Genomic DNA, 288,358 nt, shown 5'->3' with positions numbered 1-288,358 from the left:
AAGACCAAGCCTACCCATGAGAGCATTAAGTGTCCAAAGCAGATGAGGGTATAGGCAATGCCAAGGGCAGAGGGAGTGTCCTGAGGGCTGGAGTGGACAACAGAGGGATCCCAAAGTGCATGGGATTCCAGGTGAATCTTAAAGGATTTGCTTGAAATAAATACTGGATGAGTAAATGAATGAAAAGCATGGAGAAAAAAAAGAACAAATTGGAAGGTACAAGTTATATTCCAGAGGCAGTGAGTAGACCAGGGATTAACATTAAAGATGGCCCTGAACTCTGCAGAAATTTTGTTTAAACGAGTTTTCTCCCTGTGGGTGCCCATTTGAACATTCAGGCATTTTCTAGAGATGGGCATTTCTGTTTCCCCAGCCCTAGGGAAGCCATGCGTCTATGGAAACCACACTGTGGCTGATTTGACCCCCTGGTACAATGCTATCTCTCTGACTTATCTGTGACCCGAATATTTGGGTGTATACATTTCCTGTAGCCCCAGTGGGACAAGACAGCTCTTGCACCTGCTGACATATTTAGACACATACATTATCTCAACGGCCACTGTTCTCTGTTGATAACCACCACGTCACCTAGATTGCTAAAGTCAGCTTCCTCCACAAACCACAATGCAAAAGATTCTCATGGGAAAAAAAAAAAAAAAAAAAAGGTGCCAAGGCATCTTCTGACTTTGGTGCTTGTGTTTTCAAAATGGAGTTTTCAGATAAGAATACTGGTCAGAGGGACAAAGAGGTTTTAGGGCTGGGGGATTGTCCACAAAGGTAGAGTGGGAAAGCAGGTAGAGGAGAGACTTAGAGGCAGCAGAAATTGATGGAAAGTGTCCTAGAGATCCAGGCTCTATAGTTTGGGGCCTGTCATTAAATCTTTCTGTGACCTTGGACAGATCATTTAACCTCTCTGGACATCAGGAGTTGGTGGATGTGACCTCTAAGAATCTCACAGCTCTTACATTCTAGGACCACAAATCAAAGAGATCCAATTTCTGTTCTGGGAAGAAACAGATCAAGCCCACTCTTCTTTTCTGATACACCTTTCTCCCCCTCATGACCCCTAGGTAACCCAGAGAAGTAACTGGACCCATCATTAGAGAGCCAATGAATAACTAAATTTGGGTGGAATCAGCAGGTTTTTCCTTTTTATTACTTTCGGTGTCCCACAAAGAAGAAGAAAAAAAATCACTGCAGGATGGTTTCCTCTACCCAATGAGGCTTGAAGTGGGATTACTCAAGTTCAAATCCCAGAAATCCCCTATGGGTACCACAGCTTTGCTAGACATTGACAGGCTGGCCTCTACCCGGAAGAGACAGGCCAGAATGGCAAGGGTTTGGGAACCTTGTCTGCTGAGGAGCAAGTAGGACTGAGGGTACTTAGACTGGACAGGAGCAGACTCCAGAGAAGCAGAATGACGGCCACAAGCAGCTGGAAGGTGGACAGAGAGGATAGGTATGTCCTATCCTCTGATCAGAGGACATACCTATCCTCTGGATAGTGGACAGAGAGGATAGGTATATCCTATAACTCTGATAGGAGTTGCTCCACAGGGTGGAACCAAAGGGCCACCAAAGGAAGCTCCAAGGAAGGCAGATTTCACCACAATCGCTCACCTGCAATTAGAGCATCCAAGACTATCTCATGGGGGTGGCGACCTCCCTGCCCCAGCAAATGTTCTAGCCCCAAAGGCTCCATGCCCATCTGTCAAGAGACCTCAGAGAGGGGCGCCTGGGTGGCTCCGTCGGTTAAGCGTCTGCCTTCGGCTCAGGTCATGACCCCAGGGTCCTGGGATCAAGTTCCACATCCGGCTCCCTCCTCATCAGAAAGCCTGTTTCTCCCTCTGCCTGCCACTCTCCTGCTTGTGCTCTCTCTGACAAATAAATAAAATCTTTAAAAAGCAAGAGGGAGAGAGAGAGAAAGACCTCAGAGAGCATACATTCAGCAGGGCAAGGGGTCAGGTGTCCTTTCTAAGGTTGAGATCCTAGGATTCTACCAGTGGGGACTCTGGAGTTTAGCAACTTTCTAGCTTTTTTTTTTTTTTTTTTTTTTAAACGTGTCTGAATTCTTCCAAACAGAATTCTGTGCTATAGGTTTGTACTTACCCCTTTTCCATCAATCTTTAAGGGGAGAGGGTTTTGGTTTAAAGTCCCCCTAATTTCCATTTCCTTTCCCCAATCAGAAGTCCCACCAATGTGTCAGGAATAAAACATTTTAGATGCAACAGGGATCATTAGTTACAGGTCTCGTAATGTCAATTATCCCTATGCAAAGTGAAAAATGTTGTAAGTTTGGATTTTTCAGATCAGACTGCTATAGAGAGAGAGACCCACCCTTTCCCTGCAGTACAGAGATGAATAAAACCCAGTCCCTTTTACACAGCAGCTCAGTGCTCACACCAGGCAGGGGTCCTTAGCTTAGCTTTCCTTCCATAACCTGTCTTCTACTGTGCACTCAAGACACTCCTCTTCAAAGAATCATTATCACCAGTGTCGCCATGTCAAATTGAAAGAGACAACCGAGTCTTTCCAACAAGAGAGGACCATTTTGTTCAACTATGAACTGCCCATGCATGGCAATACTATGCAGCCCTGAGCAAGAATCATTGAAGATCCATGAAGCTACACGTAAAGATACCACAGTGAGGTGGGAAACACTATACCCATTGTCGGCTCATAACCCTAGCAAATACATATGTGCACGTGCAATGATACAAAAACTATTTAGGACAAATTGTTGAAATGATCTCAGCAGAGCCTTATATTAAGGGCAGATTCTCCTTTTACCCTCTCCCTTCATCGGCCTGTATTTTAAATTTTCATTAATATCTTGAAATTGTTTGCATGGCAAGTAATGACTTAAATAATCATTTTAACATTACTTTTTAAAAAATATTTATTTATTTGAGAGAGAGAAAGAGCACAAGCAGAGGGAGAAGCAGGCTCCCCGCTGAGCAAGGAGCCCAATGTGGGGCTCAATCTCAGGACCCTGGGATCATGACCTGAGCCGAAGGCAGACACTTCACCGACGAAGCCACCCAGGCGCCCCTCTAGTACTACCTATTGAACGCCAGTTTCCTTCCTTCAAGACACACTCATGTATAAACTGGGGCTGATCTCGTTTATCTAATTTTTACTTGGCCATAGCCTGCTCACTCTGAGGTGGACACGCAGGTGAGAAGCTTCATAAAATGGCAATAAGCCTCCAGCTTCATTTTCTTAGCCAGGAAAGGTTTGCTCATGGAATGGTCACAATAACCCTCTGAAATAGGGATCATTTTTAGTCCTGGTTTTAAGAGTAAGTTTCACAGCCAGAACATAGTAGAGCTGGGCCTCTCAATGCAGAGTCTCTGTCCTCCACCCATAGGCCCTGGGCAGAGTGCTCCCTCTGTGTTTTGTTAGCCTTAGTTTCCAAAGAGTATTCCAGCCAGCTGGGAAATGGCTGCCCCGATCGATGTGACGGGTACCAAGGGAAGCAGTTAGGACTAGGTCAAGGGAGTTGAAGAAAAGAGGACAGACATTTGAGGGAAGTTGGCAGAGGACAAATTGGAAAGCCACCACTGGACAGGCTGGGAGAGAAAGGGGATGCTAGGTCTCCATGAGGACTTGGGCAGGGGTGCTGGGGGAGGACAGCCGGGGACAGAATGGAGAAGGGGAAGGTGGAGGAGGAGGGAAGGACAGACTCGAAGTACCTGTGGGAAGCTTGTCCCTAAACCACTGGACACGTGGGTCAGAAGGGTAAAGCGAAGATGGGGTGAAAAAATTGGGAAGGCAGAACATTTGGGGGGGCACTCATAGTGATATGTAAAGAATGTTGTTAATCCAGTTCAACTCCTAAGTAGTTTATGGCTAAAGCTAGCTTTTGTTTTATTAATTTTTACAGATCTAAATCTCTAAGGGCTAAGGTAGAACCAACGTGACAACTCACCCTGCCCTTTACAACCACCGCAAAAGGGGAAACTACATAGCCAACTATATCAAACCACAAAACAGCAAGTCCTCCTTACTCAGGGCAACAAAACAGCATTCCCAAACCAGCTGTGGCCAACGCCTGAGCCATGTGCACGAGATAGCAGAGTGTTCAACACGGCACCTGCCTTCAGGGGCTACCGACATCCCTCCGTCCCTGGCGTCAAATACCTGCCATGGACACGCGGGCTAAATGGGTCAGTCCACCGTGTCCTAATGAGTCCTGAAGTATCTTTCACAATTTAGGATCTGGTCTTGCCTTGAAGTTGCCAGGTTCTAGAAACTCTGTTAGGTCTTCTTTTATTCACTTGGATCATCAAAGGGCTAGGATACATAATCATTTTTCCATTGTTTGAGCAGAACCCATTATCGCTGCTGAGAAGTGATAATTGAGTTTACCAAACGTAATTACCTCTACTCAACCGACCTCCTCTTCAGCGCGCCCTTCTCAGTCAGGAAGAACTAACACCACCTTGCACAAAGGACTCTTGCATATTTGAATGGCTTCCCAGGAGTCTTTGAGTGGCATGTAATTACACTTAATTTAATTTTCTTGTCATTAGTCCCAGAGGCTTTGATCCAAGGTCTGCATTATTCTGATATAAGGAAAATAAAGCTCCACCTCAAATTAAATATTTGCCTTTGTATACAGTTTGCTGTTCATTGTACAGCCCCTCTTCTGCTCGAGTCTCTGGTTTCCAGCAGCCACTTCTCGATTTGGCTTCTTTTCCACTTCCTTGTGCTTCCCAGCAGGTGTCAGGTCACCAGGAGCCCGAGCACATTCAGGTTTCAGGGACGCTTCCAGACCCCAAGGTCCCAGGAGGTGACACCCATGGGAACTGACCATTTCTGGTATTTTCCAGGTGAGGCCAGAGCCATCCTCAGACCTTAAATTTGGGGGATGGGGTATTCTCACTGAAACCACAAATCGGGGGCACATGGGTGGCTCCACTGGTTGAGCATCCAATTCTTGGTTTTGGCTCAGGTCATGATCTCAGGGTGCTGAGGTCAAGCCCCGTGTTGAGCCCGGTGTGGGGCTCCATGCTCGGCAGAGAGTCTGCTTGAGATTCTTTCCCTCTGCCTCTCCCCCCACCCCCATCGCTCCACTTATGCTCACTCTCTCTCAAATAAATAAACCTTTAAAAAAAAAAATCAAATAAATAAATAAATCTTAAAGAAGAAAAAAGAAAACACAAAGTGGTGGAGAAAAAATACAGCTGTCACCCATTTGTTCCAGGTAATGTACCCAGCACAAGTCCCCATCTGGCCAACTCTCCATTTTAAAACCAACATTTATTAAGTACCTTCAATGTGAGAGTACCTTATACCTGTTCCCAAGGACCTAACAATATTGTGAAACAAAAATACTGAGAGAGGTCAGTAATAGCAGGAGGCTACATTAAACATAGCCTAGCATAGAAGTGCAAAAAATGTGCAGAGGAACTTCAAAAAGAGGAACAAACTTACCCGGTCATTCCTCTTCAGCTTTTGGTTACCCCCTGCCCCCCCCCCCGCCCCCGCCCCTCCTTGGTACTAAGCCAAGCATTGCACTGACCCCAACTCCCCATTATCATGATTCTTTAGGGACCACCTGAACTCTCCCCAACTTATATTGAGAAGTTTATCATCCAGACCACTGATTTCCTTTTCACTCCAATTCCCGGCATCATCTCAGGAGAATTTTGAATCTCTGTGAATGATATGTAACATCCCCATCTCCAGGTCCTTAACATTCTCAGTTCCATTGACCTTCACCTCCTGTCTCTGTTGGACTGCCCATCCCCCTGGAGGATCCACCTTTCTAGATTACAAACACTGAGAACCACTTCACCTTTGAAGTCCTAACCTCAATGCTCCACTCCCAGGCCACAATCTAATTCCTCTAGCTCTCACTCAGGTCCTCCCACCACACCTACTCTCTGACCTCACCTTGACCTCTGAGCTCCTGACTCTACCTGGTTCTCCGTATCTATCAGCATCTCCTGACTTCACTTCTGCCCCCATCTAGCCAAGACCCTACAGGGTTTCACTTCAACTGTTCTCTTGACAGCCACCTCAGCTCAATCATCTGCTTGTCTTTCTAGCACTTGTACTCCATAAAATCCTAAGCCAAGATTATCCACCTTCTATACCTGGGTCCCTATACCTGGGACTGATGGAGAAAATCTCACCACAAGGAAGAATGGTGCCCCACCAATTTATAGCACCAGCTATACCCTCATCACTCTCAGCAATCCCTCCACAACTTCTCCTATTACCCTCAGGGTCTTTTCCCGACTTTCATGTTTTTCCCCAAGTTCCCAGCTCAACTCTTGGTTGAGCCTTCTCTCTTGGTTGAGCCTAATTCTTCTTTTGCAGAAACATAAATTAAAGTCTCTCAACTTCCTGCCCTCCATTGACACTTCCTAGAAAGTGTCATCTGCTCCACATTACCCTGCCTCAGAAGAAAAGGCATTCCGGATGTTCAGATGTATCTGTTCTCACTGACTTCTTTAAGGACTTGGTGCCATCAGGAACAATTTCTCTTCTAGAATTGTCAACCTAGGGGTTCTCACTGGATTCTTCACTTCTTCTACAGACAAACTTATACGTCTTCTTTTCAAAGATTCTTCAACCCAACCCTCCCCTCACTTTCACATACAGTACCCTTCTCTCCCACAGCCGGGCTTCTAGGACTTTCTCACCTCCAGTCCACTCCCCAACAGGGACACTCTGGGATTCCCCTCTCCCATATCACTGAGAATGCCCACTCAACATCGATATTTGGATGTCTAATGGACAGTGCAAACTCCACGTGCCCCAAACTAAACTTCTGATCTTTGAACCCAAACCTTCTTCACCCACAATTCCCACCATCTCAGTTGAGGGAAACAGCATGAGCAACTGGAAAGATGACAAGAAATTTGAAGTGGTCCTTTTCTTTGTCTCATACCCCACAGCCCAATCCATCAGGAATTCTGTTGGTTCTACCTTCAAAACATATCCAGAATTTGACCCTTCTGACCACTGCCAGTGCCACCATCCTGACTCAAGATGCCATCATCTCTTGCCTGGATCACTGCAACAGGTCTCCCTGCTGCTCCCCTCCCCTCCCTACAGTCTATTATCAATGCAGTAGCCAGAATAAGCTTTTTTAAAGCTTAAGTTAGACGGTGTCATTCTTGGCTCAAAAGTCTCCAGTGGCTTCCCAAAGTCAAAGCCCTTCCCATGGCCTACCAAGCCCCTACCCTCCACCTTACCTCCTTGATGGGATCTCCCACTATTTTCCCCTCACTCACTCCCCTCCAGCCACACTGGCTTCCTTGCTATTCCTGGAACATGCCAGGCACATCCTACCTTAAAGCCTTTTCACTGGCTATGCCTTTTATCTGAAATACTTTTGCCCCAGATAGTCGCATGGTCAACTTCTCCCCACTTTCAAAGTCCTTGCTCCCATATAACTTTCTGACAACCATATTTAAAATTGCAACCTCTGCCCAGCATTCCTGATTTGCCCCTTATATGTTCAACTTTTTCCCTTTATAGCACTTACCACCTTCCAGCATGCTTTAAAAATACTTAGTTGTTATGTTCATTCTTTAATAGCTGTCTCCCCTCACTTGAATGAGATTATTCACTGATATACCCCAAACTCTAAGAACAGTTCCTGCCATATAGTAAGCATTCAGTAAGTATTGGTTAAAAATGAATTGAATTATCAAGGTCACCAGTGAATTTCTGCTAAACCCAAAGAGAACTTTCCAGTCCTCACCTTTTTGGATCTCTCTTCAATTGTGACACTGTTGACCACTGCACCTTCCTTGAACCACTCTTTCAGTTTCTCTTCTTCATCTCTGGCCACTCATCCCTGCCTATTTATAGGTTTCTTTTCCATTAAGTATCAGTGGTCCTCCCAGTTCTATCTTCAATCCTCCCTCCTCCCTAGTCCTCTTATTCTCCTTAAACAAGGTCATCCACTCAAGGTTTTGACCACCACCTTAACATTGACTGACTCATCTAAAATTTGTACCTTCGGACAGACCTCTCTTCCCCAAGTTTCAGACCTATGTAACTAGCTGGTTACCGGATAATCTCAAATTCGATATGTCCAAATCTGCTCCTCTTCTAGAGTTCCCTCTCTCCGTGAGCACTGTCTGCCCAAGCCAGAAGCTGGGAGGAACCCACGTCACTCTGTCTCTCTCTCTTACCCCACATCAGATCATTCACCAGTCCCCTTGTTTCCGCCCCCACTGGTCTCACCCCTCTAGCCCATCCTCCATGTCGTGCCAGCATGGTCACTCAGTGAGGTGCTTCCCCTGCTTCTCAGCCATCTACAGGGTAAATTGAAACTCTTTTCAGGCAGGAATGCCAAGCTGTTCATACAGGCCCTCCACCCCTGCCTTATCTCCCGCCCCTCCCATTTTCTACTCTGTCAGTCCTGAACTCACATTCACAGACTCCCCTGAATGTGCCCCCCAGCCTTTGCACATGCTCTTCCCTCTGCTGGTAAAGTCCTGCCCCTGCCTATCTGTCTTTAGACATCTCATTCTTCAGAGTTCACTCAGGCACCATGTCCTCCTCCAGCCTCGTCTGATTGCCCCAAGCAACCCAAAGCATTCCACCCATCCTTGAACCACATTCTGTCTGTGCCATGGCAATTACCTTGTGGTTTTGTAATTCTAACAACATTCCCTACTGACCTCCCACAGTGGTTGTGATAATAGGGGAAAGGCTTGATAAGCTGTAAAACCTCAAACAGATGTTAGTCACAAAAGGAGACAGGAGCCCCGTAGGGAGGGAGGCAAGGATACGATTACAATACAGTGAGATTACTACTGTCACAGAGCTATAGATGTGGAAACTGAGGCTCAGAGACCCTTCAAGCTTCACCGAGGAGCAAGAAGCACGATGACTTGGATCCCAGTATATGCTGGTGACTGAGGAGTTTCCCTCAGAGATCAAAAATAGGAAACAGAAACCACCCCTGCTCATTTGTCAAGCAAAAGCAGTGTACTGTAAGGAATTTGTGCTTACGGAATGGATGGTGGAAGGAGCAGGAGGAAAGGGCTCTAGGCTGGGCTGTCAGAAAGGATGAGCAGAATCCTGCCACACAACTTGCCTGCCAAGGGAGCTGCCACCTCTACCATAATCACAATGACAGAGAATCAAAGCCCATCACACAGAATCGCTGAAATCAAAAACACACCACCAAATCTCCAATCCCTGGGTGGGGGAGACGCCGCCACCCACCAATGTGCCAAGACACGCATGGAGCTCGTGGCTGGGCATCAAGTCACAGCTGCAGAAACATCCACACCCCCAAACCGCGCTGGTTGCCAGCCTCCATTCCACCTCCAGACATTTCATGAGTCCATCTAACGACAGAAACCACTTTAAATCTGGAACCCTAGGAGCAGGGGAATCCGGGAAATGCCATTTTTAGCTTTCCAGCCTCTCAGGTACGGGAAGGCATGTGGAAGGAGTCTGAAATGGATGCCAAGTGCCAACCCACCACACAGCACAGAGAGGGAAATGCATGAAATGATACACATCTTATTATGGCAAAGTTCCTCTCGGGGGAGACAGCGTGATTGTTTGCTTGTTGGTTGTTTGTTCTAGAACAAAGAACTAAAGGACATTTTAGCTCCTGGGGAAAAGATAAAGCTTTTCCTACTATGAACTGCTCAAAGACCTTTCTCACGTGGAGGCATTCCTTAGCGGATGTTGTGTGATGTTAAGGGCTGTGTCCTCAATGGAAGCTTGAGAGCAGAAACAGGAGAGTGTTCACGGCTGGCTCTTAAAGTGGCTTTGGCTAAAATGCAAAGGCAGCACATGGACATGGATTAGGACCTCACTTGTCCCTGTATCTGTCATTAGATTGTCCAGCCCCTAGGTCGGCCTGTGGGTTTGCAGAGGAGCCAGGGGACTCAAAGCCCTTTCTACCAGAACAGTCAGTTTTTATCTTAAGCCCACATAAAATTCCCTTAGGAAAAAAAGAAAAAGGCATTTGTTTTAAATGTTTGAAAATGAGTCTTTGACCATCTCTCGTAAAAATTATTTCCTACGACCAGCTTGTGGTAGGAGACAAACGGTGGGCAATGTGAGGCTTGATACCAGCTCACAAGACCAGAGTTCTGTTCCGCCGATCAAGGCTGATTCAAAAGCTTTTCAGAGGCCGGAGATGGCCAATGTTGATGTGGTCTTTCCAGATAGCAAAGTCTGTGCATTTTTCTCCAGCATCACCCCCATGAGCCCAGGTCCAGGCTGGGACTGCGACACAAAAGACGTGACAAAAATGTCAGGGTATGAAAGGGGCTTGGAGATCCTCCAGCCCGGTAGCAGCACTTGACAGATGAGAAGACTGAGGTCTGGAGGGAGGGAGGGACTAGTCAGCCGCAGAGCTGGGCCCTCCCTCCCCCACCAGACTCCTCCTTGTGGGCGTTCACACCTCGCCCCTCTGGCCCCTTCTACATTTCTTCAATGTCCTGCCTGCACCTGCGGCTCTCTTACAATCGAAACGCATACCTCACAATGCTAGCAGTGTTCTCCTGCAGGCTGCTGAGCATTTACTAGAGATCAGGGATTCCAAGAAAACTGCTGCAAATAAATGTCTCCATCCATCATATGAGCAGCTGTCTGAAAGGGCCTAAACTGCAGAAACAAAATGCCTCCCCCGCCCGCTGCCTTTTGTTTTTTCCCACAAAATAATCTACCACCCTTGTCTCTCTCCTCCTTCTTCGGCAGAACTCCTGGCCTCTACTTCCCAGAGAGGCCTGCCAAATGTGGCTAGACTTCCTACCAACCCAGCAAAAACAGCTGAGGCTTGGCTCAGCCCAGGCATTGCCGGGGATCTTTCCACCTAGGCCAAGGTCAGATCTCAGCAGAAAGCCGGGCCAGTCAGCCCAGGTTCTCAAACTGGTAGCTAGAGGCCGAGTCCCGACGCAGGGTCAGGGTGGAGAGCACATTCTGAAAGGACAAGGAGCCCAGAGTGGTGGAGAGAGCTTGTTGGAGGAGACCCGTCAATCGGGAGCTTCGGCTCTCCCTCTCACCAGTTACTGCTTATATTTGGCCAAATGAACCCAGTCACCTCAGGTGGAAGACCTTAAAGCTAACTTTCTCCCCACACCAGGCTTTCCTCCAGGGCCTTGCCAGTTTCTGCCACGGTACCACTATCCTCTTGTCTTAGGCCTAAACTCAGGCCTCTTGTCTCAGGCCTAAACTCAGCCAAGTCCTATTGATCTTCATGCATAATGGCTTTTCTAGTGGTCCCTTGGGCACCATCTTGCTCTCACATGCCCTCCTCTCTGTCCCAGAACTTACAACAGTCTCCTAAATGGCTACCCTTGGTCTCTCCAACCCTCTCTCATACACAAATGGCCACATCAATCTTCCTCACATGACTTTGCATGTGATCCTTGCTCATAACCTTGCAATATTCCCCAAAGTAATGAGCCGGGACTCCAAGGCCTTCCATAATTAGATCTCATACCACGTTTCCAGACTTGCCTCCCGTTACAGGCATACTTTCATGAGCGTACACACACACACTTTTGATTAAGCCAGAATGATGTACTCACTCTTCCCAGGAAATGTTCCATGGGTTCCTGCCACTGTGCTATTGTTCTCACCATTTCCCCACCTGGCACACCCTCCCCCATAATGTGCATGCACCTAAATCCCTCTCATCCTTCTGACCGTCCCTCCTCCTTCTACCTTGGTCCTCCTTCCAGGCCCATAGAGAGCCCTGTCCTTCCCGAATGCACACCCCATTTGTCATCAGCACCATCTCTACATACGTGGCATGACACCTGTTGTCATGCCCATTTTACAAAGTGGAAGCTGTGCCTCAGGAGGTAAAAGATCTGTCCCCTCAAGTCTGCATGGCAATGGGTCGTCTCAGCACAACCAGTCCTGGTCTCCAGCCCAGCCCTCCCCAGCTACCCCAGGGTGCTGAGAGGAGGAGAAAGAGGTGGGAGGAGGAGGGACGGCACTCACGCTCCAAAGACCCTGAGGAGAAGCAGTGAGTAACGGTTGGCTCCCCAGTCAGCCAGAAAAAATAGGGCACGCTCACTCAGCTCGAGGGGGGCCTCCCGCCCAGCGCCCTCCGGGTGAGCAGCCACACCTAGGCCGGAGGAGTGGGCGGCTCCATGTAAACAGCCCAGTGCCCTGTGGTAGAAACACGAGGGGGCAGTGTTTCTGGGTTCCCGGGAGGCAGCACCCACTCAGGCCATCTTTGCTGACTTCTGCGTGATCACGTTGACTTGGGGGAGTTGCGCACCGTTTGTCAGACCGTGTAGGAAAACCGTAGCCAGGCCTACAAAACAGGGCGCCTTTGTCCACAGCTGACGCCCTGGCCCAGAGCCCAGCTCGGCTTCGGGGGAGGATTTAGGTCAGAAGGAAAATGGGGGTGGGGGTGGCTGCAGCCTTAAAATCTGTTTTAGCACAAGATTAGGGAGCGGTTTCCCTCTTCCCACGGTCACACCCTCGTCCCCAGGAGCAGGGAGCAGGGGAGGCCTGGCCTTACCTTCGTACTTAATGATGGACTCTGAGGAGAAAATATCTGTAGGCCTGATTAGCCCAGCAAAAAAAAAAAAAGCTGTTTGACAAATTCCCATCGTGCTAGCAAGTCCCCAGGCCATTTTGTGAGGCTGTCCCCTCTTTCCCATCAGCTCAAGTCAGAAAGTCATTACTTACCTCTTTCGAGTGTGCAGACCCGCGCAGATACGGGAGCAGAGAAAAGCTTGCAGTCAACCAGACAGGTGGCCACAGGGCTGGGAAGGATTTCCAAAGAAATGAGCTTTACGAGGCAAAAAAAAGATGTTGTCCTGAGTCATTTAGAGTTTGAGGACCGTGTCTGCTTTATATTAAGTTCATTTTCCATGGCGTTCGAGAAACTACTCAAACAGGGTTTACGAGGAGCAGCCCCCTCATATTTTCCTGCTGTCATATTTTCCCTTTAAAGACATTTTCCTAAAAGCTCCTTTTCTCAGGGATCGGCCAAAGAACCCACCTCGAAAGCCAGTTCTTATCATCCATGCGCATTTATAGGGTCGGCAAATAGGTTTCAGGTTCCTGCATCTTTTACAAAAAGGGGTCAACTACGCGGGCCTGGCCCTGAGGGCTGCAAGGCTTTTCTGCTGGCCTCGCCCGCCATCTCCTGGACAAAAGTGGAACTGCCTCCAGGGAGAGGCCTTTTCTTTTTTTTTTTTTTTTTTTTAGATTTTATTTATTTATTTGACAGAGAGAGAGACAGCGAGAGCAGGAACACAAGCAGGGGGAGTGGGAGAGGGAGAAGCAGGCTTCCCGCGGAGCAGGGAGCCCGATGTGGGACTCGATCTCAGGACCCTGGGATCATGACCTGAGCCGAAGGCAGACGCTTAACGACTGAGCCACCCAGGCGCCCCGAGGCCTCTTCTTTGGGCAGAGGCGTCTGAACAAACTTGAAAATCAACCAGGAGAGACCCATGAAAAAAACCACTTTTAACTGCCGAGAAAGCAGAAATCGATTTCACGTGCTACAGCAAAGCTGCATTGAACCATATACTTCGTTGTTGTTGTGTTTTAACCATTTCCAATGTGTCTTGCCTTCCTCATCACTCAATAAGCACGTGGTTGTGCACCTACTATGTGTCAGATGCCATGCTAGGTACTGGGGGAGAGATGAGTCAGTCTTTGTCCAAGAAAGAAAGAAAGAAAGAAAGAGGGAGAGAGAGAAAGAGAGAGAGAGAAAGAGAGAGAAAGAAAGAAGAAAGAAAGAAAGAAAGAAAGAAAGAAAGAAAGAAAGAAAGAAAGGCCTAAAGTCTTTTTCCATGAACCTAAAATGTCTCAAAAAAATTAAATTAAAAAAAAAAGCCTGAGGTTCAGAAGTCCAGAAACATGTGAGAGCCATTAGCCATTTCAAGGTGATTAGTGTCACGAGGGAGATGTACCACATGCCACAAGACCCCCAAAAGGAAAAATCTGCTTGGGGCAGAGAGGGGAAATGGTCCCATGGGAACAGAGAAGGCGACATTTGGGGGGAAGCAGCAAAAAGGGAGAGCCGAGAAGGCTCAGGTAAGTCTTGCTGAGTCCCACCACTGCCTTCACTCCCCAACGTGGTCAGCAACACTTCACTGGGAACCTGGCGGGGCATCTAGAGAAGGGGAGAGAAGCAGGGTCATGGGATCTGGTTGAAGACGTCTTGTGGGGGCTGTCGGGCCCCGGGCCAGCCCGCAGGTGTGGAACAGTGAGTGCTGTGGCCATGAGGGAGTAAAACACCAGACTGGGTTTGGATCTCAGTCTGCCCCTTCACAGCTGTGACATGGGCAAATCATGCAACCTCTTCGAGCCACCGTTTCTTCCCGCACACAGAGCCGTGACGATAATCCTTCCGGAGGGAAGTTAAATGCAGCAATGCATGAGGAGCCCCGGCGCGGGCCTAACACACCCGGCCCTTCATAAATGGCTGTGCTGGCGTCAGCACATGGCGCCAAGGTCCTGGTGTGGTTCTGTACGGCTCTGTGCTCACCCCTTCCCAGAGGAACCCCCACACCCCCCGGGTATTCGTTTAGGATGTATTCCTCCCCACTTTATCTCCTCCCTGGAACACAGACATCCACAGAGCCAGTGCTAAAGATTTGGGTTGCCACCAGGCATTCTGTGGATCTGGAACCCCTTCCAAGGGTCTTGTGGGTCCGCTTTTCTGGGTGGCCTTCTGATAATTCTGCAAAGGGTCAGGATTAGGAATCTGAAAAACTCCTGGGCTGAACGCCTCCCGGTGAGGACAAGCTGGGCCACAAGGGGACAGTATTGGCCAACAGCTGCTTCACAGAGTTGGTTACCCTCTTACTGTTTGGGGAGGGGAGAAGGAGGAGGAGGCAGCAGCACAAAGGTGAGGAGAGAAAAGCTCTTTCCTGGAATACGTTTATTTTATGGTAACTCCCATGAAATGAAAGAAGAGGGTCAGGTGAAACATTCAAGGAGGTTTTTTTGAGGGCAACGTCAACGTGTCAGGGGAGACCGTCCATTACCTCCTCCGGCACACTCCAAAAGGCCAGCTGGGGGCAGCTCGAATACCAGGGGCACCTCCGCCTGTAGAAGGAAAACCACCATGGCAGGCCTGTAGGACGCAGGGCAGGCTTAATTGCCCCGGCTTTACACACCCAAGCTGCACCTTGGGAGGGTTTCGGTGACTTGCCAAGGTCTTGGCTTTTAGCTAGTGGCACAGCTTGGCTCACAACCCCAGGACCCCTATCACCAGTGCAGAACATTCTGTGCAACACTCCACTCGTCCCCTTCTCTGACCCCAAATGAATGAATCAGAAGTGGTTACTGAGAGCCACTGTGGCCCGGGCTGTAGCCTCCACAGCCCCCTCCAGCTGTGAGTGCTGAAAATCTGGAATCTCAGCCTTAAGAAGGCTCTTCATTGGAATATTCCTCCCATCAAGAGCTCCAACCTGGTGAGAGCTTAAGGGCGCTTATATCCTGCCTTCTCCGAGGTCACCACAAGTGGGCTCTGCTTGAACAAGCCCAGGGTATGAATGGCCATTGGATTTGCATTCATGATAGATGGGAGGAAAGCAGCTTTGTGAAATTATGCACACAATTCTTTTAAATAGCAAAGTTCCCACACCCATCACCCTACTTCCCAAGCACTTAAAATAGAGTCACACATATAAGAGTTTACTTTACACCCTGTATGGAAATTCATCAGCTGCTAATTCACCCACATCAAAGTCGAGTGGTCAAACAAGGAAAGTGGGTAGGAAGTGAGGCCTCTGGTTCTGCTGGATGTGTAAAGACAAAGAGGAGGAGGCATAGCTCCTCGGCCCTCTGGCCTGCCTGCCTATGTGACACCAGCCAGAAGGGAGCCACAGCCTGTCCGGGGCCATTGGCTAAGCCAACCCCTCGCTGGCACCCACTGCGAGCAAGGCAGTGTGCCCTGCCCCACCCAGCCTCTCATCTAGCGGGAGAGATGAGACAAGCACCAGATCATTTTAACACCAAGCAGCCAGAGACACGAAGCCCACAGTTTCACAGGTGGCAGTCGCCGGGATGGACCCCAAAGGTTGGAGGGGACTTTCATAGTTGGAGATAAAGGAGAGAAGGTTTTGTGGGCTAAGGACACTGCCAGCAAAAAGCCCGGAAGGCAGGCAGGCTGGGGTGTACTTAGGGAACATCTAGAAGCACTCCTTCTCTCTCCGTCCTGATTATTAAAGAGAAGAGTTGCATCTGATGATCCGGGGTGTTCTCATCTGGACCTACCGCAGGGTCAGGAACCGGGTGCGTTCTTGTCTCGGGTGAACTTCTCAAAAAACAGGACGTTCCCCCAGAGCACTGGGGCAGGTATGTTGAAAGGGAACGGAATCCCTAGTATACACACACTATGCCAGTTACCAATTTACTGCCTCCCGGCTGCAAATCTAGCCTTCACTGCCCTGGCCTGGGTGCTGAATTCAGAGCCTAGAAACATGCCTCCTGCCAGAGCGCGATGTTACGCTTTGTCAGTAGAGGGCGCCAGAGAGACATCGCAGGAGGAAGGCGCGTCCTCCCGGGCTTACTCCCTGGACGCTGCAATGCTTGGCGGGGACATCAGGTGACACGAAGCTTCCGAGAGTCTCAGGGGCACCTTACAGGCAGCTTCACAAGAAGCTGATGTTCTATCCAGTGACTTCCTGCTAAGTTCAACACCAAACCCCAGGCAGCTGCCTGGTGAGTTTTGTTGGCCCCCCATTGGGTAGTTTCCTGCTTTCCAGCCTTGATGTGCTTGACCTTGGCCTTAGTAAACTTTTACACTGTTCAGGGGCTCCAGCCAAACCCTCTCCAGTGAGACCTGAATCTCAGCTTCAGAGGGGCATCTCTCCCCACTTTATTCCTTCCTGCATTTTTTAGAGTTCTCTTTACCCCCGAGTAGTCATTCTCCGGTCACTAGTAATAATTCTTTACCGGCTACCCTCCCTGTTGGAATTACCATGTGGTTTCTGTCTCCTGATTAGGCCCTGGCTGATAAAACGCTCCTACACATGCCTTCACACACCTCCCCGCGTCCTCTTCAGAGGCGCCCTCGTCAAGCAGCTCCTTGCTCCCTCCTCAGGTGGATTCCCCCAACCCCCAGAACCCTCTGAGCATCTCGAGGTACCTCTTCCTCTTGAATACCCCCTGTAGCAACAAGGGTTCAGTCAGGAAAACAGGAACCGTTCCAAATATTTCAAGCAGGAAGGAATTTAATACAGGGACTTTGGTGCTTAACAGGCTCCCCCTGTTCCTAACTGTCACTGTGGGCAGGGGACTTGGCCTCTCTGAAACTCAGTTACCACTTCTAGAAAGATAGAGATCACAATGGCACCTAACTCGTGTGGCACTTCTGAAAAATGACGTAAAATAGTCCAGGAAAAGTTCTCCGTGCCCGGTACGTGGTTAGTGCCCAAGAAATGTAAGCTCTTGTTGGTGTGATGATTATGACCCTCTAAATGCACCAGCACACCTAAGCTCAAGGGTCCCAAAGCCACAACACTGGATCTGAGGCAGCCAGGAAGGGAAGAAGACATTTCAGCAGGAAGCCTTCCATCGTGGACTGAAGTAAAGACTATTGCAGACTGGGGAGGGGGTCAGAGAAGGGGGGATGAGGTGTAGGGTGGATATGACCCAGTGGCTCCAGGATCCCTGCCTGTCCTCAATTAGACCAAGTTATGTACCCTAAACGTCCTTCACCTACACTGAGCAAAGCTCTCTCATCCAGATTCCTTTTAAAATCTTTAATTGAGAATGTAATATAGGCACACGATTTTTTTTAAAACGTCAGAGTACAAAAATGCTCTACAGTTCAGACTGTCTCCCTCTCACCCCAAACCCCCAACCCCTCAGCTCTCCCACCTCAGAGACAGCCACCATGAACCAATTTACTAGGTATTTTTCCGGGCATATTTTAGGCATACCCAAGTATAATGTGTTTTCATCTTTTAATACATATGGGAGTCCTGTTTTTGCTTTTCCACTGAATAATATATCTTGGAGAGCATTCCATATTTGCGCTGATGCCTCTCCCTTATTCATTTTTTTCTTAAGTCTTATTCTTTTTTAAGTATGCATAGTATTCTTTTTTTTAAGATTTTATTTATCTGAGAGAGAGCATGAGCGCAGGGAAGAAGGCAGAGGGAGTGGGAGAAGCAGGCTTCCTGCTGAGCAGGGAGCCCAATGTGGGGCTCAATCCCAGGACCCTGGGATCATGACCTGAGCCAAAGGCAGACGCTTAACCGACTGAGCCACCCAGGTGCCCCTAAATGTGCATAGTATTCTTGTCATGAGTACAGCACAGATTATTTAACCAGAGATCTTCTGATGGAAATTTAACTTTTTCCGCAGTCTTTTCCTATCATAAACAATGACGTCATAAATATCTATTGTACATACTGACTTCTTTATTTTCACAAGGTAAAAAAATCATCTCACCTCTTAGAGTTGGAGCCCTAACGACTGTCCTTATGATCTAATATAAAAACACAGGGGAAAGAGATGGGAAACCTGCATTCCAGTCCTGTCTCTGCCAATAATGTCCTTTCCCTTCAGACACCAATCTCCTCACCTCCCTGTGGGTGACTCAGGTTCCTTGCTTGTCAGGCAATAATTGTACCTGCTTTAAAATTGCCTCACCAGGGCATTCTGAGAATCAAATGAGACAATGTACATGAAAGCTTTTGAGCGCTGTGCTAATACCCAAGTCTCTCATCTGGTTATTGGCCAACCCTCGAATTGATTTGTTGCTCTATGAATGTGCCCATAAATAACATGGTGCCGGCCGCACCCAGTACCCCTTCTAAAGGAAACCTATCCCCCCGCCCCCACCACGGCTCCTGCTTATGGACAACTGGAGGCTGCTTATACATCCCTGCCTTCCCTGACCTCTACTTCTCCACCTCCGCGCTGAACCTGGCTGAGCACGCTGGGAGCACCATAGGCTTCCCAGTGGCTTGAATGAGGAGCTCTGTCCAAATAGAGATAAACCAAGTCATTCTGACTCTTGCCTTTGGAAAAGTCTACTAGGAAGTCAAGAGTGACTAAGATAGTTAGGACAAGCATAAGACAGAAGATGCAGAGAGGGGCCACGCAGTCAGGACCCTGATGGGCCATTCGAAGCTGCAGTTACCAGTAAGCTGAAATTGAGAGGAAGCAGAAACCCCAAATACACTGAAGCTATGACGTAGAGAAAACGTGGTGGATGCTGGTGAGAAGTGAAAGGACACAGAGACACAGAACCACCAGAACCAGCACGTTATAGCAGCGACAGGACAGGTGTAGCTGAGCCCAGCACGGAACGGCCCTGGGGAGGCTCCGGTGTGATCCTGTCTCCTTTGCTCCCTCATGTGGCTTTACTATAACCTGCCTTTCCCTGGGCCCAGTGGAGGAGAGGAGACCCTCTTCATGCTGCCAGGCGTGCCGAACCAACCCAAGGCTCCGGTGACCCATGTCTCCAGCTTCCTGCAGAGTCCCCTAAAGGATGGGTGTGTGAGGATCTTAGCTTGGGGCAGGAGAAATGAGAGTCCTAGATTCTATTTCGCTTTGGAACATACAGCTTTGCTTAATGAATTAATGCGGTTTCGTGGAGGTCAGCCTCCTGGGAAAAGGTCAGGGTGGGGAGGGGCAAAGAGCAGAGGTGGAGAGGAAAATGGATAAGAATGAACGGTTGAGATTTTGCTCATGCAGATCCTTCCCTCTTGCCCAAATTCCACCCACCCTTCATATCACATCTTCCACTAAACCCTTCCCAGCTGCTTCAGCCATATCAGCACTGGTCTTCTTAACTACAGTGACTGACTACATTGCCTGATGGGCCCCAACACTTCATCATCCTGCCCTGTAGCCATACCATTTACCCTATGGCTTTCCAGTTCTTTCCACTAAAAAGGCAGAATACATTTCTCCATCCTTTGACTTTGAGTTTGGCTAGATCATTGGCCAAAGCCAATAGTATAAGATGGAGGTGATGGTGTACCAATTCCAAGGCCTCTTGTGCTCCTTCCATTGCCATGAAAAGAGCATTCCCAGGCTAACCCACTGTTCCCAAGAAGAGGATGAGGGACATGTGGAACGAAGTTGCCTGGGACAAGCCCCCTAGTTGAGCCCAGCCTAGATCAGCCAACTCTTAGATGCCTGAGCTACATAAATGTTTATTGTTTTATATTACTGAGATTCTATAGTTGTTTGATAGATAGCTGGTACAACTACCCATCGTACTTATTATGCTTTTTAGTACTTGGTGATTTTTAATGACAGTTCATTATTTGATCATACATCATTGTTTCTTTGGGTAGGTCTCTCCTAGTTAACACCAGATTTAGCAAATAAAAATACAGGATCTCCACTTAAATTTGAATTTCAGAAAAACAAGGAATACTTTTTTAATATAAGAACATCCCGTGCAGTTTTTAGAACATATTTATACAAAAAAATTATCTACTTGCAATCCAAATTTAACTGGGCATCCTGTGTTTATCTAGCAGTCCTACTTCTAGTGCTTGAGGCGGTATCAACATCTCACTCAGTGACTGTGAGCCGGTTCCCCTGGTCATCGTCATAATGGTGGGAGGCAAAAGCCATGGTTTTCAAACTGTAAGATTTGCAAGATGGTAGATCATAAGCACTCTCTTTTCTCCAGTGACAACCCCACCCCTTACGATGATGGTGATGATGATGATTTCTAGCCCCCGCATAGGCAGGTAGCGGGCAAATACACTCTGTTTTCCTATCAGGGCTACAGTGCAGTGAAGTGGTAAATCTTGCCCCCATTTATAAATGAGGACACTGAGCCCCAGATGGGTAGAATAACTTTCCCTTGGTCACACAGCTAGTGAGCGTAGTAAAGCTAAAACTCAGATGCAATCCTTTCTTTTTCCACAATGTAATTTTGCCTCCAACTACTGAAAAGGTGTTCTGTCATTTTCACAAATGTGAAGATGGCAAAGTATATCCCCCAGCCTCCCGGTTTCTTTGTTGGTCCCACTCAATCCATTCTGTGAATCCTAGGGGAGCTGTATTCAGGTCCCAGGGCTTCCACAACAAAGTACAAAGCACCACAGACTGGGGGGCTTAAACAACAGAAATGTATTTTCTCACAGTTCTGGAGGCTGGATGTCAAGGTGTCAGCAGAGTTGGTTCCTTCCAAAGGCTCTGAGGGAAGGGTCTGTTCCCGCCCTGCGGTTGGTAATTTTGTCTCAACCTGACTGGGTCATGGGTGCCCAAACTACTTCTCGGTGTGTGTGTGTGTGTGAGGGTATTTCTGGAAGAGATTAGCATTGGAATTGGTGGGCTGAGTAAAGTAGATGGCCCCACCCATTGTGGATGGGCATCATATAATCCTTTGAGGGCCTAAATAGAATAAAACCCTGGGAGAGGGGCACCTGGGTGGCTCAGTCAGTTAAGCGTCCGACTCTTGATTTCAGCTCAGGTCATGATCTCAGAGTCCTGGGATCGAGACCCCCATTGGGTTCTGCACCCCCAGAAGGGAGTCTGCTTGAGGATTCTCTCTCTCCCTCTCCCTTTGTCCTCCCCCTCTCTTCTTGCTCTCTCTCAAATGAATAAATAAATCTTTTTAAAAAATTTAAAACAGGGCACCGGGGTGGTTCAGTCAGTTGAGCATCCGATTCCTGATTTCGGCTCAGGTCATGATCTCGTAGTCGTGGGATCGAGCCCTGAGTCGGGCTCAGCATTCAGTGTGGAGTCCACTTCAGATTCTTTCTCCCTCTCCTCTCTTTCCCCCTCTGCCCCTTCCCACTCCCACTTGGTTCTCTCTGCCTGACTGCTTGAGCTGAGCTATCAGTCTTCTCCTGGCCATGGACTGGGACTTAAACCTGCAGCGCTCCTGCCTATTAGACCCTTGAACCAGGACTGGAATTTACACCACCAGGTTTCCTGGGGCTCCCACTCACACACAGCAGATCATGCCACTCCCGGTCAGCCTCTACAAGCACATGAGCCAATTTCTTATAATAAATCATATATATATGTTCTGTTTCTCTGGAGAACACTGATAAAACAACACCTCTCTCCTTGGTTTGTAGATGGTCATCTTCTCCCTTATGTTCACTCCATCTTCCTTTGTGCATGTCCGTGCCCAAATTTCCTCTTCTTGCAAGGACATCAGTCATATTGGATTAGAACCTACCCTAATGACCTCATTTTAACTTATTCACTTCTAGAAAGGCCCTAGCTCTAAATAAGGTCACATTCTAAGGTACTGGGTGTTAGGGCTTCAATATATGAATTTGGGGGCAGACACAATTCAGCCTATAGCAGGATTTGAGGAGCTAACTGTAATTCATCCCAATACAGTCTGCCTTTAAAAGAGGGACCCAAGGGAGGAGATTTCCAACGATAGAACTCTGGATTTCAAGTGGTGGAATTCTAGTGTCTAAAGCAGTCCCCAGGGTGGCAAAGGCCCATCCCACAGTTCCTAATAATGGGCCTCAAAGGTGTGTCATAGCCTCTGCCAGAGGGGCCCTAGCAACTAGTAGAATGTGGGTTATTATGAGGACAGGGGATTGTGATGGTGGCCCAGCTGTGGAATCTGGTGAGACCAAATGTTAGTACCTTAAAAGATATCCTTTGGCCCCGATTGGCAGCATTGTGGTTTTCTGGATGGCAGCAGAGGACCGAGAAATGATGGAAGCCCGGGGAGCAGGAGAAAGCTGCCCAACTTTCCCCAAGGCGGTGCCTGATGACCCCATGTCTGAAGGGAAATCAAGGGCTTCCTTGGTAAGGGGGGGGGGGCCTCGTTTCACTGCCCCCGCCTGTCCCTACATGGGGAGGAGAGTATCGTGGGGACAATTGATAGGAGCTGAGTGCTAGGAGATCCCAGAGAGCTGCGAAGAAGAGCAAGTCATGTGCACCCCACCCCCACAACTGGCCCCCGGCTGTCACCAGGGACCAGGTAGCCCTTAATAAGATTGTGAAGTCACTCGAGGCTGGCCCCATTCAGGGCCCTGTCCTCCCTCTGTGAAAGGGACCTGGCTCCCCCATAGCCCTTGTGTTGGTCCCCTACATTTAGGTTCCTCCCTCTGTAGCCCCAGGAGGACTGGGTGTCTAATTGTCTCAAAGTTAGATAGAGTGGGGGTGGGAAAGTTACCAGGAAGACAGACTTCTGCCTCAGCTCCTCAAGCCACCCCTTGCAACTTGAGGGCACCCTTCCTTCATGTCAGGGCGCCCTCCCCTTCCCTATAACTCCCGGTGAGTGCACCTCTGGGTAGAACTCAGCCTAGATCCTTACAGAGCCAGCCCCAGACCCACTCTTCACTGTCCCCTGAATCGCCCCTTCACTGCTCCAGGAGGCAGAGTCCCCGAAGCCAGACTCTTCCCACGACCACCTGGAGGAGATGGAAGCTTGCGAGGACGGAGGCTGCCCAGGGCCACTCAAGTCACCGTCCTCCAAGGCCAGCTCCACCACCAAGGGCCAGGCGGGTGACGGACCTGAACTCGGGGAGCTGCCCCCCGCTCCGGCCGCCCCAGAGACCCCGCGGACCGAGCGCAACACCGAGCTGGAGCTGGAGAAAGTGCGCATGGAGTTCGAGCTCACGCGGCTCAAGTACCTGCACGAGGAGAACGAGCGCCAGCGGCAGCACGAGGAGGTGATGGAGCAGCTGCAGCAGCAGGTGACGCCCCGCCTGGTAGGTGACCGGGAAGTAGGCAACCCGAGGGTCAGGGGCACCCGCCCCTGCCCTGCAGGGGGAGCCCACTGACCTGCTTTGCCCCTGCATCCCGCCTGGGTCCAGAGATGGGCTGCCGGCTGCTTCAGAGGTTCCTGCTGAGCTGAGATCAGAGGTTCCTGCTGAGCTGAGATCAACTCTTTAAGGAGAGCTGACCCTGGGAGGGGCCCCGGAACCACCCGCCCACCCGCCTGCCCTGCCCACCGCTTTCCTTCTCAGGGAAAAGTCCTCCATGTTTCCTGTGACTGGACTTCCTCCATTCTCTAGTCCTCTCTACATCTCGTTTAAGAGATGGGAGCCCTACGGCAGTCTGCCCAGGAATTTTGATAAAACCATCACCCCTCCCCCGCCCTTATCAGAGCTGCATTTGTTCTGTTGGATTGCTCTGTCTTGTTGCCATCTAAAACTTAGACATCTCTAGCCAGGAAATGGACCACTCTCCTCTAATCTGTATTAAATGGGGGATGAGAAAGCCTAGTTTCAGTCAAATGGGATGGGAAAAGCTTAGCCCTGTGATACCGGGCCACTCTAAGTCCTAAATAACGAAAAGATGCCATTGTTGAAAGCATGTTGCCTGGGCTTTAAAATCGGTCCCGGTTAAAACTCTGGCTCTACCATGTATAAACCGCATGATATTGGGCAAGTTACGAATCCTCCTTGAGCCTAGGTTTGCTCATCTAGAAAGTAGTCCCTGCCTCATAGGGCCCTATCGAGGAGTGAGGGAGGGCATGCATGTGAGGCACTTTGTGATGAGCCTGGCACATTAGGTAAGCACTCAATAAATGTTAGCTATTACCATTTTTATGTACTCATGCAATTCACTTCTTGACCCAAATGCAACAACTTACATTCATCACTTTTCAATTTTATTGGAATGTAATGTATTAGCTATGCTTCCCAGCTCTGAGTCATCCTCACTTCTGAGAAACTTGCCTTCTGTCTTTATCCAAGTCATTGCTATAATTGTTGAGGAGGATATGACCTAAAGTAAATACCACTAAAAGATCTCCCTACAGGTTAGCAATGTTCCATTAATCAGCACCCTTGGGTTACATTTTATCCAGCTCACATTTCTCTACCTTGTCCAAAAAACTATCTTGAGACACCCTGTCAGATGGTTTCCCAGAATTAAGATATTACACTACCTATAGCATTTCCCTAACTGACTGGTCCTTTTTTTTTTTTTTTAAGAAAAGGAGATTGGTTTTGCATGATTTGTTTTCAGTGAACACATGCTGTGTTTTAACAATTTTTTTTTTCTTGCTCACAAAATATCTGCTTAATTATATACTGAATGGTTTTGCTGAGCCAAGTCAAGCTTATTGAACTGGGATCTCCGGAATCCATCTTTTTTCCCCTCCTTTAAAAAATCTAGAAAATATTTGCTCGTCTCTAAGATTCTGGCACATTTCCTGAGATTTTTTTTTTATTTCTCACTAATAAGTTCCATTTCCAAGCTTGGGGTTTTGTTCTCAGTATCGTGGGGTAAAATGTGTCCCGAGTTCGAACCTGCAAATCCTTAAAGCACCTGTGGTTAAGATACTATGCCTTTACTCTATGCTTCCTTCTAACCGTATTTGTTTTCCCTTTTTTAGTTTGAAAATCTTACTCTTGTTGGATGAGCTGGAAGCCTTTGGTGTATAGTCTTATCTGCTGTCTGTCTTCTGCTCAAAAGATAGACCATTGAAAATGTTGTGAAAAGTCTAAAAGGTCTCACAAACGCATGTTTGGTTGTCAAAATCATAGTTATCACCCATGAGCATTTCAGACTAGAAACACATGCTGGCTGCTTTGGGTGGCAGAAGTCCACAGACCACCCACTCAGCCACCCCCCACCCCACCCCACTAGCACCCTGGGTTTCTTCCTCTGGTCTTTAACCTGCCTTGCTATTCACCTTAGAAATGGCATCACTGGAGTCATTTTCTGCCCCCTCGGGTTTATTGATTTGCCCTCACATTTTCTGTAGTTGTGCAAACAATGGTGTGTCCACAACCCCGGTCTTTGGTAATCGTTTACAAAGTGTTTTATGTTTTGTCCATTTACTGGCAGGTGGAAAGCTGACTTGATGTTTAAGCCCCCTCCCCACTCTCTCTTTTTCCGGATGAATGGGTGGGTAGATAGATTTCACTGTACTGAAAACTACCTCTGTGAGTATGTTTCTAGCTAGCTTAGGGCATCCCGGTCCCTGCCATCTGCCTGCTTACAAAAAGCATGGCATGATTTTAAAAGATATTTTAAAGAATAAACCATGGGTGATGCCTTCTTAACTACAGATCAAAATAGTTACGTCAGCTTTTGCTATGCTTATATGTTGATGCTTTCCACAGTTAAAATGGGGGCTTGTTGGACCTCAATTATATAGATTCCAGAAATGAGCAATATGCAGGCAGAATCAGCCAGACAACTCAAGCTGCTTTCCCCAGGCTCGATACTGGGAGGGTTCAGGGGGGCCCTATCACCTGTCTCTGACCACCTGTCCCCCAGGGAGACCCAGCCTCAGGCCAGTAGACCACAGACAGATCCTGTGAGACATTTGCCAGGACAAAGAGAGTCAGAAACAGGCATTTGTGCCCACGGGACACCCTCTCATTGTGCCACTGTGCAGAGAACAAGGCTGAGTGTCAGGGCAAGCCATCCAGAGAACATTCCCAAGACCCGGCATGCAGATCTGGGGATCTCAGAGTCAGAGAGAGTCTGCCACCTGCGTGACTCGGAGGCAGCAGAGAACGCGGAGAAAGGATGGTGTTGCCTGGTGCCGGAGTCAGGAGGGATAAGGGCAGACTGAAGAAGTGAAAACCCACGAGGTCCCTCTATGTGCCCGTGACCTTGCTAGGAATGTTTCATTCTTGGCCTACTTTTCCTCCCATAGTCTGTGAGGGGGCACGGTGACCCTTCCCTCAGGTGAGGAGGATGACCTGCTCAAGGTCAAATTCCAGAAGGGACAGGAGCAGGACTGACACCCAGACCTGCCTGGCCACCGAGCAGTGAAGTTTGGCCAGCGACATTCTCTTCTTTCCCACAGTTCTCGGGAGGCCTCCAGGACCTCCTGCTCCCCCAGAACCAGTTTGCCATGTTCCTGTACTGCTTCATCTTTATACACATAATCTATGTCACCAAGGAGATGATCTTCTTTCTCTTCTCCAAGCACTACCTGTTCTGCATCGCGGCCATTTTGCTCTGTTTGATTAAAACTTTATGGTCATACTTCTAGGTGCTCTACTCCCTCCATCACTGGGAACCCCCATGCTAGCAGGTCACTAGGACACAATCCAAGTTAGCCCTGGCCTCCGTCCCTCCTCCTTCCCTCACGTGAGCCTCCCTCCAGTCAGAGCTCGCTGTTAGGAAAGGCCCTGCCGCCAACCATTTCCACTTCAGTGGGAAGAAATGTGCTCAGGCCTTGTACGAAGCCTGGGTTCTCAGCGTGGATGAGGATGCTTTGTGCCCTGAGGGGAGGGTTTCAGAAGTGACCAAGCTAGGGAGGTATCTAGAGGGAGGAGTGGTTTGGGGTTTCTAGAATCACAGAAATCGTATCATGACCAGGTTGGTTTAGGATCCACCACATCTACTCACTTGCACAGATCTTCTCTGAGGTGTGGGGTGCTGTGGTACGCTTGGGGGTAAGTCCCCCCAAAGATGTGCACGTCCCAATGCCCGGAACCTGTGAATATATTACCTTATATAGCAAAAGAGACTTGAAAAGGTGATTAAGTTAAAGACCTTACAATGGGGAGATGAGCCTGGATTATTCTACAAGGCCCAATGGTCATCACAAGGGTTTTCACAAGCGGGAGGCAGGAGGACGAGAGTCAGAGAAGGAAGGGAATGTGGCCACGGAAGCAGAAGTTGGGATGAGCCAAGTAGTGCAGGCAGCCTTTAGAGAAGGCACAGAAATGAATGTTCTCCTAGAACCTCCAGAAAGAATGTAGCTCCGGCCAACCCATTTTAGACATGTGACCACCAGGCCTCTCGGAGTGAGATGGGCAAAGGCTGTCCCTTCCACCGAGCAGTGCGCACCTGGGGGCGGCGGCGAGGCAAATCCTGGCCTGTTCCTGGGGGGCTGGGGACGGAGGGCTCAAACGCCTGACTGGGACCAGAGCAAGACAGCAGGGCTGCATTAGTGGAAAGTAGGAGGAGAAAAACCAAAACAAACCACACAGCCCAACCCTTAAATCCCAAACGCACACACACATGCGCACAGCATCTCTGCAGTTGTCGTACACGAGCCCCCCCCCCCCCCCAAATAAACAGGCAGCAGCACTGAAAAGGAAAAGACTTTGAACACTAGAGGGTTCAGAGTAGGCGCAAAATGAAGTGCCTGGTATGTATGTAACGAGGAGTTCAACTCCCCCATCACTGACGCCCCGACCCCTCCTCTAAGACACGCACACCACTGCTAGCCGGTCGTCAGCTACTCTGACCTCACCCGCCCGCCCAGGAAGGAGGACTGGCGCCTGGCTCCCGCACAGGAGGCCCTGGGGATAATGCAGCCAACCAAAGGAGGGTAGACGCAGTTGTGTAATCAGTCAAGTCTGTAATGACCCCTCCTCTTCTGAGGCATAGAGCTGGGCCTTAAGAGGAACAAAATAAGCTTCTGTCTCATTGGGTTCTGTGAGTGAGACTCCGTGAAAACACATGAAAAGAAGATCGAGCTGGCATTTGATGTCAGTACACACGATCGTGCCATGGAAGTCTATGGTGACTTCTTGTTTTCCACCCAGTTCAGCACATCCACCCCCATTTATAGCTGCACGTGACCGATATTTACCTGAAAGTAACAAAGCTGTCATTTCTCGTTAAACTTTGAAGGATAGGAGTTTTTGCTATGGGTCATTTCTCACAGTCATCGTATTTGATCTGGGTTCCTGGAGTGGGATTGAGGTAAGAGGAAGGGGAAATCAGGATATCAAAAAGATTAAGGTCCAGGTATTTGACTTGTTAGAGCAGATGGATTCGGGAGTTTGTAAAAAATACCAAGTACATAAATCCATCTAGTTCATCACTCCGTTGCCAGGTAAACTGGACTTAGAGGCATCCGTTTTCCTTACAAATCTTCAGAGAAAGACCTAACTCCCTTGAACAGTTAAGCTAGCATCACATCCTTAGCAATGGGCATGAAATCTCCCTCCGAGTCCTCCGACTGTGACCGAAGACTGAAGCCAGTAGCCTAAGATATGCCCTCTGGGAGAACGAGGACAGCTCATAGTCACTCCCCAAACTTGGCAGAATTCTCCTGGCTCAAATTCAGAGCAGAAAATCAGAAGCGAGAGAGACCAAGGTGGAGAGAGTTGCACAGGATAGGAAGAAGGCACAGCCGAGGGTTACCAAGCAGACAACAAGTCAACATCCAAGCACTTCTGGAGCACCTCCAACGTGCCAGGCACTTTGCTAAATCTTTATGAAGACGATCTTCCCCAAAACCCTAGGAGGAGGACATGCATATTATCTCCATATCACAGATGAGGATACTAAAGCTCAGAGACGTTAAATGACTTACCCAAGATCATCTTGGATCTTAAGTCTGACTCCCAAACACATGAGCTTGCTACACAACCATGCTCCCAAGATCCTGCCTTGAAGGATTTCACAGCCTTGCTGGCAAGATGAGGTTAACATACATGAAAATGTAGACACTATCAGCATACAGACCTCAGGGATGAAGGAAATCAAAGAAGGAGAGGTCCCTGGAGCCCAGGGTGATAGGAAGACTTCTCAAAAGAACAACCCAGAAGAGCAGATAAGCCTGGGACAGGTGGAAAGAAGGACAGGGAACTCACACAGACTAAGATCAGGGTGGGAGTGTATACAAAGGATGCAGGAGAAAGAGAAGGATCATCCCTGCTCCAATAAATGGTGTAAAGGGTAACGGGCCTGGAAAATTGATATGGGGCCAAATTTTATAGTCTTGAATGTTGGTCTGAGGAATATGAACTTAATCCCTTGGGAAACAGAATCCCTGAAGATCGTAGAGTGAGATAGTAACTCCCTCTACTGCCTCCCAAAAAAGGGAAAAAAATACCTCCTTTCCTCTCATGGGGATCTTGTTCTTGCCTTGACCTCCTCTTTCCATTTTCAATCTGTGAACGTTCTAAGGTCCTGAGTGTGAGGATTGCATTCAGCAGTAAAAGAAATCCAAGCACACTACCAAGAAGTCCCAATTAAGGCAGTCTCTGACCGGTGAAATTGCTCTAGGAAATCAGAGAAGACCCAGGCTGCTTTTTGCCCCACTTTCTTAGCACTCGGCTTTTATTCTCCTCACACATGGCCTTCAGCCTCATGATCTTAAAATGGCTGCTGTAGCTCCAGGTATCAAATCCACAACTCCAGGTCAGAAAAGAGAGGGAAAAGCAGGGGCTGCTTTTAAAAGCTTTCTAGGAAGACTCACTTAGAGACTTCAGCTTACATCTCATTGGTCAGATTGGGTCATGGGGCTGCTCCTAGCTGCAGGGCATCTGAGGGGGTAAGTTTTTCACCTGGGCACTGTTGCAGCCTTGAACAAAATTAGGATTCTGACAGTGTGGGGAGAGAGAGGGATGGATATTGAATAAGCGAATCACTATGTCTACCATGGTAGACTTAGACCTAGCTTGCACTCCCCCAGCCCCGTGCCAGTCTTGGTGGGGGTAAGACACGGGGTAGGGCATGGGTGTAGCCAGTCCAGGCCTGGCCCACTGCAGCACTACTGCCCTAAGTCTTCATTTACCACAGCAGGAAGGCCATGGTTTTCTCTGGACTCATGACTAGAACAGCTCTGCCTTCATCCTGACCTCTGCCTGAGGCCCCAGGATCTTATACATCCAGGGAGCAGCCCGGCCTGGGGCCTGGGGACTACAAGGGTACGCCCCTCTGTGCTGAGTGCCCTCAGCAAAGCTGCAAGAGGCAAATTTGCTCCTAGAGTCCCTCCCTATCCTGAGTCCCAGAGTCCACAGAACGGAGCCCAGTGCCCCCCACCCCCATCTCTCTGGTCAGCCCATGCACACCGAGCTGCTAAAGATTGAGGGTGTAACATATCCTGCGCGTTACAAAGATCCACTCAGCTTTAGGCCCGACAATCAAACACCAGTAGTAAAGTTTCAGGTAGGCTTAGGGAGGAAAAGAAGTAAGAATCTTTCCTGCTCCCCAGATGGAATCACACAGGTTGTAACCCCAAGCCTGAGGACAATACGAGAGTCCTGGAGACTGCTGGTATCTGTAGGAGGGAAGAGGGGACAGGCTTGGCTCCAAAGGCCACTTCTCAGCCCTGTCTGTTTCTAATCCCACCTTAGCAGGTGACTGCCAGCAAGTTGGTTAAGGTTTCCAGGCTTCACTTGGATGACCTGTAAATTAAACTCTAACTCAGCGGGGGGGAAAAAAACAGGACCAAAGCCTAGGGTCTGACTTCAGAAATTCTAATTTAATTGATCTGATCTAAGGTTCAGTCACTTCAAAAGTGCCTGAGCTGATTGCAAAGTGCAGCTGCATTACAAAACCTAAATCCTTGCTACTCAGGATCCGAAGACCAGCCTCTTCAGCATTGCCTGGGGCATCTTAGAAATGTAGCGTCCTAGGTCCGCCCACCCCCGACACATCCCAACATCTGGCACAGCCCAGGGTGGCCTGGCGTCTGCCCCGCCTCCCTCTGTGCCTTCAGGAGCCCTTGCTCTGGGCTTCTGAGGAACCAAATCATCTCTCCCAGCACCCAGGGATTTACCAGAAACTTCCGGAATCCCCCCAGGCCTGTCTCTGCCTCTGTCCCTTTTTTGATCTAGCTCCTTTTTGTGTGTGTAGCTTGGGAGAATCTTGCTAATATGCATTCATTCATTATTTAAAGGTTGCCACTGTTCCTTCAGGAAGGTTAAGCATGATTAAAAGATGGGATTTTTCCATAGGGCACAGCAGAAAGCTAGGGCTCCCGCATTTTTAAGCTGTTTTGGCCAAGCCTTGTTGCATAATTTAAAGTCTGTGACTTATTTAGATTTAATTAGCCAAAGGGGCAGCAGCTGAGGTTCACTAGTCAGTATTTATTAAGCACCCTCAAAGGGGTTGGGAGCTCTTTAGAGCCAAGAGCAGGATCAGCTTTGGACTCACACATTTCCCACACTAAGCAGGAGCGGTTACAGATCCTGACAGCAGGTAGCACTTTTGTTTCTCAAGGAGAACAAAGGGGTGGCATCAAAGGGCCTGTGGTCACAGGACAAATGCCCGCAGAAGCCTTCTCCTCAGGCCCGAGTCGGTGGGGTGAGCCCCGTCACAGGGCTGTAGTGACAGGTAAGTAAATGGAGAGCCATACAAGTGAGAGGTGCTAGTAAAGAGAGGAGCAGGGAATGTGTAGAGATCACCACCAGACCCGAAGAGCCAGGTGAAGTGGAGAGGACAGGCTCCCGATTTGTGGGGCCCAGTGCAAAAGGACAGTGCCAGGTCCCATGTTCAAAACCTATTAAGAATTTCAAGGCTGCGGCAGCAGAGCTGAAACCCAGTGTGCCCTCCACCCCCATGATGGCGGGGGTCCCCCTGAGCACAGCTGGTGCCACAGCCCCCGTGGTTGGCCCATGAGGCCAGCCCTGGAGGTAGATGGAGGAGACCCTCAGGGTATGGGGCTTTTGTGATGCTTCTCAATCCCACCCTGAGGGAGAATATATCCCTGGCTACCCTACCGGCCAGGGGGAGGGCGGTGGGCTCCGTGCCCTTTGAAAAGGTGTGGGGACCCCTGGAGCAGACCCAGGGGTGGAGGAGGCTGCATCTGGTGATCTGTGGGGAGGACAGGCCTTCTCTCGGGCCAAGTGGGCCCCTTGTCCAACCGCCAGCTCGAGAAGCCCAGTCTGACGGAGCAGGAGGCGGCTCCAGGCTGGCAGGCCCTGCTCCAGGCTCTCAGCTGCAAATCACAGGGCTGAGGAAACCTCAGGCTTTCCGACTCGGACTCTAGGGCCTCTGCCCCCAGCCCATTCAGCCAATCATTTTTCTCTGGGCTAGAAAATCCCAAAATAAGAGAATAAAGTTACACTTCTTACCCCTATGAGCCTCTCTTGTATCAAGTGACACAGTCGCTTTGCCTCAAACTTCTCATCAAAGGAGCCTTTGTAGGGTCCTGGGGCAGAGAGCAGGCCTTGGAAGACGGCCACCAGGAAGCTGTGCAGAAAGTGCTGAGCAAGGCAACCCTGGATTGAGAAGGGGGTTGCTGGGGCGGGGTGTTTCAGGAGCTGCTCTCCAGCCCAGGAAGGGCCAGTGCGGGACCTCCCAAAAGCGGAGCCGCTCTTCTCCGGGGTACCCCGGCCAAGCTGCGGGCGCTGGCTAATAGTGTGGCTGCGGGTAGCCCCCCACTGCGGGAGACATACCAGTGCTTAACAAACAAATGAACAAGCCAGTGAAGGAAAGGATGCAGTGGGCAACCTGAGAAAGGCTCCGTGAGCTAAAGCATTCTGTGAAGGCTTCCGGGAGAGGGGGGAGGGGCGCACACACTTACTCAGTGCCCCCTGGGGACTCTGCCCTGTCCAGTGCACTCTGTGTCATAGCATTTCATCCAGAGGCCACTCCCCAGGGAGCACTATTACCATCCCCACTTTACATCCGGGAAAACCCACTCAGAGAGGTTCAGGAGTTACCTGAGCTAACGCAGCCAGAAGGTGGCAGAGACCACGTGTGGCAAGGAGAAGGAGCCGAAAGTTGATGTAAAAAAAAAAAAAAAAAATCTATGTCTTGTGTACTTGGGTTTGTGGATGAAGATTCAGAGCTGCTTGGATAACACACATGAAGAATGCTGTTACTGTATTTCAAATGGTATGGTGCGGACCCACTGGGTCTCTCCAAGTATGTATACCTAGGGGTAGCAGCTTCAAAGGTATTGGCTTAAAAAGCTACCTTTTAATTCTACCCAGTTTCTCATTTCCTCCCACCAAAGGCTGTGGAGGGAAATGTCTTTGAGGGGTGACAAGGATGGAAGTCCTCACTCACTGGCCCACCTGTTCCACTCACACCCACCATTTTCTTGAGAGGTGAGTGGGACATCCACGCTCAAAGCCCTGGAGAGCTTCCTCTGGACCCCACCCAACATCTACTGGGTCCCCCAAGTCAGGTGAGGGAGTCTGCAGCTGGCCCGGGGGGTCTTCTCTCTTCAATCAGCCATGCCTGGCTCTGTGAAGACCAGGATACCATGGCAGGTGTACGAAAGAGGAGGGAGGTGGTCAGACCCAGAGAGAAATCTTAGCGTTCACTCTCACTGACGTTCACTTCTGGGTGATATTTGTATCCTCACAAACACAAAGCACCCTCCCAACTCCCCCACCCAGCCCATTTCAGAACTTGACTGAGTGGGTTCCTAGAAAATGATGAGCTTCGACTGGAAGACTCTGGAAGCATAGCAAAGTATAGAAAGCTCACCTGCTTTCAGCTATTGGCCTACCTTCAGAGGAACTCCAGATAATTGCCCTAAGCAAACCACACAGTGCAGGACAATCCTGATTCTCAAAACAGATCAGCTAGGGCAGGAGTCAAAACCTGGCATGCCCGGAGGGCCCACGTGGGGCAGGTAAAACAGGGAAGCTGGCCAGGTGTGGCTACCCGGAAATGATGAGCCCGTGCGGAGGCAGCCCCCACTCGCCTCCCTCCCACCCATTTTCACCCTGTCAGGATGCTGACCCTGTGTCCAGTTCAAGGACAGCCAGGAATCCAATCTTTTTATGTGATACCTGCTGATAGCGAACTGAGTTGGTTCCTTTTTTTTTTTTTTAATTTTTAAATTGTTTTAGCCAGGGACACCTGGGTGGCTCAGTCATTAAGTATCTGCCTTCGGCTCAGGTCATGGTCCCAGGGTCCTGGGATCGAGCCCCGCAACCGGCTCCCTGCTCTGCGGGAAGCCTGCTTCTCCCTCTCCCACTCCCCCTGCTTGTGTTCCCTCTCTCGCTGTGTCTCTCTCTGTCAAATAAATAAATAAAATCTTAAAAAAAAATAAATTGTTTTAGCCATACTGTGGACCTAACAAAAGTCCATGGGCCCACTGGCTCAGAGCCTCTGAACTTGCAATGTGATTTCCTTTATGGTAGAGTCTCTGTTTCACTCAGAGACCAGCTAGGGGATTTCTTTAAACAGAAAGCTCTCCTGGTACAAAAATAGAACGTGATTCACTCCAGCAGTGTTTAAGCATGGAAGCAGCAGTGAGGGATCTTTCTGCCCTCCACAACTGTCTCGCCTTGAGGTGTTTCAAGAGACAGATCTCTTAATGCATTTCAAATCCAGTTAGAGTGGCAAAAATCTAATTTCCCTACAACTTCTTGAAGGAAGATGGGAATTTGGCTCAAGCCTGGATCAGGACTAAAGCAGGGGCAATGCAGTGGCCTGGAAGTAGCGAAATGAGGCAGGAGAGTGTGTTAGGGGTGGAGGGCAAAGCTGGGTGTCCAGGCTGAGCAAGGTGGAGGGAGGCAGGCAACAGCTCTGTGAGGTTGGTCAGACAGAGTGGTGGGGCCTGGGGAGCAGAGCCAGCTAGAGAGGGGAAGAGGGGGAGGGAGCATCATTAGTTGCCATGGCGACCGAGGAATCAGGAAAGGGGGAGAAAAAGTGAGGGGGATCTCAGAGAAGAGCTATGTTGGGCTGCTGCCTACAACCAGCTCTCTCCTCTCCACCCAGGCACCTTGTCTATGACTCCTTGTCTATGGCTCCCCTCTTATACCTCCGCCACCCGATTTGGCTCATCCCTGGCACAGATAAATTAAAAATATGTTCTCCACTGTCCTGCCCTAAAGCCTATAATTCCACCTTCAGGGCTACGCTTCTTGGATAAGGATTTGTTCATGTTCCATTACAATCCCTCATTAGGAAGGCTAACATCCTGGATACTGATTTCTAGACTCGCCTAGGGAATGAATTTATCACACGGAGCAGGGATCTCCGCTTCAGCCAAGGCATGTCCACCAGTAGGGTTCAGACATAGCTGAACAGATACCACAAACTAGTGGGGCAGACCCCAGACAGGCCAGTCCATAGGACGGCTCCAGTGATGTGCACTGTGTATGTACAGCATTCGTTTCCCCTTGATTTTCTTTCGGGGGAGGTCCGTGTTCCCTAATCTTAGTCAGTGAAGTTCAAGGGGGCTGATTTCCGATCAAGGGTTGGCCCAAGACCCAGACCAGCCAATCAGAGCATTCCATCTCCTGGTCCGAATGATTAGTTTCTGTGCGGACACGTGACCCAAGCCTGACCAATGGGCCTCAAACCTGGGACTTTCGCTAGAGCTCCTGGGAAGATAAGCTCTGAGCCGGTAGACTGTGTATGCACAGAGGCTGGTGGCCATCTTGTTCCACTAGTGGAAAACCTGAGTGAGAATAAAGCTTACAAAGAGAAAAACAGAGCCAAGAAGAGATAAGAAGACACTGACAGGGAGAGACGGATGGGAAGGAGAAGGAAGGAGAAAGCGAGTCCTTGTTGGCATGATTCGAGCCCCTGGATGTACCGGAAATGAGAGACATCCCTAAAGCTTTTCAGTTGCTGTTAACGTTGATTTGAATTGGGTATCTGTCACTTGGAGCCAAGTGTTCTGAATCACACAAGGGCTTTCCCATTTGGCTAAAGAAAAGAGGATTATATAAGTTGGGACCTGGGATTGGCAATAGCAAATGGAGGAAATATCATGGCATCTGCTCCCAGCCTGTCTGTGGAGAGAGATGTGGAGATGAACCTAAACCAGTTTAGGTGGAGTTTGGGAGACATGGCGAGAGGTGGAGTTCTCACGTACACAAACTCAGCAGGAGTTTTCTTGAGGGAAAACAGCCCTGCTCTGGGGCACCCTGAGGGGTTGGGGCATCTTGTCCAGAGTTTCCCTTGGCACTGTGGACATTTTGAGCCAGATAATTCTTTGCTTGATGGGGACTGGGGGGTAGGGGGTTGTCCTGTGCATTGCAGGATATTTAGCAGCCTCACTGGCCTCTACCCACAATAACAGGCTCCCCGTTTTGGTTGTGATAATAATAAATGTCTCCAGACATGGCCAAACGTCCCCTGGGGGTCCAAATCGCCCCCAGTTGAGAACCACTGCTCTAGTGTAAAGCCCGCCCCACCATCTCCAGTATGATTAATGTCTACAGACTGAAGGCATGACGGGAAGCCAGAGAGATGGGAGAGATGGGAGAGATGACAGTGGGCTGGAGGAGCCTGGTTCTTGGAGGAGGAGGTGGCATCTGAACTGGGCCACAAAGGATGGGTAGGATTTGGCTACTGGAGCTAGAAGGACAATGCCCAGATGGAGCGGAGAGGCAAGCCAGCCAAGTAGCCAGCACTCTGTCGGGGGCTCTCGCTTTCTCTGGCCCTGGTTGGCCCCACGGCACTCCTCTCCACTCTGACTGGTCTGTGAGGACCCTGCCCTGGCCTGCAGAGGCCCTGCACAGAAGAATGAGAAGGAAGTTCTTTCAACAGCTCAAAGGAGGCTGAACCAAAAGGAGAAGGAAAGCTCCGAGAGAAGAGCCTGGACCTGGAGACGGACTGCAGCCACTGTGCCTGGGTTCGGACCACTGCTGTTGCTGCCCCTCCACAGAAAGGCCCTGCAGATAGACGACCACCCCTCAGGGAGGACCCTCTGCCCAGAGCCCCGCCCCCTCCTGCAAAGAGACTTTCAGAACCTCCAGGACCCACTTGCCCCCATCACTTCTCTTCCTTTGCCCATCCATCCAGCCGTGGACCAGTACAAACCAGGGCGCAGGAGGTCTTGGGATACCCAAAGATCGTCACAGGGCACGTATTTGCATGTGGGTCATTTTAAGAGCCTCACAGGATGAGCCCTCAACTTCCACAAGGGCTTTCCCCTGCAAGTGTCCTGCCCGAGCTCACGGAGGTCAGAGGTCATGGTCCAGGGATGCTGCTGGTTCCCCTCCTACTTCCCATTTCACAATCACCCTTCTCCCACCTCTCAAAAGAAAGGCATACCCCTCACCCATCCCAAATCTTACCATGGTGCATTAACTTGGGGGAAAAAATGTATGGTGCAACAAAGCTGCAGTCTAAATCCTGGTATCCACGTTGAGGAAAGGAATGACTAATGACTGGGCAAATCCATGAGCTTCCAATTCTCTGCTTGCATTCAAAGTGAAGGATCTCTTCAATTGTCAGCAGATAGACTTTTAATGACCTACCCATATGATCTTTGGCATATAACTCAAAAGGAATTTATAAAATTGATTGACAAACTCCTTCTATTCCTTTGTGCTTATGTATGTGAAAAAGCTTCTGAGCTCAGCTCTCGCATCTATTAAAACACACACACACACACACACACACACACGAATGAATTAATGCTGAACCATGACCTCATCTAGCAATGAGTTATATTCATCCATGGATATAGGAACTAATTGGGGCAGGAAAAAAACTTCATCTCATTAAGAAATGTATTTCCAATTAAGCTTTATTTTTTATGTTTCCTTAGTATCTATTAAAATTCCTAATAGCATTTGCTTTGATTAATTGTATCCTAGTTGTCATGGTACAAATCCAGACAAAATGTTCTCTAACATTTAGAATCTGTGGTCACAGGAAACATAAAAAAAATAATGCATTTTATATACATAGCTTTTGGAGGGAAGTATGATAAGGTGATACATAAAAGTCATTCAATCATAAAAATATATGAGGATAAATTTCTGTAGGGAAAGTAGAATGAAAATATAAACTGGAGGAGAAAGAGGAAAGATGACATCGTTCCTACTGTTAGGAATTTCACGTGTTTTTTAAAAGGATGGCAGTGGGTATCCAATGCTATAGTATTTCATTTGGAAATATTTTTCAGAGTTCTAAAACAGTTTTATTTTTCAATGTCAATATTTGCACACACCAGAGAGCACACCCTATGTAACTATACTATGAAAAATAAATTGAATGTTTGCTCCTACAAATGTGCAAGGGGGGTACCTAGATTTCCACGATTCTTTTAGGAGTCTGCAAGAAAAACTTTAGACACCCCCCGCCACAAGGGCCCCCAAGCCTGGCTCTTGCCTCCAAGGAATAGGGCCTAGAATGAATGCGAAACCAACAACTTTGAATATGCTCCTAAATCTTGGGAGACTTGAGGGCATTCTCAAAGCTGGGGGGCTCTCCCTGGCGCTGGGTTGGTGGGAAATGGGCCAAGGAGATCTCCCTCCCTCCATCCAATCAATACTTTCCTCCTGTCTTTTTTGTTTTCTCGTTTTATTTTAAGTATGCCTCTAAAATGCCATTCCCTCCACTCCAGATGCCCTGTCAGGTCGGTGTGAGCCCTGGTTTGCCCCTGCTGCCTCCACCGCTGGGTTTCTCCCGGAGCGCCACCCCAGCCCCCACGCCCACTCTGGCTGGGCCCACTTTGCGCGCGGGCACACCCCCCGCCCCCCAATGCTTCCTCCAGGTCTCTGTGGCTCTGGGCTCGTCCTCACTCCCAGCACGGCCATGAGTTCTCTTATCTGGGTCTCCAGTAAGATGGACATAATAAGTAAGGCAGATGAAATGTGTACAGAGCCTGGCACCGAGCCTGGCCTGCAGCCAGAACTGGGCACCCAGTAGCATTCAGCAAATACTAGCTAAACGTGCGATGAAGTCTGGGCTTCCTAGCGTCCCCCTTCTTGGCGCCCAGGGAACCAAGGAGCGTTCCCAAATCCCCAGGGCTCCTTTAGGTAACCCGCCAAGCAGGCGCGATGAAGATGCCCTCCGCCTCCTGCCACCGCGGGTCCGCTCTGGGCGGCGTGGGGAGCGGGGAGCTATGCGGTCACGCTCAGGTCACATGACCCTCTCCGCATCTGTCACTTTGGTACACTTACTAAGACAGTCGGGGCGTGTGACTTTCAAACCAGTTTTCTCTCCTCCTCCTTCTCACCTATGCTGGCCCCTTTCACACCAAGGGACCGTTTCAAAAGTCCAGGACCCTGAAGGGTACGTCTTCAAATGCTATGATTTAAGGGCTGGGAAAGAAAGAAAGGAAGGGAGTGGGGAAAAAAGAATCCAAGATCGAAAACCATGCTTAAGCCCCGTTCTTTAAAATCTTTTCTGCCAAAGCAATTTGGCATAGGTATCGAAGAGCCGTTTAAAAATCGTCATATTCTTAACCCCCTAATTCCAGTTCTAGGATGCTTGTCTATGGAAATAACATAAACTGGAGCGAAGGTTTAGGTACGCAAAAATCACTGCCTTGTTACAGAAACTAAAAAATATATATGATGAACTTGAATAGATTAGGGTATAAAAGAACAGTAATCAGGTGTTTAAAATGGTGATTTTTCAAGAATTTGTCATGGCATGGAAAATGCATGGAAAAAATGACCATGGGGAATATTTGTTGAGCACTTCCTACGTGCCAGATGTTCTGCTAAATGGTTTATATAGATTGATTCTTACACCCATACGAGACAGATTCTGTCATTATCCTTCTTCTAAAAACTGTGGCCTGGAGGAGGAACTTGCCTAAGGTTGACTAGCAAATAAAGTGTGAAAATTGAGGCATAGAGTTTAACCAAAGGGCTTAACTGAGTAAGTGGCAGAAACAGGATTTAAACTCAAGGACTCTGAACCGGGTCTCCAGCCTCTTAACTCCCATGCTCTTAACTACCTGCCACAGTAGAAAGGAATCAGGATGCAACTCCGTGCATGCACCAATAGGCCAGTAACGTGTATGCACACACATGCCCCCCCCCCCCCAGTATATGCACAGAAAAATAATGGAAGGACAGACTCTACGTTTTCACAATGGTATCTCTCAGTGGAACAATTACCTGTGATTTAAATTTGCTTTATACTACTCTGGATCTTTAAATTTTTCAGCAAAGTGTGTGTATTAATTTAACAAGTAGACAAAATGCTATATACAAATTGATTCCACTAAAAAGCCATGTGCTAATTGCAGCACTGTTTATTATAATAAAAACTTGAAAATAACTCAAATGTCAATTACTGTTTGAATAGTTAAAATCAATTACAAAACATATTAGGTAAAATAATCTGTCGGCATTGAAAATGAGGTTTATAAAGACCAAGCAACTCTATATATGAGGAGAAAAATGGTAGGCATATCATGCAAAATTATTTGAATATCACTGTGAAATATGAAAAAAAGAAAATAACTGTATCAGGATGGTAAAATTATATGTGATTTATAAAAAATTTTGACTTCTATAATGTTTTTCTATTTCTTGTATGATAAAAATTTTTCACTGAGTTAAAGTTCAGTCATTAAAATTAGCATGGAACACATAAGCATCTCTTTTGCCTTTGTTTTATTTCAATTCACTGCCAAAACACCCCTATGAGAATAGGCATTTTCTCTACCATTTTACTGATTGGAAAATTAAGGCATAGAAAAGGTGAGTTACTTTGGGGTGCCTGGGTGGCTCAGTCATTAAGCGTCTGCCTTCGGCTCAGGTCATGATCCCAGGGTCCTGGGATCGAGTCCCGCATCGGGCTCCCTGCTCCGCGGGGAGCCTGCTTCTCCCTCTCCCACTCCCCCTGCTTGTGTTCCCTCTCTCTCTGTGTCTCTATCTGTCAAAAAAATAAATAAAATCTTAAAAGAAAAGGTGACTTACTTTGCTAACCTAGCCAATGAATGGCAACCCTGGAAATAGAACCCAGGCCTGCAATCTCCCACCCCAGGGCTCTGGCCTATAAACAACATGGATTCCCTTATGGAAGGACTGCATGGTGCTGTGTAGAGAATAGAAACCACTATTATTAAGACCTCAAACTGAGATCCAAGTCTGGATTGTCTCCAGTGGGCAAGAGCCTGAAGACAGGAAGCATGATGCCTTATTGATGCTCTCTGTGTCCCAAGTGGGACTGCCTAAGGCCTAACTAAGCTTTCTCCCACCACTCTCCAAACCCTTCCACCCACACCCACACCACACCCACCCAGCCTGGTCTGCAAATGCAGGCTAGAAACATGCCTTGCCCTTGGTTGGAGAGAGACCAGTAGATTTGCAGTTTGTCCTCGCCCATGCCCTTTAGGGGACAGCCCTGCCCATGGCCCCATAAGAGGGGCAGGGACCCCAGAGGCTAGCATGTGTGGCACCAGGTAAGCACGAGAAGGAAGCCTGGAAAGAGAGATCAGAGGAGATCAAGGGTCAGCAATAGTGGGTGAAGCCAGCAGTGGGAAGCTGGGGGTCTGAGGAGTCCCAGGGAACTTGGTCATGAGGCCCTGGTTCTTCACTTAACAGATGGAGATGTGACCCTAGCGGGTCACACAACAACCAGAGAGAGTAGGAGTGAGTCTAATCCAAAGCCCAAGGGACTCAGTGGAAGACCAGGTTATGATTCCATAGAGCCAGGCTTTATTCATTCAAGATATATCCGGTGCCATCCTGCTTACCAGATCTTTCTGTTCTTATAGGGCCAGAGTCAGTACCTTATCTCCAATTCCACCCCCCTTGGGGGTCAGTGACCCTCATGGCTCAAGGTGGGAAAAATCTGGCAAGTCACAGGAGAGGGGGCAGCTCCCTTTCCAGGAAAACAAACCCAATCTCCAAAATACATGAGACAAACCAAAGGGGTGAGAGTCCAAGGGTGTGTCCAAGTCCGAGGATTCCAGAGCCCAGTGGGCAAAGAAAGGTTCCAGAATGCAGGAGGAGTCAGGAAGAGACAGGGGTTGAGTGGTCTAGAAGAGGGACATGCTGTAAAGAGCCAAGAGAAAACCGGAAGATTCTGTAAGTATGGTGACAGCACAAAACGCTAAGAAGTGGGGCTAAGCCCAGGTTTCGCAGTCCCTATGGCAGGGAAGCGTCCCTGATAAGGAGAAAGGGAGGAGGGAATTTGGATAGAGCGATGTGTGCAAATAATACATTTAAGTTCTGGCTACTGAAGACAAAGCTGACATTAATGGTACTTTCTGTAAGGAAAGGGATGTCATTGGCCCCGGAATGCTACAGGGAGCTTTTCAGGAGAAAGAAAAATGAAAAGTGTTGCCTAGAAAGAGACCTGTCCAGCTGTCTGAACTGGCTGATGACTGCCTACTTGCTTTCCTATTTCTGTGGGGTCCGAGCAGTTTCTTTGGAACAAAGAAGGGGAGGGGCATGTGCTGTCCTAGGGACCTAACGGAAAAGCTGGTGCATTTTACACAGTTAAATGAGCTCATGTCCCGCTTCTGCCGCCCCTGGCGCTGCTTGTGGGCTCTCTCACTGCAAACCTGGTACCCTTTTGTGAAGCAGCAGCCGAGGAGACTCCACGCTCCCCATGGCCAAGGAAAGGGGGCAGCTCCCAGGAAGGAGTCAAGACTGAGAACCACCATCACGTTGATGTGAAGGAGGCCAGCAGGACGGTTCCATGGTGCACTGTAACATTAAGAGGCATATACAGCACTTAGTAAACTAATGAAAGCCTATCGCGAACGACAGGGCTTGTCAATGAGGCAGATCAGATTCCGATTTGACAGGCAGCCAATTAAGGAAACAGACAAGCCTGCACGGTTGGATTGGAAACAGAGGAGGAAGATACATTGGCTGTGTCCCAGCAGCAGACGGGAGGTGTCTACTAAAATGGGAACCTGCTGCTCTACTCCAGAACTCTGATTCTGCAGGCCAAGAAGACGTTTGCAGTTAAAAACTGTGATTTGGGTCCATCACATCCTGACTCCTACCGTATAGCTTTCTCTAGTCTTCCATTTCCCCTCCCCATTCCTTTCCTGAACATCAAGTGTGTATGTGCACAAGCATATTGCGTTTTTTTTTTTTTTTAACTAAATGGCCAGTGGTATGTTTTGATCGACAGCAAATGGAGATAAGGTGGGGAAAAATACTGATTCTATGAAAATAGCCCCTTTTCCCATTAGTGGCATGCTCCTTCAGCTCTTACCTTTATATCCCAGAAAGTTAGTTTGTTCTCACTGTTGGACAAAGAAAGAACAATATGGAAATTCTTAAATACTTTCTTCGACTGGAGAATTTTAATGTTTTTCATTTATCATTGTACAACCAAGGATAATTTTATAATTTTAGAAATTTTGTAAATTATAATTTTTAAATATTTTTTGGTATGCCGCTGTTACCTGTGGGGCAACCGTCTTTAAGTAGGGGTAAGTTATTCTAAAAGAAATAAGTCCTAGATAGTTTCCTTTCAAGTCAAGTGTCTTGATGTTTAAATAAACTTCTTATTTAAAAAAAAAAATGAGGTCATGTGCCTTCTATGCTTGCACGCCCTGAATGACCTCCCATTGTACTTAGAATAAATCCAAATTCCTCAAATGCCACCCACAAGACCCAGTATGATCTGACACTGACCCTTCTCTCTCCCCTTCACTCACTTAGAGAAGCCCCACTGGCCTCGTCTCTACTCCTCAAACCAGGAGAGCTTTTTCTGCCTGGTGCCTTATACTTGTGGCCCCCTCTGCTCAGAATGCCCTTCCCTTCTGCCCACCCTTCCTCTCTGCTGTAGGCAGGACTGGCTCCTTCTCATGCTATAGGTGCCCAGGGTGCTACCTGAGCAGAGGCCTCACTGTCCAAAACCCTTGACTTCTTTATGGCACTTGGATCACCTGGAAATCACTAGCTGTCTGCTTGTTTGGTGTCCCCTCCCGAGCCCTGACCCCTCCCACTTGTGGCCCTACCAGCCACATTAGAATGTTCTAGAATGTTCCTTTGTGAAAGCTGGGGCAGTCACTGCAAGGGATGCTGTGCCTGGCAGAGTGCCTGACATTTGTTAACCATTCAGTAAATATTTGTGGAATGAATGAATGAATGAATAAGAGGTCTACTGATTTGAATTTAACTGACTGAAAGAAAACCCAGGACTCAAATTCCAAATGAGGAAAGACAAGAATCTTCCAATATTCCCTGTTGTTCCCCCTTTTCCAGTTGGGCGCTGGTGCATTTTGCTTCTACTTTTTCCTCTCCTCCCTCCTCCCTCTCTCCCTCCCCTCCTTGCTTCCACAGAAGTCCATTAACAGCTGGTCTGTGCTAGCTGGGCTAGGTGCTGTGTGATGGACCCACCTTCCCCCCACTCTGATCCCCAGCATGCCCCCCGGGCCCCCAGTCTTTCCCTGGGCCCCTTCAAGTTACACGCTTTGTGCGGTCACCCACTAGTACCCCTTCTCTGTGGGCTCTCACTGTGACTGAGCCCTGGGGTTAGATCACCCTGGGGAGGAGAAAGGAAGGATCCTCCCAGAAAGCAGCTATCTATGGCCCTGTGTTTGCCAACATGTTTGTCCTAGAGGGAGTCAAAGTTCTGGAGCCTCTATACAGCAAGTTTTTCATAAAATGAACGACAACAACCCTGTCTTTTCAGGTGTTTTCTTTGCAGTCCCAGGAGTCTCATTAGCTGATTATAACCCTGGACTGTTCCTTGTTCCCCCCAAGCTTCAGATGCAAATGTGCATCTGGCTCTCTGGATCCTTCGAGTTCTAAACCTTCCCTAAGCACCAGGACATGAATCCATGAGTCAAACGTCACCCTCTATGGGCTCATGTCCCCGTGACAAAAGAATGTGCTCAGTTCCATCATTCCAGGCTGTGTGGGAGGGTGGGGTGAGCTGGGCCAAGGGTCTGCCAGGACAGTCAGAGCTGGGATCCCTCTTGCCTGTAGGGAGAAGTGCAGTAAGTAGCCTGCTGCCCAGGGAAAGGGATGCTGTCCTGCAGAAAAGGCCACCAGGTGAGCTGTGGGATTGTATGGGAGCATGGGGGTGCTCTGACAGCGCATGGGGTGCTTTGACAGTGAGGGTCTATCATGCTTTGGAATCGAGTTTAGGGAGGTGGGGGCGGGAGGAGAGACTCAATCCTTTCCCAGTGCTGTCAGTAACAGGCATGATTTCAGAGATGAGGTAATAGACGGGGAGGGTACAGGGAAGGACACAGAAGAGTGCAGAGGAAGGGGGCAAAGCCTTGAGCAATTTCCCAGGGGAGCTCAGCAAAGGGCTGAACTCGCTCCCCAGAGGCGTGGGGAGTTGTGGTTGGCCCAGAATAGATCTGCTGACCTACTTCCGGGGGTCCTGGGACCCTAGAATCAAAGAGGAAGCCCTGCAGCATGTTCTAATCTGCTGGTCTGCCTTCCTTGCCTCCTCTGAGGTTCTAGCACATGCTCAAACATCCCCTCCATTTCTACTTGTCCAGGCATCTCAGGATTGGAATTAAATGTAGGCTCTCCCTCCACCATGTGACCCCTGGCAACGGGATTCCTGGGTCCCTGGGGCAGAGGCCTCAGTGAAGGGCAGGGCCTGGCTCTGGTGGGCACTCAGCTTCCCCCAGCAGGGAAGGAGCATGCAGAAGCAGCCCCCCGCCCACAGCACAGCCTCTGTCTCCAGCAGCAAACAGCTTCCCTTGCACCTTGGGAGGAAGTGTTAATGAGGAGCGCTGTGGGGAAGGGTTGCGCCTGCCAGTGGTTCAAACAGTTTGCTCCTTTTGGCTCACAGGGACCGAGGCGCTTACAGGAGGTACACGCCTTCTTGAGGGTAGGACAGTTAACACTAATAAAGAGTGTGTGTACTTTTGTTTTTGGTTTTAGCTTTTTTAAAGATTTTATTTTATTTTTTTAAATAATCTCTACACCCAACGTGGGGCTCGAACTCACAACCCCAGGATCAAGAGTCTCACGCTCCACTGACCAAGGCAGCCAGGCACCCCGTTTGTACCAGTCAACTACCCGGAAGTGCCCCATGCAAGCATTTCTAAAGCAAAGACCCCTGGGAGTGCAGGTGTCAGAATGGTGACAAGCAGCCTACCCCACGGGTCAGGGCTAGTGTTGAAGGCTAAGGTTTGCCTTTCCCAGGGCTGAGGCCCGCAAGGAGGACCCAGCCCCTCCACAGTCCCTCTTTGCACCGAGGTCCGAAGCAAAGCCCCTCCCATTTGTTTCCCAGGGAGGGAAGCAAAGCAATAAACCCACAGCTGCCTTTGGGAGGTAACCAAGGCCTGACTGAAGGGAGTTGGGGGGGGGGGCAGTCCTGCTGGAGCTCAGGCTCCGCCCATCTTGCAGGATTTTCTTGTCAAGCACCATCCCTGGACTATAGTCCTGGCACCCTTCCCTTGGTCCCCATCTCACATACGTGCCTCTTGCTATGGCACCATCTATGTCGAAGAGGAAAAAGACTCTGGAGGCCTCCATCTAGGAACCAGAGCCAGGCCAGGAAAGAATGCCTGAACAAACCGTAGATGTTTGTTCAGAACCTACTATGTGTGCTGTGCACGCCCAAGATCAGCACTAAAATAACAAGGCAGCAGGAAATGCAAGAAGGAAGAATCAAAACACTGTCCCACTGTCCCTACCCACAAGGAGCAATGTTTAAAAAGATGGGCTGAGTAGAAAAAGCAGCTAACAGTAAATAAAGGTGGTGCATGAAGAGTCCTCACTGGGAACTGTAGAGTCCTTGTAACCAGGGACTGTGGGAGGGCAGGGCTCCCTTAGCCACCAGCTTTTGTTTTGCTGAGGGGACATTATGATGGAGGAGACTGGAGCCCAGGTGTTGAGAGGCTGAGGAGGAGAAGTTTGAGGAGAAAGAGAAAGTATCTGGCAGCCCAGGGCAAAAGAAAAGTTTGGAAAAACAGAGAGATGTTTAAATGGAACTTAGGGAGGGGCGCCTGGGTGGTTCAGTGGGGTAAGCATCTGCCTTCTGCTCAGGTCAGGATCCCAGGGCTCTGGGATGGGAGCCTCCTGTCGGGCTCTCCGCTCAGCGGGGAGCCTGTTCTCCCTCTCCCCCTGCCCTCCCCCTGCCCTCGCCCCACCACTTGTGCTGGCTCTCTCAAATAAATAAATAAGATCTTTAAAAAAATAAAATAAAATACAATAAAAGAGGCTTAGGGTAATTGGGCCCCACAGGCACTCTGTAAAGCTCTCCTCAACTTCCCATAAAAACCTTCATAAAATCTACCTGTCAGCTGTTTTGGAGATGAATTAATGTCAGGGGCCCCAGTAATGAATTGAGGGCAGCTCAGAAGGCCAGAACTGGGGCAAGCCAAGGGGCTTCAGATACTCCTGGATTACAGCAGGAAGTGGGGTCTGGCTTCCCAGGAAGAGAGGCAGCTGAGGGCTCAGGCAGCTGCGGAGGGAATGCTTTGCTGGGCCTGGAATGAGAGAAGGGGGAAGACTCTGAGGGGAAGCACACTCTCATAAGAAAAAAACTGTAAGATGGGGCGCCTGGGTGGCTCAGTCGTTAAGCGTCTGCCTTCCGCTCAGGTCATGATCCCAGGGTCCTGGGATCGAGTCCCACATCGGGCTCCCTGCTCGGCAAGAAGCCCGCTTCTCCCTCTCCCACTCCCCCTGCTTGTGTTCCTGCTCTCGCTATCTCTCTGTCAAATAAATAAATAAAATCTTTAAAAAAAAAAAAAAAACTGTAAGATGAAGCAAAACTGATGGAAAACCTCAAGCCTGGATGAGGGAAAGAATTTTCTGGGGGGCAGGGCAGGGGAGGGGGGTAAGACATAACTCACTAATTCTAGTCTCTTCCAGCCTGTGTGTTAAAGAATCCGACCTATCTCACAAAAGAGCTGCATCGATTATTTATCGTCTCCCACTTGGGCTGGTAAATAAGCCCCAACAGGGCTCCTGCCTCCAACCTCTCTGTCCCTCCAATGTGTTTTCCACACACAGTGACACCAGCATAATCTTTTAAAAGTCCAGCTCTCATGGTTTCACTCTTATTTAAAGTCCTTCAGTGAGCCCTCATCACCCACGCAGCAGAATTAGCCTAACTCCAGAGCAAGGCCCACTGCACCTCATAATCAGGCTCTGTCCATCTTTCCAGCTTCATCTGTAGTCACGTCCCCCACATCCCTCATACTCCATCACACTGAACTATGCGCAGTTCCTCTAACACAACTTGCTTTTTCACACCTCAGGGCCTTTGCATATGCTTCCCCCACCTCCTTTGCCTAAAACAGTCGGCACCCCAGAAGCCTTCTGTGACCTTCTCTTCCTGTACCGTATTCTCACAGTACCTCTTATACAGCTCTAGGCGGGCACCTGCACCTTGTATCGTTACCATTACATGAGCCTCACCTGTTTATGTGTCAATAACTAAAGGACAGGACCCGATTGTATTCTTTGCAACCCAGCAGCTAGCAAAGGGCCTCGCTCATTACTGGCATTCAGAAAATGTTCAGTAAATGACTGGGCTCACAGCTCAAAAAGACCCACACAGAAGACACCCTTTGCAGAGATTGTCTAGCTGGCACGGACCCCCTTTCTCTGAGATGTCAGCTGGACCAAAGGTGAACATCTGACCTGAGCTGGGCCAAATGGACTCCTTCTCAGGAAAGTGGAATTGTAAGAGAAGTTCGTGTCTGGAACTATACCATGTAAACCTTAGAATGTAAATTTATGAGGCATGTATACTCTACCGTTGAAACTGTGCAGTAGAGAAAGTGACTCCTAAAAGAAAGATGAAGAAGCCAGGTAGAGGATTTCAGATGGCTTTCTGAGTCCCAGGCCCAGCCCTCTCCTGAGACCATAAGAGATTCCTATACCCAGGCTTTGTGAGACACCCTGATTTCTAATAACCTGTCTCCTACTTTGTGTTTGGGCTTTACAACATTTCTGTTCCTGACCACGTAAGCCAAACTTTGTCCTTGGCAGAGTGGCGTGGGTTTTTTTTTTCTTCAAAAAACCTTTATTTTAATACATAAACCACACTTGGCCATAGATTAGACTGTAAATCAGCATACACATGCAGAACTAGCAACCTATAATTTACAGGGCCCAATGCAAAAAGAAAATGTGGGAATCCTTTGTTCAAAAAGTACAGTGAAAAGTCCTAAAAGATAAAGCTTTTTCCTTTCTTCTGCAGCCTCTCTTTTGACTTGTCATTGTATTTATTTGCTATTTAATGGCTAAGTAAATTAAAATAAAAATTTTAAATCATTAACATGAATTTTACCATTTATCTTTATATTGTGAAATACCCATATGGAGAATCACCAAAATTATACAATCTGTATTTCTTGGCTTCTCTTGGAAGATGTCTTAAACTGGCCAAAGAAATGAGCATAAGTCCCCCTAGGCACTGAGCTGTCTGAGGGACTGGGATACTTTCCTCATAAGGTCCTGATGTTCCCAACCTGAGACTCAGGCCCAGCAAGCTTGACAATAGCTGGGTCCTCCTTCCCACCAGCCCCCACATCTATGTGCTATGCCCTGGCTGGGGTCAGGGAAGTCAAGCCAAATAGCTCCCATTCCAGTAGACCAGCTGACCCCACTCATAGCAGACAGGTGAATCCCAGGGTCTTTAAACCTCCACACCAGGATGTGCTCAGTATGTGGTAGGCAAGAAACTCCCCCTCACCAAGTCACTTGCTGAATGTGCCATGGAGCTGCCATTCTTGGACAGAGATGGCCACCACTGTGTCCAGCTCTACGACTCTGCAGAGCATGCACACGTCCCTGACCCTCCCTGCAGGCACCCCCAGACCTCACCAAAGGCAGAAAGCAGCAATGTTGACTGGGTGAGGGAGGGCAAGGCTGGGTCTCAGGGCACCAGTAAGCTGGGAAATGAATGGCCAAGAATCCATCCCAGGGAGAAGGGTAGGCTTTGGTATTTGGTACCTTGCAGGAGCTAAGCGCCTGGCATATGCCCCAAAGTCCCAGCATTCTTCACTTATAAAACACATTTTCAAAGATAAAACTAAGAATTTCAAGTCATTGCTGTAGAGCATTAAACCCCAAGCGTTGGGCTCTTTTGCGCATGGAACCCTATGTGACTATTCTGGTCACATGCCCATGAAGTTGGCCCTATACACACAAAAAAAAGATCGCTAAACTTCATTAAATAACATAAATACAGAAAGCTGAAGCAAAAGAAGGAAAACACACTTCAAATAATATTAAAGAATTTTAGAGTACTCAAACCCACAAACCATTGATATCCTTCACCTCTCAACTGAAGGACAAGCTAAAGAGCAGATGTCTTTACTCCCTTCAACCTAGACTATTGAACTGACCAGAAGATGCAGCATGTATGGATAAACCAGAATTAGATTTCTAAGCATTTCCAAGTTTCACTGCAAAATATAATGCCTTTAGCTATTAAAAGGGTATTTCATGTAAGAAGATAGAATCCTATCAAAGCAACAAAGAAGAGGAAACATGACTAGTTTCCTTTGCCCTAATAACGTATGCTTTTAATGGCTTAGCACTTCAACACGAGCTTCATTCGGCAGAGGCTTATATGAAAAACCTTCTGTTGGCATTGGCTCCAAACAAGGCTTTTCGTATTTCAGGCATCTTTTGTTGGGCTAAGAGATCCAGTCGACTTTCTAGGGTATTGGAAACCTTTATTCTCTGATTGCCACTGTAGACCTCCACACCTCCAGCTGCATTCATAGCCAGGTGCACCTCTTGATCAACTTGGACATCCACACATTTTTGGGAGACTATCATGTACTCGGGGATGGCTTTTTGCACTGCAGCCTCCACCAGGAGGATGTCCTGTGGCCTGCAGCGTACGATTACCACGGGCTCCAGCAGTCGGAGCAGACCCTGAAGCACTAGTTTATCCAGCAGCCCCTGGTAGATTTCTGGGTCTGCCACAACCCTGCTGAGTCTCAGCTTTGCATCATTCAGCAACTCTGAGACAAGGTCATCTCGGGCTCTCAGGACTTTCAGCCTTGCCTGATTCCTCATGGTGGACATCTGGATTTTCTTCTGCTGTTCTATCTGCTTCTCCTTCTTCTCATAATACTCCATAATCTTCAGTCGTTGGGTTTGCACAAGGCGTCCTTTCTCAATGTTGAACTCTTCCTCAGACTTGGCATCTATTTCTTCTGCCTTCTCATTGGCTTCCTGCTCAATGAAAGCCATCATGTGCTTAATCTGCTTCTGCACATCGACATCACTCAGGGCCATGGTTACTCCTGGAAAGGGAGGTAGAGAGAAAACTTGCAGGCCTGCTGGTTCCTTTGATTTAGGGCAGAGTTTCAGGAATGACTTCAGAATTCCACTTCCTCAACTATGGAGTGCAGAAGAGAAGGAAGGAGAGTCAGAGTCTAAAAGGAAGGATCATGGAGACCATCTATTCACTGCTCATCTCACAGATGAGGAAACTGAGACCCAGAAAGGAAAATAAACCTATCCCAGGTCATACCCTATAAGAACAGAGATGTGAACCCGGGTTCTCAGAGTTCTACCTCTACTACATTCACCACTTTTTTGTCATTAAATAATAAAAAAAATTAGGGTAGACTTAGTCCAGAAGTTTTTTAGACAGTGATGGCTTAAGGCTCATATAGCAAATTGAAGGGATGAAATGCCAAATTAATACAGAAATAGGAAGTATAGGCCCATTTTGGGTTGGAGAGGGCTGGGGAGAATTCTAAGACACTCATGGTCAGACAGGAGTCAATCCAGGAAGGCTGCCTGGAGGCAGAAAGGGTTCAAGATCCCTCAAATAATACAGAGGCAGAATACTGGTAGACAGATGGTGGCATCTCGGAGAAAAGTGGGAAGTGGGAGGGGTTGAAGGTAGTCTTTTCATTGGAAGTGTTTTCCAAACCTAGAAGTACATCTAAATCACCTAGGGAAACTTTCAGAAATACAGATTTCCAGGCTCCACTACGGACTACTGAATTAGAATCTCTGCCAATAGGGTCTGAGAATCCATATCTTAAAAAGCCTCCCTGGGATGCTTAATGAACTCAGGAAAATGATACATGAATAAAATAAGACTAGCAGCAGCAGCAAAGAGAAAATATTTTAAAAGAACCAAATTTTGGAGCTAAAGAATATAACCGAATTGAAAAATTCACTATAGGAGTTCAACAACAAAATTAATTTGGAGAAGAATGAACCAGCAAATTCAAAGACAGTTCATTTGAAATTATCCAGCCAGAGATACACATTTAAAACAAAAAAAGTTAAGAAAACCTAGGGACATATGGGATATCATTAAGTGAATTAATATATGCAATATGGGAGTTCCAGTGACAGAAAGCATGTTTGAAAAATAATGGCCAAACACTCCCCAAGTCTGAGCAAGGAAATGGACATCCAGGTTCACAAATGAAAATGAGAAAGGAATCAAGTCATGTCAATAAAACCAGTCAACAAAATACAAAGTAAGGCAGCAAGAGAGGAAGAGGGGCAAAAAAGCTACAAGACATACAGCAAACAGTTAACAAAACGGCAATATCATGTTCTTCCCTATCAGTAATTACTTTAAATGCAAATGGATTAAACCCCCTAGAGTGGCTGAATAGATACATTTTTTTTTAAAGACTCAAGTATATGCTGTCTACAAGATACTCACTTTAGATTTAAGGACACACATAGGCTGAAAGTGAAAGGATGGAAAAAGATATTCTGTGCCAATGGTAACCAAAAGAGAGCAGGAGTGGTTATACTTATGTCATACAAAATAGACTGTAAGTCAAAAACTGTCACAAGGGAAAAAAAAAGACATATAATGATGAAACTTCAATTAATCAGAAAGATATAATAATTACAAATATGTATATGCACCCAATATCAGAGCACCCAAATATATGAAGCAAACGTCAGAACTGAAGGGAGTAATAGACAGCAATGCAATAATATTAGGAGATTTTAATATCCCATTTCAATAATGCATAGCATATCCAGACAGATCAACAAGGAAACACAGGTGCTTGAAAAAATTATAGAACAAATGGACTTAACAAATATAGACCTATCCAGAACAGTCGACCCAACAGCAGCAGAATACACATTCTTCTCAAGCGCATGTGGAACATTTTCCAGCATAGGTCACATTAGGTCATAAAACAAGTCTTAACAAATTTAAGAAGATTGAAATCATACCAAGTATCTTTTCTGATCACAATGGAATGAAACTGGAAATTAATAGCAGAAGGAAAATGAAAATTCACAAATATGTGGAAATTAAACAACACACTCTTGAATAAACAATGGGTCAAAGAAGAAATCAAAAGAGAAATTAGAAAATATCTTGAGCCAAACAAAAATGAGAACACAACATATCGAAACTTATGGTATGCAGCAATAACAGTACTAAGAGGGAAGTTTATAGCAGCCGATGCCTACATTAAAAAAAAGATCTCAAACAATCTAACTCTACACTTCAAGGATCTAGAAAAAGAAGAATAAACTAAGCCCAGAATTAGCAAAATAAAGGAAATAATAAAGATTAGTGGGACTCCTGGGTGGCTCAGTCAGATGAGTGTAGCTTGGGTCGTGATCTCGGGTTTGTGGGATTGAGCCCTGAGTCAGACTCCACACTGGGCATGGAACCTACTTGGGATTCTCTCTCTCCCTCTACCCTTCCCACTCGCTCTAAATAAATAAATAAGTAAATATTTAAAAAAAATAAAGATTAGAGCAGAAATAAATGAAACAAAAATGGGAAAAAAGCAATAATACTAAAACTTGGTTTTTGAAAAGATAAAATTGGCAAACCTTTAGCTAGACTAAAAAAAAAGACTCAAATAAAATCAGAAATGAAAAATGAGTACTACTGCAGCCACGAAAATAAAAAAGGACTATAAAAGACTATCATAAACAGTTACATACTGACAAATTGAAAAACCCAGAAGAAATAAAGTCCTAGAAACATACAACCCACCAAAACTGAATTATAAAGAAACTGAAAATCTGAACATTTCTATAACCGGTGAGGAGATCAAATCAGTAATCAAAAGCTTCCCAATAAACAAAAGCCCAGGACCAGATGGCTTCATTGGAGAATTCTACCAAAAATTTAAAGATTAATGCTAATCTTTCTCAAACTCTTCCAAAAAATTGAAGAATGGGAAACACTTCCAAAGTCATTTCATGAGGCTGGCATTATACCAAATGTGAAAGACACTGCAAGAAAAGATGACCACAGGCCAATATTCCTAATGAACATAGGTGCAAAATCCTCAACAAATACTAGCAAACCCAATTCAACAGCACATAGAAAGAATCTTACACCATAGCCAAGTGGTATTTATCCCTGTGTTGCAAGGATGGTTCAACATACAAAAATCTATCAATGTGATACAGCACATTAACAGAATGAAGGATCAAATCACATGATCATTTCAATAGATGCAGAAAAGCATTTAACAAATTTCAACATCCTTTCATGATAAAAACACTCAAAAAACTAGGAATAGAAGGAAATTACCTCAATATAAGACAGGCCAGGGCACCTGGGTGGCTCAGTCGGTTAAGTGTCTGCCTTCGGCTCAGGTCATGATCCCAGGGTCCTGGGATCGAGTCCCTCATGGGGCTCCCAGCTCAGCGGGGGGCCTGCTTCTTCCTCTCCCTCTGCCTGCCGCTCTGCCTACTTGTGCTCTCTCTCTATCTCTCTGTCAAATAAATAAATAAAATCTTAAAAAAAAAAAAAAAGACAGGCCATATATGAAAAGCCCACAGCTAACATCATACTCAACAGTGAAAAACAGAAAAATCTAAGTCTTTCTTCTAAGATCAGGAACAAAACAAGGATGCCCACTCTTGCCACTTTTATTCAACATATTATTGGCAGTCTTAGCTATAGCAATTAGACAAGAGAAAGAAAGAAAAGGTTTCCAAATCAGAAAAAAAGAGGTAAAATTATCTCATATCTTACATCTTATATCTAGAAAACCCTAATGATTCTACAAAAAAAAAAAAACAAAAAAACCAGTTGGAACTAATAAAAAAATTCAGCAAGTTTGCAGGATGTGAAATCAACATACAAAAATCAGTTGTGTTTCTGACTAATAATGAGTAATGCAAAAAGGAAATTAAGAAAACAATCCTATTCGATATAATGCTAAGTGAAATAAGTCAGTTCGAGAAAGACAAATACCATATGATTTCACTCATATGTGGAATTTAAGAAAGAAAACAAGTGAATAAACAAAGAAACAAGAGACAAAACAACCAGACTCTTAAATACAGAGAACAAAGTGGTTGTTGCTAGAGGAGAGGTTGGTGGGGGGATGGGTGAAATAGATAAAGGGAATTGAGAGTAATGAGCACTGAGAAATGTATAGAATTGTTAAATCATTATATTGTACAACTGAAATTAATATAACACTGTGTTACTTATACTTGAAGAAAAAAATTAAGTGAGTTGATTATGTAAAGTGCTTAGAACAATGCCTTGGCACACAGTAAGTGTTGATATTATTTGTATTACCAAAAAAAGAAGAGGAAGAAAAGAAAACAATCACATTTATAATATTATAAAAAAGAAAAAAAATACTAGGAGTAAACTTAAACAAGGATGCTAAATGCTTGTACACTAAAAGCTACAAAACACTGCTGGAGGAAACTAAGATGCAAATAAATGGGAAGACATGCTACGTTCATAGATTAGAAGAATTAATATCAAGATGTTCATATTAACCAAAGCAATCTACAAATTCAGTTCAGTCTCTATCAAAGTCCCAACAGCATTTTTTGAAGAAATAGAAAAAAACAATTCTAAAATTCATATGACCACAAAGGACCCTGAATAGCCAAAATGATCTTGAAAGAGAACAAAGCCGAAGGCCTCACACTCATGACTTCAAAACGTATTACAAACCTATGGTAATTAAAACAGTACGGTAGTGGCATAAAGACAGAAATATAGACCAGTGGAGCAGAATAGAGAGCCTGGAAATAAACCCACACATATATCATAACATGATCTTTGACAAAACGGCCAAGACTACACAATGGGGAAAGGACAGTCTTTTCAACAAATGGTGCTGGAGAAACTGGATACCCGCAAGCAAAAGAATAAAATTGGACCTTTATCTTCTATCATACACAAAAACCAACTCAAAATGGATTAAAAACTTACACATAAGACCTGAAACCCATAAAACTCCCAGAAGAAAACATAGGGTAAAATCTTCATAATATTGGTCTTGGCAATGATTTCTTGGCATGACAAGAAGCTCAGGCAATAAAAGCAAAATAGACAAACGGGACCACATCAGACTCAAAATCTGCACAGCATAGGAAATACAGTGATGAAGCAACCTATAGAATGGGAGAAAATTTTGCAAACCATATATCTGATAAGGGGTTAATATCTAAAATATACAAGAAACTCCTACAACTCAATAGCAAAGAAAAAAGAAAAAAATTTTAATGGGCAAGGGATTAGACATTTCTCCAAGGAAGACATACAAATTCCCAGAAAGCATGTGAAAAAAATGCTCAACATCACTAACATCACGGATCTGCAAATAAAAGCCAAAATGAGATAATACCTTACACCTGTTAGGATGGCCATTGTCAAAAAAACAAAAAACAAACAACAACAACAACAACAAAAAAAACAAGTGTCGGCAAGGATATGGAGAGATTGAAACCTTTGTGCGCTATTGCTGGGAATGTAAAATGGTGTAGCATGTATGGAAAATAGCACGGAGATTCCTCAAACAATTAAAAATAGGACTACTGTATGATCCAGGAATCCCACTTATGGGTATTTATCCAGAAGAATTAAAATCAGGATCTTGAAGAGCTATTAGCACTTTCATGTTCACTGTAGCACTATTCACAATAGCCATGAGATGGAAACAATCTAAATGTGCTTCCATCACCAATGAATAGATAAAGAACATGTGGTATATACATAGAATGGAATATTATTCAACCTTTAAAAAAAAAAGAAAATCCTATGGATGTTGCAACGTGGATGAATCTTGAGGCTATTATGCTAAGTGAAATAAGTCAATCACAGAAGGACAAATACTGCATAATTCTATTTGCATGAGGTGTCTAGTCAAACTCAGAAGCGGAAAGTAGAATGCTGGTTGTCCGGGACTGGGGATAGGGAAAATGGGCAACTGCTGTTTAATTGGTATAGAGTTTCAGTCATGCAGGTCTAGAGATCTGTCGTGTAACAATGCAGATACAGTTAACAATATTGTACTATGCACTTAAAAATTTTTTAAGAGGGTAGATCTCATGTTATGTGTTTTTTTACCACAATTAAAAAAAAAAAGATAGAATACCATCCCAGAAAGATGCACACTACTCACCAGGTTTGGTGGTAAAACAACCCAGCATTTGTGATGAAGACCAAGATTTAGGGTTCGAAGTCTTACAAACTGTCCCATTGTTTTAGGATGTAATTTTAAAAAAAAACTGTACTTTTGTAAACAGAGCACTACATTCTCTGCTCCTAACTAAGACAATTAAATGGTTTTTTTTGTTTTTTTTTAAGTCTTCCTGGGTAACCCTGGTTGGTCACCAGCTTTGGGAGCCACTACGAACGAAAGCGGAGAGAGTGGGAGATGCAGGAAGCCCTAGGTTATGTTGTAGAGGAAAAAATGTACCCGACGAACCCTTACCCAGTGTCCTGCCAAGGGTCAGCCTTCGATCTGGCGCGGGGAGTCTGCGCACGGAATGTGGAACTTGGAACGCGCACCGGAGCCTGGCACTGTTACTGTCTTCTCTCTGCAGAGAGACCCTCACCGTCTGACCAGGTGACTCAAGTCCAAAGAGCCTGGCTGTCACTGGGGAAGGCTGGCCAAGCCTGCCAAAAGGAGGCCAAGAGGGATTTCCTTGGCACACAGGCCAGGCTGGGGGCTACCCTTGCATACTCGGAATGGCAATGAAGTGGGCACAAGGCGGGCTTCAGCTCTGGGGTGGGCTCACTTTCTCCAAGCCCTCAGAAACAGATCTGTGTATGAACTCAGGCAGCCAGCTTGTTAATTGACTAATGAAAAACACAGCTGTCGTGTTGGCAGATCATGACCTTCTTTCCCTGTACGTGGGTTGCACGGGAAGCCAAATTCAAAGGTTGTTTCATAAGAAACCAGAGCAAGCAAAATTTGCCAGATGCTCTTCAAGAGTGCCACGCCCAACACAGGGGCTGCTCGGCTCCCGTCTGGTCGGTGAAGAAGACCTCCCTCCCAAGACCAAGCGGGGCTTATGTGAGCATCACCTGCTTCCACGACGTGGGTGCTGGAGTCAGACTTCTGGAATCAGATCCCAGTTCTGCACTGACCATTTCCATGACTTTGGAAAGCAGCTCACACCTCAAAAGCCTCGGGGCTCTCGTCTTGCAGGCCTACCCATAGCATCCACGTGGTGGGATCATCATGAGGATCTGCAGCGTTCCTCCTCGTGCCTGCTGGTGGTGGTTCTCCTTCCTACTACTATTATTACCAGCTCTTCTCTGCTCTAGCCTGTATGCCTGTCGCAGTCACTGTTTGTGTGTATAGAGTACTTATGACTGATTTGATTTCCACTCCCAAAGTAAGTGGAAACACACCCGAGTCTTGCCTCCTGGTATGAAACTTCGTAGCCCTGCCCGGAGCTTGGGAACCTCCCCACACTCTGTGGCCCCCTTACCCACGGTCTCAGGTGACCAGCCACATCCTTGGCCATGGCGGGTGAAGTCCCGAATTCCAGGGCGCTTGGGCGGGGGGTGGTGGGCTGAGACATCATCTCACAGACTGGCGCTCAGGGCCGTCCCTGAACCTGATGTCCTGAGTTCCCGCCTCCTCCTGCACTCCCGCCTCAAAAGAGCTTGTCAGCGCTGGACCTGACAGCAGCTGCAGGGTGGGGCCAGGCTAAAGTCAGGGACTGAGCAAGTGTCTCTGCTGGAATGCGGGTGTCGTGTAATGTGTCTGGCAGGTAGAACTTCCAGTCTGTCTGGGATGGGGATTAGGAGCCCACATGGTCCTGTGGCTTGAGCAAAAGAACAAAACAAACCAAGAAATGTGAAATGCACATGTATGCTCTTGCTGAGGACACAGACCCTTCCATGCCAATGAGGCAGCCTTCCACTGGAATGGCACCCACCTTGCCCATGCTTGGGGCTGGGGGCATCATCCAGGGCTCTCCAAGCCAGTCCTATTCTCGTGAACTATTCAGCACCAGGGTCCCTGCATTGTCTGCCCCCCACCCCGCCCCCAACACATCAGGCTCAGTCCCACCCAACAGCTTTTTTGGATCACGCCATTCTCTTGGCTAAAAAGCCCTCCTCTGCTTCTCTCTGCTTACCTAAATCCCACTGTATCTTCGAGGCCCAGTTTGAGCCCCACCACCTCCTTGACCTCTGGACTCCTCAAAATAAGACAGCATGGCCTATTTTCTAGATATAATTCAGAGCTGGAGTCCATGTCTTTTGTTGCTCCAGGTATTTTGCTTCCTCTAGGAAATTCCTTGAGGACAAGGAGCTCCTTCCCTAGCAGGGGCTGGATGGAGATAGGAACTGGTTAAACATGGATCGATTGGATTAAGGGTTTGGGAGTACAGGGCTGGAGGAGGGCGGCGGGGGGCGGGGCGGGGGAGCTTCCTTCTTTTTTTTTTTTCATCTTTTTTATTGTGAAATATAACACACATTCAAAAAAGCATCTCAGACATAAATGTATGGCTTAATGAATTATTATGAGGCAAGTATCCTGTAACCATCACCCAGGTCAAGCAATAGAACTGTGCTAACACCCCCCAAATCCCTCCTTATGACCTTGGGGAAGGAGATGTTTTCAAAACTGCTGCCTCGGCATCCATGGGCATAGGAGGGGTCCTTCGAGGACGTGTGTACACTTGGAAATCTCTCTTCTCTGGCCCTCGCTTCTGTTGGCCTATGTGTACCCTGCAAAGTGCAGCGTCCCCAGCACCATGACAGAGAGGAGGGGAGGCAGGAGTGCCTGGTGGGCAAACTCTGTCTGTCCATCTGGAGCCGTGCCCAGACCCTACAGCAACTGTTCTTCATTCCAGCTGGGGTTTGTAAGCAAGTCTGAGGGCAGACGTGTCTGGGTGTGGGCTCCCTACCCTAGCCAAAAGAAAGGAAGTGCCGAATGTGGGCCTCCAGACACGTAGAGATGACAGAGTGAGAGAGGAAAGGGGCTTTCCAGAGCTTGGAGCACAGGGTAATTTGCAGAGCCCAGGAAGTGGGTGAGGAAATTTAGAAGAATAATGACTCCTTTGGGGGAATTTCAAATACTAAATATGGGGGAAGGGGGCATCCCCTTTTTTTTCATTCAACAAATACGGGTTGAATACCTATTATGTGCCAGGCCCTGGAGATCGAGAAAGGCAGATGCCAGCCCTATCTCCCAAGCCCACGATGTAATAGGGAAAAGGAACAGGTAAGCAGGTCCTCACATTACAGTCCGGTGTGTTAGGAACCAGCAGTTGCCAGAAAGTTAAGTGAATGAAGGGATGCAATGCCTAAGCCCCCTTCCAAGATCATCATGCGCTCTTCTATAATGTGTCGCCCTTCGGACAGGTAAACTGGGTAGTGGGTGGTTTGAGACATACCATCAGTGACAACAGATACCTCACTTTGGAGGCAGGTGCCCTGGACAAGATAGCGAGTTGGTAGAATTCATTAAGGAGAATTTATCCAAATAGACAAGAATCACTCAAGTCTTCATGGACATCCTATTCTAAGCAACGCCTTCGAGTTTCCAGAGAGGACCTTGGCTCAGAAACGTAGAGAGGTGCCTGGCACCCAAAATGGGTTGGGATGGCAGCCAGGAAAAGAAGCAGGCTGCAGCTTCAGCTGAAGGAGCAGTCTGGCGAGCAAGGGCTCATCCAGGAAGGAGCGGTCAAGACGGGCACGAAGGGTGGCCCATTTCGATGGACGGAAAGAGTGAGCTAGTCCAGAGAGGGAGAATGCTGTTGGCAAAGGCACAATGGTGGGCATGTGCAGGAGGACTGGTTTGGGCAGAAGCAGACAGGCCCATGGTGGCAGTGGGAGTGAGCCATGTCCAGAAAGAAGGTTGGCATTCAGCTGGGGAAGGTGTGAAATGTCATGACTGAGAGCTGGAGCACTGCGTAAAGGAGACTCATCAAAGGCTTCTGAGCAGAGCTGTAACTTGGCCAAACCTGGATTTAGGAAGGTTAGCCTGGTGGTGACAGAGGCAGGAGAGTCTGGCTGTAAGCCAAACGCCGGGTCGATACTGCACGGATGAGCACCTCGACAGGAACACAGGAAGGGAGGTCTGGGATGGGAGGAGATGTGGCAGAAGAGCTGGCAGCTTTGATGGCGCAGGGGCTGGCCCCTAGAGGCACCCGCTGCAGCTCCATGCACAGGGCTCAGCCGCTCAGCTCAGGGTAAAGATGCGGGAGAGGGGCCATTCTACCTGCAGCTCCCTCTGAAGCAAGCTGGGGGGGGGGGGCGGAGAAAGCAATAGCCAGAGAGTTCATTTCATCAGAAAATAAAAGGAGACACCCAGAGAGAAAATCAGAAGTGGCCATAAAGCTTTAGCTCTGCTTCAGTGGCTGGGGAGTGATGGGCCACATACAGTTTTATCCAGGAATTCCATCCCAGTGGCAAAGCAGGCTTTGGTTGGGGCCGGAGAAAGCGAATGCCAACAGGACCCCGGCAGGTCATACGAATGAGAGAACCAGGCAGGGTCAGAAATGTTCCTCCCCAAACACTTCACATTACGAATTCACAGCTTAATTTCTCCTTTTCAAACATCTGCCGGAAGGTTTCTTCAAAGCAGCCAGCTTCTCCCCAAGAGGAATCTGCTTCAAAGTTGCATAGCTAAAAGGTTTTCAGTGATGGTTTCCCCCCAAAAGAGAAGCCCTTCCGTTCTACCTCTGGCTAAAGGGCCCCTGTCACCCTTCCTTCCTAGAACCATACTCCTTGAGCTGCCTGTGGGGAGGCAGGCACAAGATAGCAGTCTTTGCCCCCGAAAGCCTCCGGAGGGGCTGAGGGTGAGTATCAGGTCAGCGAGAAGCCCCGGGGGCACGAACACTTGGAGGGAGCTGGCTGCCCAAGCCTCCAGCCTGTGAGCTATGGTCAAGGACAGTCTCAAGAGAGTGCAGATGCTCTGCTTGCTCAGAAACACACAGGAATAATGTTTGCTACCAGTCCTCAGCTCAGGGGACACATTCAGATGGCAAGCGCTGCTTTAATATTGATTTAAGTCTCACTGTTACAGGTCCTGACTGGCCTCAGCTCTGCTGCGAGACATAGCTCAAGCCCTGACCCAGGGAAGGGTGTGGCTTGCAAGGAAGAGAACGTATCCATCCAACTCTGTCCCTCACCATGCACAGAGACTTCCACGATGACCCTGTTGGAGAAAGTACTATTTCTGAACCCTCCCGCATACTCATCTTAACCCTTCCCACAAGCAGTAGAGTGACAATAATTATTTGTTGGACCCACGGATGAATGATGGGTGATGAGGACATTGTCTCCCCTACAGATTGTCACAACCACAGGATTTGCAACCCTCTTTCAAACAAAAGAGAGAGGCATGTGAAGTTGGGAAGAGGGTCTGCAGTGGCCTGCCAAAGATGGACACCTCCTTGTATCCTGTCCACATTCCTAGAACACAAAGCTCAATAAGAATTTTTAAAATGTAACTTGTTTAAATGAGTTTGCCCAGGGTCCTCTGGTTGCATTTCTTCTACTCAAATTGGTGACTAGAAGGCCCAGGCAGGCTCCCACAATCCTAACCCATTCCCTAATCAGGGATGACCCTCAGTATAATTAAGACTAACCAACCAGAGTGATCCTGCCTCAGTTGGAACAGGGTCTTGAAAGACCTCTGCTCTGTCAGGCATTAACTCTTTAGATGTTGAATCAGAAGGTCAGAAGGAGCCAGGAAAAGGCCTGGAGTGATGGGGGCAAGGTGGGGGCATTCAGGGCCGGGCAGCATTTACCAACCAACATGCATTATTTCAGAACTTTACAACCTATTGGGCCAAAGGGGTGGAAGGTGAGCCCTGCCCCTATGGAGACTACTGGAAATTCCCACCCTTCACTGAAGGGCTCTGGAGCCCACAGTTTAGGACACAGCTGCTGTGTTGCATGCTCTGTTTTATTTCCTCAGTCTTTTGGTCTCTGTGTTTTGTCTGCATCGTTTCTAGTGCCATGTCTTCAGTGTGACAGGTACTTTCCTGTACCATGTCCCACCTGCTGTTAAGCCCAGCCAGTGAAATTTTCATTTCAGGTATTGCAGTCTTCAACTCTAGAAGTTCAATTTGGTTCTCTCTCTATCTTCAGTTCCCTTCCTCCCCATGTTCATATTTTCCTTTAAATCCTCGTATATAATTATAATGCCTTTTTAAGTCCTCATCTGCTAATTTCACTATCTCTGTCATTTCTGGGTTTGTTTCCATTGACTGATTCTTCGGCCAATTACATTTCCTTACTCTTTTGCATGTCTGGTAATTCTTGACATTCTGAATTTTGTGTTGTTGAATGTCTGTATTTTGTTGTTGTCCTTTAAAGAATCATGAAATTTGTTTCGGCCAGCAGTCATGATCATAGTGGGTGAACTTGGTTTTTATGAGGCTTGTTTATAAACTTTGTTGAGGGGACATCTATAGGTACTTTTATTCTAGGGCTAATTTAGCCCTTCTACTCATGGATAACTTTTCTGGAGTTTCTCTGAATTTTCTGGGCATTGAACAAGGTCTCTCCACATTGGCCGGTTGAAAGTCAAACATGTCCCAGCTGTGTGTGAGTCCTGGGAACCAGCCCATGCTCCCTGGCTGTCCCTTAGCTAGCACTGAGGGGTTTCACTGTATGTATGTGTAACTTAGTATTAGCAACACTCTCAGAAGGATAGTTCTGGAGTCTTTGTTGCTGTCATAGTCCCTCCTCTCTGATAGTCTGCCTTGAAAAGTCTTCTCAGCCATCTCCTCAACTCAGTAAGACTGCTATTGTCTTTAGGTTCCCCCTCATAGGCTGCAATTCAAAAGGTACTTCCACCAGAAATTTAGGGTGACAGCAGAGCTTGTCCCATTTGTTTCTTTCTTTCAGGAATCATAGTCCTTTGCTAGGTGCTGTCCAATATCTGAAAACAGTGATATATATTTTGTGCAATTTTCCAGTTGCTTACATGCAGAAGGTATTACAGGTGGAATGTGTCCCCCCTAATGCCTAATGTGATGGGGTTAGTAGGTGGGGCCTTTAGGAAGTGCTTAGTCATGAGGGAAGAGCCCTCATGAGTGAGATTAGTGCCCTTATAAAAGAGGCCCAGCAGAGCTCCCTCTCCCCTTCCTCCATGTGAGGATACAACAAGAAGTCTGCAACCCAGAAGAGGGCCCTCACCCAACCGTGCTGGTAGACTGATCCCAAACTCCCAGCCCCTAGAACTGTGAGAATTAAGTTTCTGTTGCTTATAACCTATCCAGTCTGTGGTATTTTGGTATAGCAGCCTGAATGGACTAAGACAAAAGGTAGTCTGGTACCTGTTACTCGGGTATGGTAGAAATGGGAATCTCCACTCCCTCTGCATGAAGCACAGTCAACACAGTGATGTGCTCTTCCAGCCCCTTCTCAAGAGGCTGGGTTGCAAGGAACAGAAGCTGTCTGTGGCTGATTGAACAGACAAGGAACCTCAAAGGATCATGGTAGCTCACAGGATTGCGGAAGGGCCAGAGAAGCTGCTCAAGACTGTCTTTATAGGAACTGTGCCCGACACATGCCTCAGACACTATTCTGATGAGAAAAACCACTTCTGGTACCATTGCTGCCACCAAACTCTGGACAGTCAGTGTGTAGAGCTGTCACTTCTGCACCAGGAACTTAAATCGACCACAGGCACCACGACCACCGCCTACCCTTAGGTGCCACTTCCTGTCAGGAACTAGATTGTGTACCCACCGCTAAAGCTGCAATCCCCACACAGACCGTGCCCTGTATTTAACTCTAGTTGCCCTAGCTCTAGAGTCTGACAAGGAAAGCAAGAGTCTGTAATCTTCAGCCTCCATAAGGGATGATCTTTTCTTCCCACCAAGACTCACGAAGGGGAATATTCCCACAATTCAAAATGTCGTCGTGATGCTGAGTGGCTAAAACATCCACATGGAGGAACTTCCATTCGTGAGTCTTGGATGGCTTTCTGGCACTCTTAGTACCGAAGCATGAGGAATAAAATCCCTGATTTCGTTTCTGGAAGAGGGATCTGTGATCCAGTCTCCTTTGGAGCTTATGAGAGGGGGTCGCTCCCAGATCATATGAGTATTCCATACCAACAACCTCGAGGGAAGCATCCTTTTCTATAGTTCAGCAACTGGTAGCAACACCATCAGTTATAATGACTTGTCTTCTGACCTCAGATTGCAGAAGAAGACAGGAATTAAGATGGCAAAATATTATTAATGGTTCTTGAGCCAAAATTCTCAGAGGCTGGGACATACTTCTGAGTTTCTGGTATGTAATGAACTGGAAAAAAGGGATCTGGCTATATTCTATTTTTATTTTTTTTATATTCTAGAAATATAAAGAGAAATGAAAACCAAGTGAGCCAATCTTATTGGATCTATTTATTGTTCTGATCATGAAGGACCATTGATGTTTAAAAAAAATTTTTTTTAATTTTTTAAAGATTTTATTTATTATTTGACAGAGAGAGACACAGTGAGAGAGGGAATACAAGCAGGGGGGTGGGAGAGGGAGAAGCAAGCTTTTCGCTGAGCAGGGAGCCCAGTGTGGGGCTTGATCCCAGGACCTGGGATCATGACCTGAGCTGAAGGCAGACACTTAACGACTGAGCCACCCAGGCGCCCCTAGACCATTGACCTTTAAGAAATGCTACAATGTTTAAGCCATTACTAACACCTTAGCTAAAAAAAAAACTATGCAAGTTACATCATGTCTGAGTCCTAAGAAAAAAGGGTGCTGACAGGAGGTTTTAGCAGTGGGAAAGAAAAGAGGAGTGGGTATAGCATATGGCATGATGCTATGAAGGTGGGCCAAGTAGAGTCTGGGAAGCAGGAGAGCCCTAGAGAGAGAAGAGGCTTCAATCTGAAAATACTGGGCATGTGTGGAGGAAAGAAGCACAACAGAAGACAAGAACAGCCCAGGTAAAAGGATGATAACCATTCCACCTCCTTACCAATAATTCTAAGAAAGAGGTTCAGAGGGTGGAGAAGAGTACCCACTATAGGCCAAGAATTAGGGATTCAGAGTGAGCCCAAATTTAGGTATTGACAAACCAACTCACTGAAATTTGGAACAAATCATGATTTGACTTGGATCCTTCTCACTTTCCCCTCCCTTGAATTTTGCTTCTCCTAAAGTTCTTTATTTCTAGTATAGCTTGGGAAGGCCTAGGAACCTTGGTACGTGATAATCCTGATGGAATGGAATTGCTGGTTGCCTCCCCCGCGCACATCCCCCCCATACCTGCCACCCACTGTGGGGGAACCACAGAATCTGAGGGGGAGCAAAGCTCTGGCCTTGGGTGGGCCCCGATAGGCCCGATCAGAGGAGTCCCAACCCCTTGTCACAGCGATGGTTTCAGAGACGGGCAGTAGGCCAGGTGTAAGGCAACGACTGTCTGACATCCTGTTGGCTGCCATGACTGGTTCAGGGATGAACCAAGCTGATCTGATCAGAGGAAATCCAAACTTTTGTGCAATGAGTGAGTCAAGAGAAGCTCTCTCTCCTCCTGGGCAGTGTGGTGTAAAAATAGAGCCAGAGTTTTGATCAAGCCGTGTCTGAAGCTCGAGTGACTTCTGGGTGTTTCGACTAAAGAAGTCCATATACTTCCTTTGCTGGTGAAGCCAATTGGGTTGACTTTTCTATTTCTTGCAACCCAAAGCATCCTAGCCTAGAGACCAAATGATCTATTGGAATCCATTTTTCCGTTTCTGGGGTAGATGTGAGGGGACACAAACAAAATGTTTAAAAAATGAATATATTTTAGGGCCTTACTGTCCTTCTGGAGTTCTACTCTGAGCTTGGTTTAAGCAGTTAGTTGCAAGGTTAGGAACAGGAGATGGGAAAGTATTGAAAAGTGAGCAAGAAGCCCAATGAAGGAGTAGAGAAAATAAAAACAGGAGTTTAAAAAGCAAAAGAGAGGGAGAAGGTCAATTCAAACATAACATAGAAGCCTCAGAGTTAGCGTCCTCTTCCGCATGCTGTGTCACCAAGCCCAGCGGATTCTGTCATCTACATAGCCCTGATCCCCAGGGCCGCCTCTTTATTTTCACAGCGATGCTCAGTTCAGACCTTCATGACCTCTCTCCTTCTCATGCTCTCTGCCTTCACTCTCATGCCCTCCAAATTTATCTTCTACACCACCACCAGAGTGATCTTCTCAAAAGAGAGCTCTAAACTTGTCATTTTCCTATTGAAAAACTTTGGATGCCTCCCTCCTGTGGAACGTGGGAAATAGCTGAGCTTTGAAGACAGATCATTTTGAAATCTATCTCTGCCACTTACCAGCTGTGTGGCTTTGGGCAAATTTCTTCATTTCTCTGTACATCACCAATCTCAACTATAGGCAGGATTCCTTTGGTTACCAGTGACAGAAAATGACCCCATACTCATTAGGCAAAAGGGGAGGAGAAACTCATGAGCTCAAGTGACCAACTTAAGGACAATAGTACAACAGGGTCTCAGGGATAACTAGAAGCAGAACTCACAAATAGCCTGTATTGTCTCTGCCTTTTTGAGGGGTGGTGGTAAGGGAGGATTTGTATTTCCATTTTTGTTTCTCTCTGCATTTTAGCTTTATTTTCTTGGATTGGTTATTTCATGAATGGCTGAAACACGAAACATGAAACATGAATGACCAACAGCTTCCAGGCTCACATCTAGTTTAGTTAGCAAAACAGGGGAGACTCCTGTTTTGAATCCCAAATTCAAACCTTTCAGGAAGGGCTCTGACTGTCCCGTCTTGGCTCAAGCACCCACCCAGGGCTAATCAACAGGGGTCAGGGGCAGGATGTGTAAGAAGATAGCAGCTTCTATTTAAACCACATGATCACAGAGAATAAAGGAGAGAGAACATTTAGCAGAAGCAAATGGTCTGTTCTGGATAAGCAGACAACCCAAGAGATGTTCTCTACAAATTTTATCTCGTGTGGTTGTTTTGGGGGCCAAAGAAGAAGGCCCACATAGATGAGTACCAAGTACCCACACAATACCTGGGCACAGTACACGGCTCTGCAAATTCTCAATTAAGTGCCCAATTGAATACAAACCAGTTTCCCTAGACCACTAATCCTCTACTCTGTCCACCCTAGATGGTTCACCAATCCCAAAAAATTGTGTGCTGTGTCTTCCTACCCTGTGCAGGGCTGTCTTTCCTAGCCATTCTTATCTTACTCCTATTGGCCTCTTAAACCCCAGGCCAGTGATCCCTTTCTGCAAATCCTTCCTCAGCAGACATACAGCTAGGTACTAACAACCTTCTCTGCACTTCCAGAAGGCTGTTCCTTAGCCTCCAGTATAGCACTGACCACATTATATAGTAATTACCTGCTTGCTCATCAGCTTGTTTCCACCTCCCTTTCCAGCAACTGTGGCTTTCCAGCTCTTCGTCCCGCGTCCAGGAATAAAGCCTGGCATCTAGTGGACCTCAGTAAATACTTGTGAAATGAAACACTGGATGAATCAATGAAGAGGAGGAAGTAGAGGGAAAAGAGGGGAAGGCTAAGGATAGATTTCACTGTTCTCACACAGACCTGTGTGTGTTTTGACATTGGCAGTCACAAAGGGACAAAAGCAAGCACAGAGTCTATGGGATGCTTAGAAACAAAGTTGCCTCCTGTCCCTCCAATCCTGAAATTGGAAAACTGTTTTTTGGGGTTTTGTTTTGGTTTGGTTTGTGTGTGTGTGTGTGTGTGTGTGTGTGTGTGTGTGTGTGTGTGTGTGTTTGGTTTGTTTGCTTTTGTTTTAACCACTTGAGGCATTATCTTCTTTGCTCATAGGAAAGTAAGCTTTCTGTTGAGATCTGTTTGATTCTTCCAGCTAACCCATCTGTGGGCTTGGGCTGACCTGGGGCATCCAAGATAAGTACCCCCCCCCAACTACACTCCACTTACACACTGGTGGAATCAGCCCAGAGCTCTAAGTATTCCTGGCAGTCAGTTTTGGTTTTTCTATGGGCCAAAGGGATGAGGTCACCATGGCCAGTGAAGTCACCACTGCATGATTCATCCGACATCAGCACCCCATTGGAGTGCTCTGACATTCCCAGAGCTTCTCCCAGAGCATCCAGAACCTGAGGTCCCTGCCATTTTTCAAGGTTCTGGAGCTCATCCTCCAGCTCCCTGGATCCCTAGTAAGTATCTGCCACTTTGAGAAGTATTGTAAGAACTGAGAGGAAAGAGTCCTGGACGGGGGAAACCTCTGAGAAGCCTCTCTCCTGCAGCCCCAGGACAGACCTCGTCATCCCTCATAAAGGCCTTCCCCATGTCTCCAGCAACTGCTTCTCCCCTTGTCCCAAAGCTTTTGCCAGGGTCTGTCAGGACACATTCTGAAGGGCTCCAGGGTTCTCAGGGGCGTCTCCACCCTTATGGATGAGCTCACATTTATAGATGAGAAAGCTGAGGCCAGGAGAAGAGAAGTGACATGCCCAAGGTAACACGGTTAATGGTTGTCAGAGCTGGGACCCAATGCACTTTCCCTGCTGGGGCTACTCTGGGAGCTCCTTAACCTCTTCTGATAGACCTTCCTTTCAGGACACCAGTCTCTATACACGCTGCCTGAAGAAATGGTCTCTAGGCAAAGGGGACTAGTCCTCCCGAAAGTGGCAGAGACCGGCCTTGAACCAAGATCTGACTTCAAGGCACTGTACTGCCTTCCTTAACCTGTCATTCCGTACACACAAACTACCTTCCAGATTCACCGCATAACCTAAAGCAGTGGGGCAATGGCAATACCCACACTTTGACCCAAATGGAGGGGTCTCATGAGATGTTCAGTGTGACTCCACAAGGACCTTCCAATAATCTAGGAAGTCTTTCCGGGACAGTAGAAATCTGATTAGGGGTTTGAGAATCGAGGCCTGGTAAGTGAGGCATGGGGACATTCCCCCAAAGTGTGCTCCTTCTTTGACTGCCGGAATTAGCTGGGAGCCTTTGGGATAACCACTTTGCCTCCCTAGGTCTGTTTGCTTACCTACAACCTCGGGGAGAGCTAAGGGAGATGGTCCAGTTGACCTCCACACGGCCTCTCAACATAACATTTTCCAATCTTGTGAATCAATGAAAGAAAGCGATTTCTCCGTGTGAGCAGGGGGTAGGGGGTGTGCTGTCAGCGTGGGGCGTACCCACTCTCCCCTGCCCTCGGCCGGGTGCCTAATGGTCAAGAGGCCAGTGAACAGGACCTGGCCAGATGGTGTTTCCGAGCTTTGCCCAGGCAGGGGTCAGGGGTTGCTCCCTGGATCACCGGCCAAGTCTTAGAGCAAGAGTATCACTCCTCGGGGATCACAACCTAACACCTTCGAAGGACACTCGAGACTGCAAGGGGACCTCTGAGAATGCTGCCTCCAGAGGAAGCACGGGTACATTTGCCGCATCCGGAGCCCGCAGGGTCTCCCTTTGCTGGCTGGCTGGGGGTTGCTTCAAAGGTCCAAGATGCTGTAACTCCCTTAGTCACCAGTTTCAAAGTAAATGATTCAAGCTCCGTGCAGTGAACACAGCCTGGGGTGGTGGTGGTGGCGTGGGGAACCAAGCAATAAGCCGGGAGTCCCTACTCTACAGCTGTGGGACCACCACCACCCTCCCCTACCACCCCGCGCACCTTAAAAAAATTTTTTTTAAAAACCTCTTGGCCTTTCTTCCTTCCCCGATTGCTAGTTCTGTTGTGCTCTTAGAGGCCGATAGGATGGATCCTGCCTTCCGGGTGGAGTTTAAATATATATGTACAATTTTGCATGACTATTGCGTCATCGTTGAAGTCGTCGTGGTTCCCCAAGAGGCCTCCGCGTCTTCTTCCAGCACCGGGGCCTTTGGACGCTTCCGGGCGCTGCGGGCACTTGCGCGAGGAGCCCTTGGCTCCCCCCGAGCGCTTCCCTTTCGGCCCCCTCCCCCAGCCTCACCTCCCCCCCCCCCCCCCCCCCCCCGGCAGCTCCGCGGCTCCTCCCCCTCGCCCCCTCCCCAGCCCTCGCGGGGAGTCAAGCTAGGGTGAGCGGGCAGGGCCGAGCGGCGGCCCCGGGCGGGGCGCCCGGCGCGGGGCGCGGAGCCGGCGGGCGGGGGCGCGGGGCGGGCGGCCGGCGCTCGCGGAGGCGCCTGGGCCCGCCCTCCTCCGGGGCCCAGCCGGGAGGGGGCCCGGGCCGGCGCGGGGCGGGGAGAGCCGCCTGGCCCCTCCCCTCCGCTGCCCTCCCCAAAGTTGCTGTCTCCCCCGGGGGCCGGCCAGTCTTATGATCCAGCGGATCCTCCTGGGGAGGCCGGGCCGGGGAGAGGGCGCGGGCGCCGAGCGGCGGGGGCAGCGGGCGGGCGCGGCGACCGGGGCCCGGGCGGGGATCCGGGCAGCGACCGAGGCGGCGGCAGCGCCCCGGGCCCGCCGCCCCCTCCCCTCGGGCGGGGGGAGCCGCTGCATGGGGCCGGGGGGGCGGCCCTGCTGCGCGGAGCGGCGGCGGCGGCGGCGGCGGACCCCCCAGGCGGGCTGGGGCTGAGCCCGGGGCCGGGGCGGGGGCTCCGGGGGGACCATGCCCGGAGGCCGGCCGGCCGCAGCATGGCTCACGGGCCCGGCGCGCTGATGCTCAAGTGCGTGGTGGTCGGCGACGGGGCGGTGGGCAAGACGTGCCTACTCATGAGCTATGCCAACGACGCCTTCCCGGAGGAGTACGTGCCCACCGTCTTCGACCACTACGCAGGTAAGCCTCGGAACTGCTGACTAAGGGGCCCCTCCCCGGGCCGGGAACTTTGGAGCAACTTTGGCGGAGCCCCCTCGCCGCCTCCCCCGAGCGCGCTCCCCACCCTCTCCGGCGCCTGGCCCTACGCGGGGCTCCCGGCCCCACCCCCAGGCCTCCCCTCTGGCCCTCCTTGTCGCGGGCGGAGGAGACCCGTCTTCCTACCCCGCCCCACCCCCGGCCCAGTCCCGGCTCCCCGCACTTCCCAGCCCTCGGACGCCCTGGGCCGACCTCCTTGACCTTCCCACGGCCTCCTCCCTACTGCCCCAAATCCCCCGGCGAAACACTTGGGGCACTGGGCGAGACGTGGCCAGGGGACTTGGGAGAAGGGAGTGGGCAAGTGGGGCCACATCACACCCCGGCCTCACTGCCACTTAACAGTGAGCTCGGCACAAGGGAAAAGGGGTGACATCTCCCGGGGAGCGCCCGCATGCTTCCAGCTGGGTTGGCATAAGCGGGTCCTGATGGGGAGGGAGATTGCCCCAGACCCTAGATAATCGAGCTTCTCTCCCCGCCCCCACTTCTGCCCTTGCAGTCAGTGTCACCGTAGGGGGCAAGCAGTACCTCCTGGGACTCTATGACACGGCCGGACAGGTGAGTGTCTTGGCCCCTGGCCGACACCCCCTTGCCTTTCCTTAATTCGGGGTGGCTGTACATGGCCTTTGGAAACAGATGTCTAGGAAGGAGGGTGTGTCTTCGAGGGGCCCCTGTGGATCAAGTCTTTATTTCTTTTTTCAAGTCAGCAAATTAGGAAAAGGAAAAAACAAAACCCACACAACCCAACAACAAACCCATCCCAGCCCACCCCGTGCGAACCCCTGGGCTATGAAAGTTTTTGCCTGTGTGTGCTTTGTGTATGGTGCCTGGTGTGTGGGTCCCAACTCCTGTTGCAAAGTGGCAGCGGCCAATCGTGAAGCGCCCTTATTTTTAGTTGCAGATGACCAGGTCTCCCCCTCACAGCCTCTGTCTGGTCCCTCATTGGTGAGTGGTCTGCCTGCCCGAGGAGCCTGATTGGTGCGAAATGGCATCATCTAATATGATGGGAAGGCATTTGGTCCTGGTTATGTTTATTACAACATCATTGCTCTCTGGGACTCGAGTCCCTGCAAACGTAATTTGTGGTGTTACCAGAGGACCACAGGGAAAAAAAGAAATGAAACAACAATCATCCAGCCACTCCCTGGGGTAGGGAGGAGGAGGAAGGGTTAGGAGTTCAGTATGAGTCTTGGAGGAAGAGCTCCTCCTCCCCCCCCCCCCCCCCAGGAAGGCCAGGTGACTTTGTCTGGGTTTTCTTTGGGAGAGATTATTGTGCAGAAAGAAAATGCACAATCCTCCTGGCAGCCTCTGACCGTTAGCAAATCAGAGGTGGCTCTCCTCCCTGTCTCTGTCCCTCTTCCCAGACCCACTTTTGCTGTGGGGCCGGGATGATTGCGTGTGATGAAGTTTTACAGAATCCAGCCCTGTGATTAGACATGGGCAGAAGTTTCCACGTGGCAAGCAGACTTGAGTCCTTGAGGACATGGGAACAGCTGAGGGGCTTAGAGAGTGCTCTGGCGGATGTCCGCTAGTACAGTTTCCTTATCCATGCGATGGGTTTCAGAACATTCCCTGTTCGTATATTATATGCCAGATGCTTAGTACTGAGCCTGGCGCACTCGGGTAGGTGCTCAATAAAGGGGAGCTATTCTTTGCAGCTTTTCTAGATTTGGATTTCAGAATTGTGGTTCCAGGTTGGATTCTGAGAAATGCCTTATGGAGGGTGTCTTGATGGGGCTTCTGGTTTCTAAACTGTTAAGTTAGAGGAGCATCTGAGCATAGAGAAACTGTTGGCAGCGCAAGGTGTCAGAGGCTGTCCCCCTTCACCAAACCGACCCAAGTCACTACAACCAGTCCTTAGCTTGCCGGGGCCCCTTCAGGCTGCCTACCTCGTAGCTGTTACTTATTCTATAGGAACGTATGGAGGGCAAGAGGCAGAACACAGTCCATTAAGTAAAACCAACTTTTGAGCCGTACGGTTGATAAATAACATTTATCGTTGGTTGAAAAGGAGGCCGGATTTTAAATATCGTCTCTAATTTTAACTGCTCTCACTACCACCTCTTCCCTTTTCTCCTTTAACTTGTCACCATGACCATTCATTTGACCGCGAGCCCTATTCAACAGGATGTGTGTGTCAGACCTGTTCTGTGCACCTTCAAACCCAACTAGTATTTACTGAGTTCCTTCTGCGTATCAGGCATGGGGCGGCCACATGCAAATACTCTTCTCTCCACAAAACGACCCCATGAGCTAAGTGGTATTCTAGCTCTGCAGATGGGGAAACTGGGGCTCAGAGAAGCTAGGTAGCTGACCTCAGGTCACACAGCTACTGACAGGTATTGTTGGGATTAGGACATGGGTCTGAATTTGCCCCAGTTTGAGGTGGTTATACACACAGGAAGCCACAGGAGAGGCCGAGATGCCACCTGGGTTGAATGGATTCCTTGTGGGTCTGTAGACATGGTACCTGGAATCTGGACAGCCATTCTCTGAACGGGGGTTGTGTGCTACCACTGCAGAGGAGAGAACCCAGATCCAAATCATCACCTGAAGTTGGACCCACTCACAAAACCAGGGCTTCCCACAAGTCCTCATGATTGCTGTGTCCCGTGGCGATTGTAAGACACATTCCAAATGGGATCAAACTATTAGGAAGGTTCACATATTCCTGTTTTCACCCAGTGGTGGGACACCTACTCTGTTGACCAAGATGTGTTTTAAGGCCCCTTGGTGTTTTTCCCAGTGTCTGGAACTTTTCCTTTTAGATAAAAGTTAGTGATAATTCATCTTTCAGCACTTAACGGGTTTATTACTAATAAGCAATCTTAGCAATGTAATCATCAAGGAGATTAAATGAGGAGTGCCCAGTGCATGCCTAGCACGGTGCTAAGCACCTGGGGATTACAAAAGAATAAATTTAAGATAGGGATCTGCCATGGCTGATGATAGCATAGAGAGAAGGATCTGAACCAGATACCTGTTCATGTGTGTTAAATAGGAGATTCCTGTGTTGTTCTTGGTCATTAAGATCTCGTGCCTCTATGAATCAGCATCAGATTAATCTACGATAACAGTAATGGTCAATAAACACACAGACATGCATACGCACATGTAGAGAGACATTTTGAAGCCTCACGGACAGCAGAGAAAAGCCCACGGGCTTTGGAACCAAAGAGGCCCGAGCTCAGATCTCCCACTTGCTATCCTGGTCATGTGATTCTGGCTGTACCTAACCTTTGTGATCTAGTAAAAACGTGGATAATTCAAAACTATGGTGCAGTGTCGTAGACTGGCCTAAACTGTTTAAGGTATGTAAAAGTGGCTGGCACTGTTCTTCGCTCATAGAAGATGGGTATAAATATTACAAGAAATGATAGTACTGCACTCCGGGCAGTTTTGTTGGGGGCAGGGGGTCACGGGCAGAAGAGACTAGTGTATTATGTCTGCAGTTGACAGAAATTCCACGAGATGCCAGATGCTAGAACCTTCTCACCCGGAGGTATGGAGCCAGCTCGTACTTCAGGAGTCCCACAGTCCCCATCACTGGACCCGTGGACGCAGTCAGTGCTCCCTGCTCTAAATGCCCTGTGGTATCAGATGGTCACCTTTCTCCGTCAGAGCCTGTGTGCCCAGTGACGGGAGAAAAACTTAGAAGAGCAAGGAGTCCAGTGTACACTCGGAGAAACAAGTGGGGTCTGTAGGTTTCAGCTGACTCTACTTTGGGAGGTAAGAAGGGCTAAGGAGGAAGCGCACAGCCCTGGAAAACGTCACTTTCTCTCCATAATCTTGGCTCAGAATGGTCACTCGCTGTATTTGAATAACAGAAATCGTGCCTCCCTTGGGTGGAAACTTCTAGTCTTTGTGCTTGCTCTTGGTATCCTCTTTGACCCCAGTCAAGTTCAAAGCTATAGGTAACATTAGCCCAATTTACACACTAGGGAACATAAAAGATGACTGTCATAGATGACCTTTGGCCTTCCGGAGGAGGTCGCTTCCCCCTTGGCCTCTGTGGCTATTGGCACAGAGAGAGAGAGAGAGAGGATGAATGAATATGAATGTGAGTGTGCTTTAGTCCCCATCATGCGCTCTTCTGGGCACATCCCTCAACATCCCCAACACACTTGGCCGAAGGGAAGCCCCCCTCTCTTGGCCAAGCCCAGGAGCGGCCCTGACATTTTGACTGCCCAGCATTTTAGAGTGGAAGTTGAGGGCCGTGGTGGCTTCCTCCTCCCCGGGGCCTGGTGGAGGGGTCTGGCTTCCGGCCTGGGCCTTGGTGGAGCTTCTCCTTTCTTGCCCGCCTCTCAGGACTTCAGTGTGGGTTCCGCAGCAGCCCCATTGCCCACCGGGGAGGGACGGGACAGGCAGTACTTTCCCTCCTGCCTCTGTGCTGTTTGGAGCTCAGGAGAAGTGGGGAGAGCTCTCGCTCTCTGTGCAGATGAGCTGTTGGGGAGCAGCCTGGCAAGCTGCTCTTGAGCAATGGGCTCCAGGCTGATCTCTTAATCCTTGGCAGGAAGGCAGAACTTGATACCCTAAAGGGGGAAGGACTGGCGCCCAGTTTATCCCAGGTCCCAGAATACCTGCTCTCGGGAGGGTGTGTGTTGGGGATGCGTTTGGGTTCCCTAAAGTTCCAGATTTAGCCACTGCCTCAGTGTGTGGAAGTCCTTATGTATGCTTTTGGGTGTGGTGTTGCTATGTCTGTTGGCTGAAACACACACAGGTTCAAGGATGCATACATGAGAGCTATAAATATCTTTAACTTAGGTGTCCCTGGGATTGGCTTTTCAGTGACAAGTGAGATCTGTTTCTTACTTGACATAGCCCAGCAGCTGTGGCTGCCCTCCAAGCCCTCTGGGGAACCAGGGAAGTACTTTCCCTCCAGAAAGGAATCTCCAGGGGAGGCAGCCTTGGAATGCCCCACCTTCTGGGTTTCTTGGGGTGGCAGGCACCTAAGGGCCTTGTAGAATGGGAAGGGACCAGGGGGAGGGCCATGGTTTGCCACTCATCAGGCTCCTCCTGCCTTCAGGCAGGCATCCTCCCAGTAGCCACGAAGGTAGACTCCTGCCAGATGAGGAATTTGAGAGTGAGTAGGCTTATGGAAACTAGACAGAGATGTAGTTAGGAAAAAGGTTTTCCTTCCTTTGGAGGGGGCCTGCAGGGCACGTCGGTAGGGCTTAGGAAGCCCCCACTCACATTACGCAGGCTCCAGGGGCCAGCAGCCCCACACTGCATCCCGAAGAGCCCAGAGAGCAGAGTTTGGGAGGAGCCCCAGAGTTCCTCCCCAACACAGCTTCAACAGGTGAGCTGCTGGCCCTAAGCATCCTGGTTTCCCTTAGTAACCTACTGTAGATTTGTCGTCTGTGCATTTTCCCTAACCTTTTTAGAAGCTATTTATATCTCCAGCCTGCACCACATTATACAGAATTCTGGTTTCCTCCTCTGCGTTGGGAAGGTGGATGGCCTTTGTTGGCTCCAAAGCTTCTGCAGTGACTGAATGTCCTATGCTCCCCTTGTTGTCTCTCTGATGTGGGTTTGGGCTATGTCAGCTCAGACCGTGGTCGTGCAGACAGGAGCCCCAGGGTGGGAGCAGTCTCCGTCAGCTCTCATTGGTTTTCTGTTGTGTGCACATGGGCCCTTTCCCCTTCCTCTGATCTGCCTGGCTCTTCCACATCTGTCCTGATTGTCTTGAGGTTCACTGACATTTATCCGATGGGAACCAAAGCTTCCCAGCAGGTGTATCCGAAGCGGGTGTTACAGGTGTGCTCAGATCCCATCCTCTTAGCTCTGGGAGGGGCGGGGGGCCGTGTGCAGCCTCAAGGGGCCTGGGCATATGTTGTCATTTCTGTGTGTGCCACGGTATGAAAAAGGTGGGCAGCATTATTTCACAGCTCATGGGTCGGAGGCCTTATGGGGAACGGGGTGTTTGCGGTTTTGTTGTGGAATTTAGGGTTTCAAAGATGAGACCTAGGGGTATTAAAACAAGAGAGAACAAAGCAGCTTTCCCTGGGGGTATCAGTTTCCAGCAAGGACACACGTGCTGGCAGCAGTGGGCACTACCAAGAGGCCGCCGATACAGAATAGCAAACTGCAAGGAGGAGGGAAGAGGAGATGTTACAACGAAATGGAACCCAAGACCACACATGTCTTTAAAAACTGAAATTGGTGAGTCTCAGCTGGATTTCCTTTCACTCGGAGGGGCTTGGTTTTGCCCTAATTTGGCAAGCTCAGATCAAGGAGCAGCTTTCCTTGCCCTCAGCAGTTTGCTGTTCCTCTTTTAGTTTCTGGCAGGCCGCTGCTTCGTCCGAGAAAGCGTGGGGAGGCCGGCCGGGGAGGCTGCGCGGCGGCCACGGCCGGTTCATGGGAGCTCTCCCGGGGCTCCCCGAGGAGAGTTCTTCCAGATCCACTGCCTGCCGGGCCCTCTGGGGCTGTTTCTTGCTCTCTCTGAGCTGCGTGAGGACTGACTGTCTTTTTCTCCTCCCCGACTCCAGCACTTAGTCAGGTACCTGGGGCACGGAAGGCATACAACAAATATTTCTCAGACTGAGCTGATTTTTCTTTGGCTGTCAGCTCCTTTCTGCAAAAAGGTTAACCCAAGACTAAGGTGAGAGCCCTTAGATGATAGCTTCAGGCACAACCCGTTGCTTGGAAAACAGCTTTAATACAGTTGAAGTCTCCAAGGGTCAAAGGAATCCCAGGCTCCGAGGGATGCAGCCGGCATCCATTATACTCCCACCGAGAGCCTGGGGGCTTAGCGGTCACCAGTGGGCCTGTCCCCCAATACTGTCTCTCAGGCTCAGGCCTTTGCAACTTTCCTGAGGCCTCTCATGTCTAGGTCCCCTGAGGAGGAGGCCACTGGGCCACGGAAGTGTGGGTTTGGGATTCTCCAGACCAGCTCTGGATCCCGGCTCCTCTTCTCTGTGGCTGGAAGGCCATGGGCCAGCCGGCTCCTCCCTCCCTGCGCACTGGGGAGGTAATGTCTGCCTCCCGGGGTTGCAGTAAGGATCAGAGATGGTGCCTGTAGTCACCGCGCATGGCGGCTGAGAGTGATGGTCCAGGCCAGCGCTGGGGGCCCACACCTGGTCAGCTCAGGCGCTGTTGATGCAGTGTCTGTGGGAGCGGACAGGAGGGGGTCTGATTGCCTACACAGCTGGGAAAGCTCATCCTGTGAAACCAAGTGCTTCATGGTCCCACCCCAGAAGAGGTGGCAGGGCTGCGCTTTTTGGAGGGCGTGGGCTTGCGGGAAGAGGTGGGAGAGACTAGAGTATACTGGTGGCCGCTGTGAGCCCCCACGCTGCACTACCAGGGCCCACTTCCCAGCGAGGGTCTTCACCTCTTGGCAATTCAGTGTTCTCATCTGTCAAATGGGGATGGTAGATGTACCTCCTCGCAGAGTCATTGGATCAAACCAGAGCTTCCCAGCTCTCGGGCTCAAGGTGGTGGGGTAGGGCCTGGGACAGGCAACCCTGGGCTTGGGCCGTCCCTTCCAGGGGGAGCTGTCCCACCTCAGCCACTTCACTGCTGGCCCCTCCACCCTACCGTGTGCACAACTCATGATCTCCCTGTCCCGTGAAGTGAGACGGGGGCGGAGCATTGGATTAAATGAGGTCACGCGGGCAGAGGGTCACGGGGAGCTCGTATTCTGGGTGGGGGGGAAGAGCGTGGGAAGCACAGGCACAAGGGGGTGTCCCAAATGTGTCTGTATGGACCCCAGATCCTGTATCAGTGTCGACTTGTGGAGCAGGGCTGATCATTAAATTACAGAGTGTTTCACCCGGTAACTGACAACTTAGTAATCAGAGAGATATTAATCTGGTGCTGTGTTGCTTGTTGATTTTCATAGAAAGAACAGAAAGTGGGGGGGGGGAAGGGACTTTATTGTTGTCACTGTCTTCTTGTCGAGTGACTGGTGGGAGTAGGGGACCAGCCGCCTCTCTCCCGATCCCAGACTTGCCAGCCCTGCCCAGACTCGGGGTAGAATCTGGGGTTTACTACCTACACCCTCCCGCTGAGTGGCATTTTCACAGAGTGCATAGCATGTTGCATTTGGTTCCTCCCGGAGGCCTCTCACCTGCTCTGTGAGGAAAGGAAGCAAGTGGGTTTGCCTCCATTTGCGGGGTCAGGGAGGTTAAGCGATGGGTTCCAGGCGACGAAGCTGCTGGAAGGCAACAGCAGGCTGCCCCTCTCCAAGCCCTGGGTTCTTTATGTTAAATTACTCATGCTAATCAGCTCGATGGTGTTAAATGTCTCTTTTACATCGCATGTATTCCATTGTTGAATGTTTCCTGCAAGAAGGACATCCCAAGCACATCGCTTTTCTAGATAGAAGAGCTGATGGAATTGTCTGTAGGTGGACCGGTAGGGGCTCCTGCTAACGTGGCCCCCCTAAACACTGCCCCCCGGAAGTTAAGGGTGTTTTGTCAGTGTGTTCATTAACATACTCTCCTGCTTCAAAAGACGCCTTCCCCTGGGTGGTGCAGGTGGCTGCTGCCTGTGAGGGTCTGGAAGCAGCTCAGTGCTGTTTGCGCGCAGGGAAGGGGGGACCGGGAAAGTTCTACGTTGACTTCAGCTGACTCCTTCCTCCCCAGCCCTTTGCGTCTTCGCCCTTGTTTTTGGCCTGCTAGCCTTGACTTGACACGAGCTTGCTATCTGGGGGCTGCTGGGCCGGGCAGCTTTGGCCTGCCAAGGTGCCTTTTCTGTCCCCATAGGGGCTGCCCTAGGCCTTCCTTTCCTCCCTCTGAGAGTTCCTATTTAGGTGAAAGCTGTTTCCAAGTGAAGCATTTCCAATCTGTCCCACTTATAGCTGAATATTGCCTGTTTACAACCCGAGGCTGCCTCTCCCACCCCTGCTCATTTTGCTCGCCTTCCTGAGCTGCCCCCATTGACAGCAGGTCTGCAGGGACCCCCCTTCCTCCTGCCCCTGCGGTAGCCGCCCCCCCCCTTGGCTGTCAGGACGAGCTGAAAACCTTCATGCGGTCTGTCAGCAAACAGTCCCCGAGAACCGCAGCTAGATGGGGACCCGGCGAGGGGCAGGGCTTACCGGGGAGAGGCCAGGCATAGGCCCTGCCCCGAGGAGGAGCTCCCAGTTCAGCGAAGGGGTAGGGCCCACACCCAGTGATGGGAGGGGAGCCGCTGCCTGTTCATGGAGTGGGGGGGGGGCCGGGGGGGCCGGCTCTGTCCATAGGAGACCAGCTACTCCTGGGAGCTCAGCTCCATAGGGGTTCTCCAGGTTGATTCGTTGGTGCAGAAAGTGCCCAGATTGAATTCTTCCATGTACTAGATGCTCAGCAAAAGTTTGAATTACTGCCCTGGTTCCCAGATGTGCTCCTCGAACCGAAACCCATCTCGCAGGAACTTGTTAGAAATCCGGTTTCTTAGGCTCCACCGCAGACCTCCTGAATCGGAAACTCGGGGACAGCTCTGTCACAGCAGACCCTCCGGGGGATTCTGACGCGCGCTAAAAAGTCAGAGCCACTGAGTTAATGAATGTTTGTGTACTTACTGTCTCCTCAGAGCAAGCCGCCTCCCCTCCGCCCCTCCCCTGTCCCCCCACACCCCCCCACCACATATATACCACACACATGCACACCACACACACACACACACCACATACACACCACACACACATACCCCTTCACACACACACACCATACACATACACACATACATACACCACATGCACACCACACACACCCCTCACCCCACATATACACCCCCTCACACACACCACACACACACTGCCTACACACACACCACACATATACACACATACTATATACATACACACCACACACACACACATTTACATGACACACATAGACACACACCCCCCACACACATACACACACACACATTCCCCCCAGACTTACGTGCATACACCGTACATACTGTGCACACACACACACAGACCTCACACACACACCCCCCCACCTCGTACACTGTCCCTGGAGTACAGGGAACATAATTTATTCACTTTTTACCCCCCACCCCACCACATACACCTCCACACACCCTATTTCTAGTTTGTTTGTTTTTTTTTTTTAAGATTTTATCTATTTATTTGAGAGAGAGAGCACAAGAGGGGGGAGCGGGAGAGGGAGAAGCAGACTTCCTGCTGAGCAGGGAGCCCGATGCGGGACTCGATCCCGGGACTCCAGGATCATGACCTGAACCGAAGGCAGTCGCCTAACCAACTGAGCCACCCAGGCGCCCCCTATTTCTGGTTCTTTACACAGGGCTGGGACTCTCCATATTTGTTGGGATGAATCGAAGCCGCCTACTTAGCTTGTCTGGTGCCGACGGGGCCAAGGGCACTATCAGAAGAAATTTGAAACAGAACTTCCTAAACTGCCCTTGACTCCACTGATGTGCTGTCTGGCCCAGGGCTGTGCACATAGTAGGCTCCACTGGTATTCCTTGATGAGGTCTAAGTGCCAAGGCATTTTGTCTCCTGTGCATTAAGTGGCTAGACAGATTGGGGCCTGGGCCCTGCTCTGTTCACTGTAGCTGAGGTTAGCACTCCGGGTGGTGACAGACCTGCCCCTGAGGACTAGGCCAGTTTGGTGTGTGCTAAATTAGTTCCAAAGCAACAGATGGGCTATGACGTCCTTTTGTATTAAAACTCCTCAGGCAGGTCACCAGGAGCGGTTGGAGGAAGGGCTGTTACTCAGACATGCATCTGGGCCGTAATTAGTCTGGCTGACCAAAGCTTTCTGTGTAAGTGTCCTCTTCCATTCTCCTGGCCGGCTGACCTTCCTTCCTTCCTTCCTCCCTCCCTCCCTCCCCTCTCTCTCCCTCCCTCCCTCTCTCTCTCCCTCCCCCTCCTCTCTTTCTCTTTCTTTTTTTCCAAACTTGTTTCAGTATAGAAAAACCATCCTCTTTCACATGGCATAATGGTTGGGATTATAAATGTGTTGGCTCAAATTATGCCCCCTCTAAGAGCTGCCAGGGAGAGAGAGAGAGAACATTTACTCCTGATGGTCCAGTTCAATTAAAATGGAAGCTCACTTTTCAGCTTACTTTTCAAAGGGCTGTCTTTGAAAAGGCACTTTTCCCAGCTTACTTTTCAAAGGGCTGTCCTCCCCAGTGAGCTGGTTCAGGGCTCACATTTATTACCTTAAGGTGTTTCTAGTGGGCCCTGGCTCTGGAGGGATGCTGGATGTGAGGGGCAACAGGCGAGAGAGGTGGCAGGCTCCCTGCTTCCTTCAGACCCGGGGTGGGGGTGTGGAAAGACTGAAGCCTTCATCCAGGTCTCTGTCCAGCCTGCGGAAAGTGAGAAGGTCCTTCTGAGGTTGATGCACCCTATGACCTCCTTCCTCCTCTGTGACTCCAGCCATCTTGCAGTTGAACCCTTTCTTTGAATTTCAATGGAGAAATTGTCTAGAGGTCACAGTCCAGCATTTGGTCGTATTCATGTCGAACTCTTTCCTCGGCACCCAGATTATAAGCCCCCAGAGGGGGACTACCTGTGGTGCCCAGCACTTAGCACGAGGTTGGGGGATCCCAGCAGGAGCTAGGTGAGCGTGAGATTTAGGGGACTCCGTTGGAAAGATTATTGTGGAAAGAACCTTTCCAGTGAGAACAGCTCTGATCTGTCTGGACATTATGGAAGGTCTTTAAAATCAGATTATAGGTGGTCATTCTAAAGCATTGCCCATTTAAGCATAATAGAACTCATTTCTTAACTCATAGAGCCCATTAGCACAAAGGCTGCCAGGTCTATTTGGATAAAATATTGACCAGGATGTGAACTGTTCTCCAGCAAGTCTGGATCTATACGAGTCTGGCAGTGTGTTTTATGTCAGGTGTCCCTCCAGAGTGTGTCCTGTGGCACTCTGTTAGCTGCAGGGGGAGGGGAGAGTGAGTGGGTTGACTTGTTCAGCTCGGCCTGGAGAGGAGGGGACACACGCATGCTGCCTGCTCCCCTGCGGGGAGCTGTGACATCCTGCTGCCCGACCTCAAGGAGCAGTGTGGAAGCATCACAGCCTGGGCAAGCTGGTGTTACAAAGCAGGGGATCCCTCAGAAATTCCTCATGGACCAAACCGTTGGGTGTATAAGTTTTACTTCTCCTTCCTTCTCAAAAATTGAGATATAACTCACATTCAGTGGATTTTATATATTTACAAAGTTGTGCAACCATCACCACTATTTAATTCCAGAACATTCTCATCATCCCCCAAAGAAACCCTATACCCATTAGCAGTCACTGTCCATTCTCCTGTCCCCCCCAGCCCCTGGCAACCACTAAACTACTTTCTGTCTCTATAGACTTGCCTATTCCAGACATTTCATAGAAATGGAATCATGCCCTATGCAGCCTTTTCTGTCAGGCTTCTTCCCTCAGTGTAATGTTTTCAAAGTTCATCCGTATTATAGAATGTATCGGTAGTTCATTCCTTTTTATGGCTGAATAATTCTTGTCTTTCCTTTTTATTCCTTTTTGTCAGCTTTATTACAGGGGCACTCTGCCCCAGGCTCTGGGAACCCGTTTTTGGGTGCCGAGGCAGAAAGTCAAACTCTGTTGCACGTGCACCCCTTGCGCTGTCTTCACCCTTGCCTCAGGGAGGGGTGGAGCTGGTCTCCCGTCTCCCCTTCCAGGCTCCCGTTCCATCTGTACCTCTGTTCATAATATGGTCTCCCGACCCCCACCCACACCTTTATATCTTTAGTCACCAGATCTAAGAGTATCTGTTAAACACACGTGAGGTGAGGAATAAAGACCCATCAGATAGGCATTTAGAGTCCAGTAGGAAGAGAAGATGTATACAGATGACCAAAACACAAGTAGAAATGTGATAGAAAAGAAAGAGAAAAGCAAGCAGTGTGATGTGCCAAGAGAAGGTGGAAATGGTAGAACGTGAGGGGTGACATAAAGGTGTCTTGGCCACTTGCCCAGAGCCTCACAGATAGTGGGGCCATTGAGATTCAGAAACACAATCCAGGCGCTCACGGATCATTGGTTCCATGGGTCTGATTTGTGTTAACTCGTAAGAGATCCAGACATAAACGAAGTTGCCAAAGGATTAATTTACCATGTGGTCTCGGTGGGAAAATAGACACAAGACATAAACCAAAAGCTCACAAAAGAAGCAGAGCATATAGTAGTTCCCCCCGCCTCCACCGTCCACGGGTTTGCTTCCTGAAGCTTCAGTCACCCGTGGTCACCTGCAGTCCGGAAGCAGCCTCCTCCTGACATACTATCAGAAGGGCAGTAATATCCTAACGCTCCGTCACAGTGCTGACTTACGTCCTCACCTCGCTGCATCTCATCATGTGGGCTACGCATCTCACGGCATCCCAAGAAGGAGGGCAAGTACGGCACAGTAAGATATTTTGAGAGAGAGACCACTTTGCATAACTTTCATTATGGTATATTGTTTTATCTCATTATTATTATTTTTTAAAGATTTTATTTATTATTTATTTGAGAGAGAGAGAATGAGAGAGAGCACATGAGAGGGGGGAGGGTCAGAGGGAGAAGCAGACTCCCTGCCGAGCAGGGAGCCCGACGCGGGACTCGATCCAGGGACTCCAGGATCATGACCTGAGCCGAAGGCAGTCGCTCAACCAACTGAGCCACCCAGGTGCCCTCATTATTAGTTATTGTTGTTAATTTCTTACTCTACCTAATTTATAAATAAACTTGATCATAGGTATGTGTGTATAGGTTAGTAGAGGGTTCAGTACTGTCTGCAGTTTCAGGCACCCACTGGGGGTCTTGGAATGTATCCCCATGGGTAAGTGGGGACTATAATAGCCAATGAATACACAAGACGCAGAGATATGCAAATAAAACCTTTTTATTTTACCTATCAAGTTGGACAAGATGGGAAAAATTGATACCCAGGAGTTAGGGAAGCTGATGCTCTGTGCACCACTGTTGGGAGTAAAAACGGACCCAAACTGTTGAGGGTTAATTTGGCAAAGATCACTTCAGTGATCCATTTCTATGAATTTATATGCAGGAAGCATCAGAGTACACAGAGATTTACATAAAATTATTTTTTCACAATGAATTTTATAATAGTGATAAATTATGAACACATCAATGCATAGTAAAAAGGGATTTGTTAAATGATAGCATGATGTGTATTAGGATAATCACAGCCATTAAAAACTGCTTTCAAGGGGCACCTGGGTGGCTCAGTTGGTTAAGCATCCGACTCTTGGTTTCGGCTCAGGTCGTGATCTTGCAATCGTGGGATCAAGCCCCACATCAGGCTCCGTGCTCGGGAAGGGGAGTCTGCTTCGGATTCTCTCTCTCTCTCTCTCAAATAAATAAATAAAATCTTAAAAAAAAAAATCTGCTTTCAGCAAATATTTAAAGATGGTGAAAAGGCTAATGATGTGTTATGTGTGAAAAAGGATTAAAACTATATATATATATAGCATGATTACAACTTCGAAAAATACCCATGAATGTCATATGTGAAGAAAAAAATTGGAACAAAACTGTCAAAATATTAGTGTTTGGCTCTAGGTGGTGATATTGAATATATTTAGAAATTTACTTCTCGGGGCACCTGGGTGGCTCAGTCGTTAAGTGTCTGCTTTCGGCTCAGGTCATGATCCCAGGGTGCTGGGATCGAGCCCCACATCAGGCTCCCTGAAATTTCACAATCATGGGTTTTGGAGTAGGGTCTAGCTGGCTATCGTGGACCCTTTCAATCTGGAACTCATGTCCTTTGGTTCTGAGAAATTTTCTTGGTTTATTTCTTTGATCTCTTCATTTCCAGTTGATCTTTTCTATTACACTACAACTCCCAGTATTTAAATGTGGGAGTTCTTGGGCTGGTCCTCTAATTTTTTTTAATATTTATCCCCTGTTTTTGCTCTATTTTGGGGAGAGTTCCTCCATTTTATCATCCACCCCTTCTATTATTTCTTTAAATGTGATTCTATTTTTAATTTTTAAGAGCCTTTTCCTGTTCTTTAGACGTTCCTTTTTTTTTCCCCTTTGGCATCTTCTAGGTCTGGTTTGTTTTGCTTTTTTGATTGTCTTTTCCAATTTCTCTGAGGATATTAATAATAGTTACTCAAAACTTTTGTTCCCTGCATAGTATCACATTTTGATCTGTCTTTCATGGTCGTTCCTCAGAGGTCCACTTGTTCTTATGAGATGGAACTGGGGCATGTGGGAAGCTCTGTGTGTGAGCGAAGCTGGCTGACTCTGGTCCTTACTGAAGGTCAGGGTTTCCCCCCCCAGCACTCTTGATATTTTGGGCTGGAAAATTCTTTGTTGTGGGGAGCTGTCCTGTGTACGGCAGGGTGTTTAGCAGCACCCGTGCCTCTTCCCACAGGGAGGTGCCTGTAGCACTCTACCCCAGCCATGACCATCAAACATGTCTCCAGACATGACGGAATGTTCCCTTGGGGCACCATCACCCCTCACTACCCCTGACACCGCAGTTGAGAACTGCTAGAGGCGAGCTGTCGGGGCCTTTTCACTGGGGAATCTTTAACATCAGATTTTGGTCTCTCCCCTTGGGCTACTCATATTCCTTAGAAAGGAATCTTCCTCTCTCCTGTCTGAGGGGTTCACGCACAGCTGCCACCGTTCTGGGAAGGGAGTGCCGGAAGCAGAGTAGGGGTCTTAATTTTTAGCATGTGTCCTGACCTTGTGTTCAGTGTGTTCAACTGGACCTTGCGTCCCCCCCGCCACCCCGATCCAGGGAACCCTCTGTTCTACCCTCTCCAGACACTAACTCCCCCTGCCTTTTGTCGGGGTTCGGGAGAGTGCTCACCATGATAGAGCATGGAACCTGGGATTTAAGTGCTGCATAAGCAGACTCACTTCATCCCCTTGTTGTGGCTCCCGCTTCAATCCACCTGCAGGTGAACAGGCCGCTGCAGTTCCCACACCTTCAGGGGGTTCTGTCTTTAGGGGCTTCCTACCTTTCCCCTCATTGCTGCCCTTCTGAGTCTGCTAAGTCAAGTCCCACTCGTTCTTCTACCTCCCAGCTTCTAGAATTGTTTTGCTCTTGTCTCCTTTCCTGTTTGCTTTGTCCCTCTGGCTTTATGCCTTTTGTCTTTCTTTTTTTTTTTTTTTTAATTACCATAATGTTAGAGGATTTGGGAGCAATCAGAGATAAATGCGTGTGTTCAGTTGGCTGGGATTTAACTAAAGTCATCCCGTTTTTTTTTTATATAACTAGAAAACAGAAATATGAAGAACAAAGTTATAGTGATAGATATTCTTTCCGGCGCCTGCTATCCATCGTAGCTTTCCTTAGCATCACGGGACTTGGGAAAATGAATTCAGAAGAGGCTTGCTTGGGATGGAGGCTGTGGAGCACACAGAATTAGAAATCTTAGAGGAAATGTATATTTTATCCGGGCCCTAGAACCCAGTGATGAACTTTTCCTTCCACACGAGAGTGTGGCTTTCTAGTGACCGGGCTGTGTGTGTCCACCACGGCCAGCGTCTTACCGTCGGCAGAGCTAGGCGGACGCTGAGATTCTAATTATGCAGTTTCTCCTCTGCTGGACTCTGTGTAGAGTCTGTGTAGACCACGACTTTTCAGTTAACCTATTTTTCAACCAGGCCAAAGCACACTGTATCAGGTTACGGCTTTCTTTAGTTACATTCTAGTCCCCTTGATTGGATTTGGGTGTTTTCCAGTGTGACCCATACTGCAGATGACTAATAACAGTTACAGTTTGATTTTCATTAATCTAATTCTCAAAATGCAGCCTTATGTCGGATTATTAGGGTGTCCTACCATAGTTCCCCTTGATTTATTCACCATACCTACAGGTGTTAATGACAGTGGGAGGCGGGCAGGAGCACTTCCAGCTCTGGGGACAGGCAGTTTTCTTAGAAGAGAAGATGACACCTGTGTATGGGGTGAGGAGGGGACACAGGTAGGACAAGGTACCCCAGGCCAAGAGAAAACACAGAGGGAGACGCACAGGCAAGCAGCAGACTGCCTCCACTGGGTGGTCACCAGGGAGGCCGGTAGATGTAAGCTAGGAGGGAGTCGGCCGTCCGCCGTGGTTAACCTCCAACACCAGGCTGAAGGGCTTGGACTTTCTAAGGGGTGCCGTGGGGGGCCAGGGAAGTCTTCTGAAGGTCTGTGCCACGGTGGCAGACTAAGAGAGAAACATTAGGGCGTGTGGATTTTTCCATGCAGCCTTTTGTAGTCCTCAAGGGCCGACCAATTGTCTCCCCTCTGAATTCCTGTGCCCCTTAGCACATACGTCTCCTGTCATTAATTCTGTGCCTACATTTGAGGCCTTCTTTGGACTTGTTGATCCCATTTAGCCACAACAACCACCTTATGAGGTAGGTGATATTATCTTCCTGTCCTTTTTTTTTTTTTTTTTTAAATGGATGAGAAAACAGACCCAGAGACACTGAAAGAACTCTTAAGGTTACACGCACGGCCCATGAGCGGCAACGCTGGGCCTCAGACCAGGCCCTGTGGCTCCACGTCTGTAATTCAGTTTTCTAGGGCCTTCCGCCTGCTGCCAGTGTCTTACTAGATCGCCTAAGTCAGCCAGTGCCTCCCTGAAGGGCGAGGCGTGCTTTGATTTTCCAGGCAGCACATGACACATGCAGTGAAGGAGCTGAGGTGCTGGACTGGGGGCTCTGACAGGACTCACCTGAGGGGGAGCACCGGGTGAGCTCGGAGCGGGCACCGCGCAGGTCCCTGTGCAATCTGACCAGACCGTAGGGCCCACGCCTCTAAGACTGAAAACCACGCTCCCCCCCACCGACCCACCAGCCAGCCCCCCTGCCCCCCGCCCCACCCGACTGTCCCACCACTTCAGCTGGTGCCCTGGGCGCAGCGGCTGTCCTCGGTGCCCGGGGAGGGCGGGGTCACAGCACCTGTCCCCGCGCTGCCTCCAGGGTTCCGTGAGGATACCCGAAAGAGAATGGATGCCTGGAACCACGGGAATGACCACGTACCTGGTGCTTTTGTCCCCAAGTTTCGCTGTTGCCAGCTTTCTGGTCGGCCGGGAGCACTCCATCTCTTTAATTTCGTTTCCCCGGCTCCCAGTTTGCTTCCGCACATGCCCCAGCTGCCCAGCCAGGTTCTGGGCAGTGGGAGCGCCTGCTTCTGGGTTGGCCGAGCCTCTCGGAACACACGGGATTGCTGGTGCAAACGTGCGTCCGGCTACCGTTTCACAGCGAGCCGCCGAAAACTGCCCGCGGCTGTGTGCGCTGTGAGCCTGCAAGGCCCCGGCGGCCGTGCCACCGCCCACGTGCAATGCAGTTTCAATAAAATGCATGACTCTGCCCCAAAGTGGCTGAAACTGAGTGCAGAAGGAGCCCCACTGTGCATGGCCATAAGCTAGCAGCCACCACGTTTGCCGGGAGCCTTTCCTACTGTATGGAGCTCATTCTCATTCAGCCTTCCCGACGACGCTTAGTCCATTCTGTAGGTAAAGGAAAGAAGTGGGAAGTAACACAGCTCAGAAGCCTGTGATTCAGAGATTCAAAAAGTCTGTGTCCAAAGCCTACGATCTACAGCCTGGTCAAAACAAAGGGGCCAGGAGGGGCCTAAAGTAGTTGTTAGGACGGCAGTCCTGCCTCACTTCTGCCCCACTCTCCTGGGCCTCTGGACGCGGGATGAGCTTCTCCGAGCCTCGGCTTCCTCCTCTGTCAAGTGGGAGCTGCCCGATCTCATAGGCTAATGGTGCAGGGTCAGTGGGGAGCTGGCGTTGGCGTGAGAGTGGGAGCAAGCCGCGCTCCTCAGGGCTGGGAAGTGAAATAAGGCTGGAGCAAGGTGGTGCGATTATGTGCTACGGGCCTGGCAGACTCTGGTCGGGAACCTTCCGTAGTCCAGAGCTGGAGGGGGGCAGGTGAAGGAAGTGATGCAGGACAGGTAGAGTGGGGGTAAGCCATGCTCAACACCGTGGAGGAGTGTAGTGGTGATCTAACTCAGGTCCCGAGGAGTTGATGCGTTGGGTGTTTCTGCCCTGTGCGGCACCTCTCTGAATTTCAAAGAAATCTCTGTGAGAGTGTGCATGTATGTGTCTGTGTGTATATGTGTGTGTGTGTGCACATAGGCACAAGGGCCCTGCTTTGCATACTTGTGGACCTGTGTGTATTTTTCTGAAATTAAGGTGAAGTTGATAGAACATAAAGTTAATCATTTTAAAGAGCACAATCCAGTGGCATTTAGTACATTCACAGTGTTGCACAACCAGCACCTCGATCTAGTTGCAAAACTGTTCATCACCCTAACGTAAATTGTGTTTTTTCAAGGGTCTGTTCTGTGAAAGTGTATTTGTGAACTACATTAGGTTGTCCTGATTTAACTGCCCGCCCAGAAGTCTTCCCCGTCTCAGATGGCAGATTGCACCGTCTGTTTGGCCAAGGAGTGTGGTTCAAGTACTCAGATTCCAAATGGGCCTGTTAGTCATGGTTTAACTCCTCCGTGCAGTTTGGCTGCCTCATTCTGGACATGGAGAAAACCAGCATTTCAGGCTTAATCAGAGTGTAGTTCCTGGGGTCTTCTCTTGCTGCTTGGCTGCTTGTTTTCTAGTACATTAAAAGCCCAGGAGTAGGTATATATGTCAATGAGTGTCTTCAGGCTTCGCAAGCGTCTTCCCTGGCCTCCGAGGCAGAGAACGGCAGGTGTTAGTCCACAGCTGAGGAAGATTGTGCTTCCCCTGGATTTGGCTCGTCTCTAACTCCCAGTTCTCTGTTGGCTATCTGTGCTCCATGTGTGGTCCCCCGAACCCCGGCTGTGGGAAGCCCAGGTGACCTGTAGCCCAGATGTTGATGGGCCCCTGGCAGTGTCAGTCCTGATACTCACATACGACTCCCTCTGTGTGGCTAGTCCCGGGGTAGCATACTCCAGTGTGATACAGGGACCACAGCACTGGCTGATGTAGAGGGGAGTCCCCACATAGTCTCCATGAGCTGCAGAGATGGGGCCAGTGAGCGGCAAATCCTTATATACTGATGGGAGTGGATGGAGGAGGGAGAGAAAGAGACGAAGAGGAGCAGCAGAAGACGGAGGAGGGGGTAGCTACCTTGGATGATCTAGGGAATACTTATTGTGATCAGACTTCTTGGGTCCTGTACCCATCCAAATATCAGTGACCACGACCCTGGGGGCAGGGAATGAGCCCCTTGGAAAATCCAGGGGCTACTTCATTCTGATTGGACAACTTAGGTCAGGTGCCCACTCCGGAGCCAATGGCTGTGGCCGACCGTGGCGAATGGAACTCCATGATTGGCTGAGCCTAACCAGGAATTCTTCTAGCTAAGGATGGACTCCGAGGCTTTGCAGGCATGCGTCGGGGTGGAGGAGAGATGGGTCGGAACTAAGTCAGTTTTAGGAAGGGAGGAAGTAGAAGGATGCTGGGTAGGCAGTCAACAATACCCCCCTTCCCTAGGTAAAACAGATGTCCAGACAATGAAAAAAAGGCCGCGGTGAAGAGCAGTAGCAGGGCCTAACGTGCTGAAAGTATCTCGGTCTGAGGCTCTGCTACGTCAGAGCTCCGTTGTTCGGGGGGGTGGGTTGGACCCCTCGGTGCATCACAGGAAAATCGCCCTGCTCGCAGGAGGCGGTTTGATTCTTGGCTGAGGGCGGTGCCAGCAATGTTGCTGGAGAATTCAGACATTTGATCTACCTTCTGCGGCTTTGTAGCCAGCCCAGTGCAAGCCAGCCGCGATCTGGCTGCAGTGGACCTTTTGGACTTCGCCTTCCCACACAGCACCCTCGTTCATTCAACAGGAATTTAGTAAGCAGCTACTATAAGCCACGCTTTGAACTGTCCCCTGCCCTCAGGGGGTCTATGGAGGATACAGATAAGGAGGGAGGCAGTCCAGTTCTAGCACAATGGCGGGAGGGGCCCAGGGTGCTGAGGAAGCACAGAGCAGTGGGTGGTTAATCGAATTGTGGGTTCAGAGAAGGTTTGTTGGATGCAGAGATTTTTAGACCAGAGCTTGGAAGATGAATAGGAGCCGCCCAGGTAAAGGAGTCTGGGAGGGGAAGGACAGTGAGGGGCTGGGCAAGGGCTGTCTTACTGGGTATCGGGTCGTCTCCGGGTCTGGCTCGGGCCTGATTGCATGGTGGTATCTTGTACTGAGATGAGGAACACAGCAAGAGTTGGACATTTGAGGGAGAAGAAATGATTGTAGTGCAGAAATGTCGAATTTGGGATGCTTCTGATTCAGCTAAAAGGAAGCGTCTGGAGCTAGGTCTGACACTCAGAAGGCAGAGAACTCCTCCACATATACTTTTCTGACTGTGTACTTGACATCTCAAGCTTAACACATCCAACACTGGCCTCTTGAGTTTTCTCCCTCATGTGCTTCTCCACCCACAGGCTTCGTCATCCCTGTCCAAGACCATCCATCCAGCTGCACAAGCTGAACCCTGGATTCTTCCAGAGACCTCCCTGACCTTCAGCCCCACATCCAGCCCCTCGCCCAAGCCTGAGTCCATTTCCAGGGTAGATCTAGAATCCCCCGTTTCTCTAGCTGTATCATCTTCTCTTGCCCGAATTACTGTAATGGCCTTTCTCCGGTTCTCCTGTCCACCTCTAATTCATTCTCCACAAAGCAGCCTGAGTTGCCTTTTTAAAAAAAAAAATTACATGACTTTTTTTCCCCCTGAACCTTTCCATAACTTTCCATTGCAGTAGGTTCTGATGGTCCAGGATGGCTCCCTCTCCAACCCTACCTTGTCTGTCACTCTGGCCTTTTCCCAGGACCTCAGTTGTCTGTCAGCGTGATTCTGCCTCAGGGCTTTTGCACACACTGTCCTCTATCTGGTTCCTTAAACTGCCCCCCACCCCAGATCTCAGGTTGGATGTCTCTCCCTCCAAGAGGTCTTTCCTGACCCCCCAGACTGAATCTGGCCTCCCTGGTTATTTTCTCTCCCAGTACCTGGCTCCTTGTGTCTCAGAGCAACTATCCCGATCTGCATTTCTCGTCACTTCGGTCTCATTTTGTTAAATGCCTGGCTCAGTGCCTCAACTGTATGAGACCCATCTCCCCTTTTTATAACAAACATGTCTCCTTTCCTCATCCTCAGATGAAATCTACAGGAGGTGTACTCTCTACACATCATTTTAAATGAAGGTAACATCTTACGATATGAAGGAGAATAAAAGGAAAGTAATTCACAATAAAAATATTTATTTCAGCATTAAATTCCTAAGTTCCCAGGGCTGAGTACTACACAAATCACAATGAAGTAGTCAGATGCCTACACCTACAGCTGGAATTACCATGAATGCCCAGCTATCGAGGTTGACGAATATAATTGTGTTTTATTGGTGGTTCCACGCTAAGAGCGAGATTGCCAGGGCTGTGCAGTTTTCTACAAAGGTAAGCAGCTCCTATAATGTTTTGCACGAAATAAAGTACAGTCTACCTTTCTCCTTCAATTTGCACTGAAATTACCTTCCTAGAAAATACATGAAAACCGTGCAACAAATACTTTGTGCTTTTATATACAACAGAGTTAGGTCCTGGATTCAGGTAATTATACAAGGGTCTTTCATGTTCATCAACGCCTGGCAGTAGACTCACCAATCCTGTGGGACCTGGGTCCGTTTTTCATTACACAGGTTATATAGCATGCTGGCTCCCATCCCTAAATGCCCGTAGAGGTCCCCCATTGGTGTTGACCATAGAAACACCCCCACATCTCCAAAAGATCCCCCAACGTGGAGCAGTATTGCCCGAGCTGAGAGGCCCTTGCCTTCCCTCTGTTATCCTGCGAGCTCATGAGGGCCGGGGCCGTGTCTGTTTTTCACCGTAGCCTACACAGTGGCCAGCACCTAGCTGCTGGGTACTTGGTGGGACAAATGAATGAACAAATATTCCACCGCCATGAACTTTGTGCCGAGAAAACCCGAAAAGAAGTGTCCTGCATGGGAGTGTGCCCTGACATTTACCTTCTTTCTGCATGCCTTAGGCCAGCTGACCTCCGTTTCAGTGAAAGGGACGTGTAATTAGAGCCGCCGACGATGTAGAATTTCAGCTCTAAATCCTTTACAACAAGGGAAGTCACCTCGCTGTGCACAAAAGAAATCGCACCAGCTCTGAAGTTGTGGTTTGTCTTTTTTTGGAAAGTCAGGCGTGTGTGTTGAAGAGCTCAAAACACTTGACCAGCTCTCTCGTTTATCTTAACATGTGTGTGCTATATTTATTCTCCCTTCACAGATGGGGAAATGAAGCTCGCCGAAGGGCCATATTTAGCCAAGTCTTGATCCTCTGCCTTGTGGGGTCAGCGCAGATAAAACAGAATCCTAGAGCTTGATTGCTAGCCAGTAGTTGAAACCTCCTCCCACATTAAATCTGTTACTAGGGCTGCCCCCGGGGGTGAACAGTGTTAGGCTGAGCATTTTGAACTGTGTGATGTGGCCATCCAGTGCAGGCCTCTCCTTTTGGAGATGAGGAAGTGTTGGGTCGTGAGGACGCGGTCAGGCAGAGCACACTGTCCTTCTGCTACCCCACGCCTCATTTTCTCTCCTTTTTCTCCAGCCCATCTGAACAGGACTTGGGATCAGTCAGGCGGTCAAAAGGAAGATAGTGATGGAACGGAGGCCAAAGATCCGGTTCACTAGCTCTCAAATAATCGTTAAATTAATTGGAAGACTGACTTATTACAAATCAAAGTACATGAAGATGACAGTTGCCAAAAATTAGAAGCTAAACCTTCCATTTCAAGAACTTTTTCACTAACAGCTACTCGGGCCGGTGATCTTACAAATTATACCACTTCACAACTGAACTAAAGATCAAAAAATACTAATAATAAAGCCAAATATTTGGAAACCTTTTGAAAACATTGACCTCTTAGGAATTTATAGCCCTTTAACAAAATTCTTTCTCCTTCCCCAGTGCTCTTTAGTTTAAGGAGAGGGGGGCAAATTCAATAAACTCATCACCGATGCTTGTTGAACCAACTTAACAAAATGCTCCCCAAAGGGACCCAACCCAGCTTCCTTGAAAGACAGAGTTATTTTCAGGGGGGGGGCTAAAAAATGATGTTTTCATTTCACAGAGTTAAATGCAAAATGAGCTCAAAAGGTGACCCAAAAACTACACAAAGGAGACGGGGCTTCACAGACTACTATAACGGAGAATTACCGCAGAAGTGGTTCTAAGTTGGATTTCTGACAAAACACTTTTCATCTTCAGAAGCTAGCTGCAGTGCACGTGGCCTCTCGGATTTGGGAGAGCGCCCTTTGCGGGGTGGAGTGTTCCCAGAGCCAGGCCTGATACCTATTTTGGGCTTCTTAGGAGAAACACATGTTTGGATAGAGGTTGCTACTATGCGCTTTGGAAGTGACAGAGTTGCCCCTTCACGTTCCATAAGCCACCAGTCGTAAGGGCCGTTCTTACTTGGTTGTCTTACGTTTTATCTATCTCATAAAGGAGTCAGAAGCTGGTCTAGACTTCGGACATCTGGGGCTTGTCTGTTTTTGTTTGTTTGTTTTTAAGATTTTATTTATTTGACAGAGCGAGCACAGGCAGAGGGAGAAGCGGGCTCCCTGCTGAGCAAGGAGCCCGATGTGGGACTCGATCCCAGGGCCCTGGGATCATGACCCGAGTGAGCCTAAGGCAGCCGCTTAACCGACTGAGCCACCCGGGCGTCCCCTGGGGCTTGTCTGTTAAAGAATTCTCTGCTCTGGTCCCGCTTTTTCTGATCGTAGGTTGTGTACAGAGGAAGACTCTTGTAGGTTTTGATAAATGACTATTTCCTCAGTTGAACTAACATCCTGGATTCTTTGGCGGTATAAGACATTCTTAGAGCACTTTATAGCCTTCAAAGCATTTGTCCCTGACATTCTCCCAGTTTGTGGCAGAGACACTAAGCCTCTAAGAAAGAAGTGAGTTGACCAAAACCACGTGGCTGGCAGGTCGTGTCTGTACCTTTCTATTCAGTAGGGCACGACTAAATACTGCCTCTTCTGAGTCTTTTCTTAGCATCCCCTCATTACTGTAACTCTTAGTATTTACCCCGTTCTGACTTGTGATAAAGTGTTCGCCTATGTTTGTCTCCCTTACCATAAACCCCCTCTGAGCAGAGACTGTTAGAAATGTTTGTGTCTTTCCCCATCTATCAGATTCTTCCTCTTTGGTGCCAGACTTCTGCGTGTGGCCACGCCAGCACCCCGACGTTGTCTTCTAGGCTGTGGCCTTGAGGTCCCCAAGGCACTGGTGAGGCCCACAGGCACGTCATGCACACCACTGCCTTGTTTTGGACATACAAATATGTTATGAGAGAGCTTTGCACATGTAATAAGGTGTCTTACAAGTCAGATATAATCTGAATCTTGTCCTTCGTTGCCCTGATGATTGCACTTAGCACCATTGTGAGCACACAGTAGGTGCTTATTAATGTTTCTTGGATGAAGCATTTATATATTCCACCTACTCTAGTTTATGCTTTTCTTTCTTTCATCGTATATGACTACCTCTTTTTTTTTTAAGATTTTATTTTTAAGTAATCTCTACACCCAACGTGGGGCTCGAACTCACAACCCTGAGATCAAGAGTCGAGTGCTCCACCGACTGAGCCAGCCAGGCGCCCTATGACTATCGTTTTCTCTGTATACATCCTGAATTTCTCACAGAACTACAAGCTCCAGAGGGGACCGTTATTTCCTTTCTTTGTGTGTGTGTGTCTCCTTGGAACATCTCCCATGCGGCATGGGCTCCGCGAGCCTTCGCTGACTGAGTTGAAAGGATCAGTGTGTGGTAGCACGCCAGCTAACAAGCTGTGGCCAGAACTACCCCGTCCACTGTGGGTGGTTTTGCTTCAGCTATATGTTTTGGATATGTATTTTAAATAGGCATACACGTCCTAAAAACATGGATTTTACACAGAATTCACAAAAGGAGGAGGGAGCACCCAGGTCCACAGGAAGCGGACCGAGGTGGTGCAGAAGTAGAGACGCTCACGGGCACCGGCAGCCGAGCTGTCTGTGAGGAGGGGGCTCCCGACCGATGGGCGTTTGCTGCAGTTCCCTGTTTCCTGTCAGGGCCCGTTTCTTCAGGTTCTTCTTGTTGGCGGACTCTGGTCAGGTTGTAAGTGTGTGATAGTTTTCAGGGGTTAAGGCTGTCATCATCACAGATCAAAGACTCTTAACAAGAATGGAGAGCCTAATCATGAAGCTCTCAGAACACAGTTTTGAAAAATTGGTAGCTCTGGGGCGCCTGGGTGGCTCAGGCGGTCAAGCGTCTGCCTTCGGCTCGGGTCATAATCCCAGGGTCCTGGGATCGAGCCCCGCATCGGGCTCCCTGCTCTGCGGGAAGCCTGCTTCTCCCTCTCCCACTCCCCCTGCTTGTGTTCCCTCTCTCGCTGTGTCTCTCTCTGTCAAATAAATAAATGAAATCTTAAAAAAAAGTAAAAAAATAAAAGTAAGGGCTGTTGTTCCATATTCAGCTTTCTTTGTGTCACCAAATTTCAGAACTAAAGCTGGAGGTGAAAGGTGCTGTATGCTTCAGCCTATTTTCCTCCCAAATCTTCGTTGCACGTTGAGTTCACCCAAGATCCCGCACGGTGGCCATAAACAGTGTCATACAGTGACGCAGGGTACAGCATGCACAGGGGATAATTTATTTTTTTTTCCTTTGCTATCTATGATTGGATTTCTAATTACTCAGGCTGAATAGAAGCAGAAAGGCCTCCTTCATATAATAACTGCAAATTATTTAGCCGCAGATGAGAGGCAGTAGTTCATTTTCGATAGTTCAGATATAAGAAGTAACATTGCCTTCCAAGGAGTTCTAAATATACTTGTCTTTGTTTGTTTTTGTTATAACCTCAGTCCGTCACAGTTTAATTATTCCAACAAAATCTGCAATTTTACAAGTGTCTAGAAATGACTGGTCTAATTTCCTTCCTATGTGCCCGCATGTCTCTCATTGAGGAAAGTCTGTGAGTTATGGTTATGAAAGGGATCTGTACAACAGACCTGTGTTCTATGGAATATTTGTGTTAATGTTATTAAGCATTTCTAGAGGGCTTTGCATTCACTTACTCTTTCTTTTTTTTTTTTTTTTAAATATTTTATTTATTTATTTGACAGAGAGAGAGATAGTGAGAGCAGGAACACAAGTAGGGGGAGTGGGAGAGGGAGAAGCAGGCTTCTCGCTGAGCAGGGAGCCCGATGCGGGGCTCGATCCCAGGACCCTGAGATCATGACCTGAGCCGAAGGCAGACGCTTAATGACTGAGCCACCCAGGTGCCCCACTCTTTATTTCTTGTAATCCCCTTCTAGAGAAAGAATGCACATTCTATTTCTCTGATGAGGTAAATTTGCTTGAAAAGTAAAATTTTCATTAAAAAATCTAATTTGATTATTTATTTATTGGTTACATTTCAAATAGTCTTCAGGCTCTTGAGTTCCAAAATGACTAATTAGTACAATGGTAATATAGCATTCTCTTTCATTGATCTGAAAATTATACTGTCAAGAGACCTCAGTTTGATTGGTGTATTTTGATACCAGTGCAGAAAATGTTATTTCTCACAAAAGAGTTTCTTCTCTGCGGTGGGAGAGAGCTGCGAAGCCAGCCCTGGTGTGAGACAGAGGGGACCCTGCGTGGATTTGCAGAGGAAAAAGGGAATCAGTTTCCCGTGGGATGAAGGATTTATGTTTAAGCACCAGGAGAATTCTTTGCATGTGCCTGGCACGATGCCGAATGCTTTTGTTGCATGATTTCATTTATTCCTCAGAATCCTGAGATAGTATCCTCATTTCTCATTCTGTGAAAATGGGCTATTTAAATATGGATGAGAGATTTTTAACAAGAGCACCCACCTATTCATTGCCTGGCCACGCTGAGCACACGTTTGCTCGGGAACCTAGAGTTGCCAGGTAGAATGCTAAGATGGGTGCTGTCCCTGCTTCCCCTCATGGCCGTTACTTATTCCACGCACCCATCCTACTGCATAACACTCAAACTAAATTGTAAAAACGTGTTACATTTTTTCATGGTAGCCCTCTTAAAGTAACAGGCTGGAGTACAATGTGTTCTACACCCACGCTACCTGATTTCTTCATTAATTAACGCCATTCATTAATGCCAGAGCACTGCTTTCTTCAAAACCAGTTAGAGGGCCCCTGGTTTAAAAATAAAGGGCAGGGGCGCCTGGGTGGCTCAGTCGTTAAGCGTCTGCCTTCGGCTCGGGTCATGATCCCAGGGTCCTGGGATCGAGCCCCGCATCGGGCTCCCTGCTCAGCGGGAAGCCTGCTTCTTCCTTTCCCTCTCCCCCTGCTTGTGTTCCCTCTCTCTCTGTGTCTCTCTGTCAAATAAATAAAATCTTTAATAAATCAATAAAAATAAAGGGCAAAGAAGATTGGGCATGGCATTTCCCCTCTTGTCCTGTTATAGCCAGCACCTGAGAAACCTTCCACTGCCCCCGGCTCCAGACTGCAATTATGCTTTTTGAAAGCGTCAGAGGGAAACAGAAGGGTTAACTCCCAAGTCAAGAGTTTGAGACTGGTTGGCTCAGTCTTTAAGCGTCTGCCTTCCACTCAGGTCATGATCCCAGGGTCCTGGGATCGAGCCCCGAGTCAGGCTCCCTGCTTCTCGGGGAGTCTGCTTCTCCCTCTCCCTCTGCTCCTAGCCCACTTGTGCTCTCTCTTAAATAAATAAAATCTTAAAGAAAAAGAAAAATGTCGGAAGATGACATGAAAGGAAAGTTGTCCCATGAGGGAAATGCTACAGCTAAACCGTGAGCGGAAGGTATTTTTAATACTCCTTCAGTTCTGCATTCATGCAGTTTTAGTTGTGAAGGGGTGGTGGCCCGAGGCAAAGAATAAAGCTTCCCTGAAACCAGAGGAGAATCTAACCACGAGAAAAATGGAGTCCTGACTGTTCACTCACCAGAATGGAAATAAGCAGAATATTTGTGTCATAGAAAGTAGTCTAAGCAAAATAGAATCTTCTGCCTTTTGTGATGGAGAGATCCTGAAACAGCCATCAATAGGACAGCCCTTCTGCGGAATTCAAAGCAGCAGTTTAAAATTATATAGTAAGCCAGGGGCACCTGGGTGGCTCAGTTGGTGAAGCATCCGACTCTTGTTTTCAGCTTAGGTCATGATCTCAGGGTCATGAGATCGAGCCCCCAGTTGGGCTCTGCGCTCGGGACAGTCAGCTTCTCTCTCTCTCCCTCTCCCTCTGCCCCTCCCCCCAGTCTCTCTCCCTCTCTAAAATGAATAAATCTTTAAAAAAAATAAAATTAGATAGTAGTCTTACATATTCTCGTTTGGAAAGCTCTCCAGGAGCTACTGCGGGGTGCAAAACAACATGGATCGCTTGATCTCTTCTATGTATAGATGTTTGAATATGTACAGTTGTAGGCTTATAGATGCAAAGAAAAGAACTGAGAAGGTACACCTGAAAAGACCTACATTTGGGGAAGGGAATGGAAATTGAAGAGGAAAGGGGGATTTTTGTGCATTTACTCTTTATGTTTCTATCTTTAAACTTGCACGCACGCGCAATTAAGAAAACAGTATCAACAGGGAAAGCAGCGATTTAAGGTCTCCGTGAAATGTGTAGTGGTTATGGTGTAGGTTCTGGAGTGAAACTGTCAGGGTTTGAGTCCCGTCTCCTTTCTATTGGCTGTACATGTTTACACAGGTTATTTAACTTCTGTGCCTCCTTTTCCTCCAGCGGAAAACAGGGATAATAGTACTTACATCATGTAGCTGTTAGGAGGATGAAATAAGGAATGCAGGGGAGAGCGTCTGGATCACGACCCGGCACGCAGCAAACATTCAGCATCTGTTAGTCATTATAAATTAGAATAGTCAGACGACTTCCAGCTTTAATCAATTCTTTGTGCAAACATCTCAGTTTAAAATGTTTCTAGTGACAGCTTTAGTAATCACGATGTATTTTCTCCAAGTTTCCTTGTGGTTGTTAATGGTATTTTCATTCTCTTAGCCCACTGGTAACCTCAAAAGGAAGAATAACAAACACAAATGGAATTATCTTGTTTCGTGTAGAGTGCCGCACGTTCTGTTTGTGGAATTCTCTTGACTTTGCTTCTTCGACCATGTAACCTTACGCACCTGTTATTAGTCAACTAAAGAGATGGAAATAATGAGGTTTTTCTCTCCTCCTTAGGAAGACTATGATCGTCTGAGGCCTTTATCTTATCCAATGACAGATGTCTTCCTTATATGCTTCTCTGTGGTAAATCCAGCCTCATTTCAAAATGTGAAAGAGGAGTGGGTACCGGAACTTAAGGAATACGCACCAAATGTACCCTTTTTATTAATAGGAACTCAGGTACGTCTGCTTTAATTTTACCCATTTAAGAAGAGTCTCTTTGGCCCATCTTGTGGTGTTGCTTTCAGACACGTAGTCTTAAGTTTTAGCAAAAGATATGCATGTTTAATCTCAGTTGCAAATTATAATAAATTCTATTTATTATAGAAAAATAATAATTTGGTAAAAGTAGTGCCCAAACTGGTTTTGAAAGTGAAGTTCATCTGTTTAATCTTTTTTGGGTATGGGGGATTAAATGGGACTCCATGTTTGATGTATCTTTAAAGACTTGTAACATTACGGGACATTATTGACCTTTCTTGATTAGATTGATCTCCGAGATGACCCCAAAACTTTAGCAAGACTGAATGATATGAAAGAAAAACCCATTTGTGTGGAACAAGGACAGAAACTAGCAAAAGAGGTAATGGAACCTTAACAGAATGTAAAAATGAACGTAAAAGCAGCTTGGGTAGTAATAGAAGCTGACACTGATTGTGCGTTTACTCTATGCCAGGCATTGTGCTGAGTGCTGTGCGTGCATTATCTCATTTAATCCTTGCACCTGCTCGCGTGGGTCTGACTACAACAAACGAGGGCTTGGCGATGTCAGATAACTTGTCAGGTCCCGTCCGTAATAAGTGGCAGAGCTGGGTTGCAGGAAGACCTGACCGCAGAGCCCAGGCACGCACAGCTGCGTGACACTGCCAACAATATTTTCCTCTTAAGTTACCTGTAGAAAGAGGCGTCAGAAAAAGCCCTTTGAAATCTCTTAAATGTTTATACTGTGCCAAAGCAGACTCTGTCTTCAGTTAAGACTCATGGAGTAGGTGGTAGAATGGCATATAGGATGAGTTTAAATCTGCAGCTAAAACCAAAAAGTGATGGCTAGGTTTGAAAAGAAATGTGTTGAATGTTCTTCCAATCCTTTTATGAAAGAAAATATTAGCATTCTAAAAAATACACCACTGTGATGTGCATAAAGCTTTTAACTTCTGTTCTCCCTCGCCCTGAAGCTAGGCTTACTTTTCTCTCTGCCCCCTAACATTATTGGATCCTATTTTTTTAGATGTGACTCTAATAGGACCTTTGTGGAAACAGAATGTAATAAGGTCTTTTTAAATGTACTATCAGGAGGCAGAAGAAAGTGAGAAAACTTTTTGGAGAACAGTTTTTCCTAAAACAAAAGACAAATAGCTTCACTAACAAATCGCTTTAGAAATTCCGTGCATTCAGTTTCATAATCTCAGGGAGAGAAAGGGATTTCTAAAATGTCATAGAGGTAAAATTGGTAAATGAAAATCTTGGTGATTTAACTACATAAAAATTTGATACATCAAATGCCAGAGATACAATTGAAAGTCATAAAACAAACTTGACATATGTGGCTGAAAAAATGGGTTAATATCTTAGTATACAGGAGTTCCTTACATATAAATTAATCAGAAAAAGACATGTATACCCCTGTAGAAAAATGGGCTAAGAACATTAATGGAAAATTTACCAAAAATACAGATTGCCATTGAATATAGGAAATATGTTCTAAGTCCTTCGTTGTCAAATGCAAGTTCAATTTCCGCCTATAAAATTGGCAAAAAAAAAAAAAAAGAAATTAATTATAATAGCCACTGTTCCAGGGGTGCAAGGAAATGGGTACTCTCGTATCGTTGATCATTGAGTAAAAGCCATCTTGATAATAGGCAAAAGCCTTAAAGTCATGCACACTTTTGATCAGGCAATTCCATATGTAGGAATTTATCTTAAAATAATTATTACAGATGTGCTTAAAGAGATGGCTACAAAGTTGCTGCATTGTTTATAAAGGCCAAAAAAAGAAAAAGCCCCCACATCTATTAAAAATTTATACTAACACAGCTATTGAGATATTTATATTTATTATGTAGTTTAAGGGGGAAAAAAGTGGTTGCAGAACACTAGGATCCCATTTGGAGGCCTGTTGGCAGCATTTGGGGCAGTGGGTTCCTGGGTTCCTTCTTAAAATACTTTCGCCCGGCCCCCTTGCTTGCCCTCTCCTGGTTCTGTCCCCTGGCAATGGCCTCTCCTCCGTGTCTCAAGTCCCTGTCTCTGCATGCTGGATGCCCAGGGATCAGCATGCGGCTTCTGGAACATCTCTTCTTCTGCAGCCACCCTCACCAGGCCCAGGTGAGCTGGTCGGTCTTGTGGTTTGAAAAGTCTGCCACTGAAGATTCCCAAGTTTCTATCTCCAGCCTGACCGCTTCCCTAAACTCTAGACTCGGTTATCCAGCTCTTCACCCAACAAGTCCATCTGGGTGGCTAAGCATCTAAAAATTAACATGTCCAAAACAGAATTCCTAATCTCCTCCTCCGTGCCTGTCCTCCCAGTTACTCAGCTCCAAAACCCTGAAGTCACGCTCGACTTTGCTCTCGCTCTCCTCCTGTGCAGGCAGCCGTGCGGCAGAAGCTCTTGTCTTACCTTCACAATCCATCCGGCATCCGCAGGCTCCTCACCGGCCGCTCCTCTAACAGGCTGGTCAGGCCCCCCTCTCTCTGGCCTGGATTACCGGAACAGCTCTGACTCACCTTTCTGCTTCTGTCTGTGACCCCATGTCAGTCTGTTCTCAACGCAGCAGCCTGAGTGAGTCTTTAAAAATGCAAGCTCCATCAGGTCACTGCTCTGTTCCCCAGCCAATCACAGAGGGCCAGAGCCCTTACCGGGGCCTAGAGACCCCTGCTATGTCCTGCCCTCACTGATTGTAGTCTAGGCACATGGCCTCCTTGCTGTGTCCCCAGAGTCTCGTACCTCGGGGTCTTTGTACTTCTGCCCCTCCCTCTGCCTGGAGTGTTCTTCCCTATGGAACATTATTTTCTCACTCCGTCCAGGTCTCTGCTCAGATATCACTTTCTCAGTGAGACCCTGCCTGATCTTGTCCCCACTCCCTATCTTCCTTCCCTAGACCACGTATTCCCTTCTGACATTCTACCTCTAGTAGCTCGCAGTGGTCTTCTCCCTCTAAAATGTAAGCTTCCTGAGAGTCGGGGAGACTTAATTTTGTTCCCTGCTATATTCTCTCACTTGGCAAAATAAGAATGCTCAATTTCCAGTGAATGAATGAACGGAGCCTCTCCTAGAGTAGAAGCCCACGTCCGTATCCCGGCCTCAGGGCTGCCTCACCACCTGCCTCACGGCTTGCTGTTCCCTCTCTCCCGCCGTTCTGGCTTCCTTACCATTCCCTGAACACTCCACTCATGCTCCTGCCTCAGCATCTTCCCACCTAGGGCTCTGTCTGCCTGGAAGCTCTTCCCCTCCGTGGCGCTCACTGCTCACACCACTTTGTTGAGAAGCTTCCCACCTGTGTCCTGTGCACTCCCCATCTCCCCCGCTCTGTGCTCCCAAGTGCACACCACCATCTGCTCCCTGTTCCCTTGGTGGGCCCCTCCCCCAGTAGGATTTAAGCAAATGTAAGCATCACACAGCGGGGACTTCGGTCTTTTGTTCAGTTCTTTGACATTATCTCCAGCACCTAAAACAGTGCTTGGCATATGGTAGGTAACCGGTACATACTTGATGAATGACATTAATTTTCATAAAATAAGTGTGGAAGGATATACACTTAGTTTTTAGTTGGCTGTCTCTGGGTTTTTATGAATATGGATGATGATTTCATTCCTTCTGCATAGCTGTGTCTTCTCATCTTCCTTATAATGGGGTGTGTCATACCAACTGTGTAAAAAAAGATTTTATATGTTTGTGATTTCTTTTTCTCCCTCCCAGATAGGAGCATGCTGCTATGTGGAATGTTCGGCTTTAACCCAGAAGGGATTGAAGACTGTTTTTGATGAGGCTATCATAGCCATTTTAACTCCAAAGAAACACACAGTAAAAAAAAGAATAGGATCAAGATGTATAAACTGTTGTTTGATTACGTGAGAAACATCTTCAGTGGCCAAGGAAACTGTCCATTTCTCTCAAAAAGCATATGAAATGCTACAGCTATACCCAGACCTCTTATAAATAATGAAGCAGTTTAAAACTTGAAAAAAAAAAAACAAAAACAAAACCTGTCCTCAGAATTCTATAAAATTCATTAAGAATGTTTCTTAAAGGTCCAAGAAGCAGCAAACAGCATCTGAAGCCACAATCTACTATAAATACTTTATTTCAACTAGAAGGTACAATCTCAGGGGTTTCATAGTTTAAAAAGCTACAATCACACCATGTTGTAACTACATAAAAAACAGTGCTGTAAATGGAACTGCCTGGCTTAGACCATGTACATTTCTGCACAGTCTTTATGGAATCTGCACAATGAAGTATCTTCTCCCTTTGCTCCAATTAATTGTTCTTGTATGTAAGTTGCTTTCTATTCCAGTATATCCAGAGTGGTGAAATCACAAGGCCAGCCACGTAGCCAAAGGTCGCTCCAAGCGTACAGGAGATGGGCCATACCTGAGGAGAGAATGTATGAGATCAAAAAAGAATAACTGTTTTATTATTACTTGAGCACAAGTTAAGTGTAACCTAAATATTTCTATATTAAAGCTTAATGTGCTTTCTTAAAGAATGCCAAAAGTGTAATAAGGTCATAACCGCATTTATCATGAACACTAAAAATGTACACATTCTAGTTAATGTACATTCGACTGTAACAAGGCTTCTGGCGACTGTAGATTTAGTCTGATGCTCCCCAAACTGCATGAGATACACCCTAAAATTACAAATTAAAATTCTGGGTCAGACTTTGTCATAATCCTGGACTCGATATAGCTGTCTGAAGTAGCTGGCAATTTTGTCTTTTAATTTCCACCTTGGCTTATATAATCAGATGACATGAGACGTGTGTATGCTGACCAAACTACAAGAAACTTTAAATAGTGCTAAAGAGAACAGACCTAGAATTCGAGCATGTTACATGGAATTTATAACAAAGCAACTGCTTCCATAGTAATACTGATGTTACCTTTCAGACACAGGTATTGGAACCATAGCAGAAGTTCTAGAACTACAACTTATGTACACAACTAGAGTGTCAGTTAAATGAAATACTGGCTTCTAAATACCCATTTTCTCCAGCCATATTACATTTTGCAATATTACATCAAGCAAGCCAGAAGTAAATAATGTTGATTTCTTTCATCCACAAGCAGTGCATGCTAGTCCCTAGGTGAAAGGCCCTGCTTTAAAAAAAAAAAAAAAAAAAATTATGTTCATCTGTGAAGCTTATTTGGTATACTGGAGCCTTTTCTAATCTTTCTCTGGGGGATCAGGCCATAGAACTGTGTTAGAGGTGAACCATCTTAATTACTAGTTCTGTAACCTAATTAAGCTTCCTTGTTTGGTCTGCTACTGGATCTTCCTTGTTCCAAATGCCATGTAACAGACAATAGTGTTAGATAAAGTTTCAATGTGAACAAATTAATGCAGTTCAGAGAAGCATAATCTAACCCATAAATTTTTCTCCAGCCTTTCCTACATTTAAACTTGCTGTTGACTAAATTATGATTTATTTATGTCTTTGGTAAGCTTCTGTTAATTTCCATGACTTGAGCTAATCGCTGTGTCTATTGCACAGATTGGGTAATGGAACACTAAACTTTTATACTTGAAAATGACAGCCTTAAATGCTCATATCAGTCACAAATCTGGGATGTACTGTCTTGTATGTGAGCTTTGTAGAGATTTTTAAAAATATAAGCATCATCTTCCCCACTGAAGAGTGGAAAGTCTACTGGATAACTAGTCAGGATCTTTCTCTCCGAACTGGACAGTGGATGTCTTCCTTCTCCCAAAAAGTGATGGTTCATATTAAGTACCATGGCCTTATGTGTGTTCAAACAGAATCTTTATGTAACTTTCTCATTTAATTTGGGTCAGTTAATTATTAGCTATTTTTAGATACAACTGAAAGGAATTGCGTCAGTCAATTAGTATATTAACTAAGTTGTCCAACACATGGTATAAAGGAATTAAGACAGTAAAGTATTATACGTTTCCAACTGGCCTTTGGGGATTTGATGGGGACTTTTTTTTTTCTTCAAATTCACCTCTGAAGCTTTTCATACTTGGTTTACTAGCCAATTAAAGTTAAAGTCTAGAATTTGATATGCCCTACGAGAAATGGACTAGGAATCTGGAAACACAAACTCTGGTGTCACTGTTTCCTGCCTGGGCCTCAGTTTCTTCATCTATAAACATGGGAGGTAGAACGAGAGGACCTCCAACATCTCTCCCATTTATCAACTCTTAACGATTCTCTTCTTTCTTATTCACAGTATTCATTGTTGGACATTACCTTTTCAGCTGCACATTCTTAAGATGGTAAAAATCCTGTATATAGATCATTAGAACTCTAAGCAAAGATGATTGTATCATCTGAACCTGAGGTGCCTTAGGTACTCTATTGACCTTGATGGGGTTTGGAGTTTCCCATTGCTTATTCAGAGCCTTTTCATTGCTTTGATTCCTTCATATTTCTTTTTGCACTCAATCCTTCCTGCCACCCTATAAAAACCAAAGATTTGTTTTCTATTCATGAGCAGATTGTAGAAAAATTGCCTTATTTTCAGAAGCACGTCCTCATTAAAGACTTAAGTTTCAGCAGAAATTGAGACTAATCACTGGAACAACTAGTTCAAAGTAGTCAAATATCTGGGAAATAAAATACTTCAAAAATATCTTACTGACATGAATTTTGCTAGTCGATGCAAATACATTGCTTCAAATAAGGTCATGTATGAATGAACTTAACGTACAGTTATTTTTTTTTTTTTTTGCATATAATCAGTTCTGAAGTTCTTAAAAATAATTTTAGGGGCTCCCTGAAATCTTATTTCTAATACTTTGCTAACTTGTACCCTTATTCTGTTTCTACAGATACATTTTAGGTTAGCCCATGTTGAATGATCTTATTTCCAGTAAGTAGAGCCTGAATTAATGGTTTTTATTGTGAATTAGTTACTTTAGGTGTTGCTTCCATTTGATTTTTAATTATTACTCTTAAGTACCAAATTAAATAACTGGTTTGTTGGTTGTTGTTTTTTAAGTGATTGTTACTTTAACAGTGTCCCATCTTAACACATGGGGTTATAAATAAAATAATATGCATAGTTTACTATCTATGTAAAGCATTGAACTTCTTACCTTAGTAGTTTTTATTTAACACCCTATGTAAACGTTTGGGGTAATACTCATTCCTGTTTCTCATGCTGTGAGTCTAATCACCAGCCAAGTGTGAGCACCTGCACTTTGTTAAAAAAGCACATTGTCAAAGTGTAGCGAGAATAATAATCCCTCATGAATCCTAGCCAAATTCCAATTTGGGTCACTAAATTCTACTTGAGTCACTTTGTAATTTCAGTACGGCTCTTCGTTTCCAAACATACGCACACACACGCACGTTCCTTACACAGCCGCCGTACTGCACCTCCAGTGATGTGCTGAGATGAGCCAGTAGTTTAAAAGTTGTATTTAATGAGGGGTGGAGGCTTAGAACACTTGCTATTTATTCAATTCTTAAGAAATCCATGCCATCAGCAAGTTAAAATGTTGGACTGGCTTTGAAGACTATTTGCTAGTCATGAATCAGGCTTTCCTGCTTGACTTTCCCGGAATAAGGAGCCCTTAACTGTGACACATTTTGTTAAAGGAGAATTTCTTCATGTATGGGCAACCTTTCTGATTTTTTATTCCCAGGATAGGGAATGGCAAAAGGAGCAGCCGAAGGGAGCTGGGGGAGGCTGCCCACTAAATCACCTTTCCTCTAAGGTTCTCATGATTGAATTTCCTACTAACCTTCTTACAAATGCTTTAAAAAATTTAAAACTACACAATGGCAACAGATCTCATATTGACTTATCGAACCATCTTAGCTTCATCTTGCATTTTCATACTGAGATCCTGGGGTTTTCCATTTAGAATTGGGTACTTGTCTTACACACAGAGATGTTTCTATTTAACATTCTTCATGCCACAAATAGGCTTAAGAAACAAAAACAACTGGTATCATCTACTGAACAGACAATCCAACTGCAATGCTACAAACATTTCTCCAAATTACGGTCATCTGAGATGGCTATATATAATTATCTTGTTTTGTTTAAGGAAAATAGAAAACTAAAAGACATTCATGTAAAGGAAGTCATTCACAAGTGTTTGCCACCAAAATTACTGTCTTCTTTTTATCCAGTTTTTTATAAACTAAAAAATTCTTAACCACTACATGGAAAGAAAAAAAAACCCATTGCATGACAAAAGATAATTTATCATGCAAGTGGGTAAAATTATTACAATTACTGTTAAAAAACCTATTTTAAAAAATGAACAGCTACATCACATGAACAAAGTGTCTTGCTTAAGAGTACTACTATTATCCTTTCTCAAAACCAAATGACTCCTTAACAACATTGTTTTCTCATCACTTAAACCACAAAAGGTCAGTGTTCTCTTCAAATACTCAGCATTAAGAAAGGCCTAATATTATAGGGTCTGGGTACCTGGTACCAGCAAAAAGCTGTGTTTCTCTCAGAAATAAAACAGTTTCACCCTAATAAGCTGAAAACCGATTTCTCAATAAGTACAGATTTAACTTTGTATGTTTTCTCTGTTAAACAAATCCATGTTATTGCTGGTTGAAAGACATTTCAAAATTATACAAGCTTATTTCCACCTGAAGACCACACTGCTCTCTTCTGATCAGGCATTACTGATATATCTATGTAGTGTTGGGAGTTTTCAAAACATGTTCTAAGTAGTACAGAATAATGATTTCAGAATACTACTTTTTGTATTAGACTAGATTTGAGTCTCAGCTCTGCCATTTATTAAATATGTGACCCTGCGCAAGTCACCTATCCTCTCTGTACCCTAGTTTCTCATCTGTGAAATGAGGATCATCATAAAACCCGCCTCACGGGGTTGCTGTACTGATTAAATGAGATAATGAGAAAATACACTAAGCAGCTCTGAGAACCATACCTATAACAGTATCTGGCACATGGTACATGTGAGCTATAAATTGATAATTTTTAGCCCATATTCCTAACAGACATATAAGTTGTCATTACAATCTAGAACACCATTATTCCCCAAATACACCATCTCTAAAGCTATTAAAAAATTCCTCCCCAAATTTTAAATTGTAGTTTAAAAAACTGTATCTAGGGGCGCCTCGGTGGCTCAGTCACTGAAGCGTCCAACTCTTGATTTCAGCTAAGGTCATGATCTCAGGTTCCTGAGATTGAGCCCTGTGTCAGGCTCTGCCCTGAGGGTGGAGCCTGCTTAAGATTTTCTGTCTGTCTCCCTCTGCTCCATCCCCCCTCTAAAAAAAAATAAATAAAAATAAAAACTACATCTAACAGGATTCATGTTTCCTTCTTGTCAAACATGATCCACAGATTTTATATGTATATATCATACCATTTCAGGGGCTCAAAGACCCCCATCTATAGACTCCTGGTTAAGAATCCCTGTATTCTTGGGGCACCTGGGTGGCTCAGTCGTTAAGCGTCTGCCTTCGGCTCAGATCACGGTCCCAGGATCCTGGGATGGAGCCCCGCATCGGGCTCGCTGCTCAGCGGGAAGCCTGCTTCTCCCTCTCCCACTTCCCCTGCTTGTGTTCCCTCTCTCGCTGTGTCTGTCTCTGTCAAATAAATAAATAAAAAATCTTAAAAAAAAAGAATCCCTGTATTCTTCATCACTCAACCCTAACAAGTACTTTTATTAACTGTTCTGGTTGGTCAAAATAATACAGTGACCCTCTACATTTTGGTTCAGAATTTTAAGGATCAATTTCAGTAATGTAGATGGCATTTATTTGTTGTTATGTGATTTGAGAGTAAAAGGCTTAAAGCTATTTTAATTATAATCTGCACGGTTATTACTTAGGTTCCTTTAACATGTATTAAATGCAAGTAGATTTTTAATCTTGTCCTGTCACTGAAATGATACCCACAGGTTTCTGATACTACCACAGAACAGCTAGTTTGGTATGTCACTGAGCATGGCAATTTATGAGCTATTGCAGGTTTCTTAAAATGATGATCAGGTATTTGAAATTAGATGACAATTTCTTCTGAAGTTAGTTTCAGATATTCAACGAAAGTTTTAAAATAATTGTATATAAACATTAGGCTACTTTTAAAAATACTTCTATTTCACTTACGAGCTCTACTTTGCTTTTCTGGGAAGTAGCACAGTCAGTGGGGTGAGAATGAGCTGAGCTGCGGAGCCAGGCCAGCCACTTACTGGCTGTGTGGCCTTGGCCAGATCACTTACCAACTGAGCCTCAGTTTCCCAATGTGCAAAACAGGATAACAGTCCCTTTTGTACTTAAAACGTGGGGCTACTGTATTATTTTAGAATTTGTCATGAAAGCTGTAAAGTACCATGCATCAGTATTATTTTGTATATGTTTTAGCTGGAAAAAACTAAACTTACGTGATCACCGATCTAAGTATTTCTTAGGTGATGGACACTAGTAGGTGATAATCAGAAGTGGCGGTTTAGAACAAATAAAATAGTTCATGAGCAATGTCATACTGTGCTGTAGGAACTATTCCCTTGCCCTGGTAATCCTCTTTAATACATGCCATTCTTCACATGAAATGTCTGGGGAGTATAAAGCTTATAAGAAAACTCTCAAAAGCCACACAACACACTGCATTATATTAACCATATGTAGCCTCACCTCAGAAATAGAAAGGCATTTCCTGCTCCTTGCTGTTATTTTTTATAAATTTTAAGAAGTGTAATACAAAAACTGATTTTAAACCAACCACTTGGTAGACATTTGTATCATTTTTAATAGTCTCATATGAATGACTCCATTCATTCAAAACTATTGAGCCCCTACTATGAACCAAGCAGTTAAATTGAAACTAAGATTATTTGATTTTGGATATTTAATTTTAACAACAAATTCCTAAAAAATAAGTGCTGTGATATAATTTTTGGAAAGATATAGGATGTCACAGATATCATAGGGAAACTGTTCTGTCTGCGGATCAGAAAACCTAGAAACAGAACTCACAGTCATTAGGATTACTGGCTCTTTCGGATAAAAAAAGGAAGCTAGTTTGAGGCAGCTAGTTCTAAATTTCTCATAAGCTACTTTTTAATGTTTATTGTGCTTATCACAAATGTGTGTTGCATGACAGAATTCATCTTTCAAAGCCTGCTGACACTTCTACTGGCTTTAAATGATGATTTATATTTTCCTCTGTAATGGACTGTAAGTGAGGTGTTTTTCTCGATCTTCTTAACGTAAATGCTATTGTCTGATGTAGGAATACTTCATAGATGAGTCTACTCATCTGGACACATTTCTCTGGTTGTAAATCTGCACCAATCCAGGTGTACTCTACCCACTCTCCCATGACCAAGAGCACAGATTTAGGAAGAGCTATTTGCAGACAGGTGTGTGGTCTCCAATCTGGAAGTTCTTGTGAAAGTAACGCTACATGGTCAAGATCGTACAAATAAGTTAACCTGGCTAGCACTATTCTTTCTCACATGAAAGTCCTGCCAGCAGAGCATTATCAGCATGATTACCATACAACCCACCTTTTAAATACAAAATCATTTTCTGTCAGTTAAGTATTACAGGTTTTTTTTCCATGCTTGAAACATAAATCATATTCATATAAATTAGTATTTTATTTTGGTCTGTCTATAACACTGTATAACACCTTTGATAAAAGAAACACCAATTAACCTAAAAACATGCCACTCTTCAATAATTAAATTTTTACCCCTCGCTCTAACAATATTTCCAGTAATCCTTATGATCTCCAGCTTCAATTTATGAAAGAATTATCTGTAGCATCTGTGACTTTAGAAAATGAATATACATTTTCACAAATATTAAATTTGTAACCTGATAAAACTAGAGAAAACAAAGATTTTAACATACAACGATGCCTTAATTATCTGTCATGGGAATAAGTACAAATATTTTTAAACAATTTTAAATTGCTTTAAAAAAGTCTTAAATCAATTTTGCTTTTAACTTTATAGAAAATAAGTACACTCAAAAGAGATGTGATTATCTGGTTCAACTCCATTTTAGAGGCAGCAGCACTCCAGTCCAGGGCTTAAAGGCAGTTGTGGGTTTACTAGACACAAAAGCTTTGCATACTAACTTCAGATTCTCTCCGACAAACGTATTAAATTGTATGGTCTAAAATACATGCACCACAGTGGTCATGGCATTTATATGAAATTCTTACATGTGGGAAGAAATGCAATACAATAACTACTCAAGCTTTTCCAAAGAGATCTAAACTATGGCCTTTAAAAAAAAAAGAGAGAAGGAAATCAGGAAAGGAAAGGAAGAAAGGAGAGAAGGAAGGAAGGAAAAGGAAAAGGAAGAAGAAAAGTTATGTTTCAGAGTCCCCAGCAAGGAAGAGAATCAGGTTTGGATCCTAAGGCTTTCTTTTATCGGCCCAGTAATGTTGAGCAAGATGTGTACTCCTCTCCTCACACTTTGACATTCTTATGTGTAAAAAACCCACCTTGCACTACACTTGTTAGGATTAAGTTACCTGTGGACAGTGCCAGCCCCATGCCTGGTACATACATAGAGAGATCTACACATTTTATATTTTCTTTCTATTGCCATCTGAAATGTCGGACAGAATTGAAAATTATGTGAAATCCAATACCTTAAATACCAAAGAACAAAAAGATGAATTAAACAATCCACTCTACCAACTGAAGGACTGGCAGGCAGAATAAATAAATAACACAAGGTGGCAATCAATGCACTTTCTAACACTTTGAGAACCCAAATAATGGAATTTGCATTTTTTTTGTAATGCTAAAAATACAGTCATTAAACGACTCCTTTTATAGTCACAAATGCCTATAACATTGATTAAGCAGTAACTATGTGTCAAGTTCTGAACTAAGTACTTTGGAAGGATTATATTATTTAATCCTCACTAGTAAGTGGCAGAGCCAGGATTTGAACCTAGTAATCTGATGCCAGAGCTCTTAATCATCGTGTTATCTGTCTACCTAGTAATAAAACAAGTGGGTTTAAAAACTTTATGACAAATTTCCTTTGCTCAGAATAACCAACAACATTTCTTAAACTTCCATTAATTTTTTTTTATCAACATGAAATACTGGCCTATTTCTGATAAAGGAAAGAATTATACCATTTTTCCAGATGAAAAGCTCATAACTATTCTATAAAATATTTAGAGCATATTACATCTGAACCTTAATTATTGTTAACAAATAATTAAATTCCAGTCCTGTATAATATTTAAATACCTGTTATACTTACATTGAATATATGCTTTGTACAGAGTAAGAACTTAAATACTTACTAATTAGCTATTTAGTTACTTACAGCAAATAGTTACAATGTACAGAGGTTTTCCACAGTCAAAATGTTTATTTTGTCAGTAACTATAAAACCATCAGCATTTTCTGGGAGTGAAGGAGGCTGTCTGGGTTATGGGCAATTTAAATGTTTATTTTCTTGCTGATTTTAAGGCAAATAATTAAGGCAGGGAAGAGAAGATGTCTTGCAAATAGTTTTTTAAAAGACAACAAAAATGACCAACAAGGTTATGGGTAGCCACCCTACCATATTCTCTTTAATCAAATCCTCTTGCTGCCTCCTACAAAGGGAAGGCTTCCTCCAAATATAAAGATGCCTACTATCTTTTGTCACTTGTCATTACTTAAAATTATTTAAAGTTCCTGTTAGTAAATGAAAAAACTTCTTTTCACTGAGATTACATATTTTCAATGGGCCTTTCCAGTCATATAGAAAAAATATAAATAAGCTTGAAACTGCTCAATACAGAATTCATGTCATTATAAGTTTATGTTGGGCCTCTGAAACTATACAGAGTCAGATTTGAGTTCAAAGTAGAGAAAACTGAACTAATACATGTAAGAGTTTTTGTGAGGGTGTGTGTGTGTGTGTGTTTTTAAAGAAGAAATCTTTGCTTAACTGGATACGCTTGTTTCTCTGAAAACCAGATCACAATCCAGAAAGGCTTGCTTTATCACAAACGAATCCTATCTGTATTGGGCTACAAGGCACAGAGAACTAAAATCTCTTCTTTATACATGTTGTATTTTATTTTTTTTTAGATCTTATTTATTTATTTGACAGAGAGAGACACAGCGAGAGAGGGAACACAAGCAGGGGGAGTGAGAGAGGGAGAAGCAGGCTTCCCGCTGAGCAGGGAGCCCGATGCGGGGCTCGATCCCAGGACCCTGGGATCATGACCTTAGCCGAAGGCAGACGCTTAACGACTGAGCCACCCAGGCACCCTATACATGTTATATTTTAGATAAGATTAAGTGTATACAGTAGTCTCTTCCCATGAAATTTTGCTCTAGAAAAATCTCCATTTTGAGGTAATGCCATATTCCTTTCTCAAGTTTATTGTTACTCTGGCAGATTCTGTCAGTATCATGAGCCACACTGAGTACTGACTCTAGGTAGTTACTTATGAAGAACAGAGCAAAACAAAACACCTTGTTTGCTGAAATTAAAAAGTGAAAGAAAACAATGAAGCCTCATCATTTCCCTAGTTTATCAGTAAATAACTGCTGAAAGACAGAGGGGCAGGGGATTATTATGTGAATACAGATGATTACTTTGTACATTAGTTCTATCATGCCACCAACAGCATGTATCATAATTTTTAAAAGATTATAGTGAATAAGTAGGTCATTAACTAGGAACACTCTGAAAACAACCCAACAGTAAAGACAACTAAAGTACCAGTGATAGTCCAGTCGAATCAAACATTCTTAATGAAGACCAACACTTGTTACATAAATTAGCTAGCTAGAAAATATTTTTTTAAAAAAGTCAGTAATTCAAATGGAAACTTCACATTAATTTAAACAAGTGAACCCATCAATTTGGATCCAGCTTACCTCTTATTGTAAACAAGCACTGAGGTAGAAAAGTAGCTAAAAGCCTGAACAATCCAGAATAGATAAATGGATTGTAAATCATTAACACATATATTTTCTATGCAAACCTAACCCAGATTTGGGCACATCTACTCCCCATAATTCAGTTTCCACTTCTACATAGTCTTATAAACTTGTGATTTAGCCAAGTGTAAAATATCAAACATTTACACTCTAAAATATTCCATCTATATGCAAACTGACATGTTAATCATACATTACCTTACCAACTCACTAAAGCTGCAGCCCATGGTGCTTTATGTACCAATACTTTGTATTTAGACTTAATTGCATGTATTTGAAAGTACTGAATCTAATGCAGGTTAAGACACAATTTTCTATATATAGTTTCTAATGATTCTGATTATCCTGCTCCAATTTAGAAATCACTGACACTATTGAATGAAATTAAGTTCTGTAAGACGGTAACTTGAGTACAAATGGATCTCCATCTCCCAGTATAAAAGATACCTTTATCAGTACTAAAACCTTGAGAAGGGCATCAGTGACACCCCAAACCTCCAAGGATTTCTATAATATACAACAGAGGAATATTACAGGGAAGGGCAAACCCACCAGACTTATTGAATGTAAAAGGACAACCTGTCTCTCTAGGAGACATGACATCTAATAGAGCAAAGAATGGACTTAAAAGTAGGCATTTAGGTGCAAAATATATAATCCAAATCCCTCAAAAGCCTTTGGAAAGTGAGATACTTATCAAAGATTTAACCCAGCTATCAACTAGGAATTATACTAGAGAAAACTGGACAAATATGCAAAGATGTCTGTTTAAATATGATAATCACCGTAATTAATAATAGTAAATCAATAAATGTGAAACTATAAACAATCTAAATGTTCACTGATAAGAAACTGATATATGATTTTACTCAAATAATGGAACATTACTTGTATGTAAATTTTCAATGACAAGGAATGAGCTCCATAACATACTGCTGATGGAAAAAAAAGATTAAAAATGACATATACATCACTCATCATCAGGGAAATGCAAAAAAGCTACAAAGAGATATCACCTCACACCTGCCACAATGACTAAAATCAACACAGGAAATAACAGGGACCGGTGAGGATGTGGAGAAAAAGGAACCCTTGTGCAGTGTGGGTGGGAATGCAAACTGGTGCAGCCAATTTGAAAACAGTATGGAGGTTCCCCCCAAAATTAAAAATAGCACTACCCTATGATCCAGGAATCACACTACTGGGTATTTATCTAAAAATACAAAAACACTAATTCAAAGGGATACATGCACCCCTATGTTTATAGCAGCATTATTTACAACAGCCAAATTATGGGAGCATCCCAAGTGTCCATCAACAGGTGAGTGGATATATATATATATATATAGACACACACACACACACACACACACACACACACACACACACTGGAATATTATTCAGTCATAAAAAAGAATGAAATCTTGCCATTTGCAACAACACGGATAGAGCTAGAGAATATAATGCTGAGTGAAATAAGTCAGAGAAAGACAAATACCATATGATTTCACTCATATGTGGAATTTAAGAAACAAAACAAACAAAGGGGAAAAAAAGAGAAAGACAAACCAAGAAACAGACTCTTAACTACAGAGAACAAACTGATAGTTACCACAGGGGAGGGAGTTGGGGGGATGGGGGAAATAGGAGATGGGGATTAAAGAGCACACTTATCATGATGAAAAAAATAAAATGATTTAAAAAATGTATACCCAGCAATTCTACTTCAAAAATTTATCTTAAGGAAATGATAATACTATTTTCCGAAGACTTATAAATAAGAATGGTAACTGTAATTTAAGATAATAGCTAACATTTCTTACAAATGATCTCATTTAATCCTCACAACTACTATTACCTCCATTTTACAGTTAACTTGTTCAAATCACATAGTAAATGGAAGAGTTGGGATCTGAATAACATGTACTACACACCCAAGTAGAAACGAGATCATAGAGGCCCTTATAAGTTATGCCAAAGGACTCCGGCTTTATTCAAGGCAAGCAGCGAGGAAGCCGCTAGAAGATTTTTCAGCAGGAGAAATGACAGGATCAAGTATTTTGCTATGTAAAGAGTGGTTTGTAGGGCAGACATAAACGAGATGAGAGACACTTGTACAAGTTAGAGAATTAAATGTAAATGGGGAGAAGACAGATCCAAGAGATGTTACAAAAAAAACCCACGAAACACTAAAATCAAAAGGGCCAGTGCCCAGTTCAACCTGAGCTGTTAAGGAGAAGGCGGTATCAGGGATGACTCGGTAGGTTTCTGACCCAAGCAAATGGGTGAATGAGAGTGCTACTTAATTACAGGGGCAGAAAGAAAAAGCTGAATTTTAAGCATGTTAAGTTCAGGGTGCCTATGGAACCTCAAGAGGAACATCCTGCTGCATTTATGAGTCTGGGCCACGTCTGGGCAGGAGATAAAGTTTTGGGATTCAGTATCCATATTTTAATTGCAATCATGGCCAATGGAGGAGGTCATGCAGGGAGAGTGGGAGAAGAAAGATATTGGAAATCACGGAAATACTGGTGTTTTAGGAGGAGTCAATCCAAAAGCTTGCAGGGAGACTGAGGAGGAGAAACCAGAAAAGGAGAAGGAAAAGCAGGGGACACAGCTGTTGCAGAAAGTCAAGAAAAGAGTTTCAAGCAGGGAAAGAGTGTGTTTCCAGTGAGTTAATGCTCAGAAAAGCCCCGACAGTAAGGTCTAAGAAGTCTTTCTTTGACTTAGCAATGAAGTGACTGTGGACAGGGTGGTTTAAAAAAAAATGACATATATATTATAGTTATACACATGGAGAAAGAACTGCACAAATTATCACCAAAAACCAATGAAATGAGGGTTGCCTCTGGGTGGTTGGATACTTGGTAATTTTTACTTTCTTCTTTATAACTACTAATATTACTTAAATTTTCTAAATAAATACGTACTGTCTTCGTAATAGGAAAACCATTCTCTTTGTGTTGAAAAAAGAAAGTGTATTTAGTTTTTAATACTACGATTTCATTTGGGAGAAATCTTGAGAAAATAATTGGAAAATGCATGAAAATATAGATTCAAAGGTGTTTATCCCAGCACTATGTGTAATAGTGAAATGCTGGCAATAACCTAAAAGATCAGTAGTGAATCCGTTAAATAAATCTGGGGATAACTATGTAACGGCATACTACAAAAGCCACTACAAATGAAGACCAAGATATATTCATTACTAACTCAGTGACCTTGGAAATATTACATATCCTCTAGGAATCAGTTTCCTCATCTGTAAAATGGGAATAAAAAGAACACTTACCTCATAGTGCTTTACCTAGCTTATTAGCTATAACCTATTGTGATCAGAAACAAAAAACCTGATGTTCACAAGTTTCCTCCAATATCACATACCCCTATTTCAAAACTGGCTTCGCTATATTAGGCTTTTAAAAAGTATTTCACAATCAACATTCAACTTGGCCATAAATCAAATTAAGAAGATATGAATCTAAGACCACAAAGGCAATGAGTATCAAAGTTGAAAACAGGAAATTCCTGCAACTTCTACCCTGTTTTTTAAAGACTCCTATAAATATTCACAAACTAAGCTTATTTATTCACCTATACATGTAGAAAACACAGTGCCTGAAGACAGAACTGGGCTGATCCGGATGCCTATGGGCCCTGGGGCCAGTAAGAAATCGCCTAGGTTACGGTGACAGAGGGAACTGGCATCCCTACTTAACTGGACAACAACACAATTTATACAGACATACTGGTTAGCTTCTTTAGTTTTACCATCACTGTCCATTTCTTTTGTTGCTTTAAGCAGCTGAAACCAACCTGCCAAGGTCTTTCCCAATCGAGTGGAATAGGAAAGGCTCCCAGCCATGTTCCTATAAAGCTAGAAATTGTAGTGATCTGAAGGCTGTTCTCCCAAATGGATGTAACTCTGTAAAACACAAATACATCAATCACCGGTGGAATCTCTCTTAGCTGCTAGAGAATCAAACAGTAGTGCCAATAACACTACACCTACAGGTTCTGTTCATTTAACAACCATCTCGAATTGACACCCATTTACCCTGAACTATTAACAACTAATTAGTAAGATGATATACATGTTTTTCGGTTGGAAAGGTAATATGTGCACACGGGGAGAGTCAAACAATTGGAAAGAGCATTTGCAATGAAAGCTAAGTCTTCCTCCCACCCTTATCAACTCTGGTTCCTCTCCCCAGCAGCAGCTGCTATTACCAACAGAGTACATATCCTTCCAGAAATATTTTATGCATGCACAAATATGTTTGGAATGATATATGCATAGATGTATACATCCTTTATCAAAACTCAAATGCATGTTATAAACCCAGTTTTGCTGTTTTGTTTGCCTTGTTAACAGCTATCCTAGTATTCCACTGCATGGAGGTACCATCACTTATTCAACTAGTCCTTTCCAGGGCACATTTCATTTATTTACTTTTTTATTTTTTAAAGGATTTTATCTATTTATTTGACAGAGAGAGAGACAGCGAGAGAGGGAACACAAGCAGGGGGAGTGGGAGAGGGAGAAGCAGGCTTCCCGCGGAGCAGGGAGCCCGATGCGGGGCTGGATCCCAGGACCCTGGGACCATGACCTGAGCCGAGGGCAGACGCTTAACGACTGAGCCACCCAGGCGCCCCTAGGGCACATTTTATTTTAACAAATCAACTTTATTTGTTTGGTGGGGGAGGAGTAGAGAACAAGAACAAAAGATTTCAAAAGATCCAGCAATATCACCTACCATTCTTATTTATTAAGTATATATCTTAGAATATAAAGGTGAAAAGACATAATTCTGCCATTCTCTGAGTAGGTCTTGCTTTCAGCCTGCCCCTCAGAGTGTGACCACCCAGCTGGGTGGAGCATGAGTCTGGTTACAGTAGAGTAAAACCCCACCACAATGCAGTAAGTAGGGTTCCAAATATTCAGTTGTTTAAAATGCAAGGTTGACTTATTACAAAGTTTATGAAAAGCAGTTTCTTCCAGTCGGTGTGGGAGTAACTGAAGACATCTGTTTTGTTAGAGGATTTCTTTCATTAGAAACAGGCCGTACACACAAAATATACACTGAATTAAAGTAGCCCCAAATGACAAGTCAGTTCATAAGCCAACCACTCTGTCACCTGTCCCTCTCATTACTGCCCCACCCTCACCCTACACAAGATAAGAGCTTTAGCTTTTGAAATCGATTGAAAATTGGGACTGGAAGAAGGCTGGAGCCAATCGCCATAGATCCAAATTCGTGTTATTCTCTAGGCAATTGTTGCTATTATTGTTCTTTTTTATTTTAACACCTAAAAATGCAAGTCAATTTCTTCAGCTAGAGTTCAGCAAGACAAGAGATCTGTCCCAATCTTGGAGGGAAAAAAAATGATGAGTGTAACGTAAAGAGGTAACTATACTGTTCAGGCGATTTCAAGGATTTTCTAAGGTTAATTTTTGACTATGTGTGGCTGTCAAATGTTGGCTGATTTTCACTTAACACATAGCTCCTGTATGTTGCAATACATAAAGTGATGTGTCTAGAGACATGAAGTCTGGAAGAGGATGAAAGCAAGGTTTACTTTCTGCGGAGAGGGGTTTACTTCTTCCATTTTATGAAAGAGGAAGTTCCGCCAGAACTGAAAGAATGGGTGGCAGGTGGGCTTGATGAACTGGAGAAAGACCCGCACTGTGGGTAGAAAGAACGCAAGTAAGATTGGTCGAGGCTGAGTGGAAGAATGGGAAATAAGGCTGGAAAAGTAGGTTAGAGTTAGGATTTTTACAAATAACACCTTCGTTGAGTACAGTGAAAATCTGCCCCAGATAACCCTTTCCCAGCCATATAATTCACTCATTTAAAGTGCACAACCCAATGTTTTTTTGGTATATTTAGAGCTGTGCAACCATCATCCCAAAATGACACCCTTTTACCCATTAGCAATCACTCCCCATTTCCCCTTCCCTCCAGCCCTAGGCAACCATTAACCTACTATCTGTCTCTATGGATTCGTCTATTCTGAACATTCATATACATGGAATCATACAACGTGTGCTCTTTTGTGACTGGCTTCTTTCACTTAGCGTAATGTTTTCAAGATCCATCCATTTTGTAGCATACTTCCTTTTTTATTTTCAAATAATATTTTGTTGTATGGATGGAAATATATCACATGCATCAGTTCCTGGGACATTAGAGTTGTTTTGACTTTTTGGCTACTATGCATAATGCTACTATAATAGTCATGTACAAGTTTTGTGTGGACATATGTTCTCATTTTTCTTGGGGATATAGTAAGAAATGGAATTGCTGGGCCATATGATAACTTTGTTAAACCTTTTAAAGGAACTGCCAGACTGTTTTCCAAAGCAGCTGAGCCATCTTATATTGCCACTCGCTATGTGTGAGAATTCCAATTTCTTCCCATCCTTGCTAATACTTGTTATCATTGATCACAGCCATCTTAGTGGGCGTGAGGCAGTATATCATTGTGGTAGATTTAGGGTTAGGATTTTAGAAAAACCTGAAAAGTCACACTAAAGGAGCCACTGAAGGTTTTAAATCAAGGCAGATATGATCAGAGCTATGTTTCAACAAGGGTTATGTACATGGCTTATCTAACCTCTAAGCTCCAAGTTCCTTGGGCCAAGGGGCAAGATCCAGGTCTTCACATTTTTCATTTTTATAGCACACTGAGGCCATTGGTTACAAAATGTGCAAACATGCAGGAGGTTGTCCTCTATTTTGTTTGATGTATCCAAAGGGGTTTATGATCTTAACACATAATATAGAAAAAAAATGGAACTAGGACCTAGTTTTTAAAATAGAAAACTCTGTAGCCTATCTTCGTAAAATTAAAATTTAATATTCATCAAAATCATAATATATATCAACACCTTCAAGGTCCCAGATCACAATTAGAGGATGACACCTACTACCAATCCTTCCCTGCATCCCTCCCCACTCCCAATTTCAGCTCCCAAGGCAGACACTGTAAACTCTTCACTGTTTCTTCTGTGTACCTCAAAGTTTAAAGAGCATACATTAGGTATAGACTTTTCAAGACGTAGTTACTTCCTGCTTTCTACACTAGAAGAAGAGGACTTAGTACCCTTTTCCCACAAGCCTCCCATTGCCACATACTTATTTCTCTCTGACTCACCATTCCCTCCTCCATGGTAACATCCTCTCCTCTCGGCTGAATCAATAGCACAGTATCTACATCATTATGGTTATGAAAATGTTCATCACAGCTGAACCACACAGTAAACCACAGTCACATTTCCTTTTTTATAGTAAATTTTTCATGTTCTTTGGATGTTAAGAACTGCCTCATTTTATCCTTATGTACCTGTCACTTATGTACCTGTCACTAAACCATCCTCAAATATTCCAAAGAAACTAAACATCACCTCTAACTACTTGCTTGTGCTCTCTGTTCTCCTTCTGTCTTTCTTTTTGGAGGCACCTCACCTGCTCTGAGCTGGTCTGGCTGCTCTCTAAGCCAGAGGCACAGCTGCTGTCCTCTAACTTCCCTACACCATCATCCTGTGAATTCCCTTTGCCTCTTTCAATGCTTTTGGGTGTCCTCCTTCCTAGATTCCAAGACTTTCTCATACTTTCCTTTTTCTTTTTTTTTTTTTTAAGTACCTCCTTCAGTAGATTCCTGAGAAAGGGTAAAATAGATTTTAAAGATTGTTTAAAGTCTAAAAAGGGCTTTACTGTAACTGTTGGAAACCATTTTGCCTCAGAATTTTGAAGGCATTGCTCCATTATTTTCTGTTTCCCACCTGAAAAGTTCAGACATTCTGGCTCCCAGTCCTTTCTAGGTAAGATGTTCCCCCCACCACTGCCCTCTCTGGAAGCCTTTGGAATCTTCTCTTTACTCTTGGTTATCTAAAATTTCACAATCCTATGTCTTGGAGTGGGTGTCTTTTCAGCCATGATGCTGGAAACCCATGGGTCTTCTTAATCTACAATGTCAAGTCTTTTGGTTCTTGGCATTTTCTTTTTAAAGACTTGCTTTTTCTGCCCAGATCCTTAAGATTTTCTTTTTCTTAGTCTTTTGCTGGGAATACTACCATTTGGAATTAACCCTCTGATTTTTTTTTTACGTTTTAATCCATTTTCCCTATTTTTGCCTTTTCTGTTGGACTAAGGGAACTTTTTAACTTTTTGTTTCTACTTCTGTTGAATTTTCTTCTCTCATATTTTTTAATTTCCAAGAGCTTTCTTATTCTCTGAATATTCCTCTTGACTGTCTCTGTTCATGTTTTACGGATATAAAACAATAGACATTTTTAAAAGTTATCTTCTGGTTTTTATATCGCCTTTGTTTCCACTGAGTTTCTTTTTTGTTTTCATTTCTGCATTTCACTTTAGAGGTGTTCCTGAAATGCCCAGTGATTGTTCATTTCTCATTCTACTTAAAAGTAAAATACTTTATATGAAATGTTCAGAACAGGCAAATCTAGAGAGACAGCAAGTATTTTAGTGGTTGCCTGGGAAGGGGGTGAGGGGGTGTGCACGGGTGGGTAGGAGGGGGAGTGCTAATGGGCAGAGTTTCTTTTTGGCATGGTAAGATGTTCTAAAATTAGATTGTGGTGATGGTTACAAAGCTGTGTCTATACTTAAAAACCACTGAATTGTACATTTGAAATGGTGGGTTTTATGGTATGAAGTTATATCTCAATAAAGGTATGTTTTTAAAAACCAACAAAAAAGAAACACACTAAACAGATGACTAGATGTTCACTGTGCAGGAGTAGCACAATTCACCTGGTCAGCTTCACTGTACCAGGGAGCGAAAAGGAACCCGCCTTTTAGAGAACCCCCAAATGTCAGTATCTGTAGGTTTTTCTCTTATGCCATTTTTTTTCCCTGAAAGAAGTATTTCTATACCCTGCCTAGATGGCATAAACCTGGCCATCAGTATTCTGGGCCAAGCGAGTGAAAAAGACTAGGCAGGTGAGGATTCATCATTCAATACGTAGAATTTCATTTAATCCTTATTCCCTGAAGAGATTGTACCAAACAGGCTCAGGATCTGGGGTCAGCCAGAGTAGTTGGGGGTACAGTTGGATTTGCTCTATCTTCCCTTCCCCCACTGTGTAACTTCTATTGCTTATATTATTTTTATGGTGTTTATATTCTGTTCACTCTAACCCTAAACTGCAACTACTTTTTTAATGTAGTGAGTCCCCTTAATGTGCAAACCGCACGATTCCTTCATTTGGGGAAACTGTCTTCCATCTAATTTTGAATTACCTTCTGTTTTGTTATTTTAGGGACACTAGCGGGTCTTAAGCTCATCTCCTTTGTTCTCAGCATTTATCATTTCTTTTCTAACTGCTCTACTCTTCCCTACCTCTCATTCATTCTGATTGGCTCAAACCTTTCTTCCAAGCTAGAACCTGATTTCCTAACTTGTCTATGTTTCTAATTTATGACCTGTGGTGGTGTGGTTTGGATTCTCATTTTATTTCATTAATTCTGCAATCTCCTTCTCCACCTCATTTTTTTTAATCATCATCTTATCTTTGAGCTTTTATTGAATTTATGCTCTTAATAACATTTTTCCATGATAAACTGTGTAGAGTTTTTGTTCCTTGGGTACTATTTTCTTCCAGACTGGATTCTTTTGTCTTCCACATGCCTTTTTCTTATTATTCTATAATGTGTTTTTAGGGTTGCCATGCCATTTCCTTTTATCTTGCTCACACTTTGCATGGGCAGACTGCCCACACTACATATTTGCTCAGATACAGTAAGTGAATTATCATTAAAACTGGCTTCCCATCTTAACTAGCACCAATTTTTCCTGTCTTGAAGCTGCATTTTGAGGACTGGATGTTATTTTCTACCCAGTTTTCTGTAACCTGAGGCAGAAGAAAAGAAGGGAGGCAGGGAGGCAGCATAAGGGAAATGCTATCCCTGCAATTTAATCAGTAATATTCTGCTGAAATTTAATAAATGGTTCGACTGATCAAACTTCCAAAAATTTCTGACCAGGGCTTATGCATCCCATTAGAAATCAGATGAAGCTACTATGGGGTAGCAGTCTGTCCCCTTGGCAGAACCCAGGAGGCAGCAGCCCTCATAAATGGATAAAAAGTAAACAGCCCTGATTGGGATTTAGGGAAACAGCCCTCTATTGGTAGGTAGGTTCATACTCTTCAAATCAGAACTTTAGTTGGGCAGTCTCTGTCAACTTCTTTTGATCTAGGAATTCTACCCCAGGAATCTAGGCTACAGAAACTGTTGTACAAGTACATAAAATTATATGGTACAGAGATGTCATAACAACACTATTTATAATCCTGAAAACTTGAAAATAATCTTCAATAGGAAATTAAATGAACCATGGTACATGGAATGCTTGCCCAACATTCATCTCATCCCTGAGGATCAGACTAATTAAATCATGGTGATCCCATTCTCTCTCTCAGTGATTAGCTTAGGAAGACTCAAAGGAGAGGAGTTCAGCCTGAGGCTAAGAACCAGGAGAATCAGTGAGAAGCACAGCTACACCTTGACTATCTATCTGTATCTAGAACCATACAATCTCTGCTATGTCAGATAATCAGTTTCCCGATTGTTCAAACCAATGTAAACAGAAGTATTCTTACTTAAGGATGAAGATATACTAAGGACATTATGCAAGAAGAGGTAGATTATACACACATACAGTTAAAGATGTTCCTAATAAGTTAAAAAAAAAAATAAGTTATAAAGCAGTGATAATATAACCATTTTTGCTTTTAAATTGCAAATATGTGATACGCGTGGACGAACTTAGACTAAAATCTGTTGTAATGGCTGCTTCTTTGATAGGATTACTAGGATCTTTTAACTTTCTGTATTTCTCTATTATTTGAGTTTTTACATTATATATTCTTTTGTAATCAACAAGATAAAAATAAATTCCTTTCTATTAACTAATTTATAGCAGCGCTGACATTGGTTTATTACCCTTCTGTAAGTTTCCATAATAAAGTCATCTGAATTCTATGGTTTGGGGTTAATGTTTTCATAGTTAAGGAATGTATACACATAGTCAAGAGGGCTGAGAATATAATAAATGGCTCACCATTCTGTGGACAAACTTAAAAAGTAACTAAAACAATACGACAGACCAATCTTCATGACAATGAGCTCCAAGTAACTGTCCATATTATTTGCCTCCACTGAAATTCATCATATCAAACATTAATTGAAATAAATAGACCATGTTGAATGCTTACTATGTTCCAGACACTGTACTGGGTGCCTGGAGTAGCTAACAGTGAGCACTGTGGCTTAGATAGGCTGTCCTCAAAACAGTGCTTCTTTAAATGAGCTGATCTTTTTAACTATTGAGCTCTTCATCGAAAAAGGAGACCACACACAACTAACTCCTCCTGGTGGCTAAAGACATTTTACAGAATTTTACTCCCCTACTGAATGAATATTAAAACCAGTGCCTCTTTGCCACTAAATTTTCATGCCCTCATCAAGGCTAAGTTATCTATTTTTTACAATGTATACATTTTTGGTCATTCACTATCTTTTTACTGTTAAATGTCCTTGGTGGTTTTTTCCGTATAAAATCAATTTCCATGCAAAGATGACCAAAAACGCCTGCTGTTCTTTGTCTACACAAACAGGTCTTACTATCTTTACCTTGGCAAGATAACCACAAATTCAGGAACCTATTCAGAAATTCAAGTTTTTCAGTTCACCAAAAGTGGTCAGATCCTGATTTTAAAACATGAGAATAACAGCATTAAAGAACTGATAAATCAAAAAGCCAACTTCAATGAAAAATATAGGCTTAAGGTAGTCAGAATGTTACTTTCTTTTATAAGAAAGTCTACAAAACAAAACAAAAAAAACCCCACAATAATTATAACAGCAAGGCAACAAACTGAATTATACTAGTACACATTGAGTATGCTCAGTAATAAATACCAAACAGAAGCTGGCAGAAGTTAAGAAACCAAATTATTTTTCTACCTTCAAGTTTCTTTAAAATAGCATTCCTTAAGGAGAATACCATTTTCCGGCTAGCAAGGAAACCGACAAAGATCTGTAAGTTTCATAATACATGCTGTTAAAGGTTTGGGGAGGTAAGTGCCAATGGGAATATAAATTGGTTCAAGCTCTGTAAAATAGCATTCCTTTGTATTTTTTTAATCTAGAATAACTTCACATTTACTTTAAGGAAAAGTCTTGTTAAAATAGTATCATTTATGTCATTTAGTTAAGTATCAAATCTCAATAGTAACAGAACTGGTCCTTTACTCTTGGGATATAATTCCTACACAGTTCTCAGGATCAAAGCTCTTATGTTTCTCAGTCTTCATCTGGTTATCATCTACTCAATATTAAGCATGCAAATAAATACATTAACAATTTGGATATAGTACTTATTTTGCATAGAATAGTATAAAACATTTATACTGATTCCATACTGAGCGAGGTGTCAGCCCAATTCAAAACTGGCCTGTTCTTTCTGAACATTTTAGTCATATTTCAATAATACTAAAAAACAAAAAAACTCTTCCGTGTTTTATACGCTAAGACACAGGATAAATGATAAAAAGATTGAAAGCTCTAAAATCTTCAATCAAGAAAATATTTTATGCACTTTTAATGAATTAGAACTACAGCAAAAGAACTTCAAATCAAAATTTTAATTTCTGTTGTAAATAATTATTGGGTAGAAAGAAAAATGTATTTTCATGTTAGTATAACCTCCCTAAATAATAATGGAATTCTCTGAAACCAAAGTTGTGACTCAATGTAAATAATGCTAACTGTATACTAGGACAATTCTGAAATAACATACAAGTTGTTTTTGTGGGTATTTCATATTATCACTTCAGAACCACCAGATCTTTGCATTTTTAAAATATTTTCGCCTCACAGTGAACATTTAAGAAGGCCAACTCTAACATTAAACAAGTTAATCTATCAAATTAACTCTTCCCTTAACTCATTCAAAATTTGACATGCTATTTATGCTAAATTCTTAAAAGTGTGATAAAAATGCCAGGGAAGAAACTGAACTATCGCTAAGGGATGGTGGAGACATGAAGACTTAAGTTGCCCTCTCATGACAAAGTTCAAATTAATTTTACATTAAACCAACTGAAAATACTTCCTCCTTCTCCATGGTTGTCCATGCCCTACACTCCTTGGTCTGCTACCTAAACCAGGAAGAGGTACCAAGACAAAGAGCAGCCAGGACTGGAAGTATGAAATATAAAAATGCTCCCTGACATTTGTTAATCCACTTGACAAACATTTCTTAAGCATTTGCTATTTGATTTCATTTATCTCACTCAGTTCTGATAATAACCCTGCAAAGAGCTTATTAGCATTCTTCTAACAGTATTTCACATGAGGATCTCTGAAGGTAAATAGCTTCTCTAAGATCACCACTACGTAGTGAAGAGAAGGCAGGAACTCATTTTCTGACCCTCAGTGTGGTCTTCTAAAACCTTCTGTCCTTATCAGATGATCTGCATTCAAGTGCCAGCTCTACTGCTTACTGGCTATTCCAGGGCTTGGGCAAATCACTTAACCTGTCAGCTTTCTAGTATCTTCACCTAGAAAACAGTGAGAACAGGAGTATCTCACCAGACTGCTGTGAGATTTAAATGCTCTAAGACACATGAACATGCTTTAAAAGTTGTTACTTTTGCCTATTACTATTTCATGCCCTGCCCTGTGCGATGTTAACTGTTTCATATTACAAATTGATTATTTTTAGCTATAGACCTCCAGTAACAGAGCTATTATCTTGTTGTATGTTAGAAATTTTCGAAGGATATTTCTGCAGTCTACCGAGGTTTAGGTGGCATAAAAGAAATCTAAAAACTTCTTGATTCAGGCCTAATTTTCAATACCCCCCAAATAAGTTTAATATTGGCAAAACCTAATCCATTATAATTTTCCTTTTGACTAGGTAGTATATTACTATGGTTTAAATTTCAAAAGACACCAAAGGGTATTAGTAGGTGCAAAGTCTTCTGAGCTGGTCCCCTAGCTTCTCAGACCCCCTCCCCAGAGACAACCAATATTTTTGTCAGTATCTCATGTATTCTTCCAAAGATACACAGGTGTATCTATTCTCTCCTGCTCACTTTTTACGTAAACAGTAGCATCCTACATACATTTCTTCACCTTGCTTTTTTCCACTTAACAGCATTATCAGTAAATAAAGAAGTGGTTGGGTTGTTGTTGTTTTTTTAACTGCATTAAATTTAACTTAATCCACCCCTTATTAAAGGACATTTAAGCTGCTTCAAAGCTACAATGAGTAATCTTACTCACTGAATATTCTGTAGGTATGAAAATATATCTAGTGCATAAAATCCTAGAAGTGGAACTGCTAGGTCAAAAGATGGGTATTTTTAATTTTTACAGGTATTACCGAACTGCCCTTCACAGAGCTTGAACCAATTTATATTCCCATTGGCACTTACCTCCCCAAACCATATGTATTATGAAACTTACAGATCTTTGTCAGTTTGCTTGCTAGCCGGAAAATGGTATTCCCCTTCCTATAATTTTTAGTTTTACTTTGTTATAGATCTTTCTGAGAAGGGATAAAGTGCCGATAGGTACGAAAACAAGGTGACAACAAATTAACTCTGCAAACCTCAAAATACTCAAAAGTCGAATTTTATAATAAATTTTTAAAAAGCTCTTTTCAACCTAGCAGAAAATAATAGGCATGCTGCAAGGTATAGTTCAGGCTAAATGTAGAAATAGGGTTAAAGCAGAATTAGAAAATATATACATATTAAATTTGTGGTAAGTTACTAAGAGAAATTAAGGGTAGTTTCTCTGTTTCCCTTGAGTTTTGAAGTTTGATTTTTTTTTCAATTTTAAAATTTTAGGAACTTATATATATATAGTCAGTTCTGCTATAATGCTTATCTTGAACATGCAAATTTGTTCCCATTTGACTGATATATTAGGGAACAATATGAGCAATTTCATCTGAGAAACACTAAGTAAACACATAAAAACTGCACCCATCGGCACTGAGCAGTGTATGAATACACAAAACATGCACATCCCCCAAACATCTATCACATAATCAAAACAGTGGGGTACTGACATAAGGATAAATATATAGGTCAATGGAAAAACAACTAAAGATCATGTGTTTATGATCAACTGATTTTTGACAAGGGTGCCAAAATCACTCAAAGGGGGAAAATAGCCTTTTCAACAAAAGGTGCTGAGACAACTGGTGGGCCACATGCAAAAGAATGAAGGTAGGCCCTTACCTCACACTGTATACAAAAACTTATACAAAATGGACCAAAGACCCAAATGTAAAACCTAAAATTATAAAACTCTTAGAAGAAAACATAGGAGTAAATCTTTATGACCTTGGATTTGGCAATGGATTCTTAGATGACCCTAAAAAACGCACAGCAACAAAAGACAAAAATTGATTAATTAGATTTCATCAAAATTAAAATGTTTAGTGCTTCAAAGGACACAATGAAGAGAGTGAAAAGATAACCCACAGAAAGAAAGAATGTGCAAATCATGTATACGATAAAGGATTTGTATTTAGAATATATAAAGAACTCTTACAACTTAAGAGTAAAAAAGACAAATAACCCAATTCAAAAATGACCAAAGGATCTGAAGAGATATTTCTCCAAGGAAAATATATAATTGCTAATAGGCACATGAAAAGATGCTTGACATCATTAGCCAGTAGGGAAATGCAAATAAAAAAACCCAAGGAAATAACACTTTACACCCATTAGGATGGCGCTAATCATAAAGGCAGGTAATAACAACTGTTGGCAAGGCTGCAGGAGGAGAACTGGAGGCTTCATACCCTGCTGTGGGAATGTAAAATGGTGCAGCCACCTTGGAAAACAGTCTGGCAGTTCCTCAAACAATTAAACAAGTTATCATAAGACCCAGCAATTCCACTCCTAGGCATATACTCAAAAAAATAAAAACATTATGTCCATACAAAAACCTGTATACAAATGCTCCCAGCTGCTCAGTCATAAGAGCAAAAAGTAGAAACAACGCAGATGTCCATCAGCTGATGAGTGGGTAAACAAAATGTGGCATACAAACGCACAATGGAATGCTATTCGACCATAAAAAGGAATGAACTACTGCAGAGATGAACTTTGAAAATATTATGGGTAAGTGAAAGAAGCTAATCACAAAAGATCACATTTTATATGAGAACACTTTTACGAATGTCCAGAATAGGCAAATCTACAGAAACAGTAGAGATTAGTTGTTGCTTAGGGCTAGAGGAGCAGGGGTAAGGAGGAGATACCTAAAGGGTATGGAGTTTCTTTTTTGAGGTGATGAAAATGTTCTAAACTTGACAGTGATGATGGCTGCACAACTCTTGTGAATATACTAAAAACCAATGAACTGTACACTTTAAATAGGCAAAGTGTATGGTATTTGAATTATATCTCAATACTACTTAAAACTCATCTCCCTGGGTTGCTGGCAGGGAGGTGGGTAGGGGGGATGGGATAAATGGGTGATGGGCATTAAGGAGGGCACTTGTTATGATGAGCACTGGGTGCTGTATGTAAGTGATGAGTCACTAAATTCTATTCCTGAAACTAATATTATACTGTATGTTAACTAATGAATTTAAATAAAAATTTGAAACACAAAACAATAAAAACAAAAACAAAACAAAACAAACCCCAACTCCCAGCTCTCTTAGTTTCCCTCATGTGTATGAGTCACACCTTCCACATCTGGTCCTTACTTCCCATCAGATTTAACAGCAACCTTCCTTTACCACTTCATAATAACTTACAAGTGGCAACTCTTCCCACACTACTTCCAGAAAGCAAATTTCAGGGGTTTTTTTTCCCCAAGGAAAAGGACCATATTCATTATAATGTTTATCAACTTAACTATTTAACATGTATAAAACTATACTACCATTTTTATTAAGTTCCTATCTTTTTTATGTATTATTGTCAAGAGTTTTCGAGTGTTATGCCTCAATCCTGCCTTTCCCATAAGCTCTGTGTTTTTTAGTGCCCAATTTTGCATAGTGTAGGGATTTCTAGGGATGCATATTGCACACTATGGCAGAACTAACTGCAGAATCAGATGACAACGTCTCCCCCAAATATACCATTATTAGAAACACAGTTCAAAGCTGAGTAAATCACCAATCCAAACCTATAATGTTTCAACTGTTTTTTACTGCTTAAAAATTTCAAACTAAAATGCTAGAAGAAATGAATGCCATTAGAGATACTATGGTAACAATGTGGGAAAGTTTTCAATGATTACACTTTTGTTTTCTAGAGACCTTATCGACACCAGAAGACAGTTCTGCAGGGAAACAATATTCATTTCAAAAGGAAAACGTCAATAATTTCTGGAGCCTAGCTGCTAGCCAGCATGCAGCCTCTGTACTACTTGCGCTGTTCCCTTCCAAATTACAAAAATTACCACTTTCACTTCAGTTTCTATGGTTTCATTCATTACCTTAGCATGGATATCTTTCCCTTTTCCCTTCATCTCACCAAATCTCACACTCCTGATCCAAATCCTTTACTGACCATTCCCCCATCCAGCTCATTCTTCAGTGGTTTCCTACCCCTCTGAGTTCCAATAGCATTTACTATCTGATTGACACAATTTTAATCTCATATTGTTTGTTCATTTTATTCTTGTCCCTTGACCATACAACTTCTCAGCAAGAGAATTATGGCTAATACTTCAGCACCCACACAAAGCTTCACAGCATGGAGCACAGAGTAAGAACTCAAGAAATTTTTGCTATTGGGTGATAAAGAGGACAAAATCACGGGCACCAAATAACTTCACAGCTTTCTTAGTCACAATTTAACCATTTCTGATAGGAACCATTTCAATGCCTTTGAAGAAGCTAACTAACTTAGCTGTGCTTAATTTATATATGGCTGCTAAGGAAATAAAATCCTATAAAACTTGCACTCAGAAGTCTTACCACAAAAGAGGCTAAACAAGAAATTATAGTTGTTACACTAAGCATTTTTAGATTTTGGATCCCAATTCTACATTATAAGATGTATGGAAGCAATTTTATCTGTAGCAATTTTATCACAGTGACAAATCATCCCTGAGGAGTGGTTCTCAAAGCCTTCTTTTGGTAGGGGAAACCTTTTTTCAAACAAAAGGCGAAGTGGAATCCTCCCATACAGAAAAAAAGCAGAGCTGATCTTGCTAAAGTGGAAGGAGGAGCCTAGAGTTCTACTTGCTTGAGTCCCCCCTCAAATGTATACAACCCCTTCCCTATCCCCAATCCCCAACCGCGGTGGGCCCTTAAGGCATTCTTGAGAATCACAGTCTGGAAAAACACTCGTAGAATAATCAGAAAGCTGCCATGAATAGAAAAACACTACATTAATTTTTTTTTAATTTCAAACACCACTAAAATATAAAATTAAAACTTACCCATTTCTGCTGAAAACTCTTAGCCATGCTTTGATGTTTGGTCCTAACAAACACAAACAAGGTACAGTAGTAAAGGTAGACAAAATAACTGCAAATAAAAATGTTTCCAACACCAACCTAGGAAAAAAAAGCTTTATTAATTTTTTTAAAGCATTAAACGTGCATGTACACGACATAATCTTGGTTATTTAAATAGATTTAACATAAAAACATTTTCTTATACTTTACTTTGAAAGGTAACAGGAGTCCTACCAAAATGATAACTATAAAAAATTTTACTACTGAAATACAAGCTATAAAAAACAATCTAGCAAATACCCGGCTTTATTTTTTTTTAAAGATTTTATTTATTTATTTGTCAGAGAGAGAGAAAGAACAAGCAGGGGGAGTGGCAGGCAGAGGGAGAAGCAGACTCCCGGCTAAGCAAGGAGCCCGATGTGGGACTTGATCCCAGGACCCCGGGATCATGACCTGAGCTGAAGGCAGATGCTCAACCGACTGAGCCACTCAAGCGTCCCAAATATCAGGCTTTAATGATAGAGTTCAGAAGTGTTAAATACCCTCTGATCCATATGAGACTCTCCACTGCAAGCAACCCCATTTTTAGATAATTAACTTTCTTCCTGAATAGTCTCTGGAACTTTCTCTACAACTACTGGTTCAACTCTAGCTTATACTGGAGCCACTTGGAAAGTGAGATAAAGATTGGGGGGCTGCATCCCTAGAGTTTCTGCAGCCTGAGAATTTGCTTTTGATAAAATGCTGATGCTGCTGGTTTTAGAACCACTGCTCAAGACATTCATTCTACTCTACAATGGATTAAATAGAAACTACCATTTCCCATTACAAAGGTCTTGTCCTCACCTCTCTAGAAAAGAACTACCCATTAATTTAGTGTGTGTATATATACAACTATGTGTAAATATACATAAAACTACATACATAACTATATGTGTGTGTCACAACTTGTCTCACCGTGATCTTTTTTTTTTTTTTAAAGATTTTATTTATTTGACAGAGAGAGAGAGAGCAAGAGAGGGAACACAAGCAGGGGGAGTGGGGGAGGGAGAAGCAGGCTTCCCGTGGAGCAGGGAGCCCAATGCGGGGCTCGATCCCAGGACCCTGGGATCATGACCTGAGCCGAAGGCAGACGCTTAACAACTGAGCCACCCAGGCGCCCCTCTCACCGTGATCATTAATCACTGCTAGATGAAGTTTCCCAGCCTGTGATGAACATTATATAAGAAATATTCATGAATTTAGTTTTTTTAAAAAACTGGTCAGCTTTGAAAAAGTGCTGAGTTAAATTCTGCCTTTAAACTATCAACATTAGGTTATTAAATAATTAAATACAGGAATCTATTGACTTAAGAAAAACTTCTTTCAAGCACTTCAGAATCATATTTACTGATATGCTAATTGTAACTAATTTATACATATCATTATGGTAAGTTCCCTTAGAGGTTCTAAGGGCCACACATTTATTGGTATAGTTTCTCATCTACCTCCCCACCCCCCACATGCAATGGGGCAATAAAAGGCTAGGTAATAGAAGCATTTAATGAATTAAGTTATTCTCCTTATGAAGTAATGTTAAAAGAATATCATTACTAACAAAGGGCAATGATGTCAGTATCCTTCTGTGATCTGGTAATTAAACACACCATGGTTTTTCATTCATCACCAACAGAATTAGTGCTTTGTTTAGTAAACAAGTGTTTTAAAATATTATTGCCTTAAGGTAAAAATTTCAGACTTACTCTATGAGTGGTGCTCCATATAGAACAAAAATTACATGAAAGAAGAAACATGACATAAGAAAGTAGATACAGCATTTCAAAAACCTGGTTATCTAAAAAAGAAATGAGAACAATTTGAAGGCTCAAGACAATGCCTAGAGGACAGCAAATGCTTCCACTTTATCTACAAATACAACTTATTCCCATGTGTGCAACAGTTGAATGTTCTTTACGTCGGGTAGCCTGAAGTGCACGGACCTCTAGAGAGCCCCACAAAAGAGCCTACAAGTCACAAATCATCACCCATATTCCACCCACCTAATCAGCACTAGAATCAAAAAAGCATTTCTGTTCCTACAGTATTCATTGAGCTATGTTACTAATCAGTATTTATAAAATATTTACCAACAACAGAACGCTATGATACAAAAAAACGCACAGTCCTTATTATGTGATGCATGAAATCTTTGCAGAAAATAAGAACTACAGTTTTTTTTTTTTTCATTTAAAAACAAAATTCATTTAATTCATTTAAAAAACAAAACAATTTGGAAAATTGTACCAAAAAAGCACAATACTAAATAATTCCCCAAATCATATTCATGTGATTATATGATGCATATGATAAAAGACCTGCATGTCTGCAAATCAGTGTGGGATCTACTTGATTTGGAGCTTAAGAAGATCTAATTATAAGACACACAGTGAGTTTTTTAATTGTAGGGGAGTAAATGTGTTTTAAATTATCTAAGAAAGCTACACATAGTATTGGGTAATGTTAAGGGAGGACTTTATTAATTTAAAGTAATAGTTAAGTGTTACACATAGTGAATATTCCAGAAAATAGATTCTGATATTTGAAAACTTTAACACTGTTTAGTCGAGGCAGGTCATGTTCAAAACAAAGCTACCACAGAGGCTTATTTGGTAATTTCTGAAAAATCCATTAAGTTTCTCTCAGAAATGGAAAAAATAAATGAAAATAAACTAAAATGTCTTATAAAGTTTAAAGATATGAGTGCTACATCATGCATTTATCTGCAATGGTGACTTAAAACATGACTATCTAGGTTTACAATGCTGTAATATCCATTGAAGACATCCTAATTCCACAACTGATGCTTGGCAAGGGTCTATCGAACATTGTGGGCACCTTCCAGCAATAATAGGCTATTGATTTGGAAAAAAAAAAAAAAAATCAGGTTCTCTTTACTCATTGTAAATAACCCCATGAGTACTTGAATAATACTTTATTCTTTCATTAAAAGAAACACTACCTCTATCTAAAAATCAGTTATTAAGAAATAAGCCTTACCTTGTATGATAATGAACTTCTTTTAGAGGATGCATTTGGTTTCACTACTAAATATAATACTAGATTGACGGCAGTTACAAAAACAGAACAGATGCACAACCATGTCAAGTGTGTTTCCAATATTGAGAAGTTCTCCAAGAAGAATGATGGAATGAAGACGCTTAGGATAATTGAAAATATGCATAAAAGATGGGTATACAGTAGTCTCTTGATATCAGTATCTTTCATGGTGTTTTCTTGAGGCTATCTAATGAAAAATTAAGAAAAGAGCATATCCAGTAATGATTTTTTCCATTGTCTAAATGGTCCAACACCTAAAAGTAAGCAAGAACAAGTCAATTTTCTACGCACAATAATGTATTAGTTTCAGAATATGGGAAGATGCATATGTATAAATGTACATGTAGACTAATATGGCTCAAAAAGGTCTCAGAGCTTGAAGAGGACAAATTTACTAATTTCTTAAATATTTATAACTAGCTTCTGTAAAAGGATCATGTATTAGGTCCAATTAAGGGATTCGTTTTCTTTTCTTTTTCTGTTTTTTGCCAAAATCACAGAGGTAAAAACAACATGCACGGATTAATGATTTGCTCTTGTTGGAAATATAACCTATGCATTCTAGAAACCCCATGAATACACTTTGGCCAAAATGTTGGCTTTTTTTTTTTTTTTAACCACTGTGGACCCTTGTCTAACATCACAGTAGTTCACATCTTCTGGCAAATGACAAGTGACACCAAGTGCACACTTGAATACTCAAATGGTGGCCAGTGTAATCAAGAAAGTTCAAAGAACATTATGCTAAACTAAGGGATCCCAATGCTCCAGAAATACCAAAATGACAATGTCTGTTTCATGTGCTAAGTTCCAATCAAAAGTAGAGCATAAATAAGAGAAAAAAGTCTACTTTCTCTCTATAAAATACACATTATATGTATAATATGTTTATTTATAAATTACTTAACATAATACATAGTACTGACTAATGTTAAGTAGGACCTTATTAAAGTAACAATCCACATGTTACACTGTGGTGAATATTCCAGAAAAACAAAAGGGGAAGTCCAGGCCTTATCCTAACAGCTCTGATCTAATTCACACTACAATTTTCCAAGGCAAATATTCTACTGATAAGGAAACAGGATAAGACACGTTAGGGGACATGTCCAAGGTCCCAAGCTCCCAAGCACGAAAGCCACATCAAAGCCTCGCCTCTTTGATATAAAGATACACATCAGGGGTTGAGAAAAGAACAAACTGCAAGAAGGGAGAATGGAAAAGTTTCTCGCAGGTCCTATCCTCCGCGGACTGAGAGGCGGGGCGGAGGATCCGGAATACACTGTCTCAACCGACACCTCTTCGGATTATTCTTCTGGGCACCTCTCAGAATCCCAAGTGACATGAGCAGATTTGGATCTAATACAGTGAGCAGTACCCAAACTCAAATGCTTACTGAATGAATGAACGAACGAAGGAAAGAGGGTGGGCCCTGCGAAAGCAGCCCTGGGGTGGGCCCTGGCGAGCACACAAGGACGCCCGTCGGGCGCCCCTCCGGCGGCCACGGCCCTGGCGTCCGCCGTCTGACCTAGCCCGGGTTCGCAGGCACTGAGGCTCGCACAGGAGCCTCCGCGGAAATCGCAGGACCTGTCTCGGCAGCCCCACCCCAAACTCGGTCGCTCGGGACTCTGCCCAAGCCTCACCCAGGGCGAGTGTGAGCAGCGGGGGACGCGCTGAGAGGCATAATCAAAGAGCACGGGCGCGGAGACCAGGAGAAATGGGAGGGCCACGCAGAAAGACGGCTCCGAAAGAGAACCGGGTCCATCAGGGCAGCCCCTGGGTCACGCCGGAAGGGTGGCCCTCGGACGGACGGCGGGCGCGGGCGGGCTGGGGGCACATACGCTCTCGGTTATATGGGCAGTTGGTGGGGGCTGCTTGCACCCCCGGGAGGCCCGCGTGCCGGGAGGGTTCCGCTGGGCTTACCTAACTCTCCCGCCAGCGGAAGAGAAACGGGGTCTACTACCTCCCACCATCAGGTACGATTCGCCGCCCTGGCCATCGCGCAGGCGCAGGCCTGTGGGGCGGAGACCCAAGACCGCACAGCCAATTGCAGAACCGGAGGGGCGGGCAATGGGAACAGCCCCGCCTTCCAGCTCGCGTTTAATTCCTCCCGCGGCTTCTCAGGTGTGGAATGGGCGGGGCGGAGGGCGGAAGGGCCGGAAGTGGGTTGTCGTAACCCGGAAGGGGAATCCTTCCCTGGCTGTTGTGTTGACATTTTCGAGCTGCTGCTGTTTCTGCGGCCAAGGGAACCGTCGGGGAAGGATGGTGTGCGAAAAATGTGAGTTAAGGGGCCACATCTTTGGGAGAAGGAGGCTAGGAAAAGCTAACTGGAGCTCTTCGGGTACTTTGCCTTTTCTTTGTTTTTCTTTCGGCCACAGGTCTCCGATGCCAGCCTTTGTCCTTCTACCCCTTTGACCATTCCTTCCCTCCTCCACGACCGTATAGTCGTTTTGCATTCAGAGTGGTCTCAGTTTTGCACTCATTTGTCTATTTCCTTTGCCTCCCCTACGCCCAACCCGGGATCTCATACAGCTCTTGACTGGCTCCTTCGCCTCACAGACCCTCAGGGTTGGAATGGATCTCAAAAGTAACATACAATATCTAGATTTTCCAGATTTAGCAACATTAAAAAAAATGAACACTTTTTATTAGGAGAAGTAGGTCCCGTGCAATATTTGAGACTTGTCTTTGCTTGGTGCTCTTTACTACTGAAAGTACATTGGACTTACTTTTAGGACGTGACAGTACTAAAACGCCATTCATTGTTTGAAATTTAAATTTAACCGGGCATCCTATATTTTAACCAGCAGCCCTAAGTTAGCAGCCTATCCAGTGGCTTAAATGCTCTTTGCATGAATACCTGTGGTATTGAGGCAGGGTTCAAAAAGTCTCACCACCTTCAAAGCAGTCTGTATCGATGTCTCTCACTTTTAGAAAAGTCCTTCCTCCCTATTGTTGCCATCAGTGATTCTAATTCTAAATTCTAATATCTAATTTCTAATTCTAAATTCTAAATTCTAATTCTAAACTCTTGAGGTTTCTAGAAAATATGATTTTTTGATGTCACAGACTGTTTGCTTTAAAACGGCTGTCATATCCCTAAGTCTCTTTTTCCTCAGGCTAGACATTTCTGGCTCTTCTGAGACAAGGTTTCAAGTCCTCTTATCTGGATTAATATTAACATAATCCACTTTGTTTATACCTCCCCCCCACACAGTAGATAAACCTTTGAACACAGGCATGCATGAGTTTGAATCACAGTTTTTACGTTAGGTAAAAGAATAACTATGGGCTAGTATCGAATATTTCTTGGCCCCAGTTTTCTCATTTGAAAAATGAGAAAAATACGTAACTTATGGGTTTTGTGACAATTAGATAATGTAGGTAAAGCCTGATTTAAAAGTGCCTTGGTGTATACTCAAAAACTGGTTATTTCTATCATAACCCTCAATATGTGGCACTCAGAATTGAACTCTGCCCCATTTTATGAGGGGTAGAGTGGAACTAATATTTCCATTTTTCTGTGCTTTATATCATCGTCTCACATTAAGCTTTTAAAAAATTATTGCAATGTAATTGACATAGATACAAGTCACCCATTTAAAATGTACCATTCTGTTATTTTCATTATATTCACAGGGTTGTGCAACCATCACCACAATCAATTTTAGAATATTTTCATCGCTCCAAAAAGCACATTAAGCTTTTTGACATTGATGTCCTTTAACTCTACTCCATCCAGTACTTAAGTTTTTTGGTTTTGCCTCTTTGAGTAAATATGACTTACATATATTTAGGTTATGGACCTTCCTTGATGTCTTCTCTCTTATGTAGTATAGTTCCTAAACATGTAAATTTAGCCTCCTATGTAATTTGTGTTAATTCTGTATATTTTAACTTTAGAGGACTGTTATTCTGCCTGTTTTAACTTGTTTTGTGTGATGTTCTTTACACCATAAGTGCTTTTTCTCAGGGAAATTGAGGATACTGGGCAAATTGTGAGAGTTAACTTCCTAAGATACATGAAAATTTTGAGAACCCAAGATCTAATGTGGTATTAAAATAAGTACACATAGTTGGTTCTGGGACGTGATATGTGTCCTAAAAGGTCATTTGCTTTTTACTTCTCTGCACTTCTGAAAGTCTATGTATTATTTCTTTGCTCTGATACCTTTCTACCTTCTTTAAGATCTTTAATACTATTCATCAGTCTTTTTAACTTATCTTTAGTCAGTCCCCTTGCCCTTTGTCGCTAGTGACTATTCCAAGCTCTCTGGTTCCTTAAACTTCCACACCTTCACCTACCTCATCCTCTGTTGACAAATACCTCCTTATAGGTATTAGAAAAGCAAGGTAATTACACGGGAACATTCTCAACTTCTTTTATTTCTTTTGCCATACCCATAAACAAATCTGCATCCATGCTCATTTACTTCTTTCCCCTTTTTCAAGGAAAATTCTACTCATGTCCTTGTTGCCATCCCTCTCTACCTCTTTGTCTCTATATCCTTTGAAATCCTTAATCAGCTCCCCTTCCATATAAAAATGCTCAATTAGACCCTGACTCCACCTTTCATTCTTGCATCTTGTCACCTTTTCTTTTCATTCATGCAACAAGTATTACATTCCTACCAAATGCTAGACAGTAGAACCAAAGGGTAAAGATTTTGTCTTACCATCCTTCATCATTATGCCAGGACATAGTTTATAGTAATCACAACAGATACTTGCATTGAACCTAAATATAACTGCATTCTATCGTTTCCTGGATTTAAAACCTTTAATAAATTCTCAGTGTGCAGAGAATAATTTGGGGTTTCTATATTTAGAGCCTGGCATTCAGGATGACCCTCCACAATGAGGGCCCAGCTTATCTTTCCAACTTTATTTTCACTTATTCTTACCTTCACTCTTTGGCCAAACCAATCTACTTTGCATGCCCATGTGTACCCTGAGCTTTCCATGCCTTTCTTCAGGATATATCCTTTCTCTAGTTTGCCTTCATCATCTCTCCTCCTCTTTCTTCACAGCCCCACTGCCAGATCCAGACCCTCTTCCTGCCTTCTCCATAGGCTTTTCTGGATTTCCCCAGCTAAGGTTATTTCTTTCTCCGTGGAATTTCTCAGTTACCCATTGCCCACAGTTAGTATCTTCAGTCTCGTTTCATAGTCCCTACCCCGGCATGAAAAGGCTCCGACTGTAAGACAGTGGTTGATACCACTGAATTTTAAGCTCCATGTAGTGTATTTATTAGATAGTAAATCCGAATTCCCCTTACTTTTACTATCTTGTTATAACAGGTGAAAAGAAACTTGGTACTGTTATCACTCCAGACACATGGAAAGACGGTGCAAGGAATACCACAGGTATTTTTCCATTTGGAAAAGAGAAGTTGAATCCCATGCTTCCTGTTACAAATGTTTTAGCTTTACATTATTTGTAAAAATAAATCTTTTGTGTACAAAGTATTTTATCTCTTAACTATTAAAGAATTCCAGATCCCCCAATAATTTAATATCTTTTATTTAGTTCTCTGGGTTACATGTTAAGAGTTCCTCATCTGTCAGGCAAAAGATAGCAAAATCATTAAATGATTTTCAACCAATGAGTAGATCATAGTAACTGATTTGATTCCGCTTTATTAGAGTCTGCATTTAATTCCCCCTCTCTTCACCTGACTTTTATATTCTTGAACAAATCATTTACACATTTACATTTTCACCTTCATATCATTATTACAGTTGAGGTGTTCTCAAAGGGAAGGAAAAAAACACTTGTACTGTATTCAGGGTCTATGGCACCGAAGTAGTGGCTTTAAGATTTTACTCTAGATAAATTAAGTGTAGACCCATCCCTAAAGTCCTCTTTTGAGTCTGAGAAATAAAATGATTATCCACAATTTTATTGCTTTATAATAAATGTTTTCTTTTTAAGTAGTGTCTTAAAAACCTGGGTATTACCTGGGGATTTTTGAAAATTTTGATCCAGACTAGTCTACTGGTAGGAGGCCAAAGAATGAACTTTTTAACTAACTGTTAAATGTTAAATGTATATGTTATAGTGAAATGTGCAGAAATAACCTGCTAAAATACATGTATATTTTGATTTAGAAAGTGGCGGAAGAAAGCTGAACGAAAATAAAGCTTTGACTTCAAAAAAAGCAAGGTAGGTAATAGGAGCAGCCACTCCGCAGGCATATAACTTTCCACTCTCTTTGGTCTTAGACATGCTGGAGTGAATTTGGTGTGCATCATTCTATCGCGATAAAACAGAGTTCAGTAGTTCCTAGCATGCAAAGCCAAGCTGTCTGTTACAACCTGCTGGTTTCACCCTGCTCCTCCTCAGTGTATCAATATATGAAGATATTAGTGCTACTTTTTTAATATATAGTTTCATCAGAAAAAATGACTTTTATTTAATCTCATTCTTTTTTTTTTCTTTTGAAAACTGTGATTTCTTATCCCTAAAACTACTTTGCAGTTTCATTCAGGTGCTTCAGTGTGCTATGTTTTATAGAACTAGTTTTGGAATAATATTGCCTGGTTTAGGTTTACTCTAGGTTATTTTATCTGGTTCTTAATTCTCATACAAATTGGAGGTAATAGAGGGATGTAGACAGATCAGAAGCTCTGGAGTCAGCCCTAAATTTGGATTTGGACTCTGTTCCTATCTAGTTCTGGGGCCTTCAGGAAATTAAGCCAGTTTTCTGAACTTTACTTTTTCATCTAAGAATGGAGATAAAAGTGTCTCCCACCCTAAAAATCACTTTTTTTTTTGACACCACGCTTTATTATTTCCAGTCTTAAAAATGCCATGAACCCTTCCAGCTGCCACCCCATTGCCTTGCTTCCCTTCACAGCAAAAGTTTCCAAAAGCCTTATTCAGATGCTTTCTCAGTTAAGTCCGATTCGCGACTTCAGCCTCACCAAACCCCTGCAGCTGCTCTCAGCAGGATCACACCTGATGGACTTCTCTGTTCTTACCTTACTTAACCTTTTAACAGCTCTCATTTTTGCAACCTTCTGTTCTCTCTCTCTTTTTTTTAAAGTAAGCTCTACCCTCAATGTGGGGCCTGAACCCACAGCCCCGAGATCAAGAGTGGCTTGCTTCACTGACTGAGCCAACCTGACTCCTCTGCAGCCTTCTGTTCTCTGGGCTGTTGGGTACCATACTCTTTTTTTCCTCCCAACTCACCGTTCCTTCTCAGTCAGGTGCCTCTGGACTCAATCCTAGACCTTTCTCTTTTTTTTCTATTTATAAATGTATATAATCTCTCCTCAAGTGACTTTAGTCCAAAGGCTTTAAATTCAGACTGTATGGTTTTTGTTGTTTTTTTTCTTGTTTTTTTTTAAGATTTTATTTGACAGAGAGAGACAGCAAGAGAGGGAACACAAGCAGGGGGAGTGGGAGAGGGAGAAGCAGGCTCCCGCCGAGCAGGGAACCCAATGTGGGGCTCCATCCCAGGACCCTGGGATCATGACGTGAGCCGAAGGCTGACGCTTAATGTCTGAGCCACGCAGGCACCCCCAAACTGTATGTTAATGACTCCCAGATTTATATCCCCTGTCCTGACTTCTCTTTTGAGCTCCAAAGATATACCCAGCTGCCTACTTGACTTACCAGTTTGGCGTCTACCAGGCAACCTCTTGTTCCTGCAGTCTTCTAATAGGAGTCTGATCATCACACCCCTCCAGTCCAGCCTTGCGAGCCTAAGAGCTAGAATTCTGCACTGATCCCTCCCTTTTCCTCACTTCTCTTTCATCAGCAAGTTCTTTAGCTCTGCCACCAACATATAACCTGAATCCACCTGCTTCTGTCCATCTCACTGCTATTACCCTCTTCCAAACCACTGGTATTTCTTACTTAGATGCCATAATAACTCTCCATCTTTCTGCTTCCTCTCTAGTTCTTTATGGTTCAGTCTCATAGTAGCCAGAGTGGTCCTTTAAAGGGCACAGAAGTGCTTTTCTCAGAACCCTGCATTGCTTTTCTTTTCACGTAGAATATAATCTAACCCCTGCACCCACTTTCCTAACAAGGTTTTCCATGATCTGGCCCCTCCCACCTCTCTGACTCCCCGTTGCAGCAACTCCTGCATCAGATAGACCAAGGCCACTCCCACTGGAAGAGGTTTGTGCTTGCAGCTCCTTCCTCCTGGAGCTCGTCCCACAGAGCTTACTTACATAGCTGGCACCTTCTTGTTACTAGGGTCTCAGCTGAGATGTCACCTCCTCAGAGTGAGTCCCTAACCAGCATTTGAATTAATATCTTCCCTCCTTCCCCTCATGTCTGCCGCAATATCCTGTTTGACTTTTCTCCTCAACGTGTATCACCATCTGAAAAACATGTTTATTCCTTTACTTACTGTCTTCCCTTTCCCTGTTGTCTTACTAGAATGTCAGCTTGAGGACAGAGGCTTTGTCTGTCAAGTTCATCTCTGGTGTGTAGAACAGTGACAGGCACATAGTAGGCCCTCACCAAGTATTTGCTGAATGAATAAACACCTGTTTCATGGCATCCCAAGGATTAGAAATAATAATAATAAAGCTTTTACTACCTGTAGTGTCTGGCTACCATAAGTACATAACGGTACTTTTTAAATAATGGATGTAAAACAGCGTAAGAGACTTAATCTTCAGTGGAGCGTCACACTAAGTATTGCTCTGACTCATTGATGTCTTCTAAGACCGTTCAGTTATTATTAACTAAGTTGTAATTTTTACAGATTGTACAGTTTTAGACACTTCCAGTTCCTTTATGCTCCCAACCTCACTCCAGTATCATTAATAGGTAGCTGTTACTTTGGATACTCCAAATGTCTCACATTGGAAAGCGTACTATTGTACTGCATTGAATCTAAGATACCAACACTTAGAAGATGTATCATTGCTTTAAGAAAGAAAAAGCTCTGCCAATTAATTGTAAGATTTCAGACATACTAAAATGTACATCTTAGAATAAAATATGGTTTGAAGCAAAAGTAAGCATCCATATGGATGCACACAAATCGAGCTTATTAAAAAGAGGAATATCTGTCTTCCCTTGTGCAGAGTACAGTGACATTCTTTTGGGTTTGGAGAAATTAACCTTTGAAAATGAGCTATTGTATTACACTACCCCAAGAGAAGAAACTAGGTCTAGGACAGTGTTGGCATTCGGTATATGAGTATTGTTACAAAAGTTATGGCCAATTTAGGGGGAATTATTTTCTACTCCAGTCACTATAAGGTGGCACTTTCATGTAGTAGAAACTCTTTTATGCAAGGGGATTGGATCAATTAATGGAAAATGTCAGTTAAAGGAGGCGATTATTAAAACATACACATACCTTCTTATAAGTCACAGCACATAACAGCACATGCATTCATCAGTCCTTTGGCACTGAGACAGGCTTTTTGAGTATGAGTCTACTGATAAGAGTTCATCATTTTCCTCACATAAATCATAACCAGAATGCACATTTCCAGTATCTTTAAAGCGGAGCCAAAACTGACAGACTTGCAAAGTGGCAAGTCCTTCCACTTACGATCTTGCCCCTATTTTGAAGCTGTCTCACCTAATTCAGTGGCAGTTCAGTGACTGTCACTGACCCAGCCATCCTAAAGCATTCTCATAGTTTTTAATAGAATTGGTCACTCTTTTTGTACCACATTTCATCAGTTTCCATAATATTAAACTATATCACACACACAGATGGGCAAATACAACTTGTAGAAACAGGTTTGGGATTAAGGAACTGACTGTTCACCAGCATACAAGTCATATAGAAGGGGCAGGGGTGTGCAGGTGCGGGGAGAGGAGCCAGCTGCAAGCGTGCCGTGCCCGTCAGTCAGACAGTGTGACACAGAACAAAGAGCATGGATTGATCCCATTTGTTGCTAAAGGGAGATCATTTAAGTGTTTCTATTCTATTATACATTTTTTTTCTTTAAAAAAAAAAAAAACCTCTAGATTCGATCCATATGGAAAGAATAAGTTCTCCACTTGCAGAATTTGTAAAAGTTCTGTGCACCAACCGGGTTCTCATTACTGCCAGGGCTGTGCCTACAAAAAGGGTAAGTTTCTTTCAGTACCGTTTTTCTATTCATATCTAGCCTACTCTTGGTGCTGACTTAGATAACACAAGAAAGGAGTAGCCTTTCATAGATGCTGTTCATCAAGTGCTCTTTTTCCTAAAGCAAGATAAAACTTAGAACTTGTTTGTAGTTACAGGTCTATGCTTTCTTTTTCTCTTCTCTCATGCTGTTAATTTATGTTTTAAGCCTCAGGAGTGACTTAAATAAAGCAAACTGTTGGTATTCGGTATTTGGTATTATTAGTCGGTATTATGATTTGATTGCTTACATGTTTTGTTTGTTTGTTTTAGGCATCTGTGCAATGTGTGGAAAAAAGGTTTTGGATACCAAAAACTACAAGCAAACATCTGTGTAGATGTGTTGATGACATTTCTGGCTTTCTACATGATTTTACTTTTTGCTTCGAATTTTCAAGGCATAACATAGGTGTTCAAGTTCCAAAATAACACGTTTTAAGACAATATTAAACCGAGAAAGTTGATTGGTATTCATTTTTTGCTCTTAAGAAATTCTAAACAACAACGTAACTAGTTTCCTGCCTTAGTTCTTTTCCTCACAAGCATCTTATTGAACTAGAATAAGTGGCAAATTTAATGAGAAATATTTCCCCATTTCTGTAGATGCTTTTTATTTATCATTATTGATGTAATTTTTACCCTCACTCTCTACTTTATTGATATCGCAAAAGTGAGAAGGAGATTATTGATTGATATTTTGCTCTGAACTTTGCATCAGACTTATAACTCTTCCTTCATTCCCTTGTTGGTGGCATAGTTCGTAGAATCATCAGTCTCAATTTCATTAACTGTAGGTTCACAGGGCATTGAAATATCCAAGACCATTATAGCTGAATAGTTCCTTAGTCATTAGCCCAGACCCAAATCACAAGTTGTATTTATGATACTTTTTATTTGTTCTTGAAGCCGAAGTGCCAATACCATTTGTGTGAGAATGAGAACACAAGGGTCACCCCGTGTGTGTCCAAGTGAATACACTGAATTTCAGAAAAATACATTTTATGCACATTACCTTGAATTCAAACTGTCATGAAAGCCAAGAAAACATGTCATCCATGGGAATGTGTAATGAATGAGTTACTACTCTTTAGGAAAGCTCCTTGAAGCAAAAACCAAACTTTTTTTTACCACCCCTCCCCACCCACCAAAAATAAATAGAACAAAACCAACATTTTGACTCTTCTTTTATATATGACACAGACTGCTAAAAGACAACTTTGAGGTTCAAATAAAAATTTTTCTTATGCTGCCTTCAGAGGTTTAGGACTTCTGCTTTTGAATCTTGCAGCATACTATGGGAAACCAAAAATGTATTTCCTATTGCAAGCGCAGTATGTATAAATACATATCACTATAAAATATGTAGGATAGATAACATGATATACATGGTATAGATACTACATTTCTATTTGTTTTAAAATTATTATGGAAAGTATTTAAAGTTTTAACTGTTTATCTGTAAGGTTTTTAAAATAGTATTTCTCTAGGATACATTGTTATTCTTATCCAGAACGATCATAAGGATGATGCAAAATATAACAAAAATAGCTCTGAAAGCAGAGAGTATCTCCTCGCACTTCAGTCGATTAGGGATTTTTCATTAAAATCAATACAAGGAACCCATAATAGGATCCAGTTAGAGAGTGGCCCAGATCTGTTAAAAGTTGGGTTGGTCGACTTTAGGAAAGTACATTTCTCAGGTATCAGCTGGGATTTAGACTTCCACAACTCACATTTCATATTCATGCCTTGCATAACTTCCTTCCAGAAATGATCTACTGGCCAGACTCAAGTTCCTCCATGAAGATTTTCATTAGTATTATACTCAGGATAGACTCTAAGCATTATAAATCTTTATATTATTGAAATAATAATATGGCATAAATTGAATAAAAGTTGTAAAATGTGAAGGAAAATCCCCAAATAAAACATGAGCATAAAATATTTTTTAAAAGGAAGGCATAAAAACAAACTATAAAGTATGCCTGGGTGGCTCAGTCAGTTAAGTGTCCAACTCTTGGTTTCGGCTCAGGTCATGATCTTAGGGTCATGAGATGGAGCCCTGAGACAGCTCTGTCCTGGGAGTGGAGCCTGCTTATGATTCTCCCTCTCCCTCTGCCCCTCCCCCCATCTCTCTCTCTCTCTCTCCCCGCCTCTAAAAAAACAAAAACAAAAAACTATAACAGAATTAAGGCCAAATAGCTTTTATCAAAGTAAATATAAAAATGAAATAACGTATTTTTTAAAATCTGATCGTATTTAAAATATACATATTAGAAACAAATACAAATAGAACACCTTTAAGTAGATTCATTCAAAGACTATGCAGCCATCAAAATGATGGAAGAATTACACATGTGCAGAAGCTTGTGTGCACATATAAGAAAAAACTTTGTGGAGTGGAACTGAAGGTTGAGAAAGAAGAGACTTAACCGTTTTGCCCTCATGCCAACCACCTAATATATTTTAGCTCCTATTTCCCTTACATGGGGGAGCAAGAGACTACTAATTATAGTGTCCTAGAAATATATGTATTTAATGCACATATATGTATATGTTTTGAGAATTTTAAGTAGAAGAAACCTACATTGTTTTGCATTTAGACTTCTTTTTTAATGTTTCTCTGTTTGGTTTACCATCTTCTATCTCTTGTTATATATTTTTTCTTGACTCATCTGAGAGTACATTGCAGACCTACCTTTTTTCACTTTTAATGTTACAGATGTACTTCATAAAAACAAGCACACTAAGTACAGTTCTCAAATTCAGGCATTTAACAGTGATAGAGAATTTTCATCTATAGCCCCTATTCCAATTTCAGTTGTTCCATTGGTAATTTTTTTTTTTCAGCTACAGAATCTAGTCCAGGATCATATGTTAGATTCTCATGATTCTGTCATTTAGAACGGTTCTTCAGCCTTTGTCTTTTGTAGTATTGATCTATTGAAGAATACAGGACAGGTAAAATATAGATTTTCCTTCAGGTTGGGTATTTGTGATGTTTCCTTGTGGTTGGATTTGGGTTATGCAGTATGAGCTAGAATGCTATGAGTGATGTTGGCCTCCCAGTGTCACATCCAGACTCAGCAATATCCCATATTGATGTCCATTTTGATCAATTGAGTAAGATGTCATCCAATTTCTCCACTGTATAGTTAGTAATTTTCCTTTTGCAATTAGTAGATAATTTGTGAGGAGAAACTTTTGAGACCATGTTGATACTCTATTCCTCATAAACCTGCCCCTTATAGATTTAGCATCCTTTGATGATTCTTATCTGAAAACATTTTTTACTGTGATGTTTACAAAACTGTGATTTTCTAACTACGTCATTCTTTCTGTATTAACTAATTGTCATCCAACAATAATGGAGAGATTTCCCTTTGTCAGCACAGATATCTGTATAGAATAAATGCTTTTTTTCTGACCATTGGAGTGTTAGTTACAGATAACGATGCCCTTTTACCACAAATACTTGTGTATTTCCTAAGAACCAGGATATTTTCTTACATAACCATAGCACAATTATCAAAACCAGAAAATTAACATTAATACAGTACTATTACCTAATCTTTTCCATATTTCGCTAGTTGTCCCAGTAATGGCCTTTGTTAAAACAAAAAACAAGTCCAGGGTCCAAATCAGGATAACACAGTACATTTAGTTGCCATGTCTGTAGTCTCCCTTTAATCTAGAACAATTCTTCAATCTGTGTTTCACAAGTGTCAAGGTCATGAAACACAAAGGTCAATTATTTTATAAATTCTCCCTTCATCTGAGTATTTCTGATATTCCTTCACAGTTAGATTGAGTTCACACATCGTTGGCAGGAATATCATAGAAGTGATGCTATGTCTTTTTCAGCGCATCTTATCATGGTGTCGGTTGTTCCATTACCAGGAGTTGATTTGGATCACTGGTTTTAGGGGGTGTCTGCTAGATTTCTTCACTGTAAAGTTAATATTTTTTTCCATTAAGTTAAGCATTTTGTAAGGAGATACTTTGAGACTAAATATTCTGTTTCTCAGCAAACTTTCACATACTAATTTTAGCATCCAGTGATGTTTCTTGGATGAATTGTTACCCCTGAGAGTTGCCAAATGGCCTTCCAATTCTACCATTCCTTTTACATTTATTAGTTGGCATTCTGCTGTAGGGAAAAGCTTTCATTTTCCAACTTAGCATGAATTCATGGATTGCTATTTTATTCAGGTCTGTTACTCTCACGTGTTTTGATGTCAAGTTGTCCCAGATTTGGCCAGTGGGAGACCTTTCAAGGTGGCTTCTGGGTCTTTTAGACATGTTCTCATCCTTTCTTGAAGAATTCCTTACTTGCTAGCACAAGATGTTTCAAGTTTGTCCTATATTTTTTCCTACCCAGCCCTGGAAGCAGCCATTTCTCCAACAATCCCTAGTTTCTCTTAGTGGAGAATGGTGTTTGGATGCTAAGGTCTGGGCCCTGCTGGGTTGCCATTGAGTCTAGGCCCCTTCAACAGAAGGAGCTAAGAAACACAGATACTAGAAACCACAAGTTTTACTAATACTTCCAACTCCAATTCAGCCCCACTGGGTTCTTCCTTGTCTTCCCCCATTCCATACTTGTATCTTCTTCCTCAGAACCCTGGCTCCCAACATCATCCATAGAGTCACTCATTTGCAGAACTCTGAATTTTTTTTTTTTATATTGGTCATGTATTTTGCAATTAAAACTAATTTTTTTAGGTAAGCCCACAGAAAAATTACACATGTCAATTTTTCATCAGTCTGGTATTCTAGAAGGAAAAAAAAAGGTTGGAAACGTGCCTGTGTCGCCTCCCAGATAAATTTGGCAAATGAGCAAATGGTACTAAATAACTTTTTTCAATTCAGCTAACATTTATCGAGCCTCTACTTTGTTCTCTCTGTTTGTCCCTAGTCAGACTGCTGTTACTGGTTCCAAAATGTTTTCTCGTAAGCAAGAACTTGATAAGTGACCCATCGAATTAATGTGAAATTATAAGGTGTGACAATAGGAACAAGAAAAGTATTGAAAGAATAGTGACTAAAGAGAGGGGCTGGTTCAAAGGCAATAATCCTAGCAAAGTAGGAAGTAGACTAAGGTGTAGGTACCAGGAGAATGGAAGTGAAGGGACAGATTAGAAAGAACTGATAAAGGAAGATTTTTCAGACTCGTCAGCCAAATGGGGGAGTGAGGAGGTGAGTCACAGCGGGTCTCATTTAGATGTGGTAATAGTAGGTCTCTCCACCAGATGGCAATAGTGTTCTTGGTTTTTAATTTTCCGTCATGCTGATAGATTTGTAGTTTTAGCAACTTAAAGATCAAACAGATGGATTTGAGTTTCCAACAACATTGTGAAGAATTAATGCAGTATGATACCAGCGCAAAGACAGAAACAGACCAGGAGTAGATGAATCCCTGTATGGAAAGGTGGCATCGTATATCAGCGGGGAAATTCTTCAGTAAATTCAAACTGGATCCCTATACACAAAAGTAAAATCCAGAAAGAGGACACTTATCATGATGAGCACTGAATAATGTATAGAATTGTTGAATCACTATATTTATTGCACATCTGAAACTAATAGAACACTGTTAACTATACTCGAATTAAAATAAAAAACTTAATTAAAAAAAAGTCAAATCCAGAACTTAGATGTGAAAGGAAGTCCTGAGTTGCCTGTTATCCAATATTGGAAAACAGCTTTCTAAATCTTGTCCAGTTTTCTAGTTGTTTACAGCAGGAAGGTAAATCTGGTCCCAACTAATCATGGTCATAAGTGGAAATCAAATACAGTTTTTTAGAGTTTTCTTGTTCCTACAGAGTCCCTTTTTCCAGTTGCTTTTTTTCTTTGTTTTAAGTAGGCTCCACGCCAGGCCCCAGTGAGGAGGGGCTTGAACTCACAACCCTGACATCAAGGGCTGAGCTGAGATCAAGAGTCAGACACAGCCCGCTGAGCCACCCAGGCGCCCCCTTTTCCAGTTGCTTTTATCTGTTTGTTTACATCCCCGTCTTCCTTGTTAGAAGTCTTCCTCAGTTGTCTGGGCATTGTTTTTGTTTTCTGCTCTCGTAATAGAGTAGGAGACTTTGGAAACGTTGCTTGTGTTGATGGGCAAGTTGCCCATGAATTTCATGTAGGGCAGAGCTTATCAACAGTGACACCACTGACATTTTGCACTGGCTAATTCTCTGTTGTGGGAGGCTTTATTGTGTATTGTAGGGTACTAAGCAGCATCCCTGGCCTCTACCCACGAGATGCCGATAGCACTCCTGCTACCAGGTTTGAGACACTCAAAACTATTTCCAGACGTTGCCATATGTCTCTAGTTGAGAATCACTAACGTAGGATGACCTATCTAGGTTGTTCGAGAGGGGGCTCTTAAAGTCAGTATCTTTAGATATTTCCTCTTGAGATGGTCATATTCTCCACAGAATTGTCCTTCAATTTCTTTGGCCTGAAGGATAAAGTGGAGGAAGAGAGCAGGGAGCCTTCAGTACTCTCCTCTTTGAAACACTTCACACCCACCCTCAGCTATGACTGGTGTTCCTTCATTTAGAAACCATCTGTTTTCCCATCTCTGGAACCTAAACCTCCAGACTTTGGCCAGCACGTGGGAGGAGCAATCAGCTAGTGATATGGAATGGGGGAAGGGGAGGTCTGAGACTCCTCCTGATCCTCAGCCTCCATTCAACCAGTCTTCCTTAATTTAACATCCCAATTCACGCCCTTTCACAGGTGCCATTGATCCTTGAGTCTTTTGAGGATTCTGGAGTGCATATTGAATTTGTTTTTATCTTTATTTAATGTCAGTTGACAGTTTGGTCTTTCAAGTCTGCCAAGTCCATTACCATCTGTCTGCTTTCTACCCTCTAAAATTTAGTTCCTTTGGTATCATCTTTCACTCTTTATCCTTGGGGTTTATGCCACCCCCCCAAATACTGTTAATGTAGTTTTACATGGGGAGGTTGAAAATGATAAAAATTAGATGTGTATTTCATTCTGTCGTCCTTATCTGGAAGCTTCAATTTCACATACTTCTGATAGTTTTGTCATGTTTCTAATGGTCACCAGACATTAACTATTACTTTGGAATATGGCTATCAGGTAGAAGGGGACAGATGCAGCCTCATTTCCTTCCCACCCCTTCCCTGCTCTTACAGATAGTATTAGATTTCTATTTGTTAGAGATAATATAATTAGATTTTGATACAGGGAGGAGATAGTCTAATTAATAGGAGAAGTGGTGGGGACAAAAATAAGCAAAGTCATAGAAGTGGGAATGAAGAGTGAGATTGACGGAGGATGTGGGAGATTGACCTGGCTAAAATTGAAGTTTATGTTGAAGGGTATGAGAGAGATGAATATAATAAATAAAGTGGGGCCAGATTAAGAAGCCGAAAATACTGGTTTGAAGCGATCAGACCAAATCCAGAAGGCAGTAAGGAAATTTTCACCTTTAAACTTTTCATCTGAGACGTGATTGATGAAAGTAGGTTTGTAAAAATTAATCTAACAGCTCTGACAACAGATGGACAAGAATATGGAATGAGTAGAGGCAAAGGAGCTTTCTAGGAGACTGGGGCTAAAATCCAGATAAGAGTGATAAGTACAAGGCCACAGTGGAGGGATGGGAATGGAAAGGACAGATTGAAAAGTCGTTGATAAGGAGAATTTGATTGTATTTGTTACTGGCAGCTGGTATAGAAGTTAAATAGATCACAGTGGAACCCATAGACTCTTACATTCATGGATGGCAGAACTAAAATGTGTTACATACAGCTTTAGTTGTGGCAGGAAACGTGCCTCCTAGAGCACCGTGTGATTTAGTTACTGAGAAAAGATCCAATGAATGCAACTCAAGAAAAGGGAAAGGGAGGCGATTATAAATCCACAGAGTGGCCTCACTGGAATAGGATTCCTGATGAACAGACAGGCCTTGTGGGTCACGGAACTTGAAAGAAGCTGAAACCCTTTCTCTATCCTGTGCAAGGCCCACATGGGGCCCTTCCAGCCCCTGAGCCCCATATAATCTTTCTGGCTACATCCCTGCCACCAAGGGCATCTTCCCTCTGGTCTCCATTCGAAGGTATGGAAGAGAATCAGGAGCCAGCTCCACCTTTCAAGCCAGGGCACAAGTTGCCCATACCCGAGCCACCAGCTGTGACAGAGGCCGGGTCGGGGACAGAGTGGTTACACGGTGATGTTCGTTCAGCAGCAACGAGGAGTATGGCAGGAGAACTGACCTGCCCAAATGAAACAATTGTCTTAATGATTCCGAATTGGAAGGGAAGCTGGAACTCTTTGGGGTTTAACCTTACCTTCTGAAGGTGTGGTCAGCTCCAGAACCCCCTTGCTACCTCACAGAGCCGCCACGGGGGGTAAAGTGTGAAGACTGTGGGATTGGCCAAGTGCGCGTGCCCCATCTGTGTACGTAGTGGGCGCACAGACGAGCAGCTCTTCCTGAATCCAGCACCCACCGGCTGCCTACAAGTCAGCCGGCCTTTCTGACAGCACCAGGCAGTCCTCCTCCGGGCCTCCTTACGTAGTGTTTATCGGTAAGGGGCACAGCTGGCCGGCCTCACCCCATATCCCCACAGGAATCGGTCTGCTGTGGGGCTCCACGGAACTCCTAGCTTTCCCAAATGAACTCACGGTTTTTCGACATCTCTGCGGTTGTTCGAGCTGAAAGGTCAGCAAACCGGGCCCTCCGGCCGGTCACCTATTTTTATATAGAAAGTTTTATTGGAACCCAGCCAGAGCCGTTCATTAACACGTTGTCTGTGGTCGCTACTGTGCACAATGGCAGAGTGGCAAGCCTAAAATATTTACTGTCTGTCCCTTTAAGAAAGAGTCTGCTGACCCCTGTTCTAGATAGCTCTAGAAATGATCTGCGTTTTTTTTAAAAACCTCAGGTTGATGTAAAAGATTAGTGGCTACACAGTAATCAGACCATGCTTTCCCAAGCCATTTCTATTGTTCCTTAATTCCATAATCACTTTGTGGACTAAATTTCAGGCCAGAAGTCAGTCAGACATCTCTAAAGATTATCTTATTGGCATAAGCAAAAGCACACATAACTATACATTTATGAACTAAACAATTAAGTAATTTGATCTAGATCGTTGTTTATAGTTTAACACACACACACACACACACACACACACACACATCTTCAACCTGTTCTGGTTATTTACTCAAGGATTATATTTTCTTGCTACATGCACTCAAAAATAATACTATATAATTATTTCCTGTGTGATCTGGAATGTTGGGGCCTTTCTCCAAATGCAGCCTTTTCGTTTGTTACCATAACATGGAGTTAGCCTTTAGATGATGTGGTTGAGTTTCCTCAAATGGGATATTAATTTTCACTCTTCACAGCTGGAGAAACAGAATCTTATTTCATGAGTTAGTGGGCCAAAGAGCCTCCTACCTTCTTACACTATCCTCCTTTTATAAAATGAATGTTAACCTGGTATCTTTATGAATCATTTGCAACAAGCCTGTATTTTCAAGGAGCTCACTCCATACTCAGAGGAGCATACTTAGCTAATCAGCCAACTTGGAACAAGTGAGCTTTAGCCAAGCAGTGATAAAAATACATTGCTGCAAAAGCTCTGATTTATCACTCTGGTGCCTCCTACATGGTTTGCCAACAAACTCTTTTCTGCCTGCAATATAGGATCTTTAGAGTCAGCTGCCACTCTCTCTCCGAGAGGAGAGGGGGAGAGCGTTTGTGGCTTTTGCTTTGTGAAGGAACCTCCACCCCCGTGTTCCTCCCCTAGGCTCCTGATTCAAACAGTGCGAGTTGAGAAACAGGGAAATAGAATCTTCCTACCTAGTCAGGCAGCAGTTAGCTCTTTTGAATGAGAAAAAAATGTGTGTTCATAATTACCAAATTTGAAATGTATAGCCATCACTGCTTCTGGAAATTTGGGGCTGTGTCTGAGCCAGACCAGCAGGGCTCCCCTGGCCTCCTCCCATGTAAGCGGCACCTGCCCCAGAGCCCTGGGGTTCCTCTCAAGTTCTACCTTCCTGCCCTACTCAGATGCCTTCTCTGACACCTCAGCAAGAGACCGCCCCTTTGCTTGTCTTTCCCTGGGCAACTCCCTCCCCCAACTAAACCATGAGATCCTTAAGTCCAGAGGCCATGTCTTTTTTGTTGTTCAATAAGAGACTTAGATAAATTCACCAAGACCAAAATAGGATTACTTGTTCCCCAGCATGCAGCTCAGCGTAGGAAGTCAATGGTTTTGAGTGAATGAAGGGACTTCAGATCTGCTTGGAGCAGGAGCACCGGAGTTAGAGACAACTGCCTTACCAACAGCTCCAGAGGCAGGAAAGTTCTAGAAAGGGCATGAGTGAGAGAGCCTCAAGGTGCGCAGTTGCTGCCCCTTTCTTCCCAGCCTACCCTTCCTCTCCCAACACCCCGGTTGGACTGGTGCCACTGTGGAGCTCATCGTTCACCCCATCCTTAAAGAAGATCCCTTTTTATTTCAGTATCATGTCTAAAAGTCACTTAGCTCTGGATGCCACACTGCAGAAGATGTGAAGAGCCTATAGAAAAACTGCTCTGGTGCTGGAGGCCTTATTTTAATTATTCTATCAAAGTTCACTTTTTGCTCAGTATCTGATTTCATTTAGGGCTGACTTCCTCTCTTGCAGGCCCTGGACCCATGAAAGCTATAATAATTTATTTATGTGGCAGCATAATATCAGTGGATCCCTTTCCCCTATATTTACTCTCCTCCTTCCTTCCCCTCATTCAGGCCGCTGGCCTAGTTCAAGGTTCTTATCTCAGAGGAGGGATGTGATAGGAAGAGGCAGAGAAAGAAGAGTGTCTTCCTGGGTTTTGGTTCCAGAAACTGCCCTTAGGAGAAAGAAGAAGAAAAAACCTAGCAGCATAGACAAAATATTTGGAGGAAAAGCTAACAAGGATAGAAAAGAGTTCCCTGTGCCTGGAGGGGGATGAAGTAAATTCCTGGGCAAATAGCAAGAGCAAAGACGTCAACGCTGGGTCCTGTGTGTTACTCCACAGGCTCACCTAGGGAAGGTGGTGCAATCCCAGAATTTTTTATGGGGTCTGGGAATAGAGAAGACATGTTCCTTGTATCCTCAGCAGAGCCTCAGGAAGGTTGCAAGACTTCAGAAAAGATGGGACTCCCGGGTGGTTCAGTCAGTTAAGCCTCTGCCTTTGGCTCAGGTCATGATCCCAGGGTCCTGGGATCGAATCCTGCATCGGGCTCCTTGCTCAGTGGGGAGCTTGCTTCTCCCTCTGTCTGATGCTCCCCCTGCTTGTGCTCTCTTTCTTTCTCTGGCAAATAAATAAAATCTTTAAAAAAAAAAAAAAAGACTTCAGAAAAGAAAGGGTACATGGTGGGTCCCCACTAAAGGGCCCCTTTGCAAGCTTGCAAAGACTTCAAGGCCACATGGAAGCACGTCTCCTTATGCCCAAGAGGATGCTGGAGAAACGGACGGTGCTCTCGGACCTGAAGAGGTCCCGAAACAGTATGGTTCAATAGATACTGGTGTGGAAGGATGACGTGGGGACCAGGTTCCTTACTCCCTCCACTGCCTCCCCACCAACACCACTGCATACCATGGCACCTCATAAGGCCCTCCCAGAAACTAGACACAATCCCAGGAAAAGAAGAGATGAAAATCTACACGCTCACTCAGATTAAATTTCTGATAATGCAGAGAGATGGCAGCTAGAAATAAAAATTAGCTTATATTTCTTATTATAAATTTGTGGTCTAAGAAATGTACCCACTGCTTATAACTTATATTCTCAGATGACATTTCTCAGAGAGGAGCAGTGCTCAACTAACCATTTAAATGGCTTCCTAACAGGTTCTCAGGTTTTAGAAACCAAATTGTGAATATATTATCCACATATGTCTTGAGACTGAAGCCAATAACCAGAGGAAAGGGTCTCTCCTCCTGGTAAGGTGTCCATATTCTCTGAACCAGGATCAAGTCAAGTGATCTGACAAGTATGAGGCTGTATTTCAACACCAAGAAAAAATTTTTCTTAAAGTTAAACATGAAACTAACGCTAATTTTAGCATCAGTTGATTAAGAAACTACATAACAAAAGGCTAAGATATATTTAGTAACATTGTAAGTTAATTTCTTTTATTCATTACAACACTGACGCATATTTGAGACACAATCCATGTGGATGAGCATATTTTTATTCAATCTACAGAAAGAACATGCACACCCCTTGAGGTAATCCCACAGCTCCCAGGGGTCTGAGGGCCACAGGTGGGGGGCCTGCTGAGCCAATGAATTTGAAATTGGTCTTATTTGGAAAACCCACTATGTATGATGGCAGTGTCTTGCAGAAATACCTCTTTTAGTATTCCAGTCTGTGGGCTCTGGCAGAAATAATAGTTTGCTGCAAAACAGATCACTCTTTTTTATTTGCGAAGTCTTCATACCAGCTGAATCACAGCTTGCTTTTCACTTCTCGTAACACCTTGCAACATCGCAAAATATTTGCTGGCGTTTGTGAAGGGCGGCTGCAGAATTAGTAAACTGAAAGGAGGCCTGCCTTTCCTCCCACCCTGTCAGCACCTTCTGTTCTAGCAGACCGAAAGGCAGCTTGAGAACTCTGATTGCTTCTCCAGATTAGGACAACTCTTGGCACCGTAGCCCGGAGCAAGAATGGAAGCAAGGGAAACATTAGGGAGTTTGCAGGTGCCAGTACATAATATTGTCACTTTACAGAATCGAACTTATGAAATGACTCCGTGAAGGTGAATTGCTATGGTAACCAGCCTTCTCAACTTTTATATCTGTAAGTAAGGACAGCGTGGGCCATTTCTATTTGGGGGTATATAATCTGAGTTTAATGAATAACTACCCATGCTCTAACTCCTAGTTAAGTAGGCTCATATAATGCTAAACCAGGAAGGAATCTTAGCAATTACCTTGTTCCACCTCCCAGGGGATAGATGGGGAAGAGAGACCTAGAGAGGTGACACTACACAGCCCATGTATGTCAGACCAGAGCCCATGTGGTCTCACCTGGCTGTCTCGTGCTCTTTTCTATATACCAGGCTGCCTTTCTGAATGGACTCACCCAACTACCACAAGTGAAGAAGAGAAATAGGGCCACAATTAGACATGGGGCATCATCACTTCTTATTGAGATGGTAAATCAAGTATTGTCAATATGCTAGTGTCTGAGTGTCTGACTTCATCACAGTTATCACGGATTCTACATTCTGACAACTTTCATTTACCCAGAATGATAGGTGGAAGGGGGTAGGGAGTGACCTGATGAGACTTGATCCAGTATTATGGTTTCATCATATGCCATACACAGGTTAACCATCTGCAAAGAACTAGAATGTACCAAAATTGCATTGAACATAAGGTAAACTTCCTTTAGTGATTTGATTCAAAAAATACCCTTTAGGATTTTTCAAGGCCTAGTTTCTTGAGCAATTCTCATTGCACAAATACTTGGAAAAGTGCTTTGGATAAGAACTTTCCTTCCAGTTAGTAAATCACCAGGGCCCAGAAGATTTAGCTAGTAGGAATCTCCATAGGTTCTTGTAGAGAGGAATGGCAGAAGTTTAAGAATATTTAGTACCATTCTTGTAGGAGAAAAGCAAAGTCCAAAATTAAAACTAAACAGTGAAATTAAAGAGTGTTTTAGAGTATTACTTCATTTTAAAGGGACATATAAATACAAATACTTGGTCCCCCAAAGTCTTTAATGTGTGCGAATCATCTGGGGAGCCTGTTAAAATGCAGATTCTGGTTCATGAGATCTGAAGCCAGACCAGAGATTCTGCATTTCTAACAAGCTCTCAGGTGGTGTCAAACCCGCTGGTCCTTGGTCCACACCTTTTGTAGAGAGAGACCAGTTTACTTGCCCCCTATCTCCCAAAATGCATTTCCTGTGAAGGTCAAGCCTGACTTTGAGATCTGTGACCACCCCAGTCACAGGAATCTTTCTGGCCTCTGAATGCCTAGCGTTCTTACTGCATATATCTCCACAAGGCACCTGCATATGGCAGTGTATTACGTCCCATACGTGCATGTCTTATATGCCCAACCAGATCGTAACCCTGTGTGTGCAACACAGATGCTGAATGAAAAACTATTGATGACTGATTGATAAATTGAAGGTTATTTCCTCCTTCCTCAGAACACTACACCTAACCCATCCATGAGCTCAAGACTTAAACCTCTGGTCTAAGAAACATTGAGTCTGTTCTGCCTGTCATCTGCCCTCCCTGTAAGCTGACCTTTTAGAAAGCAAAGGCTGTGTGGATAGTGATTGGACATGTGACAAAACCACCCGCTGTGAGGACAAAAGGGGGGGAAGGGTGGGTACCTATCACAGTGGGAAGGCTGTTCATTGGTTACATCAAACTGCTGGAGGGCAAGCCGTGGGGTAAACTGAAAAGAACACAGGCTTGGAGGCCAAACACATCAGGGCCTTCAGCTGTGCATCTTTAGAAAAGTTACTTAAAATTACTGGGAATTTATTTCTTCATCGGTAAAATGAGATACTCTATCTTGTGGTTATTGTCAGAATTGTAGAAAATGTATTGTAAAATTGCCTGCTGTGATGCTCAATAAAAGACAGATGTTATAGGGGCGCCTGGGTGGCTCAGTCATTGAGCCTCTGCCTTCGGCTCAGGTCATGATCCAGAGTCCTGGCATCGAGCCCCGCATCAGGCTCCCTGCTCGGCGGGAGGTCTCCTTCTCCCTCCCCCACTCCCCCTGCTTGTGTTCCCTCTCTCGCTGTGTGTGTCTCTCTCTGTCAAATAAATAAAAATAAAATCTTAAAAGAAAAAGACAGATGTTATAATCCAGCATAATCGCTTCAATTCAAAATGGAAATTGAGGCTGTCACCCATACTTGGTGTGAGAAAGCCTGCTGGATAGTTCACACGCAGGGTAACAGCGCCATCTAGTGGCGCGTTGCTGCCTAACCCTCCTTACAGAATTCGGTCTTCCCCCAGTACCTTTGATGGTCATTTGATTCATTCCTTCATTTCATGCAACACGCATTTATTGAACGCCCACTGTGTGCCGGGCACTGATTTGGCTGCTGAATATACAACAGTGAACAAGACAGACATGGTCCCTGCCTTTAGGGACTTTGTGGTCAGGTGAGGAAGACAGAAATTAAATTTTGAATTCAGATTGTGAAAAGCAGTATGAAGGAGTACAGGATCCTGAGACTTTGTAATATGGCTTCCCTAGGGAATTGCCATTGAAGGTAAAAAGAAGCTGGCGAAGAGACCACATCAGGCACGTATCAGTCGTCCAGCAGCATCTCTGGGTGCCTCAACTCGGATTTAGGACCAGGATTCTGCCAGTCCATGGGGGGCTCCAGTCGAGCTGTGGCATCTTCCATCAGCCATTCAGCGTCCATCATCCCACTCCCTGCGAGTCACTCTGCAGACGTCATCACTGATCTTCTCATGTGATCCTTTTACAGACGATATTCAGGGGGATCAAGTAACTTGCACAAAGACATAAAATGACATGTCAGAGACAGGATCCACACCCAGTCTTTCTGCCTCCAAAGCCCACGTCCTTTCTTTTACTCATGCAGTCTCCCTAATGCCAAGCCCAGGTCTCTTTATTCTGCTGCTTGCTTTGGGCTGAAAGGAAATCATTAGAAGAAGTGTTTGGGGAGAATGAAAACATGGAGGGAAAATAAAATAATAGCTTGGTAGGTCAAGTATGAAGGGCGGAGAGGAAACTGCTGGCTTATGGTCCATCAGTGTGTTTTAGAAAAGTAAACCTGAGAGAGCTCCTCCATCTGGAAAATAAGATCTCCTATTATACCTTATGCTCTTTTGATTTAAAATGTGACACAGCTGTTGCTAAATTAAGACAATTTGAGGGATCATTTGGAGAAGAGAGGTTATTCTCTGGAGATCTACAGGAAGATGCATGGGTTACCAAGCACTAAGAGCAAAGCTTCACTGGGTCAGAGAGTGGCTACTGGCTTATGCAGCGTGCAGGGTAACCAACCATCCTGGTTTGCCCAGGATTGAAAAGTTTCCCATAACACAGGACTTTCAGCTTGAAAACTGGGGCATTCCTGGGCAAACTATGACTGCTGGTCACCTGAGAAATGGACCAGACTGGGAGGGTCTGATATACCCATGGATGGTAGGCCAGGGCAGTTACTGAAACCTGGGGTCCAGTGGAAGGCTTGGTCATAGTCCAAGGCAGAAAAAGGGAGACAGGGGTGGTGTAGGTCCCTCAGCAGGATATCTTTGTGCTGAGTTCCTGGGTTACCAGCCCAGAACTCCTGCTCCAGGACCTGGGAGCAGAACTGGTTGGTCTCAGGTAGAGGATAGATATGACAGCAGGTTGGTCTGTGCCTTAGTTTCCTCAACTATAAAATGGGATGGATAACAGTACCTACCTCCTAAGACTGTACATGAAGTACAAGACCTAATATGTGTAAAGTGCTCAGAACAGTGCCTGGCCTATGAGAATACATGACCTGTCACCATGGAATTCTCCAGAAGAGAAGTTCACATGTAGCCCTGAACTTCCATAGCTCAGTTTCCCTGTCTTTGTAAAGTGGAAACCAAAAGCCCTGCCAAACTTTTCAGAAGAAACAGAACAGGACACAATGAACAAGAACATGGATAGTGGTTAGGAATATGTGCTCTGAAATCATATCACCAGGGTTACATCCAGCTCTGCTATTTAGATGTCCATTTGTTATTTAACAAACACGTGTGGGCCAGGCACTGTTCTGGGCACTTTAAATATAACAGTGCCGTTAATTCTCATAGCAGTCTTATCAGGTAGGAACTGATATTCATCCCATTTTACAGATGAGGGGACTAAGGCACAGAGAGGTTATGATTTGCTCAACTCGCACAAGGAGCCAGAAACTTGGGCTAGTTTTATTGACATTTCTGTTCACCTCGCTGCCCCAGAAAAGTGGGGATAATAAATGATGGTACCTACTTCATAGGGCTGTTATGTAGATGTGATGCCATCAGCTACATAAAGCAGTTGGCAAAGGGTCTAGAACATAGTAAGCACTCAGTACTTAAATACAAAGTACCTTACTACTTAATTGGAGTGACAATACCTATATTATATGCCATAGTTATCAAAAATTTAACTGGCAGTTTAAGAAAATGGCCAAATGGTCAAATAGTAAAAGTCTGGGTGGGGCAAGGTACATCCAATATCCTGAACTTAGGAATAGGAGGGAAGCCTAAAGATCCTATTTGCATGACAGACCTCATAGGCCTCTGGGGAGAAGTGGCAAAAAGGACTTTAAGGATTGATGACTGGTCCCCAAACTCCAGGCTTTACTTTCCTGAACTAAGAAGGACACTAAACAAGTTCTCACCTCTGGGAAGAAGTCCCAGAAGCCCCAGATAGGAAAGCTGAGGTATCTGGAGAAGCCCACACCTGGGCCTGGGGCTTCGCTGGCCAGGGAGGCCCATACATGCTAACTTTTCTTGCCTCCCACTGTGGAAAGCCTGGGTAGGGTCATGGCTCCAGCCCATGTTCCAGATTTCTTACATGACCATACCCCTGCTTGCCAGCCTGAAACCACCATTGTCCTGGCATTACCTCCCTGGCTTCCTCCTTCTCAACCATCATCTTTGGCTCACAGAACACAGCCCTCTCCCTTCACCTGCTCTGTTTTTGATTTGCTCCCCTGATTGCAGGGAGGACACATGCCCATCTGCCCCAAGCAGGGGGACCCTGAGGACAAAGAGGACGGGCCAGGGATGGGCAAGGTGAGGACAAGTTTCTCTGATAAGAGATATGGTGATGTTACATACAAATAGCCCTAGACTCCTAGTAAAGTCCTAGGAACTCACCCAAGTTCTTCATCAGAGAGTGTGTTAAACTTCGTTTTGGAAACCTAGTAAGAGTTGTATGTAGCATCAGTGAGAGAACAAGAACTCTCATCTAGGGTGAGTGCCAAGGGCAGTAAACATTGAATGGACACGGGCTGTCCGGCCAAATCACATTCATCTCTCCTTCTCCCACCTCTTAAAAAGTGGTTGGAGTGGTGCTCTTGGGCTCAGGGAATTCTTCCCAGCTGTGCTGCTTTGCCCCTAGATGGATCCTCTGTCTCTCCTGTGCCCTTTCACATAGACGGCTGGGTTGGATGGTACCTGGTTTGCATTTCCATCTGTCCCCTGGATGCTGCCCTCCTCAAATCCTTGGCAACCAGAATTGGCAGATCCGTCTCTCGCCTTTGGGTGAAGCTAACCCCTGCCCTGGGCTGGTACCTCGGGGCCCCTTGTCAGTGTGGGGGGGATTTGGGTGATGGCTGTGCAACCTTGGTGCCTAGCATTTCCACTCTGGCTTCTGGGGTCTTGGGTCGTGGGTAGGAAGCTGCAGAGTGGAGCCACCCCGTGGCGGAGAGGCGCACAACAACAGGGAGACTACCCAGGGCTGGTCTGTGGGAGGAAAGGAGCGTCTAGCGATCCTGCTGGTTGAAGGCGATGGCATCCTCTTCCACAAACTGACGTGGCCTGGGGAGACTTCGCTGAAGTCACCACCGAGCTTTCTGCTAGGAAAGCTTCCAGGACTGGAACTGGGCTCCAGTGGGGCTTGAGGGGTGGGCCACCACTAGGTGCATTCGAGTCTGCATTCATTGGTCCCCCGGTCCAATTTTGCTTAACAGTAACACGTTCTTTTTCCACGAATGTTCTGTTTTGTTCCATAGATCCTACAGGAGATAGCATGATGATGGAAACTCTGTGCTTCCCACTGCTGCTACAAAAAGACCAGATTAAAATTTTATGACACTTTTGTTTTTGTTTTTTATGTATGCTGTATGTGAAAATATCTATTACGCAAATCAAGTAGTCTGCTCCCCATTGCCAAGCATCTCTGGCACAGGAGCTGTAAGAAGAAGTGTAATGAACATAAAACAGTTTTTAGAATCCCTAATTTGGTGGCTGGTATATGAAGCTGGCAAGCCCCTCTCTGCCATTACCTCCAAACACTGCCTGGGCTGGGCATGTCCTTCCTCAGCTCACAGTGCTGCAGGGGGTGGGGGGAGGTGTCTCTCCTTGGACTTCATCCCCAGGCAGCCCCCACCTTTCTGACACTCCCATTCCTGCCCTGGAGCACTGACTGGCCCTGCTTGCTGCCCTCCTGGGATCTGTGGGCTGTTCAGTCGTCACCGGCCTTCTTACTTAATCCAACGCCCACAGATGGCATTCCAGTCCTCTCGGGAGAAGAGCATCTTACTCTTCTCTTGTGGTCACTGTCATCTCCCAGACGCCTCCCCTCCTTTAGCACATTTCTTCTTTTAACTGGGAAGAGAGTCTCTTCTGACCTTCCATCTGGAGGCCTTTCCCCTCAGTAAATTCACTCCCCTCCCCACTTCCCGGCCCCACCTCAGCCTCTGCTCTCAGGTCTTTCCCAGGATGCCATTCACAATGCCACTGACGTATCTGGGCTGCCTGGGACATTTTTGTTGACATTGCCTTACCATATGGATTTGAGCTAAGCCTGTCCATGAAATAAGGTGTGGATTTATTTTATTTTTGCTTACAAGGATTTTAAATGGCAGGAAGGAAAAAAAATGAATACTGAAGGAAGGAAAAGGGAACTAGCATTTACTGAGCCCTGAGAGAGCTTGATATCGATTCCAAACACATGTCAACTTATTCATCCTTTCAATGGTCTTGAAAGGTGTTATTTATCCCATTTTATAGAGGAGGACATGGAAGGAAAATAACTTGCATAAAGTACCAGAGCTAGTAAACAGAGAAGTCAGTTGCTAATTTGCTTTTCATTTAGTGTGAAAATTTTCTGAATGATTCAGTCCTTTAAAAAAAAAGACTTCTACAAACAATCATAAGAGAATATTATGAAAATCTATATGCCAACAAATTGGACAACCTGGAAGAAATGGATTAATTCCCAGAGACATATAAACTACCCAAAACTTAAACAGGGAGAAGTAGAAAATTTTTACAGACCAATAACCAGCAAAGAAATTGAGTCAGTAATCAAAAAACTCCCAACAAACAAAAGTCCAGGACCAGAAGGATTTACAGGTAAATTCCATCAAATATTTAAAGAAAAACTAATACTTACTCTTCTTAAACTATTCCAAAAAAGAGAAAAGGAAAATTTCCAAATTCATTCTCTGAGGCCAGCATTACCCTGATACCAAAGCCAGATAAAGACTCCACTAAAAATGAGAACTACAGGCCAATATCCCTGATGAACAAAAATTCTCAACAAAATACTAGCAAACGGATACTCAATATTCAATATTCAACAACATATTTAAAAAATCATTCACCATGATCAAATGGGATTTATTCCTGGTTTGCAAGGGTGGTTCAATATTTGTAAATCAATGTGATACATCACATCAATAAGAGAAAGGATGAGAACCATATGATCATTTCAATAAATGCAGAAAAAGCATTTGACAAAGGACAACATCAATTCATGATAAAAAAAAAAACCCTCAACAAAGTAGGTTTAGAGCGAACACACCTCAACATATAAAGGGCACTTATGAAAAACTCACAGCTACATTATCCTTAATGGGGAAAAGTTGAGAGCTTTTCCCCTAAGGTCAGGAACAAGACAAGGATGTCCACTCTCACCACATTTATTCAACACACTCCTGGAAGTCCTAGCCACAGCAATCAGACAATAAAAAGAAATAAAAGGAGGGGCACCTGGGTGGCTCAGTCGTTAAGCATCTGCCTTCGGCTCAGGTCATGATCCCAGGGTCCTGGGATCGAGCCCTGCATCGGGCTCCCTGCTCCGCGGGAAGCCTGCTTCTCCCTCTCCCACTCCCCCTGCTTGTGTTCCCTCTCTCACTGTGTCTCTCTCTGTCAAATAAATAAAATCTTTAAAAAAAAAAAAAGAAATAAAAGGAATCCATATCAGTAAGGAAGAAGTAAGACTTTCAGTATTTGCAGACAAAATTCTACTCTACGTAGAAAACCCGAAAGACCACCAAAAAACTAAAACTGATAAATGAATTCAGTAAAGTCACAGGATACAGGGGCACCTGCGTGGCTCAGTTGGTTAAGTGGCCAACTCTTGGTTTTGGCTCAGGTCATGATTGCATGCTCTTGAAATCAGGCCCTGCGTCCAGCTCCTCACTCAGCGGGGAATCTGCTTGAAGATTCTCTCCCTCTGCCCCTCCCCATACACACACACACACTCTCTCTCTCTCTCTCAAATAAACAAATCTTAAAAAAAAAAGAAGTCACAGGATACAAAATTAATATACAGAAATCTGTTGTTTCTATATACCAATAATGAAGCAGCAGAAAGAGAAATTAAGAAAATAATCCCATTTACCATTGCACCAAAAATAAAAGGATACCTAGGAAAAAACCTAACCAAAGAGGTGAAAGCCTGTACTCTGAAAACTATCCAACACTGATTAAAGAAATTGAAGACAACACAGAAATGAAAAGGCATTCCATGCTCATGGATTGGAAGAAAAATATTATTAAAATGTCTATACTACCCAAAGCAATCCACACATTTAATTCAACCCCTATCAAAATACCACCAGCATTTTTCACAGAACTAGAACGAACAATCTTAAAACTTGTATGGAGCCACAAAAGACCCTAAAAAGCTAAAGCAATCTTGAAAAAGAAAAGCAAAGCTGGAGGCATCACAATTCTGGGCTGCAAGTGGTATTACAAAGCTGTAGTCATCAAGACAGTATGGTACTGGCATAAAAATAAACACATAGATCAATAGAACAGAATAGAAAATCTGTAAATAAACCCAAAATTATATGGTCAGTTAATCTTCAACAAGGCAGGAAAAAATATCCAAAGGGAAAAAGACAGTCTCTTCAACAAATGGTGTTGGGAAAACTGGACAGCTACATGCAGAAGAATGAAACTGGATGACTTTCTTACACCAAAATAAATTCAAAATGGAATAAAGACCTAAATGTGAGACAGGAAACCATAAAAATCCTAGAAGAGAGCACAGGCAGTAACTTCTTTGACATAAACTGTAGCAACTTCTTTCTAGATGTGTCTCCTGAGGCAAGGGAAACAAAAGCAAAAATGAACTACTGGGACTTCATCAAAATAAAAAGCTTCTGCACAGCGAAGGAAACACTCAACAAAATGAAAAGGCAACCTACAGACTGGGAGAAAATATCTGCAAATGACATATCTGATAAAGGGTTATCCAAAATCTATAAAGAACTTATCAAACTCAACACCCAAAAAACAAATGATCCAGTTAAGAAATGGGCAGAAGCCATGAATAGACATTTTTCCAAAGAAGACATCCAGATGGCCAAAAGAACATGAAAAGATGCTCAACATCACTTATCATCAGGGAAATGCAAATCAAAACCACAATAAGATAACCTCACACCTGTGAGAATGGCTAACACAAGAAACAGTAAGTGTTGGAGAGGATGCGGAGAAAAAGGGACCCTCTTGCCTTGTTGGTGGGAATGCAAACTGGTGCAGCCACTGTGGAGAACAATATGGAGGCTCCTCAAAAAGTTAAAAATAGAACTACCTTATGATCCAGCAATTGCACTACTAGGTATTTACCCAAAGAATACAAAAACACTAATTCAAAGGGATACATGCACCCTGATGTCTACAGCAGCATTATCTACAATATCGAATACCTGGAAGCAGCCCAAGTGCCCATCGATTGATGAATGGATAAAGAAGAAGTGAGATATATATAATGGAATATTATTCAGCCATAAAAAAGAATGAAATTCTGCCATTTGAAACAACATGGATGGAGCTAGAGAGTATAATGCTTAGAGAAATAAGTCAGTCAGAGAAAGACAAATACTATAAGCTTGCACTCATATGTGGAATTTAAGAAACAAAACAAAGGGAAAAAAATAAGAGAGAGAGAGAAAGCAAGAAACAGACTCTTAATCATATAGAACAAACTAATGGTTCTCAGAGGGGATGGGAGTTGGGGGGAGGGGTTAAGTAGGTGATAGGGATTAAGGAGGGCACTTGTAATGAGCACAGGGTGATTATGGAAGTGTTGAATTACTGTATTGTACACCTGAAACTAATATAACACTGTAAGTTAATTAACTGGAATTAAAATAAAAACTTAAAAAAAAAGTCTTCATGGTATGTACCATCAAATGAGCTGTGTGACCTGTGGCAAGTCGGCAAACCTCTCTGGGCTATAGTTTGAACATCTATAAAATCGGGAGGCTGTTCTAGAGGGATCTGAGCTTCTGACCCAGACTTTAAATACCCTTGTTCTCAAAGAACATCTTCCTCCTGCCCAGCCCAAATCTCTCAAGAACCTAAATTATACTAACAGGAAATAAATGATTAATACTCATGGAGTACTAATCAGGAGTACTTCAGGAATTTCCCTCCTTTTTCCTGCCAGGCAGCAGTTGCACAGCCATGCTCCAGCTCTCCGAAACCAGGATCTCTGAGTGGGCAGGAGGATGAGAAAACCCAGTGCTAAAGGGTTTCTACTTCACCACTGCCCCCACCTCCTGCTCCAGCCGCTGTAGCCGCTGTGCCTGGACCCTGCCATCTCCCCTCCGTGCAGCTGCGTGTTCCCCCACAGCTGGCTGCCAGCGCCCCGGGAAGGGCCAGGGAAGGGCCAGTACCGGCCCTGCTTTATCCCTGAGCAGGCCCGGCCAAAACAAACAGGCCGGACTTGCATGGCCTCCCCTGCAAAGCCTGGGAGAGCACAGCCCATGTGCGGGGAAACAAGATAATATTTATGAGAAACAATAAAATTTACAGCAGCATGTGCACCTTGAAATTCTAGGAGCCATGAACTGGAAGGGTACTTCCTGACTCCCCGTGCAATCTGTACTTGCCTGGCCTAGGTCGGGGAAAGATCACGTGCAAGGGCACACACAAACACACACACATATATATACACATGCATGTACACACACATACGCACACACACATACACATGTATATTGACTGTCTCCTTGGCACTTGCTAAGCTCTCACACAAAGCATTAACAGCCCTAGGAAACTGTACTTGTGAACTCTAATTTCTCTGGAGCTTGCCAGTATTCCAGGGTCAAGTGCAGACTTTTAAATATCTGTAAACTTGATTCTGACCTCGGAGCACAGACTGGACAGAGAAGGGCCCAGGGATGCCGGGGAAGCTGAGCTCAGGAGGGAAGCCAAAGTTTGCTCCTCACCATCCGCGTCCTCCTCCCCTCCCCAGCCTCCCCAATCCACTCCCCCAACACACACACCAAAGGAGCATTAAGTCCCAGAGTGAGCCGTCAGGTAAAAGAGAGACACTGTGTGAAGCTTTGGGTATGTGCACGTAGCTGTGCCCAGTACTTGATCTGGGGATGACCACGAGAGGCAGTGTGATAATTTAAGTCAAGTTTTCTTTGGCACCTGCCTGCATCTTACAGCTTATCCTCTTTGTCCCCATCCCAACCCTTGTCGGGCACCCTTCCAAGTAGCTCCGTGCAATTCAACTGAATTTACAGGCCACTCTTCCGCTCGGCACTGTGCTGAGAAACACAAAGTCATTCTGGTACCAGGTCTGTTGCAAGCCCTGTGACCTTGGGCTACTCAAGGGACTGCGTTCTTGCTCCAGCTTGGAAAACTGGAACGATGCAAGAAAGATGATGAGGAACTCATGCCCAAATGAAAAGTCTAACCTTCTCATCAAAAGACTGGCAAATGAACCCATATTTGTATGTTTTAAGTTAAAATAAGATGTTTAAGGCTGGAGTATTTCATTGTCTTATCTGTTCTAATTTTTTTCAAGGAATTGATCAATAATAGTCCCAACTGAAATTGATGAAAGCTTCTGTGTGTAAAGGACTAGGGAGACACTGTGCTGGGGCCAAAGGGAGGACGTCCTGGAGGGGCGGGTGGGGCTTCTGCCAGGCACTGACTGATCATCCATTCTCATGTGTGTAGCTATTGTTCATTTTCACTGCTGTATAGTCGTTCGCTGAATGAACATAATGAAACTTACATGTTCATTTAGTGTTGGTGGATATTTGGGTGGGTTATTCTGAATATGTGGCATGAAACACTCTTGTATAATGTCTCCAGATATAGAGACATAAATGTGGATATGATACAGATATGGGGAGAGAGAGAAGGAGAGAGAAAGGGAGAGAGAGAGAAGAAAGAGAGAGGGAAACTGACTGACTTTAGAGTATATACTCGGGTGTAGAATTGCTGGGTTTTCAGGTGTGCTTACCTTGCCCCTTACAACGAAACGCCAAATTGTTTTCCTATACTGGGACCAATTTATACTCACACTGATAAGATAGGAGTTCAGGTTATTCCACATTCTTCCCAGTATTTGTTATTGTTGGACTTTCTAACTTTTGCCTACCTGGTGGATATGAATCAGGTAGATTTGATTTGCATTTTGTAAATCAAAGGTTGAGCATTTTTCACTTGTTCATTGTCCATTTGTGAATGCCTGTTTATGTCTTTTGTCTCTTTTACTATTAGGGTGTTTCTCTTTCTTCTTGATCCGTTTGTGTCCTTCATATATTCTAGACCGTAATCCTCTGCCAGTTAACATATGTTGCAAATATTTTTTCCCAGATGGTGGCTTGCCTTTTCACTCTTGTTAAGGTGAATTCTAATGAGCAGAAGTTTAAAATTTTAATGTAGAAATTTGCATTAAAATTTCCTTTATGGTTTCTGCCTATTGTGGCTTATTGGAGATACTCTTTCTTACTCTGAGTTCATAAACTTACTCCATAGTTTCTTCTAAAAGATTTTTAAAATTGTGCCTTTTACATTTAAATTTTTATTATATCAGAAATTCATCTTTGGGGCACCTTGGTGACTCAGTGGGTTAAGCATCCACCTTTGGCTCTAGTCGTGATCCCCGGGTCCTGGGAAAGGCGGCATCAGGCTCCCTGCTCAGCGGGGAGTCTGCTTCTTCCTCTCCTTCTGCCCCTCCCCCACCATGCTCGCTCTCTCTTTCTCTCAAATAAATAAATAATCTTACAAAATTCATCTTTGTTTGTAGTAAGGGTCCATTTTCTTTCTTTTTTTTCCATATTAATGGACACCAATTTTTCAGTACCATTTATGGAATGGACTACCATCACCCTTGCCTATCTGTCGTATCTTCTCTTTCATATTTGTATATGCATGTGGGTCTGTTTCTAGCTTCTTTCTTCTATCCTACTGGTATATCTTTATATCCTTGCACCAATAACAGTTCTAATTTCTATTGCTTAATAATAAGTCTTGATATCTGGTAGGGTATCTTTTCTTTTTTAGAAATGTTTTATCTGGGGCACCTGGGTGGCTTAGTCAGTTGGGCATCTGCCTTCAGCTCAGGTCATGATCGCAGGGTCCTGGGATCGAGCCCCACGTCGGCTCTCTGCTCAGTGGGGAGCCTGCTTCTCCCTCTCCCTCTGTCTACCACTCTGCCTACTTGTGCTCACTCTCTCTGTGTCAAATAAATAAAATCCTTAAAAAAAAAGAAAAGAAATGTCTTTATTCTTTGCTCTTGTCTCTTCCCTATAAAAATTTATAAATGGTTTGTCAAGTTCCAGAAAGAACCCTAGTAGGCAGTGTCATAGATAAATGGAAGAAGCGGGGAGAAACATCTACATGCAGAACACTGAGGGCCACTGGGGGTAGAGCAGGATCTAAACAATGCAAGGTGGTACCAGTGACCTGACCATATCTGAAGTCCAGGGGCCAAGGCCTCCAGTGCCCCAAGTAAGACTACCTGGTATGGGGAAGCTCGCCAATGTCAAAAAATGATGTGAGGCAGTCCCTACTTAGTGTTTGTTTTTTTTTTTTTTTTAAAGATTTTTTTATTCAAGAGAGAGAGCATGAGCAGGGGGAAGGGACAGAGGGATAGGGAGAAGCAGGCTCCCCGCTGAGTTGGTAGACTGACGTGGGGTTGGATCCCAGGACCCTGAGATCATGACCTGAGCTGAAGGCAGACGCTTAACCGACTGAGTCACCCAGGCACCCCTGTCCCTACTTGTTTTTATCAGTCCAGTGGCCCAGGGACATTGTATAGGTACTAAATCTCTCTTGTAAATCTCCTTTGAAGGGGTTTATTAAGGAACTAGAATTATTTATTATGAAAAACTAGGAGTGACTCAGGTGTTGAGTACTGTTCCAGGCTAAGGAGATAAGGAAAAGTGGAAAAAGAGGCCAGAACTGGGGACTCAGAATCACAGGGATCAATTAATGCCACAAAGAAATAAACCTAGTTGAAACCATGGCCCTGGCCCATTTTCTCCCAAAGAGAATCTAGATGGTTCCAGTACAAATCTGAGTCCATTACTGGGTTGGTTGGTCGGTTGGTTGGTTGGTTGGTTTTTTAAGTAACACTTATTGAGTATTTACCATGGGCCTGGCTCTCTTCTAGGCATCTACTGGGTATTAGTTGATTTAAATCCTGCCCCCTCCCCTGACCCAAATCAATTCCAAGTCAGTAACTAACCAATGATTCATCAGTTGGCACATTCCCACAAGGAACAGACCCCCTGAGGGAAGCTGAAGAGTTCCCTGTGTGTACAGACCTTTGACAACCACTCCTCAAACTGATCTTTTGAACATTTCCTAGTGGATCTTGTTTACTGGACCGAACTGGGAAAATGTAAAGCCAGGAGTCAGGTTATGCAGTTTAAAAACAAAAAGGAATAGGACCATGGTGACCACATTTTCTCTGTGGAAGCAGATGGAAGGAAGGGGATGAGCAGGAAGAGGGTATTCTAGAACATACTGCTTAGAGTAGCCATTATACCCTCCACAGAGGCTGTGTGAACAAGACTTCGCCCTTTGCGTCAGCTCAGAAAACTCCATGGTATCAAATGCCAAGTATTGGCATCAAGGGTTTTCCAACAAGAAGGCAGTGCCTCAAATCCTTTGTGGAGCAAGACAGGTTATAAATAGATCTATAATTTTTTTTTTTTTAACTAGAAGGCAACAGGCTTAGCACAGCTATTCTTCCCTTTTGTTTCTCCTCCCTGCACTGTTTTGCCTATTAAATCCCTGCTACCAGGCAGATCCACCTGCCTCCTAGCCAATCCGCTGTAGCAGCCTCAGGAGGGCCAGGATGGAAACTGGCTTCTATTTCGACTTCAGGTTGTGACCTTGCTTGTGGAAAAGAGTAAATCTTCCCATCTTATCTCCAGCTAATTGGGCAGGAGGTAGAGGAGACAAGAATTTATTGTACAATTTGCCACCTGCTGACTAGAACTATAATGTATCCATTGTAGAGGCAGGCTCTGATTTTAGTGACAGGCTAATGAGAAAGAGGATGTGGGCTGGGTTTCTGGAACATGGAGTGCAGACCTGCTCACAGAGCTTTTAACTACCACATCAGAAGACTGGTATTTCACTGGCCAAGTTATATGTGGCTTGTAGTGTGTATGTGAGAGAGAGGGGCGGGGGAGAGGAGAGAGAGAGAGACAGAGACAGAGACATTTGTTTCATCTGTCCTAACAGTTACAAAGGCATATGAGCATGCAGGGGCTTAGAAATTTTTTAGCCTAGTGCGTCTCAAACTTTGTTATACATCAGAATCATCTGGAGGCTTGCTAAAAGCTCAGATTGCTAGGTTCCCTTGGCAGAGTTTCTGACTCATTAGTTCTGGGGTGGGGCCTGAGAATTTGCATTTCTTATAAGCTACAAAGTGATGCTGATGCTGCTAGTCAGAGGACTAGACTCTGAGAATCGCTGATTTAACCCCATCTCCTAATGTCACAGATGAGGAAGTTGAAGCCCAACAGATAAAGAAAATAAATGTCCAAGGGCCCACAACTGGCTATTGACTAGAACGAGACTGGAACAGACTCCTGACTCCTAATCCGGTGCTTTCCCCACCTCTTCAGGCTGGTACATGGCCAGAGTGTCAGGGAGGTGCTGTTCTAATAATAAACATGTTCTCCTTTATTAAGGCTGACAATGACCAGTCTCCTCGTTGCTTCCCTCTTCCTCTACCTTCCCCCAGCCCAACCTCACTGGCCCTGCTGGCTCAGTACATAAATAGCCCAGCCCAGCCCACTCACCCTACCATCCAGTGGGATTTAGGATTAGGTTCTGTTCCCAAGGCCAGGTGCCCACTCCTATAATCCTAGTGCTTATTTTACTCCCCTTGGATCTTTGCTGGTCAATATGCCACAGATCTGAGGCCTCTGTGGCAACCACTGGTCATGCATATTGGCTCTGAGTTATAGCTCTGCCTATATCCTCCATGTTCACCAGAGCTTTGACTGGGGTATCCAATATGTAACCCCCTATATCTTGCCGAGCACCTAAGTCCCCTTCTGAGGCTGGAGCTCCACTCTGACTAACCATCCAAGGGTGGAGAACTATGCTTCCATTGATCCCCTTCCTGGGCTGGAGTGTTGGCCTATACCCAAACCTGGTTGCTGGAGATTCTTCAAAACTCCTACATCGTATCTGCCCCTCCAGAGGTTTTCTGAGCACTGACTGCCTCTTCAGTTCCCTGAGGCTATGCCTGTCTGCCAGATTGGAAATCCTAGGCTTGAGTTGGTATGAAATCAAAGCTGAGATTTTAATGGCCTTGGGATGCTTATCTACCTATCACTGGCATTGCCAGGGCCAGCTTCAGCACTGAATTAGTTCCCCAGCCCCATCTCACCCAAGCCACATTTCTTCATCTGCCCTGTGAGACCCAGCACAAAGACGGCCTAAAGAGGGCAAGTGCTTCATGGTTTACCCTCAGCATGGGGAAGGGATATAGTGACCCATCCACCTTGAGGTACCTTGAGGCCTCTTTTCATTCAGAAGTGATGCTCCAAAGGCATTGCCTGGAAGAAGACAAGAGTTGGCTAAATTATTCTGCATAAAGAATTGGTAGATACTTGAGGAGAGGGAGCGAATACAAGAGAAGATGCTGGAGAAGGCTGGTGTAGATTGAGTGACACCGCAGAACGCTGGAACCTAGGGGAGAGTAGCCAGTTAGAGGTTCCCTGTGTGGAATAGCCAGAGGCTTCTGCTACTCAACTCTAATTTGTCTGCTGTGGGTCAGTAAGAACTCCTCCTTGCTCCAAATGTCGATACACCTATGCAGCCTTTGTGAGGGTGACCCTGGGGAGAGAGTGGGATGATATCCAGAAGTGTGGCCTTCTCCACTCACTTCTGCTGAGACTCCCATGTCACTGACAGCACTCCATCTTGATTCCAGGTGTAATCTGCAGGGTTCCAGGTGGCCAACACCAGAGGGGTGAGCAGAGACTAAAAGTGGGGCTGGAAGAAGCAGGGACGAGTACTCGACACAGAAACAACTGCCAGGTGGACGACTCAGGCAGGAACATGAAACATAGCCCGTTGCCAAACATACTGGAGGCTTCAGAGGCAACTCTTGGGTGGGGGTTCTGGGTTACTCTGGGATTCACTGCTGCTACACTCTAACCACTTGGGCGAACTAGCCTGATTCGAGACATACTAGATTCTGCTAAATTTGGATCCAATTAACTTGGAATCTGTGCTCCCATGGTCAGGGATTTGGGGGGAATTATCTTCTTGTCTATGAAGAAACAAATCAGAAGTAGAGGAAGAAATGGTAAGAAGGATGTTTAGCCTTTATAAAGGAACAGTTTAGTCTTGCATTTTAACAAAATATTTATTGCTCTAGGAAAAAAATAATTGGCAATAAATGCATTGATAGCTTGTAGCGGTTTATGGTTTCAGAGAAAAAATATTTTAAACCCTCAATCCTTTTCCTACAATTTGGTTTGAGAATAGTTCTAAACCTCTTTCTAACCACTCCCTCCCCTATAGAGTTTATCCCTTTATTTCTCTCAAGCAGCCTTTGCATGGGGAAGAGATGCTATGGAAAGCCAGGCTGTCCTTTTTAAAGGCTCCCCAAAGCATTCTGGAATGGACAAATTTTCTTTCTCCTCTCCAAATAAGCGTCAATCATCAGGGCTGGAGTGGATGGTCAGGATATGGCAGTGGGAATAGAAGGGGTGGAAAGGGAAAGGCTCTTGCTGAAACCAGGCCCTTTCCTTTATTTGTTCCTAGTCCAAGAGCTGCTGCAAAGTGTCTCTCAGAGCACACCTTGGTCCTTTTCCTGAGTAAGCCAAACTTGGAAGTGGCTAGCAGGCCTAATGGTGCCTCTGTGGGATCCAAATTCTGGAAGGAGACAGAGAGGTCTGGAGGCCTCAGACTGGAGAGCCTGATGGATTAAATCCAAGCCTCGAGCAGTCCCAAAAAGCTGTCAGAGTGCCTGGGCAGTGTGGAGCCGATCTGGACGATGCATTCCAGATGGTTTGCCTTCCTTCCTTGGGTTTGGGGCCAGTTGGAGCTCCCGGGCGGTCTCCCAAGGTAGACCCCCTGGGAGCTCAGGGCAACTGTCCAGCTGGGAGGGACCAGGCTCAGGATCACTGTGGCAGGCTCACAATTAGAGGGAAGGGCCCCTCCTTTGTGTGGAGCATCTGGATATCATTTTTCAGGCCATTAAAAACACTAACTCTACTCTGCTAAATGCAGCCAATTCACAAAAAAAGAAAGAAAAAGAAAGAAAGAAAGAAAGAAAGAAAGAAGAAAGAAAGAAAGAAAGAAAAAGAAAAGAAAGAACAAACTTGGAAGACAATTTCAGGCCAAGCAGTTGCCCCAAAATGGATCCAAATAATTTGGATGATATGGTGAAGCTCAGAGAAGGCGTTCCAAAACTCTCTAATGGCATCTAACCACCACCCCCACTCCACTTCGCAGCTTCACCAGCTCATGAGCAATGACACCACCAACTGCAAAGACTCAAGGGCAATGCCAGGGCTTTGCAGTATATTTCACCTTTTGGGTTTGTTTTTTATTTTAGCTTGTGCAAAACGTACAGGCAGATGCAGAAAATTTTCTTGCACGTACAAGGCTTTCAGACTAGGGTACAGAAAATTAGCATGAGACAAAGAGAAAGGAAGGAAAGGAAAAGGGAGAGCGCATGAGAATGGAGAGAAGGAGCAGACCTCCACCAGCCACCTGAGAATTCCCAGAAATTCCCAAACTCCGTGGTCTCTGAATCAGCTGCAGCCATGATTGCATGTTCTACTGTGAAGAGGAGGCCTATTTGCCCATGGTCCTGTTGCAGCCATGTGGTTGGACAGCAACCTAAGGTCAAGGGCCAACGCAACGGCCCTGGGGAGGAGACAGAAGGTGAGGCGCGTGCTTCTGCCCCATGAGTACACAAGACTGGATGGGAGAGAACCAGGCCCCGCTCTGGAGAAATCCTGGCTAATGAGGTAGCAGGTCCCAGGGCTGGGGAGCTTCTGGCTTACTAGACAAGAATGATCACAGAGCAACATGCAGCAAACAATTCCAAGGGAAAGGAGTCCATAAATATTGAGGGGACACAGTGAAGGAGTGAGCAGAACAGGTTGGGGTTATTCTACTTCTTGAGAAAAGTTGCTCAAAGAGAATACCCTTCAACTGTACTCAAATAAAAAAAAATTTAAAGAGAAAAGAAAGCAAACCCTTTTCAGTGCAATAGTCACACACAGAGGAAGCCCAGGTACAGATCCCCAACCACTCCAATGTCCGTCCTGCTACTTTTGGAACTGTGCTCTCGTGAAACTATTTTGGACACACTTCCAGAAGGTAGGTATCAGAGAATGAAAATCTTACACATCCAATGAATCTCCCAAAGCCACCTTGTTTGAGGAGTGGAAACATCTTCTACAGATATGTCCCAACTCTGTGAACTACATGTGATGGTAAAGACAGGTTTCCTAAAATTTTTAGCCTAGTCCAAGTTGGGAGAAAATAATGACATTTGGTACATAAATGTCTATTGTAAATATATGTCATTATATAAAAATAAGCCATGAATAATCAGAAACATAAATCTATATGCTGCAGACTTGCAGCAACACACCTCCACATGTTCCTAATGGCTCACTCATACCAGGTCCTCAAGACTCAGGCGAGAGTATGGTTAACCCCATGATTCAGAGACCTCATTTGACCCTGGTCCGCCTGGATGGCTCAGCATGCAAATCGAAAACCTTGAGGCTCAGACCCTCTCCTGTCTTGACAGGGCTTTTCTGGGCTGCCAAGCAACTCCCTGCTGTATGCCAAGGTATAATTAGTTAAGGTTGATCTCGCTCATGGCAGCTCTGCTGTGAAATGCCAGTCCTGTTCATAGCTCACCATCGGGCTCTGTGCTTGTCTTCTTGGAGTTGTACCTCAGGTCTAACTTTTGTCTTCATTTACAGCACTAGGACACTGACAGACTCTTAAATGCCATAAACAATACTTTTCTGACACTTATCCACCTCATGGTAGTGCAGACACATCACATGTACCAGCCAATCCTTCCAAAATAATATTGATATAAGTGGTAGGCACACAAAAATGACAGGCATTTTTACCTCCAGATTTAAATGGAGGTGTTTTTGGTATCATTTCCCAGACCAGGAGACTTACATGGTGGAGAACTTCCCCAGAATGAATGTTTCTTGCTCACTTGAATTTGAAGAGAGACTTTCTCAAAGGATGCAGGCAAGGGGCACCTGGGTGGCTCAGTTGGCTGAGTGCCTGCTTCTGGCTCAGGTCATGATCCTGGAGTCCCAGGATCGAGCCCCTCGTCAGGGTCCCTGCTGCTCCCTCTGCCCCTCCCCCTGCTCGTGTTTTCTCTCTCTCTCTCTCTCTCTCTCAAATAAACAAATAAAATCTTAAAAAAAAAAAAAAAAAGGATTCAGACAAATGTTGCTCTAATTCTCTACATGGAGCGATGTTAGTTGTTCTCATCTTGTCCATACGTGGTGATTGGTGACACTGCTCTTCTGCACACTTAGGTCCTTTCCCACTATGTTTGCACCTCTCCTCTGGGACTCCTATGTGGCATGGCCCAAGTTGAATGAGGGAGCCCAGGATTCTCCCAATTAGAGACACCTGATACTGGCCCCAAATTAGCTTGCCTAGGGAACAGAATATATAGGTGCAGTGCATCTCAACCCAGCCCCAAACTCATGGCCACCCAGTCCTCACTTCCTTTCCTGGAACTGCCCGTGGGTGCTACCTGAGGTGGCCGCTCCAGTGTTTGCTTAGGAAGAAGATGCCTGTGATGAAAACTGGAGGCCTTGAGGCTCTGCTTCATAGAGGCTTGGTCTAGATTTTCTAGGATAACTCACCACACTGGGGGAAATGAGCTCATCTGGTCACTGACCTGACAGATGGCAATGACTCTGGTCAAGGGTGCCAAGGAAAACTCCCAGAAGACAGCCGCTCCTTTGTGGCTTTGGTGGCAGGGCCACATGGATGGGTCTGTCCGCCAGTAACCTTCTCATATCCCCAGAGTGTAAACATCAAGAGAAGCCACACTCCCTGGGATCTGCATAGGGGATGTCTCCATGGTCATCTTGACCTGATTTGAGTCAGTAAAGAATCTGTTAAACCAAATCCCATTTGAGAAATGGGTGGCTGTTCTTAGACTCCGACCTGGTAGAGAGTCCATCCTGGAACCTCAGAGCTGAGGAAAGCTGGCTGAAAGCAGCAAGACTCATCCAAGAAGCTGTGGTGGAGGCACACCCATCCTGGCCTGGTGGCTGGCTGCCAAAGCAGATTGGCTCCAGGTGAGTCACTGGCAAAGAGCACTTCTTCCTGTTCTGCATCAGCAACCTGTGCACGGGTCATGAGCTGCTGGAGCAAGGTCATGGTGTAGAATTTGAAGGACACCAGAAGGCTTTTGCAATCTGATGATATTCCTGGGCTCAATGAATTCTTCCATCCAGTCTCCTACTTCCAGGAGGCTTGCTCCCCTGGCTTCTCTTCAGGTGCCACGATGGGTCTCTTCGTGTGACACCGAGCAGCTATCTCCACACTGCCTCTGTCCAGGAGACTTTGTTGAATGTATTGCTAGCTGACCCAAATGATCACAGTCTGAGCTTCCCCTCCCCCACTCATACAGTTTCTTTCACTTGTAAATAAGACGTGAGATTACCCTGAAAAGTACTCTAGGAAGGAAGTACACACATTTGCCGTAACCAGGAATATCTAAATTTACTTTAATCCATAACAATTCATGTTAGGGGGAATTTTCTTTCTGATTGTTCATTTCACCCTGGTAACCGTTAGGACCATGTAGGGACAAGCCCAATTACCTCCATTAGACACCTGAGGACAACACAGCCCCATAGTGATTCGTTTGAAGGACTCCAGAAAATTGGTGACAAAGCTGATGTCTGGTTTCCTGCCTTTCCTTCTGGGGTTCTTTCTACCAACCTTCCTTAATTTATTTATTCAGTGTAGCAACTAAAATGAAAAAGTTCCTAGCACATGCCATGGAAGAAACAGGTTTTTAGTCTTCTCTCCCACAGCCTGCCCACACAAACCATCTGTCCAGCCACCCCAAAACAGCGTTGTGCTTTCTGCCTCGGCACCTTTGCTCCTGCCGTGTCACTTGCTTGAACGGCCCTCCTCCAATTCTGTGTTTAGTGAAACTTAATCATCCTTTCAGTCCAAGCTCAGCTGTCCTCTGTTCTATATTGTCCTTCTGATTATTACAGCAGGAAATAATTGCTCTTGCTGGGGATGCCGTTAATTTAAAAAAAGCAACTTTGAGGCTGTCATATACTGCTTTGGATTATAATTTTTTGCAAGTGAATTTTATCTCCCCAAGTAAACTGTGGACCCAGAGGAGGCAGAAACTATGTTCCCCACAGTGTCTTGTGTATAATAGAAGCTCAGTATTTACTGAATGAGTAAGTGAGACATGGGGACATTAAATGGTTTCTTCAAGGTTTCACAGTATTGGGACTTGAATTCAGAACCCAGAATCTGGTCCTCATGTTCTTTCTACCATGTCATGCTGAAAGCAACATGGTTTCCACTGTGATGAGCTTTTGTGTGGGTCAAAAATGGTTGAAAACCAGCTATTCATACAACTCAATCTAACACAAAGCATACTGTGCTGCTCAGAAAGAACAGAATAGTTTAAGTGGTTGGGCTTGAAAAACTGAACTTCCTGTGCTATTTCTAGCATGAAATGAGTAGCTCTCTCCCAAAGATGCCCCCTCCTTTCATAAACTTGAACTGATTCTCACCTTGAGTCAATGTGAGAATGAAGTATGGTGGTCATTAAGGTGCCTCCATGGACCACACGAAGCAGAGGGTGAGAGGGTGACCCAGCATTGTCAGCTTTCTGTCATCTGCATGCTTCTCCATCAGCATTGACTAAGCACCCTCCGTTTGCCCACGCTGCGCTGGATGACGTGGGTATAGAAATAACACAAAATCTCTATCCTCATGGGATGCCAATCTAGTAACCATCTATGACTACTGTAAATAATTTAAGCAAAATCTTAAATTTACTAGACAATGTTTCTCACTCTTATTTTATCTGAAGAGTTGAATTAAGAGTAGAACTCTGGGCATCATTCTGTAAATGACATGTAAACTCAATCTGAATGCCAAAATGTAATAAAATAGAAACAATTATGCTTACTCAGAACATCTCAGGAAGCTGCTTGGGGTGGGAGATTTCCAAGACACTGCTGAGGCTCCCTAGGGGGCTGCTCAAAGGACAACAGAAGTTCACTCACCTGCCATCAAAGAGGATTGGGGTGGAGTTAACAGCAGAGCTCTTCTTCTGTGGAGCACAGGGTACAAGTTTGGGTCAGAACTAAATTATTCAAGCCAATAGAAAAGAGACTGATCCTATCCTCTTTCACCTGTGGTTGTCAGGCTGTCTTTCAGTAAATATGAAACACATATTTAAAGAATCTGGGTTTGAAGCAATACCAGATTGGCCCATTAAGGCAGCTGTCTGCCTCAGTCTAGTCTTGTTTATCTGTGTCATTTTACTTATCTGGGGGGAATGAATGGACCACTCCTTGGGTAGTAGCAGAAACCACAATGGAACCCAGTCTTTCATCCTATGCATTAACATCCCATTGTTAATAGCAATTCATACCACTTGTTTATTTATTAGTGACAATTATCTGCATTGCTCAAATGACTTCCACATCCAAATTAAATATTAGGATATTAGATAAACAACATCAGTTTTCTGAAGGCCATACATCTTTGAAGTACAAAAGAGATTCAACAAATCAAGCAAAGACCAACAGCCTACTTCCTACCAGGCACTGTGCTAGGTACTGGATGTCCCTGTTGGTAAGGCCAAGTATCATTCATTCAGAAGACTACTCTGATAGACAAGCCAAGAGATGTTTTTGTGAAAAGATAAAACTGATCTTCAGGGGGCGCCTGGGTGGCTCAGTTGGTTAAGCATCTGCCTTCGGCTCAGGTCATGATCCCAGGGTCCTGGGATCGAGCCCCACATCAGGCTCCCTGCTCGGCGGGGAGCCTGCTTCTCCCTCTCCCTCTGCCTGCCTCTCTGCCTACTTGTTCTCTCTCTCTCTCTCCCTGTCAAATACATAAATAAAATCTTAAAAAAAAAAAACAACTGGTCTTCAGGACATCATCTTTATAAAATTATAGACATATCTTAAATAGCTCTAGCTCCCTTTAAAGAACTCACGATGAGTTCTTTCTCCATGCAGTTACCTAAATTCCTATTGCATTTATTTTGTTCATGTCTGTATCACTTATTGGTATGACCAATTTATAACTCAAAGAGTAAAGTACAATTTCCTCTTACATGTTCTAAAATTACATCTTTCAAAGTTCAAGGGCTCCTTCTCCCCCTTTAGTTTTAGTGTTGGATAATCTGATGAGTCATTCCTGATTACACAGTATATGAACTTCATATTTTCATAAAATTTAATCATGTTCCCGTTCAGTCTTCTTTTCAAAGCGCTTTACCCCAGCAGTAGGTCACTAGTCCTCAAGTCATTTCTGAGGCCCTTCTGGAACTTTCCTGGTTCTTCATGTTTCTATTGATGTGTATGGTTTCCAAGAGTGGGCAATAAGCGGGTGAGGTGTAGGCTACTGTGATTCTATATATATCCAGGTTGATGCCTACATAATTAATAATAAACAAGCCAGTATCTCACACAACCATTTGTCATCAATCCATGTTTCCTATCCAGACATTGCCTCGCTGTCTGAACTTCCTTACTGCAAAAACAAATAAACAAAACAGCCCTACTGCAGCAAACACCTGTATAGAACATTCCTTTAAAACTCATTGTCTTGCTGCTGCATTCTCTTCTCTGATTTTGGTTTTCTATCTACACTTAAGCACTCATCTATGTGCTCAAAGCAAACAAACACAAATAAGACAAAACAAAAACCAATATATCCCTCCTGTCCTCCTGCAAAATACCAAACAACAAACCCTCTCCTTATTCCCCATGCATTTCCATATTCTCTTTAACATATTTCTACTCCCTCACTAAACTCCATTTTCCCTTCTGTGCTGTAGTGGTTCTTTCTCATCTTTTTTTCACAGCATACATGTTAAAAAACACAACAAAAAGAAAAGTCTTCTCATTCTCCGGCCAATGTGTAGCCAGTACAGTGAGGAGAAAATGGGTCTCACAAGCCAAATAAATTTTAGCAATTAACAGCGTCTTCTGTGCATGGAACTTAAAAATATAGCTTTGGACATTTCATACTTCAAAAATGTCAATTGTGAAAGTTGCATTTAGGTGGATAACTGCTTTAAAACTAGACTGTACAACATTGGATATGATTTAGCATGGCGCCTTGCGTGTAGGAAATGGATGATAAATAATTGATGAGGCTTTACTCTAATAACTACATGAGAAATATTGCACTATCTTGCAGGTTATACTTCTTAATGCAGATGTCTGGTGGAAGTTTAGTTAACTCTGTGAATGTTTTTGATGGATGAATAGAAATCATGTGGTGGACTGATGAGAAATGGATAGAGTGTATAGGTTTCAAGTTTTTAGGAGGTAATATTCCCTTTGGGACCATCTAGATAGCCTGTGGTCTAGTATTCTGTAGAATGAATATGAATATGACAGCAGCATACTTAAAAAAATTAATTAGTTCTAGAAACTGATGCTTTTAAGTGTTTCTTCAGTGGATCTTCAAAAAGGGCAGCATTGTACCCATGCACTCAGGAAAAGCTTTAATAAAAAAGCAGATGAAAATCAGTAGTACAGGTGCTCCACTGTTCCTTCAATCTTTCACTCAACTGTTGTCAACTCTAAATACTTTTTGTGCAGTTTAGAGAACCATCACTGGCCTTGAGACTCCCCAGAGAAAGCCTCTACTGGGTTTTCATCTTGAGTTTTCTAAAGACATGTTCAGTGCCAGTTGGGCTGCATGAAGATGTAGGCGGGATCTTTGTGCTTACATGATCAGGCCACTAAGCAGGTGGTCTCATATTTCACTGAATTGGGAGTGAACACAAAATTCACAGGGACAAATGTTGATTCAAGCACAAGGATGAGGATTGCCAAGTCTAATATCCTAAAATATGGAATTAGTCAATGGCTAGGAACTCATCCACACATCAGTCTGGAAAGATAAGTCAAATACAGAATGTTTTCTTTTTCTACCTTAAATATCTGCACTAGCTGACTAGACAGTACCATGCCAGTTGCTAATTTTAGAGGGTTTGGACTTGTTTCTACAGTATAGACATAAACTAAGTATGAGGTCCAAAAAAGCTAGTTTTTTTAGAACATAACTAAAAGTCCCTGTCAGAAGCTGCCTGTTGTTAATGAGAAGACTGTTGGAATAGAAGAATATAATAAAAACCAACTGTCCTTCCCAGCTGACTTAATTTTTGAAGAGACTGAAAAAACACAGACATGTGACCTGTGGCTTGAGAAAAGCCCAAATGAATTCCTCCAACATATTTATATTCAAGCTTGACCCTGCAAAGATCTTCATTTTCTGCTCCAAGGATGCTATGGCATATGCACCTTCTTCCTGACTGGGCCTCTGAAAGGCAGTAGGTCCTCCAGGGGCACTGATCATCTCAGAACAGTCCATACAGGTTCTGTAAATCTTGTACAGAATTTAAGATCCCACCAGCTCTTATTTACAAAGCTCTTTGACACCTATTCACGGATTTATGGTTCAGAATGAAAATGCTTAGGATATACAGCCTCCCAGAATGTTCACTGTTTTCCTTTTGCTGTTTAGAAATAGGAAGCTTATTAATTTTTAAAAATATTTAATTTATTTATTTATTTGAGAGAGAGAGAATGAGAGAGCACAAGCAGGGGGAGGGACAGAAGGAGAGGGAGAAGCAGGCTCCCCACTGAGTAGGGAGCCCGATGTGGGGCTCGATCCCAGGATCCTGGGATCATGACCTGAGCAAAAGGAAGATGCTTAACTGACTGAGCCACCCAGGAGCCCCGGAAGCTTATTAATTTAAAGCAAATGTCCACAGAACATGCATCATCCTTCAAATAATTTGGTAATACCTACCAAATTTTAAAGGGGAAGATGAAACAGGTAGCAGCATAGCTTTGAATCTCCCCAGGTCCCTTCACAAACAGAATAATTAGACAGCAAAACCAAAACCCCTTGAAAATATTTATAGGAAAGCTAGGTGACAAAGTATCCCCATGAACTTCAAAACATAAGCAGAAGGGGATAGCCACAAGACCTGCAAATTATCAGCACCTATGTAAGAAGAAGCAAAGGGAAGGCACAGTGTATCAAGAAACTCTGAGAGCAGGGAAGCTCAAGAATAGCCAACAGGTATTCACTGGAAAGTACAGTGGGTCAACATGATAAAAACAGCTAAATCTAGAATTTTGTGGTTCATAGTGGTTGATTGCATGGAGCCCGCAGTAAGAAGGACTGAAGGGGTTGAAGTTGTGTCAACCCTATGAACTCTTTAGACTGACCAGCCAGGGCATTTTTCCAAGAGGGCCCGCACTGAGGAGGAAATTGTGGGAGTAGAACCAAAATTGAGTTGTACTAGGACAAGAGAGACAAAGGAAGAGAAATTTCAGATAAAAATGGGGAGAAGAACACAGCCAGCCACCTTGTTTTTGAACACTTCACAAAAACAACAGGGACGTCCATGAAGTCAGTTTTCCTAACTTCTCAGTCATGCCTTTAACAAAACCATGCCTCTTTCTAAAAGTTCAGGAAATCTGATTTTACATAGAAATGAATAACAGAAAAGGATGAAGTTCAAATTTCATACAAACATTATTAGAAAAAAGAAATGAAGGGGCAGAATGATATTCCTACAGACAATGAAATCACTTCAGAAAGGCAAGTCTTTAAACAGGATCAGAACAGTAACCTACTATTTCAAAATGAAGTGAAAGAGATTAGGAAAGTTATACATGAAAGGATAACAAATTAAAATTAGGAAAAAATCAGAAAGGAGAAGACAGAACTCAGAAGAGAATTAGAAATAAAAGAAAAATTTATTTCAGAAGTAAAAATGAGATCAATTCCTCAATCCCATTTACAATTGCACCAAAAGCCATAAGATACCTAGGAATAAACTTAACTGAAGAGGTAAAAGATCTATACTCTGAAAATTATAAAACACTGATGAAAGAAATTGAAGAGGACACAAAGAAATGGAAAAACATTCCATGCTCATGGATTGGAAGAAAAATATTGTTAAAATGTCTATACTACCCAAAGCAATCCATACATTTAATTCAACCCCTATCAAATAGCACCAGCATTTTTCACAGAACTAAAACAAACAATCCTAAAATTTGTGTGGAACCACAAAAGACCCCAAATAGCCAAAAGCAGTCTTGAAAAAGAAAAGCAAAGCTGGTAGTATCACAATTCTGGACTTCAAGTATTATTACAAAGCCGTAGTCATCAAGAGAGGATGGTACTGGCACAAAAACAGACAAATAGATGAATAGAACAGAAAAGAAAATCCAGAAATGGATCCACAACTATATGGTCAACAAATCTTTGACAAAGCAGGAAAGACTATCCAATGGAAAAAAAACAGTCTCTTTAACAAATGGTGCTGGGAAAAATGGACAGCAACATGCAGAAGAATGAAACTGGATGACTTTCTTACACCACACACAAAAATAAATTCAAAATGGATGAAAGACCTAAATGTGAGACAGGAAACCATAAAAATCCTAGAAGAAAGCACAGGCAGTAACTTCTTTGACATTGGCCATAGCAACTTTTTACTAGACATGTCTCCGGAGGCAAGGGAAACAAAAGCAAAAATGAACTATTGGGACTTAATCAAGATAAAAAGCACAGTGAAGGACACAGTCAACAAAATGAAAAGGCAACCTACGAAATGGGAGAAGATATTTGCAAATGACATATCTGATAAAGGGGTAGTATCCAGAATCTATAAAGAACTTACCAAACTCAACACCCCAAAAAACAAATAATCCAGTTAAGAAATGGGCAGAAGACATGAATAGACATTTTTCCAAAGAAGACATATAGATGGCTAACATACATGAAAAGATGTTCAACATCACTCATCATCAGGGAAATACAAATCAAAACTACAATGAGATACCACCTCACACCTGTCAGAATGGCTAAAATTAACAACACAAGAAACAAGAGATGTTGGTAAGGATGCAGAGAAAGGGGAACTCTCTTACACTGTTGGTGGGAATGCAAACGGGTGCAGCCACTGTGGAAAACAGTATGGAGGCTCCTCAAAAAGTTAAAAATAGAACTACCTTACAACACAGCAATTGCACTACTAGGTATTTATCCAAAGGATACAAAGATAGTGATTGGAAGGGGCACATGTACCCCAATGTTTATAGCAGCATTATCAACAATAACCAAATATGGAAAGAACCCAAATGTCCATCGACTGATGAATAGATAAAGAACTGGTATATATATATAATGGAATATTACTCAGCCATCAAAAAGAATGAAATCTTGCCATTTGCAATGACATGGATGGAGCTAGAATATATAATGCTTAGCAAAATAAGTCAGTCAGAAAAAGGCAAATACCACATGATGTCATTTATATGTGGAATTTAAGAAACAAAACAGATGAACATAGGGGAAAGGGAAAAAAAGAGGGAGGCAAACCATAAGAGACTCTTAACTACAAAGAACAAACTGAGGGTTGCTGGGGGGGGAGGTGGGTGGGGGATGGGCTAGATGGGTGATGGGCATTAAGGAGGGCACTTAGGATGAGCACTGGGTATTATATGTAAGGGATGAATCACTAAATTCTACTCTGGAAACTAATATTACACTATATGCTAACTAATTAAAATTTAAATAAAAACTTGAAATTAAAAAAAAAGAAGTAAAAATGAAATTAAAAGGAACACAATAGCCAATAAATATAACAAATAATACCTTAAAATGAGTATAAGGTAAAAATGCGGGGAAAAATCTCTAAAATCTATATGAAATGAAGAAAAAAAAGAAAAAGGTTCAAGAGAAAGTGACCAATATTGACAGTAGACAAAGAAGACACAACATACAATAATGGGAGTCCCTGGAGAAGAGACCCAAAGAACAAATATTTCTTTTGAAATATTCAAGAAACTTTCTTGAAATTAAAAAAGAAAAAAATATATAGAACTACATATAAAAAAAGTATACCATGTACCTGAGCATATTAATTCAGAATGATGAACCAAGACATATTCTAACAGTTACTGAATTTTAAAGAGAAAAAGCTCTTTGGGCATATAACTTTTCAAAGACAATGACTTACAAAGGAAAGGAAATTAGGTTAACATCAGATGTTTCGGCAATACTTATGTCCAAAGAAATGGAGTAATGTATTTTAAGATTCATAATTAAATGTGAAAGGATGATTTTATATCTAGAAAAACTTTCAGGTACAAAGGACACAAAGTGTTATGGCCATGTAAGAACTCAGGAGATATTGTTCCTGTGAACACTTCCTGTGTATCTACTAGTAAACAAGCCCCAGACTGACTGGAGACATATCAGTACCAAGAGTAGTGGTAAGTGTTAAATACATAGCTACTTGAAGAATCAAGATTAAGTGAGGGGTAAATGGGAGTGAGTATTGTATGCAATGGCTATATACTCTGACCATATAGATATACAATAGAGGCAAAAGCAAAGAGCAAATGAAAAAATGTAATTTGGGAGCTCCTGACTGGCTCAGTCCATGGAGCATGCAGCTCTTGATCTTAGGGTCTTGAGTTCAAGCTCCACATTGGGAGTAGAGCTTACTTAAAATAAATAAATAAAAGGAAAGACTGACTTTTTTTTTTAATGTAACTTCTGGCGATCATATTGGTGGTGGTAGTACTAGTACTATTGTTCTAAGCCTCTTATGTTTGTAAAAACCTATGGTACTAAATTCAAATTGGAAGTATCTAAATAAGCTCATGAAGTATTTTATCTTTAAAGACATACAGCTGTTGGGGCACGTAGGTGGCTCAGTAGGTTGAGTATCTGACAATTTCGGCTCGGGTCATGATCTCAGGGTTGTGGGATCAAGCCCCTCGTTGGGCTCTGCACTCAGCGGGGAGTCTGCTTGAGATTCTCTCTCCCTCTGCCCCTCTCCCCACTCTGAAATAAATAAATAAATCTTAAACAAAAAAACCATACAGCTATTTCCTAGCTCTGTCCACTGAAAAATCTTAGAAACTGGGACCAACACAGTAATGATGAATACAATTTGTGCCTAGACTGTGGTTTTGAAATACCATTTCATGCTTTAAAAAACAAAAACAAAAAACTAGGGCTTGTTGGAGAAATGGCAGATTCCAAGTCTGGGGCAACAGCCATACAGAATGAGGCTAGAGTATCTTGTCATATCAGACAGCGAGGAAGCTATCAAAGACCACTAGGGCCATGTTAAAAGGATTCAAGTACAGATGGAAGAGGCTCTCACTGGCCAAAGATGGAACAAATTGAGCTGCAGTAAAGATAATGATTGCAATGACTTGAAACCCGTAAGACAAACTGAATACATGTATGAACACATGAATTCATGCTAACTAAAATAAAAAGTCACCTTTGTAGGATAATGGTAGAGAACATTCATTATCTTGGAAACTGGTAAGTAAAGGGAAAGAACTAAGCATTTACTTTGCTTTTCCTATCTGAATTATACCACTGGGTTCAAGCAAATAATAGAAGAGAGGAAATGTCTTCCATAAATATTCTAACTAATAAGTGAAAAAGAAATAACATAATTAGAATATTCTGCAGCCCACAAGAAATGAATGGATCTAAGCACTGAACATCAGTAATTGCTAAAGTCACAGAGAGACAACTAGCCATTATGTAGCTTCTGATGTACCACTCATTCTCTTGCCAAAGGAATCAAACCTAAGTCTCATCAAGCCTCCAAATCCAGCCATCAGTTTGCAGGAAATTGGAGGACAGGGGAACATGCTGAACTACATCAAGAGTACATAGTTGGCAACATCCAGACTGTAGGAAACTCCACTGGTCAAATGCTGAGTTATTCAATAGAGAAATTGTATGGAAAAGAAAAGTTTGGAGGGGAAAACTGTAAATTTAAAGAGGTATAGAAGACATATCAGGATTTTTTTTTTAAATAGGCAAAATTAAAGTATCATGTTTATGGATGCCACTTGGGTAGTAAAGCCATAAAAAAAATAGAAGAAAGTGGTTTCTACAGAAGTCAGTACCACAATTAGTTTCAGAGAGGGAGGCAGTTGTGATCACAGACCATTTGGAGGGCTCCTGATGTGGGTGATAGTCTGTTTCTTGATCTGGGTGATAGTTAAAAGGGTACTTGTCTTATAACAATCCATTAAGCTCTGTAACTGGTTTGGTTTCCTGTATTTGTGATTTATTTCATAATAAAAAGAGGCTTTAAGGATTTTAAATGCACATATCTTTTGGCCTAGCAATTCCACTGCTAGGAATTTGTCTTTAAGATAAACTCACCAAAATATGCAAAGATGTATGTATAGATGTGCCCATTGCAGCACTGTTTCTAGTAGGTAAAACATTTGGGGTGGTGATAGAAATGAATATCTATTAGGTAGAGACTCATTGAATAAATTATGGTACATCCCTACAGTGGAATGTTATGCAGCCAAGAAAAAAATTAAGATAGGTCTATATAGGTTCCCAGACATATCACTAAGTGAAAAAAAAAAGGCAAGGTGTAGAACAATATTATGATGATCCCATATTTATATGCACACACACACACTGTATTTGTGTTGAAAATACTTGTAATAATATTTAAGAAATAGTTAAACTCCTTACTTTTGAGGTTGAGTGGGATGAGGGATGGAATCAAAGGGTGAGAATTTGTCATTTTATATGCTTTTATATGTTTTTAAAGTATGTGCATATTTTATTTTCATGAGTTTTTTTTAAACCTAGTTTAAGTTTTTTTAAACACTGGTCCTTTATTGTCATCTCAAACAATTGAGTGATAGGCCACAAGTAAGACCCGTTAACAAGAAAAGGCCACATTCTCCCTTTATGAGAAAATGGAGTGGGCCTTTCTTTCAGTTGACTCTCTGAATTGTGAACAAAGATGGTCACTGACTGGGGCTGCTTTTGGAAATCCCAAGTGATAAAAATCTCTTCTTTCTACTCTTGGGTACAAATGCAAGTATTTCTGATGCTCAGTTTCTAAACAAGTGAAGTCAAGTGCCTGACATATAACAGATCCATGGTAAATATAGTTGAAGCCATTCATTCAACAATTATTTGTTGAAAACTATATGTTAAGCCCCTATGATACGCACTGGGGATACAATAGAGAACAAGACAGATAAAACCCCTGCCCTCATAGAGCTTACATCCCAATGAAACATGTAAATGAATATTTCCTTCATTTATTCAAATAGTTTGCCTATTGGCTAAGTTGATCTGGGCTATTTATTGCCATATAAATGATGTAAACAAATAAAGCCATTTGCTGAGAAATAAAAGAGACCACGGACACACAGATTTCTGGAGTACTTTTCTCCAAAGAATGTATTTTTGGTCTTGAAGATGACAGCCTCTTATTTCTATGCTATAAAATTAAGGGAAGAATAAACTAAGTTAAAGTGGTTGACAGCTCTTAAGATGGCTCCCAATGATACTGCTTCCTGGTATTCCCCTCCCCTTGAGTGTGACCTGGTCTTAGTGACTTGATTCTAATAAATAAAATACTGCAAAAGTCAGTTCCGAGACTAGATTACAAAAGACTGACTACCATCTTTCTTGCACATTCTCTTGGCATTCTCTCCCATACTGGCTCTGAAGGAAGTCAGTTGCAATGCGTTGGGAGCTGTAGAGAGGATCACACAGCACACACACAGCACCAAACTGAGAATCTCCGTCCAACACACAGTGAGGAACTGAAGTCCTCGATCCAATGGCACTGAGTAAGCTGGGAGATGGATCCTCTAGCAGAGGCCTTGATTGTAGTCTTGTAAAAGACAGAGGCCCTTAGCAGGAGAACCCAGCTAAGCTGCACCTGGATTCCTGACAGAAAGAAACTTCGAGATAACAATGTTGTCATTCTGAGCTCTAAGTTTTGAGATATTTGTTACACAGCAGTAAGTAACTAATACGGTTGACTAAACCTCATCTTCCTTTGGAAGTAGACCACATAAGGTCAAGACATTTGCCTTTGAGAGCATTGTCTATCACACAGAGTGCAGTCAAATGCTCTACCACTGAGCTATACCCCCATGTCACACAGGGTGGACAGAGTAAAGCCATGATGGTTTTTAGTGAAAGCACCCCCCCTTGTCCTGCTTTGCTTTGTTTCAACTCCTCTCCAGTGAGCTGACCTTGTCTCTGAAGGCTCTTAGTTCACTAAGGCCTTTTTTTACACATTGATTTTGTCACCTTTTCTGGAAATGAATTTTTTCAATCTCATATTTTATTTGAAAACTGTAATTTGCAAGTACTTTAGTTAAGAATCATCCCAGACTTCGATTTATTCCTTTATACACTTATTATTTTCTGCACTCCTCTGCTTTTCTCCACTGTCTGCATTCCTTTACCTTTCTTTAGAGCTTTTGTTAATTCTTCCAGCTTTTGGTTGAAGCATAAGAATCTACTTGAGTAAGACTTCATTTTGCTCCCATATTTCAACATCCTTTTCTTTTCTTTTTTGAGTGGAACTACATTTCTTATATTATAGTCTTTGTTCCAAAAGCTTGTGCATGACTTCCTTTTATTTGTCATTTAATTAAGATGGAAGGAAAAATTCCACTTTAAGAGATAGACCACATGATTACTTTTAGTAGTTTCTATTGAGAAGAATGTTTGCCTTATTGTTTCTAGAACTTTCAAAATACTTAGTTCTTTGAATAGCATAGGTAATCCAGATTTAGGAGGCTTCCTCCCCCAGCCCCCAGAATGGCGATTTTTGGCTATATGGAAGGATTTATAAAGATAAGAGGGAAGGGAACATTTGGGGTACCATTTTACTTTGTTTTTCAAGTTCTGAGAAAGACTATTTGGAGTGAAGTATGAAATGACTCAAAGATTATTTTGACTGAATCAAGAATATAGACTCTCTAAATTACAAATCATTATCATCATCATCATCACCACCACAAAACAGAAAATACATTACTTTTCCTCCTAAAATATTTAAAGAGAAAAGCAGCCATAGCAGAAAAATGGCCTTAGAAGAACATGGCAATTTACATCTGCTACCAAGAAAAACACACATGAAATTATGTCCAATAAGTGCTTTCAGAGATCCCAAAAGCTGGCCCCCTTTCCTGAAAGGTTTTCCCTTGCACTGATATTCTGCCCCTTTCTAAATATGGCACAGCCCTGAAGCAATAACATACTCTTCAACCAACAACGGCAGTAACAACAAAGACAATTGCATAAAAGATCTTTAAAATTTTTGTTTTGTTTTGTTTGTTTTATTAACAACTTCAAGAAGGCACATGGCCCCCAGAGAAGCTGACCAAAGACTTGGTCCTCTAGCTATGTGGTGTTACTTGAAGTTGCTTCTCAGGGCAACACAGATAACTTAAATATGTATACTTAGGGATGAAAGACACTCCTTTCTGACTTTAAAGAAAATATGCAGGGATTTGGGAGAAGGCACATGAGGCTTTTCAAGGTGCCACCAGCCTTTCTCAGTCAAACATCCCAAATGAGAAAACATGGAGGCCAGCAAGGGCAGGTGCAGGAAAGGCAATGATAAGGAGGGCTGGCAAAAGTAAACCCTCGGTGAATTCAGCCCCAAGAAAGTAGATTTCCTACAGTGTAAGGAAAGACTTGTTTAGGCTTAGTTTAATAAATGATAAAGAGACACAAATTAAACTAGTGGCCATCTTACCATTGATGATTTCTTAAGAGTCTTTAGAGTATGTAATTCAATTTAAACTTGGAGGCCCTGTGCTGTAGGGCGGACAGGAAATCCACCTCGGGTAAGTGTGAAGTACCTTTTCCACACTCGCTGAGGGCTCTGGCGGGGACGAGGCATCTTAAGAAGCACCAGGATCACTGGAGGCCCTTGCCATCATTACTCCACATGAGTAAGTCCCAAACTGCATTTCTAGAAAAGAGGGGCTCTTCAGCAAAGATGCAGCCTTCCCAAGCCATACATAGCGAGGGTACTGCCAAGAAGCAGGATGACATCCTTGCTGCTTCTGGGAGAACAGATCTCTTTAGTCTGGAAAATACAAGTTACCTCAAGTTCTCCTCTCCTCATGGGTTTATTTGGAACTAAAGCTTGGAAGTCCAATCCCCAAGTCTTTCCTGAGGTAAAGACATGTAAGCCAGACAAAATGGGAAAGGGAAAGGGAAAAATACAGAGAGAGAACATAAATCGACATTTCTCAAAAGTGTCTCTCACCAAATTCCTTTCATCTTAGTGTCTATTTTGGAGTTGAGGAAACTGGGACAGGGGCACAATGACTGAGGGCATACAACCAGTTACTGACAGAGCTGGCCTTCTGCTATATCCTGTGTCTCTTTGTTTTTCTAATTTCCAACCTCTGTTCTAATCGAAATTGCTCTTGTTAGTTGGCACTTGTGTTTCTGCACCTAGAGTTTTAGACATATTTGGAAACTTCTTTTAAATATGTTGATCCACTCAGGGCTAAATTATCTGTGACAGCAAGAATAACTCCACCTTGGGGCATATCCAGCAGGATGAAGGATTCAGGGATAAATCATGTAGTGTTCCATTCTTCCTGGCTCTCGATGTTTTCACACAGGAGAAATCAGCTTCCTGGGAGCACAAAGGCCTCAAAAGGCCATCCTAACGGTGTCTGTGGAGGGAGGAAGTCAAAGTCCACAGACATCTAGGGTGACCTTGGGGAACCTGATTCCTCTCATGGCGATGATGTATGTGGAGCAGGTGATTTGGGAGGGACAGGTTAATGAGTTATTTGCATGTAGTTAAGTCTTGGGTCCTTAGCATCAGCTGGCAAGGCCATGTCCTCCCACCTCCTCTGAGAGTCACTGTTCAGCTGCATCTAGGCAAGGAGGGGAAGAGAGAGCTGTATTGCATCTAATTTTGAGAGTAATCATGACTGTATCAGTGCGCAAATGACATGTTCCAATGGGCGGTGCAGGAGTGTGCAGGATTGTTCAGCTATCTCGTATGATACAAGCATGGTCTAATACTTCCTCATATTCTTTCTTCTAATAATGAATTGCAGAGAACAAAATGTACTGTTGTGCTTTATAATTCAGACAGACAATACAGGTATTGGCTAACATGGTTTGACATGATCGGCTGCCTTTTTTTTTTTTTAAGTCAATCTGGCAGAAAAGCACTAGACTTATTGTGGGAGTTGTACTGGCCCTTCCAACAGTCCATTAATCAGGAGCAAGATAGCCAAGGGACCACGTTACTTCGCTGTAGCACAAAAAGGTTGTGGTTGTGAGTGGGCTGAGTGGGAACAAAGTTGTATCATTCCAGTTCTGATTGATTAATGCTGAAGTCACTGCTAAATAATGATTACCAGCCCCAGTCTCCACAAATCATTCACTGGGTGAAGGAGGACTCAGTTAAACAAACTTGGGCCAGTCAACACAGATTTTTCTTGTGGTGGGGGTGGGGTGTTGAGGGTGGAGTGGGGAAGAAGTGTGGAGACGGGAAGGGGGAAGAAAACTGGATCTGATTGAATAAGCAAAAAGAACTGCAGCTGGGGTTCTCATGGTCCCTTGGGCACTTCCCTTCCTCGTACTGTGGCCTTCTCCCAGCCTCTACACTGCAGTTCTCCACTGTCAGATTAACTCTGAATGCTACCATCATGAGTCTGGTCCTCTAGCACACTTGGGCCCCTCCTTCCAGATTCCCACAACCAGCCAGATGGAGTTACTACCAACTCCAATGACTTAACCCTCCCCTCTCTAAGGCTTTCCTGCCCAAATTCCCCAACTCCCCCTAATTCCTCCCCATTACTTGTTTCCGGGAAAGTACATTCCATAGTGTTCCTCTTGTCCTTTTCTCCCTGTATCTCTTTTTCATGGCTTGCATGCCCAAGTATGCTCATGCATGGAAAGATAACATTCTTCTACTTAGGTTAGATGACCTTTTCAAAAATGTTTGGTGTATTTCCACTAATCCTGGACATAGAGTAGGTAGGAGATTAGAGTCACAAGAATGTTTTGGATAATATGAAGTTTAAATCTTGCTTTCCTGTGTGTAGTTCTTTGAGACATATCCAGGCAACTAATGGGGAGAAAAATTTTAAGTTTTGCGTGAGCTCTGGTTGCTTTGGTGTCAGCAACCTCTAAGGCTGCATCTTGCCATCCACTTGGTAGAAGGTGCTTCCTGAAGATGCACTTTTGTGAAGTCACAACCAGCGTAGACTGAGCCAAATCCTGATTAAAATTCTTGCTGGCTGCTCCTTTTGCCAGCAGAATCCTGTGTCTCCACTTGTTGGAAATATATCTGCCTGTCAATGTAAGAGAACGCCAGTGCCTTTTCGATATTACAAACTCACAGTGTTCCTCTTCAAGAATGCCAGCATTCATAATTTTTAAGCCTCAAACTTTCAAGAAATGGAAGCAATTGAATTTCTCTGCATTTTAAAGTAGAAATGGTAATATTACATAGCTAGAAATTTCTATAAAGTATGGATTGGCAATAACATTATTTATGCTTTCAAAAATGGGTTCCTACTAAATTTATGCCTGTATCTCAGTCACAAGCTATGTTTCCAATACATTCTTTAACTTCAACCTACTTTTTTTCTTATCCCAGAAACTCTGAATGATTGCTCTGCTGCAGAAATTCACAGAAGTTTGAACTGAAATGAAATGTTTCAAAACTCAGGTAGACTTAAATGACAATGTATTGCTGTGAAGAAAACACTCTCAGTTGTAACATCTCTTACAGGAAAAGTTTTTAGACTTTCTAGATATGACAAAGATTTATGAGGTATGATTTCACAAGGAGAAAAAGCATTTTGGTGGGAACTCTTTTTTGTAAGTAAAATAGGAAATCACAAGAGTTAAATAAATAGATGAATTTCTGTGGAAATCACCTGTTAACTTAATTGAACAAATGAACTCCATTAAACTCTAGAAAACCAAACACACATTTGTTAGTTTCTAGTAATTTTTAAAATTTTTCCTACAGAGTTGTTGTGGGATTTATTATTTTGAAAACATGCTATTTTAACGATGGGTTGTCAACAACTTGATCCTAGTAAAATGGTAGAAAGTGTGATTAGATACCAGATGGCTTGGGTTTCCCTCTCATGCTGCTACTCACCAGGTTTGTGACAATGGCCATTTCTCTTCAATACTTTGAACCTCCATCTTCTCATCTGTTCAACAAGAATAAGAAATACCTGAACCCCCTATCTCTTAACACTGTTGTGAGGATCAAACAAGGTCCTAGTTGTTAAATCATTTTGAAACTATAAAGTGCTATACAATATGAGGTATTCCATTCATTATCACCTCAGAATTCCTCTCAGATTATATTGCCTCAAATGCATTATTTAGGAAAAGTACAAACTTGAATGCCATATGGAGTCCTTGTTGACACTGCAGATGTTGGTTAATTTTAGATTCTAAAAGAACAAAAGAACAGAAGCACTACCAAGCAAATTAGCCTCTCTTTAGCTTTTTCTTCGAAATCTCCTATTATACAAACACCAAACTAAAAATGGCAGGCTAAATATTATAGAAAATTACATCATTTGAGGCATTGAAATTCTGTATATCCAAGCCCTTTTGCAGAACACAAATTTATTCCCTCCAAAGCACATTGCCAATGAATTTAATGTTATAAGATAAATTATGGTTATTTCTTCAAGGACTAAGTAAAAGAATTTTAATCTTTAACTTTAAATAACACAATGCCAGGGAAAATGTAAAAGTCTTAGAAGAGTCACAAAAAAGTATGAAATCCATGTTGGTGGTCATAGTCTCTCTCAAACTAACAGAAAACTAAACTAAGCTCAGCCAGCCTTGTGCTCTGATTTTGAAGACCATATTTACAAGTAGGGATTTCTCTGTAGAACAGGTGTGACAGACGTGCACATGACAACTGCTTTTACAGCTCCATTAGTTTGGGAAGACCTGTCCTGATGGGCCTCATGTGTACCATCTGTAAGACATCTCTTTGCACCTTGTCAAATCCAACGTCCTCCTTACACATGCATAAGCAGGAGGTGTTTTTGTAAAGTATATGGATGGCATCTGTCATTCTTTTTGTTTGCACACAACCCACTAACAAAAAATATTTTGGAACAAGCTGAGCATTTTGTGTCTTGAAATTGTACTTACTTATTTAATTTATATTTATTACCTATAAATATATATATATATTTATAATGGAAGCAATGAAACAAAAAATGCTTCCTATCAGAACATATCCATTAGATGACCTGAAGCAACTTAAAAATGGTCCTGTGAATATTCTGAGCCTAGATTTTTTTTAAAAATTGAAGCATAGTTGACACACAATGTTACATTAGTTTCAGGGGTGCAACACAGTGATTTAACAAGTCTATACATTACGTTACGCTCCCCACAGGTGTAGCTACCATCTGTCACCATACAATGCTATTACAATACCATTGACAACATTCCCTAAGCTGAGCCTAGATCTTCAATACATTTTTCCAGAAAACTGTTAAGTTTTAGCACCTTAAGATACTGACATAATGTCACACTAATTAGAAATAATTTTCAGAGACCATAAATGTTTCACCTATAAAATATGTGTTCCTCTAAAGGAGGCAAAATTTTCAAAAAATGTTTCAACTTATATTTTAATAATTTGGTCAATACTATGTGATATGATATTTCAAAGTGTGTTCTGGTGTGGACTGGAAATATTAAAAGCAAATCCAAGGAGTAGATTTTATAACACTGCTTATTATGGAGGCTGTCTAGGCTGATTATTTTAGTATTAACTATACTATTAATCGTCTCCCTGTCCTGCCCATATGCTACCTCTTTTAGCACAGAAGTCCTAATAAAACAGGTGCAACTTGATTCCATGTTACATAGTTTTCTCAAACTGGAACAAATATTAACCCCCCTTCCAAAATATTTTTCCCTTGTGAAGAACTTTGGATTACTGCAGATGATTACAGACCTGAACCAGAAATGGATTCAAACAACTTTCATTCACTGCTGAAACTGAACTGGGACTGACCCCCAAAATAAATTGGCTTAATTCCCTGTAAGAGCAATATGAATCAGGTTGCCATCTGTTCCCTTCCTTCTTTAACTTCACCAGTGGGCTGGGTTTAAGCAAAGAACTGGAGGAGTCCTTGGGGGAAAGGGAGGAGGACTCTGGCTTGGTATTTAGATGGGTATGCTGCAATGGTAGAGTCACTCCAAGTGCAAGAAGAAAGGAGTCTGGGGATTAGCTGGGGAAATCATGTAATTTGTCAAACCATGGGAACAACATGAGTTGAATTTGCCTAATTTTGTTAGAAGATATTGCATCAACTAAAAGTCCTTTGCATGCCAAAGATGAAAAATGTAATCCAAACTAACTTAATTAAAAAGGTAAATTTATTGGTTCATGTAACTGAAAAATGTAGAGGATCTGGTTCAGGTGAAGTTTGATCTAGGGCTCAAACAGGGTGACCTAGGACTTGATTTCTCTCTCTTCTTTTCTAAATTTAGCATCTTCAATATTGGCTCCATTCTTTTTTTTTAAATTTTTTTTATTAATTTTATTTTGTTAGTCACCATACATTACACCATTAGTTTTTGATGTAGTGTTCCATGATGCATTGTTTGCGTATAACACCCAGTGCTCCATGCAATACGTGCCCTCCTTACTACTCATCACTAGGCTAACCCATCCCCCCACCCCCACCCCCTCTAAAACCCTCAGTTTGTTTCTCAGAGTCCATAGTCTCTCATGGTTCGTCTCCTTCTCTGATTTCCCCCCTTTCATCTTTCCCTTCCTACTATCTTTTTTTTTTTTTTTTTAACATATAATGTATTATTTGTTTCAGAGGTACAGGTCTGTGATTCATCAGTCTTACACAATTCACAGTGCTCACCATAGCACATACTCTCCCCAATGTCCGTCACCCAGCTATTGGCTCCATTCTTAGGCAATGTCTTCACGTACCCAGTATGGATGCAAGCCACTCCATGGAGTACTTGCCTCTAGGTTCAAATTCAGAACCAACTTTCTAGTAGGTCTAGAATGGATTACTGTGGCCAGAGGAATAGGATATACTAGATGACCTAGACTAAGGTCATATGTTTCACCCCTGAAGGAGGGGGGTGTAGACATCAGTCTTTTCCCCAAGCCCAGGGACTGAGAGTAAGGGAGGACCATAGTCCCCAGAACAAAAGGAGAGTGTAGTCAGCAGAATGGATGTTCTCTACAGATACTCAGGGATCAGATGAACAAATAATTTCAGCAAGTATTATTTTTCACTCAATAAGGAATTCTGCTGATATAAAAAGAACAAAAATATGAATAAGATTTACTATTATTTACAGATGATACAACTGTCTACCTGGAAAGCCCAGTGCCAACCAAAATCCAAAGAGAAGTTTTTAAAAATTGACAATTGTTCTAACTCTCTTATGGAAGAATAAATAAAAAATAGAGGAGGAGGAGGAGGGGAAGGCGGGGAAGGAGAGGGAGGGGAAAGAAGGGGAGGAAGGAATAATTTTGACTATATCCTAAAGAGAGAGTCCAAGTCTTGCCAGCTAAGGGGAAAAAAAAGTAATGGCCAAAGGGAGACTGTAGAATCTTTATGTGAGACATTTTAAAAATGTAAGATAGGGGCGCCTGGGTGGTTCAGTCAGTTAAGTGTCTGCCTTCGGCTCTGGTCATAATCCCAGGGTCCTGGGATCGAGCTCCACATCAGGCTCCCTGCTCAGCAAGGAGCCTGCTTCTCCCTCTCCCTCTGCTGCTCTCCCTCTCCCTGTCAAATAAATAAATAAAAACGTTAAAAAAATTTTTTTTAAATAAAATTAAATTAAAAATATAAGATAATTTCAACTAGAGCTGGGACTAGACACTCTTCACAGAGATTAGACAGTTCTACAATTTGTAGTTTTTGTCATTCCCAAGGAAGAGAGCTTTAGAGCTAAGAAAAGCTTTCTGGATGGCTATTTGCTGTACCTTGTCAACTTCATGGTTTATTTTTAATACTTTCTCTCATGCTATAATTACAAAAAAAAAAACACAAAATAAAACAAAACAAAAACAAAACACCTCCACCTACATGGAGCCAAACTAAAGAGAAGTACTATGTGGAAAGATAATTTTATGGCTGGGGTACCTTCTTCAGATATATATATATATTTGTTTTTTTTAAATGGCACTTCTCACTGCCATATCACTTGTGCATATTTCTGCATCGGTAAATGTTCTCCCAACGTCTCATGTAAATTAAGTGCCCTAGAATTTTTCCATCCTGGTCTCATATACCTGGAATATAATAAATAAGAAAAAGTCTTTGGGGGGGATAGTATAAAAATAGCATACTTACTATACATGGTCTGGTTATAAAGCACACTTACCAAAGCCTGTTTCACCAAAACTATAAACCTATTTTCCAAAAGCAACTATGGGAAAATGAAGAATTACTAAGAGAAATGAAAAGAGATCCTAACGAAAATGGCCAAGGAGTATTTGGCCCTGAGGCTGGGGTAGCACTATGAGCTGGCTGGGGCAGGGTACACCCTATAGTCCTCACCTTCTAACCCATCATCCCCACCTGAGACTTCACTCTAGAGATGCTTCTATATGTTGAATGAAGAAAAATCGAAAATTTTCTACAGCCTGCAATTCATTAACTGGAGCACAATTCAACTGCATTTTAGTCTTTTTTCTTGAAACAGCATGCCAACTATGGTTGGTTGCAGGAGATGCAGATTAAATATTTTTTAAATTCCTTATTGGAAAAAATATAAAGGCATAATTGACAGGCTGAAAATGAGGAACTACTCTTGATGGAATGTGAGAGTTAATGCCTGGAAAGCTGAGGTTCTAATTTGGAAACCTAGTCACACTATCTCAGAACATTCCTTTCGAAGATTTTATTAAAGGATTTGTAAGACTCCTGAGGATTTATCCTAAGGCTATATATACCTGTAGACATATGTGCCGGGTTATACACTATAGGGTTGTTTGTAATAAGTAGCAAAGACTGGACAAAGCCCAAGGATTCATCAATAGAGAAATAGTTAAATGAACCATGGCAGATCCTGCAGTGTAATACTATGCAGCTGTTTAAAAGAATGAGGAAGCTCTCCTAGTACTGATAGGAAAGATTTCCAAGATACATTATTAGAGGGAAAAACAAGATCCAGATCAGGGGATAAAGTAGGCTACCTCTTGTGTAAGAAGCTGGAAGAGAAGAAATAAAAGAACTGCTCGTATCTGTGTGAAGAAACACTAGAAGGATACATAGAGGGGCACCTGGGTGGCTCAGTCGTTAAGCGTCTGCCTTCGGCTCAGGTCATGATCTCAGGGTCCTGGGATCGAGCCCCGCATCGGGCTCCCTGCTCGGCAGGAAGCCTGCTTCTCCCTCTCCCACTCCCCCGGCTTGTGTTCCCTCTCTCACTGTGTCTCTCTCTGTCAAATAAATAACTAAAATCTTTAAAAAAAAAAAAAAAAAGAAGGATACATAGAAAAAATCGGTATAGTTATCGCTACCCATCCAGGTGGGTGGGGTAGAGACCTGGGTGAAGGAGCAGGAAAAGATAAGACTTTTCATTATATCCTTTCTTATTTGGATTTTTGAAATGTGAATGTATCAGCTGGTCAAATAGAAGTTATTAAATAAATACCAAAAAGAAAAAAAGCTCGAGAGAAGTTATTTAGGAGTCATATGGTAATTTTTTTTTTTTTTTAAAGATTTTATTTATTTATTCATGAGAGACAGAGAGAGAGAGAGACAGAGGCAGAGGGAGAAGCAGGCTCCCCGCGGAGCAGGGAGCCCGATGCGGGACTCGATCCCAGGACCCTGGGATCACGACCTGAGCCGAAGGCAGACGCTTAACCGACTGAGCCACCCAGGCGTCCCAGGAGTCATATGGTAATTTCAAAGAAGTTGCAGCTGCAATTAAAGTGAAACAAAACAAAATACCCTGAATCCATCCTCAACCAAGGGCATACTGTTGGTAGGTTTTGAGCAGAGGGCTGCAGCAGAAGCCCAGACCCTACTGACTTCCATTCTTATTAGCTGAGTACCTTGCCTATCCATCATGACTCTTTTAAGCATCCTGACTCTTTCTCTGTAGCATTCTTTCCTCTCCTCTTATTTTTTTTTTTAAAGATTTTATTTATTTATTTGACAGAGAGAGAGCACAAGCAAGGGGAGCGGCAGGCAGAGGGAAAGGGATGCAGGGCTCGATCCCAGGACCCTGGGATCATGACCTGAGCTGAAGGCAGACACTTAACTGACTGAGCCACCCAGGCACCCCTTTCCTCTCCTCTTAAAAGAAGTAACAAATCAGAGACCCTGGAAGATGCTGCTGACAGCTATTATACTTTATTTATAAAGAGTTAAGTTAAACTAGAGTGTGGATTACTGCACATATTTCACAGGTGTTGAGAAAGTCTAGTTATCTTCCCAAGAAGGAAGGACTCCTGGCTCACTTGGCTAGACTGGGCTAGGAAATCCTTCTTGATCCTCTCATAACCTATACGTAGCTCTGTAATTGTGCTTAAAACCTCCTACAGCAGGGCGCCTGGGTGGCTCAGTCGGTTAAGTGTTCGACTCTTGATTTCTGCTCAGGTCATAGTCTCAGGGTCCTGAGATGGAGCTCCGCGTTGGGCTTGGTGCTCAGCGCGGAGTCTGCTTGAGATTTTCCCTCTCCCTCTTCCTCCCCACCCTCTCACTCTCTAAATAAGTAAATAAATAAAATCTTAAAAAAAAAAACCTCCTACAGAAGCCACCAGGGTAGGAGGCAGTCCTCCCCACTAGACTGTGAGCTTTTGAGGCCAAGGACTCTGTCTTATTCACTGGTCTTTGTATTCTCAGAGCCTAGCACAAAGCCTCCACAGGTACTGTGTGAACTCAGTAAACTGAACTTTTATCCACCTAATGGCTTAGACCATAATCCTGAGCCCTTTTTAATGTCTTTCCCTCACTGTCATTAAATCCGCCAGTAAGTCCTGTCAGTCCTACTGCCAAACATACCCCAAACCTACTACTCTTTTTTTTTTTTTAAAGATTTTATTTATTTATTTATTTGAGAGAGAGAGTGAGAGAGAGAAAGAGCACAAGAGGGGGGAGCGGGAGAGGGAGAAGCAGACTCCCTGCTGAGCAGGGAGCCCGATGCGGGACTCGATCCTGGAACTCCAGGATCATGACCTGAGCCGAAGGCAGTCGCTTAACCAACTGAGCCACCCAGGCGCCCCAAACCTACTACTCTTTATCATCCTTAGCACCACCCTAATTCAGACTACCAACATCTCTGGTCTGGCCCAAAACAACCAGTCTACCTTCTAATCCACTCTCCTACTGCCCCCAGAATATATTCTCCATATGCAGTTAGAGTGATCTTTTAAAAACCAAATCAGGGACGCCTGGGTGGCTCAGTCGGTTAAGCGTCTGCCTTCGGCTCAGGTCATGATTCCAGGTCCTGGGATTGAGTCCCGCATCGGGCTCCTTGCTTGGCGGGAAGCCTGCTTTTCCCTCTGCCTGTCACTCCCCCTGCTTGTGCTCTCTCTCTCTCTGACAAACAAATAAATAAAATCTTAAAAAAAAAACAAATCAAATTATATCACACTCCTGCTTAAAACCCTTCGGTGGTTTCCTATTACAATTAGAATAAACATTTAACTCTTTACCTGAACTTCCAAGCCCTATGAGATCTGGCCCCTGTCTGCTTCTTTGACTTAGCCTCATACCGCTGCCCTTCACTTCCTCTACTCCACACAGACCGCCTTTCAGTTCCTTATATCGACTCCGTCTGCTCCTGTCTCAGGGTCTCTGTGCTCTTCCTTTGACCTGCAAGGCTATCCCGTCTTCTTTTTGTATGCTTGCCTCCTTGTGTCATCACTGATGCTCTACAGTGCTTTCTCAGAGAGGCTTTCCCTGACCACTCCAGTTACATCCGCCCCGCCCTCCATATTGCTCTATTTGTAGCACCTTTAACTGTATAGATGAACATCTTTACTTGCTGCTCTGTGCTTATTGTCCCCATGATAACGTAAGTTCTGTGAAGTCTCTTGTTTGCCACTGTATGACCTGGGCTTAGAATGGGGCTGGGCACATAATGGCTCTAAAAAGTTTTTGTCAAATAAATGAAGGTGCTTAAAATTAATCATGGATAGAATATTTATTTCTTTCCTTAGAGACCTTTTAATGTAGCTTTTTAATTGAAAAGGCAATAAACAATTATAAAAAGAAGTGAGGATGTCATGATTGGCTTTTGAAGAAACATAGTAGAAAATAGTATTAAGAGAGTTAATTGAGAGAATAGGATCCTACCAAAAGTGATAACTTCTGTCATAAACCAATCTAGGCAAGGAGTAGGTCCAGACACCATGTCCAGTGGATGGCCAGATGTTGGTTTTGCACTCAAGAAGTTCAAAATCTATCAGAAGATACAGCTTTGCAATTATAACATCTAATATCCGTATACTGCAAACTGTGTTCATGTTTATAATTACTTGTTTGATCACAAGAGTCCTATGAGGTAGGGTATTATTATAGCTATTGTTAGTACCATCTCACAGATTAAATAACTGAGGCTCAGAGAACTTATGTCATTTGCTTTGGCTAACACAGCAAGCAATGAATGAGATTTTTAAGTTAGACTCAGATCTTCTGACTCAGCTCTCCTGTTCCATTTCACCATTATGTCTATTCAGTGTGATAAATGTATGTGCAACATGGTATGGGGGTCAAGTGTAGCAGAGAGAGACTCTGTATCTGGAGAGGTCTGGGAAGGCTTCATGAAGAAAAGTCTTATAAATGGGGCTGTGAAAGGGAAGCAAGAGTTTTCAGGTGGAGTATGAGGCACATTTCAGATCGATATCTGATGAAAAGCAGAGAGGGATGAAAATGGATAGCCTGCTCTACGTGGCAGGGAGCAGAGGAGTCCAGATGGGGAGGTTGGGTCATACCATGAAAGATTTTCAGTGCCATTTTTAGGCAGTTGGGCAGTCCCTGAAAGCAAAGGATTGAAACAGTCAAATCTGGGTTTTCAAAAGAAAATTAAAGTGGCAGATTGGTGGATGAACTGGAGCATGAAGAAACAAGTTAGGAGGGGTTTTTTTGTTTTGTTTTTTTGGTGATCGTGCAAGCAAGATAAGTGTCTGAATGAGGATACTGGAAATGCAAAGGGCTGATTTAAAAATGTTTGTGTGAGTAAGACTCACTTCTGGGGAGGTGTAAGAGAGGGAGAAGTAAAGATTATTTTTAAAAATTTCTAGCTTATATGACTTGGTAGATGATTATCTCAACCAAACTGAAGAATACAGAAACATGATTTCAGAAGGGAATTGGAAGTAGGGGTTTTCTTGTAGCAAAGATAAAGCACCTTCTGCTTCATCTTTCAGAAATGCTTGGTTTGAGGTGCCTGTTTGCAACATCCAGGGGGATATGTCAAGCAGGTAGCTGAAAATATGGGCCTAGACTTTGAAAGCAAGGTTGACTGGAGATCTAAATTTTCGAGTCATTAAAATACAAATTGTAGGGGCACCTGGGTGACTCAGTCAGTTAAGCATCTGCCTTCGGCTCAGGTCATGATCCCAGGGTCCTGGGATCGAGCCCTGCATTGGGCTCCCTGCTCAGCGGAGAGTCTGCTTCTCCCTCTACCCTTCTCCCCTGCTTGTAATCTCTCTCTCTCTCTCTAATAAATAAAATCTTTAAAAAAAAAAAAAGAAAAGAAAAAATAAAATACAAATTATATTAAAATTCCTATGCAAAAGAAGCACAAAGGAACTTTTTTGAGGTGATGGATTTTCTTTTTTTTTTTTTTTTAAAGATTTTATTTATTCATTTGAGACACAGAGATACAGAGAGAGAGGAGAGCATGAGCAGTGGGAGAGGCAGAGGGAGAGGGAGAAGCAGACTCCCTGCTGAGCCAGGAGCCCGATGTGGGACTCGATCCCAGGACCCTGGGATCATGACCTGAGTCGAAGGCAGACGCTTAACCATCTGAGCCACCCAGGCGCCCCAAGGTGATGGAAATTTCTATTTCACAATTATGATAGGTTATAAGGGCATACATGTCTCCAAACAGATGAGACTATACACTTAAAATGAGTACATTTTTTTTATCTTAAATCCCTTTAAAAGCACTAAAAATAAAAGTGAACTGCCTTGTATGACACAGTAAGTTCTAAACAAATTGTCTTTAAAAATTGTTAATCAGGGGCCCCTGGGTGGCTCCATTGGTTAAGTGTCTGCCTTCGGCTCAGGTCATGATCTTGGGGTCCTGGTATTGAGCCCCGAGTCCGGCTCCCTGCTTCTCCCTCTCCCTCTGCCTCTCCCCCCACTCATGCTCTCTCTCAAATAAATAAATGAATAAAATCTTTAAAAAGTTATTAATCAATTGTTTTAGGAAAAAAAAGAGAATGGAAAATTGTTCTACACATATTAGTTAAAAACAAGTGATTGGCAGCAGAGAAAGCTGCCATGGTTTTGGCTGTTCCAGAAACCAGTGCTTGATGTGCCAGTTTATGGGCCATTGGGGAGTTCTCCATTCAAAACCATATTCCCTCCCTAAACCACCCTCCTCCATCGCCAACCCACCCTTGTACCACCTGGGGTGACTTCCCCATTTGGAGTAGCTGAGACAATAAAGGTACTTGAAGAATATAATATGACATTGCTGAACAAGAAATCTGTCCTTATTGATTGATTTTAGGCTTATGGCCAATTTGGCTTCCTCATTTGGCACCATTCTCTCAGCATCACTTCTGAATTGTCCTTTCAGTGCTCAGCTTAAAATTTACTTTGTACAAAATACCCATTTTTAATTCAGTAGAACGAGGGGAAGTCTGACACCTATACTCATCTACCAGTGTGGACACATCCACCATGAGTATACAATCACCAAATCTGTATATTTATGTTGGAATCTCAGTTTTGTTATATGCTAAGTCTTTGAGACCTTGAAGAAAATGAGGAAAATGAAATCCACTTTGCGGGGTGGTAGAAATTAGGTCAGATAGCATATGTGAAAGTGCTGAGTATGGTGTTGAGTAGGTGCTCAATAAAAGGCAGATATCTTGTCAAGCCTTACTATACTTTCTCAATTAGTTAGTCCATATCATAAATTTCTTGAAAGTAAAAATTTTCTGCTCTCTATAACCCACCCTAATACATCCTCAGTAGACCTTGGGGAATGATGTTTAGGAAGCTGGCAGGTCAAGGATAAAGCTGAAAAAGATTTACACAATAAATCATAGATGAGACCATTCTGTGAGATGGGAAGAAAGGAACTTGATTCAGAGGTGGTGGCAAAGGTCCTTCTTCACATTTCCTCTTTCCATTCATTTAAATTTGTATCTTGCCAAAAAGAGGGGACAGAAGGGCTCATCTTGATGAGCAGAGCTGCAAGACTGTGTGCCAATACACCTGGTCTTGATTCATGCCAGCTGGGAGAGGAGCTTGGCTTCTCAGTGTTTTACTACTGTGGTTTCCTGGGCTGGGCAGCTGGGTGCCTAATAATGATAAAAACCATAATAATACTTCATAATTATGCACTGCCCTTTGCCAGAACTTGGATTTAATTATAATGACTATGACAGAACTGGCAACATCTCGCTCCCTGTTGGGGTGCAATACCCAAGGGCCTGGAAATACAAAGTGAAGTGGCAACTGCAACCTTTTCCTGCAGGGCCTATCCTGGCAATTTACCCAGAATGCTCTGGGTTTAAAGCTCATCATCAGAAACAAAGAGTACTTTTAAATTGCCCACATGCACTTGGCACTGTCAAGTAAAACAGTTTTATGAAGCAACTACTGCCACTCACGGGCACATCATCATGGAAGCCCAGGCCTGGAGGGTACCAAAGGAGGTGACCTCATTCATAACCCCACCCCTGCCACTACACTCTGGTAGCTAAGTTCACTGACCTTCCCATTCTGATTTGGGCTGGAGATGCTTTTGTGGCAGCCTGATTCAGGTGTCAGGGAATTCACCATTTAACACTCATTTTGTGAGCACCTATTCTGAGCCAAGGCACTGTGGAGGCACAAAGATGTATAAGGTACGATCCCTGCCCTCAAAGTAGCTTATCTTCTAGTTGAGGGATTCATATTCAGGCAGCTGTAATATAGAGGGAAGTCAAGGCAGATGAAAGGGAATGAAATTAAGACTCCAGGTGAAAGGCTCAGGGCCACTCCCTCTTCGAGAATAAAAAGAAAGGATGAGAAGATATGGGGTGAGGGTGGGGAGGATTTGAGGTGAAGAGATAGGCAACAATTTAGGTTTTTACAGGTTTCCCTGGTTGTTGTTGCTGGTGGTGGTGGTGGGTTTTTTTAGCTTCATAGCACTTATTACCCCGAGTTATGTTGTTCGTTTATTAGTTTACTCATATACTGTTTCTCTCACCCCATTCTGGAACCTTGTCACTTTGGTTCACCACTGTATCCTGAGCTCTCAAATAATGCCTGGAACAAAGTACAGTGCTCAGTGGCTTAATGAATAAGTGACCCAGGTGAGGCAGTGGATGTAGAAATGGAGAAGAAAGGGCATCTAGTAAATATAACCAACAAGACAAAGTTAGAAAGGGTAAGGCAGGAATTTACAGCAGTGAGGGAGAAGCATGGAGGTTTACACCCAGGTTCCTGGTTCTGGATTTGGGTGATTGGATGGTGACATTATCAAAGAAGATAAGGAACAGTGCTCGCTTCGGCAGCACATATACTAAAATCAAAGAAGATAAGGAACAGAGGAGAAAGAATAAGTTTTGTGGACTTCTGAGCGTATTTGAGTTCTGATTTGGATAGGTGATAATGAGGTTCAAGTGCAGATGTCCAAAAACACTTACATATGCAGATCTGGACCTCATTAAAGGTATACTCAGCCACCAAAGTGGTTAGATCACGTAGTGTGCGGTAGAATGACTATGTACCTACTGAAGAGAGGACTGGGGATCAGCTCTTGGGACTCTTTTAACGAGCCAACAGATAACAGATTTAGTAAGATTAACAATCTGAGTGTTTATAGTCTCAGGGAAACTGGGTGAGGGGTGCACCGGACAGGAGAAAAAGCTTAAAGAGGGATGTAGTCCATCAAGTTTACTGCAATAGAGATCAAATAAGAACTAAAAAGTGACCCTTGAACTTGGTCACATGGCTGTCACCTGTAGCCTTAAGAGGAGCACTTTCAGTGTACTAGTAGGGAGTTTAATTTAGCCTGTACTTGAAGTATGAGTTGAAATACAGATGAGCGCTAGGCGAACGGGCAAGTTGTTTTTTTTGTTTTGTTTTGTTTTTAAGTTTGGAAGCGTTGGAATTGGAACATGATCATGGTATGTCCAACACAGAAGTGGCCAGTGAATGACGACACAGTTTCTACAACGCCAGATGTAAAGAGTCCTGCTGGCGTCACAATGCCTCAACTATGCTTTTACCCTTTCAGCCATTTCTAGGGCGGGGGCCCTTCCACATAAAGTGCAGGCAAAAAGTGGAGGACAACCACCCCTCCATCAGATCTGTGAGTCACGTTTGTGACAGCAGGGAGTAGCGATGGGACTACTTGAATTAAATGAAGTGCCCAGTTTCCCGTGCATCTTGGAATTTAGTGACTGGGTGGTTCCATGCTGGAGGGAGCTAGGGAGACTCATTCACATTTTCCGACCCGGCACTCACACCCTCCATTCATCATTTTTCCTTTCCTTTTCCCTAACAGAGTTGAAACCAGGGACAAAGCTTTCTTCCTTCTCCCACCTCAGGTTGACCTTCCACCCCCAAGCCCACCGCCGGCCCTTCTCCGACCACGTGACCCCCCCCTCAGCCCCCGTGACTCGCCGCCTCCGACCCCTCCCCTCCGGCTACAGCCCGCTTTACCCCGCCCCTCCATCCCACGTGACAGCCTCTTTCCTACCTGACTGGCTCCTCCCTTTCCCCCGGGCCGGACCCGGCCGCCGTCTCAGCTGCCCGACTCCAAAATGGCAGCCGCGCACAGCGCGCACCCGAGCGGCCGGACCTCCCTGACTCTCGGGCCAGCCCCCTGTCGCTCCCTGTCTCCCTCCTTCGGCCTTCACCTACACGCCTCCGGATTGGCCGCTAGGAATCCCGCCCCTCCAGAGCCCCTCCTGCTATTGGTCACGGTAGGCTGCCCTTCAGAGAGGCGTGCCCCCGCCGCCCCCCGCCCCGGGAGGTATTTTCCATTCTGGTGGGGGTTGGGGGGAGGGGAGGGGGGGAGGGGAAAGGGTGAAGGGGGGAGGCGGCCGGGGAAGGGGGTGGGGGCCTGGCGGGGGCATCCGGCAGAGCTGGGGTCCCCGGGCTCCGTCCAGAGGAAACGGGACTGCGCTCGATCGGGCAGTCGGAGGGGACGGGACGGGACTGGCGGGCGAGCAGGAGGACTCGCCCTCTCGGTGACTGCGACGTCCGGGCCCGTCCGCCTGGCCGCAGGTGCCCGTGGATGAGGCCGCCCCGCGCGCCCCGACCGGTGAGTGTCCTCGCGGCCCGCGCCCGGCCCGGCCAGCGCCCGTTCCCGGGCCCCCGCGCCGCCGTTAGCGGCCGCCTGCCCGGCCTCCAGTGTCCGCGCCCGGCGCAGTCCGCCTCCAGCCGGCGCCTCCACACCCGGGGCAGAGGCAGCGCCGGCCCTCGAGCCGGGAGGAGACGGCGGGCGGGGGACGGCGAGTCCCGGCCGCGAGCCCAGGATAGACCGCGCTGCGCGTAGTGGGGGCTTGCGCTTAGTAGGCTCTCGATGCATTTCTGAGGAATTATTTTTCTGATTGGAGGGAGGTGGAGCGCCTAAGGGGAAGGGGGTCGTCCGGAGCCGGTAGGAGGGCGTTCGTGATAGGGGTCGAGGGAGGCCACCGGAGACTGTGGGGGGCAGTTAACGCGCGCTGCGGGGAAGGGGCCAACCGGCCAAGTCACGTGGGCTCTGAGGCTCCGTTCCGGGGGTCTTCAAGGTCGACGAGAAGCGGTCCACTGGGAGATGAGAGATCTGGGGAGCTTGGATGGGGAAGTGACCGGAGCACCTCCGGGGGTTTAACCCGAGGTGGAAAGGGATGCGCAGGCGGCCGCTGGAAGACCCTTCTGCAACTACTTGGACTCCTGCGATTCTTTGGTGCTGGGCTTTGGGCGTTCAAGTAGCCGAAGCGAACTGACTTTCTGGAGAGGGAGTTGCATTTAAAGAAGGATGCTAAGAAGCAGTTTAAGTACACATGTCGGTTTGGTTCCGAACTTTGAAAGGCTGGGGGATTGGATTCACGAGGTGATTTTTGACATTTTGTTTTGGCATTCCAACCAAGAGGAGGCTTGCTGCTGGAACTTGTCAGTTCTCCTTTATTTTAAAATGTATGTACATGTTTGATGGTGTTTTACCAGTTACTAGTTTTGCTGGAAATGCTCATAACTGTACCTTTAAATTCTTGTAGCCGCCTCTACATCTGCTGAATATCCTTTCTTCAGGTCTCTCAGTCTATAGCTGTGGCTTACTTCTTCCTGACTTAACACTTAGAGTGGACTGACTGTGCTATTAGAATTTGCTACTTACTTTTAGTCTACAAGATTATTAAGTAATTCGCATGCTTTCTTTCCCTTGCTTTTAATTGTTTCTTTACAAGGTCAACTTTAAGTATTGTACTGGGAAGATGCTGGTAAGGTAGCAGCTCTATCTAGAAAGCAAGACTAAAATCAGGTTGAGCTTTCTAACAGTTGAATTATTAATGTCAGATGCTTAGTTTAATTTCAATAATCTTGTATTTGCATAACACTCTTGACACTGGGTTAGGAACACAGAAAATGCATACCAGGGTCAGGCGGTGGCAGTCCACAGATTCTACCTCTAGCACCCCTTTGAGGTTCTTCATGGCACTGAGAAGAGGAAGCTAAGAATTACACAGCTACATCTTTTCCTCTTTTAAATATTTTCTTAATCATATGTATATTATCTTACTAATTCCTCACAATTTAAAAAAGGAAGGCCTCTTTTAGGGAGTACTTAAAACATACTTGAGAAAATTTGTAGATATGTTGCATTGTAATGTAATTCATCAGAGAAAAATGTTCTGCAAAAAAGTACTAATATTTTAATTTGGCACCTTTTTAGTTTTTCAATAACTGATGGATAATTACATTTTTTTCTCCCTATTGTCCTGGAATTTTACTATTTGTCCTTAGGGAGAATGTACTGGCACACAAAACGGTAACCTAAATATTGAAACCTAACACCTTTTAGCATTATAACTTCTACATTATTCACCTTGAGACTCATCTATGGTAAACTAGTGGTCCTGAAGGCTTTCCCTTATCACCTTAGTTAAGAATGGGCAGTTTCCTCCTTTTGTAGAACCAAGGAAAAATAATGTTTAATGCCTGCAAATTGATGATAATAACTAAATAGAATGAGAATGGGAAGCTTGGAAAAAAGATGTATGTACAAGAGTCACATTTGTTTTAGAGCTGGGAGAGTAGGCCATGGAGATGATTATTTTGCAGATCAGGAAACCAATGCCCAGAGCAGTGGAAGGGACTAAATTGCTAGTTAGTGACAGAGCCAGGATCGGTGGGCAGGTCTCTGGACTCTAGTCCAGGGTTTTTCTACATTATCACATTCACATTGTTTATTACCAAAGAGTTGCAGTGCCATCTATAAGTGGTTTTTGGATTATTTGTAATGTTGTTCACTTCTAAGGATGGGGAAGTTTGAGTTGACTACATTTATACATGAAATGATGTAAAACTGGATGAGCTTTTATTGAAAAGTTTTAAACAATATGCTTCATTGTTAGTGGAAGTGCTGATATTTCTCTCTCATTGGGAAGAGACAAACTGTCATGTCATCTAGATTAAAATATTAGATGAACTTAGGGCAGGCTACTGTTCTGTCATTTTTATGCTAAAAATTAATTGCTTACAAGATCTTCAGAATCCAAAGGCTCCTGTACTTTCAAAGTAAATTATATGAAAATTATTATTCTCAGTAAGTGTGGGAGTTTTGTTATGTTAAAATGGGTTTTAGTACCTTTAAAAATAAGAGCAATAGTAGAATTACATGATAATTATGAAAACATAATTTCTATCATAGTTGTAATAGAGACCAACTGACTTTATATCTCAGCCACTTAATAAGATTATGATGTCTGGCAAGTGATTTAACCACTGTGTACTTTAGGTTTCCTCATCTGTAGAGTGAGGGTAATAAAAGTACCTACCTCATAGGAGAGTGGTGAGGATTCAAAGTGTTTCTTTCCTTAGCACACAGTAAGGGTGCAACAGATATTGGACACTATTCTTTATGGCTTGTTAGGTGTATACAGACACTTGTGTGCCCATTTGTTTCTTTGCTATTAATGAAGTCACTTTGAGGCTACAAAAAATTCCTAGATAAATACATGATCACATAATAGCCTGTCTTACCAGGCTCTTAGTGCAGATGATGCCCTCATGTTTGTTTGTTTTTTGTTTTCTCCTTCCTCGGCTCATCTTGGACCTTTAATTAGGTATGCATATCAAGTTAGAGCAAGTGAGTCTATTTTTCTCAATGTCATCTGGAGACCCTTGTTGCAATGACATTATTCTAGAATCAAAATGCCAGTAATTGATTTGCAGGTATCCTAGTGAAAATGCAGTGAGTTCCAAAGGCTTACTGGGTAAGCTTAGGTGAGGAAATCAGGAATTTATAAGATCTATTATTCATTACAATCCCTTTCTGTCAATGAAGCCATGAGAAAATCCTTGAACCTTGTTTTCTATTAAGTGAATGTTTTGATGACTTCATTCATTATACTGTTAGGTTTTAGTGATAAAATTTGTGTAATTCCAATTTTGTAACATTCTGTTCTTTTTACTTTGCTGTAACCCAGGTCTAATTAGTGTTACGCACATGTGGTTTAGCAAATGTTTTTTAAATGACCGTGGTGGACTTTTCCTACATATTCTTTGGTTCTGCCTTATCAGGTTCTTCTGTTGCTCTTATAACAGCTCTTCGGCTTGTAGTCCCCTTAACTTTGGTTCTCATGCACCTTTACCTACTGTCACAAACGTTTACCTACTGTCACAACATGTAACTTCTTACTGTCATACATGAGCATACTTTTTTATGCCTCTTTTTAAACATTAATTTCAATTATTTAAAAAATGTATTATCACATATTTTTAATTGCCCTTATTTTTAGAGTTTCATTGAATTGAGTCCATTTTACAGGTTAGAGATTAAAATCAGAAACAAGAGTAGCTCAAAAGCATTTTTATTATGTTAGTAGTAGATTCGTGCTATTTTGTTTCAGATCTCAGGCAGGCATTCTTTTGGTAGGTACTTCAGGTGATAAATACATGGATCATCCCTTTAATCTGAAGTAAGCATTACATGGAGCTATCAGAAGCTTTCAGGATCATATTTTTCTTCCACTGATACAGAATTTTAATGTTTGAGAGTGACCAACTCCTATTCTTCTTTTGATTAACTATATTATAAGGATTATGAAATTATTACAATTTATTGGACATTTTTGGAATCATGAAATGCCTTTAGGAATTTTGTAGAACTTAGACATGCAGATCTTTTCTTTCAATCAATTACATAATCTAATTATGTGAATAAAATATTTAAGTATGGTTTCAAGAGGCATTAGAAATACCATGTTATAATAAAATATAACCAGGTATTACTCAATTATTCATTAAGTTGCAATTTTTTTATATGTTTAAAAATAATTATGGTGTTGTGAATTGCCAGTTATTCATATTTAAAATTCATGGATACAAGGACTGAGTAGGTATGGACCATGCAAACTACTTAGCTTCAATGTAGATGTTAGAGAATGACTGAAGGAAAATATGAATCATTTTCCTTGCTCGATAAATTATTTTTCTGAGTTAGCCAACTGTCTTACTTTTTAGTGGGTAATGGAGAGAGGGCTTTTGAATCTGGTAATCTTGACTGGTAACTGGCTGGACTGTTGATTCATGTTAATGTTGGGTAAATTTACATCTGAGTAGTTTAACTGAGAATTAGTTACCTGTCTTTATTGTACATGTAGGTGAAAAATCCTAAGGAATGATTTGAGAGACCATAATCATAATGACACTTATTGCCAAGTACAGTAGAGTAGAATAAGTTTTTCTCTAAAAAGTCCATAAGCCTTTTGCTCATGTGATGTTAAACACCAAAATTAAATTTAACTTTGCTTTGATGAGATGTCATACAATAATCTTTTATCAAAGCTAATAATAAGCAGTGAGGAAGGTAATTTTGAAAAAAAAAGATTTTGAAATAGGCTTATTGCTCTGGGATTATCTTCAAATTACGACTTCCTTATTTTATTTGAAGACTCCTATAATAGGAATAATATCCAGTCTTCTATTCTGGGCAAGATTCTTCAGTTAGAGGTGGTAATCAAGTATTGATACACTGTATTTCAAGTAATTAAAAAGGACAGAAGCTTACTTAAATAATGTATATGTACTTAAAATGGAACATGAAAGGTAGAATGATGAAACAGGAATGATTTGGGAACTGAACTACAAGCCTTCATATATAGTGGGTAGTCAGATAAAGGGGAGTGAAGAATTGGAGGTTGGAAAAAGAGAAATGTGGAGGAAAACCAGGATTTTATAAGAGTTTAGCCCTAACGTAGACCCTGGGTTCTGCAGATTAGTTTCTTTGTATAAGGAAAATAGGTGAAATATTCCAAAGCTGAAGAATAAACTTAATATTAAATAAAATATATTGGAAGAAGTCCAGGTATTTTTTTTAGGGGTTAAAATATGCACATAGCTAAAGGGGAGCTTATTTATTTATTTTTTTAAGAGTTTATTTATTTATTTATGTATTTGTGTATTTATTTATTTGACAGAGAGAGAGAGACAGCGAGAGCGGGAACACAAGCAGGGGGAGTGGGAGAGGGAGAAGCAGGCTTCCCCGCTGAGCAGGGAGCCCGATGCGGGGCTCGATCCCAAGACCCTGGGATCATGACCTGAACCAAAGGCAGATGCTTAACGACTGAGCCACCCAGGCGCCCCCAAAGGAGAGCTTATTTATCTAATTATTTAGTCTTTGACTTTGGTTATTTTATTTTATTTTATTTTTTTTAAAAGATTTTATTTATTTATCTGAGAGAAAGAATGGGAGACAGAGAGCATGAGAGGGGGAGGATCAGAGGGAGAAGCAGACTCCCCGCTGAGCAGGGAGCCCGATGTGGGACTCGATCCCAGGACTCTAGGATCATGACCTGAGCCGAAGGCAGTTGCTTAACCAACTGAGCCACCCAGGCGCCCCTGACTTTGGTTATTAACATGAGACAGTAGTCCAGCCTCATTACCCTTCAGGTGATCAGTGCTGGGACCAATTTTATTTAACATTTGTTTTCTTTTTTATAAATGATTTATTTTTTTAAAGATTTTATTTATTTATTTGACAGAGAGAGAGAGAGATAGCAAGAGCAGGAACACAAGCAGGGGGAGTGGGAGAGGGAGAAGAAGGCTTCCCGCTGAGCAGGGAGCCCGATGTGGGGCTCGATCCCAGGACTCTGGGATCATGACCTGAGCTGAAAAAATAAATAAATAAATAAGCTCCCCTTTAGCTATGTGCATATTTTAACCCCTAAAAAAAATACCTGGACTTCTTCCAATATATTTTATTTAATGTTAAGTTTATTCTTCAGCTTTGGAATATTTCACCTATTTTTCTTATACACCCAGGCGCCCCTTTATAAATGATTTAAAAGACAGACTGGCAGTGAAAGTTGCCAGATTTGCAGCTGACTCTGTGTGCTGTTCCAGGTAGTTGACAGCCAAGCCAACAAGGAGAAGCTACAGGAACATCCTTTGATGAGTTTCTGTGCAGATACTCCAAATTATATTTACAGGACCTGAGTTGTGACCCAGGAAGGGGATCCAGAAGTCATGGAGATAGCTTCTTTGAGGGCATTTATTGTAGTTGTTGCTGGGCCACAAAGTCCTGGAATGTGTTGAGAGTTGTTGGGCATAGTTCTGAAGACAAAAATGATGTATATGAAAATAATTATTAAAGAGATTACCTTTTTTTTTGACTGTTTATTATGTTCCAGGCTAAGTGATTTGCAGTCATTTTTTTTCATTGAATTCTCTGAACAATTCTGAAAGGTAAATGACATTGTCCAATTTTCTCAAAAAAGGAAATTTGGCTCAGGGAGGTTAAGTGACTTTCCCAAGTTACCCAATATGTGATGGAGTCAGGACCAAGGCCCTCATCTTTTGATTGTTAATCCTAAATGTTTCCCAAGATATTAACAATCATCTTTTAAAACTTAAAATAGTTTAATTTAGGGTTTATGAAATGCTGTTTTTCTCCTTTGCTGTGGCAGCTTTGGATGCCATTACCAGGAGAGATCATATCTATATATTTTGAGAGGATTTGGAGACATTCCTTAAATTCCTGATTTTTAAAGAAAGGTAAGGGATTTTGGTGTACAGTTTTACCCTAGAGATTGGAAAATAACACAGGCCATCCATAAAATGTTTCTCCTCTTCACTATGAAATGTTGAATCATTAATGCGCATTAATAAGGTAACATTAGTTAATAAGGAAAACCTTATTTGGTAGAAAAGACACCAGAATTAAGAATCCAGATAGCTGGATTCTTCCAGTGGTATGAAATAAGTGGTGTGAAAAACATTAGGATAGCATTGAAATAGGTGTAATATGCTTGCTCTGGGAATAGGGGAAGGCCTGAGATGTGTCTTGAGAGATGAGCAGGTGAAGAGGGATTGTGGAGTTCTAGGCAGAGGGAATAGCAGTATGTTAGATGAATAATAACTTTTTAAAACTGCAGTTTCCTCAGATGAGTTAAAATATAAGAAAGTATCTTAAATTTTACTTGGGTGAGCAGCATCTGCTGTATATTGTTAACCTTAGAAATAAAACTGTCAGCTATTTTACCAGCAAAAATGGGTTTACCTGGAAATAGCAGAGAATTGCAATCCCGAATAAGCAAGCTATGGCAAAACCACAAGCAAGTCTAGAGAACAAAGGAGAGGACCTCTCTTTCACAGAGGAAAGGGAGAAAGTGGGAGGGCTGTTATAAACAAAAAGTTCATTGGATTAAACTAGCAGTTGGGGGGCGCCTGGGTGGCTCAGTCATTAAGCATCTGCCTTTGGCTCAGGTCATCATCCCAGGGTCCTGGGATCGAGCCCCGCATCGGGCTCGCTTCTTAGCGGGAAGCCTGCTTCTCCCTCTCCCACTCCCCCTGCTTGTGTTCCCTCTCTTGCTGTGTCTCTCTCTGTCAAATAAATAAAATCTTAAAAAAACAAAACAACAACAAAAAAACTACATTGGCTGAGTTGTGACAGTCTCTCATTGGCTAGGCTGTTGCCCCTCCTGCTGGGATAGTAAAGTAGTAGCTAAAGGAGTACTAACTTGCAAGGTACCTCTCTTCCTGTTGGGTCAGCAACTGACAAAAGTGATAGAAGTGATAGGACGTGAGAGCTCCCCCTGCTGGCCTCCTGGCTCCATTCTAAATGAGGTTTCCTTGTTTCCTTTTAATTTTCACAGTATAAACTGCCCCCCCCACACACCCTTGATATTTGTTGATTTTGGAATCCCAAAAAATGAGGTTGCAAGAATCACGTAAGTATATGTGAAAGTACTTCATAAGATTTTAGGTGCTCTACCAGGAAGTGATAGAGGAATACTGATGTTCTTGTAAAGGGTGGACAAAGAGGGTGTTAGAAGACTTAGGTAGTAGCAGGGGAAGGAAAGTACAAGAGGAGAAACAGCAGAAATGGGAAAGGGAGGTGTTAAAGATGAAGGAAAAGGATAGATGTGAAGAAATTTGAATTATAGTTCTCTTTGTGCCTGTCAATCAAAAGGAGGGTAGTTAAGTCTGTAACTGAAGACTTCTAACATTAATTTACGGTAAGGAAGAAGTTCAGCAAGCAGTTGAAATATTTTACTCACTTTTCCATTTAGTCTATGCTGACCATGTTAATAAGAATATGACAATAAGCTAACAGAGTTGGCTATATCTTCTGATGGTTCACTCATCACTTCTGTACAGGTTTAGCTAATGGCTTTAAATAGTATAAGGGTGATCATAAAAATAAAGCAAGCTGGACTGAGTTTCTATTTGTCCTAGATTATTAAAAATGAAAGGGTATATTGTGTTTAAGGAGAAAGGTGAAGTTTGATCTGTCAAAATGAGTACAAAAGAAAATTAGGAAATCAGACTAGAATCAAGGTAGAATGGGAACAAGTTGTTAATGGTCTCATATGCCATACAAGGAGTTTGGGTTTTGATTTTGTTTTGTAGGTGGGGAAGTGACACAGTTTGTTGTTGTAGAAAACTGGTTATAGCAGTAATAAAGAGAATAGTCTGGAGGAATAGAGATTGGAGATATTTATTCACCAGGTAATACGTATGGCAGAGTAAGTGAATGAGGCATTCTCTCTGGCCTCCGATAGGATAGATCACAGGCAGGGATGCCATTTAAGGTCTGCCCTAGTTCAGGAAAGAGATTTTGGTGGTCTGAATTAAGGAATTTGTAGTGGGGATAGAAACAAGAGCACTGATATCACAGATATATAGGAGTTTAAACCCTCTGGACTTGGTTAGTGTTTGGAGGTGATAGAGAGAGGCTGAGGATGTCTAAGGTTCCTGACTTGGCAGTTGAATAATATGTACAAGTTTGAGAGAGGGGGAATACTGGATTTGTTTCCAGGTAAGTAGTTACACTTTTTAGGTAAGTAAGAACATGACCAAAACATCGGCTGTAAATATGGGTCTAGCTCAGAAGTGTGGCCAGGTTTATAGATAGGATTTGAAAGGCAAAAGTTTATAGAGTTGAAACTTGTGAAATTAAGTGGGTAATGACCATAATTCCTAAATAATAATGTATGCAGAACAAAAAGTAACTGCCAATACTGGCACTTAGTTCAAGAGTGTAGACATTTTTTTAATATTTGCCTTTTGCCCCCCTCAACTCAACCTCCCCACCACCACCACCACCACCTAACCTTACAGAGAGTATGTAGAAACATTTGCTGCCAGAAATGTTTTAGTGTCCTTGGAACAGTGTACCATAGTACATTCATAACAAATGCACTTTCTTATTCCTCACTGAAACTCTCTTTGGAATCTTGTTTGTTTCCTTGGGCTGGTGAGGTAGTCTGAATAGATACTGAAGCCTGAAGGGTTTTTTCACCTTCTTGAAAATCTAGTCCAGAGCAGTCCTAATCAACCATCTCTGCCTCTCTTTCTCTCCTACCCTTTAGCATTATAGAGCTTAAGGCTCTGGCAAATAGAATGCATTCCAAGACAGAATATCTCAAGGGAAAGAACCTTGAAGAGAACTGTAATCTTTTCAGTTCGCTTCCAAAGGTTCTACTCTCTAAGCCAGGGGATGGAGTTGGTGAGTCATGAAGAGGAGGTGTCCAAACTCAGTAAAATAAATAGCCTGTCTATTAGCAAGATCTTCAAGTGCTGAGGGAATTTGGAAAAAATCTGAGGTGGTTTAGCACTTAGTGGAAAAGATGAGTTTTTGGTTCAATTTTAAAGGAGGTAGAAAGTCAAGGCTGTGCAGCAAACAGTAAGAATACCGCTATTAAGAGGTCGAGAAAACTGTACTAAGGAAGTAGAACATTAAGAAAAAAAGAAAAGGAACTGGTCAACAGGATTCCTTATCTCAAATGCATAGTTTAAGTTGGAATTAATGAGAAATTAGAGTAGTTAGAGGATCAAAGACTAAAATTTGGAACTGGAAGTCCATGAAGGACATAAGTAGAAATTTGAACACAAACAGAGGACTATAGTAACCATAATTGAAATAGCAATTAAGCATCTATGAAAAATGACAACTGTTATATACAGTTTATGATGTATGTGGCACTGATTAATTTATGAACTACCTAAATCTCTTATATTTTCCCTTTTTGTTATTATGTGTGTGCTTCTTGTAATAACAGTGGTTCTCAGACTTGCCGGGGCATAAAATTTATATGAAGCTCTTGTTTAAAATACAGATTCATCCATGTTACATGTAATAGTAGTTAGTTCCTTTTAGTTGCTAAGTAGCATTCCGTTGTATGGATATACTATAATTTAACTATTATTACTGTAGGAAAGGGTTGTTTCTGGTCTTCAGCTGCTAGGACTAATGCTCCTATGTACAAGGCTTTTGTGACATGAATATTCCTTACTTGTGGGTGACTGCCTAGAAGTCGAATTGCTGGGTTATAGGATGGGTGTACGTTTAACATTATGAGAAACTGACAGAACAGTTTACAAGGTGGGTTTACCATTTTATACTCCCACTAACAATGTCCCCTCTTCATTTCTTTTATGAAAGAGTTTGGGTACAATTGATGTTCTTCCTTAAATGTTTGATAGAATTCACCAATGAAGCTATCTGAGCCTGAAGAGTTGTGTGTCTTGTTTTTTGTGGAAAGGTTCTTAATTAAGGATTCAATTTTTAAATGAATAGATGTAAGACTATTCTATTTCTTTTTATTCCTGTTTTGGTAATTTGTGTCTTGAGGCATTTGTCCATTTCACCTTTCCTCTCATGATTAGTCCAGTTAGGGCTTATCAATTTTATCAGTCCTTTCAAAAATCAACTTTTGGTTTTGTTGATTTTCTCTGTGGTTTATCTGTTTTCTAGTTCATGAGTTGAGCTTTCATTAATTCCTTACCTCCGCCTTACTTTGTTATACTTTTTCTAGCTTTTAAGGTGAAAGTTTAGATCATTGAATTAATACTTTAAAAAGTCATAAATTTTCGTTATCATTTCATTCAAAATATTTTCTTTTTTCACTTGTAATTTTTTTCTTTGACCTATGGTTTGTTCTGAAGTGTTGTCAAATAATTTCCAGGGGGTGCCTGGGTGGCTCAGATGGTTGAGCGTCTGCCTTCGGCTCAGATCATGATCCCAGGGTCCCGGAATCGAGCCCCACATCGGGTTCAGTGGGAAGCCTGCTTCTCCCTCTACCTCTGCCTCTCCCCCTGCCTCTCCCCCTGCTCATGCTCTTTCTCTCTCTCTGTATCTCTGTGTCTCAAATGAATAAATAAAATCTTTAAAAAAAATTTATTAAAAAAAATAATTTCCAAATATTTGGGATTTTCCAGGTATTTTGTTACTGTGTTTTCATTTAATGCCATTTTGGTCAGAGAACATATTCTTAATAATTTCAGTTCATTTAAACCTTTTGATTGGTTTATGTCCCAACATATGGTATATCTTGGTTAATGTTCAATGTGTACTTGAGAAGACTGTATTTTCTCTTACTGGGTGCTGTGTTCCGTAAATGTCAGTTAGGTTGGCCTTTGTATATCTTCTTATATTTTTACCAATTTGCTATTTACTTGTTCTACTGTGAAAAGAGTTGAAGTTTTCACCTACAAGTTTAGATTTATCTGTTTCTCCTTTCAGTTCCTTCAGATTTGTTTCATGTTCTAAGCATTGTTACATGTGTTACAGCACATTTAGGATTAAGTCTTGTTGATGAATTGACCGCTCTGTCGTCATGAAATACCTTTTTTATTGCTGGTAATTTCTCTTGTTCTGAAGTCTCTGTGTCTGATACTAAAATTTCTTTTGATTAATATTTGCATGCTGTATCTTTTTCCATCCACTTACTTTTAACCTCTATGTCATTTATATTTAATCTTTTTTTTTTTTTTTTTTGGTATACAGCATGTAGTTGGGTCTTGCTTTTTTATCCAGTCTACATCTTTATAAATTTGGTATGTTTAGACTTGAGTTGGCAAAATTATGGCTGGCAGACCAAATCTGGCCTGCCACCTGTTTATGTGAATGTTTTATTGGGACACAGTCATGCCCATTCATTTACATACTATCTATGGCTGCTTTTATGCTATGATGTCAAGGTTTAGTAGTTGAGATAGAGACCATATAGTCCTTAAAGCCCAAAACATTTTCTGGTTCTTTACAGAAAAAGTTTGCCAACCACTAGTGTAGACCATTTACATTTAATACAGTTATTGATATGGTTGGATTAAAATGTACTGTCTTATCATTTGTTTACTGTTTTTTCTTTTTTCGTTGGTTTTCTATCTGCTTTTGGATGGGTTATTTTTAATAACAGTCTGCCCTCAAATAATATACCACTTCATGTGTAATGCAAAAATCTTACATAATGATATACTCCCAATTCCTCTCATCTTTTGGGCATTTTTTTTTGTCATATATTTTGATTTTATGTGGGCTTTAAACCCCATTGCTAGTTTTTGCTTTTGTTAGGCACTTACTTTTTAGAGCAATTAAAAATGAGAAAAATGGGGACACCTGGGTGGCTCAGTCAGTTAAGCTCCTGCCTTTGGGTCAGGTCATAATCCTAGGGTCCTGGGATAGAGCCGCAAGTTGGACTCCCTGCTCAGCGGGGAGTCTGCTTCTCCCTCTCCCTCTGCCCGCCGCGCCCCCCCCCCCGGCTTGTGCGCCCCCTCTCTCTCTCTCTCTCAAATAAATAAAATCTTTTAAAAAATGAGAAAAATGTCTTTAATATTTACCTTCATTTTAACCATTTCTTTAGATATTTATTTCTTTGTGTAGATCCAAGTTTGTGTCAGGTATCCTATTCCTTTTGTTTGAAAATTTCCTTTTACATTTCTTATAATGCAGCCTCCCCCACCCCCTTATTTTGCTTTCAATTTTTAAAGCTATTGTTAGTGGATGTAGAATTCTAGGTTTTCAGGGTTTTTTTCCCTCCTTTTAGCACTTTAAAGGTATTTCTTTTTCTTTTTTCTTTTTTTTTTTTTTCTATTTTAGTTGCATAACTTCTGACAGGAATTCTGTGGTGATTTTTATATTTGTTTTCCTATATGTAATATGCCTTTACCCTTTGGTTGCTCCTAAGATTTTTCTCTCTCTGACTGGATTTCAACAACTTTGATATGATACTCCTTGGTGTGGTTTCATTTGTGTTTATCCTTAGGGCTTATTGAGCTTCTTAGATCTGTGGGTGTATTGTTTTCATCATATTTGTAAAATTTTTAGCCATCTCTCTTCAAAATTTTAAATTCCCAAGTGTTTCTTTTCTCCTCAGACTTTAGTCCTACATGTGTTTTTTGGCAGGTCACTGAAGCTCTGTCCATTTTTCTTCCGGTCCTTTTTTCTTTTCCTTCAGTTTGAAAAGTTTCTGTTGCCCTGTCTTCAAGTACACTGATTTTTTTTTAAGTATCCTTTGTCTGATATGCTATTATTTCTATCCAGTTAATTATTTATATCAGATATACTTTTTTATCGTTCTAGAATTACCACTGTTTTTCTAAAAAATAATTTCCATTTCTCTGTTGAAATTTTTATCTTTTCTTATGTTCATGTTTTTCATTAAGCCTTTAAATTTTTTTCTAAATACTGTTTTAAAGTCCTTATATTAAAAGTTCTCAGGGCACCTGGGTGGCTCAGTCGGTTAGGTTAGACATCCGACTCTTGATTTTGGCTCAGGTCATGGTCTCTGGGTCATGGGATCGAGCCCCTCATTGGGCTCCGCACTCAATAAAGGGTCTGCTTGAGATTCTCTCTCTCTCTGTCCCTCCCCCCACTCACACACACACATTCTCCCCCCACCCCTCAAATAAATCTTTAAAAAAATAAAAAGTAAAGCCTTTATATTAAAAGTTCTCCTAATCCCTACCACTTCTAGATCCTGATTATAAGTTACCATTTCTTATTTTTTCCTATGTCTGGTAATTTTTTATGGAGTTATGTTGAGTGTCTTGATTTTTTTTTTTCTTTCTTGAGTATTGAGTTTTGTTCTGGCAGGCAGTTAATTTATTTGTGGATCAGCTTGATCTTTTGAGTTTTGTTTTCAGGGTTTTTTGGGTTTGGGTTTTGGCAGTTCTAGAATAGCTTTCAGTGTAGGTCTAGTTTGGGCCCATTACTGAGGCATGCCCCTTCTTGTGTCTCCCTTGATTGCATCATGTCTTTATCAAGGTTTATTCACCTTGGGTTGGCGGAAGCTGAATGATCCTGGCCCTATGTGAACTTTGGGAGTTGTTTGGGTTAGAGCTCCCCAGCATTTGTTATTTTTTTGGAAGTTGTTCTCTGTCTAGCCTCATAGATTTTCATACAACACATATGCAGATTGATATTTAGCCAGAAATTCAAGGATACCCTTTTTGCGGGTTTTTGGAGCATTTATATTTAGTTTCTTCCTTTGTGGTAATATGCCTACTTGGGTTCCCCTTGCATGTGCTGTAGTCCACACAGAAAGCTGGGACAGTCTTTGGGCTCACCTCGTTTTCTTCCCTTCTTTCAAGGATCATGTTTCCATATGCCCTGTTGTCTACTATCTGGAAACAGTTGTTTCATATTTTGACTAGTTTTCTACTTGTTTATGACAGGAGGACAATTCTGGAGCTTGTTTTATTTATATTTATGCTGGATATAGAATTTAAGTTGATAGCATTTTTTCCCCCTTGCAGCACTTTAAAGTCATCATTTGAATATCTTCTAGCTTAAATTTTTCTGATAAGAAGTTAGTGATTATTTTTACCATTGTTCTTTTGGTGTAATATGTCTTTTTTTGCTCTTCTGGCTGCTTTAAAGATTCTCTCTTTTTCTCTTTATCTTTGGCTTTCAGCATTTTATTTATTCCAGGACTAGCTTAGCCCTGATACAGAGGTAGGGCCTTTCTGGGGTGTCTATCAAATGCATGTGATAGTCAATGAGATGTCTCTACTCCGCCAGGAATTTGAATGTCTCCCAGACCTTTGCAAGCTCAAATAGTTGTTCACCTCACACTCTCTAGTTGTTTTTCCCCCAGATTTTATTCTTTGGTCTCATGGAGTCTTGCCTTGAGCATGTGCAGGTTAGTCTCCAGGCAAAGAATTAGGAGATCTCTCTACAGATTTCTGAAACTTTTTCTCTCCACAACTCCCTTCTTTCTTGTATTCTGCACCTTAAATTCCAGTGACTTCATTAGCTTCAAACTTCAAGTTCTGTTTCCTCAACTCAGTGAGATCTCTGTGCTCTTTTTAGGTTTCCCTTCCTTGTGGCATAAGCAGAAAGTCAAGGCATTCAAGAATCTTTGTTTCCCTTCGCTCAGGAATCACAGACCTGCACTGCCCATTTAATAACCTTAGTTTTTAAATGAATTTATGCAATTCATACTATTTCAGTTAACTAATTTAATAGAGATAAATTTGTTTAAAAAACAACACTGGAAAAACTGCTTAATGACAGGTAAAAAAATTTTACTACAAAATATTTTCCTCTAAGCTTATGAAATAAACTTATGGAAAAAGCTTAAGAGGTTAGAATCATTATGTCATAGGTTGCATGCTTTAATAGGTCTGGCATATTAAAAGAATCAGGGGTTGGCAAATTCCTTCTTTTGGTAGGAGCACAAATTGATACAACTTTCTAAATGGCTACCCTAGCTCAGGCTGCTAGAACAAAATACCATAAACTTAGGGTATTATAAATAACAGGGGGCTTATAAACAGAATTTATTTCTCACGGTTCTGGAGGCTAGAAGTCCTAGGTAGGGTGGCAGCATGGTTGGGTTCTAGTGAACCTTTTTTTAGGATTGTAGACTGCAGACTCTCTGTTTCCTCAAGTGGTAGAAAGAGAGCTAGCTAGCTCTCTGGCCTCTTACAAGGGCACTAATCCCATTCATGAGGGCTCCACCCTCATGATCTAATTACCTCCCAAAGGTCCCGTTTTCAAATACCATCACATCAGGGATTAATTAGATTTCAACACGGTGGATTGGAGGGTACGCAAACAGTCCATTACAGTGGTAATTTGGTAATATTCAGAATCCTTAAAATTGTTCATACTCTTTCCCCCCAAATTCTATCTTTAGGAATTTATTATAAGGAAATAAGAGATGCATATAAATGTATGCGTGGGTATTATTACTTATTCATTACAGTGCTATTTATAATGTTAAAAAATGGGAAGCCTCTGAAATGGTTAGATTATGCTACTGTATGACCAAATACTATAAAACCATTATAAATCATGTTCTTTAAAATTTTTGTTTAGTATACTAAAAATGATTGATTGACAAGTGATAAAAATCATGAGCTTTAGGATGTTTGAGGGCGTAAGGTATAAAAAAATGTTCACAATGCAGTAAACAAAAAAAGTAGAGTGATACTTTTGAGTTTTTTAAAAAGGAAATCTTTATTTAAAAGATAGAATATAAAATATTCTGTGAGTAGTTAGATTATGGGTTATTTTTCAATCATCTCATACACTATTTAATGTTTTTCACATTTTCTACAATAAGCATGTACTACAATGTTAATAATCATCCGAAAAACAGCTTGCTTTCGTTTTTAAAATTGTGTTAAAATTAATGATTGGGAGGATGAAGGAAGAAGAATGATTTTTAGTTCTTCTCCTCTTGATCATGCCTCTTTTCCATTTTTTGCAGATTCTGTAGCTTGAGCTTTATCAGTATAAATCTAGTGTAGTATATATTCCAAACTTTTTTCTTTTTTTTTTTTTCTAAGATTTTATTTATTTATTTGAGAGAGAGAGAGCACAAGAGGGGGGAGGGTCAGAGGAAGAAGCAGACTCCCTGCTAAGCAGGGAGCCCGATGTGGGACTCGACCCCGGGACTCCAGGATCATGACCTGAGCCGAAGGCAGTCGCTTAACCAACTGAGCCACCCAGGCGCCCCCAAACTTTTTTTCTAAACTAAGGCAATCTCACATGTTTTATAGTTTAAAATTATGGGTTTCTATCAAGCACTTCTTTGTACACTTGAAGAGATTGAATATTGCTTGCTTTCTTTCCTTTTTTCTGTTTTCCAGAGCTTTTTGTTTTTTAAAGACATTTTGTCTTATTGTTACTGCCTACCTCCTTGCAAATGTAGATGTCCTTATGTTAAAAGAGAAGTTATGGTCTTTAGTTTTCTCAATAAAATATTATATTTGCCGTTTCTCTCCCTGGCATCTTGAGCATATGGACCTAGTGCTCTTCAGGAACTCACTGTAGTGACTCAGCTTCACATTTTTTGCTATATATAGAACACGTTAGAAACCCAACACAGAAAGTTAATATTCAGAAGAAGAGACAAAGGAATGTTGTGGTTAATGAAAAAAAGAAATAGACACGTCCTCCGGGGAGGTGCCATTCATACCAGACCTCAGAGAATGACCTTAACTTGAGTAGTCTGATATCTGTTCCTCAGCAGTTGTAGATCCAGAAAGTCATTTTGGTCAGGGGAAGTGATTTCATGCTAAGCAAATCTACTGAAGACTCATTTGGAAAACAACATTAATTTCTTAATTTACATTAAGAAATAATATGAAGCCATGATTGTTTGATGGCCCGCATCACCAACATCATCATACAAAGGCTATGTCTACCAAAGGGATGTGAACAATTGGGTCTGCTGATCAGAGTGTTTCCCTGAACACACTTGAGACAGTGGTACATTCTTCTTTGATCACCTCACTTTTAAGCTTTGTCAAGGGCTCTGTAGCTCTAGGCAAATTTCTCAACCTCCTGAATCTCAATTTTCTCATCATTAAAATGGTAATAACTAGCTACCTCATAGGATTATTGCAGGAAGTAAATAAGGTAATCTATGTAAAGTGACCAGCACGATGCCTAGCTCCTAGTTGCCATTTGGTAATTGTTAAGATGACTTGCTTTCTTCTACTTCTGAATTTGAGTTCTGGCAGTTAAGAAAGGTAATCTTTTCTTGTTCCCTGCAGACATTGCTGGGAACTCTGATGTGCTTGGAGTTGTAGAGGTACTAACACTCCTTGATTCATAAGAATATTGTTCTGAAACTATTCAGTCTAGTGAAGAACTATAACGAGTCTTTGCACGTAACATAGGTTATATTCTACTGTTAGATCTAACCATTTTGATACCTTAAGACTAAGGTAAGAATCATAGGACTTCCGTAGTGTTTGCTTTTCTGATTTGGCATTTCTCAAACGGCTTGATATTTCTTGTAAAACAAAGTCCAGATAACAAATTTAATAAGCTGTTCTTACTCATAGCTGACAACTTAGTAAGGTTTATGTTCTATGATTCATATTTCTAATTTATTATATTCATAGATTGTGATGTTGTAAAGGACCTGATCCAATTCCTTCTCTTTGAGATGAACTTAGTGAGACCCAGGGAACCAGACTGAAACTAAGCCAGACAGCTGATGCATCACAGGGGGTTCCTGGGACTGTGAGGTGCCAGTGCGGCCAGGCCCAGGACAGTGAGACCCTTGGTATAAGAGGTTTTGCTCTGGAGGAGGCCAGGAGAGCAACCAGCTCCTTCTTTTGGTATCAGCACCCTTTCTTGCACATGTTTGTGAGAAGGGAGTATTGAATTCAAGCAGTGAGCTTGCCGTAGTCCTGAGTTACTTCTAGAAGAAGCCCCTGGCCTGCCCTTCCTTCCATGCTTAGCCATATCCAAATCAGAGGTGAATGAGCAAATGTCCTTTTGTGTGTGTGTCAAGTACCATGTTTGCTCACTAGGCACCATAGAGCAGTTGGGACTTAGCCAGGAGTTTTTCATGGCAGAGCTGAGGCAAGCCTCTGGCCCCAGTACACGCTTCTCTTCACTGGACTCCAGGGCCTCCCTACATCAGCCAAATTTATTTTCTCTTCTGAATTACTACTTGACTTGTATGGGAGATTTACTAAAGAATGTTTTGACATCTATTTAGATGTTATCTCTAATTGTTCTATATAGTACTTTCTTATTTACAGTTGTGGTGTCTAATTATCTCATGGGTCTGTATCGTCTACTTAGCTAAGTCCTTGAGGACTGATACCATTGTGATCTCTTTTTGTATTACTCCTAGGAATTGAAATATTTTAAGCATTCTGTAATCAACTTGTCAATCAATAGGTAAATATTTGTTGTCAATTTTTTAATTGCACCAAACTACATTTTAACATCCTTTCGGCTCTTGTAAGAGCTGGGTTTGCTATTTAAAGCTCATATCCTGAGAAGATTTTAAATTAAAAAGAGTTATAAAAGTGCTCTTGTCATTTGAAAGAAATTGAGTTCTTCCACAAATAATTTACACTGAATGATTTAAGAACTAGGAAAAGTTAGTGACAGTGAGGTTGCTCACTTATTTAAATAAATGATTTTGGTCATGTAGTTGTCTTTTTGTTTTTTAGAATCACAATCTGAGAAAACCTACTAACTTTTATGGTAGTCATCCAAAAATATGTAAGGTTATAGAGAATAGCTATCTTGAATTATAATCCTCTGTGTGTTTTGGTGGGCTCATTTGCTATGACTTTATTTCTTAGGGGAAAAAAAAGGAAAGTTTCATGTCTTCTTAGGATGCGTTATAGATTTGTGCAATTATGCTTGGTTCCAGTCAGCATTCTTGCCCCCCCCAACCCTCACCAGCTTTATTGAGATATAATTGAGAAATAGAAATTGTATATATTTAAGGTGTACAGTGTGATGATTTGATAAATATATACATTGTGAAATGATTACCACAATCAAGGTAATTTACACATTATTGCCTCCAGTAGTTACACACACACCCTTTTTTTGGTGAGAACATTCAGGATTTACTCTCAGCAGATTTGAAGTATGCAATACAGTAATATTGACCATAGTCACCATGGTATATATTTTATCCCCAGAAATTATTCATCTTATAACTGAAAGTCCATACCCTTTGACCAACATCTCTCCCATTTCCCCCACCCCCGAGCCCCTGGCAACCACCGTTCTACTCTGCTTCTGTGAATTCAACTTTTATTGATTCTGCATACTAGTGAAATCGTAACAGTACTTGTCTTTCTGTGTCTGGCTTATGTCACTTAGCTTAATGTCCTTTAGGTTCATCATGTTGTTGCAAATGGTAGGACTTCCTCCTTTTTTTGTAGCTGAATAAGACTTCATTATATATGTCATTTTCTTCAGTCAACATTCTTGAAAGTGCGTGTTTTTTGTGTCAAGTGGAATCAGATGAGAAAAATATGGCTAAACCATTGTAAATCTTTAACTGCTATTAGAAAAAACAAGGTACATACCGTACTGATAATGGATAATAATGTCATTTCCATTCCAAGGACCAAAGTAATAGCTAGTATGAATGTGGAATCTTCAGTCAGACTTCCTTTGGATTTGATATATGCTGTGTTTGTTTTGTCTCAAATTATCTTTTTTACAAGGCAATATTAAATATGTGTTTAGTTGATATTAGGTATGAATAGCCTCTGTGGTTGGTTGAGGGATATAGTTGAATTTATACCTGAGTCTAGAATTTATACCTATGCCATATCTTTGTAATTTTTAAAAATTGAATTCTCCGGCCTCTGCATGTTCCCATTGTACTGATGTACACATACTCAAAACATTTACTTTAGAACCTTAATTCATAAAAAATTAGTCCTAAGGTAACTTATAGTATTGTATTTTTTAAAGCTTAAAAAATTCTTAAACTAATATACGGTAAAATTGATTTTGGGGGGGATGCACAGTTCTCTAAATTTTAACTCCTATATAGATCCATGTAACCACCACCACAATCAGAATACAACATAGTGCCATCACCCCCAAAACTTCCTCGTGCTATCCCTCTGTATCACACCCTTAATCCCTGACAACCACTGATGTTATATAAATGAAATTATTCAGTATATAACCTTTTGAAACTGGTTTATTCTGCAGTACCATACTGTCTTAGTTACTGTAGCTTTAGAGTAAGGTTTAAAACCAGTTGGTATGACTTGCTTAATTTTATTCTTCAAAATTGTTTGGCTATTTTAGTTCCTTTGCTTTTGATTTTAAGATAAGTTGGTCTATATTTTGTGGGGCAGTGGTTTGATTAGAAGTCTATTAAGCTGTAGATCAAATGGGAAGAATTGACACCCTGACTATGTTGAACTTCAGTCCATGAAAGTGGTAAGTCTTCCCATTTATTTAGGTTTTCTTTGTTTTGTTTTTTTTTTTAAATAGTGTTGTAATTTTCAGCATACAGCTTTTGTGCATGTTTTGTTAGATATGTACCTCAGTATTTCCTTTTTTTTAAGAACTATTTTCATCTGGACATTGCTTAACTACATTGTACAAATTCTGATGTATTTTTATCTTGTTTCAGCTAAAAATATTTTCTAATTTCCCTTGAGACTTCTTCTCTGACCTGTGGATTATTTATAAGTGCATCCCTAAATTTCCAAGTTTTTAGAGATTTTTCTGTTTTCTTGCTGTTGATGATTTCTAGTGTAATTCATTATGGCCATAGAACATATTTTGTGTTACTTCAGTTCTTTTAAATTTGTCAGATTTGTTTTATGACCTGAGTTATGGTCTCAGTGAACATTCTCTGTGCACTTGAAAAGAAAATATACTCTACTCCTGTTGGGTGGAATGTTCTATAAATGTCAGATCCAGTTGGTTGATGGGATTGTTCAGTTCTATATCCCTGTTGATTTTTTTGTCTATTAGTTATATAGATTACTGAGGTAAGAGTGTTGAAGTCTCCAACTATAATTGGAGGTTTGTCGATTTCTCCTTCCAGTTTGGTCAGTTTTTGCTTCATGTATTTTGAAGTTCTCTTGTTAGGTGCATACACCTAACTTAGAAGATATATAATATCTTCTTCTTGGTAATTGACACTTTTATGGTTATATGGTTATATAGTGACCCTTTTATGCCTGTTAATTTTCTTTGCTTTGAAGTTTGCTATATTTGATGTTAATATAGCCCCTCCAGCTGTCTTTTGATTAATATTTCCATGATATACCGTTTTCCATCCTTTTACGTCTAACCTACCCATATCATCGTATTTGAAATAAATTTCTTGTAGGTGCCATATAATTGGATCATCTTTTTTAAAAATCCATTCTGACAATCTTTGTCTTTAATTGGTATGTTTAGATGTTTTACATTTATTATAATTACTTATGTGTTTGGATTTAGTGCTACTATTTTATTATTTACTTTCCATTCTTTTGGTTTTTTGTTTATCTTTTTCCCTTTCCTGTCTTCTTTTGGGTTATTTGAACAGTTTTTGGTATTCCATTTTAACTTACCTATTGTGGGTTTTTTTGTTTGTTTTTTTCCTATATCTCATTCTACTGTGTGTGTGTGTGTGTGTGTGTGTGTGTGGTTGGTCTAGGGATTATAATATACATTCAGGCATACCTCGCTTTATCTCACTTTATAGATACTGCATTTTTTTTACTGATTGAAGCTTTGTGAAGCAGCCCTGTGTCAAGCAATTCTATTGGTGCCATTTTTCCAACATCAATTGCTCACATCATGTCTCTGTGTCACATTTTGGTAGTTCTCACAATATTTCAATGTAATTTGATTTAATATTATTATATTTGATAATCTGTGTTCAGTGACTATGACTCACTGAAAGCTCAGATGATAGCATTTTTTAGCAATAAAGTTTTTTTTTAAATTAAGGTATGTACATTGTTTTTTCAGACATACTGCTATTGCACACTTAAGAGACTAAAGATAGTATAAACATAACTTTTATATGCTCTGGGAAGCCAAAAACTCATTTAAATGACTTTATTGTGATATTTGCTTTATTGCAGTGGTCTGGAACTGAACCTGCAGTATTTCTAAGGTATGCTTGTACTTAAATTTTTATAGTCTACTTAGAATATTTTTCCACTTAAGTGGGATGTAGAAATCTTAACACTATATGTGTCTCTTTATCCTCTTCTTTTTTGTTGTAATGTCTTATATATTATATTTACATACATAGAAAATGCAGACAGTGTTAATGTTTTTGATTTCAACTACCAAACGTATTTTAAGGATTTCAAGAAGAGAAAAAGAGTTTATTATATTTACCCAGATGGTTATCATTTCTTTGTTATTTCTTCATTACTAATGTTCTGTTTTTCCCTTGGCATCTTTTCTCTTCTGACATTTAGTGATTCTTCTAGAACAAATCTGCTGGCAATGAATTCTCTTAGTCTTACCTTCACTTGAGAATGTCTGTATTTTGCCTTCATTCCTGAAGGATATTATCTCTGGATATAGAAATTCTGTGTTGGCAGTTCTTTTGTTTCAGCCCCTTAAAAAATATGCCATTTTCTTCTGGACTTCATGGCTTCTGGTGAGAAATTCACATTCAAGTTGCTGTTCCCCTATAAGCAATGCATCACTTTCTTTTTCTGGCTACTTTCAATTTTTTTTCACTGTTTTTAGTTTTTATCAGTTTGACTACGATGTGTCTAAGCATGGATTTCTCAGGGGTTTATTCTCTTTAGATTCTCTGAGCTTCTCAAATGTGTATATACATTGTGTCTTTCACCAAGTTTGTAAAGTTTTCAGCCTTTGTTTTCTCAAGATACTTTTCTGCACTACACTCTCACTCTCCTTTAAGGATGCCAGTGATGCTAATGTTAGTCCTTTTGGTATCCTAAAGGTCCTTGGTGCTCTGTTCATTTTTTTGTTTTGTTTTGTTGTGTAGACTGGGTATTTTTTATCAGTCTGTCTTCAAGTTCACTGGCTTTCTTTTGTCATCTCCATTTTACTTATTAAGCCCATCCAGTGAATTATTTCAGTTACTGTATTTTTCAGTTCTAAAATTTCCATTTGACTCTGTTTCTTTGCTGAGATCTTCTGTTCAAGAGTGTTCACCCTTCTTGGAGCATTTTTGTAATAATGCTTTAAAGTCTTTGTCAGATAATTCCAACATTTGATGTCATCTCAATATCAATGTCTGTTTATTGTCCCACGCAAGATGAGATGTTCCTATGCAATTTTGAATTGCATTCTTCAGTATTATAAGGCCATGGGTCTTGTTTAAATTCTATGGGGAATGTTCATTTTGTATTTTAGTATGCAGTCACTCCTGTTGGGTTCAGCATGCAAGTTGCAGCCAGCTTTCTGTCAGTTCCATTTTCAAAGCCTATAGCGCTTTGCTGTTTGGATCTGTCCTGTGCGTACTGCCCATTGGCCAGTTGGAGATAGGTGACTTTCTATCTCTGTTCAATTCTCAGAGGTTCTGGTTTGTTGTTTAGGATGAGATCCATGCCATGTTCTGCTCTGGAGTGAGCCCAGGAGGTTAATCAACGTCATGGAGTTGCTTTTTTGAGTTCCACCCATTCAGCAATTTCCCTTATACTTCCTACCTCCCTGGGGGCTTGCCTTTTTGGTCCTCTAGCCAGAAAGCTTTGTCTACTCTGCTGACTTCTTGCATTTGCACACACATCAGGGACAAGTGGTGGGAGCATGGGTGGAGGGGGTTAGGAGAGAGGTTTGCAACACCCTCTTGAAACCACAGCCTGGGATTGGAGACTTTCCTCAGACTTTTAGGGTACCTATGGTCCCCCTGCTGTTACTGCCAGGAGATCCCTTTCCTTCCTCAGCTAGAACTAGAGGGCTTCTCCTTGAACACTGCCTATGTTGATGCCACTCCAGGTTTTCCCCAGTCTAGGCAACAGGATGGGTTTGGGGAGGGCAGTAAACCCACACTGCTTCTATGATACTTCGAATTCTGGTCTTCTTCCTCAATCTGGCTGCTGCCATTTACTTTTCAGATTCTTTAAATAGCTGCTCTGTTCATTGTATTTAGATTTTATAGCTGTATTCAGTTGGAGAGACAGGGTGTGGAGTGTTTATACTCCATCCAAGCCAGCACTTGCAGTGTGTACTTTAAGTATGGCATTCATTTATTCAGCCAACATAGGCAGTTATCATTTGAGTCCTCACCATGTGCTGGGTACTTTAAATATATTATTTGCTTAATTTTCTGGTAACTCTCTGCCTTTTAGGCATGGGAAAATTGAGGGGTAGAACTTTTAAACTTATGTCCAGAGAACAAAGATATTGACAGGCTGGGATTTGAACACAGGTATTTCTGACCCCAAGTTGTGGTTCCAGTACCAACAGTATCAGAATCACTTGAGAATTGTTAGAAGTGCAAAATCTCTAGCCCCAAATTCAGACCTACTGAATCAGAATTCTAAGAGTGGGGCCCAGTAACTTGTTTTGATAAGCCTGGATTGTCCTCATGCGTGCTAAATGTGAGCAGCAGTTCTCTGTGCTGTTGGATTCACAGGCACTAAGTATGTTTTAGTTTCTTAGCAAAACTTGAATATAAGAAGCTGAAGTAACTTTTCACCATTGTTTGAGACATACAGTAGTATGCTGAGGAAGAACTAATTTTTTTTTTTTTTACTAAAATCATTAATATATAGCTTTGAGATTATACTTTTCTATATTATCAAGGAAGCAGTAGTTAAGAAGTAAATACTATGAATTTTAAGATTTTAAACATATGTGTGTACGTGTGTGTGCATATGTATGTAAAGAAATCAACTTAGATGTGGTTTTTGGCCAATAAATCACTGGTAATTGCTATGCTATATAATGCTCTGTATTTTCAATTTTAGTATATATTAATGCTGTTTGTCTTAGATTTCAGGGTAACTTTTGATATTGGCTTAGATTAAGATTGGATTAGATAAAATGGCCCATATTTGGAGGGTCGGTCCTATTTTGTGTAATTTTATCATTTTCACAAAAGATTAAATATATAAGTTAAATTTGCATACTCTTTTAAGACATCTTTTTTTTTTTTTTAAGGTTTTATGTATTTATCTGACAGAGATAGCACACAAGCAAGGGGAGCGGCAGGTACAGAGAGAGAGAGAAACAGGCTCCCCGCTGAGCCGGGAGCCCTGCGGGGCTCAATCCCAGGACCCTGGGATCATGATCTGAGCTGAAGGCAGACGCTTAACCGACTGAGCTACCCAGGTGCCCCTCTTGTAAGACATCTTATATAAATAATCAATCACCAAAAAAAATCCATCAGACCACATCTCCAGAATCTGTTTTTTAAATTAGTCTGGAATCCACATGTAGATTAGTAGGTTGGTTATGAAGCATTGTCTTTGTGATAAACTTTTGAGTTAGAAACACTGTTTGAATCCCGTCTCTCCAGTTACTAACAGGGTCACTGGGGTTTGGAGCAGAGCAGATATTAATTTTACATTGTAGAAATAGATTTTATAGTTAGCATTATTTATATTAGATCTTAAGTCTTGTTACCCTCTGGTGTCTACATTAGCAGGACACCTACTAACAGCTAGGTACTATTTAGGGAATGTTGGTATTAAGGTGAAGAAGACCCTGTTTAAAGCTTACTGTCTTTAAACAGGAAAACATTGTTATGCACAAAATGATTACTGTGATAAAGACTTGTACAGACTATGGATAGGTTGTGTTGGAGCCAAACTGGACACGGGAGCCCAACTATTAGTATTTGAAATCATCTGTGGTAGTGTGTACACCACAGAAATCAGCAAATCCTACAGACAGACAGTCAGTTCTGCTGTCACGGGACATGTGCATTCCTAAAAATCACCAAGTTTAGGGAAAAATGGGACATAACACTCAAAAACTTCCTCAGTAACACATTTTTTTTTTTTTTAAAGGTAGGAACTGAATAAAAAGGACAGCAGAATTGTACATGTTAAAATGATTAAGAAAAACATAAATATAATAATAAATATTGTGCTTTACCGTAAAAAAGACTTGAAGTCGGCCTTTGGAGGTGGGCATAGGAAAGGTTGCCTCTTGTGAGTCATTGAAGTGGTAGAAATAGGTGTCTGAAGTCTGAGGGAAAGTTGCCACCAGATGTGGACAGGGATGGCCCTGACACAGGAGGCTGCCTGAGGTAGCTGGGAGATGTTGGAGGTGGGTGCACAGGACTGGGGGCCGCCGGGGGCAGTGCTCTGCATTCATCTAGCATTTCAGGGCACACAGGCAAATGGGATTCATGTTGTGCTTGTGTTGTTCCCTAATGTAACAAGCACACTGACACAAATTTGAGTTTTCAAAACAAATGTTATAGCCGAAGTGACTGCATCAGGGCTTTTTTCCCCTTCTGAGAGCTAGTTTACCAACACACCACATGTGTTGGTAAACTAGGAAGAAGGAGAGAAGGGAGAAGGAGCTCTTGGGGTCGCCTGGAGGAGTCTTGGAGGACTTGATGAGAAGATGGCAATTGAACTGAGACGTGAGGAATGAGTGTAGTGTTTTACCAGGTGTAGTAAAAGTAGGGGGGAGGGCATTCCAGGCAAGGGGAACAGCAACATGAAAAAGCATGCAAGTGGAAACCTGATGTGTTTAGGAAACTCATACATAGTTCAGTATTAAAAGAGAGGGTTAGAACTTGGAAGGGAGAAGAAAAGGAAACACTGTTATTGAAACATAATATCTAAAAGGTAGGGGCCAGATTCTCAGTGGCCCTACTTCCCTTGAAAGAATTTGCATTTTAGCCATCAGTGGGGTAGAGAACACTGAAACATTTTGGACAGAGAATTATATTTTCTGAGACTTCTTTATATGACATTCCCTGGTGACAGTGTGGAGGGCAGATTGAAGGACACCCAACTAGAATCTGGGACTTCCAGTGAGGTGAGTAGGAGCCAGGGTGGATCTTTTACAGCCTTGACTCCTTTGAGAATACTTCAAAAGCTGTAGATGCTTACTAGCAACTGTGCCCTTTGTGTGTTCCTAGAAGTCACTATTACTATACTCCCGTTTCTTGAGTTTAAGGACGAGGGCCATAGAGTCTTCTCTATGGTAATGAATCAGGTGACTTTATAACCAGCTTTCACAACAGCTAGTTTGACTATTAGCCTTATTTTTCCAGTGTTTAAAAAATGGTGTGGTGACTCATGATTGGAGACGTTTTTTTATTGTAATGTGCATTCATTGAGAAATAAATACTTGGGTGAAAGATCTCTCTTTGCCCACTGGATTCCTATTTTTGCCTCAATTATTTTATCATATAGAATAGCCATTATAAGGGATGAATAAATATCAGGAGAAATTCAGGGGTTAATAAGTGCTATAACTGCATTCTTTCAAGCAGAAGTTAGACATAAATGATACGAATTACAAGTCTAAATTGAGAAAGCGATCTCCCCCACCTTTAAAAAATTAATTCCTTTTTCTTAGTGTTCCTTAGCAAGTGTTTTGATGCCTATTATCAGAGTAGGATATTGATAAAACTCATAATCTGATTGAAGGTAGCAAAGACCCTTTCTATAACGAATTGAAAACAAGAACATCAAGGTAAAACATAAAAAAACGTGTCCTACAATTTTCTAGTTAATAAACTCTGGTATCCCACACAGTCTTTTTTATGATCAGCATACGGTAAATATTTGTTAAAAGGCTAAAATGTAGTACATAAATTTAGGGAGAGCTAAAGACAAAAATAATGGAAACATTGTAAGACCTTTTTTTTTTTAGAATTTTCTGATCTTTGAAATTGGAGAATATAATTAATGGACTATGGATTCACAGAAGCCATATACTCTCAATAATTTGTCCCTGATACTTCTATGAGGTAATAGTCACCGTATTTAAATTTTTTTGGTGAGGCATTGGTGTTTGTTTTTAAATTACAAAACTAAAAATTTAGAACAATGATACATGATTTTTGCAGAAATGTAGAAGAATACTACTTGCTTGAATAAAAATTCAAACTCTTGATAACCTTAAGGAACACTGATTTTTTTTTTTTCTCCTTCAGTCATATTTGTAACTCTTCTTTGATAGGAAAAGATATGTGATCATCAAATAACCAAATTCCTTCTATAGACTAGTGCTCTTTGGCTATTACTTACTAACTTATGATAGCTACTTGTGAAAGGAAACTGTGGGTATACGCATATAATAAAAATAAAGTGTATTATAATCAGATGCGCATAGTTACAGTGTAATTCATTGACCTCAGTTCACTGAGGTGGGGGCAGGTATTCTGATCTTTACATGGTCCACACATTGGCAAATTATATATATATGTTTCCTCTTTTCTATATTGTCCATATTCTTCTCCCTTAACTCTCTCAGGAGTCCTAATCTTTTCCTTGTGCCAGGTATTTATTTCTTCTAGTCCTCAACATTTACAGAAATACTAGTCTGCCTTTCTCTTACAGAAATAAGATTTTCTTTTCCTGCCTAACCCCTGTCCTCACCATACTATAATCCATACAGTTGTGATTGTTTTCTGACTGAGCCATTTGGCTCTTCTAGAATGTGCAGAGAATCATCTATGAAGTCATAGTCATTTAATGTGGCCAAGTACAGGAATAAAAGTACTTTTTTTAGCATGGCATGCAATACCCTTTAAAGTCTGTTTTTCCCAGCTTTTCAGGTTGCTTGTTCTTTTACTTCATTCCACCTGCCCTGTACTTTAGCATCTGAACCACTCCTCTTCTTCTAGAAAGCTAGACCCTTTCCTGAGTCTGTGCCTTTGCATGATCTGTGCTTGAAATGCCTTTCTCCACTTGGGTAGGTAACATCATTCTTCAAAACCCAGGTCAAAGTCACCTCTTCTGTCAGGCCTTCCCTGATCCCCTGCATTAGCTAGGATTAGGTGCAGTGGCAAATAACAGAACCTCCAAAATAACAGGCCTAAAAACGAGAATTTCTTTCTCTCCCATAAAAGTTTAGAATTTGCAGGGTAGGGCTGAAATGACTGCTCTTCTCCATAGAGTCATTAAGGAAGTAATTTCCAGCTCAGGGCTTCAAAATCTCTCAGATTTGACCCTTGTCCTCATGGTCCAAAATTGAGGTATCTGTTTTAAGCAGCCAGACATAGGAAGGAGCAAAAAAGGGACTAAAGGCATATGTGAAGTCTCTCTTAAAAGTTTCCCTGGGTCTCGCACACTACATATTTGCTTGCACCTCATTGGCACAAAGGAAGGCTGAGAAATATAGTCTTTATTCTTGGTGACTTTTATTCTGGAAGAAGGGGGGAACAAGTGTGGGGTGCAACTAGCGGTGTGCCACAGTTCCCCAGCTAGCAGTAGTTGCTGTGCGCTTTGTGCTCCCAGAGCACTGATTAGAATTAATTAGAATTTAGGTTGTGTTGTAATTTGTTTGCCTTCTCCACCAGATTGTGGACTTCTCAGACTGAGTATGTTTGTCTTTCTCTCTCTCTCTCTCTCTCTTGAAATCTCCAGCACCTGACATAAAGTTTAGCACATAGTCCCTGCTCATAAAGTGTTGAATGAATGGATAGACATTCAGGAAGATTACAGCAGAATTATCAGAGACATAGCAGCTGGTGATATTTAAATACCCAGGTGAACAGGGAAATTGCTTATGTGGACCTTAATTTCTTAGACTTAATTTTTTTTTTTTTTTCCATTTTCTCCATTACACAGAGAGAAGGATACTGCCAATAGTAGAGGGCCTGGCTTCTCTTTTTCAGTAGTGCCTCTGAACTGACTGACCACACAGAACACAAAGTGACTTACAAGGGTGTATATTCTTCTCTGGGTTATACAGGTTTTTTTAGACTGTAGTAAAATACATGAAAGTTAACCGTTTTAACCATTTTTAGATATACAATTCTGTAGCACTAAGTACATCCACATTGTCGTGCAGCCATCACCATCCATCACCCGAACTTTTCTGTCTTCCCCAACTGAAACTCTGCCCCCATGAAACCCTGACTCTGTGTTCTCCTCTCTGTCCAGCCCTGGCAGCCACCGTTCTGCATGCTGTCTCTGTGAAGTTGACTACTCTGGGAACGTCAGATACGTGGGATCAATTAACATTCATCCGTTGTGACTGGCTTCTTTCACTTAGCAGAATGTCTTCAGGGTTCATCCATGTTGCAGCCTATGTCAGAATTTCTTTCCTTTATAAGGCTGATTATATTTCATCTATATGTACCACCTTTTATTTATCCTTTCATTTGTCAGTGGATGCTTGGGTTGCTGTCTTACACTTTTATGTGAGATTTTTGTTTTTTACAAATATCCTCAAGAGAGAGTCTTGTTCTATTGTAATTTCACCACCACTGCCCCTAAACCCAAAGCACATAATTATATACCTTCTTAAAGGGAAATTTAAGAGAAGAAGAGGAAAACAATCATCTATATTAGAAACATAGTTTTATAGGAAGTAATCTCCTCTCCCAATCCCAGCTTCTCAAGTATAAACTAAAAAATAAAATTGAAAAACATTAACCTGGTGGGAAGTCTGGAAAATGGATACAAGAGTAGAATTAGAAAGAAATATAAGGGGCTTTTCCCAAGAAAAGATTAGATTTTATTTTAATTAAGAGTCTCTTGATTACATGGTAAAGCCACAGGAGAGTACAACTTGTGAGTTCCTATCATTTTTAAATATGGAGATTTTTAGGGGCACCTGGCTGGCTTAGTTGGAGGAGCATGCAAGTCTTGATCTCAGGATCTACATTGAGTGTAGAGATTATTTAAAATAAATAAATAAGGATGCCAGGGTGGCTCAGTCGGTTAACCGGCTGCCTTTGGCTCAGGTCGTGATTCCAGGGTCCTGGGATCGAGGCCTGCATCAGGCTCCCTGCCTACTCAGTGGGGAGCCTGCTTCTCCCTCTCCCTCTCCTGCTCCCTCTGCTTGTGCTCTCTGTCAAATAAATAAATAAAATCTTTAAAAAATAAATAAATAATAAAAATAAAGAAAATTTTTTAAAAAATAAAATATGGAGGGGTGCCTGGGTGGCTCAGTCAGTTAAGTGTCCGACTCTGATTTCAGCTCTGGTCATGATCTCAGGGTTGTGAGATCGAGCCCCGCATTGGGTTCCACGTTGGGCATGAAGCCCGCCTAAGATTCTCTCTTTCCCTTTCCCTGTGCCTCCCAAAATAAAATAAAATAAAATAAAATAAAATAAAATATGGAGATTTTACTGTCACTGGACAATGAGAAAGAAATTATAAATTATGGCTGTAGCTTGGTGGTTTTGCTTTATGAAATTCTCTGGCATTGAAGAGGAAAGGGTTATGAGTGGGTAACGTAAGGAAAATTAGCTCCATTCCTGTCACCTGACCCCCTTTGTTATTAGGTGGAAATTAGTTTAGTGACAATAATGATTGGATATTTTATTGCCAATAATATGACTGATGCCTAGAAAATTCTGGGTTTTGGCCTCTATCCCACTGGGCACATAGTCCAAATTAGCAATCTGGTTCTTTTACTAAAATTCTCAGATCAAGCTTTCAAATAATGTAAGTAGAGTACATGTCCAGTAGTTTAAACAGAATCTCAAACACTTTCCTGTTGCTGCTGATTGTTGGGTCATTTTGGCAAAATGGTGAGTCAGACTTGACTAGCCAACTCACAGGCCAGCAGTTGATTTTACTTAATTACTTGAGCCAAGACCGAAGCACCAAAATAGAATAGAGCACCTTGGTTCTGATACCTTTCTGTCTTTTCCAAAAACATCTGGCTGTAAATTCCCATGCCTCCCCTAGGTGTTTTGGGTTACAAGAAGCATAAGATTTCCTTGTTTTTGAATCTCATAGTACCATTGGAGAGATAAGATGAACCTGCCTGCAATCATCTGAGCAGGAAAGAACACATTGTGATGTTAGCAGTAAACCCTTTTTGAGAAATTAGAGCTTGGTTTAGACAAACATGGAATTGAATTGTGAAGGACAGAGTAGTGAAGGGGTTTCAGAGGAAGGAGAATTCAGTACAGGTAAAACGGGGCCTAATGACAGATGGCAGTGAGTGAAAGTCAGGTACGAGGTGCTGCATGTGACTGCGGATTGTTCCTGAAAGGAAATGAGTCTGGCCATGTTCTGATTCTAGGAAGAGAGGAGAGACTGTGGCGTTGTTGAACTCTAGGAAAGGGCAGTAGAAATCTGGACAGGGTTACTGGCAGTGACAGAGAAAAGGTAAATCTGAGAGCCATTCTGGAAAAAGGAACTGTTCAGTTAGGTAACGTTAAATATAAGGGTAAATATAAACACCCATTAAATATAAGGGTGTTTTCTGTAGAAAACAGGTACTGATATCCCAATCTGGGGAGAAATCTTTTTTTTTTTTTTTAATTTTTTTATTGTTATGTTAATCCCCATACATTACATCATTAGTTTTAGATATAGTGTTCCATGATTCATTGTTTGTGCATAACACCCAGTGCTCCATGCAGAACGTGCCCTCCTCAATACCCATCACCGGGCTAACCCATCCTCCCACCCCCCTCCCCTCTAGAACCCTCAGTTTGTTTTTCAGAGTCCATCGTCTCTCATGGTTCTTCTCCCCCTCCGATTTCCCCCCCTTCATTCTTCCCCTCCTGCTACATTCTTCTTTTTTTCTTTCTTAACATATATTGCATTATTTGTTTCTGGGGAGAAATCTTAAGATCATTTTAGGTGCAGGAAATCTGAGCTATGACTGGGAATAGCCAAATTGAAAGACTTCTTAAGCTATTAGTATTGAAAAGTGGGTGGAGTGCGTGGCCTGGAAGTATGCTCCCCACACTGCCAGCTGTGCTTGAGGAGGTGGGACTCGGGCCTAGAAATACCTGACTATCACTGTAAAGGCAAGAACGTATGTTCTCATAGCTTCTGCATAGATGTAAAAACTCTTAAAATCAAATACAATTGTTTCCCGTTAGCTTCATTTCAACCGAAGGGACTAAGTTAAGTTAGTTCAGTAGATGACATTCATAAACTACACCCAGGAAACTGAAGTTCCCCCACACTGTTAAATAAGAAAGCGGAATCCAGATTGCTTGTACATGGCTAGTGAGATGCAGAACAGGGGCAAGAACTTAGATTCTTTCATAAAGAACAACGTCTTAGAATAAATAGATATTATGGCAGAATACCGTCATACCAAGGAGAGTTAATGTTCTTAAATATTGTAAGTTAAGTTATTGAATTAACATTTAACATGTAGTTTAATTTCATAACATTGGAAGTAATCTGCCAGTATGTAATTGAATGTTTCATGTTTTTCTTTAGTGGAACATTTTGTTGGATCTGCTGTGCCAAATGTTTATGGCTTTCTCTCTCGGAATGGCTCTTTGTGTATATAGCAAAACATATATAACCATATGGAGTCAAGCCGGAAAAAAAACTTGGCAAAGGAGCGTTTCTCTTGTAATTAGATTAGAAATTGTCTTAAGATATACGTTACAGTACTGATAAAGGTAATCCAATCAGGGAAATGATTAGTATAGAGGAGGACTGTTTGGGTTTCACTACAGATTCCTGAGGTGGTTGTCAGTAGCACTTTGCTAGTTGCCTACAACAAATACTGCTTTCTGCTTTCTTTGTTCTCTCTTGTGTATGCTTCCTTTTTGCTCTTTATTTTCACTTTTTATGGTGAAATATAACATACATATATATATATTGGACAATGAATAAAATATAAAGGTACAGTTCAGTGAGTAATTATAAAGCACACCACCCAGATTAAGAAACAGAACACTGCCAGTATACCAGAAGCCTGCTATGTGCCCCTCCCCAGCTGTCTCTGCCCCATCCCACCCCCCACAAGTTACCAGATTCTTACTTTGGTGATAATAATTTTTTCTTCCTCTTTAAAGTTGACCGCCTATATGTACATCCCTAAATGATGTAGTTTACTTTTGCCCTTTTCTACACATATATGCAGACATATGTATATATGTCAATATGTAATCTTTTTTTTGTCGGACTTATTTTTGTGCCATTCGTCCATGTGTTATATATATGACATTTTTATTTCTGTAATCTGTTGTACCCATTCTGTTCCACCACATGAATATGCCATGCAAACCCAGACTGCAAACCCCTGTCTGGGGCGAACAAACTTCTTAGGAACCTATATCCTGGATATCCTACCCACCAGGCTTTTTTTCTCTTGCTTCTCTCTGGGCTAAAACTACTTCCCTGCAGTCCCCTGGGGGTAGGATTAGAGTTTAGGTTTTGTTACAGTTTACCTTTACCTGAGGTTATAGCCCTTTGTGGTCCCAGTTCAATGTGGGGAAGAGTTCCCTGTACTCTCCATCTTTTGAGGAATTTTTGCATTGATATTTGTTCCCCTCAGTGAGGCCATTGAAACCAAAGACCTAATTTGCTGTGTTCTTCTTTTTTCTTTAAGATTTTATTTATTTGAGAGAGAGAGAGCAAACAAGCAGGGGGGAGGGGCAGAGGGAAAAGCAGACTCCCCCGATGATTAGGGAGCCCGATGAGGGACTCCATCCCAGGACCTCAGGATCACAACCTGAGCCGAAGGCAGACACTTAACTGAGCCATCGAAGCGCCCTAATTTGCTGTGTTCTATCTGCAAGTGCCCTCAGGGCCAGTGTCTTCAGGGGGTCCTACTACCTCTCTGGGGTCCCAGTTGACCCTAGAATTTATCTGGCAGTTTCCTACCATGTTGTCAACTTTTTATTTTAAGATGTTTTTGGTTTTTGTGTTTTTGTTTTTGTTTTTTTTTTGTATCTAGGAATTTTTAATTGTTTTCAGCAGGAGGGTTGGTCAGAAAAATCTTAGTCTGTCATTACCAGATATGGTATCCTCTTGATTTTTTTTCCCACTTAGCCTCTTATTTCCTGTTTTTCCTTCAGCCTCCATGTTAATGACTTTCACAAACATTTATATACTGAGTATCTAATACATACCAAGCATGACACAAAACAAAGTCCCTGCTTTCTTGAAACTAACATTGTAGTGGATTTTGGATTGTGGGCAAAGTTGCAGCGCTATAGGACAGCATTTTCCAAACTGATCCACAGAGTATTAGTGTCCTGTGAAACCTTAATAAGGTTGCCTTTGTCAAGTAAGTCTGTAGTAATGCGTAGGAGGGTTTCTTCTCTCAGAGGGCTTAGGCATTACCTTATTTAAACTGCAAACTTTACCTGTAGAATACCTCTTAATATTTTAAAGCATACTAATATTCCAGGGAACATGATTTATGAAACCCTGGAGTATCTGGAGTAATTTTAAACATCTCCATATTATTGTGTGTTGTCACAGAGCAGTTTTGGCTCCTGCTATTCCCCCAGTCATGTCTAAGGGGAACATTTGCTGAGGGAGTAAACCGAGGCAGCTATACTTTACATTATAAACGACCTTCTCTTACTTGGCTGTAGGTGCTTGGACTGGTGCAGGTGCCAAATCAAAGGCGCCAGTCATAGGTCAGCCACTGGCCAGCCAGGTGCACTAGCACAGAGAGTTTTGTCCAGATAGGAACAAGCCAGACCAGTCAGGTTCCCACAGATCTCAGCTGGTTAAAGAAATCTAGTTCTTGCTGCTTTTAATTTTCTGTCTGGATATACTCAGGATAGACAAGTAGTAGGGAGTGCTGGTTACTGTAGGGATACACATGATGATGTGGATCACAGAACTTACAAAAAGTCACAGATTTTGCAGCTAAGCAGTGGAAGGGAGCAGAATTTGAAAAGTCAAGAAAAGGAGATAGGAGGGACCTGTGATGCACCAAGAATTAGCCAAAGGTATGACCAAGTGACAGCTTTGGGGTTAAAAAAAAATTAGAGTATAGGAGCAGAGAGAGCAGCTGGTGGCCGGAGGCAAATCAGATACCAAAAGCCTAGTACCCAGGGAGTTCCGAGTCACAGCAGTGGCGGGAATGCTGGAACGAGGATCCACAAACTCGCGCGGCACGGTCCCCTCAGGCAACCTTGGGACTAGACCACATTTTCCGTTCCAGTGTCCTTGAGGCATACTCGACTTGTGTTACTGGTTTTGTTCTTGGATTTCTGTGAGAAGTCTTATTTCCCTTATCCTCAAATTGATGCTTAGAACCAGTCATTGTCCCCCGCCTTGCCCAACTATGTTTGCCAGCCTGAGTGAATGTCAGTACTCTGCAACCAGAAGAGACTGATACATAAGGAAAGAGTTGAATTCATATCAGAATGCTACTTTTTTGATTAACAACTAGAAAATGTTTTTATGACACCAGAATATGCACCCTTCCTAACACTGCTTATTCCCTTTTTTTTATTACATTTTGGAAACTCGGCTTCTAAGCTCAGGTGTGCTAAAAGTGGTACTGTTATATGTCATCACATAATCTATTTCTGTTGGTTATCCTATAAATAGTATCTCCATATACAAAAAACAATGCACATTACTTGTTATCGGTACTCCTTCGGAAAGGGTATTTTATATTTCCCAATCCAGTGTTACTTACTACTGATCCCTAGTACTGTTTGAGAAAATCAGGCTGGCTTTGTGGAGATCTCTGTATTATGTTACTCCTTTTTTCATTGATTTGGTTCACCCACCCCTCTCACCCCACTATGTTTTTGTGTGTCTTTTTCCTTCCTCACAGTTACCCCACCTTTTCTTTAAAAGTGAGTTTTTAATACTTCATTATTTATTTCTTATACATTTTTCAAATAATTTTGGGCTTATAATATGAAATCAGAGTGGTCTTTTTCAAGATCTGTTTCCTTTTTGAATACCTTTTTTTTTTAATAGCATTTTTTTCCAACTAGGAAATTAATACATTTAAATGTAATGTTTTAGAAAATGCAGAAAGGGGGAAAAAATGAAATTACAATAATCACAAACCACCCAAGATAACCACAATAGTACCTCCTATCCATAATCTTTTTATTAAATATGTTTATATGTATATGTTTGTGTTTAGGTCAATTTAGATGTACTGTTCTATATTCATATTCATTTAATATCATGAATATTTCCAGAATATTAAATACTCCAGAGACATCATTTTTAATATCTATTATTTCAGCATATGAAAGTACCACATTCTCTGTTAACTAAAAAATACAGTTATTGCCAGTTTTTTTGCTAAGATAATACTATGAGGACTATCTCGTATATAAATCTCTGTCCTTACCTATTTTCTTGAAATAAATTTCTAATTGTGAAAACTTCGGTCTAAAGGTACAGTATATCATTTGTCCTTGAATTTTGTTCATGGCATATTTTTTGACATCCAAAATTGAAAGTTTTATGTCATTAAGTATTTTGATTTCCTTTTGGTTTCTTTCTTCAGCGTTTTAAGTAGGCTTTCCCATCTCCTCTTTGAGACGTCATATGGTTTCTTTTACTTACTACTTTTTTTTATGGTGGGTTTATCTGTTTTTACAATCCATTGAAATTCTTACCCATTCCTCTTCCAGGAACATTTGAGATTACTAAATTTTAGACGCAGAAGTATAGTTTCCAAGTTTCAGAAAATTTGACTGTTAACTGTGTTTTCATTCCCATCTACTTCCAAACATAAGAAAAAAAGATGATTAGGAATGGTGCCAGGGTGGCTCAGTCTGTTAAGTGTCTGCCTTCAGCTTGGGTCAGGGTCCTGGAGTCCTGGGATCAAGCCCCACGTTGGGCTCCCTGCTTAGTAGGGAGTCTGCTTCTCCCTCTCCCTCTCCCTCTCCCTCTGCCACTCCCCCTGCTTGTGCTCTCTGTCAAATAAATAAATAAAATCTGTTTTAAAAAGATGATTAGCAATAAACCTATACTTCGGGGGGCGCCTGGGTGGCTCAGTCGTTAAGCATCTGCCTTCGGCTCAGGTCATGATCCCAGGGTCCTGGGATCGAGCCCCCGCATCAGGCTCCCTGCTCGGCTGGAAGCCTGCTTCTCCCTCTCCCACTCCCCCTGCTTGTGTTCCCTCTCTCGGTGTCTCTCTCTCTGTCAAATAAATAAATAAAATCTTTAAAAAAAAATAAACCTATACTTGGACATTTAGTATAATGATACTTGATCTAGACTTACATAAGGGAGTGGGAGGGGGATTTCCAAATCCATCACAAATTTATAACCTTAAGGTCTTCCATTTGGGTTTCCTGTTGGTAATAGCAGAAAAGAGGAGGAACACTTGACTTATGTTTTTCATTGTCTGCTTAAAGGAAGCATATTGATTTTTTTTAAAGAGAGAAATCTTGGCGGTAAAGCCAAAAAGGAGTTTTATGTGTGGGTCTTTATATGAGGGATGGTATCTTTGATACCATTTTTTAGAACATGAAATAATACCAGCCATTTATTTTAGAAATTCTTTTTTTTTAAGTTTATTTATTTATTTTTTAGTAATCTCTACACAACGTGGGGCACAAACTCACAACCCCAAGATCAAGAGTCACATGCTCTTCTGACTGAGCCAGTCAGGCGCTCCATTTTATAAATTCTTAATAAAAGTTGAGGGCATCATATTAAGCTGTAATGCCAGTAAAGTATATCTGTAGGGAGTCAAAGTAATGCAAACCACGTATTTGAAGTAATTTGATCAGGTACAGAGCATAGAAAATCTTTGTGGATGGTTACCTATTCCTTAAACTAGCTCTTTTAACATAATAATGAAGATTTCTAAAAATCAGATTTTGATTTATGTATATTTATGATTAGCAGTTAGAAATAGCAATTGTGGAGTGGTTCATCTACATTAGATCCAAGTATTTAACTGGCAAGTTTGACATTTTATTGGGAAAATTAGAGTCTATTATAATTATTTGACAAAGTGGAGAATTCTCTCATATAAGTGGGTTTCCTGGATTACTTGCAAGCAATAACAGACTATTTTTACCTGCTATACTTCAAACAATTATAATGTGAACTATTTAAATAAATAGTAAATCTTAATCCATTTCAAATCTGACAATGCCTAAGAAATTTTTGAGTTTTCATGAAGTAGTTTTTCCTTAGTTATCAAAGAATATGAGAATTAATTGTACTTTAAAGTGCTCAGTTCATCTTTGAAACTATTTAAGCTTATTTTTCTCTATTTGTAAAAAACAAAAAAACACAACCATTTTAAGTTACGTTTACGGGAAGTAACTATTCCTTAAACTGTGTATGAAGGCTTTTATAGGGGGAGACCAGGCTTCTCGGGGTGGGGGAGGTGGGTTGTATTGACAGAACAGTATGACTTTTATATTAGGTATTTTTACAGCTGGCACTGACTTGTCATACTTAAATTGAGTATTAAATCAACACCTGACTAGCTGTAGAGTATGAGACTTTAGATAACTTAGTATGTTGGATGTTAGGATTATACTTTAGTTTAATCGGACAGTAGTGTGATCAGGAGTCACACTACTGTCCTACTGCTGTACTACTGTTAGATCTTAAATAATGTGACTATTTGTGGAAGGCTATGCTTATTTTTTTTTAATTCTAACATTAAAAAAATATCACAGCGCTTGAGGTTAGTCAGTTCAGTTGCTTGTAGAGGAAAGACTACCTGGGCTGGCTAGAGACAGAGGGTTGCTTATCCTCTTTAACATCTCCCATGAAAGACTCCTCACAAATCTCTTTTGGTTGTTTATTTATATTTTTAACTATTTGCAATATTAATTTTTTTTCTAAGAGTTTCTAAGGAATTCTCCTTTTTAGAGAAAGATTCTTTATACACATAAAAACAACCATTCGGTCACGTTTTTTCTCCAAGTGATATAATTTCAGGTATGTTAGTTACCTTTATATTCCTAAGTTATGATACTGAGAACTATTGTTTTGTTGCTCCTTTTGTGCATAGTTCTTAAAGTGTGGAGGAAGTAGCCAGACACCGAGTCCCTTGACTTTTTTCTTAGCTGCTTGAAATCATGGGATCAATGTAATGGAAGATGTTCCAGAGGGCAGTGAGTGGAGGAAGGTAGGCTCTGCTGGGCAGCTGTTACAACTCAGACATGCAAATGATGCTGAAGCCTGAGCCTGGGAGAGGGCAGTAGAGATAGAAGGCATGGACCTGGCACGGCTATGGGCTGGACTGTAGACCACATTCTTCCTCACCGCTCCGTAGGGGAAGTACAAAGGCAGTGGCAACTTTAGGACATCTAGCATATTTTCCCCCTTCCATTTTAATCTTACCCTTCTGAAGCATATGGAAGTTAGGACTTTGGCTAAAGGAATTATTGCACAGAAATATCAGTCTGTTTTCTTGCCCTTTAAGGTCATTTTCTTTGTTGCAAGACATTTAATTTCAGTTTCCACTGTTCGTGGTTAGTATATAGATAAGTGATTTGATTTGTATGTTGATCTTGTATCCTGTGACCCTGCTGAGAACTAACTTGTGTTAGTTCTAGGGTGTTCCATTTTTCCTCCTTCCTCCCTCCCTCCCTCCCTCCCTTCCTTCCTTCCTTCTATCCTTCCTTCCTTCCTTCCTTCCTTCCTTCCTTCCTTCCTCTTTTAAGATTGCTTAGCATTTTCTATGTGGACAGTCATGGTCCTCTGAGAATGGACAGTTTTACTTCTTCTTTTCCAATTAGTATGCATTTATTTCTTCTTCTTGCTTTATTATGCTGGCTGTCGCTTCTCCTTTGACCCTGAGCTTTCCCTCTGGCCAACAGTGATTAGAAATCACAGTTGCTAGACAGGCCGACTTCTGCCTGGAATGCCTGCCTGGGTTGGCGCTTTCCTGGGCAAAGATTTTTAATTACAGATTCCAAGTTTTTAAGAGGTATGGGCTATTGATTTTTTAATTTCTCCTTGAGTCAGTTTAGGAAATTTATATTTTTCAAAAAATCTAGCCATGTCTTCTAAGTTTTTAAATGTATTGGCTTAAAGTTGTTCATAATGGCCTTTTATCTTTTAAATCTTTATTTTATATCTCTAATTGTGCCCTTTTTTATGTCTTACAATAGGTATCCCTGTAGTTTGTGACCCTAGACTATTGTGCTTTTTCAGGGTTTTGGTCTTCTCTTGGTCTGGTCAGTGTGCAGGCATGCAGCACCTCTCTTCTCTCAAACCCCCGCCCCATTTCTAATTTGCAGTTTCTATGCTGCCATGCACTTGGTGTCCAGAGAATATATTGTTTGTTTAAACTGTGGGTCAGCTTAGAGTAAATATGGGTAGAGCAAGGGCTTTAAGTATTCTCATCTGAGAACTTGAATTTTATTATGATGTCTTCCACGTGTGGTATCAGTAAATGTTAAAATGAGTATTTTTTTCATCATCTTTCAGCTTACTCATTTCTCAGCTTTTGATAGGTGAGGTTTTATTTCAGTTCTGTTAATGACCTAAAGGTTTTTAATTGTCCTATTTTTTAAAAAATAAAATTGTAAGTTGCGTGGTAATACATAACACAAAACTGGGGTGTATTACTTGGAGTTCCTAGTCTATAATTTTGGTCAAAATGTTTCTTTTGACGTTAGTTTTCTTAAGTGGTTAAAAGGTATCCTTATTTGCCTTTACTTCTCCCAAGACCCCTCCCAGATCCCTTTCTAAAGAATAGACTAATTTCAAAGTGTTTAAATTTTCTTTTCTTTTTTTAAGCTGGTAGAGAATCTAGATCAAAAACATTGAAGCTGTCCTAATTATGTTTATTTTCTTTCTTGGATTCATTACAAGCTATCGAATTATTTGAAGACCCTTAGTTTTCTACAGGCCTAAAATTTATAGAATAGTGCCCTTTAAGTTTATACAAGGATAAATGTATTCTAAGTGGTTTTAGATAGAAAATAAAAGGATAAAAGTAAAGTGTTGTTATCCAAAAAATCATCTTGTTTTAGTCCTTAGAGTCTTTGTATTTCTGATGAGACTAAACTGCAGGGTTTGTAAAAATGGTTGCCCTTATTAGAGAAGGAAATGGCCCAGATTACAATTGCTCACCATTAGTAACTGAATATTCTTTGTAAATTATTAGCAGGATCACAATGAGCTCATTGAGCTCATTGTTAAGCACTTCCCCAAATCAGAGATTCTTTTCTGGATTAAGGCTAGCAGGTGTAGTCCCTTGCTCCACTCAGTCCCTCAGCTGAGAGTTGTTTTGCTTTGTTGGTTTTTGTTTGTTTGTAGCTGCCTTTTGGCGTTATGGGAGATGTGGAGCGGGGCTGTCGATGCCCGTCCGTAGAGGGGCGTCTGCGGTACTAACACACACTGTTAACAGTGCTTAGGGAAGGTGCCCGGTTTGCCTAACTGAGGCGGCCTCCCTTGAAAGGAGAGAGATAAAGGCAAGACTAACTCACCAATCACCTCTCGCTAGACATGAAACACTTTGCTTTTTGCTACTATCACCAACATGTATCTTCTCCTGCCTGGGATTGGTTGAAAACTGAAGCTACCATTTTTGAGCCCCTATGATATACTCAGCTGTACTTACCTTATATCATGTTTTCCTCTTAGAAACCCTTGTAAAAGAAGGTAATTGTTCCTATTTTTAGATGGAAACACTGAGACTTAGATTTCACACAACTAGCAGAGTGCTTGAATTTGATTTTCGGGCTCTCTGAAGCTAAAGCATATGTTCCTTGTGTTCCACCACACTCTGCCAATAATGCTGCCAGATAAGAACGTTTCAGTGAATGGTGTATTTGTTAGTTTATTACATAAGATACTTTCTCCATAGAAAATGAAGTATAACTTACTAGGATTTTATGCTTCTCTAGTGTGCAGTATCTATATGGTAAAATTTAAATTGTGGCACTCTTTTTATAGACTAAAAAGGAATTTTGGAGCAAAAAAAAAAAAAGAATGAGAACTGTGTTCCTGGGCCTTGCCCAGCACTATGCAGATTAACTAGGCTGTAGATGAACTACAGCTTCAGCTGCTGTGGAACACTGAAATCCCCGTAGTGTTTCCTAGGAAATCATATAGAAGTTTAAATGGTTAATAGAATTTGCAGTCTGACAACTATTGTATATCGGAAGATACTGACATTTTGTCATAACCCAGAACTGAGTGGGGTAATTATTTTTTAAAAGAAAGAAAAGCTAAAGCTTTATGCTAGATAACACTGGTAACATTTTTGAAGGCTCCTGTCTTTTGAGTGTGTCCTGTGCCAGAGGCTTTAATAGATGTGATTTCGAATCCTCATACCCAACCCAAGAGGTAGGTGTCGTTATCCTCATTTTACCAAGAGGGAAATTTGGTTCAGAAATTGGACATCCAAGTATGAGTACATCCAAGTTCACAGCATTCTGAAGTGGTAAAGCTGGAAATGAACCTCCTGTCCTCCCCCATTCCCACTTAGACTATCTCATGCCTGTCCCTTGCCGCTGGAAGCGAAAGGCAGGCAATGTCTCTGTAAGTGATTTGGTTTAAGAATCGGATTTTGACGGCCTGGAGTACCCTCCTACATTGGAAGTTAGAGTTGTGTGAGTCAAATTTGAGAAACGGAGATGCAAATTTTATTTACTCGTTTTTTATTAGAAATAGCCCTTAAATTATCTTTTGGGGGAAGGTATTAATGCAGCCTAACACTGTGACTTGATTCTTAATTTGATGTCCCCTTTCTTCTTCTTTTTTTAAATGGACTATTGTATTTCTGTTAATATGCAGGAAAAAAAGTATAAGAACTTCTTAAGCTTCATCCCTTGAAATTAGGCATGTGGTTTCAAACATTCTTAACTGACCATTACTCGTATTCTCGTTAAGAAGTAGAACTTATTTACCTAGACCCATTAGTTTTAATAATGTCAAAGCATTTCTGAGTAGCATACAAACCTACACAAAGGGATGGGGCTCTCATAGTTGACAGGCATAGAGTAGACAGCAAAACATTCACAGCAAGCCTATGAATATACCTTTTACTCTACATTCTTTGGGTCAGTATTGTTTCACTCATTACAACTAAAATGGAACAGCTAGTAATTTTCTTTTGAGTATGTATTGCTAGCTCTGTCAACTTTTAATACCAGTTCCATACTTTTCTTGCTGTATAATAGTTATAAAAATATAGAAATGATGTATTCCTTGAGGTTTTAAAAAGGCTTTGTAATGACACTTCTTGGACTTAGAGCTGTTAGTGTATAGTTAGTTCTAAGCTGTATTCAAGATAGAAAACCTGAACAGTCTGATAATAATGGAAGAAACTCACCTCTAGGATATTACTAATCTCTCAGTTGTATTAATGTCTACATCTATAAAACTGAGCATTTTTACTCACGGGGTTGTCAGGAGAAGTAAAATTTTTATATCAGTGCCTGGCACATGGTTAGCATTCAATAATGGAAATCATATCCTCAGCCATTAGTGTCATCATCATTATTATTATTGTTTTCAGGTTTCTAGATGTTTGCCTGTTGGTTTTGTTTTTTTTTTAATGTTTTTTAATGTTTTATTGCTTACTTCAAAGACTCTTGGATTTGTCAGTTTAAAAAACGTAGCTGCCAGACATTTTTCTCTTTTATTTGTCTGGAGCCTATCTCTGGCATAGCTAATTTTAAAAAAATACATTTTTCAGGAAATGAGAAGGGATATAACCACAAACACGAAGTTTTTTTAATTGTAAAAGAATCTTATGTACAGCTTCTTGCATAAAAGAGAACACATACTAGGGTGCCTGAGTGGCTCAGTTGGTTAAGCATCTGCCTTGGGATCAGGTCATGATCCCAGGGTCCTGGGATGGAGCCTGCATCAGGCTCCCTGCTCACCAGGGAGGCTGCTTCTCCCTTTCCCTCTGCCTTTCCCCCTGCCCATGCTCGCTCGCTCTCTCACTTTCTCTCTCAAATAAATAAAATCTTAACCAAAAAAAAAAAAAAAAGAGAGAGAGAGAACACATACTAACAGATAACAGTGGTTATCTCTGGGGGGGGTGGAGTTTCAGGTGAGGTTAGACTTTTTTCAGTAGTTTATATAGTGTTTTAATTCTTTCGTAATATGTATGTGTTTCATTTTTACAAGAAATAGTTTGTACTTTTTTCACTTTTATGCTCTAGGAACCATTCATATACCTTTATCATTACATACTTAAGATGATCTTCGTAGACTGTTGTTTCCCAAATTGTTCCATAGAATGAATGACCATTAGTTTTAGTAAATGTCATATCAAAGCTGTTATAATGTGTTCTATCAGAAGTTGGCAAACAATGACCTAGAGGCCAGATATGGCTTGCCACTTGTTTTTGTACAGCCTATGAGATAAGGATAAATTTTACATTTTTAAATGGTTGAAAAAAAAATCAGAAGAAAAGGAATTTTGTAACAAGTGAAAATTACGTGAAATTTGAATTTCACGAACCACAAAGTTGTATTGACATGCAGTCATACTTACTCATGTACTTGTTTTCTGTGGCTGTGTTCAGGCTATAATGGCAGAGTTCAGTAGTTGCCATAGAGAACAAATGGCCTGGAAAGCCTAAAACACTTAATTGTTATATGGACCTTTTCAGAAAAAGATTGCTGACCCCTGTACTACATTGGAGAAATCTGTTTAAAATTTTGTTCTGCTGTTGGGTTTTTGTGTTGTTTGTTGTTTTTAACTTTGCCTGCTTTCGGGTAACCATCTAGTCTAGAATACGCAACTGCTAAATTAAAAATAAGAGCATTTTGATATCATCAAATTGACATGAAGAAAAAAAATCCCCAATATATGAATATGCTGTTTTCTAAATGGCCTATACTTTTCAGTTTTGGATCCCTCTTTTACTTAAGAGTTACGAGCTTTATATTTTCCTAGTGGTTGTTTTGTTTAATATTTGGTTATTAATTCCCACTGTGGTCAAAATGTGGCCTGCATAATTTAAATTTTTCTTATTATGCAATGTTTCATGCACAGGAAAGAATGAATAAAATGTAAATGCAGTCTAAAGAATAGTTAATAAGTAAAACCATGTACCCATCACCCAGGCTAAGAAACAGAAAATTACCAGAGTTTTATTTTTTTATTTTTATTTATTCTTTTATTTTTTTAAGTAGGCTCCATGCCCAACACAGGGTTTTAAACTCATGACCCTGAGATCAAGGTTGTATGCTCTACCTACTGAGCCAGCCAGGTGCACCGTCCCGCTCAGTGTTTTAGAAGCTTCCTGAGTTCCTCTTCCTAATTCTGTATCCTTCCCTTCAATAGGGAGCCATTTCCTCGGTTTTTACATTTTTATTATATATCCATATATGCCTAAATACAGTGGTTTGCCTGATTAAAAGGGAACTTGATTCAGGGGCGCCTGGGTGTGGCTCAGTCAGTTAAGCATCTGACTTCAGCGTAGGTCATGATCTCTGGGTCATGGGATCGAGCCCCGCATGGGGCTTCCTGCTCAGTGAGGGGGTCTGCTTGTCTCTCTCCCTCTCTCTCTTTCTCTCTCTCTCTCTCCCCCTCTGCCTCTCCCCCGCTCATGCTCTTTCTCTCAAATAAATAAAATCCTTTTTTAAAAAAAAAGGTAAATTGATTCATAATGTAGGTATCATCTCTATTGTTTCTTTCTCTAAGCATTTTGTTTTTGAGATTCACATGTAGATGCAAACAGCTGTAGTTGATCATGCCTGCTATATAGTAGTACATTATATGAATCTACATTAATGGACCAGTGAGGCTTCACTTAGATATCTCAATGACAGTCTCAACTGCAGCATTTCCTAACTTGAAATAATTACTCTGTCCAACCCCTCACTTGCCAAACTGCTCTGTCTGTTGTGTTTCCTGTCTCTGAAATAGCATCTTCATCCTCCCATTTCCCCAAGCCAGAGACTTGGCAGGGTTTTTTTTTTGACTGTCTCTTCTTCATTGCCCAATTTCCAGTCAATCATTAATCCTATAGATTTGACTTCTTAACATTCCATATCCATCTTTACTTTCACTATCCAGTCGAGCTCTTATGTATACGCTGCAGTAGTCTTCAGTGCAGCATTAACATTCTGTCTTGTTCTCTGATCACGGATTCCAGAGCTTACCTCTTCAGCCTCACCTGTGCACTCTTCCATTCACTTGCTAGTCTCTGCGCATTTAGCCATTATTCAGGCCATGCTCACTCCTGCTTTGGGACATTTGCAAATGCTCTTCCCTCTGCCTGTAGAACACAGTCCTAATTCATCCTTCAAGACAGAATTTTGAAATTATCACCTCCTCAGAGAGAGGTCATCTTTGCTCACCATCCCTTAAACTAGGTCATGTCTCTGTACTTTTAGGACTTTGTACTACACCCTGCTGGCACTATTATAAATTTTAATTAAATGGTTATTGAGGAAGACCTCTTATCTGATTCAAATTAAGACCAGTAGGCTACAAAGTCTAATAAAGCAAGAAGAGATATATAAAAAGGTATATATACCTTAAATATTTTACTCTAACTTTAAGAATAAGACTACATGTTCATTTGTCAGATTTTTTATTAAGGAGCCAAGATCTTTTCTTTGAGAGTAGGTTCACTAGTTGCAGTTCCATATTGATTTCCTTGTAGAAACCATACCCACAATATATCCTCTAAGATTTCCAGTTTGGGTTTTTTAAGTAGAACAAAAATTCAGACTCTTATGATGCATTCTGACTTTACAATTCCTTATATTATTCCTTGCAATATTTTTTCTAATTTTTTTTTTTTTTTTTTACTATTTTCTTATACCTAATTCAACAGTGGTACCTTCCTTTTTTTCTCTCTTATTTTATTTTTTATTATTAACATATAATGGGTATCTCCCTTTTATTCACTATTTCAAAGTCATTCAACTCAGTCTTCCCACTCCTCCACATTTCATTAGGTTGATTAACAATTAAATCACATAATTACAATACTAAGTATAAATAACATGAACTGTTTTGGAAGCTAACATAGCTAACTCAGTGAAAGTATAACTCAACCTGTGGGAACAGGAATATCTGGGTGTAGTAGATCATTGGGCCTCACATTTTTTGAGTGCACATGTACATGGTCTACTGTATTAATATATTATGTGTCTTGTAAAAGTATAAACTATATGAGTTTGAATTATATGACCATTTATTACCCACAAGACAGTAATTTTATACAGTTGAACATAATATTAAATAGCAGTGTAAAAGATAAATAGGCATTCAGTTAGATAATATAGACCATGTCACAATAGAGTGTATAAATAACAGTTATAAAATAACATTTTGGGGTTGGGTGGCTCAGTCAGTTAAGTGTCCGATTCTTGATTCAGCTCAGGTCATGATCTCAGGGTCGTAAGATCAAGCTCCGTGTCGGGCTCTGTGCTGCGTGTGGAGCCTTCTTGAGATTCTCTCTCTCCCTCTGCCCCTCCCCTCCCTTCTCTCTCCCTCTCATCCCCCTCCCAAACAAACAAACAAATAAAATAAAACAAAATCAAATAAATAAATCGGAGGGGGAGGCGAACCATGAGAGACGTTGGACTATGAAACACAAACTGAGGGTTCTAGAGGGGAGGGGGGGTGGGAGGATGGGTTAGCCTCGTGATGGTTATTGGGGAGGGCACGTTCTGCATGGAGCACTGGGTGTTATGCACAAACAATGAATCATGGAACACTACATCAAAAACTAATGATGTATGGTGATTAACATAACAATAAAAAATTTAAATAAAATAAAATAACATTTTAAAAAGCCCAAACAGTTCTCAGATTCTTTAAGGGACTATAGCTATGACAGCCATGCATTCCTGGATTTCTGGTTCACTCTTAATATTAAAACATTGTATTATCTCTTTCTAAAAATTATTGAAAGTGCCACCAAAATATCAATCAAAACTTGTATCTCCTAAACTGCCTCTCATACCTGAAGTTGGCACAGAAATACTTTAATCAGTCCATGTGTCTCTGTGACTGAAAGACTTTTCACTGGGCAGGTATTACCATGACTAAGTAGTCTAGATGGACTCAGCAGGAGAGGAGAGAAGAGGTGTGGGTTGGGTTATAGTCCTCCTCTTTACCACTGTGGCAGGCCATGTAGTCTTAAAACTTGTTGAATTTAATTTATTTCTAATAAAGTATGGATTAAGTCCCATTGAAATGAACCCCAGGAACTGTTTCAATTATTTCATTTTGTGGAAATTTTGTAACAGATACTACTTGGCATGAAGAGGGCCATTGCCTATAGTCCTTTTTTTTATATATGTAAATTTTTGTAGTAATGGAATTTGACCTCTAATTTTCCATAATTTTGATTTGTAGCTTATCCTGTTAGGTATCATTTTTCAACAAAAACTCTTCAACTTATAACAGTTATAAAACCAGTTATAAATTATGATAGTCCTTGGAGGAAGGAATGACTTTTTAGAAATTTGTTTTGGATAGTTTTAAGGATAGCTATGCAGGTGTAGAATGTGAAAGCTTGTAATGGATGATAATTGGTATTCTAGAATCAGTACATTTGAAATTTAACACTTTTTTAGTCCTGTGTGACTTCATATAAAACCCTAAAGTAATAGACTTATAAGTTAGGTCTCTAAAGGTTACAGCTAAATACATTTCCAAAAATTTAATAACAAACCAAAGAACCTCAAAACTGACATTGTAAATATGAAGATAGTTGAAGTGCCTTCTTGATTCTTCTTACATGGACTCTTCTGTGAATAACTATCAGTGGTTTCTTCTTTGCAGTATTACAGCTGCCCACACAGCATTCCCCATGTCAAGAAAAGTCCACTTTCTATCCCCAAGGGATGTGGAAGCATAATAGTCTTTCTTTAAATTAGAATATTTTATCACGATGCAATCTCACAACAGTCTCCAGATGAGGAATGGAGAATATACGAAATTTCATGCTCTATGAAACTGAACCACAGGCTCAGAGTTAGAAACTGCCTTCTGGGGGTGCCTGGGTGGCTCAGTCGGTTGGGCGGCTGCCTTCGGCTCGGGTCGTGGTCCCTGGGTCCTGGGATCGAGCCCCGCGTCCGCCTCCCTGCTCGGTGGGGAGCCTGCTTCTCCCTCTCTCTCTGCCTGCCTCTCTGCCTACTTGTGCTTTCTCTCTCTGTGTCAAATAAATAAATAAAACCTTTAAAAAAAAAAAAAAAAGAAACTGCCTTCTGTAACCTGGCACGTACGCGTGTTTTCTGCAGGTCCCACTTGTTCATACAACTTCCGCAGAACTGTATAAGGAAGATAAGTGGTTTTAAGTTGGGTTGCTCTCTCAAATGGACAGTCATCTTTCAGGTATAATTTGCTTGTCAAAGAAACATCTGTAGATTGCTATAGAATTTATCTTATAAACGTGAAGAAGAGAGATTTTTGGACTTCTTGAATATTGCTCTTCTGGTGTCTACAGCGGTATGGTTTATAAACTTACATACTCTAGACCAGCGTCAGCAAACTTGCTCTGTAAGAGGCCAGATAGAAAATATTTTAGGCTTTGCATGCTACATGTGGTCTCTGTCGAATGTTCTTTGTGGGTTGCTTGTTTTTGGTTTTTTTATCACTTTAAAAATGTAAAAACCATTCTTAGCTAGGGTCCCTACAGAAACAGGCCATAAGCCAGGTTTGTCCACTTGGGCTGTGGTTTGCTGACCCCTGCTCTAAATCAGTACTATCCAATAGAAATACAATTTGAACCATACATGTGATTTTTAATCTTTTAGTAGCCACATTTAAAAAGCAAAAAGCAGATGAAATTAATTTTAATAATATATTTAGCTAATTATATACAAACTATTAGTCATTTCAGTGTGTGGCACAGGCCACATTTCAGGGGCTCAGTGACCACATGTATTGGACAGCACGCTCCAGATGAGAGCTACTCAGAATAAGGGCCATGAACTTGTAGTTTGTTACCAGTCTCTGACAAATTAGGTATAGGAATTAAAAGTAAGCATTTAAAATATTTTATAGCTATTTGATAGTTCTTTTATGTCTATTCTGCCTAATAAGAAAATTGGCACTTGTATTTCATAGGTCTTTTTTTACATTTCATTTTTCCTAATAATTTATTCTTATCTTACAAAAGAATCGGTCTGCAAAATTAAAAAAAGAACCTGCCTCTTCATTCTGGATGGTTGAAGAGGCACTGCTGTAAACAGTCTTTCCTAAGACTCTGCAGGCCTCTCGTGTACATGGCAAAAATAAAACCAAGAGAAACAGTGAGGAGATTGTGGTAGGTAGTTTATTTAGAACCTCTCACACCCTGCCAACTGCCCCAGAGCAATGTCCTTTTTACTTATCTCTTTCAGAGCTACCATTGGAGCCCGTGGCTGGAGTATCCTCCTCAGTGGTTTTTCTTCTCTACTGAAGAATCACCCAGAGAGCTTATTAAAAAACAAAAAACAAAAAACAGCAGTGTCCAGGCCCATCTCCAGACCAATGAAATCACAATCTCTTGGGAGGGGGCCTGTGTATCATGTAGTTTCAAAAGCTCTCCAGGTGATTATATTATGTAGCCAGTGTTTATTGTGTGGATCCCTCACCCTAGGGGGGGAGAAAATTGCTATTTTTCCATTTGGAAAGAATCACTCATCTGGGCAGGGGGTTTTCTGTGTGGTGTACTATTCACTCTCTTTAACACTGAAAAGGGGACTTTCCAGTTAAGTATGTCAGATTGAACATTGGCATTTTAACTACTCATTCCTGGAACCCCACTAAAATTAAAGGAATAAAAAAAGTATAAACCCGCAAGAAGTAAGCCTGATTGGTTAACAAGTTTTTGGTAGAAGCAGTAGCTAGAAATTAACAGAATGGAGAAAATTATATAAATGCCTGCAAATGAGGATGTTAAAAAGAAGCAAAGCAGTTTATACTGCTGGCTCAGAAATTAGAGCAACCAGCTAGTTCAGAAGGTAAGGGTGAAATATAAAGCTGAACACTGGAATGGTTGAAAGTCTGTATGCTCATGAGACTGTTGCTCTTTTACCTTGGATAAAACTATAGGTTAGAGTTTGGAGAAATTTTCTAAGACAGTCAGTCAGAGTTTGAGGTGGGGTATCTTTTGAAAATAAGGACACCTTTTAAAAAATAGAGACTAAGCAAAAGCCTGAAATGTTGTGGTTAAAACCCTACCATTCCCCTTGCCCTGTTCTCAGAACATGGCAGTCAGCTGTCTGCCCCAGAGAGGAAATTGGAACATTTCTCTCTGGGATAAACAGCCAGGAGAGGGGTGCCTGATTGGCTCAGTCATTAAGCGTCTGCCTTCGGCTCGGATCATGATCCCAGGATCCTGGGATCGAGTCCCACATCAGGCTCCTTGCTCAGTGGGGAGCCTGCTTCTCCCTCTGCCTCTCTCTCTGTCTCTCTCTGTCTCTCATGAATAAATAACAAAATCTTTTTTTTAAAAGACTTATTTATTTGAGAGAGAGAGAGAAGGAGAAGATAGAGGGAGAGTGAGAGGGAGAAGCAGACTCCCCACTGAGCAGAGAGCCTGACGTGGGGCTTGATCCCAGGATCCTGGGATCATGACCCGAGCCACTTAACCAACTGAGCCACCCAGGCACACCCCCTTTTTTTTTTTTAAGATTTATTTATTTGAGAGAGAGAGAAAGAGATGAATAAATAAAATTTTAAAACAACAACAACAACCACCAGGCACGAGACTTGACAGATCTTGACTTTCCTGGATTTCCTAATAAAAAAGCAACTCACTGCCTCTCATTACCTTGTGGGAAAGCCAACCAGTTGACAAGTACCGTACCCAACCACCTGCACCACCATGCACACAGAGCTTCTGATCAGCATGGTAGTGGCCACATCAACTGTGATGGACAGCTGGGGCTCATCAGACCCTTGTAGAAAGCCTATAAAATTAAAAAAAAAAAAAAGAGAGACCTAAAGATTTAAGGAGAAAAGAGGAAGAAACAGATAAAAATATTTAAAATGTTAAAAAAAAACCAAGAAAACATTTGAAAAATTTGTATCCTCTGAGAAATGTGATACTCATCCAAGAAACTAGAATAGGATGTTATTAAAAAGAACATTCAGAGAATAAGAAAACAGTCTTAGAAATTAAAGCTGTGATAGGAAACATTCTAAGTGCAGTAGAAGTGTTGTGAAGTGATACCAAAAAAATCTTCCAGACAGTAGAAAAGGAAAAGAAATGCGATATTGAAAAGAAAATCTATACAATCATGGGACACCTGGGTGGCTCAGTTGGTTAAGCATCTGCCTTCAGCTCAGGTCATGATCCCAGGGTCCTGGGATCGAGTCCTGAGTTGGCCTCTGCACTTTGTGGGGAGTCTGTTTCTCCCTCTGCCTGGTGCTCCCCCTGCTTGTGCTCTCTCTCTCTCTCTGACAAATAAATAAGTAAAATCTTTTAAAAAAGAAAAGAAAGAAAAAGAAAAAATCTATACAATCAGAAGATGAATAGAGGTCTACTGTTAACAAAAGGACTTTCAGGAGGGAGGGCCAGGGGCAGTGGGAAGGACATGGAAAGGACACAGTGAATGTAAAAAAGGCTCAGGCTAAGGATAAAGAGAAGCAGCTACAACTTCCTACAAAATAAAAACAGGTCACATGACAGGAGACTGGGAATTGCTGGGATAATGGACTTACTTTCCTTGATTCCCTGGGATTAGAATCAAAGATGGAAAGGAGTGGCCAGCAGTGCTACTGTTTGTTACGAGCCTTGTACTTTGAGACGACGCTTACGTCATTTTATCTCACTTTCCTTCATTGCGCCTCGCAGATACTGTGTATTTTAGTTTGAAGGTCTAAGGCAGCCCTCTGTTGAGCATGTCTGTTGGTGCTGTTTTTCCAACAGCGTTTGCCCACTTCATGTCTCTGTGCCCCATTTTGGTAATTCTTGCAATATTTCAAGCTTTTTCATTATTATTATTATTATTATATTTGTTATGGTGATCTGTGATTGGTGATTACAACTTACTGAAAGCTGGTTAGCATTTTTTAGCAATAAAGCATTTTTTAATAAGATATGTACATTGTTGCACACTTAGTAGACTACAGTGTAGTGTAAACATAACTTTTCTGTGCACTGGGAAACCAGAAAATGCATTTGACTTGCTTTATTTCAATACTCACCCATTTAAATCTAAATATTTTCTTTCTTTCCTCCTATTTGCCTTTCTACTCAAACTGCTTCTTTAAAATCACAGAAAAAAATTCAGTACATTGCAGAGTAGGGAGGAAAGATACTGAGTTTTCCCAAGTGATTGATCTGTAAGCTTTAGATTTCCAGATGAGTGGAATATAGCAGTTAGTAAGTGAAATCGAGAAGATCACTACTCAAAGATTTTTGAACTAATTTTAATGTGTCACACAAATGTCCTGATTTCAACTTTGGAGCAGTGGAATACAGATACGTTTCAGCAATACAGAACGTATTTTCCCTTGGTAATACTTGAGGCGGTGCCTGAATTATTTGTTGTAAGGAGACAGAAATCAGTGTCATAATGAAAGTAGGTTGATGCGTGGGGAGAAGAACCCAGAGTTTAATTGAGAGGGTTTGTTTCCTTTCCCATGAGATCTGAATATTCCATCTGAAAGGAAATGGGGAGTGAGGACTGGCCTGACTAATGATGCCCTGAGTGCTGCGAGAGGCCAGAGGGCCGGGGACCTTAAGACTGTGACCAGCGTCACCGAAATTTCCAATGCGGGGGGTACTGCCCGTTTTGTTTGCACACACCACCTTAACTTCAGTTTCTCCTCTTCCTATTTTGTCTTTAGATCTTATGATCAATGGATAAAGTGGGGAAGATGTGGAATAACTTCAAATACAGGTGTCAGAATCTCTTCAGTCACGAGGGAGGGAGCCGTAGTGAAAATGTGGACATGAACTCCAGCAGATGTTTGTCTGTGAAAGAGAGAAACATCAGTATAGGAGACTTGGCTCCTCAGCAACAAAGCAGTCCCTTAAGAGAAAATGTTGCCTTACAACTGGGATTAAGCCCTTCCAAGAATCCTTCAAGGAGAAACCAAAACTGCGCCGCTGAAATTCCTCCGATTGTTGAAATAAGCATTGACAAGGATAATGATTCATGTGTCACCCCAGGAGCGAGACTTGCAAGAAGAGATTCCTACTCTCGGCACGCACCATGGGGTGGGAAGAAAAAACATTCCTGTTCTACCAAGACACAGAGTTCATTGGATACTGATAAAAAGTTTGGTAGAACTCGAAGCGGACTTCAGAGGAGAGAGAGGCGGTGTGGTGTAAGCTCCACGCACGACACGGACAGCGTGTCCAGCAGAGCGGTGGGAAGCCGCTCTCTGAGACAGAGGTTGCGGGACACTGTGGGCTTGTGTTTTCCCACGAGAACTTACAGCAAGCAGTCAAAACCCCTCTTTTCTAATAAAAGGAAAATACACCTTTCTGAATTAATGCTTGAGAAATGCCCTTTTCCTGCTGGCTCCGATTTAGCCCAAAAATGGCATTTGATTAAACAGCATACAGCCCCTGTGAGCCCACACTCAACATTTTTCGATACGTTTGATCCATCCTTGGTTTCTACAGAAGATGAAGAAGATAGGCTTCGAGAGAGAAGGCGGCTCAGTATTGAAGAGGGGGTTGACCCTCCTCCCAATGCACAAATACATACATTTGAAGCCACCGCACAGGTTAATCCGTTATATAAACTGGGACCAAAGTTAGCTCCTGGAATGACTGAAGTAAGTGGGGACAGTACTGCAATTCCGCAAGCTAATTGTGACTCAGAAGAGGACACTACCACCTTGTGTCTGCAGTCACGTAGGCAGAAGCAACGTCAGGTGTCTGGAGACAGCCATGCCCACATTAGCAGACAGGGAGCTTGGAAAGTCCACACGCAGATTGATTACATACACTGCCTTGTGCCCGACTTGCTTCAGATTACAGGGAATCCCTGTTACTGGGGAGTGATGGACCGTTACGAAGCAGAAGCCCTCCTCGAAGGGAAACCTGAAGGCACATTCTTGCTCAGGGACTCTGCGCAAGAGGACTACCTCTTCTCTGTGAGCTTCCGTCGCTACAACAGATCCCTGCATGCCCGAATTGAACAGTGGAATCACAACTTTAGTTTTGACGCCCACGACCCATGTGTATTTCACTCCTCCACTGTAACAGGACTTTTGGAACATTATAAAGATCCCAGTTCTTGCATGTTTTTTGAACCATTGCTTACTATATCACTAAACAGGACTTTCCCTTTTAGCCTGCAGTATATCTGCCGTGCAGTTATCTGTAGATGCACTACATATGATGGAATTGATGGGCTCCCTTTACCATCAATGTTGCAGGATTTTTTGAAAGAGTATCATTATAAGCAAAAAGTTAGAGTTCGCTGGTTAGAACGAGAACCAGTCAAGGCAAAGTAAACTCTCCCGCCCCCAACGGGCATTAACTAGATCTGCTTTTATGTGCATCAGACAGTACACCTATAGCAAGCACACGTATCAGTGTTAGGTGTTTTTCAGTGCAGTATGTAGGCTTAGTGTTAGTATCTGTCAGATGCGATCTGCTGTTACTTCCTCAGATAAACGCGGTGCCTAATGAGACAACAGAGGACAGAGCTACAGGTGTTCAGTAAGGCTACAAAGGCATTTTGTCAATTGAGCGAACGGTTTGGTTTGTAATGACTATTGTAATTGAGTGAAGCAACTCGGGGGCATTTGCTATGAAGAATTCTATTTCTTACTGAAGAACAAATTATTAATATTGGATAAGTATTTCAACAGTGTGACTAATGTTTGAAATTGTTATTTTTTCTAAGAATTTTTCTATAACCTTCCAAAAGTAGCGCTGTTTGTAGTTACTAAAAATCAAGCTTTGGAAGTCCAAAAAATAAAGACTGCCTTCCTTGGAGAAAAAAGAAAAATGCAATTTTCTGGCCACAAGGGCAGAGTGCAGTTCACTTAAGTGTTGATATAGTTTATAGTCAGTCTCTTATCTCTTCTGCAAAAGGTACTGTTAAGCCAACCAGGTTTTCTAAATAGTTGCTCTTAAAAGTTCAGGCTTACAAAGTTGGTAGTAGAATTTTATTTCAAGGCCTTAGGTATTAATTTTTTTGAATGAGTGCTTTAACTTAAAACACATTGGGAAGAGCTGCAATGTAGTCCTGTGTGTGACTTCTTAAGTTAGTACGTGCAGTCTACTCGTTGATTAGTTAAAGTTGGATCTTTTCCTGTGCCCATGATGCGTTTGTGAACCATGAAGAAAGTGAGACTAGAAGATGCCCAGACAAGTCCAGTGATAACAGCAGTGGTATGCTGATGTTGAGATGATTGTTAAACTGCAGTGAACAATTTGAATGGCACTATTTAGCTCTTTGTTGTAAACGCTCATAGCTGAATCGCTTAAATACAATTTATAGAATTTCAGTGCAGTTAATTTCTAATGGAAAATCTGAAACCCTAATTGCAGATTTAAAAGGTACTGTACAACCGTTGTATCTGTAAATAACTTTACTTAGCACCTTTTTGTCACTTAGAATAGTATGCAATACTACTTGAGTGAGCTATTTTGGAAGTAATACCAAGTCCTAGTGTTTGCTTCTTAGTATTGAGCTGAATTTACACTTCTGTCCTAGACATTTTGCACTAGTCAAATCCATTCTTGTGTCTTTTTGTTAATGTGCTCTGTACCACTGGTGAGTGCTCCTTGGTCTCCTTACCTGCTGCTACAGAAAGTTCTTTTACATCCTGATGGCTGTTGCCAAGGCTACAAAAAAGAAAAGCTATATTTGTATGCAACACTAACCCTTTGACTGCTAATGTATGTTTCTGCTTGCTGTGCCTTGTTATGGCTGCTTTTTTGTGCTAATAAAGTATGTTTGGTGTTCTCCTTGTATATCTGCTGTTTTATACATTTGCAACAATTTCTCTTGTAAATGGAATGGTATGGGGTTTTTCAATGAGCATTACCTGACAACCTACTATAGTTAATGCAGAATTACTGTACAGTCTAATATTGACTTACTCTCGGTAAGCTAACTCTAAATTTAATGCTACTCATCTTTCCAATTGTAATCACATACACCGTGGAACAGTATCTGTAGTTACTGCAAATTACTGTACAGTTTGGATTATAACACAAAACGAACAGAGAAATATTGACTAACCTATTGATTTCTCTGCTTGTAAATGGAAGATTGAAACTATCAATGACATGTTATAATAAATGAATATCTTTAGCCTTCCACTTCATCAGAAACAAGTTAAATGAAGTCTTGTGAACTGATAATACATCAGCACCATTTATTGGTTTGGGGACCATTTTTATTAATCATAAATGCCCAAAATGTAGAACTTTAACCAAAGACTTGTCCATTTTTAAAGCAAAATGGGGATTGAGGGGACTTATAATTCCTGTTATTTCTAATAGAAGTCCCTGAAGAACATATACCAAAGTGTTCGAGAACGTCATCCAAACCTACTTTAAAGCATTATGTGCAATTAAGTTGTTATGACGTAATTATATTGCGTAATTGTTGGGTCCGTTTTCTTGATAATGTATCTGGAAAATAATCTCTTGGGAAAAAAAAGTTCTTACTGATTATTGGAGAAAGATTATATATGCAAGCAAGATCTTGTTTTAAAGAGGAAACTTGAAACTCCAAGAAAGCACTTGATGTTTTATATGCTTGTAGCAAATTGATGTTCTAATTGTAGTTTTATAGAAAATATTAATGCTTTTATGTATTTCAGAACTTTCATATGTTAAATGGAAATTGTTTTAAATGTGTAAATATTTGAGTTTTATGTAAGCATGTATACACTGTGCTAAAAGTCACACGTTTCAGTTTGTGTGTAATATTAATATGCAACCTTTGGTTTAAAATTTTTTTCTTAAAAAATTAGTGGCTTATGTTTTAAAAAAGAAAAATCACCAGCATGAAATTGCACCTTAGTCTATATTCACTGTGTCTTTTTCTGAATCCCGTTGTAGCCTGTCAACTAAATATTTGTTTTCATGGTCTTTTTGAAGTGCATTTTAATACAAACCAGGAAATTCTTTAGAAGTTTGGACACATCTTCATAGTAAAGTAATTAACCCAAGGAAAGGTTGGTCTGATTCCTATCCATTCTCATTCTTTCTTGCATTCATTCATTCATTCATTCATTCTCTCTCTTTCTCTATCTGTGTATATCTACATACACACATGCACACACATATATATACACGTACATTTATACATTTATGATGTTCATATTACTTTAAACAATATTGCCATCTGATTTAAAATCATTTAGAGGCCTTATTCTATATATATATACTATCCTTGTACCATTCAAATTTGGTTATCCACACCTAAAGTTTAGTTTTGCCGATACAGTCTTATTTGTAATATAGTCACCTTACAACAAGAAGGCATGCATCAGTATTTTCTGGCTAAACACAGTAAAAAATTTTTGAGGAAGAAACAGCTTGGTTTAAATATAGTTATTAAGAGACATTGTTAAATGTATATTTCTTCTCAACAAAAATTGAGCCCAAATAATCATACTCCACAAACTGCTCTCTGTTCTTATGGTCCATTGGAAGGTTTATGTAAGATTTATAATGGCTTGAGCCATAAAAATTGAAAAACTTGAATTCTGTGCTTCACTTTGACAAAATTCAGAGTTTATGAGCCTTTTTACTTGACGTTTTGATCTGGTTGCTATTCATTTTTATCTCAAGTTTCCTTTGCTAGCTGGCACTAAACACTAGTTTGGTCAGGTTTACTGAGATTGGTCTTAGTGGACTAATCCTTTATTTTTGTAGCAAAGAAAGCTATAAAGCTGCTTTTTGGTAGAGGCACAAAGGCTGAGAGTGAGTCAGCACTCTAGGGCCATCTCTGGGAGTGTGTTAACACAGGGAAACTCACACCAGTTCCTCCACTTACTCTGTAGCCCAGCACAGGCACACAAAGGGCTGACTTCAAGGTGAAAAGCCTCCAAAGGGGACAGTAATGTTCAGTGTGTGTATACATAAACAGCACGTAGCTATGAGGCTCAGGCTTTTTTTCATATTTTTGCAACAGTTGATACAGAACATAGACTTTTAAAATGTGGTATGTTCTAAGAAGATTTGGGGTTGGAGTTTTTGTGGGAGGTACTTGGTGGTTGGGGTTTTTTTGAGGAGGGTGGAGTGGAGGAGTTGCCATTGTAAAAAGTATCGATCATTCAGAACAACTGTTTTCATGCCCAGGAAGCTTGAATGAATATTTAAATTCTTTTCAACCACTCATTCACAAGGATTTATTGAAGACCCATGTGCCGGTCACCATCTTAGGTTATACATTGGGGTACAAGACAAAGTTATAGGGTCGTTGGGGAATAATGACCTTAAAGGATGAGAAGAAAATCACCAAGATCAAAGAAAAGAGCATTTTGATGAACAAGAAAACTAAAAGTCTCAAAGCAGGAATGAGCTTATAGGACGAGAGAGAACGCAGTAAGACCGGAGTCCCGTGAGTGGTGGGGAATGGCAGGTGATAAGGTAGAGTGGCAAGGACTGTGAGCCCATAGAAAGGAATTTAGATTTTATTCTGAATGTGACGGTAAGCCCTTGGACAGTTTTAAGCAAGGGAGTGACATGGTCTGCTTTCTATTTGCCTAGTAGATGGAAAACAGGCTATAGTGGGATAAAATAAGGGAGACTATTGCAGTCATCTAGGTGAGAGATGGTGAGAGCCTGGACTGGGGTGGTAGTTGTAGGGAGAAGTCAGATTCAGGAGACCTTTATTGGTGGTGAAGCTGACAATTTGGTGATGGATTAGGTGGGAAGAAAGAAACAATGACCGATTTTTGAGCAAAGGTGGTGATGCCATTAGTTGAGATTTCAGAAAACCAGTAGAGGAGCAAATTGGAGGGTGTAAACTGAATTCTGCCTTGGATATGTTGAGTTTTGAGATTCCTGTTAATTACCCCAACAGAGACATTGAGCAGGCAGTTGGATATATGAATGTAGAATTGGTGTGGGCGGGGCGGGGGCAGAGGGAGTCACTATATGGATAGTATTTCAAACCAGAGACAGGATGGCAACAGCTAGGAATTTTACATGGGATTAAGTATTTCTTTTGGGGGAGAGAGTTATGGCAACATTTATCTTAGTTTGTCAATTCACGATTCTGTATTGTTAGATATTTTTGAAAATCTAAAGGATTTGGTAGAGGTAGAGGATTTTGCCTTCCAAAAAGTTTTTAAATACTGAAATCATAAATCTTGCACTCAATTTTAAAATTTTATCCATGCCAAATTTGATTGTCATGCTTCCCATGTCAAATTAGCTTGTGTATCTTTCTTAGTGTAGATTTTTATGTGAGAAATGCAAGTTCGTTATGGAATGTTTAGGAAGTACTGAAGATTATAAAGAATCAGTGCCCCCCAAAATTTAAGAAACAGTCCATATTATCATTTTCTTTATCATTTCCCATCACCAATCCCAACCCTGCCGCTCCTAACTTCCATTTTTGTAATCTTCCAAGAGGTGACTGCTGTTAACATTTATTATGTTCCCTTCCATTATTTTTTCATGAGTTTTTACAGCGAAAGGTTTGAAAGTTTATAAGATATAGATACAGATAGATGCTAACATAAAGAAAAAGGAAGAGAGTTGTAGGCCTCAAATTACTTTGAGAGGGTATACGGATGTGCTCCAGATTCTACTCCTTACCTGATTCAGCAGGGACCTAGGCTTCTTACGTGCCTTCAACTCTTGAGGCAGATCATTCAGTGGTTAGAGTAACTGACAGCGCAAAGGCCCAGTCACTGATGGTTTCTTAAAATTTCAGTAGGAGATCCCTTGCCTCATGGAACTTCTAAACTAGGAGGGTACACAAACAAATACAGAAATGTGTAATGATGAGAATATATTGGAAATAGACCAAGCAAAAAATAGTTAGACAAAACCTGCTTACATACTTGATAAGGAAAAACAGAGAAATGACCCAAGTGGAGGCAGGGTGATTTGGTGTCAGGTCTGTTTGATCACAAGAATGTCTGGTAATTGGACTTAGCCCCGGGGGGGTGGGGGGGGGAGGGAGGCCAGGAGTGGAAATTGTAGTGGTCACTAGCAACTGATGAGGGGCAGTACTGAGGTAGAAGGATCTGTTGTTTGTGACATTGGAATGTCTGAATCTATCTAGGTTCTTAAGCAAGACAGTATTAGAAATTATGCCAGCAGCTGTAAAATGGATTATAACCGGGAGAGATTGGAGGCAGGAAGCCCTGTGAAATTTGCCTCGATCAGATTGCTAGCACTGGAATTAAACTGAGGAGTGCATCTGAGAGCAGTTGCAAGAGGAAAAAAAAAAAAAAGCATATTTTGGGGTAAAGAAAGGCAAGCAATTTGCTTGCCTAGGAGATTTTGAGTTAAATTTGTCATAGTTTCTCCAAATTCAAGCGAATCATACGGAAGCCAAGCTAGTATCTCCCATTTAATATAATCTGCATCCTATCTGTTTTTAAATTAAGCAAAATATGGAGAGTATATTTTTGAAAGGCACATTTTTAATGCAAAAGATGAATAAATATTTGATCAAATAAGGAAAACTTCATCACTCCTAGATGCACTTTCATAGAGAAAATGGAGAAATTAAAATCTAAAGGAACATCAAAAAAATTGTCTTATCTGACAAAAATGCTAAAAGGATGGCAAGGTGAGCTTGAAGAGGGAGTTAGTGAATTTAACCCCCCACACGCTATCGTGACTGATGTAGGTTTTTTCGTTAATTTTAGTAAGTGAAAGCTGCACTGGATGTTTATTTCGTAGGAATGTATAATATTACCACCCGACATTTCTTTCTCTAGGTGTTTACTAAGCATCCCTTTCTAACTGTAAACCCAAGATTTTAGGGAATTTTTTTAACTTCAGGTAAATTTATCATTACACTAAATGGTTTAATCTTTTCTCATCTGTTTTAAAATACATACAATTAGGCACTTAATCCTACCTTCCATTGCTCCTATTTTTAGGATGAATTATTTGAAATTTATAGGGCTTTTCTTAAACCCCTTAAGATACTTTTCAAATTGAACAGTAATAATTATTTAAAACTTTGTTATCTAATTCTGTAAATATTTTGTAGGTGCCCTTGGGTGCAATCGAGACAGTATTGAATTTTTTTCAAATTTTTTATTGTTATGTTAATCACCATACATTACATCATTAGTTTTTGATGTAGTGTTCCATGATTCATTGTTTGTGCATAACACCCAGTGCTCCATGCAGAACGTGCCCTCTTTAATACCCATCACCAGGCTAACCCATCCTCCCACCCCCCTCCCCTCTAGAACCCTCAGTTTGTTTTTCAGAGTCCATCGTCTCTCATGGTTCGTCTCCCCTTCCGATTTCCCCCCCTTCATTCTTCCCCTCCTGCTATCTTCTTCTTTTTTTCTTTTCTTAACATATATTGCATTGTTTCAGAGGTACAGATCTGTGATTCAACAGTCTTGCACAATTCACAGCGCTCACCATAGCACATACCCTCCCCAATGTCTATCACCCAGCCACCCCATCCCTCCCACCACCCCCCAACTCCAGCAACCCTCAGTTTGTTTCCTGAGATTAAGAATTCCTCATATCAGTGAGGTCATATGAGACAGTATTGAATTTTAACGACATTACAGGAATAGAGAAATATTTTGGTATAGTAGTTCCAACATTGGGGATGATATAAATTTGCAAATCCTATCTTTCAAACATTGTCTTAACTTAATAGCAGTCTCTTCCTGGATGATGATAATAAGATTAGAAGGCCAGTTGATTTCTAAAATTTGGCTATGCTAAATTCTCATCCTTCCAACAGTCAGAGAGTCTGAGAGGCAGTATCGTTAATTGGTGACCTGAGCAAAACAAATGTAAGGGTCCACGTTTGATCTATAAACACTTATGTCAGAGGCTGGGTGATGTGCTGAATACTGGAGGGAAAGCTGCCAGAATAGCTTCCAGGCCCAGCAAACCATATATAACCTGGTGCAGCAGATCGATTATTCTGTAGGACATAGATTTACCTGAGCTGCCTGTGTCTAATCCTCTACGTGTCTTTGATACCTGACCTAGAGGTGTTAAGTAGCTTGTCCAAGGTCACAGAGAGAGTGAATGTCAGAGCTAGATTGAAACACAGGTCGGAGGCCAGAACTGAAGCCCTTAGCTGCTATACTTTTTGGATACTAATCTGGTCAGTCAAATTGATGTTTCTTCCAACACTCATTTTTTTATTGACATCTCAAGAGGACAGTAGATTTCCAACAACTGATAAAAATAGATTCTAAACCATTGGTAAAAGTGTTGAAAGAAGAGGCCATGAGAGTCTCCTTATTCCTATCTCCAGTTCGTTACCCCTGCCTGTTTCTCCAAATTTTCTAGCACTACTTTGCCCTTACTCACTGCTTTCCTGTCACACTTGGCCTTTCGATGGCTCAAACACTCCAGTCTCTTTCCTACCTCAGGGCCTTTGCGCATGTTGCTCCCTCCTGAAATTCTCATCTCCCCATTCTTCCACATAGCAAGATAGATTCTTTTTATTCTTTACACCTAACCTTAAATGTCACCTCCTCAGAGAGACCTGATCATGCCATTTAAAGACTTCCCTCATATTGTTCTCTATCTCTGCCCTGCCTTTGTTTCCTTCATAGTCTTTATTACAAAAACTTGAATATATTTTGAGTTTTGGGGTTTTGACTCTCCCTCTTGAGAAATTCTGAGAAGAGAGACCATGTCTGTTTTGTTTGCTGTTCCATACTCAGTGCCTAGCAGAGTGCTTAACAGAGTAGAAACTTAATATTTGTTAAATGAGTGAATGAATTAACAGTCCACTTGTATTTATTTCTCCACTTTACTGACCGAAATATCATGAAAACCTTATTGCATGTCCTCCTAAAGTCTAGATTGCTCAACCTGTTTATATAATCTTTTAAGTTATTTTGTAATATGAGAGAAGGTAAGGTTAATCTGACATGAATTGTTCTTGGTGAGCCCGTGCAGGTTCCTGGAGATTACCACTTTCCTTTCTAAGTTCTCATGGGCCCTACATTTAGTAATCCATCCCAGAATGTTGCCCAGGATTATGTCAAGTTCATTGGTCTGCAGTTTGTGGAACCACCTGTTTCCCCTTTTTTAAAGACGGGAATCTCCTTTCTCTGGTCTTCCAGCGCGCCTTCCGTTTTCCTCAGCACCTCTGATGCCTCAGCCTTCAGAGACCTTATTTGGAGACTCTTAGTTCTCTGGGAAAAAAATTAACCTAGGCCAGGCTATTTGAACATATTTATAGCAGCTGTGTTTTTTCTAGAATCTCTTCACCCATTTGGACCATGAATGCCTTCTTGCCAGCATTTGTTCTGCCTTTTTCAGAAAAGGCAAAGTGTAATAGGAATCGGATAACTGAGCTTTCCCATCATCCATTAATATTATACCACTGACTGTTCCTTCATTTATCATCTCCTTATCTCATGTGTAACTAAAACTGTGTGTATGTGTTTAAATCAAAATACTTTCCTAGTAGTAGGTTGGGTGTCTTTCCCAATGCACTTGGATCATCTTTTTAAGTATGCCATAGTTGTGTAGCAAAAACAGGTGACTCTAAGATAGTTCCTCTTGAAAAGCTTGCCCTTTAAGACGCAGTGCACCACTGTAGTAATGCTAAAAGTACAACTAAATATTTAAAGGAAGGCGGAGGAAGATCTTTCATTAAAGGAGAAAATTGGAAATACACCAAATCTGAAACTTTAAAAAGTTGTTTCCGAGTATAATACAAATAGTATAGATACAAAAAATGTAGATTGTGTTTTGTGCCTGAATATTCAGAATACAGGGCCCTGTGAGTGATAAAATCAAATAGACACATCTCTACTCCCCCCCTTCATTTGTTTCCCTAATTTTGTTTTCATACTTAGTGTCCAAATCATCTTCCTCCTGCATATGTTGAGATTTTTTTAAGCATGCATGTTTTTTTTTCTTTCAGTTTTTTGGGTAGCTTCTAGTGAGTTCCAATACAAAAAAGGTGTATACATAAAATAAGTACAAAAAAGAAGTGCTTTTATACTAACACCTTAAAGCTATTTAGAACTCCAGCGAAGCCACAAAAGAATGCTGCTTTGGAAATGGAGAAACATTCCAAGTATGGTGTGGTGTTTTCAAGTGGATTGTGGTTATAGTCTCAGTTCACTGAACCAAACCTCTAGTGGACTGATGCAGGATCACTAGTCCTTCAGTCCTTATGAACTGAATGAAGAGATTCAAGGGGACTCAGAAGTTCATGTTTGAATGGAAGAAATGCAGAGACTGTGTTCTCTCATGGTTTGGGCACAAAGCTGTCCATCCAGGTAGCTTTAAAAAAGAGACAAGAAAATAACCCGATGGCCTTGCTGTGATGAGCGGGGAAACCCATGAGTAAGACCCAGGACAGATGAACGCTGGAAACACGAAGGCAACAATCATGGAGTCGGAGGTAACTGTATGTGAAAATACAGACCCTGGTTACATGGTACTAAAAGTCATTAAAAAAAAGAAAAAGGTAGAGGGCGCCTGGGTGGCTCAGTTGGTTAAGCGTCTGCCTTCGGCTCAGGTCATGATCCTGGGGTCCTGGGATCGAGCCCTGCATCGGGCTCCCTGCTCAGCCGGGAGTCTGCTTCTCCCTCTGCCCCTCCTCCTGCTTGTGCATGCTCTCGCTCGCTCTCTCTCTCAAATAAAGAAGAAGGAAAACAGTGCCCTTGAAACCTTGTATGAGATTTGATGACATTTTAGGGAGTTGGCAGTCGGTGGGGCTGGAAAGACCAGCGTTCAGGTTCAGGAGCATGTCATCTTGGTCAAGTCAGTTTCTCTTGGCCTTTGCTGCTTCTTGTCATGAACAAAACACTGTGGCCTTCTTGAAAGAAGTTCTTTAGATAGCATTTTTCTTCTAAAGAATTCACATTTATTTCAGAGCTGTGTAGCTATTGTCAGATTTTTTGGGTTTGCCTCAGCTCAACTACCTACTACTAAACAGGTAAGCTTCTTGACTTCTCAGGCTTGGCTTCTTCATCTACCTTATCCACCTACCTTCTCGTGGTGTAGAAATACTATGTTGAATGGTCCTTGAGAAGTGCACAGCATAGTGCCTGCCATGGAGTAAGTGCTCAATAAATGTTGTGATTGTTCTCTTTATCCTTACATCCATCATTATTATTCCATTAGTAGAAATACAGAGCTGAAACCTAGAGCACCTTACCAAATTGGTCTGTCTTTTTTCTGCTGAAGGCTGGGCTAAAATGTAAATTCAGCCAGTAGTTCTCCTATATACTGTTGGCTTAATGTGGGGTTTTATTGAAGGACACAGTCAAAATGTTGAAACGTGATCTCTAAATCTTCACGGAGAAGAAAATCTATAAAACTTTTGGCACGGAAAATTACTGGGAAGCAGATAGAATAAAGCCAACAATAATTCTGTTCAGATTTTATTTCAGTGCTCATAAGATGTTCCAGTGTTCCACAAAGCAAAAGAATTATCCTTGGATTTAATAGAAGTATAGTTATTATAAATTTAGTTCATGTTTTTACATCCTGGTAGAAATGTGGCAGTACACATAGAAAAGTTTCATTAATTCTTTTTCTCCAAATGCACCATTCCATGTTATAATCTTGGCTGTGACTATAGGACCCGGGGACACACACACACACAGGGCATGGGGAGTGACTCCAGTGTGTCCTAAGACGTATTGCAGCCATCTTGTACCACCAACACAAATGATCACAACTGTGTCATCCTGTGGGAAATCCACATTGTTATCCCTTGCTGCCTGGGACTTTGAAAATGAATGTGGCTCCTTTCATGATTGAGATTTCTGGAAAAATTCCCTAGTGTCCCCTTTCATCTAATTAGTTTGGCACCTCCACATTTTACACATGGAATCATTGCTAGCTGTTACTATGGCCTTCTTGAGGGCAAAGACCTTACCATTATGTTTCCCAGCTGTATGCCTAGTGCCCAGCTCACTACTGGGCTCATGGTAGACACTCAGTAAATATTTGTTGAAAGAGTGAATTAATTTTCAAAAATAATTTAAGTATCTATTGTGCATATATTTTAAAAGTATAAAACATGGTCTTTTGCCCTAAAATTTTGTTCTCTTCAATTTGAAAGAATTGAAGAACAAGATGGCATTGTGTAACTTCTAGTTTTACCTTGCCTTATGTCAAAAACATTAATAAAAAGTCATTGTGCTTTATTCTAACCTTATGACTTAATTAGCTGACTGCCTTATAGTAAAAAGTCTCTGATTTTGTTAACTTTGAAATTGAGACTCAAACTTTTTAGGCCTTATTGCATCATTCTGCTGATTATATGCCCCCTTTAAACCATAAAGAGACTAGGGCACTTGGGTGGCTCAGTTCGTTAAGCATCTGACTCTTGGTTTCGGCTCAAGTCGTGATTTCAGGGTCTTGAGATTGAGCCCCGTGTTGGACTCTGCATGTAGCACGGAATCTGCTTGAGACTCTCTCCCCTCGCCCCTCCCCCCGCCCCCTCTCTCTCTCTCTCAAATGAACAAGTAAATCTTAAACAAAAAACCATAAAAAGACTGCATTCACATCTTCTGATTCTAGAAATGCTAGAGGTTTAGAAGACGCTAGTTTTGTTTTGAAGTTGAAGTGCCCGCCATTTGTTGAGAAGTGGGGCTCATATGACCTGTAGTGTAGCCATGGAAAGAGGGAAGTGCTTCTACCTCATTACCAAAGTTTTTCCTAAAAAAAGAGACCAGAGACAGTGGGACATAAGTAAAGGACTGCATAGCTGTCACTCCTGCATGTTTCTGGGTATTACCATCCAGAGTAGTACTTTCATTCTCTTAAGGCAAGATGTTTAGAATCTTGTCCTTGGGACCCACACTGGAGCAGTTTCTAATGGAATGTTCTGGAAACTATATTACACTTTTGAGGAATGTCTCTGAACACCATAATTCAGATCAAGCCAAAGAAAGTGGTATTTTGACTTACAGTGTCCATCTTGTGCTTGCATCCTGGCCTGGGAAGCAGTGTGTATGCTCTTCAGAGCAGGGGGACATACTTCTCCCAAGCCTGTCAGCACAGGAAGGAAGGTTCAAGGTGAATGGAGGTATTCCAAAACAAGCTACTTGGACTGGAATTCTAAGAATTGAAGCTCAATTCCACCTTAAATCATTGGATTCTTCTTTGAGTACAAGAAAGCTAATACCACATTTTTTTATACAATCAAACCAGAAAAATTCTGAAGAGAGAATAGTCCCCATCTCTTGGGTGATTCCAGTTCTTTCAGGTAAAAAATTTTATAGTGTTTAATCCTGATAATTTTATTCTGTGATTGAATGAAAAAGGATAACATTGAGTGACCCAAGATACACTTAACTTGAATTTTTTGGTTAAATATATTAAGTGACTAAAAACAAAAAACTTGGAAAAAGAATCTCTCTCTACTTAGGAGGTCTCTTTGTCCAAAAAATGACTTCTTCAAGAAAAGACATAGCCCAGCCCTTATAAAAGCTCTGCTCTAGGCACCGTCAGACATTCAGGTATAGCAATTCTGTGGCTTTTATCTATGCTATGTTCTCTTTTCTCTTTCTGGAATTAATTAGAAGAACCACCTCCCTCCTCTAACTGATGCATGCCTCAGGTCACTTGAGCCCATTTCCCTAAAATCCTAGGTTCCTGTCAGTTTAGGGCAGTAGCTCCCAAACGTTTTGGTCTCAAGACTCTATTACACTCTATAAAAGTATTGATGACCCCCCCAAACCTTTTATTTGTTGATTTATCAATACTTATTATTTTAGAAATTAAGACAAATTAAAATGTTTTGTTTTGTTTTTTAAAGATTTTATTTATTTATTTGACAGGGAGATGGCTAGAGCAGGAACACAAGCAGGGGGAGTGGGAGAGGGAGAAGCAGGCTTCCCGCTGAGCAGGGAGCCTGATGCGGGGCTAGATCCCAGGACCCGAGGATCGTGACCCAAACCAAAGACAGACGCTTAAGGACTGAGCCACCCAGGCGCCCATATATTTGTTATTTTGAAAATAATAAACCCATCATACATCAACATAAGTAACATTTTTTGGAAATATAAATGTTTTGTAGAAATTTAGTGAGAAGAGCTGCATTGTTGTAATTTTTTTAAAGTCTCTTCAATATCTGGCTTAATAGAAGACAGCCAGCTACTCTTATCTGCCTCTGCATTCAATCTGTTGCAATATGTTGCTTTGGTTAAAACATATGAAGAAAATCTGGCCTCATGTAGATATGTAGTTGGAAAAGGAGAGGAGGAATTTAATAGCCTTTTCAAATAATTATGGATATTATTCAGTTCTATTTTCTTCATTTTCTTACTTTGGACATAGATGCCACAGGGCTGGATTGAAAGAGTGAGTCTTCTTGTCTCTTTGTTCTCAAGCCACTGATCCACCCGTACAGATAATAAAAATAACCTCTGATTTTTTTTATTTTCGAATAAGGAAATCTAAAGAAACATTTTAGATACAATTTTTTAAATTTGAAAATTTTCTGAAAAAAAATTAAAATTACCACAAAAAATAACAATAAAGTATACTCATTTCTTGCTGAGTTTCCAAAGAGATGCAAGGAAAACTTTGGGATTTCAAAACAATGCATTGGACAATAATGAGGTTGTAGAAATTATAGCAGGTATAAGGAAAGATAGTGAGAACATAGTCCAAGTACTGCAAACAAGCTGGGTTAATGTCTGAAAATACGCATATTTATACCCTCAACCTACCACCTTAGAAAGTTCTAGAAAACACAAAACACATTCCATTACTTGCCAGAGCAATGTCATTATACACCACATGTCCTCTGGAAAACTCCACTATATACTCATGAGAGAAAGAACAAATAAAAAGCAAATAATGTCCTAATATTATTATGAAATAGTTTAGACCCCACAGACCCCCTGAAAAAGTCTTCAAGCCCCCAGGAGCTCCCACACTACACTCTAGGGAGCCAACTGTTTTGAATGAGTTTAAATTATCTTAAATATGCCAAGTGGGGTAGAGGGGTGAGGAGTGTGCTACTTTTCCCTTATTTGATGCACCTGTAGAGCCTAAAATTGGATCACAGGAGTTGCTGATGCTTTGAATGAAATGACTGGTGGCTCCCGAGGTTAACACTTCAAGAGCGGTGGATTCTAACTTGGATCCAGTAACTCCTTCCACCTTTGCAGTATGATTCTGGGAGCCCATTCAGTAGCTAGAAATAGCTGCTTTGCTGATAGGAACATGAATGAACTTAAATTCCCACATTTCGCTCCTCTAGATCCCTCCACAAGCACTAATTTTCCTTCAGATAGGAAACAGTAGCAGCCAAAAATGTCTGTATGTGGCTGGAATTTAACCGCTTTACATATTGAACCGACCTTTGAAAGGAAATTTCCTTTGGGTCAATACAAAATACGTGAGTACATGCCAAGAACCCAATACTATCTAGGCACTTCAGGGAATAAAAAATGTACATATCCCTACTCCTCAATTATTAATTTTTGCAAAGGCTTATATATAAAACAAAGGATTTACAAAAATGTATAAGTGTTGCATCAAATGTAGGTTATGAGCAGTGAGAATAGGGATTTGGGGTTTTGCAAAAAAGGTGAAAAATAGAGGCTGGGTGGAGGGCCTATTTCAGGGGATTCATGATTTGGACAAAGGCACTGAAGCTGGAAGCTGAAGCCAAGCCTGAGGGATTGGAGGTCAATGGGACTATAAATATTTGCACACAGCCACATCCAGCAGTGGAGAGGTGGAGGGAAAGGACTGGAATTTCTTCTTCACCTTCCTACCCTCAAACTGCCTTTAGTTGAGCAAGGAGGATAGAAAGGGAACTGAGAGAAACGGGGGGGCAGCACAGGGAGGTGGGAAGGAAACTCCAGAGTGAGTAACAGCCAAAAAAGATAGTCGAAATGCAATGACCAAGAATATAAGGGTACCATGGTCTGTGGTAGACGAGATGCACCAGCTAGATCCCAGAAGGAACCTGCTGCCCATCTAGGGGCAGCATGGGCAGTAGTCGGCTTCCCGGGGCCAGCTCCTTCAGGGTCGGCCTCAGCAGCAAGGAGCCGCCATGTCGAGGCCATGCCCTTCCAATCGGTAACAGAAAGGCAGGAATGTAAAGGCACAGGCAGCTATTTTAATTTTTTTTTTAATTAT

The 288,358-nt window shown here is 42.6% G+C and overlaps 6 protein-coding genes and 1 long non-coding RNA gene across 17 annotated transcripts; 4 read left to right on the top strand and 3 right to left on the bottom strand.

The window, feature by feature from the left end:
- The first annotated feature begins 22,536 nt into the window (after window positions 1–22,536).
- TMEM247 (transmembrane protein 247) lies at window positions 22,537–26,836 on the top strand. The gene is made up of 3 exons (XM_032411212.1): window positions 22,537–22,677; window positions 23,247–23,585; window positions 26,648–26,836. The coding sequence occupies exons 1-3, from the start codon at window positions 22,561–22,563 to the stop codon at window positions 26,834–26,836; spliced, it is 645 nt and encodes a 214-aa protein (XP_032267103.1). The 5' UTR covers window positions 22,537–22,560.
- Window positions 26,837–50,502: 23,666 nt separating this feature from the next.
- ATP6V1E2 (ATPase H+ transporting V1 subunit E2) lies at window positions 50,503–51,364 on the bottom strand. The gene has a single exon (XM_032410508.1). It carries the CDS (start codon window positions 51,342–51,344, stop codon window positions 50,664–50,666), a length of 681 nt encoding a protein of 226 aa, XP_032266399.1. The 5' UTR covers window positions 51,345–51,364; the 3' UTR covers window positions 50,503–50,663.
- Window positions 51,365–71,728: 20,364 nt separating this feature from the next.
- Window positions 71,729–106,230, top strand: RHOQ (ras homolog family member Q). 2 transcript variants are annotated; one of them, XM_032411045.1, is made up of 5 exons: window positions 71,730–71,941; window positions 72,513–72,571; window positions 102,076–102,240; window positions 102,548–102,643; window positions 105,974–106,230. In XM_032411045.1, exons 1-5 carry the CDS (start codon window positions 71,800–71,802, stop codon window positions 106,127–106,129), a joined length of 618 nt encoding a protein of 205 aa, XP_032266936.1. In that variant the 5' UTR covers window positions 71,730–71,799; the 3' UTR covers window positions 106,130–106,230. The 2 variants fall into 2 exon arrangements, with proteins under 2 accessions (XP_032266937.1, XP_032266936.1); XM_032411046.1 differs by lacking the exon at window positions 102,548–102,643 and having other exon boundaries at window positions 71,729–71,941; window positions 105,974–106,154.
- Window positions 102,650–140,845, bottom strand: PIGF (phosphatidylinositol glycan anchor biosynthesis class F). 3 transcript variants are annotated; one of them, XM_032411041.1, is made up of 6 exons: window positions 140,659–140,845; window positions 138,676–138,922; window positions 137,382–137,473; window positions 135,622–135,738; window positions 120,986–121,094; window positions 102,650–106,648 (listed from the first exon to the last, which is right to left on the bottom strand). In XM_032411041.1, the coding sequence occupies exons 2-6, from the start codon at window positions 138,901–138,903 to the stop codon at window positions 106,535–106,537; spliced, it is 660 nt and encodes a 219-aa protein (XP_032266932.1). In that variant the 5' UTR covers window positions 138,904–138,922; window positions 140,659–140,845; the 3' UTR covers window positions 102,650–106,534. The 3 variants fall into 3 exon arrangements, with proteins under 3 accessions (XP_032266932.1, XP_032266934.1, XP_032266935.1); XM_032411043.1 differs by having other exon boundaries at window positions 106,520–106,648; window positions 138,676–138,989; window positions 140,659–140,743; XM_032411044.1 differs by having other exon boundaries at window positions 106,520–106,648; window positions 138,676–138,918; window positions 140,659–140,739.
- Window positions 140,846–140,910: 65 nt separating this feature from the next.
- CRIPT (CXXC repeat containing interactor of PDZ3 domain) lies at window positions 140,911–168,649 on the top strand. 4 transcript variants are annotated; one of them, XM_032411049.1, is made up of 6 exons: window positions 140,911–141,013; window positions 144,036–144,101; window positions 144,846–144,900; window positions 148,687–148,790; window positions 166,519–166,590; window positions 167,532–168,649. In XM_032411049.1, the coding sequence occupies exons 1-5, from the start codon at window positions 140,998–141,000 to the stop codon at window positions 166,557–166,559; spliced, it is 282 nt and encodes a 93-aa protein (XP_032266940.1). In that variant the 5' UTR covers window positions 140,911–140,997; the 3' UTR covers window positions 166,560–166,590; window positions 167,532–168,649. The 4 variants fall into 4 exon arrangements, with proteins under 4 accessions (XP_032266940.1, XP_032266939.1, XP_032266941.1 ...); XM_032411050.1 differs by lacking the exon at window positions 148,687–148,790 and adding an exon at window positions 164,063–164,110 and having other exon boundaries at window positions 140,914–141,013; XM_032411048.1 differs by lacking the exons at window positions 166,519–166,590; window positions 167,532–168,649 and adding an exon at window positions 149,102–150,753.
- Window positions 164,256–215,114, bottom strand: LOC116636328. Of its 2 annotated transcripts, none has more exons than XR_004300321.1 (4): window positions 215,026–215,114; window positions 201,281–201,335; window positions 185,222–185,365; window positions 164,256–164,324 (listed from the first exon to the last, which is right to left on the bottom strand). It is a non-coding gene; the product is annotated as an uncharacterized LOC116636328 (long non-coding RNA). The 2 variants fall into 2 exon arrangements; XR_004300322.1 differs by having other exon boundaries at window positions 185,222–185,318.
- Window positions 215,115–215,182: 68 nt separating this feature from the next.
- On the top strand, window positions 215,183–275,059 carry SOCS5 (suppressor of cytokine signaling 5). Of its 4 annotated transcripts, XM_032411038.1 has the most exons (3): window positions 215,370–215,592; window positions 238,587–238,618; window positions 270,970–275,059. In XM_032411038.1, exon 3 carries the CDS (start codon window positions 270,982–270,984, stop codon window positions 272,590–272,592), a length of 1,611 nt encoding a protein of 536 aa, XP_032266929.1. In that variant the 5' UTR covers window positions 215,370–215,592; window positions 238,587–238,618; window positions 270,970–270,981; the 3' UTR covers window positions 272,593–275,059. The 4 variants fall into 4 exon arrangements, with proteins under 4 accessions (XP_032266930.1, XP_032266929.1, XP_032266928.1 ...); XM_032411039.1 differs by lacking the exons at window positions 215,370–215,592; window positions 238,587–238,618 and adding an exon at window positions 215,183–215,251; XM_032411037.1 differs by lacking the exon at window positions 238,587–238,618.
- The last annotated feature ends 13,299 nt before the right edge of the window (window positions 275,060–288,358 follow it).

This window comes from Phoca vitulina, unplaced genomic scaffold (assembly GCF_004348235.1).
Source record: "Phoca vitulina isolate PV1807 unplaced genomic scaffold, GSC_HSeal_1.0 scaffold12, whole genome shotgun sequence".
NCBI classification, from domain to species: domain Eukaryota; kingdom Metazoa; phylum Chordata; class Mammalia; order Carnivora; family Phocidae; genus Phoca; species Phoca vitulina.
Note: the sequence above shows the minus strand (reverse complement) of the source record. Positions and strands in the feature narration are given on the sequence as shown.

Bases quoted from the DNA above. Each gene is read 5' to 3' on its own strand.
- TMEM247 (XM_032411212.1), top strand. From the start codon at position 22,561: ATGGCAGCAGAGGACCGAGAAATGATGGAAGCCCGGGGAGCAGGAGAA. The intron at 22,678-23,246 runs GTAAGGGGGGGG...TCACTGCTCCAG, and splicing joins GGAAATCAAGGGCTTCCTTG to GAGGCAGAGTCCCCGAAGCC. The intron at 23,586-26,647 runs GTAGGTGACCGG...TCTTTCCCACAG, and splicing joins AGCAGGTGACGCCCCGCCTG to TTCTCGGGAGGCCTCCAGGA.
- ATP6V1E2 (XM_032410508.1), bottom strand. From the start codon at position 51,344: ATGGCCCTGAGTGATGTCGATGTGCAGAAGCAGATTAAGCACATGATG.
- RHOQ (XM_032411045.1), top strand. From the start codon at position 71,800: ATGGCTCACGGGCCCGGCGCGCTGATGCTCAAGTGCGTGGTGGTCGGC. The intron at 72,572-102,075 runs GTGAGTGTCTTG...TCTCCTCCTTAG, and splicing joins TCTATGACACGGCCGGACAG to GAAGACTATGATCGTCTGAG. The intron at 102,644-105,973 runs GTAATGGAACCT...TCTCCCTCCCAG, and splicing joins GACAGAAACTAGCAAAAGAG to ATAGGAGCATGCTGCTATGT.
- PIGF (XM_032411041.1), bottom strand. From the start codon at position 138,903: ATGAAAGATACTGATATCAAGAGACTACTGTATACCCATCTTTTATGC. The intron at 121,095-135,621 runs GTAAGTTTTAAT...TGTGTTTTACAG, and splicing joins AGAGTTTTCAGCAGAAATGG to AGTTACATCCATTTGGGAGA. The intron at 106,649-120,985 runs GTTGGTTTCAGC...TTCTCTCCTCAG, and splicing joins ATTGGGAAAGACCTTGGCAG to GTATGGCCCATCTCCTGTAC.
- CRIPT (XM_032411047.1), top strand. The intron at 144,102-144,845 runs GTATTTTTCCAT...ATTTTGATTTAG, and splicing joins CGGTGCAAGGAATACCACAG to AAAGTGGCGGAAGAAAGCTG. The intron at 144,901-164,062 runs GTAGGTAATAGG...TGGCTTCCCTAG, and splicing joins TTGACTTCAAAAAAAGCAAG to GGAATTGCCATTGAAGGTAA.
- SOCS5 (XM_032411039.1), top strand. From the start codon at position 270,982: ATGGATAAAGTGGGGAAGATGTGGAATAACTTCAAATACAGGTGTCAG.